At 38.7% G+C, this 288,358-nt stretch overlaps 2 protein-coding genes across 9 annotated transcripts; one reads left to right on the plus strand and one right to left on the minus strand.

Moving 5' to 3' along the window:
* Window positions 1–56,182: 56,182 nt before the first annotated feature.
* On the minus strand, window positions 56,183–151,180 carry METTL15 (methyltransferase 15, mitochondrial 12S rRNA N4-cytidine). Of its 7 annotated transcripts, none has more exons than XM_027784156.2 (6): window positions 151,166–151,180; window positions 148,645–148,924; window positions 112,573–112,709; window positions 66,722–66,913; window positions 64,460–64,638; window positions 56,183–56,742 (listed from the first exon to the last, which is right to left on the minus strand). In XM_027784156.2, exons 2-6 carry the CDS (start codon window positions 148,906–148,908, stop codon window positions 56,297–56,299), a joined length of 1,218 nt encoding a protein of 405 aa, XP_027639957.2. In that variant the 5' UTR covers window positions 148,909–148,924; window positions 151,166–151,180; the 3' UTR covers window positions 56,183–56,296. The 7 variants fall into 7 exon arrangements, with proteins under 7 accessions (XP_027639957.2, XP_055669530.1, XP_027639956.2 ...); XM_055813555.1 differs by lacking the exon at window positions 151,166–151,180 and adding an exon at window positions 150,937–150,959; XM_027784155.2 differs by lacking the exon at window positions 151,166–151,180 and adding an exon at window positions 150,727–150,872.
* Window positions 151,181–151,192: 12 nt separating this feature from the next.
* KIF18A (kinesin family member 18A) lies at window positions 151,193–193,524 on the plus strand. 2 transcript variants are annotated; one of them, XM_005235658.4, is made up of 17 exons: window positions 151,193–151,292; window positions 152,168–152,557; window positions 153,236–153,393; window positions 154,514–154,618; window positions 155,608–155,718; window positions 161,057–161,254; window positions 162,574–162,750; window positions 163,626–163,700; window positions 163,957–164,066; window positions 168,267–168,429; window positions 172,346–172,510; window positions 173,626–173,747; window positions 175,099–175,337; window positions 186,663–187,143; window positions 187,655–187,759; window positions 190,327–190,436; window positions 192,530–193,524. In XM_005235658.4, the coding sequence occupies exons 2-17, from the start codon at window positions 152,233–152,235 to the stop codon at window positions 192,595–192,597; spliced, it is 2,712 nt and encodes a 903-aa protein (XP_005235715.2). In that variant the 5' UTR covers window positions 151,193–151,292; window positions 152,168–152,232; the 3' UTR covers window positions 192,598–193,524. The 2 variants fall into 2 exon arrangements, with proteins under 2 accessions (XP_005235715.2, XP_027639952.1); XM_027784151.2 differs by lacking the exon at window positions 151,193–151,292 and having other exon boundaries at window positions 152,220–152,331; window positions 152,468–152,557.
* The last annotated feature ends 94,834 nt before the right edge of the window (window positions 193,525–288,358 follow it).

Consider the following 288,358-nt stretch of genomic DNA (forward strand, 5'->3'; position numbering starts at 1 on the left):
CTCTCCTGTTGTTGCAATGTTAAATCACAAAATACATTGTTGATTGGGTGAGAGGGGGTAATGTATTAGTCCAAACTGAGAAAAGAAAAAAAATTAATAGAAACATGAATAGACTCCCTTTCACAGCATTGCCACCCCCAAGGGAATATTACACTGGGGGAGAAGTTGCTGGAAGTAGTTTTAGCAACTGATGAGGAAAAAGGGATAGTGCAGAGAAGGTGTGTATAACAGGGTTAAGAATACTTCAGAAGGGATGTTCTGTTCCATATTATGTTAGTTTCTTTTGTTGCTACTAAACCTGCCTGGAAATTGGAAGCCTGTATTGCAAATTTTTGATATGGCAGATTTCACTTAAGAATATCCTAAAGAAATATTTTTACTCTCTTTCCAAATAATTCTGATTTGGAATCAGATTGGATTTCAATTTCACAACACCTCTCACATTTTCATTTATGAAAATACTTAACAAAATTGTATTTTCTAGAAATCGATTTTGTTTATTTTGGTTTGGTAGATGTGAAAAAAAAAAAAAAAGACAATTGTAAATTGTATGTCAGATCTAATCATGGTAAGTCCTTGATTTTGTTCTGAAGGTTTAGGATCTGTAAAGAAAGGATTTGCAAAATGTTTTGAAAGAAAGGCAAGAGAAAGTACAGATGACTTGAAGATAAAAACAGCTGGGTAGTATGCTAAATAAGTATACTTCATAGTATATATATAAATTAACAAAAGCCTTTTTACTATAATGTTGAAAAAAATTAAATAAATCATTGTTTAGGAGGAGAAAAAAGTATTTCATTTCCTAATCACATTTATGCAAGTAAAAAGAACAATCACCAGTGAAACATCTGTTTTAGTACTCCCAACCTGACTTCTGAAATGGTTAATTCTGCCTACTGGCAGTAAGGATCTATCCTGCATGGCTGCTACCACGTTAGGTCTGTAAATGGCAAGCTCCATGTCTTTGATGAAAAACATTCAACAACTTCACACACTGGTTGACTGAAGCAATCAGTCACAATATGAAACAAGCATGAAATCATTATAAGAGAACCAAATCTCAATGGACATTCCCGTTAACAGGACTAGGAACTGTTTCCTGGTTCAGGTCTGAGAACATTCAGCATACAACTGGTCTCTCAGTATATATTCCAATTCAATTTTATCCTGCTTTTCCAGAGAGAATACGGAGCACGAGGTTGGTAAACCCTTACCTCTCCACCCGTTACCACAGAAAAAGCATGCAAAACACTGCCTTTTTGTTATTGAAATGATAGTCTTAAATGTGTTTAAGGAGAAATTTTTTAGATGCGTCTCAAAATCCACTGTCAGAAAAGAGAAAATACAGATAACTATGTTCCAGAGTACATCATCATCCTGCTGGAAAAGCCTAATAAACAAAATAATCAGCAAAAGAAGACTTGTCTGTAAGTACTGAAGAGATGCTCGCAACTATGTTGGTCAAAATGAAGTAAGTTTGTGATGTTTGTGTGCTGGTTTTGGCTGGGACGGAGTTAATTTTCTTCACAGTAGCTGGGGGCTATGTTTTGAATTTGTGCTGAAAACAGTGTTGATAATTCAGGGATGCTTTTGTCACTGCTGACAGTGCTTATGCAGCATCAAGGTCTTTTCTGCTCCTCACCCACCACACCAGCGAGCAGGCTGGGGTGCACAAGAAGATGGGAGGGGACACAGCCAGAACAGCTGAGCCAGACTGACCAGGGGGTATCCCATACCATATGACATCATGCTCAGCATGTAAAGCTGGGGTGAGAAGAAGGAGGGGAGGGATGTTCAGAGTGATGGCATTTGTCTTCCCAAGTCATTGTTATGCATGCTAGTGCTCTGCTTTCCTGGAGATGGCTAAACACCATCTGGTGGATCTGATGGAAAGGGCCAAACACCTAGCTGCCCATGGGATGTGGTGAATGAATTCCTTGTTTCGCTTTATCTATTAAACTGTCTTTATCTCAACCAACAAGTTTTCTCACATTTACCCTTCCAATTCTCTCCTCCATCCCACAGGGAAGGGCAGGGGGAGTGAGCGAGTGGCTGTGTGGTGCTTAGTTGCCGTCTGGGTTTAAACCATGACAGTTTGTTTTTAAAGGTCTGCAAAGTTGACATGCTAGCTTTATAACACCAAGCTGTTTAGAACCATGTTGTATTGTTTCAACTTAGATTTGCCTTACTGATCTTTTCAAGGCACAGAAATATTTGCAAGGAGAAATATTTCCTGTTATAAAATATGTCAGGCAGCGATTATGTGGAAAAACTAAAGGCAACTTTTCTGTTTTGTAGAACTTCAGCAAAACTGTTCAGTGATACTGCATCCAGTCCTGGGAGTTTTGAATTAGAAAGTAAAGAAAGATATAATGAACTCAGAGAAGAGTAAGAAAGGAGTTGGCAGAGGAAGGGGGGAAAAGTAAAATTAAAAAACTCAACAGGTCATTTGCTGAACAATGGAGGGAGTTCTAAAAAAGTGGGCAATCTGACATCAGGTGTTTCAGTGGTATAGTTAATGAGCAGGACTACTTAACAATGGAAACTGCATAATTCAGAGCAATCTGGTGAACTTTATAAATCCCAAAAGAGGCAAGAGATTAAAGAAGAAAAAAAAAATCTAGTAGTCAAATCCTCCAAGAACAGCTGAATTTGACTGGGAAAACCTGTCTAGGTAATGCACAAAGCTAGAATGTAGCAGCTCTGGACTCACTTATCAGGTCTGTTATACATATTATCAGCAAGCCCAGAAGCAGCTCATCTCTCTTTGCTTCAGTTGTGCTTTACTAAAATGGAGGTATTGGTACGGCCAGTTTCTCAAGCTTTGTTTTATCTATTTAAACTGTAAACCCTTCAGGGGGAAAATTACTTCATGCTATGTGTTCATAGAGTGCCTTGCACAGTGGGATCCTAATTTCAGTTGAGTTCTCCAATTGCTGCCATAATGTAAATAAATTATAATGTATTAAGACCACCAAAGAACAGCCCTCCAGTTTAATAAATGTAAATCCTCACTTGAGATAGTTAAATCTACTCTGGACTTAGAAATAGAAAATATATTTCAGGGAATAATCCTGTACCAGTAGGGGCATAGCTGACCTATTTTTATCTCTAGCTCCATGAATCACAGAAGTGAAAATGGACATATTACGGTATCAAATGTCTATTTTGAATGATATAATAGAAGAAGAAATCTTTTGAAGTTCCTTTTCTTTCAGGCACAGCACTCTACATATTAAGCACAATGTAAGGTGCTTATCTTTGAAATATGGAATAAAAGCTGTTGACCTTTTAAACATAAAATCTTGGTGAGCTTTGGTATGGCTTGGTCTAATTATATTATAATGGATAGAAGGTAATCTCTTATGTATGCTGTCTAGACACATCATCTCTTATCAGAAATCTCAGGGAAAAAAATGGACCTATAGCAAAGCAGTGATGTAGCAATCTTTGTTGAAAGATCAGGATACCATGGCTTCACAACAGACAACAAGAGATGCATGACATTGCTAAGCAACGCTATGAGCTAGTGAGGTTTTCTCTGGCTTCATATGGTGTGGTAGTTAAGGAAGTAAGAGCAAGAAAAGAAAGACAAAAACAACCAAATGAACTGAAGAGTGTAAGGAAGAAAGCAAAAGAACAAATGGAAAAGCAGGAAAAATATGTCTGAATTAATAAAGTGATCGTAGCATATCAAAGCTGCTGTTCTAGGAAAGCCACAATATTATCATTTTCTAATTAAGAAGTAACAAAAATCAGTATGTTTAGCAATGGATTTCTCCAGCTAAACTTTCATCATCCTATTTGCCTTTAACGTTTATAATCACATATGGATTCGAAAATGTTTCTTAGAGCAAACTATGCTTTAAAGGAAATCACCGTTTGTTAAAGGTGTTCTCCTGCAGGAAGGTTAGAGAATGTTTGAAAACTAAACAAGTGGGCTCAAAAGTGATTGACAGAAGGTTCAAGCATTTCAAAGAATAGAGCAGTCTGATAAATGGTAAAAACTTTCTCTTTGACAACTTGACAAGTTATTTGCACTCTAGAAAGCAGAGCTGTTCATTTGTCTCCATCTTTTCTCTTCATACAGTTGTCAGAAGATGTTAATAGGTTTGTCCCTATGATTAGACACTCCCATCCTTTCTTCTTTTTTTAATAGAAATATTCACTACTGCATATTTAATATCCATGCAGCCAGTGCTGTTAAAAGTCTTCCCAACAAAAAAAAACAACCCACCAGGTAACTTTTGAAAGCATGGCTTCAATTCTTCCTGAACATAACAAAATCCATGCTCACATGCAAGCGAACCTAGTCTAGAACAAAGGTATCATACCGTATGCTTTCAATCTAATTATAAAAGGACCTAAATTACACTTTCTAAATAAAGTCTTCCGTTTTGCTTCACCCACTCAGATTATTCTTCGGTTCTTTCTAAAGTCTCTGACTCTCTTGTGTAACTTGGGTCTTCTGCCAAAGAAAGGACATTTGGTAAAGATTAGTGAACAATCCCAATCCATCTCTCATTCCACACTGAGGAGATGTACTGTCATCTTGTTCACATATACTTCTTTCAGGGAGATACCTTCTGACCTTGCTTTTCCCGGAGTACTTCCCAGATAAACTAAAGCTATCACACAGACAGCAACAGAATTGCTATCTCTTGACTCCTTGAGGAGAGTAGGAGAGATCCTTTGCAACACACCTTGATCATATGATAAAAAAGCTGACGTTTACTATTTCTCATTATATAACTAAAATAGTTAAAAGGACTGTCCAAAACAAACCATTTAAGATGGTTTTTTAAACATCTTAACATTAGGAGTCCATAATCATTTTATCAGTCAAAACAGAACAGCATCTCACTTACCATTGATCCCCCATGGACAAACATTTATCTAAAATTAAACAACTTAGCTATTTAAAAATAAAACCCACAGATTAGAAAACAAAGTATGTATTTGACACAGAATATGAGTCTTTAACTTTGTATGCTATTTTAATTCAAGTAAGTCTAAGTTTCTACTGTTTTGTAAACATACAACAAGAACCACATGACATTAACTCCCTCATGAAAGAACAGCAAGTACAGACTAAATAAGCCACTATTTCAGTGTCACTATACTGTTTTCTGATTCATTAACAGAAGCAAAAGTAATCTTGATAAACAAGCAACAATTATAAGCAGATTCTGGGCTTCAAACCTGTAAAACAGTACTATACTGATGAAGTTGTCACCTCCTGACTATTATTTTTGTGTGGGAAGACTGTTTTTCTCCAGTTTTCTAAGAATTTTTAGTCTTTAAGTGCCTACAATGAGTAGCTTATTTTGCAGTGTCTGTCAGCCCAGAAGTTGTTTAATTAGTCTTTCCATCTTAACAAAAACATACTTCTTATCTTGATGTTAATGGCTAAACTTTTAAACTCAGAACTCTCTACTTGCGTATCTGGCATGGTTACTCGGGATTTTGAGCATGATGTATTTAGAAAAGCTTTTACTTTCTAGTTAGAATGACCCTCAGTCAGTCCTACCCTGTTCTGTGCCACACTTTAAAATCTCAACTCTCACTAATACTGAGGGACTCAGGAATTATCCTTTAATGAAGTCCAGGAATTACATAAGAAACTTTTGAAATATTTTAGCTGTTTATTATAAAGGTACTCTATTCAGTTTGGGAATGAGAAGTGGGTTTCGACCACGAGAGGGAGCTCATATTGTTGTTATGTGCAACAGCAATATGTGGAGGCACACAGAATAATTTGCTTTAAATCCATTTGGTATAGAAATGAGAAAGGTCATCAGATCTATTTCAATAAGCAAACTAAGTGCAGATGCAAGTTTGACTTCAAATCAATCTTAATTACAGACTTCTTCAATGAAACCAGAATTATTCCAGATTTTGTTCAAGAAAATAAAATGACACATTTTTAACTATGTTTTTGATAGTAAAAAGTTTAAGATTTATGCCTGCTACTCTTTTGTGAGTAACTCCATAGTTTCAGTGAGACAATTTATGGGATGACAGATCTCTACAGTGATGAATGATGGCTGCAAAATTCATCCTAGTTCTATACATAATAACAGTATACAAATGTTAATGTTCCTAGAAGAAATCTCAGATTCCCCATCAAGCTCTACCATGTATAAACTGCACTAGAAGTAACAGAGTTCTTTGAGGGCTTAGAATACTCTTTAACCTCTTACCATCAAAACTGAGTAATTACCAAAAGAGCAATGGTAAGAAAGAAAAGGAGCTTGGTATGAAGACAGAAAGCATCAGTTGCTGTGTCTGCAGCCAGTGAAGACCTACTCCAGTGCAGCCCAAAGAAGGATGCTCCAGAGATATGTGAAAGTTGCTGGAAGTAATTTACATCACCAAAATGAGTCCTCTTCCATGGCTGGACTGTTGTATGAAGACCATTTTCTAATCTTTAGGCCTGTTGAGTTCTAAATGTCTTGAACTATGAGACTTTGTTCTCCAAACCCCATAGTCAAAATTTCTTGAGATTTTTTCTGGCATTCAGTCTTCTCTTTTTTGTTTCCGTTTTCATCTAATTTCTTATAGGCCTACATGTCTTGACAAACAATCCTGCTCCCTTCTTATTGTTTACCACTTTAAAATAGTCAGGTCTCGTTCCATACAACGTCCACACACAAATACACCAACACACACTTGAAGGACCCTAGAGCTGAGGATGATATAAGCTGGATATTGTAACTGTGAAGCCTCAATAAACTGATTCAAGCACAAAATTAAGTAGGAAGAGGTTGGTATTTCTTTCTTTTGGTGAAAGAAAGCATTTCATGAATGGTTTGAGATGAAAACTTCAAAATTTCATCTGGGATGTCAAGCATTGCTTATGCTTCACTGGCAATACTTCCCCATGCAATCTAACCAATTGCATATGTGTCCAGAACAAAATGTAAACGTGCAGCCTTTAGATCAGTGTACTTTAGATATTTACCTGTAAGTGTTCCTTTTCATGGCCCATTCAATCATTATTAGAGTTTTCAACAGGGTTTATTTATAAAGAAGAAAAAAATCTGAGAGGTATTTTTTTCTGTGCAGATCTGTTTCAATATTATTTAAACATTTATATATTGGTACATGCTCTACATTGAAAAACAGAAAAATGACAAGACTGTGGTCTACTGAGCTGACAGACTTAGCCACAAGTTCTTCCAATACCTCACTAAACCATAACAAACTTGCAATTCCCAAAACATGTATGTAGATCATTAGTGGTTCAAACGAAGTGATGTTTATTAATTTTAAAAAAACACTCCTTTCTGCATGTAGCACTTGGCATGTTCACCTGCAATCCATTTTACCTCCAATAACTTCCATGAAGAAACGTGTACCACCTTCAAATTTATACTATTATTATTACTAAGTGAAAAAAAAAATATTAAAGGCTTGTAGATATATAACTCCATGCAGATGGCATTGAATGCATCTTATTTGTGCAGAATGTTTTGCTACATTGCAAATCTATATATACTATTTTGTTTTATTGTGATACAAATGCCATTAAACTCCTCAGCATATTTCTCAGTGTTGTGTGTTAATTTACATTTCAATTCTGTACATGCATCTTCTTGGTAAACTGCATAAAATCAGATTTGCCTTAGTTTCATTACAATGTAAAATGCCATTTGTAGCTTAATAAAAGTGACACATACATTAAAAAAAAAAAAAGAAAAGACAAAACCCCAAAGAATAAAATAGTATAGAAGTCTCACACTCTCCTCACTGCAAATTAAAACAGCAGTGGAGGAGGAAAAAGAGAGAAAAATTTTATTAAGGGTAATGCTATACACATTTATGTAATAAAAGTATGTCTGACCTTTTCACAGTCCCCAAAATTGCCAGCTCCTGTAAGGCTTTCCATAAACTGCCTGCCAAATTGACAGAAAATCTGGCCACTTTACTACAGTTCACATCTGTGTTCAGTTTGCACGCAGCAAGAAGAACGTAAGACATCAAGAATATTTGATTTGTGCCAATCTGTAACATTATTTCCGATGAGAAAGCCACTTCATCATGGGGAAGCAATGAAACAGGTGACCACCACTCTTGATAAGGAATAGTTTCTTAATAAGTCACTTGAATACAGAGCTTACTTCTCCATATTTAAGACACTTAAATCACCTCACGATGTCTGACACAAAGTTTTCCACTGCAGTGATACTAGAGAGAAAGAACCATCTCTATTTTTATGTTGTCCAGAGGCTTGAATCCCAGTCCAAACGTGGAAAATATTTGCAAGGTTTGGTTTCACTATTAATGAGCATTTAATGACACCAGTAAACCACAACATGAGCTGGCAAAAGAAGCAGCCTCTCCTAAGGAAAAGAACAGTACTACAGTCTGCTTTGGAGCCTGAACTTTGCAATTTGTGTATGTGTGAGATCTTCATTACAAGACATGATCTTGCAGAAGTCCTGATTGTTTAATGAATGCATTTGTCTTAGCTCACCAGATCCTTTTCTACAGCTACACAGCACCAAAGAGGCAGTCCAACTCATCCTCTGAGGCTGCCATGATATTCTTCATTTTCTGTGGGACATAACTGCTTAAAACAACCACCACCACAACCTTTTAAACACTCTCAGAGTTCTCAATTCAAAACTAACTACTTGAGCAGTCTCACGGCTCCCTAATCCTCAGCACATCTAGCATTAAATGTGAGCTTGTGATCTTGTACAAGTAAAAATGCTTGCTGAATTTAGGTAACTGCTGACTCAGAATGAAGAAGTTATCATGGGTGTTACAGAGATGCAAACGATCTGTACATGATTCAAAAACCTCCACAAAACCAAAAGAGCCATATAAAAATGTTTAAAACATTCCTTTAAAGTTTTAACTCATGACCTTAACCATTGGTACTGCTACAAAACCCATATTTACTCTAAAATGTTTTCCAAATCTATCACAGTGCTCAAAGCTTGACCAACAGTAATAGAATTTCCAGTTAGAGCTGCACTGCAAAGTACTGGCTCTTGACTGTTTTGCATAGGAAAATGCAAACCAACATTTACTAGGGTCAAAATTGTCAAAGACTTGGCAATTATATTTAAGATATAAAGAATAAATTAGTTGAAAAAAAACTCCACATGTGAAGCCCTTACCTTCCCTGTTCTAGAGATATGCCATTCTGTACACGTGCAATGAAGCCTCTACTCCGAGATCTCTTCAGCAAAGCTGAGAAAGTTGGACTCTTCCTCTTCAGTCTCCTCTGCCATCTGCAGAGATAGACATAAAACAAAGTAAGTATTTGTGACTGTGGGCATTCCACTTGGGGCATCCTAAACAAAACTTCCTATTAAGATGTAGGAAATCACCACTTTCTGAAAAACAAATGTATTTTTCTGTTTACTAAACTGAATAACTTACAGTCACTAACTCTATTTGGAGGCTAACCACCACTACCAATGCTAATATTTAAATAACAGTACCAAAATTTTAAGGTTTATTGTAAGAATTTTTTTTCTTTTTAGCAAAGTGGATGAAATATAAAAGGTGAAACAGAATTAAACATATAAACATGAAATTAAAACAACACAAGTTTATCCTAAGACCAGCCTTGAAAATTGAAAACTCGAAAGATTTGTTTCAATTATAATTTCTAGCCTTTTAATCACAAAACTCAAATAGAATACAACCTGTTCTTGATATGCATTCTTAAAAGATATAATAACAATAAATGCCATAGCACTGAATTAGAAATAAAATACTTTCTTGAAAAATGTGCATCAGAAACAAATTAAGCGCAGCTCTTTTCTACAGAAAGTTGAAAAGTATTTTTCAGTAATTTTCTCTGGAAAATAATTAAAGTATGAACATGTCTGTAAACAAGGGCTTTCATTAAATACTCTTTTTTTTAAACCTAGTTCTATCTTTAATAGTTTGTTCTCAAATAAACTTCGGCAGAGAACAAAGGGAAGATCCACATTTGCACTTAATTCAAACAATATCTGTGTAGTCCCTTTCCCATTGTTTTAATGCTGTTCCAGATTAATATTTAATTTAAGAGAGTGTCTCATATGTGAACATAGTCAGCATATCACTAAAAGATATGCAAGTCTTTCAGTGTGTCTTTAATGGAGAAAATATAAGAAACATAGTTTGGATTTAGTTTGACGATTTTACACTCAACATGAATGCTAGGCCACAAATGTTTTCATAGCAACTTAAATATTCCAAGACAGGATTAATGTCCATTCTTTATTCATTTTCCATAAAGTTAGCCTCTAATGTTATTATTTTTTCTCCTTTCCATCCATAAAAGAAAAGACAACTGACAACACTGAAAGAGAAGTGGGAATATCCATTTGTCTTTTGGGAACTTGTATTTAGGCAGAGGACAGAATCAAAGCATGTTGGTGACAGCAAACTTAACGCAGCACACCAAGAAGCCAGATATGAGGAATCTGCTACGCACCTTAAGGAAGAGGATACCCACAGTTATTTTACCAGCTAGGCAAACACAGATATTTTCCAACTTTTATTTCTCCAATAGAATGGTCCTGTTCCCACAATAAACCTAATTAACTCTCTGGGAAATACAAATCAGTTCACATTTTCTGTGAGTCTCAAATAGATTGCAGCATGAAACTGAATGTCAGTTTTTTTCCTCTCACTGGCGTACATCTCTACATATCTTTGTTCTGTTCCAGTGCTGAAGTACAAGTGTGTGAAAACAAACAAAACGAGTTAATTTCTGGCTCTGTAGTTTTTAGTCTGCACTTCGGAGAAGTTTGAAGCATTTTGCTTTGTCTGGTTGGGGGACCTTACCCTCTATAAAGAAAAAGCTGCTGCCAATTAATAACAGGACAAAACGTCACAAAAGAAGATGGGCTGAAGAAAAATTTGTCATTTCATGTCAATTATTCTCACCTCCTTCAGCTAACTCTAAGATCTTACAGGGCACTCCAGACTCAAATATTTGGCATGGAAGGACAAAGAAAAAATTGAATTTGACCTACCAGCATTTTCCAAACTCACTCCTGTCCTCACTCTTGACTCACTGTTCTCCCTATATTACAGTATTCTCATCCAGTTTTCACATATACTATTGCACAGTTGCATCTGCAAGCTCATCAGTGAGGAATTTAGAAAGCCACAGAAGAGAAGACTACTGCCAACATTTGTGACAGGTTTTAAATGCCGTAACAGTACAAGACAAGTGGGGCAGATTGCCATGTTAGGCAGGAAAGCAAATAAGTCTCAGGGGAGTATTTGATAAATATTAACCTTGGTGAGTTGGACTACTGAAACGTACTTTTTAAGATGCTATTAGTTGTTTCACTGGAGATTTGCATTTATAATATGGATACTATATTATACATAACTTCATACCTCAAACAGTTAAAAAGCAATTAGCAAGATTATAATCAATAAAAAAATACAATGTAGAATTAAAGTGACTCTTGGCATGTGAACAAAAGTGTAAAAAAGTAGGCTTTCTAGACTGGTATAGTAGAAACAGCAGCACTTCTCAGCACAGCCAGCAATGTGCTCTGGAGTTACTTGTTCTTAGTATAGGACAGGATCTGTCTTTGGGTTCACCCATGCTGTAGTCCCTCTACTGATGTAACCTGCAAGGTGAATCTAGAGACAGTATGGCTTCCTAATGTATGGAGGCCCTTCACAGACTGAGAATTAAATGTGAATTTAGCAAAGAATAAAGATGGTTTTTGAAAAGGTTTCATTGCATTAATTTGATTCAGTTGCATTCATTCAGACAGGGCTGCTTCACTAAAGGACTGTTTGCAAAAAGTGAATCTGAAATTTCTCTTTTAAATACCTGCCATGTCAGCTAACTTGTCGGATGTTGAGCTTATGCTAATGAGGAGATGGTTCCAATATTATCCTTCAGGATGTTTTCTAGTAATAAAGTATTATGTACAAACACTTATTGGCATCACTGAGTAGTGGTGTCACAGTATGAGCCAAGGCCCCAGTTGCTACAAAATCCTGTTAAGGTAAGCACTGTACACACTATAAATGGTGTTTAACATGGTAAAAGGTCAGCAAAAAGGCTACAAATAACTCAAAGGATTAACAGAAGTTTCTCATATTAACCAAAAATACATTCAAAAAACACTGTATGATGCATGTCTTACACAGGGGGTGGCACATGCCAGCAAGTGACTGCTCATCTTTGTCACTTGCAGAGATATTGTTGACAGACTTGGCATTAAGTTTGCTAAATTTTCCTTTGGAAAGCTAATTATCCAACTTTGCTGGACATGTTCTTGAAAGTTTCCAATGCTTTGGCTATTCTAGCCTGGGACTTCAATCCTGCCCATGTTCCACAAGCAGGTTCAGCACCTGGAGACCATACTTGAAACAAGTCATGTTCTTACCATGACATAGCATTAATTTAACACATTTGCATCACAGTTTTGTTTTTAGCTTTACCCTAACACACTAATTTTAAATAAACTGCAATCTTTTAAAACATAACGTTACTCATGTGCATAATTGTTTAGAGGATCGGATCTCTGGAGTCCCCAGCGTATTTCTCATCAACTTCCACAAGGTCTGGGTTACTGTTTTGTAAATGCTTATATTTTATATGTACTTAAAGGCATAATGAACATTTTGGAAGAAACTAAACTTTTTTAAATGAATATTCATTACTTTTATACTGAAAAATATCTCTTACTGAGGAAACTCTCGCTTAGCCAAACTTATTGCATGCTAACTTATTATAAGAAAGTACTTTGCTTCATTTTCTGTATGTAATTATATATCTATTGGTCAGAAAGTTCCCAGAGAAATCAAGAGTTACCTATCTACAGGATGAATACTTAACATATGACAAAATTGTAAATTTGAAAAAAATTACTAATGAATTACCATAGAAGAAAAATGCAAACACATTCAGGTGGACTGAAATGTGCAGTGCCACCCAAATGGATAAATCAATGCTTAGGTAACCATTGTAACAATGACGCTTTAGCATAAACATTTATCAGAAAAAATTCAACATGTAATTTCATTCTATGAAAGCTTAGTTTAATAGCTACTTAAAGAAGATAAATGAAAGGAGGCTTAAGCAAAGTCATGTTAGGTCCAAGACTAAATCTTGGACAAAAGTATTTACAAAAATTATTCTCTATGACTAAACGTAAAGAATTATGGGGTTTCTAGGAAATTTCAAACTCTTCCTGTTTGTGGGAATCATCAGCAATTTCAAGCCAGCTGAAGTTGGATATTGCACAGGATGTTTGGATAGTAACTACCTGTCTTACTTTCACTCTGTGTAAATGGTGCATTGCCTGACTCTTCATCCCCTGCCCACCTTGAAGCAATCTATTTCTTTTGGCCATTCTTAAGTTTTAGAAATACTTTTGACATAAGTGTTAATGAGAGGTAGGGGAAGTATTTTTGAAGTGTAGTGCATTTCAGCATGCCTGTTTGCAGTTTCGAGACATGCCTGCAATTAAATAGTTCACTATGTTAGGGCCTGAATCAGAAGCACGTATCTAAATATTGTTGTTTCACTAACAGTTCTGTCCCAAACCCAGCAGAGCAAGCATTGTCTCCAGTCTATTAATCTACCGGTTACCATGACATTTTTCTTCAAACACTGAGGTAGAATCTGTATCTAGAGATGGGTCTAACTTCCTCATAAGTTTAAGATTTAGCTTTTCAGATACCTGTCAGGAGAGATGTTGCTTAGCCAGTAAAGTATACCCGTACTGAAAAACTATGAAATGTATTGCTCAGCAGGGTCTTTACTAAGAGTTTCATTCTTTTTTCTCTTAATGCAAATAGTTCTTATCACTGGATATACAGGATGCGCCCAAATGAGTACAAACAGAAACCATATATATATAAGATTATTTTCTTGACAAGCCATGGAATGTTTAGTTAGGTCTTGGTTCTGTCTTACTCTCCTGTGTAACCGTAGATGCAGAGCTTGAGGAACTCATGTGTAAAATAGAACAATACATCCCTGTCTCAGCACGTAGTATATGCATGTTCACTTCAAAGAAGGAACTGTCTTCTGTTCAAAGCCCTCTTCTCCCTGTATTCATACTGAACTAACAGTCTTAAAGAAAGTATGTCAGCAACGTTCACCAGACATATTGCATTACACAGCCCCAAAGTAAGGTTCAAACCTCAATCACTAAGCTCATATATGGCTTTAATGAGCTTTTCTTCAGTAGGTCAGAATTACTATTCTCATGTCACAGATGGAAAACCAAGATGAGGAAAGGGAATATTATCTCCTTTATAAGGTCACTCAGTGTGTCACTGACAAACTTGGGTACAAACTTGGGAGTTCTTTGGTATCACTCACTACTCTATTGTAGGCAGCATGATTCTGATCACATGAACAGCCTTAACCAAACTCACCAAAACCAAGATGCAGTGCTTCCCCATCACAGAATTCTAGCAAGGGGCATTTACATCACAGGATAGGGGTGACTAATAATGAAAATACTGAAATGACAAAAATAGACTTTGTAGTAGTAAAGTCAATCTATATTTTAACATTCATGAATTCTACTTGAGACATTTCTAAAAATAATATTCTTACTGCTGTCATTGTTTTTCTTGACTCATGGGATGCCAAGATGGAAATAAAGATAACTAACAAAACTTCAGCTGTGATGGTGCCTTTAATTATTGACACATGGTTGTTACTTCTCAAAGCTCACAGCTAAAATTAACCATGACAGGATATATCTTTAACAATAGATAAAGCACGGGAATGACACTGGCACATGAGGATTGCTTTATATCCAGAAAAGTCAAAGTCAAAATGCTTAAAATTAAGGACTTCACAGTCACAGTATTTGTTTGTTTCCTGATATTCCTCTTACAAAGATATGAACAGATGAGAACGTTCATGATTTCCCAGTTCTGCCATCAAATGCTTTGCAGAGACCTTTGCCTATAAGCTTGCGTGGGAGTAAACTGAAGAGTTACTTAAATAGCAATACTGAACTTAACAGCTCAGCAATGTGTGAACATTCTTTAATCTTGATCCAATAGTCAAATCATGGACAAGATAATAGCACCACAGGTTTATTTTGTATTCATTTAAGGTTTTACACGAGTACTGGAACAAAGCCACTTACAGTACTCTACCATAAACACAATCTTTCTCCCTCAATCTCAGTCAAACTCTCCCAGCTCTCTAGATTTCCAAACAGAAAGGCGGAACTTTCATTAGATGCCAAGGATAAGGCCTCATGAATCTCCATCTTGTCCACTATGAAAGACACAGTGATGCTGTGGTTGTAAACAACAATGTTAAAAGAGCTGATTCACAAAAAATTATGTATTGAGAAGGAAAGCAAGGAAAAAAGAAAAAGAAAGAAAAATGCAAAGCAAAAAAACTTGTCTTCACTGAGGTTCCTGAGTGCCCACTAGCTTGGTATGCAAACAGTAAAGACAGCTTTCCTTTGAAGTCAAGCCTGACACTTCATGGTGGCTGTCCATGAACTGTCATTTCACAGCATGATTCTAGGCACACAACCACTAAGCACATGCTACATCATAAACTATAAACACATATTTTATATAGGGCACGAATAGGGATTTGGAGCACGGCATCATTAAATGAGTTCAGCTGAACACTGATAATCTACTTAAGAAAAAAAAAAAAAATTTACAGAGGTCCTGGTGAAAAAAATTACCAAACATCAGCCTTCATGTAAATCACTTATCTTACAACACTAATATGATAAAGCAAATCACTTTTTGTCACAAATTTGATATATAGTAATGAGTTACTTACTTTTCTCATGAGAAAATGGTGAAAACATCAGGCCATAAAAAATTCAAAATTGTGTCACATTTTTTGTATGCACAACTCAGCACATTCATGTACCTTTCTATTACATCACAGTTTCCTTGAATAGTATCGCTGTGTCCAGTCATATGAAAAAGAAAATGCATTCCTTTATAGCACACTGGAATGCCAATGATTAATTCATACCAAAACAAAAAGACTATCTGTTGGAAAAAAGCATGTGTGGTTATTTTTGTACTGCATATATACAAGATTACAATAGATTTGGAAGAAAAAAGAAAAAAAAAAAAGCTTTATTTGTTGAGGATGTACTAACCTAGCTCTATTTAATGAATTAGTAATTCAACATTCTTAAGCGTTATGTATTACTGTTTCAGACTGTATAGTCAATATTTCAGAGTATGCACAAGACACAATGTAATATTACAATACAAACATTTCAATATATGTGACTATTAAATAGACCATATATCTTCATTTTTATGTTATTTGCTTCCATTCCTTCACGTGTTTTTCTCCATATTATTGGAATAGTATAACAGCTATGTTCAAGTTTTTCTCACACAGAATATATTCATTTATGGGATCACAACTCTTTCCATGGCAACCAACCTTCATGTGAGAAATTCAGTATGTGTGAGTTTAATGACAGGTGAATAGGCCCAGAAAATGTTAGTGGTGTTGAGACAGAGAGGGTGGTATAGAACTGCCTAGTCCTCTAACTGAAAATTGCTGTGAAATTCTGGAAAATAGTGGGTTTGGTAAACTGAGAAATATAGGATACTTCTCTCGTGTTCATTATTTACATAATAATAAGTCAAAGCATGATACATGACAACAGAAAGTATTGCCCAGTTTACATAAAGAATATAAAGAAACTTGACATCTCATATACTTTTGTGAAATGTCTTTTTAGTCAGCATTAAAAATCAAACGTTTCAGGTGAAGCCACCCTCAGCGAACACCACAGCCTCTCAGCACACAGCACCCTGGCCGGCACATGACACCCACCCCCCTCCCACAGGCAGCACCAAAACCAGGGAAAAGTGGAGTGTTCCAGCTACTTCCGAAATCCATGTTTCTCCTTTGGGCACTTTTCTTTATCTGGGGCCTGCCTGGGTGTTTAAACACCAGAAGCCAAGGGTAAACCCCAGGTAGAATTGACAACACTTTGATTTCAAGGGAGCTCATTCAGAAAGAGCAGTAATGCTACGACGTAAGATAAACCTGGAGGAAATCTGCTAAATCAGCACCACTGATGAGAGAGATGTATAAAATGTTGATATTAATAGTCAATAAATAAGAAGGTGGGTGCTAAACAGTTAAATATCTAGAGAAATTCAGACATCTGTCTTAACACACCTATCATGGTGCACAATTGCTGCTCCACACAGCAATAAGCCTTTCAAAAGGAAAAAAAAAATGTATAATAGAAGAATTAAAATATTATCCTTACAATGCTACCGCCGAAGTTTTGCAGCAGCTCCTCAGAACAAATCCTCCTCAGCAGCAGTGGCGCTGAACGGCGCTGTGTGCTGGCAAGGCCACACAAAGATGGCGCCCGACCAGCCACCCCTCGGCGCTGCTCCGGCAATGGGCCCAGCAGCACCAGCACTCCCAGCTGCCCCCTGGGCACCGGCCACCGCCTCGGTTTGCTCTGGGGCAGCGGGCTGCCTCTTTCCACCCCCCTGCCTACCTGGGCCTAGCGTTGAGTGGGGTTACCACACAGGGCAGCCACTGGCCTTCACCCAGGGTATTCTCCAGAACTTCAGAAAACAGGCATAAGTTATCAAATAAGGTGGAACTACAATAACTTCAACAATTCAATGAGTGTTTACAAGATGGAGAGGGCAAGAGGCAGAGGGAGACCCGCAGGAGCCAGCGCCTCACGGGGAGGGGGCGGCACTGCCACAGGCCGGCCCACATGGCTCCGTGCCACACACCCCAACAGCCTTTCGACGCGCTGCTAACAGTGTGTTTTAGGTGGCCATACGTGTGCCAAGGACTTCATATCAGAAGAGATGGAGGGGGAAAAGGATGTTGTTTATAAAGAATGTATGCATTAAAAAATAAGCAAAATGTCTTAGGTTTTTTGTTTTGTTTTGTTTTGTTTTTTAAATTTTGTTATTGGTGAAGAGCATATTTACCTGTAGGCATGTGTAGCTGTTGAAGAGAAATATTACTTTAATCGTTTTCATTTGTCTCCAGAACAAGAAGCCTGGGATAAACACCACAAAACAGGGAAACTGTTCCAAAAGTGAAATGTTGAACTGAGTTACTACACTTTCGGAATTGCCCTCTTAATTTGCAAGAGACTGAAAACCAAACAAGCCCTGACAGAAAGAGCCGCATTCTCAGTTCAGCTGCTAACAGTGCCCTGCAACAAGTCTGGGCCATCTATACTGAACTGTCTTACAAGAACCTGAGAGAAGTTGAGCTCAGTTTACAGCACCTTGCTTTAATAAAGATGAAGTTTTCAAAAGCATGGGCGGACCTAACCCTAGTCCCAAAGCGGGCAGTATTAACTGCAAGGGAGCGTGCACGTTGTGCCACAAAGCTATTGCCAAATATTCATGAAGTTTTCCCAAACATACAAAGACAATTTTCATTCTGCTGGCACAAACCAAAAGCATTCACTTTCCCTAATACATAAAAATGAAAAAAATCCTTATAATCATTCCTTTTACATAAGCAACTAATCTCTAAAATGAAATCACTGTTTTCCTTCAGTATTTTCCATCCAGCCATAGGCACAGCTACCAACACATTTCATTAGATGGGAGGTGAAGAGGATCAAGAGACAGTCAAATGAATAGTTTTCAATATTTATAAAAAACTTCATTCGCCTCATGCCTGTGGAAGGTGAAAATAAAAGATACGTAAAAAGAAAGAAGCTGTTCAGCATCCTCCCCAACAATATGGGGAAATTACATGTTTCTGTTGGAAGAGGTATTTTAGCACAGTAGGATGTTCTTATGTTGTGACAAGATAATGTGTGTGTAAAGCACTCCTATAATTTACCCGTCACACAGACGCGCCTACTCAAGTGCATGTGTGTCAATGGAGAATTAGCTCTGATCTGTAAAATACATCAGAAGGTTTCCATTCCTTACGCTGAATCAACTCAGTTTGATAAGAAATTAAGCTGACCATCTTTCTTATAGCCATTGTCAGAGTGTGTAATCTCTGGAACTGATGCTGTGACTGCACACAGCTGTTTACAGGGTAAAAGCTAATGTCAACATGGATAAAAATCACATTTTAATGTTTTTTATCTTAGCACTTCCCCTTTAGAGCATTCTAGATATTTAAGGGCCAGCAGGGTAACAGACTATCCAGCAATTTTTTCTGGACAGAAAAAAAACTAAACAAAATTTAATCCTGAATAGACACTAAACTTTGGAACCAAGAAATACATTTTCTGTAGCTACTGTAATTTCAGCATTAGAGATCCAGATGTGAAAATAGAATGATTTTTACAACTATGCCTGCCAACACTATAAAGACTGACTTAAACTTGCAGTAGTTTAAGCTGTTTAAGTTTAATATGGCAGCTGGTACTACATTTTTTCACTATAATCATTCTTCCAAATACTAAACTTCACCCTGGATTCTAAGTTCTTCAGCACATGCTTCTTCAGACAAATGAAGCAAAAGCAAAGATGACTCTGATTTCCAGGAATCAGATCACAAAGAAAGGAAAATGATATGTGCACACTGTAAATCTAGAGTGAAAATTTTCATATATTTTGAGGAGTCAACATGCTTTGAAACTGATGCTTGCTTTAAGGGACTGAGGACTGGGACCTAGGACCTGTCACCTTCTTTCCTCCTTTAACTCCTGCACATGCTCACTTGGACACACAAAATACTTCTAAGAAATTCCAGTGTTCTTTCTATACTGAGCATGCTTCAGTCTCTAAAGTTCAGCTGCTGCTGCAATTCACCTGTAACTTTTCATTTGGCATGGGCGGAAAAAAGGCTGAATGCCAGATCAGGAAAAAAACCAAACAACTAGCTTAAATAAGGCCTTCATCTCAGGTGTTCCTCTCTGCCATATATATCATAGTGCTCCAGAGTCTTACCTCTAGGCACAGACAAGTCCTTAATTAAGAATCTAGTGGTAAGATTGCCTACAGTTATTTAATGCAGCACAAAAAAGAGGACCCAGCATGAAAAATGAAAATCATGCCCACATGATTTTTAAGTTAAGCACATTACCCATTGTGCTCTGCCTGTCTCTGACCATCTTACTCTTTCTAAAGACTACTTTTAGAGAGTATAAACTTGTATTTTAGAGGAATCTAGAAGTCTTTACTGCCACTACTGCACTTCTATATATAAGTATGCCTTATATAAGTGAACATAATAGATAGGGTAATACTAGTGAAGAAAAATAAACAGAAGAGAATACCTGCACATAGATGGGCTATTTCAGCATCCAGTGAAACTCAGGTGATAGGGCAGAGAAAGATGAAGTGGTGGCAGTATTTTATAAATCTCACAGCTGATGGAGTAGGAGTGTAGAGAAGAGGAGGAACAACCAGAATCAAGTCATTTGGACAGAAGCCAGGGAAAAGAGCAACCAAGTCTCCTCTCCATCTACCTGTGGCCTTATAGCTAGGTGTGTGGCTATTAGCTGTACTACTAAGCAACAGTTACATCTCTGAACAATAGTTATACCTCTGAACATCGAAATAAGTCTATTTCCCGATATTCACACTGCCTTCCAAGAATTATTCTTACATGTGAAGAGGATACACATTAGTTAATTATGTTTGCAGTTTCAGCCAGGCCAGGGAAGGTAGAGCAATATTTCACAATCCAGCCCATAAGATTTTTCACAAAGCCACAGGAATCAACAGCTTTGTCAACAGCCCATCACTTGGAAAACCAGCTCTTCCCTGGTGCTTCCAAGGCAGCTCATCTCTATTTTCCCAGTGATATCAGCTTCTGTTAACTGCTTGTCTGCTTTCCCTCAAGCACCTGTGTAATCCCTTCGTCACTTTGCAGTAGGAACACCCTCCCTCCCTGCAGAAAAGAAACTACCACCTCCTAGGCCTCTTTCAGGTACCCTTTCACCACAAAGCCCCACTTTGAAGCCAGTGCTGTCAGCTCATGATGATCAGGTGGGTGGCAAACTGCAGAGGCTGTTGGTGCTTGGTTGTGGTTCTCTTCTCCTGGGAGGAAATATCTATTTCACTTTTTCTCTCTTCTCTTTGCCTATAATCCCTATCCCCTTGCCTTGCATATATGAGGGAGGAAATATCAAACCAAACCCTAATAAAAATCCTGACCTACTTTCTTCCAGAGAAACTGTTCCTCCTTGCTCAAACACTTGGGTTTTTTTTTTTGTGGTTTTGTTGCTGTTTATTTTTTTAATATTGTCATGCTTCAGTGGTCTATCTTCACTGCCTTCTCAAATGATTCTTCTAAGATCTTAGACTTCAGACACATATTGTGCTTTTACTATACACTCAGTTAAAATACAGTAGATGGGATTTCATCTTGATCTGTATTCTTGGCTGTGATGGTTGGACTGCAAAAGGACTGTGACAGGTGTACGTAGAACTAAAGTTGAGTAGAATGAGATTTGTTGTGAGAAAAAGTACTACAGTGCTATGCAAACCTGGTAAAGACAGCATTTTTTTGCTTAACCCTGAACAAAAAAAAAAAGTGCCCAAAAAAGTGTGCATGCACTTTTGGACCCATTAAAAATGTACCATTTATATCTGTGAAAGTTTATTATATACAAGCTGTAGATTTGTTTCTGGCTTGAAAAATAGAAATTTGAAAAACCTGAATCTGAGTAGGCAGAAAAACTTAACAGATCTGTCCTCAGAATACATTCAGAAAGAAACTTGGATACCCCGTCATATAAAGACTTGAACGGCTTTCAAGATACCCAGTGCTGTCCAATAATAAAACAGAATTACAAAAAAGTGCAATTAATTACACAGTTTGAGACTAATATATTACTTACTTGGTCATACCATTTATACCCCTAATATACTTCAAAATGTATAAGCAAGATAGAAATTGTAACCACAGCAAGTACAGCTTGCTATATGCACAGATAACAGACATTGGCCATTAACTGCCTTTAATGGTTTGCACACCAAGAAATCACCAAGGAAAGGGCTGCAACCAGTATCCAAACACTACGCTACAGTGAAGTTGAAAATAGGCATTCCCTACTCCCTGATGGAAAGGTAACTGCAGTAGTTGAAGAAATAATAACTCATAGGGCAAGTAAAACTGGGCTAATTACCACCGTATAGAAAACATCAAACAACCAGCGTTAATGTGATGAAAGTTTGAAGTGACCAGCCACAAAAGGAACTAGCCATTACTTTGCACCAGAACGCAGATTTTGTTGATTCATTTTTGTTGTTTTAAATAAAACAGCACACACAGACAGAGCTGTTTTAGAGCCAGTAGTAAGTAAAGAATTATGTTGGAATTTCCAAATGTTTCACAGCATCTGAAGTGCAGAGAAATAATATAGTGACTCTATACAGCTTCCTTACAGCAACACATACAGACTACACATAAAAGCTCTGCAGGACAAGGGAAAGGAATGAACTACTGGCCACCGTTTGTGAGCCTTTCAATAGGCCGCCACTTCTGTGCAATCAAGAAGCAACATTCTGTTACTCACCCCACAATTTATTTATTTATTACTGTCATAAAATAGGATTCAGAGGGTTTAAGATTTGATGGCGATACCTACCACAAATCTTTTACAAGCAGCAATGTGGTCTATAAATTTGCTTTACTTATACAGCTTTTCTAAAAATAACACACAAACACCATTTCAATGTAACTTTTTGAGCTTGCCATTTCTTTTTTCCTTCAAAAGTTTTGCAGACAGTAAGCATATTAGAAGTACTAATTAACTGTTTTGGAAAAAGTGTAGACCTGTATCAAATCAGCAAAGATGTGAATTAACTACATCAAAGTATATTTCTTTTCCTAAAATTTACATAGACAACAGTAGAGATCTCACAATATTGTCACAGTACCACAAATTATATGTAAATGAATGACAACACAACCATCCATTACCAAAAGCTGATACCTGGAAACCTACAAAAAAATCTTCAGTAACGTTCTAGACTAATTATTGAGGAATCAGGCAGTCTGAAGCCATTCTTCATTAAGCATAATTAATTGCAAATTCTATGATACTCATAAGCAACATTAGCTGGTCAAATAAAACCGCTATGAAAGAAACTTCTCTTCAGTGTCTAGTGTTATGCTAGATATATCTGCAGTGCCAGCTACATTAATAATCATATCTGACCTTAATTCATCACATTATTATAGAATTTTTGCTCTAACATTAAAAGCTAGAGGTTTCCATCTGAGAATTACCTTCATAAAATTACCTATGTATTGCTTTCATCCACTATATGCACCATATACAAACATTATATCATACACATGACTTGTACACATGTCTTTGTGCCATATCTTTGTGTAAATAAGCTTTACTTATGCCAATTATCACTAGATAAATCAGTTCTTAGATTGGAAAAAAAAAAGTCAAATAATCAGCAAAGTCAAGCTGCTGGAAAACACAAGATGAAGAGCCAAAGACTGCCATTCTTCTCACTAAGCCTCTGTCTGGCAGCAGTGCACACTGTCCTGTGGGAACTCCTGCATGGATTTCAATATACAACCAACAAAAATTGCAATCACTTTAGATTTAAGATTTAAGACATTGGCTGACCCTAGTAAGAGCTGCCATTTCTGTGCATGCTTCTGTGCAGGAAATGCAGCTTGCTTGTCCTTCCCCTCAGCTTGAAAATACAGGACTGACTCGTAGCAGTGTTGCTTTCTGGACAGCAGCACTGCTGATGCCTCTTTACAAAGGGATTTCCTAAATGACCTTTGTGACTACCTTGATTTGAAGGCTGACCTATGAAAAGTAAAGTTTTGTTGAGCACTTGAAGGCCTTCTGGTAATCCAACACAAAATACTTTCTATGTGGACACAATGAGCTCTTGATATACAACATTAGCTCTTCCCTAGCAGCCTTGTATAAAACTGTCATAAATTAAATACAGTTAGCATTGTTTATGCTTAGATCGTACATTAGCTATAGAGTTAAAAGCTGAAATAACAAAGCATTTTCCAGTTTCACTGGAAAACAACAACAAAAAAAAGATAGAGTGAAATATATCTGTATGCTCCATATGTGTGCATCTAGAGGACCCAGAGCTTTCCAGAGAAGAAAAAGCAAGTCATTTCACCTGTAAACCCCCTTTGAACTGACAGCACACCTTCCTTATTCTGTGACAATTCATTTAAAAATAGAGGATTGGCAATCCCCTAGTCAGTCCCCATATGTACAGATGTACTTCAGCCATTCTTTTCTCCAAAACACCAGAGTAACGTACACAGGCAATGTGTCTGTCACACCAATATAACATTAAGGCAGTGAGAATGCTCTGGGAAACACCTGGGAAGAAGAGAACTGCAGTCTCGCTCACTGGACTCATGAGGTGGTCATGGTGGCCTCCAAGAAGATCATGTAGCACAAGATTGCTCTGGGTTTCCATGTGAAGGAGGAAGGATAAATGGAAAGGCAAGCCTCCATTCTCCAAATATTTCTTTGAACACAGTATAAGATTAGAGCAGTACATTCCTACTCAGAGCCTTCACTTTCTTTCAGCTGGCTCCATTAATATTGGACCTTAAGTACCACAGTTCAGGACACTGCCCAAACCGTAATGCTGGTGTGGTGCTGTGCAGGTGGACGTGGAGGGGATGGAAAGTTGTTAATTGACATCAAAAAAGATTTATTGCTGCTTGTTTTCAGCAAGAATACTAGAAAGTAACAAAAATTTCTTCACATTTTAAATGTCTCAGACTTAACGTCCTGCATAGCCTTCCTTTTCTGCATACAGGATGTCCTAGTTCTATGACTTTTGCACCCACCTGCCTACGAAACTGTGTTAGTCAGTGCATTGGTCAAGTGCGCTATTGGATCAAGCATTTGTGAAGTTAAAACTGCCTGTTTTGCAAGGTTTCTTTCAAAGAGGGCATTTATCATGAAAAAAGAAGGGCAACTATATCCCTATAGAGGATTACTAAAAGACCCTTTAATATTATACCTTAGAACTAAAGTTTGTGTGCAGATTTACATGTTGCTGTAAAGCCCTAGTTGAATCAACAAATTAATATAACCACTGTAGTTTTAATAGTTTAAACTTACCACAATTATTCTCTCCAAGTTTTAAAATCAGACAGAAAAAAATGATTCAGCTCAGCTGTGTGCAAATAAGACAGACCTGAAGTGATAAATACAGATTTGAAAATATCAGAATATTGTTTTACAGCTGAAGCACCAAGAAACAATGACTTTTAAGCAAAACAGAGATACAGTCAGTGTCTTCCTTACCATCTTAAAATTCAATGTTGACTCAATTCAGCAACAACCTGTCCTTGGATTTCAGTTGGCATCGATGGGTTCTTTGCAACTTTGTGACTTTTTTCCCAGCTGGTAACTGATAATTTTTAATAAAACAGTAAGTGACAGTGAGATGCAAGAAATAAGTAGCTCCCCATTTCAAATGTACGATGAAAGCAATGAAATATAAATTTACAACAAATCCTATTACCAAACTTTTGTTGTTATTAGCAACAGGCTTTAATAGTTGGAAATAGTTCTTTTATTCATTGTCTCATTTTAAATTGTTTTTACCTTCCCTGGAGTACCTGGACTTCTGAAGGTTCATATTTTATCAATGTCTTTATTGTGAGTCAGTGAATAGCAGGATTCCCAGCTGGACTCTTGCTTCTGCTTTTCAGCTGGATTTGATCTGACTCTCATGAGCTCAGTCTTGCGTCATTCAGAAACATTATTCAAATACCTCTAGCCTCAAAGTTGTTCATTGAGAAGTTGGTTTTTTCCCTCTTTACACAGAGAACAAGCTGTGCTCTTATTAGCGTAGTGTTCAGCCAGCTTCCTGCCCCCACTTTTAAATTCAGGACCAAGGTCATTTTTATATTATCTGCTACAGATTTTGAAACACACCAGCCTGGTGTTACTTCCATTTTAAAAACATAGCTATGGAAAATGTTTGAAGTCATAACAAAAGAAATGTGAGGATTCTGGAATACTTTTAAAGTAACTCCAACTAGGAAGGGAGTCCACATGATGTTGTAAAGAAGCAGTTAACAATGTATCACACTGAACGTACAGAACACCAGAACAATTAGTAATCCTGAAAATTCCATAAAAACATATTAAAATATTGGGAATAAAAGAAATATGATGACTCATATATTAGCAATGTTTTTAATGACATACTAAAACACCTGTCTGAACAACAACTTCAGAACTCACTCTTACTTGGAAGGAAAATTCCACCACACGTTTGTAGTAAAACCTCTCTCAGTGCAGTAAAAACCTAATGCTCAAAAACGAGAGCCTGATATTCACTTGGGAGATCAGTAATATATAGTACATATTTACAGCTCACTTGAACCACCCTAGGAGATTCTGGGAAGTGAATCATATATACCATTTCATGCTTATTTAACAAACTACTTAAATAAGGAATTGATTTCATTATTTAATCTTCTGCCACAGGCAGCCTGTGCCAGTGGTGCCCTGGTGAAACCATCCACACACCAGTCTACCGAGTAGGAATGGTTCTTGCTTTCTTGGACCATGCAGACACAACCTCATATAAATCCTTTCTTAATCTCACATATTTTGACCTTAAAAAGCCCACCCCTAAAGAATCATCAGGCTGTGGCTGTGATCTGGTTATCCAAATTACAATGGACCAAAGAATTTTCAGCCCTTTTTCCTATGCTTTTTTCCAGAGGCTTCCAGAACACTCAAGCTAACGCTGTGTGTTGAAACCTCAGCATCTTGGGAAGCTTTGGTTTTCTCTCCAAGCTAGGAGGACCAATTTTCTCATTTCTTCCTTCCTTTCACTTATCTTCCCTCCCTCTTTGATGTAACTATATTTCAGTATTTTATATATATATATATATATATATATATATTTAGATTTAATCTTAGTATCTTTTCCATGGTGTAGTTAGGAAAACTTTGCAACTTTGCACTTTGTACACGGTACCATTTCTAGCACACTTACATTTCCAGTTTGACAAAATTGTTCAATCCTAGAAAGTGCACACAGCATTTGACTCCACTTAAAAGGGGGACTTATACAAGAGATTTCCATAACTAAACTAAATACTGTGAAGGCTTGTTCACTGTCCCCATGGCCACTGAAAAAGTCTTTCTGGTTTTATATATTATTTTAATTATAATTGAATTATTTTTTTCTAAAAACTGGATTGCTTCCAGCTGACAGCTGGGAGTGATCCCTGGCACATGCCAGCTACTTCGTGTCCAAGAAACATGGCCGGACCAGGCCAAACAAAAGAGGCAAGGAGTATTCTAACAGGAAAAAGCATAGGCAATCAGGCTTCAGTGCTGAGAAGTATTCCCAGTTACTATTGGACAGGATTTACATCTTCGCACCGTCTATAAACCATAAAGCCCCACTTTGTGCAATGTTAGCTATACACTAAATATTTGAGGCCCAGATAAAAGCTCTTATAAAAAGGCTATATACAATGCTCTCTCCTTTCATTAACATAGCAATCAAATATAGAGAAAAAATATTATTACCTTCTTTTAAATTGAATTTGCTCTTTAGTCTAGAACTCCTGCAAGGTGTGAAATAACTTCAGTTGCGCTGCTGGCAGCCTTACGTTACTTTCCGAGACGATACAGCAGGGCAGGTTGTTCCAGCTCATTCTTCAGTTCAAAGTTCTCCAAAAAGACCAACATCGGGTTTCATGATGGAGCCACTGGGGTTTGAACAGCAACTCTACCAGATCCCTCAGTATAGTAACTGGGTTAGTTCCTTTCAATAAAGAAATAAAGATATATATATGCACACATCTAAAAGATATAAATACATCATACAAAGCTGTATCTTACCACCAACGAGATTTTTTAACACACTGAGCAGGCATGCACCTGCAGCTGGTTGTGAAACCCACATTACCCGTTCAACGTTTGGGATCTCCTTTATTCTAGCACATAGCCTAACCACAATTTCATTTATGAACGCCCTAATAAAAAGTCAGGAGGCTGCTCCTCTGAGTCAGCTGTTCTACCTTTTAGCCTTTCATTTTTCTTTTTACTGTAATCCAAATAAAGAGCCATGATTTCATATGTGCCTGCCCCTGGTGGGTTACCACCTGTTTTGCAGCTGGTGGGTCTCATTCTTTGCATAAAGCAGTTTTCAAACCAGACCTTCATTCTGGCACCATGGGGTAAATTTTAGTCCCACTCAAACTTACTGTCCGATTGCCTTCACATAATCCTAGCCACAACCCCAAGCACTGCTGTAATGATTCCAAAAAGACAAAAATCTGTAGCAGTTTGAAAACATGCTTTATTCATCCAAGATTTAATGGTCTGTTTGCTTCTTCCGGAAGACTACATATTGTGACATTTTGCTCAGTCTAACAGATACTCCAAACAACTCTTCTTAAAGCTGTGACCCTTATTTTTGTTTGCTGGTTTTGCATAATGTGAAAAGACATATTAACAGTCTCTCCAGTAACAGTGAGAATTACTGCAATGGATTTATTCTTTGCCTAAGTATTTTTTCCACATACATAAATATCCAATGAATCTCAGCTCTCTTGTAATGAAAACTCAGACTTATGCCTTCATATTCCTCCTGATTGGTGTTTGATTTCACTTTTATTTTTATTCCTGTCCTCTAACAGCAAATGTATTTTATTTAAGAACCTGAGAAGGAAGCAAGGGTCTTTTCAGGACAAAAGGACAAGGGCATTTCAGAGATAATTTTTGTGATTTACCATGATTTAACTTTAATTTAACAATTAGCTGGTATGCCAGCAGGCCAAGTTGAGATACAATGACATATACAGAGATGTTAGATTTCAGTGTATTAAGGGGATGCATATAACAGAGGTCTGCAAGTTTGTTGTCCAGCTAAGTATGGAGGTCATTTATTTATGGGTTTATACATGATTTCTAAAACTTGAGGTTAAGCTTTTCTTCTTTGAAACAAAACACAGTGTTAGCACCTTTTGGATTTCTCCACCAAAGAGATGGTGGATTTTTGCCCAGGATGGTACATATTGATCCTTACATGTATGCAATATACTATGACATGCAGGTTGTATACATTACAAGTACTTTGTAACAATTCTATGTTCTGCCACATTCATCATATTTTATAGTTGTTGCAGCTTGGGTACTTTAACAAATGTCTTCAGGGTTTTGCTGCTACAGCATGCTGATAAATGAAAAGAGATGCTCACACAACCTGTGACAGAATGTGCCTGGTCACCTTCCTCTCCACCACTATCTACACACATCATGTAGCAATCACACTAGCTGCGTGCGTCTTTAGGTGGCAAGAAACAACAGATTGGATAGATGCAATGAAGTGAAAGAAGTGTTCATCCTGCTGGAGAGAACAGAGCAAACAGCAAACCCCACCAGTTCTTTCCATGAAGATGTGTGCTGTCTCTACAGATACAGATGTACCCCTACCCCTCTTTATCTCTCAGTTTCTTTCTTCTGACACTGCTGTTTCTAAAAAGCATTGTTTTGGAGTATGCTCTGTGTGAAAAGTTGCATTGTGCTCCGAGGAATAGATCACTACCCACAAAAGCTTTTGTATGGTTACCAATCTGCCTTTTGTGCACACTTAGGGATTCTCCAAAGTTATCTAGGCTGAAGAAATCTTATCAAAGTCTTTTGTATTATACCAACTGCAGAAGCTTCAAGGGGAATTTTATGCTAATGATTCTCTTTAATCTCCATATAATTCAGGCCAACTAAATATAGATCTTTTACAAACAATGAATCATCATGACTTTAAGTGGATGCAGTTCTGCCACAATAAAGTTGAAATCTCTGTTCCATAGCATCTTTCTTTCCTCTCTTCATGCAACAGCCATCCAACAAGCCACTGACAAAAATGAATACAACTGGTTTTTTTCTCCCCTCTTACTTCAGCTGTCAGTAGTCAGTTCCCAGCACCATATTCATTTGAAGGGTAATTCCAGAAGAGAAATAGAATTTACCATTTATTTGTTGGGTTTTTTTTTTTTAGTTAAGAAAATTAGACATGAGATTGTCAAATCTTATGACAGTAGCAAAACCAAAGGTAATTTCTTTTCTGAAAGAAAAAAAAATACCCAGTAGGCTGTAGACCTACTTTTACTGCTGTTCCACCCTCTTGGAATGTGTGAGAAATCAGAGATATATACAGTGACTGAACTGATTTGTATGATTAATTAGCAGCCGTGTTACCTTGCAGATCAGATCTGTCTCACAACATTTCACACAGTGGGTTTCTACATGCAAAGATTTCGCCTGGTATGTCACTACCAGGAGACAAATAGCTCTGCAAATGTATCTCTAAGATAAAGCAGGTCTGTGCAGTATGGAGCTAGTTTTTTATCTCTCCTTAGCCTATTTTACTCAAAACTACCAGCACTGAAGGGAAGCAGAAACAGCCATGTTGAAATCCTAAACAGTAATTAATTTGGCAATTGAAAAACTACTCACTTCTCAGTGACAATATAATTGGTTTCCTAACACAGTTCTTGTGGATTCCTTAAATTTTACCAACACCCTTCAGGAATTCCCTTAAGACTAGCACATAAGATAAAGGTTTGTATGCATTTTTCTTAGACAGCAGGTGGAATAAATGAACAACTAGAGAGCAAAGGCCAACCATTAATATCATAGAGGTTTAGGGCTGAGGGAGATCCAGGTGTTGGCTGACAAAAATTAACCATAAGACAAGCTGAAAGATTGCTTCCTGGACTTCTAAAAGCCTTCATGCTTGAGCTTCTCTGACATTTGCTTTTGGAACTCATTACATTTTATTTTATATTTTTCTCAGTGGAAGATAACAGTATGATCCTAGGGTTAAACTGACTGTGAGACTTATCTCTCAATTTACCCAAATTTTAGCCCATGGAACTTCATGGATCTGATGTGGTAGGGTCCTATAAATTAATTTGGATGGCAGTATTGGGAAGCACAATGGAAGCAAATCCCTATGAAAAGCAATGCCCCAGCTGCTACACAATGCTATGCGACCTCTCCCACCCAGTGCACAATGAGGAATTACAGTTTTAAGACTACTCCATTTTAAAAAGTGCTGTTTACAATTATTGCAATTATACACCAATAAAATCAATGGGTACAGATGCAAAATATCAACAGGAGACAATGCAGAGCAATCCTGATGCCTCTAACGAAGCCACCAACCCAGGCAAAGAAGCAAATCCTGCAGGACACCTGGAAGAGTGAACCCCCAAAAACTCAGTGAGTTTTGCTGAGTTCTCCATAATCCTTCCTGGGCAGCAGAAGAGGCTGCTAGTTGAGAACTGCCCATTCCCTGGTTTTCCCAGTCCAGAGCATGAAGAGGTCAGTGAGAGCATCTGCACTTTGTATCAGGATGATAAGAGTGTTTTTTCAGAGACAGCAGGATTTCTCTAGGACTCTGAATTATATCTGAGCAAAGCTTAAATTTAACATTTTATTTTTTACCTCTGAAGCGAGCATCTAAATCTCTATGTATTGCTGATTATTATATTTTTTTATAGGACTAAGAAAATTGCTTTCTCCTTTAGAAGCAGTTCTCACTTAGATTGCATGTGCTCTGAATATTTGAGGTGTAAGTTAAATTGGAATTGTGCAGTACTTAGGATTCAGATTTTTATATTCTCTACCGGGAAGCACTGGCTCTTCCTTCTGGGCTAGTAGATACATGGAAATCAGTACACTGCTTTGAGATCTGAAGGAACATTTTCTATAACAGTGTATGTACAGAAATACACATTTCCAGGAGAGATATATTAAAATATGAATAGTAATACACACTGATATAGTAGTTAATTTTTATGGTCACAGACCAGAATGATGAAGTTGGTAGAGAATTCAGCTACAGGGAGACTGTTGAATTCAAAGTTTCCTACCATCAGTAAAAGGAAAGGGAAGGATAACAAAGAGTTAAGCAAAGTCAGGACCCCAAGAAAGCATTAAATATAAACCAAAATCGTGTTAAGTGGTATTTGACAGACTGTGTTAAAAATAAGAGGTTGACAACAAAGCTGAGAGAAAGTATCATCTAAAATTCAAATGCAGAAATCTTCTAAGAGGGAAGAAAAGTACATAAGCAGAAGTATGTAGAGGCATAATACAGACCTAGGTCATCTTTTCATGTGTTGCGTAGTACCTTGTCCCACAAGTCAGTGTCTTAAGTTTTCCATTATTTCCACTGTACCCAGGGGAGGAGCAAACTCATGAGCAAGTACACTGGAATCTACTTACTCTATGGGTCAGAAGACTTGTTACAAGATTTCCTTTAAGTATTCATGTTATTTTTCACCTAACTGCTGACTTTTTAATCTCTTCCAGACCATAATCTATGCTTTGACCTATACTAGGGATACACAGAGAGAAAAGGAGCAAATTTTTGAAAGTACTCAGTGCTGCTCAGCGTTGGTACTCAGGTAAATTACTTGGCTAGCTATTACATAATAAATGAAAGCATCCGGCTTCCACACAAAATATTTGAAAGCTCTTACCTTTCTTTCCCCTTTATATTTATTTTGGCTTTGATCCTTATTTTCTTCCTCTAAATCCCTGTTAGCTTTCCCTTTCTGCTTACAGTACTCACCACCACGCTCGCTCTCTCTGTGCTAACTATCAAACTGTTATATTCACAGAAGAATGAACATTAAAGTTTGACTCTATTTTTTTACTTACCCTGAGAAATTACCGTAGAGGACATCCAAGGAAGTACAATTACATAACATACCCTAAAGACAATTAATAGACATAATCTGGCTAAGTGAAGACCTACTAAATAATATTTACTAGAGCTTACTAAGCCTCAGAATAGCCTGTTTAGAAAGGCTGTCCCTGTATGAAGTAGCACACTTACATATTCTTTAAGGTCAAACTGCGACTGCAGGCAGAGAAGGGTGATAGTGAGCTCCTCCCATATTTCTGAAGGAGCCCTTAATGAGTGCAAGCATATCTGGGGTTCACTCTGCTGTGCAGCAATTGAAAGAAATTTTTTCACTTTTCACAGAATTCTTAAGGGCCACCTAGTGCATTATGCTGCCCTGCTTACAACCTCCTTTGTCATTTCTGAGGATCATGAAATCCTCAGAAGGGTGGAAATTTTGTCAACTTGTTATTGTGTAAAAACTTAGAATAAACATTTACAGAGCATGGCCATGCGAATTATTCTTTAGACACTCTTGGCTCAGACTAAACATGAGACTTTTGAAACTTTCAGGCCTTATTGCCCAAATAAGCCAGAAATAGCTTGTGTCAGGTGGGTTAAGGTACCTTGCATGTGCTGCACATCAAGCGTATCAGCATGGGGGACTAAGATAGAAAATTCCAGTAAGCTGCCATGTGACTTCATGTTCTTTATGCATACATATTCTTATTCCTTGGAGTTTTCTTTCTCAGCAATATAATATAAAAATTATTCCCTTACATTACTTAAACTTATGCCAGGAAAGTCTTTCCTGAGAGTTTATCAAAAACTTAGCAGATTTGTATATTTCATTATACTCATGCCACAGTGTCCACTTTGAATGCCCATGGAGCATGTTTGTAAAGACTAGGGTTGCAGCACTTAAAATTTTGTGTTTACTGATTACTTTCTAGGAAGATGAACACTATCTTCACCATAGCCTTTTAGTAAACGATGTTCCATGGGTTTTTTTTCTCAGTAGCATACCTACTCCAGAAAATACTAGAATGAAAAAGCTCTTTCTTTCTCTCCTTGCTTCTTATTTTTCTTTTATAACATTTCTTCTGTGCTGTAGAAAACATGTAGAAATTATGTATTTTCAGGATTAAAAACTGGTTTTCGAGTTCTTTCACAGAACATCTCATTGTGCAATGAGCTACACACAATCTTACTGTTATCCCAGGAGATGAGTCGGGGGGAGATCATAGTACCTTTGTCCCCTAACTAGATTATTTATAATTGTGAAATCTGTGAATTAACTCCCTTAGGAAATATGAAAAATTGATCCACTTTGGTAAATTACTATTAATGCTTTCAACTAAATTAAAGTAAATGGTCATACTTGTATGTAGCTTGCCTGATGGGCAGGTAATAACAGCATCCTTCCTTTGTTGTTATCTTCATTTTCAGTTGCTGAAACCTCTCTGCTCTAAATACAGAGACATGCTGAAAAATCAGAAGAAAAAGAATTAGCCTGCTCCATAGTTCTTTGATTCTTCTTTGCTTTGTCTTATTGTTCTCCATCATTGCATATACCGGGTAAACATGCTTAAATTGGAAGGAACAGCAGGTTCCTTTCCCTCCCTCCACAAAGGGATAGCACAATAACTATGCTGAAGAAAGGACCATCTTACATGTTTTTCCAGCATTCTCACGCAGGTCGTTTGTGACTTTCTTTGAATCAGCTGAAGTGCCTGTGTGGGTTTTGGGGGCTTTGTATTTTTAAGCAAAAGGCTCTAGCGCTTCATATTTTGGAAATTATTTATCAATGCATTTCTCAATTTATACATTGCTTAGGCTAAAATTGTTACCAAAATGAAACCAGATCTCCCCACAGAAATTTTTGCCAGACATTTTAATTGATTCCATATTCTGTAGAATACCATGTTGCCAAAATAATCATATTGAATCTGCTATTAAGGTATTTTCGGTGTGAATGCTGTGAGTCAGTCAGCCCACAGGGCTGTAAAGAATATCCTCTAATGCACATTTCCTAGGGCTCACCAGAAATGAGGGACATAATAACGCAAGACGTCTCCATTAGCACAATTGCACCAACACAACAGATGCGTAAAGTTTGTGCTTTTAGTGATATCATTAGTGTGTTTGTATAGCCAGTAGCTATGTGAAGGTATCAAGTTTAGAGTTGTTTACTTATTTCAAAAGCATACTCCCAATTTTTTCTTACTGAGGAATAACACATTTTTAAAGAATCAGATAACAATATTTAAAACTGTAGGCTTCAGAAATCTGTAGTATAAAACCAACTTACATACCATTAATGGAGTTTTTAAGCACCTGACCAAAATTTAATAACTTGATTATCTTTCGGGCGTGTTCTTATTATGTCAACATGGTGCACAAATTAATATAGCTGTTCTGATCAGAATCATTTTTTTTGAGCATTTTGATCTTAGCAAGCCAAGTGTGCTGAGCAATATATTCCTTGAGAAGACAGTAAAAAAGCCACCATCTTCCTTCTCTCCCACACAAAATTGTAAATTCAACTTGTCCATTATGAGTTTAAATTAGTGACACAGTAACAAGTAGATTGGAGTGGGGATCAGAAGACACCAGTTACTAGTATTATTTTGTATCAAGATACTAACTACTGCTGGATGGTTCAGATGGTCCCGTTACAACAAGTTCTATACTTCAATGTATCTTTATCTCACTGGCCTGCTAGAACAATGCTTTTTTTGGAAAAAAAAAGCAATCTATTTTTCAAGTAACAGATGGATAAACAGATGGGTGGAAAAGTCCACTGAATAGTGTGTTGGCTGCCTGTCATTGCCTGTATGACAGCCAATAAATATCATATGGATTAAACCTGTAAACTAACATGTTCCTATTTAATGAATTCTTTCAGAATGGTACATGTTTGCCTGCCAATACCTGTATAAATGAAATGCCACTTCGGATAAGGTAAATTCTTGCAAGGAGACTAAACACCTAAGCACAGCTTGTTCTAAGATTAATAACCAAAAGCAAACAGGGAAGGAAGCCCCATGGTAAAGTGTGTACATTTTTACAGATTGTCTATGAGAAAGTACCTTTTGCACACCTGGAATGAATTCCTGTAAAGAACTTAACCTTCAGTATGTTTACACTTATGATAATGTTTTCATACTGCTTACATGTCTTTTTGTGAGAATTTAATATTTTGGGATTTCAGGCTTGCCTAAAAGAAAAGCACTGAATTCAGCAGCCAGTCATGAGATACCTACCCACATCCGACCACCAGCAGAACACATATTTTATCCTCTTTGAGAGATTCTCTTTGTTTTGGGCTAACATAAAACTAATGAAGAAAATACTGACATGACATGAAATTCCGTATTTACTGGCATTTAGGCCTTTCTGTGTGGCATGCATCTTGCATTACAAATGACGACAATTTGCCTGTCTGCCAAAGCCAGCACGGCTGTGGGGAATGGAAGGCTCCTGCTCACTTTAGGGTGTTCATCAGCAGATATCATTATGTGTAAAAGAGTAGTTCATTTATTTTTTTTCCAGCCTACTGTCTAATACTCACTAACTCCTAGCTCTTCTGAGAGTAGATATATTTTTTTCCTTATTTAACAAACCATTACTGATTTTACAGGCAGAGGTAAAACTCTTACAGGCTCGGTTCCACAGCCTGCAAAATGAGATGGAGAGAGATTAAACAATTTCCCCATGATGCACTGAAAAAAATGCCTTGAAAAGGAGTTCACTTCTCCTGAGCAATGCTCCAATGCTGTCACCCTGTGGGAACCTTATTCCTGATTTTTTGGGAAGAAAATACAAAAGCAAATATTCAGGCTGAATAATGACACATGAATGTAATTATTAAAATTATTTTGCTTTTGATTTTTCACAGGTAGTAGAAATAGTTTTCCTAATAAAAAAAAAAAAAAATCCTTAAAAACAGTATTCCTGAAAAGGAAATGCAGCATTTGTGATGTCATAAAGCATAAAATATTTAGCTGTGCCTAGATAGAAAATAATAGAAAAAGAAAACAGAAGCTCAATACCAATAGATGGGGTAAATTTCAGTGAGTTTCTGAAAATGTATAGACAGTTGCAAATCACCAAGAATACTCTGCAACACTATCAGACATATGGATTTATCCAGCAGAACGGTATATGACAACATAAGACTGATTATAATTTGAAAAGGAAATAAAAGATGAGTAGAAAACCCCTGTAGTATCAATTAGAAAAAAGATTTGGCCTAAGAAAGATACAGTGAAGATTAACTTTGAAATATAAAACCAAATTCTGCCATATAAAAGTATTAGTATGAAGAGATCTTTGACTTTACATAACACCTTTTCCCTGAGGAGCTCCAAATCCTGTGAAGAGGTTCAGAGCTTCATGACATTAATTAGTTCAATATTATTTCATTTATATGACATGTGGCTCATGTGACATGATAGGAAAGAATCCAGCAAACACTTTAGGACATTCATTTAAAAAAAATTTAATAATTAAACCACTGATCCTGATCAGTTTAGTCCTCCAAAGCATCTGAAAAGGAGAACTGCAAAGTGTTCAGAGAAAGGTTCTGAGGCTCTCAGGAGTACAGCAGCAGACTACAGGTATAAACCACGCAGAGGACAACACGTTCTGTTACCTACAGAATATCATGTAAGAAAACACAAAACACTGAAGTAATGGAATGAGAAAACACAAACAAGGAATTTTTGATTAGCAAGGCTCCTACTCTGCTACAGGACTTGGTCCTAAACAGAGACAGCGGACAAGATAAAACTGGGCAATCCACTGGTGCAGGATTACACAAATTATGTGGTGCTGAGTCCTTCGTGTAATAGAATTAGTTGATGCCTTCCTGAAAAGCATCACAGAAGCCTGTGAATATCCTTTTTATCTTCAGAGTCTTCCTTACTAGGCTCTAGTACAGCCAAGCAAGACCGTAACGCTGAGTGACCCTCAATCCGTGCTGACACTGCTCCTATTCAGTGTACCCAGAAACAGGTATCTTTATTTAAAAAAAAAAGCTGTCATTTCCCCAGCCTCTTTGGGCATATGAGGCATGTCTGTGGAGCCATTACCTGGATCCAGCCTTGCCTAGGCCTGGAGAGTACCTTAATGGTGGGTTCAATTTTCTTATGCGCTACAGCAGCCTTTTCAGTGACTGTATACCTCTAGATCTGACTGAAGGAGTGAATTAAAAGTGGAATATTCTCTTTTAGTGTAATATTACATGCCTATGCATCTTGCTGTACACTTAGTCATCCCTCCATGTGTGAATAAGCCCTTCTGTGAAAGAGCTGCTCTACTCTGGGCATATTACTATGATTGACAGAATCTGTCAGAAACCAGAGTGGGATTTTTGCCCCCTTTTCCTTCACTTACATATAGCAGAGAGTAAATTTTGTAAAGTAGAAGGGAAGTTAATAAAATCACTAGAAATATAACTGACATGAAGAAACACAGGCATTTTATTTTTTTACATCTCAAAATTGGAGAGTTTCAAGTTTTGCCATATGAATTTTTGTCCAGCTTTTTTTTTTTTTTTTGGAACATAGAAGTCTTACATTCCAAAAATAACTAAATAATTCTATAGAAGCTTAGATTAAAATTAAATGAGGCTTAGATGTGTATCTGAACTAATTTTTACTCTTTGGCTGGTTAGCCTCTGGAGCCTTAGGAATGCCTGTGTCCCAGTTATTTAAAGCAATTCAAAGTCCCCAAAATCTGACAGGATCCAAGATTTCAAAATACCATCATAGACTACAAATTTACTCTACTGAATATAAGCAACACAAAACAACCAGGTATTCTCAGCCTTCTGGGCATATACAGATTTAAAGCTACTGCTATCTTGTTATTTTCGCATCCCAGCAAGGGTGGGTTATTCCATGGCCCAACAGCTAAAGCAATGCATGAAGTAATTATTCACACAAAAGTACAAACAGTGCAGATCATTGCTAGCCTTTTCAAACCTTTCTCCTCCTTTTTGACTGATTTGTTCCCAATATCCATGTCAATCGGACTGCATTTTCTCCATCACATAGAGAATTTTTGTCACTACACACTTGACTACTTCGGTCTTGCTTTTTCAACACACAGTGCACAGTTAGGTGCATCCATTTTCTTCACCTCTTCAGCCTTATGCCCCTGCCTCCAGCAGATTAGACTGAGGTCCCTAACAACTCTACACATATTCCACTTACAGGTGATATTAGATTATTATACTGGTTGATGTCACCTTCAGCTGAGTTGACCTGTGAAATGATTTAACCAGACCCATAGGCAGTCCCTGTGAAAAACAGCCATAGCAAACAGCTAAAACACAATTCCCCCCTGTACTGCCAATAGAGATCATCTCTAGGGGTTCCACATACATCATGACTCCCCAGGTGGTTGGTCTATTTATATACATTTATCACCACCAGACTACAGATGACTGGCTCTGGAAGTAGTCTGGAGGATAACCAAGATGATTTATGCCTCTATGGTCACATTGCTCTTATAGACAACTCCAAACTGCCTACAGTGTCTGGGCAGGGCTCTGGGCCAACGTGCCTGTGGAGACACGTATAGGCAGGTAACAAAGCAGCAGTTAGATGATGTACAGCCTCATCACAGACATACTCTCACTTCTAAAATATAGTCTTTTCTGTGTTTGACCCTGAAACATCAAAGCTGAGTTGCTACAGAGATGGTCTTGACAGTAAGCCAGGTGGCAAAACCTGGAAACCTGGAAACCTTGGCTTTTAATGTCTACTTGAAATATAGTGCTAGTTCTACCACTTCGTTGCAAAGATGCAAGAGGCTCTTATGATCTGAATGATCGTAACAAATCCTTATGACAAGTGTGCATTATCATTTGGAAAAATTAAAAAAAAAGAAAAAGACATAAAAGAATGAGACTGTGTATTTTAATACTAAAGTTGCAACATTAATGTTGGGTTTGGACGAATCAGCTTTGTCCTGGTTAGATTTTGGACCTACCAGCAGTAGTCACACTGGATAAAACAAAACAACCTGATCAATATCCTACTCTTTTGTAAACTCCTTTTTTAAAAGGTTCACCACCTAAAGAGACAGTAACACCCAATACTGCAGATTTTCTTTTCTTTGACTTTTTTTTTTCCCCCTGCCTTATGTTAAGCCATTAAAATTACATTTGTAGGACAAGACAACAATCTGCAGGAAAATAGTTTGTAACATATGAGCAATGTAGGCTGATACAAGTTTCATATCTCTTATTTAAAAGTCTTGGTGATTCACATTAAATTACTTTTTAAATTTATTTGTTGACAGAAGAAAAACAAAAGCTAACAAAACTCCAGAAAAGAATCTGCTATTCAAACACATAAGAATGAAGATAAGAGCATGTGGGGATTTTTCCAGAGTGTTTAATTTCCACTAATTTTTTTTCAAATTTTATAAACAAGAAGAATCCAGTTCAAAATTCCAACTCTTCCTTTATTTCACCCTAACTTCACGGTTCTAATTCAAAATGATGAAAAATTATGAATGGAAGGCTTAATACACAGTGTTTCTGAACTCTATCAATTTAACTAACAAGGAAAAGGCCCCTTATAATTCTCAAAATTATTTTGGGGTTCCAAGGGGTTCAACAGAAACCTTGAGCTTCAGTGGTTTTTAAGCTGAATCCCTAAAACTTTCCAGATTAATCTTCCAATGTATTAATAACAAAGCTGTTTAAACAAAACTGCCATTGTAAGAACTGAACCCAGTACTACATGTACCGTGCAGTTTGGTCTTCCCAAACATCTCCCCTAATAAATCCCTTTCAAGCCTCCAAGCTGTGATTCAGAAAGAGAAGAATAGTTCAGGGGTAACAGCACGGTGAAGCCTTGAGTCACGAACACTTTGTGGAAAGAGTTGGTGTATCATTAAGTAATACAGGAGGAAAGAATAATTGGTTCGAACCCAGTCAGCCAAGTGAGGACAAAGCCTGCATTTGTGATGTGTGACTCAACGTGCTCTTCAGCAGCGGCGTTGCAAACAGCTCTCTGCAGGTCCGAAAGAAGTGGGGCCTTTTGAGAGAAGAACGTGGAACTTTTCCTTTGCCATTTGCTACAGCTCTGAACGTCTCACCGCAGTATCAGTGGCATGTAAACAGAAGTTATGCATTACAGGACAGAATTCAAAACCAACTAGGGCCTCCTTGTTACTTCTGCTGTGCCATCTATACTACAAAAATAGCACTATATAAACCAAAACAACCCCACAAAGAGAAAAGAAACACATCTGAAGCATCATAGATGAAGAAACTGGAGTTCGGTAATGTCATTTGCTGTCTCAACTCTCATTCCAGTTGCAGAAGTCTGTCTGTTTATCTACACCCCTGTTGACACACGACAGGTCACACAGCACTAGAAATACTGACATTAAGTAATGTTGGTTTGGATTTAACACAGATGGGAAATACTCCTTGGCTTTCTGGGAAGAAAATGGGTATGGTGGTTATCATCACTGCCGAAAAAAAACCCACCTAAACCAAAAACTAAACAAAGCAGGGGAAAAATAGATGACTCCAGCAACATTTCCCATCTCCAACTACTCACATATCAAATAAGCTCCATTAAGTAGCACCCACTTAATCCAGTGGTCTAAAATGAGAAATGGCAACTGTATCCACAAAAGTGGCTCTTATGCCAATATACTTCACCTCTGTACTAGCTTTTTCAGGTGTGTTTTTTAAGCCTCTTAAACGTTATGCTTTTAACTGAGAATTGTTTATAATTTAGTAGCTTAGGGCAGTAGGATATGAAGATGGGATTTTGGTGAGATACAGAACAAGAACACTGAATTGGAAAATATTCAATAAATGGTAGGGATAAGACTGCATTGTATTTATGCTAGCATCTTGATAATATAGGTAGGAAACATATCATCTGTTCACTAGCTACTGAACTTATCTACAGATGAACTTCCCTTCATTAGTCTGCTTGCTTCCTCTTGAAGTAACAGGCTTTATTCTCTCAAATACCCTAAAGATGGCTATGCTAACTAATGAAGCATGATTTTTGTGTGTATATATATGCACACACACACATAGGTATATGTATGTATGCATGCCTAGATATACACTTGTATATATAAAATCAATTTGGTTAAAACAGTGCAGCTATACAATCTTTGTGCCGATGTAAATCAGTAAGTGTAGAACTCATCCAGAATCCTACAATGTAAGACCTTTAATGTCAACAAATTCACAGCCTTCAAGAGTCATTTGCCATTGTAGTGCTCTTTATATTGTCATTAACATCTCTGTAAAATGGAAATTTTAACTAAATGCCAGAAGAGCTGCTCCAAATATTACAGAAATATAATACCGATATGAAAAAATGGCAAAAAAATTCATTCACTTTTTTCTGTATCTTCATTTTGGGGTAAAGAAAGAAAAGCAGAATTTTCTTTGCTTCTTCTTAAAAACTAAACTAAAATAAATAAATAAATAATGTTTGTTTTCAGATACACAAGCTATGCTATTTCCTTCAGCACGTTGAGTGAAAACGCTTTGCATTTTCCAATGGTCATCATTTAGAAGAGGTGTAACATTCTCACTAGGAGTAAGGTAGCTTCCAACAAGCGGTACATTATTTCAGTAACATGAAGAGAAGAGAGGGATAGGAGTTACACAGGGGAAAGACAGAATTTGAGAGGAAATTCTTTGGCTCTTGGTAAGCAGCAACTAAAAGATACTACCATGTGAAAGCTGATCTGTGTAACATGAGGTGTTTATCCCATCAGTCTACATCTAAAGATTTCAGCATCAATAAAGACCTTAACAGTGGTAATTAGCACCATTTCAAACAAATTACATGAGTTTGCAATTCATTGCTTAATTGATACTTCACTCAACAGAAGGTATTTAATACTCAAATAAAACAGAGCTTTATTAGAAATGTGGTGAATATTTTATTTTACAAAGTAGCATGCTAATAAAGACCGAGTTGAAACTATGATCCCCATTTGAAACTACGCTGGTGCAATGACAATTTTGCAGCATAAACTATATTGTAATTACACTAATAAAAGCGTTGTTGTCAGTCAGTTCTCTATATGCATGCCATTTAGAAAGAGCTACATAAATATGTAAATTATACATATTTATGATCCACTTCTTCCTGGTCAGAAATGACCAAAACCTACGATTATCATTTAATTAGAAGGTAAAGTGCAACAGAAGCCCCCTCTTCCCCCTAACAGGCCCCTCTTCCCCCTAACAGTCACTGGAAGGTCAGGGAATTTAAAAATATTGGATTTGCTATTTCAGATTGAAGCTTGGGTGTGCAATGTTTCCACAAAGCCAAGCAGCTGGTGAAACAACAGATTCAGGCACCTAACTTGCAGCAGTCGTACAAGAGCATCACGGTCTAATTTACTTGTGGGTGGGCAGCCAGGGAGGCAGGCACCGAGGTGGGAACAGAACCCAGAGGCCACCCAGGTCGCCATCCTACCCTCTGAGCACTGCAGTCCTGGTAGCATTAAACTGCCTTACCTATTAATCAATGCACAATTTACTAACAAATTCACGATACGCTACAATAGTGTATTCCCAATTTAGGTCTTTAACGTCAAGTAACCAGTGACCCGGATAGCATGGCTAACTTCTCTGCTAACTTCAGCTCTACAAAATAAACTGTGCCACTTTTAGCAATAACTTACCTTTCTACAGCTTTTTCTCCATTTGAGAGCTGCACTTCCCTTTTGATAAGAGGAAGGACCTCGTTACAATGCACTGGAAATATCTACAGCAGATGGATTGTTATTAATGGGAAAACAAGGATATGTTTATATAGGCAGGGGAACCACAACTCTATTTTTAAATACAGACTTAATTCATTTAAATAAGGATTACCTGGAACTTTACAGAAAGCAGACTGCTGAAACAGGTGATAACACTGTTATTTTTAAGTCTTGGAGAAGCTTAAATAAAGAAAATAAGACATTATTAATGTAAGTCTGCCAAGATTATGAAAGAAAACAATAATATATTTATGCAAGAGCGTATTAAGCCCACTCATGAAGTAATCTTCAAGGAAAGGAATCTTTCCCAAAACAGCCACTTAGGTTAAATGGAAGGAAATTATGAAAGTGAATCACAAAGCTGTAGGGCTCATGTTCATATTAACAAGAAAAATAATAGGAACGGATCACCCACTCTTTGTCTTCTGTGGTTGCTACTGCTTCTTATTTTTCTAAAAGAAAGTAAGCAGGCAAAATCAAACTCTTCTATTAATGAGTATGTGTTGACTCTTCTGAAAAGAATAGTAATGACTTCACAGCTGTTCACATTACCTATTTTTAATTTACTGCACAGGTTTAACCATCCTGAATGACCCACGAAAGCATTTCATCTGAAAATATTTTAAATAAATTTAAGCTTTCGAGCATTTTTAATTCTTAGGTGAGTGAAACTGGCTAAGAAATAAACATTCTTCCCTCTTCTAATTTATTGTTCACAAAATGCATTTTTGTGGTTTGCAAGAATCGCTATAGCTGGCTACATACAGACAGCAAAGTTTATTTCATTAAAGCCACCCGCAGTGTTGGGCTGTACTTGAATACAAGCACCTCTTTATCTACCTCTCTGTAAAAAGCACTAAATATAATAAAAACGCACCTAGGGATATCAGTATTTAACTTCATTTGTTAATTGGTGCAGAGACAGAGAAAAATGAAGACTTTTGCACAAGTCTCTTTGCCTTGTGACAAAGTTTTCTGTTTGTTTCCCTGCAAATAACTCAAATAAGGAACAACCACGAGCTAAATATCCACCAGTGTTTGACTTGCATTTTGCAAGCGACATAGCAGAATTAGTTATTTCTGGTAGACTATTGTTTTGTTCTCGAGGAATGCAAAGGTGTCCCTTCACTGAACAAAACTCTCCACCTTTTTTTTTTTTTCAGTTGAGGACACAGATGACCGCCTGCTTGCTTGGGCTCGCCTTGCAGAGCCCTCTCCTGCTAGGGGCTCCGGAGCGCTGCAAACGCCCGGCGTTTCTGAGCTTGCAGCACAACTCACCATCTGCATTATTTGCACTCTGACCACTTACTCTCCAAACACAGAACACGGCCCACATCAGCCTCGGGAAAGGAGGACTGAGCACCAATGCACCCATCTGCACAGAACGAGAGGACGCCTGGGTGAGCAGTGCAGCCACAGGCAGCCTGCAATGCAGAAAAGAGAGGTCATAAAAATAAAACTGTACATGGTAAAATGCATTAAATCGTTTGTTAAAATATTAAATAATACGCTCATTTCTGCACGCACACACACACACTTCATAAATTCCTGGTTGAACATCAGAAAGAATTTCCTATGTGCATTTAATTAGATTCTGAATATTTTTTCATATGCACCCTGATGATTTGGAACATTTCCAAAATATTAGGAACATGATTAAACATATATATGAAATTTTGGACATTTATCTTACCTTTTCTGCCTTTTCATGGCCCACTGGCCAAACAGCTTCTGAAGGGGAGCCATACTGTTTGTTTACTGTTGCAACTGGTGCGGTTCATTATAATGACAAAAAACATCGAAGCTGAGGGCTTTCATCCATCCATAACCCTATATGTATTTTTTTAAGCCAGTGGCTAAATTTTTTACTGAGATTGTGATAGATCTTAAAGATTTGTACTCTGTTCCTTAGAAACAGCTTTTTAATTAACTTATTTATTTATTGATGAGTGTAGATGATAGGAAAGGAAAGAAGCAAGGGTATTGAGGAAGGCATACATTCCCAGCCTATTAACCTCTGCTATTGAATAATGCTCCAAAAGCCCCATAACTTTCATTTTTTTTCTCTCTCTAGATAGAAAAGGCAACATGTTTTGCATTCAGTACCGAGGAGAAATAAACACCCTTGCCAGTTACATTTCTGCAGAAAAAGAGCCCTAGATCAATACATTTGTGTATTTACAGACATCTGCCACAGATGATGAATCCTCCAGCAGATTAAACTCAGAAGAAATGACAAATAATTGTTGGCATGCTGCTGGAAATTGGCTACATTGCCATTTCCCATAAAAAAAAGTACAGGCTTCTAACAGTCTTCAACTTTGCTGGACAAAAAAACCACCCAACACCCACCCCACCCCCACTCCCCAAAAAAACCCCAACCCCCCAAAAAAACCCAACCAAACAAAAAACCCCAAAAAACAAACCCCAAACCAAACTATACTATGCCAAAACTGTACTTGTCAACCTTTTTCTGAATTACTTTAATATTGCTTTACTGGTGTGTTTCACTGCTGCTCATCACATGCTACTTGAAATAATTCTAGAAAGAAGGACAGTGTAAAGAAAATTACCATAAAAAGATAACTGCAGACATTCCAAAGAAAACAGTTAAAGACATAATATAAATTGCCACTTAATGACAGTTCAACATGCTTGCAAGTCAGCTGACATGCTGTTAAGTAGGCTATCACTGATTAAAACGCCAGCTGCTACGGACTCAGGTTAATATGTTAAGAAAAGGATAGTGCCCTAGACGTGGCTGCTCTGTCCCAAATGCAACGTAGCCATTTTAACACAGTCATGCTAATAAATTTTGCTCAACAGGGCTCTGGTTTAGTTAAACTCCTTTCGTTTCCAGGATTAACATGTCATCTGCACAGGTTTTACTAAATCAGTTATTAAAACAAATTCATATCAAGTATTTACAGATCATGCACATTTAAACTGAAATCACAGCAAAGGCAATTCCCTTTTGATGCAAATCATGTGCTTTTTACGCAACATCCAGGCATTTAACTCTTCATGCCTGCATACACCTTACCCTAAGCATTTTGCTGAAATAAGGAAAATGGTATTTTTATGCTGTTGCCCCTTCTCTCCACAAGAAATTGCTAGGGCATGCACTGCCAAGGCAAGCAGACAGCCACAACTCCCATCTCCTTGGATTTTGGAAAGGAAGCAGTGGCTGCAGTGAATGCAAATAGAGCTAATGATAATTATTAAAGGCAGCAACTGGGTACTAGTCACACGTTCTAACGTTTCTCAAGTTTTCTCACAATGACATTTTAAAGCCTTAGAGCATTTAAAGCTGCTGGATTTAACATTGGGTCAGACCCCGTATAATTGCTAACTGCCCACCAGTGTAACTTAATTTGGGGGAAAAAAATAAGCATGACTCAGGCGATTTGAATCATATCTTATCTTGACTTTAATCACTGAAAGTGATATTCCCGAAGAACTATCTTTCAAATTAAACACTTTTCCCCATTGCAGAAGATACACCCCTCCAATTTAACATGCCCAAGAAAAGCCACGTGCAGTATTCTTTTTGAGAATGATAAAATGATTCTCCTTCTCCTTCTCCAGTAATAACCCTCAATCTTTATCATTACCCAAGGCAACTTTAAATTACACAATCGTCAATTATACTGTGTACTGTTAGAGATACTCCTCAGTCTGTTAATGTCACTGAACAATCCTTGCAGACTTCAGCCAACAGCCAGACCCAACCACATTCGAACATCCTACTTTGTCACACAGGATTGCCTTGGGGACAGGATGAGGAGCTGGTAAGCTGTGGACCCCAAATCCCGAGCACCCCGAAGCATTGGCAGTCTCGTCCCGGCAAGCTGCCTCCCGCCGCTCAGGAAGCTCTTCCGGAATCTGTTGACTCTGGCTATCAAGGCTAAGGAAATTGCTCATTGGGAAAGACTGTTTTTACAGAGCTGGATGTATAAATACTTTCATTCATGAATTTAATCCAACAACCTATCAGTTTACTGGGATATGAAGCATAAGAAATACTTCTAAGGATCCATTTGTAAAGGTTCAGGTTTAAGAGAGGCTTTTGTGCTTCAGAGAGTGTAAAAGTTGCTGTTGAAGATGACCTGAATCACTGATAACTCACACATCAGTGGGAAGCAGCAACAAACCTGCTTTTCTCCCACTCCAAACCTGTGCCATCGCATGCTCTTAACTGTGTCATGACTGGGATTCATAGGTACTAAAGATACATGCCAATTAATATAATTTGTTGCAGATTTCAGTTTGGAAGATGTTTAGGAGAAGCCCGAAATGCTATATTATGTTCTCAAATTCTATGCATTAATTTAAAAACAAAGATATCTGATCCCTGTCTATTGTACTCCTAAGACAGTAACTGGAGTTGTAGCTTTTCAGCAGGCAGTGCTCAACAGAAGGGAATTGTGTGAATAAATGAAAAACCAAGAGAAGCTCAAATGGACTACAAGCAGTACTCTGTACAGTGAACACCCATTTGCACAGCAGCAAAGTGTGCAATGGCACACCCAGATGTGCTCTGGGCACTCATAATTAACGGCATCCTGCAGTAATTAAGATGGTAGGTGTTGGTACCATGAAAGAACAATGGCATCCAAGCAAGGTGACAAGTACAGAGCCAGTCTGCAGGCTCTTCCACGCCCTGCTACACACCCCCCCACACACACCTTCTAGACTGGCAAACAGAGGGCAGGGGGAGAAGGGAAAGGGCTGAAAATGTTAAAAAGATCAGAAGTGAGGCTCCAAAAATGACACAGCTATCCTAAAAACAACCAAACAAAAAGATTACATTGGTTATCATCTTATCATATATAGTTATGGAAAAGACAAGGGGCTCGGACTGCCATGGTTTTGTCTGCAGCCACGAAGGCTGGAAACTGAATTCAACGTTTCAGGAAAACCAAGACTCTCAAGGCCATTAGAAAACTTGGATCATCATTAATTACAAAGGTAATGAGTGCTGTCAGTGCTGAATCTGATGTGGTATCCTGAACATGGAAACATTTCATGATTTTTTTATGTAAAAATAAGTAAAATTACAAGTGTAGGTTTCACTTAGAGAAACTACTGCCTGTTCTGCTGCAGACTAGTGGAAGCGATCGGGAGTAAGGCCAGTTGAGTTGACACACTGTGTAAGAGGGAACACGACAGTCAATAGCTTTCGTCAGTAGCCAATGTTAATTCTGTACACCTAACACAATTACTTCAAAGAAGAAATGATGGTAGAAGTTATTAGAGCTATATTTCCTCAAAGATAAAAACCAAAAAAAGGAGGGGGGTGAAAAAAGCGCACTGTTTTCTTAGCACAAGACCGGAATCAATTGCCTTTTCTCAGGAAAAACAAGTACTTCTAACGTTTTTTTATACGCAGGCTGTTCAAATAAAACAACCCTGAGAACTAAGCTACAACTTGGATAGGCTGAGTAAAATATTTGCCAACTATAACTACGGAAGTGGCCAAACTGCAAAAGAATATTTTCAATACGCTGCCGAATTACGGAACTATTGGGAAATGTGGTATTTACGGAGGGAGGACCGTGCTCCCATTAGGATATAATTGGCTCTAATGGTCACTGCAATTAAATTTGTTAATTATCTTTTGTCTCAAAGAAAAATGTTGACAGCTGATGACGATTCCAGGAAAGTTTCACTTAATTTTAGAAGAAAATAGCTAGCTTGCCCCAAGGAAAAACAAGTTATCAGGTTCAAGCAACAACCAGGAAATACCGTGTACGCTCAGCTTGTAACATGTTGTTTACCAAATAACTGGAGCTGTTAAGAAAGCATTAGTTAATAAGTCAGTACTCTAGAAAGTTAGATATTGTAACATTTTGAGGGGAGGCTCAGATTTTAATCTAAGTGTCAGTCATCACACTATCAGCTCCAGCGGTGCTCCAGTCCAGGTGCGCAGGGTGCAGCCCAGCGCCGCTGTGTTTGCTTAAGATGTACCACAAGTAAAACTGGCAGGGTCCCGGTGTGAAGGCTAGCGTGACGCATCCCTAATCAGCCCTTAATTACCTTAGTTTTTTTGTACTGTTAAGCACAGCACAACTATACGGCAGGGTATTTGCCAAGCTCATTTAATTAATCTACCGTTTTATAATCTCACATCACCCGCTAGTTTTTAATAGACTGATTAATAGAGATAACTACCGTGCGTGTGCAGTTTAGGTCTTGAGCTGACATTTTTTAAACCAATGGAAACTTTTTATTACCTTTAATAGGTGCAGCAACAGTAGAGACTAAAGCCCCTTTCCTCTCAAATAGTTTTTGTCACCCACCTGCCCTTCTCAAGAGAGGCAGTAAAAAACATCATATACTAGCTGCAATTCCAAGGATTATTTTATTAGTGCCCTAAATTTAGCCTGCTGAAACCCACAGCCACCGCTGCTAAGCCATCGTGAAATGCAGTGTAACATACACCAGTGGACCTGCCTCCATATCAAGAGCTCTGTCAATCCAGCGCTATCACACGTAGATGCTATGGTGCAAGCTGGCGCTGCCCCGTGCACCGTGTAACTCGTTTTTCAGTGTCACATCCCTTCTGCTTCCACAGAGACCCACCAACCAGCCTGCTGGACCGACCTCTGCTCTATCAGCTCCTATCGCCTACCAAGATTTCAACTCTCATTTCTATCACCACTTTGAGAAATGGGACATTTTAGAAATCGTGTGTCTCACAAAGCGGTACCCGTAAGAAAAAGTTGCAAGATCAGGCTCTCAGATTGCGCGTGTATTAACAGGCACGCGTGCGTCACTACTCTTGAGAATATAAATGCTGCACTTTATTACAAAACAATTTTCATGATATCTTCATTTTCAGATACTTATCAGCCAGGACTGTCAATACGTCTTATTTCAGTTCTTTGCAGTCTGTAAGAGATGTTCTTAAGCATGAAACTACTTCTGATTAATAAATAAATAAACACGCATATATATATATACACACAATTTACAAGAAAGGTGTGTAGAAATGAGCTTAAAATATAGTTTGAATTAAGAAAGCAGCTTTTCTAGCCTGAACTGTTGATGACTTAAGTTACTAACAAACTTCCACATATTTTAGTGTACAAGTTATATCACTATGCTTCGAGATTATTTTTATAGTTACTAATTTGTGATATAAGCTGTTAATATTTTACATTACTAGTAGAATAACAGCTAATACAAATCATCAATAATATCATAAGCCTAGCAGAGAGTTATTCTGAGCTCCTGGATACATTCAGGGGAAATATAAACCACAGAGAACCTAAAACTGAAATGCAGATTACATTTTCTTTGTCAGAATCACATCCACAGAATCAAACTAATATGGCATGTGAACAAATGCCAACAGAATGCACTACACCCTAAGCTTTTACTCAGGTATTCCAGCATTTGTGAACTCTATAGATGTGATTTATATAGTGTAATTTATTTTCATTCCAGTATCTGTCATATCCCTTAATATTTTACTGTTTATGCAGATTTTTCCACCAGACAATTTTTTTTTTTTTTTTTTTATGAATGTCAACAAAAACATGAAGTATGTTTGCCACCATTATGCCTGTAAAAATTGTACAGGTACTAAAGAATAGCTAGAATTTTTATATATTTCATTCTAAAAATATGTTTGAGAAACTTACTTTGCAAGTTTATTTTTCTGTCTGTTGAATTAGGTATCTTGATTGAAGTATTTTCAGATAAGAAAAAGATTCACTCTTTGTTCTTTCGAAATTCCAGTTAGCCTAATGTAAAACAATTATGTCCCTGTAAAAGAAGTTATCCACATATTTTTTTCTTGTATCTTCATGTTGACAATAAACATGATGTTACAATAATCACTTGAAGGTGCACTCCAGAAAGAACAAAGCACAGGTATTCCCAAGACAGATAGAGGGAGCTGTATCTCCAGATTTACTCTTTAAAGAGACAGCTATAAACAAGGTATCAGGTTTAAATTTGAAAATATACAAATTAATTTTATAAAATGCCAGCTGGTTTTGACTATTAGAATCAATTAAACTAGGCTTTAAAAGCTTCAGGGAAAACATCATTTGCCTAAAGATCAAGGTACAATGAAAAAGTTTTAGTTTTTATAAAATCAAATACTAATAAATAAATAAAATAAAAGCTACATCAGTATGGTAGGGCATTCAGGCACTCAACACTTGCTCTGTTTTTTTTAGCTTAGATTTCCCATGAACAAATATTTGCCCGTTTTCCTGTCTTAGTGATGTAATGGCAATATTGAAAAACATGGCATGTCATCAGTAAAATATGTCAAAAAGAAAAGTATTAAACAGCATTAATTTCAATACAGTTGAATGGACAGGTATGATGGTTTTCTGAAAAAAAAAAAAGCCCTTCCCCTCTCATTCACCCCAAGATAAGCTTATAGAAGATTCAGAAAGGTAAACATGATTCTAACTGAAAAAAAAAGAATTGAGGGAAAAATACACAGAGCTGGATTTAGCAGTGTGTGTACCTTCCCACTGTTACCTTCGATTATGTGCTACAGAAACCATGCTTTGCATCCATGTCCTGAGATCGAGCTAGCTCCCTGCTGCTGCTTAGCCCCACACAGGTAAAATTATGCAAACGGAAAAAGTAAGAGAATACTGCATATATGGAATTTTGTGAACGCCGGATGTCAACCCCATACATTACTGTTGGGGTTTTTTTCTAAGGCATTCAACTTTACTGCTTATTTCTTACTTTTTAATTAAACATACTTTTCTATCTTATAAAGGGGCTGGGCGAAGGGGCAGGAAAGAAGCTGTTCTACATTCATTTAAATTGTTTGCAAGATTCACTGTGCTACTGCAGCCTTAATCAATCCACCATATCCTGCTTTAATTCCAGTACACCCCAGGTATAAAAAGGTCTCCACATTTGATTATACTTCTGAAAGACACAAATATAACTGCATATGATTCTAAATTAGAGATTAGTTTTAAGCAACTGCTATATGAAAAAAAGAAATGTATGGATATAAAGACCGACTCCCTTACTCCACTGAACAGTGTTTCTAATGCTGATGTAAATGGCCCTAATCCTACCGAAGGGCCCTTCCTGGAGACACCTTGAGGCACCAGAAAAGCAGGGCTGAACCCCGTCCTTACTCTTGCTAGAGGTAACGATGTTAAGTAAGATGGGCAGCAACACATTGTCTCATGAGTTCATTACTTCTCTGGGTTTATTCAAATTCATCTCATTTTTCACCTGCACTTTCATACAGTGATACTCCAAACAATGAGTCAAGATTGATATCTAAGTTATTTTAAAATTTAATCAAATAAAATCACCAACAATCTGCGTCTCAGACTGCTTATTGCAATCATCCCACCCCTGCATGTCACCTTTCCTCAGGGCATCGTGCCTCATGCTTCCCCCCTCATTGCGCCGTTACACTATTTAGGAGCATAAACTCTTCAATTAATACTGTATCTTCTCTAATACAAAGATTAGTATTAGAGCAATTATATGAGTCATTATTAATCACAGAAATGCTACTCTGGAAAGCAGCGTACAAAAAGTCTGATACAATACTGGCTACTAGAAGAGCCATTTGCTAACAGTATTTCCTGAAGTCGGTGTTTTCCCCGCTCGTACTGCATGAGGGACCTTCTCCTTCCAGCTCCCATCTATCAAACACCCCGATACAGCTGTACAAAAGCTGATGTTTCAGACTGGGATTTTTCCAAGGCAGGGGGCAATCTCAGCAGGTGTGACTAAAAAAATTACTGAGCAATTACTCAACTGTAATTGTATAAAAAAACCCACAAAACAAACCAAAACCCTAAAGAAATATGTATTAATTCCTTATATTACTTGAACATAGTTTGATTAAGCCTTTGTGTTCTGAAAGGATGAAACGGATTCTTTCTCTTTAAGAAGCAATAGGGAGTAATAATTGTTGGTAGGCCCTCATGGGCTACAAATGCAGCTAATTATGCTTATACTTTAAAATGATACTTCAAAACTATTTTTACTACAAAAACCTCATTCACAGGACAACTATGTTTAGTTCTCAAATAATTATTCTATGCAAATCTCTTCACCAGGCAGGTACTTTTGACTGCATATTACTATTCATGTTCACTTGGATTAACTAAGTAAATTGCATGTTCTAGTAATTTCAATAGAAAGTGTGTTTATAATTCATATAAATAGTATCATAGCTGGTTTTTATGCTGTTTAAAATTTTTCCACACCCTTCTGAAGTACTAGCATGAAAAGATACAAACTTTAGAAGTATGCTGTGCATGCACATATTGTTTGGCAACACCATCATCTCTCCACAACTACCACTTGATATTCTCTACAAATATTCCACATATTGGACATTTCTACTCCTCCCATTGTGTACAGCACCATGGTATTGCCATATTCCTGGTCAATTTGGTCTATAAACTTTTTTCTTTTTTCTAGATAATCTTGCATCTGGCTGTATTAAAATGTACATTGCTCAGACTGAACGGAAATTTTTAGAAATGATACACAATTTGTATCTTGACAGCATAACTTGGTTTTCAGCGAGACTAATTTCCCATCAGACACAGTCTCCTTCATAAACATTACTTCTGATGATGGTAAAAAAGGTTTAGTTTTACTAACATGTCCCAGATACCACGTTAGGAAAAGTTAAGATATACTTTATAGTCATGTGTCCTAGTAAGAACGAAGACCTAACACCCCTTCACATAACATAACTTCATCTACAAATTGAAAATGAAATGCTTAAAGATGCTAAGAATACTTTTGACTAAATATAACCAGATGTTTTTCTCGGAAAACTAGAAAATTCTTTTTTCAAGAAACCAGAGGTTAAAATTCCATGACTCTCCACACCGCAAGTTTAAAGGTGAAAGTGAGGAGACTCTGAGAGGAGAGAAAGAGATCGGCTAAGGAGAACTGCTCAACAACCAATGCAGTGCCATGGCTGTGCAACTCCAACCTCAAGCTAAAGAAAAGTCTCTTACTTTCGTTGAGGGAGTGTAACTACAAACATGGATATAGAGTAGTTCAACTATAGTAAGAAATTGTGCCTTTGAAATTAGATGTGAGAGGTGTGGTTTTTAAACATCCTTTTAAGCATCAGGAATTTTCAGGCTTTCAATGTCATTTCTGGGATACTGATACTTCTGCTATAACTGGATAGTCTTTTCCTGAAAGTGTTCCTGAGCAACGCACAGCATGGCACTACAACTCTGCTGAGCCTACACTGGAGGCACAAGTTGTCCAACCTACATCTGGAATACGTTTCAGTATGGAATCTTACCTAAAAATAACATTAGTTATTTATATTTAATGTTTGGATGAAAATATGTCTATTTCAGGTACAGTTGGTTGTCTCTAAGGTGTCAACACTAAGCAATATTATTTGAAGTGGAATGTTTTATTTAATATTTAATAGCACGTATAACAAAACTAGTGGGGAAATATTGGTATTTCAGAAAAATATGAAATGCCCATCGTCATTCAAATGTTATTTCAGATTCCTGGTAGATGTTATCATGTGTATATCAAGAACACATTACATGACTTAGCTTTACCAAGGAATTAAACAATATTCAGGTATTTCAGTATGTTGTATATTATAGACAATGAACTTAAATTTCAACTTGTGTCAATATGACACAAAAACCTCCTGTGAAGTAATTATTTATATAAACATAAAGAGGATGCTTGCTGAAAATCAAGTCCAGAATGATCCAGTCAGTTCTCTTTCAGAAACCAGTGTAGTAATCATCTAGCTGAGTCAGAAACTGCATTTTTCATTCCACCAGCCAAGTTTCAGGTTCACCACAAATGAAATCTTTCTACCAATTTGATTATCCAAATACCTTTTCTCCTGAAGAGATGAGTCAGAGGTCAAAAAAGTTGAAACTTAGGCTATTTTCTAAATCATTTTTAACATACAAAGACAGCAAAACAATGGTCTGTTAAGATAAAATACAAACCCAAAGCTAAATCTAATTTCATACTTACTAGAAGAACAGTTACATGTTCCACTACGTAGGACAGCATCCAAAAAGGAACTGGTGTTACAGTGGGCCTTTTATAAAATAATTAAATACTTACATAAGTAGCACCTCTTAATAAACGATCACCAGCAAAGGAGAACACTTCGTAAGACACACCATACCCCCTTTTACCGATGGGTTCACTATAATTCCATCAACACCTAGAAGTTGTACTGGATCTATGCACAGAACTTAGGCTACCAGGAAGAAATTCAAACGATCAAGTACAAATCTGACTGCTTGTAGTGTTCAAGTGCAAACAGTGATCTCTTAAGTATCCTTTTTTTCCCCCAAGATACATTCATTATTTAGAACCCATAAACGTTAAATAACCAGGTGATCACTCAGCAGTAAATATTTACTTATTTTAATAAAGGGTAAGAGTCCATTTACAAATTCCTGGATAGAACACTACATACTGATGTCAGCCTATTTAAGAACCAGCTCTTGTCCCACAGGCATTCATGCAGCAAGACGACCAAGATACAGAGACTAATATATTAGGAATTCTTAGGTCAGTTTAAATTTCCTCTAGACTAAACCAGCCATCTGACTTTGGGGTGTGAAATGCACCCCCATAAATACGTGTCTCTGTCAATCAGCTACTGAATTTAGACTGATAATGTCAGGCTTTTGAATTTCACCTGAAGAAAATACTGAAAATACATCAAACCTGTAATTTTTATAAACCTTGGGTTTGGTACTCTTTTTAAAAACACATTTCTTTTGTATAATTCGCGACACCCACTTATCTACATTTATTTTACCTTTTGATGCTCTACACTGCATCCTAATTAAAGAGAACAAAAGTAAGAAAGAGATGTTTTCTAACAGTCTTAATTTTATTTTTTTCAGTTTGATACCATCTGTCCAGTTAGCCTTCTGGAAAACAAAATTTAAGGAAATTATACAATTATATAATCACATATTTCATTTTAGAGTTTAATAGCAGCTCTTAGCTTGGCTGATCTTCCTCTTGGGTTTGTTTGAATATCCTTGGCCTGGGGTGTGAGAACTTTTTTCTGTATAAAAGTCCACCTGGAGCTGGATTTTCCATGCAGAAATTCCTGTGTTTCTTCTTTTTTGGAGCAGTTTTTCAGAGCCTGTCTTATCTTCTGCCTTGAGCCAAGATTCCACTTTTCTGTCATGTCTATTCCATAAAGAAAACGTTTGATAATACGATCTTCTAGTGAATGAAAGGAGAGAGCTACGAGGCGACCTCCAGGTTTTAGAAACTTCTCAGCCATCTTCAGCCCTATAAAGAGTTCATGGAGCTCATCATTTACAAATATTCGCAGGCCCTGAAAAGTTTTGGTAGCAACATGTGTAGGTCTTTGAAGCAAGTCTTTGCGTGCATACAGTGCTGATGCTGGAAAAGCACCTGTCAAATTTCAAAAGGTATATGTTAATATCTTATTATTTCTACATTGCTATCCTGACATTAATCCACTCATGCATGATGACTTTAAAGGAAACACACTTAGAACTCAACCCTGAGCGGTAAGCTTCCTTCGTTATATCTTTATTTTCTGCTTTGAATTCACATTTCTGAAAGTAAAACACATTAAACTGAGTTGGCTTGTGGTTGAGTGTTGGGTTTTTTTCCTAGAACCTTTCATAGATATTTCTTCCCCAAATGCTTCACAAAGTTAAAATAAAAAATGATGACTGAAACCAACATAGGGAAAAAATGAAGATGGGTTAGAAAAGTCTCACTTTACAGCTCAATGTAGTCAAAGTTAGTTGAGTATTTGTGATGGTTTGTTTTATGCTTGTAAGGCAAACAAAAAAAATTAATATATGTTGGACACAATTCTAACTGTTGCCTTCTAGAAACCTACGCATTCTTTCACCGGCAGAGATAAGATGAAGACAATGTCTACCCCCTTCAATGAATTACTTAAAGTGTCATCCATGTTTGGGGATAAAAATTGTTGACCACGGCACCTATGTTTCTTCAAATACTCAGAAAAATATCTTGAGAAATTTAGAAAATGCAACTGATACGTGTTGCTTTTTCATGTGCCTATTCAGCAGAATGTGTCAAGCTATGAGTTTGTTGGATAAAAAAAAAATCACCAGATTGACTAATTTTTACCAGATACACAAAACTCTCTTTTCCTTTCTCCAAAATTCTGATATATACATCTCTGTAGAGACTGAAATGTTGACAGATACTTTAATATATCATTATTTAATGTATTTTAGGCTTGAATTTTCATTATCTGAGTACAGAGCAAGAAGCTAGAGAAGCCAGATTTGATGAATCAAAGGGACTAATGTGCAAGAGTCTTACAAGACCTGTGAAACCTGAGTAAACTTATCATCGATTATGTGAGTGAGTGCAGGAGTCTGATAAAGATAAACTGAATGAATAATGCTGGCGCATAACTGGAAAGAGTTATTTTTCCAAACAAGAGGGCCCATTAGATATAAGGCAATACAGCTGCTGTGTATGTATTAAAATGCCTTAATTCCATGCCAGTGCTGAACTACAACATAATAAAGCAATGGTTTTGAAGTAAATGTAGTCCATAATCAAGTCATTGATATTCTACACAGTGGAGCAAAAGAAGGGAACATGGTACCTCTGAAACAAGTTGACTAAATTCACATTTACACAGGTGACTGCAAAAAATTTAATAGAGATATCATAATCCAGTACATTGGAACAGAATAATTTATTAGTAAAATTCTGGAGAGTTTTAAAGGCGAGATTTTACTTATGTCAGAAAACATATGTGTTTGGCATCACAAACACACAAGTGATCATCAGTGTTCAGCAAAGGGAGAGGCCAATAATGGGATTTAAAAATTCAGTCATTATGAACAAAGTTATTATCATGTATGCAACATATGTCAGGTGTGCTTCTGCATACCCAATTTTCCCAACTACTCTCCCTACCTCCTCTAACTGATGCTAACAGCTCCTGAATTAACTGAAGGCACCCCCTGTAGCTCTTTCCTATTCCTAGAGTCTGAATCCTTCGAGACAGAAAGTAGCAACAGGATCACATTCTCCTGCTACAACCTACTGCACAGGATTTTGTGACTTTATAAACTCTGTTTCACGAACCAGATTAAATAGATTTAACCTGCTGGAGCTAGGCTCCACCATCACCGAACAACTCTAAAAAACGTTACACTAGCTAGCTAATATAATTTCTGTGTTTGAGAACACCCCGTTCTATACTGTCTATAAATCATAAAAAGAATATATACCATCATTGTATGAGTCAACAAAGCTTGTTTTGATGAAAGAGCTGAACTTAAAGGAGAACTGGAAATCACAGAATGTAAGATGTCCCAAGAAACCAAATGACACCAAGCTTGCACTACCTGGCACAATATTTGTTTCCGTGTATCTTTACGTACCTAAAAATAGATTATTTGAAAACGGGATCCTTAAAACAGTCATTGACTGCCATTTGTGTCAGAAGAAAACTCTCTATTAATGTGTAACATAAAGGAATGCTGTGCTGAGCAAAATAGTTTTCTTGAAGTAGACAACTAAGAGCTACAAACAGTAGCAATATGCTCAGAACTCTCAAATAGTTATTAAATGAAAAGAGAGGGTTTAAAATCAGCATGTGATATATCCAGAACCACCACAGGACATGCATGTTTCCATAGCATGTACTAAGTGACTAAATACATACAGCTTTGTATTCCCCGTGAAACCTGTCTCATGATTCAGTCATAACAGCATTTTTCTTCAATGGAATTCGAAGCTGAAACATCAGTTTCCCTGGGCATCTTTCGAATTCTTTACAGAAGCCACGGTCTCTTGAATAAGAAAATACCTGTTTTGTAAAAGATCTCACACAACAAAGCTCTCTCTTTTTCTAAGCCTACTTTTAAACCCATTGAAAACACACCCTGCATTTCCCCTCCTCCCCTTCCAAAACCCAGCCCACCGCTCCCGCGTTTGCTCTATGAAAACAGTTGTAACTGGAGAGCAGAAACACTGTTCCCTTACAAAATATTTGCTATTAACAACCTCGTGGGTTAGAAAAGTGCTTTTTTGCTTCTACCTGTATTGTTCCTGCCCCTTGCTGGACAATTTGCAGCTGTGACTTGAAGAGCATCACTTTTATACTTCCCGGTTTGGGTTGTTCCTACCCAGAGCTGGTGTTCACCACTCAAAGCAGATCCAGAATTTTTAACTATCATATGCTAGCAGTTTAAGTATTTTCTAAAAATACTGCTGGTTTTCTGGGGATGATCCATTTCTGATACTCTGTGAGTATTTCAGCTTCCAAAAGGATCAGATAAAAATGAAGCCAACCTACAGGAGTACAGCATGTAATTTATGTACAAAACTGATGGTGCTTCTTGATTCGGAGCTACCCATAAAAAGAGAAGCCGAGAAAGAGATTCTTTATTTAAATGTCCACAGCCAATCTCACTGGCATTTTAGTAACATACTGTAAGTTTTTATCTCCTATGACACCAAAATACCTTTTACTTATCTGAAAAAACAAGTGTGACATAAAGAATTGCTTCAAACGCGGTTTGGTAAAAATCTAAATAGACATGACATGCTGATATCTGGCCAGATTCTCAGTAGTCTGATCACGAACACTGCTATTTTGCAACTGCAATACTGAATAGATAAACAGAAGAAATGAGATACTTAGGCTACCAGCATGACTGGGACACTAACAGGTCTTTGGAGATTCTTCCATTTGTACTGCCATGGTTGCCGAGTGTAGTGTCTGCCCACAATAATATTCTATGACAATTAACTGTGACATTAATCTATTACTATGAATTAATTTATCCCACACTGAAGAAGAATAAATTAAACCCCAGATATATTCACTAAGTATAATATAGTCTTACATGACTCAATTGAATACACACAAACAGCACTGCAGGTCATATATAATGGTACAGAACACCAATATTCAGGGAACCGGTAAATGCAGCCACTTTGCAGATGTATGCAATCTAACCCACACTCCAAACCATGCCCAAGTTCAGACTTACTGGTCTGTCTTCAGAAACTGGGATTAATTAGTAAATGTAATCTGTGGTAGTGACTGATGGCTGTCACACTGGCCTTCATCTTTTTAGTAAGGTGAGTAGATTTTCATCTATGTTCCAGGGTGAAAAATTTTCCTAGCCCATTCTTAGTTCTCTGGTACAGTTAAAACCCTATTTGTGCTTTCTGCTAAGGCACCAAATCTCTCACCCAGCCCCCTCCGACTACCATGACACTGAAAGAAAATCTTTCCTGGTGACAGGCTCTACAATGTACAAAAATATAAAAAAATCTGTATGGGAAGTTTGAAAAATTAATTTCATTCATAAAAATAACATGCTTCTGGCTAGATGACTGGTTTGAAATCCCAGTGAGAGAAATTATAATTTTTAGTTTTGGGATGCCCTGATGCTACTCACACTTTTAAAACTCTAATAGATTCACATGTTGAAATGTATTGAAATTTTAAAGCTTGTGAATGAAATTAGCAACGTGCTGTGCCTGTCAATATGAACTATTAAAGTCCCCAGAGTGTATGAGAGTGGGAGAGTTTAAAAATTAATTCAGATCGTGCACCTGTTTGCAGGAATCCGTCTGTTGAATTAGCATTGCATTTAATAAGTTTCTGTGACGCAACTAATGTCCTTTTGTCTAAGCTCCCTCAGTACAGTGTTAATTCTCACCCATCTGAAATTCAGGCAATATTACAAATTCCAAACTGATAATTAAAGTCTATAAATGTAACCCGATCTGAATGAGACTGGCTTTACCCATAAAAGTTCTTTTTAAACTTTTCAGATTTCTTTAATATCTCATCTTCAATTCCTTTCAAGTTAAGTCCAAATGATTACATGATCTCAAAATGATCTGTTAATAGATTACATACCTAAATGCAATTGAGAAAAATTAAATTTTGAACAAACACTAATAGATAACAAGGTATATTACCCATTGAAAAGAAATAAAAATAAATCATCAGTTATAACGAAAAAGCATATTGAATTTACATTCTAAAAAAAAAAAAATCACTATTTTTAACCAGTTTTCCTGCACACGGAGTTAAACCTACCGCTTCCAAACAACTCAATGAGTTACAGCAAAAGCCATCAGGAAGTGCTTCTTAACCAACTTCCATACATCTATTCATAGACCTTCAGCTGAGAACTACTGATGTTTTGTATTTCCAGAGTGTACATCACTGCAGATAGCTTTTTGAAAATTATAAACAGTGAGCGGAGTTCGATTGTGCTGCTAGGAGAGATGATGTTCGCAGGACTGAACAGAAAACTCCTTTTTGTCCCTTTTCCCATGTAAACTGCAGACTCCGTAGCTCACAGAGATCTTATTTAAATGGATGAGAAGCCTTTGGATAACATTTAGAAAAAAAAAAAAAAAGCTGTAGTTTTTTTAGGTTTTTTTGTAGGACCTTATTCATTGGCACAGTACGTAGAGAGAGGACTTTCAGGCTCTATGTCAAGAAATTAAAGGAATTATTTTCTTGAATTGGAGCAAAGGAGAGCAAGAAATCACTTGGGTACTTGAGTTAGCCCCAAGCTGGTTTTGGCAATCTTGACATACAAATCTATTTATATATTTCTTCCAGCTATACTTTAAAATTATTACTCTTGCTAATAGAAACTTTAGAAACATCTGATTGTTCTGTAACTGTTGTGGAGCTGTTTAATTGTTTGTTTTTTAATTACATCCTTCACTTTTGTCTCCCAGTCAATTAACAACAGTAATACACGTTCTAACCGTTTGGGGGTGGTAGGAAAGACCAGAAGTCTAGCATTCTATAAAGAGAAATGAAATTCTCAAATTTCAGGCCAGTGCAAATCTAGATTCACTGGGATTCTGGTTATCAGCTGGACTGTGACACAAAACTTTGGATTTCTAGAAAATCTGAAGCCAGTCGTCTATAACATGTGAAAGAAACATGGACTATACATGAAGTCTCAGATACTGACACAGCAGAGAAAGAGATGTAAATGCCCAGCCTCACTGGCTAGATTTTTTGCTTGTATTCTGGCTCCTATACTAGGCAAAAAAAAATAAATAAATAATCCTGTTCTGGAGAGATAATCATGCTTGTATAGAGTCTGCAAAATCTAAAATGCAAGATTTTATTAATCTAATTAATACTCTATTTTTTTAAAGGACTTGACATGTAACTAATAGGTCATAGATCATCCTCTGGTAAAGTCCTGAATTAATCAGGTGGTTTTTTTCTGCTGTGCATCAAGAGGATCCTGTAGCTGTGGTCTCTACCACTTTCGCCCTTGCTTACCTCAATAACTTCACTAACATCATTTTGCATAAGAACATATAGATGACAGATGACAAATTAAATGAAATACATTACAGCTACCAGAAATTTTCTTCAGGTATCACCAGTTCAAAAACTAGAGGGATCCACCATTGTGCTCCTTTACTGGAGGAATCAAATGAAAATTGAAAGAAGTTCTACCCAAACAGGGATCGGTGTAACAGTCCTAAAAATGGTTTTAACTACTTGCATACTTCAAAAAAGCACACAAAAAATACATGTTTATGGTCTTGACAGATGTGTGCTGGATTCATTCTTTGGCATATATACTGTCTGATGCATACCTGACACATGTATCAAGGTGCTCTTCAAATATAGCAGAGAGTTTAAAGTGAGAACAAAAAATCTTTCTCACTGTCACAGAAAGTGACCATTAAGTGACGACTCACATGCAACACATTAAACATGAAGGGATCTTCAATCACTGCCTTTTATGCACTAGTATTTTTATTTCCTTTGTTCAAGCCAGTGCACAAAATTATTTCAGAAGTTACAAGTTGCTTGTTGATAGCCTGCAGCCCGTTACAGCTTCAGCACAGCAACATGGTGACCTCCGTCCCTAGAACGGTACATCAACAGTTCTCCAAAAGCACGAGATACATGTGACAAAAACCTAAATTATTAGTTCGTGATGTTGAATGACTGTATTAAAAATGTAACTCTTCAAGTTTTATGAAAAACTCGGTGTTTTATCTCTTTGAATTTTCTAGGATTGATTGTTCCTCACATTCCTTATATTTACAGCAGGGGCTTAGGACAGCACACAGGGTCTTCAGGTCCTTCCCTCATATCAGCTGGCCTTTGGGCCTTGGTTCACTGGGCATTTTGCTCAAGAATCCTGACTTATACAAATCCAAACCTTGTAATTTCTTTGTCAGTCATTAAAATTAAGTCACTTAAGCTTCCAATTTAAGTAATATGAATTTTTAAGAACAAATTTTTTAAAAAGTCTTCAGGGTACCGATACAATGTGTAACACTATTCTTAAGCAAATGTTAAATTGGCATCACCATTTTAACAGTCTATATTCTAAGCAGTCAGCAGTTTAGACTTATGATAAGAGCCAGTAATTTTAATTTCTTGATTAAAAAAACCAAAATACCCCAACGTTACATATTATAATGTTAACAAACAGGATTTGTGTCCTACATTTTTCCTTGAAAATTTTCACTTGAGAACACAAACATGAAGGCTCTTGATGTGAGCACAGTTCCTGCCTAACTGCATTTTGTTCAAGTTGTTTACAGTGAAGAGCAAGTAAGATGAAGTGCTTCAATAGTCGCTTCAGGCTGATCTAGTTGGCATTCACAAGGTGACGCAAGCTGTGTAGTGCTTAACTTTTTGCTTCCTGGTTCTTTAAGTAGACAGAAATGATCTGTTGTCATCTGTAATTGCAAACTGCCATGGTACTTCCCCTCCAAATATTATAATGTAGAAATTTTAAATCAAGAGGGATATGTGACGTATCTGATATTTGAAGGCTTATCTATAGCTGGGATAAAGAATTCCCTAGGTTGCTGTCATTCTGTGTTTCAACTTGGTTGGCAAAACGACAAATCACTTCATGTAAAATCCATTATTAAACTAATTATTAAACTACAATAGAAAAAGTGGGAGCTTAAATAAAAAGAAAAAAAAAAAAAAGAAAAAAAGGGAGCACACTGACACCAGAGCAGAATAGGCAGGATTAGATCCTGCATGATTTCAAGTACAAATAGATCCCTCTGGGACTGTGGGGATTAATATTTTTTCTCCTCAGCCACTGTGAAGAATTAATGAGAGTACCTGCAACAATGCTTGCAAGCTGCTGAGTTCTGGTGATGGGGTATATGCTGCGTGCCTGAACGATGGCTGAAGCGATTTTCTTGGCGTGCCTCTCCTCCCCGTATGTTCTCAGGATGGACGCAAGCGCCTGTTGATCTAAAGCATTCACAACATCAGCAGCAGTGGGCATGTCAGGGTACCTACGCACAAGAAGAGCCAATTAGTTCACTGACGTCAGTTTTCATTGACAAGAGGTGAAGCTTCATAGCATTGAGACATAAAGTCAAACACACACTGCATATAAGTGCCTTTGAGGTTTTCAAATAAGAGACAGCAACCCCATGAAAACAGATACAGCTTGCGCCTTTTAAATACTTTTTCTTTGCTACTTTAAATGGAGTTTGTGCTTAACATCAACTAGAACAGCTGAAACGTAAGAAACTGAAACAGGTATTATCACAAACTATGCTTTTTCGTTTTTATTATCCAAACTATGAGTTGACAAAAATAAATACATCTCAATATCATGGTAAAATGGAAATGCTGTGTGATTTTTTATTTAGCCCACTTTAGAATAAAACTTTCCCCTTATATGGGTTCATTTTAGTCACCTTGCATTATATGTTTTTTTCTAGCCAGAACCAATTTCAAAAATCTCTCCTTTCACTGGTGTGAAAACAATTTACCTTTCACTAATAGGCATAAGAATTTACATCCAAATACTGTTTGGAGAGAATACAAATGACCTAATATTACAAATGAAAGGAATTATTACAGGATGAACAGCATAAGCCATGCAATTATTTTTTAAAAATCTCTGTCACTTTGCTACTGAAATAAATCAAGGCATCGTATAAACATCATATATGGGTTTACTTATCTGAGAAAACATGCAACCTACATAATAAATTCTCTTCTACGCAGACGTGATCATGCAGAATATTTTTCAGGCACTTATTACTCTCCTGCAGTATCTTACAAAAGATAACAAAACTTAAAAATCAGAGGCAAGTAGTATCATAGCAACAACCATAGCGTAAGGCTTTTGTAATGCCACAGGTATCCTTTGTTCTTATGCTCCTGGTCCATGTATGCATCCTCACGATGCAAATATAAGCCGGGAGTTCAGATTCGTGAAATCTGAATCCCAGGAGGATCATGTGAGCTTTTTACACAAACTGGAAAAGTGAGAATCATGAAATTTGTTGTGTTAAGGCTTAATATTAATGTGTTAAGATAACTCCTTAGAAACTGAGGCTTCGCATTGGGTCCGTGTGAGCAATGAAAGATCAAATAACATTTCTTAAGGCTACAGGTTCATTGGAACACAAAGCAAAAACTATCATTCTCCCAGTAACGCATTATGTCATTACACCATCAATTATACAACAGAGATCTTTGGGTCTTCATGTAAAAAGCAAAATGCCACAGAAATATATTAGGTTGTATGAAGATGAAAACTGCTACGTAAGTAGAAATTATCCTTCCACCATTGATATTCATGCCCTTGAATATACTAAAATCCAATGCTAATAATGTAAATAGAGGTGATCTATTTAGTAATTGTTAATTTGACAATTAAGTAAGCCTACCTTCTACACAATGTGAAAGCGAGCTTATAATACAGTTAAGGAAAGCTTACAATAAATCTACGGGTATGCAAGACATTATAATAGTGTGCTAAAAGCAATGTTGCTATCTGATTTCCACTGGCAGATATTAAGGATGGGATTTAGTTTGTTTATTTTATATTGCATTCCTTTCAGAGAGGAGTAACTGGGTCAGATGGCCATTGCAGAAAAGAGGGAGGTTGCTCCTTTCCTGAGGGAGCAACTGAACGTGTTCAAGTGAAGGTTCCACAAATAGTAAATGTCGCAGAAAAGGAAAGGGACTGCAGTAAGGGGGTTGTAAGCCTGCAAATGAAGCACAGTCTGGGAAACCGCAGAAATAACAGGGAGAAGACCGGCCTCAAAGAGAGATGCCCCTGTGACTGTATACACAGACTCCAAAAATGTAAAATTTTAATGGTATAGTTAATAAAAATGTTACTGGTTTTATTACTTACCACTGGAACTTTCCTCTTATTTCAAAGAAGAAAAAGAGGATAACCAGGGTTCCAAGTATCAAGATCAAAAAAAGCTTTGCGGCAAAAGACAGTCTGCTTATGCAAAATTAGATATGGGTTGATAATGAGAGTTCTTCAGTTTAAGGGAACATAAAATGCACAGGGGTTGCTGAGCACAGTTTTTGAGTGTCAAGGAGAAATATTTTATTGACGGGTACCTGTCACTATCCATCCTCATGTCCAAAGGTCCATCCTTCTGCAGAGAAAAACCTCTTTCGGGTGTATCAAACTGCATAGAAGAACAACCAGCATCCAAGAGAACTCCATCCAGAGTCCCTGGCTCAACTCCAGAGGAGATTAACAGAGCTTCTGCCTGGCTAAACTGTCCTAGAAGAGGTTGAATCTGTTTCCTGTAAGAAAATAATAAATAGACTCAACTTTAATTATAACAGCACAGTGACCTCCCCTACGTATAGCAGGAATTAGCCGCACACACTTGTCTCAGAAGCAATAGAGTTACTCCCAAAGTAACAGTTGAAGTACTTGTCATATGTCAAAACTGGTCAAACCCACCCATCAGCGGCTACTTAAGCTTCTTTAACTCTTTACTCCCTTCCTGCTTCATCTCAAAGAAATGGAAACGAGACTAAAATTTCATTTCTCCAGCACGCAGGAACTCAAAGGGACACCGTTCCCGTTCAGCAGCAATGCCCTGACCACTCAGGCACCTGCTGTGCTAAGCATGGTTCCTAGTCAAGCGAGGCCAAAGTGCAGAAAAGCACAAACGGTTCTTGGATGTAGAGGAGAAGCAGACAAGGAAGAACCGGACTGCACAGCCTTGTGGTTAAAAAACTTCTGGGCTCCTGTCATGAGACAAACACCTTTCTTTTTAGTGGTATTCACCATTACAAAAGTAATTGGGTAACTGAGGCACACTGGATCATAAGCAGATAAAATACCTCGGTGTAGTTTCGATTCAGGCACCTGACCACTGGGGAGGAGTTTTGCATGCGTTTTTGTGCTTAGCGTTCTTCTTTCTTAGATTTAAGATGGTTCTTGCTATGTAGCAGGAAGGGAAAGAGGCGCGGCAAGGGAGAAGATGACACATCTCCGAGGTGCCCAGTGCTTTCTTGGGTGTCTAAACCTGGAAGTTTCATTCGTGCTTAGATATAAGGTGACTTACAATCACATAATTCACCTATCTTTCAAAATCTCCATGAATTTCACATATTTAAAAAGATTAACCGACATGCTGCTGCATTTTTAAGCAGTGCCTGCCAAACACAACATATTTCTGCCCCTAACAAGAAGTTACTGCCTCCACCTTCGAGTTTTGATTACAGTTTGGACAACTGCTCTTCAGCCACAGTGATCAGCATTCAAATTATTACAAGGTCCACCAGCTTAACATATATAATTCTAAGTTACATGAGCAGCCCTGAATGGATGGGGAGCGATTCCTTTAACTGTTTCAGCTACAAAAGGATGACAGCCGCCCATATATCTTTTGACACATCAGCGTTACGGTCATTTCGAAAAGAATTTTTTTTCAAAATACCAGCTTCTGTCTAATCCACCTTTCAAGCCAGCTTAACGTCAAGACAACTGGCGCTGACACAACTCAGTCCACTCCAGTGGCTACCATTGTAAAACAGCGTACAAACAGGGGATGGGAAAACTTTTGGCACCCATCCAACAGGAGTGAGAAAATGCTACAAAGCTTAACAAAAACACCCAAACCAACCCACCATAGGGAAAAAAGAGAGAGAGAGAGAGGGGAAAAAAATAATACAAGCTCTGTTAAAAGGAGGAGGTGATGAACACAATCATATGGAAGAACACTTAGCTGCACAATGGTATCCTCATTACAGCAGGATGAATCAACGTATTTAACATGGCACAAAATCCAGGAAATACCTTCAATGCACAGATTTCACGAGGGATATCACGATCACACTTATGCATTTTTTAATTGATTGCTGTCCAGCTTATAATTAAATACAACTATCCAGCTTAATAACAACTGACAGTTCCTGAAAAGCACAATGATCCACTTAAGAGATTTAAACCAATTTAAGCTGTATAGTTATAGTTTTGAGATTGTATTTCCCCTCAATATAATGAGAGGAATTTTCTTGAAAATCTGCACTACTTTGCCCAACTGGGCAGTGTTTCTAACTTTACAACTTGTGCGAATGAAAGAACTTTAAAATTCCATATGTGGGAGATGAAAATAAATGAGATCTGGACAAAATTATAAATTGCCACTGTCAAGTTCCCCCAACAGACAGTAATCCATGTCAGCAGCTATGAACTATGAATGGCTGTACAGTGCTACCAACCAATCTGAAAAATTATTCTGAAATTTACAACTTGCTAGAAATTTTATTACATTTGGGAAGTGCCCTTTGATTTGTGGTCTGCCACCTCTTTGCAACTAGGAAAAGGTAATTAAAACAGAAGTATATTTGAGGTTGAAATGTACTCTTTGGTAGAGAGATACTTCAGCTGGAGAATGTTTTGGAGTTTGCAAATAAAAAAAACTGAAAAGGAATTAGATAAGACATTTTCATGTCAGCCTTTCAGCTGTGTGAAATAACAGCTTCCGAATATAACATCTTTGTTATATGCTGCATTTTGTGTATCAATAGTGGATATAGGTTGTCTCTGTGAATATAAATCTTTACCAAGAACAGGTGCTTTTCACGAGATTGCAATGACTACATTAAAATGTTCATGCCAGTTCCCTGAATTTCTTTGTGGACTAGAAGAAACAATTTTAAGCATATTGGGTACCTCATACATTTCAATTAATCAAGCCAAGTATACAGCTATAAAAGATTTATTACCTTATGAAAGGAAATACAAGTATCAACTTTTTTTTTATAGGTTAGTAACAATGATGATAGCGACAACAAGGACTAATCTATTAGATTATGAGCATGACACGTTTATTTAAAGAAAAATATTTTACCAAGAATTCATCTGAATTATTAGAACATAATAAAACTCTTCCCTTGTCTACTATTCTTTACGCCTATATTCAAATAAGAACTGTCTGTTACACACATAGTCTTCTCTAAAAATGCTTTATTTAGCCTCCATTCCTTTTACCTTTGGATTTTTGTTTACATCACTTGTAAATCCTGTTTCCAGAATAACCTGAAATAAGTAATAAAAAACTATGTATCCTATCCTAAAAATGTTTATTCCCTACAGTCACATGCCTTCTGCTCTCCCCAGGTTTGTAGAAATTCTTCTTGCTTTCTGTTTCAGTGTTCCACTGTTTTCCTTGGGCATTAGAGGAATTATGTTCCATGACCATACTCTCACCTAGTGTGAAACTCTATTACCCTTTCTTTCTTAATATATTGCACAAACAGTGCTCAGAGGAAAAAGCAGGAAAGGTAAACCAGGGAACGCCCCTAAACACCTAATAAACCAGCACATATCACAACATTGCAGACCAAGGGGTTTGGCGTTTTAAGTGCGTCCTGGGGATAGCATTAAAAGCTGTTAAGACACTACAAAGGGTCACTGAGAGAGCTTTTTAATCATATTACGTGATCTTTGAAGGTTACAAGCTAACTGAATCCAATTGTCCTGCTTAAAAGAAAAAATAAACTTCATACTTGAACAGCACTTTAAATACTCAGAATATTTTAGAAACAAAACAGCTGTGAAGAGCTTTTAGCCCCTCTCTTACAAATGTAGAAGTAAAATTTGCAGGGTTTCATACAGAATGACTTGAAGATACCTATATAGAAATCTAAGCCAATTTCAGAGATTATGGTCTGAGAACATAAAAAAGCAAACAGTACTTGTCATATGTTTAGCTCTTATTTGGCTGGGGCGCGCGCGCGCGCGTGTGTGTGTGTGTGTGTGTGTTGATAGAGTGGTAATTTTTGATACATTCCCAACTGCTACAACTTAAGCAACCTCTAACCTCAAAGTATTCAACATGCTCATGGCCTCTTTATCAATTTTGACATTTTCCAGGAAAAAAAGTATTCAAGCTTTTAAAAGAACACTGGGAACATTGACAAACTATCTGTTTTTAAAAATAATAAAAAGTTATTTCAGCTGCTATGTATGTTGTTGGGGCCTTAATAGATTCTATCACACAACAGCCTCAAGAGCTCACAGAAATCTTGTACTGTTTGCTACAGTTGAAAAATAACACAGAACCTTGGATTTGGGACCCTCTGTTAGGTCATAAGACAGTGTTTTATTGTATTATACTGTGACACATAGCATAATAATTCTGACAGACAGCACTGGATCCACATTTCTCAGTTATATGAAAGAGCAGAATGAGAAAGAGTTCAAAGTGTCCTAATGTATTTCAGGCTCTTCTTTCAGTTAACCTCTGGCATTCTACAATGCTTTACAAAAATATTTCCTTTTCATTTTACTCATCTGAGAGGGATGAGCGTAAGAAAAACAAGTAAAGCATGAATATAGCTCCTACAAAATAAACAAGAGAAAAATCTTTTCCCTTATTTAGTTTCTCTCCGTTGTCACAGAGGTTGCTGTGACATCAATCATCCAAGTAATTTCACAGAAAAGTACAATTACGCTTTCATGGTGCTCCAGCATTTTTTATGTGTATGTAACAATACTTGCTCTTGACCTTTCACCGTTGCTCCCCTTACAAATTCGATGTATGAATACACAGAAAGCTGGGAAGCAATGATCCCTTATCAACAGTGAAAACTGCCTTCTACTCAACCAGAATAAATGGTTTCTTTAAGAAAACCAAGGGAAAACAAGCTTTTCAGCTAACTCTTGCCAATGCACATCAAACGAGGAGACCAATCTGGTGCTTTGGTTCAGTTGCCTCCACTGAGACTGCCAACAGGGGTGCCAATTAGCACTGGCTGTAATGAGGGAATGGGTACAGACCTGGTTTGATGTCATTGACTCACTTCACCTGGGTCACTCAGGAGCTCTCAGACAGCTGCGACTTTCCTTCACGGCTGCACTGTGCGAGGCACATCTAGAAGCAAACCACGAAGTACTCCAGTTGTAAAACCCTGGGACTTCCAGCATCCTACCTGGAAACTGTTGTGAGAGTTACTCTGCCTCAGTGCAACACCCCCCGTTAAAAAAACCAATCTGAATATTCTATAAAAAATTTGAAATCGCCTTTGGCAAGTGGGAAGTTGACAAGGTTTTCATGTTTGCAAAAAATTGTAACATCTATCAACTTATCAATGAACCTTGTCATTACGTTCAAAGCTTTATAAAAAATTTAATTAGTTCTGGAAGAAGCCCCTGTATCTGTCTGAGAACTAACAGTTCAGTTTAGGCTGGGTTTTCTGCTACAAAATTACAAACATGAGTCTCAGCTGCTGATTAACAAAAGATCTCAAACCAGGAAGACATAAAAAGCAATTTCCACAGAACAAAGAAAGTTCATATTTTTGAATTTGAGGGCTATAACAATAATTTTATTCCATGTGTTAGGACCACAGAAATGTTTTATGAACTGGTGAATATTTACATATTATGTACTCCCACTTAAAAAAGGTATGCATACATTCTAAAAATTAAATATTTCTTTCCATATAACTTGAAGACATAACACCACCCACCCCACCCCCGACAAAATGCCCTTTCTTAATTATCCTGTAATTAATTTTTGTATTAAGATCAAATTGCATTATTTTATGCAATTTGCAGCTAGCCAGAGTTAACACCTTTGTTATAAAATATGCAACCTTGTTATGTATGCCATCTTTATTACATAATATATCTAAAATATGTAACAGGCTGTCACCATTCAGATGTGCCAAGAAAACCAAGCCATCAGAATGATTTGCTTTTTATTCATGAGAGCTGACAGCCCAAAGGGCAAGACACCACCCATCAGAAAGATCATAAATATTTCTCTGACGTTACACTGCTGCATCCAGGGATTTTAGTTTGAGGCATATGTTGGTTTAGCCTTCACGGCAACAGGGCAGTCCAGTTCTACAAGGTTCCGCGGACATAATGCAGGAACAGCTGAATACCTGCATCATCATCTCAGGTCTACCAAACATTCCTTGTGACTCTCAGCTTCATTAACGCTGATTTTAACTTCAAAGCTGACCAGCTTTCTTTACACCTCTGACTCTCTGTACTGGTTTCCATTCCCTCTCCTGTTCTCACACAACCTCCAGGGAACACAGGGCGGTGACAATAAGGACCACAGAGCAGAGAACAATTTCCTGGGAAAAACAGTGAATCAGGTAGCAGAACTGCCAGATACACTTTACAAAAATGCTCACTTTCCACGATGATTGAAATCGAAGAGTTGAGAGAAATAACTGGACTTAAAAAAAAAATGTGAATCACTGAAGGATTCACGGTCTTTACTGATGCAGGACTGTCCCACTACACCACTTGAGGATGGTTTGGGTTTTGCAGGCAGAACCACACACGGTTCTACTTCCATTCTGCCACGAGTGGAAGCAGCCAGCATTCAGCATAGCTCTGAAGCAAGTAGATAATTGCACAGTTATTTCCACAGCCAATAAAACCACACTGCCCCATCAGATCCAGTATGTACTATACGTGTCAACGAATCTGCCTGTTATTTCAGTTCTCCTAATAACTGCTATTACTTTAACATTACTGCAAGAAGTTTTGATGGTCTTGTAGCTTTTCTGCTGGCAGTTTGCACAATCACTTTTTAAGGGTGAATGTTGATCTAATTATTAAAGTTCTATTTCTACAACTATTTTTAACTGTAAGAAAAGGTAATAAAGCAACTTCCCTTAGATTTGATAAATCTTATGCATTATTTCCTTATTCTTTCTATACTAACATCTTAAAAGGTATCTTTACCAAAATCTCCTCTCCATTCCCCAACAACCCACAGAAATCCATACTTTCCTTAAAGATGTAATGGTGCTTCATTGAACTCAAAAGAAACATTGCTACTGGGCTTTAAAAGGAAGTTCTGCTTAATTCAGTTGCTAAAACCCTGTAGAAAACAGAAAGAAATTCTGGATATACATCAGCAAGTCAGAAAGTGCAAATTAACACCAGAAACGTAACAACTGTGTATAAACATTTAACAACTGTGTATAAATATTTTTCTAGCCCATGAATATAAGAATACTAGAATCTGTAGCCACAGTCATTGCAGACACTATTTTTTTTCAACATGCAGGGAATGAGCAGATCACACCATCTTTTCTGCAGCGTTAACACGCAGTCTCAGAGGAATCTGAAATTAAATTCAGGGTTTCAAGACTGGGGAAAAGGCACACAGATTTATCATTTAATCGGCTTTACTGATCAATCACTGATCAGTTGCAATCAGCTATGCATAAGGACCACAACACCATATATGAAAAATTACAGTTTCAAAAGACGAGACCTGTGTGTTAAATGAACAAAAAAAGCGTACTTTCTCTACTAGATACTTTTCCTCCCTGTACCACTTTGTTTTGTGCTGTCTAAATATGTTTTCTACCTTACCTAAATCAGTAATTAACTTTTCTCTCCGTAATATGGATATTAATGAAGAAGGAATTTGTACACATAACAGAATCAAGTAAATTCTTTTTCTAGCAGGGAAAGTTAAATTATTACAGTGTCCAGTGCTTTCTTGTCTACACTCATACTTTCCGAAATACACAGTAATCTGTTCACGAACAAAGGATTATGAAGTAAGTGCAAAATAATCTTGTAGTCAATTTCCATGGTTAGAATATAGCTATCCAACTTCCAAGGATATTCATTCATTAGATGAATGAAGGGTTTAATTTATTGACATATTTATCTGCATATTAAACATGAACTTGAAGTTAACAAAACGTACACTGATGATTTTAAAAGCAACACGCAATGAACTGTTAAAAGGCTACTCCTACCCACAACTCACACATTCAATTGTTTCCAAAGTACTCCTATTACAATTTGATTTACATTTTGTTAGGTTGTTATAAAATCAAAGACACACAGCGTGTAAAAAACATTCCTTTTTCCTCCCGGCAGAACCAAACAACAAATGAAACTACTGTTAAATTTTCTTTAGGTAACAAAGCAAATTTACACAATACTTTTCCACATCACAAATTCTGGCACTCTGAAGCGCTCTATTCATGGAGAGTGCTTGCTCAAGATTGTGCATAATTGTTGCTTTGACAGACCTGCTGCTACTGATACTTGGAATATATTTGCATAACCTTTGCCTTGTTAACAAAATGCTAGTCTAGACCTTGAGACTCAGTGGCAATACTATGACATAATAGATGGAAAAATAATCTGAGTCACAGAAGCTTTTTCTTCTTTTCTTAATTATTCAGCAGCTGACAGTATTGGAGTGGCCTGATAAAGCCCTACAGGATTTTTATTTCCTTTGACAAACTATTTCTTTGTTTGACACAGCAGTTAAACCTCAGAACACTAAGGATGAATACACCTGGCATCAAGAATTTATTACAAATGAAACAAGTAACTTTTCCTTCCTTCCTGTCATTCTTATCTAAGCTACCTCACACAACAGCATGTCTACATTCCTAATTGACTCTCACCTTAAGCATTATACTGTCTGCCCATCATCTGGACTGCGTCACATCTCCCAGCTACACGCTCCTAATTGTGAGAAGGAGAAATACGAGAAGCAGAACACAAGAAAAAAGCAAGTAAGGGCAGAAGTGAAGTAGGGTCATCACTCAGCTGGAAATTACAGAAGCCCCAGAGCTTTACTTTTCTCTATCCTTGCCTGTACCAGGTCTTCCCTGTTTGAGACAAAGGAACAAGAACTGTGCATAAACCTAAAAATACAACCATATCATGGGTTTAAATGACAGGCTAACATTCACCATTCTGCGCTCTATTCGTTTCCTAGTTTCTAGCCAGTGAACCAAGTGAACACCAAGCATTAAGTTTTCACAGAACTATACATTATAACCCCAGTATTTCATTACTCACTGGTCGGCTCATAGCCCTTCACTACAGAAATATAAGCTCAAGACTGTTTTTGCCACACATCACTTTATACTTAACCACATGCCTTTTCCTGCCTTGTAAGGTTTTACAGTTCTTCAGAACATGTCTTCATTTTTGCTGTATTAGGTAATGTAGCCTAACCAACAATCATCAGCAATTATGACACCAATTTACTGTCTTATTTAGATAATTTATGAATAAATAGGTTGTATACCCTACCCACGTATCTTTCTGATACTTCACTGGCGAGCTCACTGCTTTACACGAGATGAGTGTGAATCTTACAGCCAGGCAGAAAACCCATACCTAAAGACGTCTTTGCTTCTACTACCCATTCTTTACACAAAATGGTTATTTTACCTTGTTAAACTGTATTTGTAACTTAGGCATTTACAAAATTTAAAAACTTGTTCCAAATTACAAAGCACTTAAAATCAAAATTATATCTATATTTGCTTCTCATAACATTGCAATCCACTCTTGGAAAGAAAATCATGTACTTAATCCTACTAACAATTACAAGGTTTACATACATACTTAAAAACGAGAACTTTACTAGTTTGTCAAATCAAAACCTTAAGAAAGTCAGGATTTTCAAACATTCTATCTGAAGACTTAGGTACATCCCCTAAGTTAATTGACTTAATTACAATGGTAAGCATTTAATTCTGAAAAACTACTGAATTTATAGAAAAGAATGGAATACTAACAACTGTAAGGGTGCTTCTGATTTAAAATGCTATTTTAAAACACAATTTGGCAGCAATTTACTTCCCCAGTGACTTTGACCTTTTTTCTAATTTAAAATTTTCAATTTCAGAATGCAATCATAAAAATAAAACTGGTTTGTTTAGGTACCGTTAACATCTTGCTGCTCTGTAGACACCACCTGGTTAGCATCCATGCAGAATCTCACAGGCAATTCTGTATTAAATGCTAATTCTGTTATATCATTTATAATATATCTTGTAATAAAATCTGGTAAATTTAGCTGCATTCCATCAGTGATGACATTCCCTAACCATCAGTGTTTCATGCATTGACATTTTTACTTTACAAGTCATGATATGCTGCATTCGAATGGGACTTCCTCCTGCGCAATGAACATCCAGACACTGTGCAAATTATCTTTTAAATAAATACAGGAAATAAGAATAATTAATGGTTTTCATGAAATACCCTGATTGCAACCACGCATACTTTTTATGTACAAAGACTGTCTTAGTTACTTGCCACTGCAGATGACAACATGAAGTCTGAAGTTGTAAGGATTTGGAGAAGTGAGAGAATATTTAACTGAATAATGTTTGGCCCTGAAAGTATACAGACAATTTTAAATTACTGCTTTGTTCCTCTCTCGTCTCAATCCTATTGAGATTCATTAAAAAAAAATTAAAATGCCGCACTTGTGAAACAAGACAACATCCCGAACTAAAACAAACCAGTGAGTCACCTCCACCCAGTGTAAAAGGTAACAACCACTTCAGAATCAACACTGTGTGACTTTTTTCCAAGCAGCCAAAATGAACAGCTTAAGTTTAAAAGATACAATACAAAAAAAAATAATGTGGAAGTATGCAAACGTGATCACCGGGCTAGCGGAGCAGAAGCTGTTGTGTAAAGTCCATTTAAACTATCGTGAAACGTGATCCTTAAAGCCCCATAAGCACAAAAGTATTTGTAGTCAAGTTTCTATTGCTCTAGAAGAGGCAATGTCAGTCTAGTGAAATGCAAGTACCCCGGTAAAGGATGACAAAGTTCATAAAGAAATGACTAAAGAGAAATGTGATGAGCTGAACAATATCACATGTGAAATCATGTACTGAAGTGCCAAAAGAAAAATTCTTGCACGGGCTGGAAGATCATCATCTTGGCATCACCTTGAGGAAAAGGAACGTGAAGTTTTATTTGACTGTAAAATGAGCAGTAAACAGTAGCACGAACACAGCCATAAAAAGGGAAACAAAATCCTAGGATGTACAAAATCTCTTCATTAGGAATAAAAAAGTATTACTAGTAAGATTTCACCCAGAGGATCGTATGCCATTACGGGAGCCATCCCTAAAAGAGAGCGACTCAAAGCGGAACTGGCACAGAGAAACTCTACTAGGATGACTAGAAGAAATAAGAACTATTATTATGAGATGAAAATATGAAAAAAAAAAAACCCCAGGCTTGTTTTGCATACGAAAAAGAAGGCCAAGAATAGATGTTAATATTCTCCATGAAGTATTTTAAATGCCAGGGAGAGAAAAAAGCTAATAGATATTAATCAACTATTAGTTAATTTTATTTCACTAAAATTAAATTAGGTAACTACATTAACCGGAAATTTAAAGAAAGTTTCATATAATGAAAAATTAGACTCTGCAATAGCTGGAGCACTGTATATAGAACTCCTAATTACTTTTAAGATAGAGCACAGTGAAGGAGATTAAATTATGCAGTGACTTCTAATACCAGGCAATTGGATTCAACAATCTAGAAGTCTGTTACAGCATGTTTATATATGAACATGCTATTGTAATTCTCCATTGTAAAGTTCACCCTGAAAATGTTTAAGTAAACTTATCAAGATGTATAAACATTGCACGTTTTACATGTGTATAAACATACTCCAACCTAAGAATAAGGTACCCCTTAGGTATAAACAATTCATTTTATTTTTAGAAAAATCCCAGCTGAATAATGCATAAATACAACATGAGCACTGAAAAGGCTTCTTTCCCTTAATTTTTTCCAAAGTGATTACTGGGAATTTTTGAACCAAATATAAAACTGGTATTGACTGGAAACTGCTACTTTATGACAGCAAACTGAAAAAAGACACTGCTCTCAGATAAAATGATTCTTCGCTTTTTTAAATTCAGAAAAAGAGAAAGCAACTCCCAGACGCTTTTGCGGCTACAAAAGGATGATTAGGATCTCAAGGTCAACAACTTTTGATCATTACTGAAGGAAAAGTTCAGTATGTGTTTTTGCATAGTGATAAAATAGTCTGAAGGCATTAACAATGAAATATAAAAGGAAATTTTGAAATAATAATACTATCTCCCCCAACAACAACAACAACAAAACCACAAAAAAACGAACAACAAAAAACACACACAAAACCAACTTACTCCAGGGGTATTACAACTATATTTCTTTCCAACCAGAATAAAGGAGAACTGGCTTATCTAGAAAGAACATTTTAACATTCTGCTTCATGGCTTGGGACTTTGTAGGCTGTATTTCTCTACATTTATGAGCAGTTTTCCATCTGTTTCCCACAGTAGCTGCTGCCTCTATTAGACTAGTACTTTCTTTTGTATTACTGGCTTTATTAGAGGCTAACTTCTTCTAAGTAAAATAATCACAGGTAATTTCCCTGTGAAGCTGAACGCCCTTTGAGATGCTAGAAAATACACAGTAGCGTGATCTTGAGAGGCTTCAGAAGACAAGTACACTCTACTTAGACATTTCTTTAAACTGAAGTTTTCCAAAACTGGAATTATTCAAGAATCCATTTGACCCACAAATGTTCAGACTGTTACAGATAACTTTTTTCTGAGCTGTCATCTTTTTACCTGAGAATCACAGATCATTTGTCAAGAGAGACCTCCGGAGGTCTTCCAGTCCAATTGAGCCCCCTGCTCAATGCAGGTCTAATTAGATGGGGTTGCTCAAGGCCAGTTCCAGTTGAGCCTTGAACACCTCCAAAGATAAAGATTCTGCAAGTTCTCCAGGCAACCTGTTCCAGTACTACCACCCTCATTGGCTTCCCCGCTCCCAACCCCAATACCTAATTGGAATTTCCTGCCTTTTAATTTGTGTCCCAAAAACTCCAAAGGGCTCCAGCTATACGGCAGCCCTTCAGGCAGGTGAAAAGCTTTAGTCAAGTTGTTCATGAAGTTGGTAAAGGGTTTTAAATTAAGTCTTCAAGAACACTACAGATCACTGATCCGTTTTTTAATTTTTTTTTTCCCAGAATTACAAAAAATAAACTTGAATTTAAGATAAAGCAACCATGTATTTAGTCTAATTATAAACCAAGTGTAGTCTGACGCAGCTCTGGAACATTAAGCCTTGGTGTCACACCAAGCTAAATAATTAGTTCTATGTGAAGTTCCTTTACATAGCTACTTCAAGCAGGTCCATTTTCCATACCAGAGTACTAAGAGAATAAGACTCACAGTTTTTGATGCTGGATTCTTAGCAAGATATAAAATAATCACTCATTACCTGATGACATAAAAAAATGTAAAAATCAAACCATAAATGCAAGCTGGTTTACAGCTCAGTATTTTTGCACGTTCTCAGAACAACTGATTTTTCAGTTATGATATGGTTTCTTTCTGGAAGTGTCAGTAAATGGAGTTTCATTACTTCCCATTTGTTAGAACACTCTTTTAGGAGAAACATTTCATTTCTGAGTAGAATAATCTTCACTGGAAGAAAGTTTCAGTTTTGTTACTATAAAAATGTATTTGTGTTCCTGTTCACAAATTCCTGGACTACTGACATCAATATAAATACAAATACCAGCACTTCAAGCAAAACAATTACCCTTTAATTTTGAATAAATTTCTCCTTGCCATAGCAAAAACATGGGTAATCTGTTAAATTCTCCAAAAGACACTAGATGGCTCCACTGGTGCTCCTACAACCTGCTCTGGCAACATCTCAAATCTCCCACGGGAAATACTGAAGAAAGACCTTACTATTTCATTTCAGCAGTATAATGTATCATATAGAGTATACTCTTCCCTAAGGTGGCACAGCAAAACATTAAGTGTTAACTCCATTTAAAAAACTTATATAAAAGAAACTTAAAAGACACGGTATTTCCAATAATGAAATAGCAAATAAAATCAAACAGAATTCAATAGAACCAACCCAGCAGAACTCGTTAACGTCAGAGCAAGCACACCTTTGGTTTCACTCTGCAAAACACTGCCATGAACTTGGCACAGTCAATTCCATCCCCACCACACGCCTCCTACAATACCAATGACTCTGGTGTTATATTCACAGTATGGGTATTAGATTTGTTACAAAGCGTAGCGCCTGATTTGATTTATGAAAGTAATCCTCAAGCGATTCCCCAGCTATTGCTCTGTCTTACAAAAGAACCCAGAAACTACTGCCCAGAGAACGTACTCTATGAGTCCGATTGCTCCACGCATCTGGGCTGACCTCGCCACGTAAAGCAGTTCTGACAGCATACTGCTTTCGTCCACAAAACCAGTGAGTTAGCTGATACACAGATTAATGAATAAAATGTTACAGAAGATGCTGTCTGCTGAAAAGATTATGAGAGTTCTGGTTCTATTAGATGGGGGGATAAAAGACATGTTCATTTCATTACAGTTATTTTGCATCTTTCTTCTTACAAAGGAGTTGCTGAGCAAATCAAATCAGACAAAGGCTTGAAACATGTAAAAAATATTTTGAGGTCTTCTTTAAATATGTTCCTCACCATTTATCTTTATTGCTTGCTTATCTGATACCAGCTCTTTGTGGATTACACGCACAAACACTAAAGTCTTACCTAAAGCAAAGAGTAGAACAAGATTCTGCACGGTAAGGGCATGACACATCTTCTGTATATGTATGTATCTATGTATCTATATTTTCTTCACACAATATTAAGCAAAGGGAGAAGCCTTCTGCTGATGATCCTGGGGACCTGAACCAGATTTCTCCCATAGCTACGAAGCTGGTACTCCAAGACCTCTTGGCAGAGGCACATGTGTATGGAGTGATACACCAGCGGTTTAGATAGAAGCGAACCTCCCCATCACCCTCACTGCACTTCGCTCTGCATCAGAGTGCCTTCAGTGCACATCACCTGAGCTCCTGTCCAAAGAATCCACACATGAAGATGACGTTTAATGCGCTCTGAAGGGACATTCAGTCCTAAGGATAAGGGTATTCAACAGCAAAGATCACAAAACAAAGTACAAATCTCAGGTCAAAAGCACCACTACTCCTGTTGCATCATGCTACATGCTAACGAAGGCATGGCTTATTACTGGGGACCTGGGAATTTAGATGGAGGACTCCACCATCACATAGGCTCATGTTTCCAGGCAGCACCTGGGTCACTTTACAAAACACAAGATGGAAAAATACGCGAGAATAATTTTCTGCTGGAAGGGACCCACAATGATCATTCAGTCTGACAGCCTGACCACTTCAGGGCTGGCCACGAGCTAAGGCATGTTATAAAGTGCATTGTCCAAGCACCTCTTAAACACCAGCAGGCTTGGGGCATCGACCACCTCTCTGTTGAGGCTACTGAAAAAACAACATGTAAGGACACACAAAAAAAAAATCCACATAGGAATTTTTCAAGGAAGTTGCATGAAGCCCGTATTTTCGTTAAGAGAAATGATTTCTTCCCCACCCACCCCACCCCCTCAAAAATGGATTGTCAGTATAAAGCATAGTTAGTGATAGATCTTGACTGTTTTGCATAATATTACAGCAAAGTAGGAAATTATGGTGGACATTTCTGTGGTTTAAAAAACATCAAACCAGTAATTGTGAACAGTAGCCAAACTGAATGGCAACTCAACAGGTTTTTTACAGGCACTGATCCTGGGCCTGGTACAAGTAATTATTTTCGATACTGATAGAACAGTTAATACTTTTTTTTAAAGTTTTAGACAGCTCTGAGCTGAAAAGCCATGGATGGCAAAATGACCATAATGCTGAAAAAAAAACCAAACCCACAACCCAAAAAAACACATCAAAATTGGAGAATGACATGGTTCAATAAAATTAAGATTATGACATTAGAAGATGATGCTATTGGGAAAAAAGGCAAATATTTTCACAGTATAATTAGCAAAAGTCTGATGAACAAAATTAAGAGTCAGATATTCCATGTGACACAGAACTAATCAGGTACCACCTGAAGTACTGGGCCAAGTTTTACAGACAATGCTTTAAAAAAATAGCCAACAAACTGCAAAGGTGGTTAGTAAACATGACTCTCATGGAAACACTGGAAGTTGTGCTTTGTTTTGTTTTTCCTTCTGGATGAAAAAGGCTGGAGGGGATCAGGATGCTTATCTCTAGAAGAAGTTGTTAAAAAGGCATCAGAATTCAGTCATTCTGCATGCCAAGGTAGAGCAAGTCAAGGAATACTTGGTTAAAGTAGCAGCAAAGCCCTAGACACTAGGAAAGATTCTTTATGTATAAACCACACAAAATCACCAAGACAGATTATTTATGCAATTCCTGTTACTTAAGAAGGTTTCTAAGAATAGGAAAGGAAAACGTTGTTAAGGAATTCCAGAAGTATATTTTATTTTGGTTTAGATCAAGAAAAATCAAGCAGGTAATTTTTTGACAATGATTAAAACCCATGGATTAATGGGATGGTCTACCATCTATGATTTACTTTCTTTGAATTTCTTTTTGGATGTCATTCAGGATTGAAGTTGTTCCATTCCTGTTTGATCAGGAAATTTGCAGTTAAATTTTAAGTTCCTAACATCTGATTTCACCTGAGAGTGACTGATTAAATTTTTGCCTCCATTATTCTGTTCTCTCTTCTGTCTTATTTCCTGATACTTCTAAGGCTGCATCAGGGGTTCTTCCTTTTATCACGGATTTATTTCTTTGTGCTAGAAATATAGGGAGAATAGCTCCCTTCATGCTCTCATCATCTCCTATCCCTGCAGTCAACAGACTCCAAGTATGATTTCTGAAAGACAGAGATCATAGTACCTACTCTTTTCTGTCTATTTATTAGTAAGGTATTATTATTCTGTGTTAAATAAACAGCATTCTGTGTTAATAAACCAGATTTTGGATAGACAGAAAACTTTCTGCTTCAGCCTGCAAAAGTCATCTTTGACTCTACTTCCTTCAGTATCATGAATGCCAAAGTGTCCTTGGTCCCTCTCATCAACTGCAATTTATATAAAACACATACAAAAACCTCCTCAGAAAAATTACAAGTAGTACGTAGATTATTATTATTTGTATTCTTTTATAAGAGAGAATAATGTATAGAACCCACACTTGGGGCTTTTTTTTTGGCATGATACATATTGCAAGACTGCTTCCTGAGAACTAAAAGTCATTACCCACAGGACTTAAATCATCCTTGTTTCCTTTCCCGTGCGCACAAAAAGCATAGATTTTTTTTCAGAAAATCCTGGCTAGCCAAATATGACAGGAAATGTTACATAAGGTTCCTGTAAATTAAAATAATGGTAAAAACATCTGTAATGTAATCAGACATAGGCAACTATTGCCCATTTTGAAAGAGAAATTGAAAATTTTAGCTCAAAGATGAACACAGATGTTACCAAAGAGACAAAAAAAACCCCACAAAACCAAAAGTGAGTAATTTCCAGGTTGCTCTGGACTACACAGAAGAGCCGAGTCTGAAAGGACCGGCGTGCACTTAGAAGTGTTTTCGCTGATCGATTTCATGCTGAAGTGGACAGAGAGGTGTAAAACCACCAGTACTTTCCATGGCAACTGTAAGAGATGGCATATATACTTTTGCTGTAGAGCAAAAAACGAAGTGAGACAGAAATGTACAACCATGCAGAGTTTTGGTTTTTTCCCTCTAAACAAAAAAAACAAAATCTGTCTTTCGCTCAATAGTTCCACCTAGAACTAAATATCCTGAAGACACACCCTGAGGACTCCTCTAAAGATTCTTCTTGGCTATCCCCAGCTTCCCCACAATCTAACTGCTGCTGTTGAATGGTCAACCAATATTTAACTTCTGTTCTTTGCCATTTTGCCTGTCACATTCCACATTTACATTTTTTCCATTCATTTCACCTCTGACTCATATTATTCCTTTTAAAAATGTGCTATCCCCTTCAATCATGAATTATTCAAGTCACTTGGCCGTCTGGTATTTTTCTGATGCTCCATTTTTCTCAGCAAAACTTGCATATAGTTCTCATCTTCCGGACTTACTTTTCATCCTTGGATTGCTATATTTTTTCAGTTGTCCTCATGTTCCTGAATTTCCTGCTCTCTTCCATATTCTTCCCCACTGCTTCTCCATGAAGTATCAATGCAATCCTATAGGTATTCTCAAGACATTATAATTTCCCCGCTCTCTGAACAACAAATGGGTGGTCACCACAGAAAATATCACTTAAAAAGCCTTTCCTATTTTCTAGGGAAAAGAAGTCTTTTCTTAGGATGCTTATTTCTCATTTACCAATGTATAACCCAAATATTTATGAGCCATGCTTCTTTTCCACTACATCAATAGAGATCAAATTAAACATGTTCATCTCCATTACAAACAAATGCCATTTAAGTGATACAAAACCGCTGAAATTTCACAACACTGCACAAATGAAGATCAATCTCTGAAGCTACCTACACCTACATCACAGTTTTCACAAACTGCAATTGAAGTCAGAAGGCTGAAACACTGAGTTGTAGATATGACTCAGTTCCTCACAAAAAGCTTTCCAATTACAATACCTCACCAATTGGACTTTAAATAAATAATCACTTGTGTACCTTGCATCTCTAGTTTAATCTAGTTCCTGATGAGACTGTGAATGTTAAGAAAACAAAAAACCTCTGAAATTAATGTGTGGACCATCACTATTCTTCTGTTCCATACTTTGTTTGTTCCTGTGACAATAAGAAGAATATACTGTGTCTGAATTACAGATATTCAGTTATGAAGGTTAATGTAGCATGTCGAAGGAGATGAATGTTCTCAAGCAGATTCACCTAAAATGCTAGCATTTGTGATAAACGTACCTGAGTTTGGGGGGTAAGGGAATGCTGAGAGAAGAAAGAAATTAAAACTACTGTGAGACTGCAACCTGCACTATAACAGCAGCTAAGAAAGGAAATTACTGCTTTAGGCCTTTCACAATACATATACTACTTAAGGGCAGTTCCCACGCTGAAAATGTCTTCATTCAAGAACCTTATCTCAAGATTAACAAAAACTTGCACAGCAGGGATATCTACATTGCAAGTATCCAGATTTTGCAGGTCGTAACAGCCTAAACAGGAATTCATCTTGAACAGTTACTTCAGAACTTTTTGAAACGTTACTCTAATTTCCTTTTCCACAGGAAGTCCTCCAATAGATGATCTTTTCCATGGTTCTTGCACATGCAGTAGCAGGAAAGTCTACAATCACTATTCAGTCTTACAAAAATGTTTGTTCCAAGTATTTCCTAAATCCCTGTAAATTATTAGCACTCAGGAAAGGGCAGGTAAAATATTTCATTGTAGTTTTCCAGCTGGATTACCATTAGAATGTAATTCTTAAATTTGAGATCTAAAGTAGTTTTCCGTCTTTCAAAAGTAGTCAAGCTTGTACTCACATTCACAGTCAGGTACTTGTAAAGAAACAACTAGCTAAAAAATAGCTTCAAAATGTGCATATTCCAATGAACAGAAGACTGTTAAAGATCTCCCTCATAAAGCACAAAAGCATAAACGAGTGATATATCCACTATAAAGTTTCTTTAATATAGAAAGGATCATACAGGAAAACAACTGTGGTTTTTGATGTTTAAGACGCCAAAGCGTGCGTTCCCTTATGTCACTGCAGCACATACACCATTCAGAGTGAACATTCAGGCACATGCAGACAGAATGTGCACACAGGAGTAACCAGCAAGGAAGGCACCCTCTCTTTCTGGAAGACTTGATGTCTCCTTCATACAGTTGCTTAGACAATAAAATCCTTTATCCCTAATTGCCTACTTGCCTTTCCCAAAGAAACCCAAAACTTCTCATGCACTTTCTCTTCTCTTCCAGAACCAAGTGTAACTTTTCTCCTCGTTGTTTTAGTGGTCTCCAAATCCCACCACCTCTCAGGCAATCCTTCTGTTCAGTCCCTTGGGCAAACCAACCCCTTCTTTGCCAGTCCTCACAAGTACTTTTCTCTACCCCATATGTTTCAACAGTTTTCTCTTTTCTCTCAAATAATCTCAATTCTCTGTTGCTACCTTCAAGAAGAAAATGTTTGTCTTCATTAACTTAGTAAGGTCACTAACCAGAGGTTGGTAAAAGACAGCACAGCCTCTGATGTGTTGCATCTGCTGTATGATTCTGCAGCACCCAGAACGAACATCCAAATTGCAGGAGATAGCAGTGAGGGACATCAAAGGCTCCACACACGGCAAATACAAGAACTAGGAGCAGAATATCCAAATTCTTCCCCCCCATGGCTGCTCAAGAGATGCTTGTTCACCTGGAATTACCTGAAAACCTTATTATATTACACATAAATGAAGAGGCCTGATAAGTTAAGATCAAGCAGCTTCTATTTACTTGGAAAATTAGGATATGGCTGCCCAAGTTAAGGATCTTCAGTTTGCAACCAGGACCATTTAAAAAATACATTGAAGTTGGCCTATTATAATAGAGATCGGAAACTTCAAGAGAAGCATTTTTGCAGGAAACAACCTATGACAAAACCTGAGAATATTTTCACTACTGATCTAAAGAACACAAGATCATTAATGAAGTGCAGGAATGGAAAAACCTACTTACGTAAGAGAGCATTCACATCAAAATAAATGTGCAGGACGCTAGTAAAGCACCATGTACAAACAAGTGTTTTGTAACTTTTGTAGAAAGGCGACTCCAACTTTATGTGCATATACGCAGTGCGTATCACCAAGCCCCCGAGAGATCACAGAAAATGACACAGAAGGAAAACATGTCTGTTGTAGCTTCTGTTTGTACATGATGACACTCCTTATTGCCACAACAGACAGTGATACTAAATCCATCACCAGGAATCAGGCCCCATAGTACCCTCTTATGCAGCTGTTCCATCACCCTGTAGGTAGTGCATGCAACAAACACGGCAGCCTAGTGCTGCTGAAGTTTAAACTCGGGGTGGGGGTAAAACCCAGCAACAGAAACCTCTACTGAAATTTCTCTACAAGACGGTGGATTTTGCCAAGCCCACCCCCTCCGCCCAGTTTTCCTCCACACCCCCTCTATCTCCCCAATTCTCTCTACATTAAGTCTTCTGCCCCTTTCATATCCTACTGAAGCTACCAGACTGACCGGCCAGCATGACTCAGCTGCAATTACATTAAATTCTAATAAAGGCTCACGCATTTGACAAGGCAGCCTAGCTTAACCCCGGCCTCTCAAATACACGTTTACAGCAAACAGTCAACCTGAAGCGTGGCTCGCTAGTATGTTTTGTGAATTTTGAGTGCAATAATTCATATTTTTATGCTGTAGTTTTTGGAAAGCTACATTTAGTAAGTTACAAAAAAGATCTCTTCCCTTACTTCTATATTGAGAAAGAATCCTAATTGGCCAGAACCAGTCATAAAAATTTAACCATGTTTCTGAAAACACGAGTGCCAAAGGGTAATGCATCGCTAATGGTTGCCAGTGGAATAAATAGCAGTTCTGACGTCAAAACTTTGTTACACTCCAATAACTGGCTCACTTGGGGTTTCAGGTACAGCAAGTTACATGTCAGTTTTAAATAAAGTTATAAAAATAGAATACACGGTGAACCATATTGTCACTATGCAACCTGAAACTACACGATTTATGTCTAATAAAATGTTAACAAAGGTGATAGATGGTACAAAAATAGAATTTTCTACCTCATAATACCCTCTTACTTGAATTTGAGAGGGCAAAACAAGGCAGATACTATTTCTCTTTCGTTTTTCAAAACATATGACCAAAACCAGAGTAAGCAATTTTGAGTGGAAGTGAGATTCTTAAAGCATTTATAGTACCTTTACCCAAAAGGCAGTCTAGTAGAATTCAAATAGTAAAAATCTTCATTACGATAGATCTTTGATTCCTTCTCCAATAAACACATTAAGCAGGAAGTGGCTTTCCCTTGTCTTTCAATTCCTTCTCTAGAGCAACTATTTAACAAAATACTCCCTTTATATCTAGTTTTATAAAAGATTTAAATCATGGGCCATGCTTGTATAACTAAGAGCTTCCAGGTTCAGTGATGCAGCCACCCAGATGATGGACAACACTGTGGTGCATGTGTGCAGCTTAATACTCATAACCTTCCAGCTATGCCTATGCACAAAGCGGGGTTTAGCTGTGCAAACCCTGGATGCATCCACAGGGAAGGGAAAGGACAGTGCTCTTAGGGCAAAGCTTGAGACAGAAAGACCAATCCGAAAGCAGGTTCCCAAAACCGTTACCTGGGGTCCCACATAAGTAAGATCATCTTGATCAAACACTAGCATCAAGCAATACTAATCTTTTCCTTTCTAAATCTAAGCCCGATCATATGATCTTGCCAAAATAGAACCATAAATAAAACATTTTTCCATTTCAGGATAGCTGAAATGCTGAGGGACTTCCAGAAAAAGAGGTGATACCTTGTCCCTAAATGAGGTTAGAAGAAATAGGCTGTTTTGCCAAAATTCTATGATCATTTAATTGAGCACGTCCAACAGCTCACAGTTCTACAGCTGGAACTTGAAGTGTGATGACAGCACGAGACACAGCTATGATGTAGATTTGGAATGAAGTAAAAGCTGTCCAGCAACTAAACCTTGTACCCTGTCACTGGGGTACAAACTGTACATTATTCTGAATATTGCTAGGGAGGTCTCCTGAGCCTCACCCCGAGATCTGTCTCTGGAGATGTGCAAAGGTTGCCACATAGAGTCATCGTCCTTTGCTCACATCATACACTTCTGAAAACTGGTGTCTCCTAATTGCATAGAGATGGTGCAGTTGTGGCTTAAGAAAGAGCTTAAACTGGGGAAAGGGACAGGAGGATTGACCCTCCCCAAGCATACTCTGAACTAGAAGTGAAAAGGATTTTTCCTGCCATTACTCATCACAGAGGTTGGGGCTCCATGGTGCCACCCAAAGCAAGTAAGGAGGCTGGTCCTTTTGAACAGGAAATCTCCCTGAGATGGAGAGGGTGCTCCCCCTCTTCCCTTCAGCAGGAAGCTTGTGCAAAGCCTGAACACTGTTCATGCAGTCAATAATAAATCTCTTTCCCTTGAATAGCAAGTCTTGTTAATCTCAAATCATTTCTGTCTTGAGCACCTTCATAAGTATTCCTGGGAGAACAGGCATTACTTCCATTTCAGAGATCAGAGTGCGAGCTAAGTAATTTAAGTATTTGTACCATGCTCTGCACATCTGCAAGTGCACACAAAAAATTTGGTTCACAATTAAAAAAATGCTCAAGATGTTGCTCCAGGAAAACACGCAGCCAAAATAAATCCAGTTTGTTTGTAGCTCCTGTAGAGTTTACCAGTCTTCTGTTATAAAGTTTATGAAACTGAGTTTTAGACTCAGCATACATGATCATTTAAACACTGATGCAGATTATACTAAATAATAATTAAAAATGGTAACAATGTTACTATTTAACACCTGTTCCTTTCAAAAAGAAAACCCACTAGGACAGTTCACACCAACTTGAAGGAAAAAATAAGTAACAGGAAAAAACCCACCAAAAGAAATTCTTACATATTGATTTTCATGGGTACTCTTAAGGAGTGGCAAAAAATAGCTTACTACATATGCCTCAACGTTTCCATTGCTGAGTTGTCTACTCCATTTTCATTACTTGATCCCAAGTGAAAGAAAGGTAGTGGAAGCAAAAATTGCCTGCAAGTACTTTTTAAATAGTAAATTATGCCCTGTCATATATTACAAGCATTATTTTTTTTTTCAGCTGCAGAACAGTCCTAATTTTCCAGTAGGCTTTTCCCTCCAGTGAGTAGCAGCAAATGCTAAAAGAAAAAGAACAAAAAGAAACAACTGCCCTTTCAAAGTGCAATTCACTATGAACAGTGAATTTCTTCTATAACAGGGCAGCTTTTAATCCTCTCAATAAAGGTGACTATTTTACTTGCCGTATTCATTTAAATTGCAGTGCACATAATTTTCTAATGTTTTATTTATGACACTGCAGAATAACCATTACATTTTAAACACATTGATGTTCAAAAACGCAGACCTAGTTTTGTTTGTTTTGCTTTAGCTTCCCCCTCCCCCATCAGCTGGTGCACTTCTCTAGGCTGGTAAAAGGAAATTCATCTCAAGAGGGAACAAGTATTTCAGCCACAGGTTTTTATGAAGAACAAACACCAGAGTGGTGACAGGACCATCTAGGACTGAGCTTGCTGTGGGCAATGGTGAAGCAACGCAGATTTCCTGCCTTGGTTATGTCCCTGTTTTTATCAGTATCTCTAATCTTGTGCTGCACTGAGAATTCTATATCTCTTAGAACTCTAGGTGACTCCACTGAGCAGATTACAAACCAAAATAAGCCATGTAAAAGTTGACAGAACGTCAACATGCTGAACTAAGAGACGTTCTCTCTCCAAGCTGCTCCACTTCAGTCAGGGTTTAAGCAAAGACCTTATATAACTAGTCCATCTTCTGGTCAGTACATAAACTTCTTCAAAATAAGGCAGGTTTCTTTTGAATATATTAAATAAGAAAACTTTCCCAGTAGTGTCTGCAGGTTACAAATTCTACGTACAACTTCCAGACTTTTCCAACTTCTTGATGTGCTACATGCTTAGTCTTCTTTACCACAAATATAAGAGTTCTCTCACTTAGGACAGTGGGTCGTCCCAGATGTATAACCACCTTTAACTACAATTAGCAAGTATAGTAGTGGGTTTGTGGATGGGAGGCATTCCTCCTGTCATTTCCTTTCTCTTTAATGGAATTCAAAATTTAAGTGAACGCCACAGGTACCTATCAAATAATTTGTAAAAACAACAACAAAAAGCCAGTTTTGAGACTTTCACTTTGCCTTCAAACTTCTTGATTTTTTAATGCTTACAATACTTAGGAATAATTTTACATTTTCTTTTACATTAAGAGAATTTCCCCTAAACAGGGGGAAAAATCCTATTAATTTTGTTAATAAGGCATCAACATTTCAGTATACTATCACATGAGCTTTAAGACAAAAGTCATTACACGTACATCCTGCATTGGGAATTCCCCCGATGTTTCTAATTTTGTTTTCAGGTAAAAGAAAATGCCCTTTGAAGAAAATATTGACCAATATTTCCAATACATCAACACTAAATTATAAATGTATTCTAATCTTAAAAGTCAAACAGAATGGAGACATACAAAGCTTAGGATGTATTTCAGAGTCCCAGCTTTTAAGATTAAATAGGAAAATATACAATTGCATACCCACAAGTATCAGAGATCTGACAATATATAAAGATATGAAGTATAGCCCAAATCTCTCTAACTCTTCAGGATGACCGTCATTAGCCCGTGGAAGTTCATATGCTCAATTCCAGCGCTTGGTTCAAATGTTTTTCAAGGTCATAATTTCAAAAAAATTCTTTACAACTTGTTACATAACAACTTCTAATGCTATACAAAGAGTGGAAGACAGATGTCTGACCCAATTACAAGTAGAATACAAGCAAGACAGTACCAAATATAAAAGGTAATTTCTCTGATCTCTTGCTTCCTCAATGAGAAGGAAACAGACTTAACACAGGGGGTATAACAAGATAATACGAGAAGTTTTGAAGAAATGGTTCTAAAATTAACAACAAATTTAAATCCATGTCTGTCCAGGCAAACTACTGCAAGTTTCAGTGTTTCAGTTTTTGGTTTGGTTGGTATTTATGTGATACTCTGATTAAAAATAACATTACAGTATTCATTGAATTATTGTAAGGTACTTATTTCCCGAAGTATAGAATTTATAATGTTCTAGCACTGCATCTTCAAAAGACTTTAGAGATCAAAAAAACGAAATTGAAGACAGTATCTACAGCATGAAAAGTGTTTTTAAAATCAAGAAATATTAGGAAAAAACAGAGAAAGTTACTTCTTTCAGCTTCACCACTCTGAATGACAGTACTCAGACACAAAGAATAACGAGCAATTTCTTATAATATAAACAAGAAGGGAGATCAGAACTTTGTGAAGAAATGAAGAGTTAGTAGCACCTTCTTCCATTGCGCTGTTTTCAAAGCTTATACAGAAAGGACAAAAAACTTTGAACAACAAATTGAAAGATCAAGTTTTAAGAAAACTGGGAAAGGTTAACTTCAGATTGAGATGAAGAAATCAAGTGGCCAGACTTGAAAGACAAATCAAGTACTCAGGCAATGAAGGAAGAACTTGATTAATAAGTTTAACAGAAAAATCAGTTTTCTGCATACTGCTTTTCTCTTGTAATTGCTTATGTTGTTAGAAAACCCTATTATACCCTAATTTTATAAGACAATTTTCTGAGACAGGTGAAGAAGTCTAGCTGTTCCATTTTTAAGTAGCAATCCTAAGTGCTTTGCAATTATTGTCAAAGCAACACACACCACATACAATTTCAGATCCTCAGGATCTGAAAGTCTGATTTGAGTCTGTTATTATGAGCACTGGGGTTCTGGAAAGAATGCTTTCTTAGCAAGCAAGAGGAAAAGAGGGGAAGATGCTCTTGATTTGTGGAGCCTAAGACTCCTAAAACTCTTCAACAAAAGCCATGATTGACAATGTCGTTGCTCTGCAAAATAGCCTACAAAAGGTATGATCCTGTTTGTGCTGAAGATCAGTGCCCGAGTGTGGTGTAAATTCATCTAGGAGCACTGAAATCGCATTATACACAGTAATGAGCCCATGTTTAATGCTCCTTTCCCAATCTTTGATAAACAAAGCGCAACAGAGTAGTCTATTACCAAAATTTATCTATGAGAGATAAAGACAATACAATGATGAAAGCTCCTAGCGCAAACTGCTAGAAAGCATTCATTTCATAATTATGAGCCATAGTTATGAACCACAGCATAAGCAAAGAACAGATCAAACCTTGCAATCCAAATTCCCGTAGACTTCTCTCAAACAAATACAGGGTTAGCCAATCTAGCTAAGAGAAACCCCTTTTACGTCTACCTATATTCAGCATTTTTGTATACCAGAATAACATAGCTTCACTTTGCTACACATTCACTTAATACAAATTATTCAACATACTGGAAATATATAATTTGAAATATAATTTTACTAGAAAAATACATCATATATCATCACGATACATTCAGAAGACTGTGTGACATGATAACACAAAGCGCATATCCAAACTCTTTTAAGCTACTAACTGTAACATGCACACTTTAATAGACATTTTCAATTTATTTAGTATACTGCACAACATGCCATATTAACAATTTATGTACCTTCTGTTTAAGCCACAAAAGCAATTTCAGAAAAATAATGATGGCAATCACAGGACATTTAACTGCTATAGTTTCAGCTTCTTTCCTTCTTTTAACTAAAAATAAAACCAAAATGCCTACTGCTTTAGCATATAAATCATACAGTCTTGCAATAACTGCATAGCCTTCAAAGACCTTTAAAACTGATCAGAACTGTAATACGTATTTCCAGGGGAAAAAAAAGCATGACACATTAACTTCAGTCTAGTTTAGGAATAGCAATAGTTGTCATTTTGACCGTAGGGTATGTTTAGTTCAAAAATATTAAGACATACCTACCATTACATGTATCCCCCAAAGCATGGGAAATTCAAAAAGCTTGCAGCACCGCAGATCAAAGCTCACATACATGAAACCCCACCCTTATAGAAGGCCTGTGACAGACTTCCAAGTTACCTATAGTGCCTACACTTTCAGCAGAAAAGACTTCAGCATTATAAGACCCTGTGGAAGTAGGGAAGCAAGCTCAGCACCAGTTGCAAAAATCAGTATTTGTAATCAAACTAGATAAGTACTACTATATGCAATCTGTGAGGAAAATTTTGAAGTGACAAAAGAAAGTTTGTCCAAGCTTTGTCAGAAAAACAGGAACTGCGTATTTATAAGTGAATGCAATCAAGTACCTTAGAGCAGAATGTGGTTTAAAAAAAGGAAAATAATATATCCCATTGTTTCACATTCAAAGTTTTGTCTCTTTGGAAGGCAACTGCTTTCATTAGTTAAATGTTTATAAAAGACCATCTTATTTGAAAGGACCCTAAGGTTTAAAAGGAACATAAGAACAAAACAAGAAAGCATATTCTTTGGACAGAAATCTTTTAACGTGGTCATGGAAATGGCTGGTTTTGTTGCTGTTCTAGTTCTATAATATTTGAAGATAAAATACCTTCCTGCTGTAATGGCAACCTCCAGAGAGATTTATGAAAACCGGAAAAAGAAAAAAAAAAACAAAACTGAAAAAATTACGTACTAAGACTGATACCCACTTGAGTGAATGTTCTTGAGAAAAAGCCATACAGCAACATTTGATAAACTGAATAATTACTGCATTACATATAAAGAGGAAAGTTAAGCTTCTACATAAAATTACAACAGAAAACATTATTTTAATTGGTTCTTTGTATTCCTTACAATAAAACAAAATTTTATAGCATCCAAGTGCAACCAATAAAATACTTATTTTGACTTCTATAATTTATTTTCTTTGTTCATCAGCATCAGTTGCACTACAGGCTCCTGCTGTTTATTGTCCTGGTCGATTTTAAGCCCTTAGGTGACTTGTTAGCAAATGATTTGGAAATAAAAAGTGACGCAAAAAGCTGCGTAAATCCTTATTAATCGTTAACTCACTCTACCTCCAAGCCACCTGCAGTACCTCTTAAAGTTGATTATGGGACAGAAAGACGTCAGAAAGCCAAAACACTGAGAACATTCTGGTTCTAGTTAAAAGGGTGCATATTTTTTTCATATAAAACTACTGAAATTGTCATTCAAGCTTAAAATATTCAGTTTGACCAAAGCGCTTTAGAGATGTGTTAAACAGGTTGTGACTGGACTGAGTATTGCAGCAGGGAAGAAGGAACAAAACACCTTATAAAAGTTTGGTGGGTTTTTTTGAAACCCCACTAGTTTAAGAACTGTCTTCCTCATCCTGAATGTCATTGACTTAGGATATGGCCTAAACCAATAAAGGTCTACTCTGCTTTTTTCTTTAAAACATGTAATACTAAAATAAAGTCAAATGTAGATATCCAGTCCTCTTACCTGCACGGAAACCCTTCCAGGACCACATGCTACTTGAGAGAAGGGCTTTGCTTCCCAATACACTAACGCTTAACAAGAAGCGCTGAACCTTGAACCACAATTCTTTCTGTACAAATCATATCATAGGTGGTAAAGCAACAAAGTAGCAAGCTGTCACTCACGCGCAATTTTACTTTTACACAGGAAACGTAACAAAATCCCCCCAAAACCTCAAAGAAAAAACACTCTCAGAACTTGATGTTTGAAAAAACACTTTTCAACTTACCATAAAGTTGCTTAATATTTACAGCACGGTTTAGATTTTCTTTTTTTTTTTTAAAAAAAGGACATATTCAAAACAGCTTCTAAGTCAGTCATAATGATTTCAGGATTTGGCAGCATTTAAAATCACAATACTGCCGATATTTTTAAAACAGAATTCCGCTGAGTTCAGCTTCACCTCTAACACATATAATGCTCTCTGCTGAGTTTAAGCAAAGTTGTCAATGACACAGTTGACTAATTAATCTTAAGAGGTCATTTTAGTAATTGATGTGTTATTCAGGTTGTAGTGTTTCTCTTCTTCAATAGCTTTTTAGGAGCAAACTATAAATTACAACTCACATTTGTTAAAGGCAATTTAAACTTTTCAGTGCTAAGAGTATTTGAAACTTCATTCATTTTATAAATGAAAAATGGAATTAAACTGTTAATGAAATTTATCAGAAATGGACTTCCCCATATTAATTAACATAAAAACTCCATCCTCACATTTAACTGCTTTCTGGCAATCAGTAAGTTTTCCTGTAAGGAAAAGAGGAAAGAAAAAAAATAATAAAAAAAAAAGACTACAACAAATGCAGAAGTACATGAAAATTGGACAAAGGCTGTTAATGTAGCAAGAAATTCTGGGCCAGTTTCATACAGCGCCAAAGGGGGTACTTGTAGTAAACTACACAATACCCATATTAACAAAAAGATGGAATTGGTAAAACCCTTTTGGCATCAGGAGCAAGCATTCCAACAATATTTGACTTCAGGTGTCTCATCTCCTGAGACAACCTCAAACAGATTTTGGAGGAATGACAGTGAATGGTGCATTAACAGGTGATTCTTCATGGAAGGCATAAAACAGTCTAAAAATATTTCCTAATATTGACATCTTAGATCCTAGGTTAGACAGTGCCCTTCTGCAGTCTAAGACTTCAGGAAAATTGCTGATGACCCTTATGGCAGTGAGGAAGACAAGTAGCAGACTAGAAATCCCAGGATTCAGGAAGCCCTCAGGCTGCTTTGGGAATGGGTAAGCAGGAGGCCTTGGGAGGCTCTCCTGATGCACAAAGGAGCTCAGGACAGCGGGTCTGTTCCCATCAACAATCTCCACAAAGTGCAAGGGCATCCATCGCCCTCTGAAGAAGAAAACTAAAATAAATTAAAAAAAGCAAAAGGAAAAAAAAAAAGGGGGGGGGGCAGCCACACCAAGAGTCCAGCTTGGATCAACAGGGAAATTCTGACAATGGCAAAAAAAGGAGGGCTAAGAGAAAAAGCAGGACAAGCTACCATGGTGTATAAAAGCAAAAATCCTGAGCTGGATTGCGCTGAGCTGGAATTAGGAACACCTAAATCTGCCTGAAGCTAAAACTGGGAGGGGATATGTCATCGAGACATGGAAGACTGCAAAATGGCATGGCAAAACCTGCTCCCAGTGCCCACTGTTTAGGAGGGAAATGTGCTAATACCATAGTACAGGAGGACCACGCAAGATGCCACATACAGCAGCTGGGCATGTACAAGGCTAGGAGATGAGATGACACATACCTGAAAGTGTCAAGACAGCTGGCTGATGTTACCTTGAAGACCCTCTGTCAGCTTTAAGACACTGGGGTGATCAGGTCCGTGATGACTAGAAAAAGGTCAGTGCCATGATAGCTTCAAAAAACTGTCAAGAAGGATCAAAATCTTTTGTACAGTAAGATTTTTGTCTTTGGACTACAAAGTCCAGAGAAGTACAGGCTGGCAGCCCTCACCTTCATCATTGTGGAAATTATATAGTAAGTCCTCATGGAAACTACTCCCGAGCACATGACGAACAAGATGAGAACAGCCAACGTAAGATTTATGACCAACTTAATTGCTTTCTATGACAAAGTAGCTGGTTCTGTGGATAACAGTTAAACAGTAGATTTAATTTGATTTTAATATACGGTTTGATTTTTTCCCTCTCTCTTACCTTGGTAGCCAACGTGAAAGGCACAAACTGAATGCACAGACTAAAAAGCTGGATCCAAAGGCTATTGGTACAATGGATCCATGTGTGATTTGCACCTGGAAGACTAACAAGAGAGGAGAGCTTCCCTCCAGAGAGAAAGCCCTGTCAGACCTGACAGAGGAATGTAATTTTGAGTTGAAAACCTACGTAAGGTTCAGTAATTAAAGTGTGTATATACTACACATGTGGCTGCAGAATGAAAGGATACATTTTCTTGTGTGTACTGTATGTTACTACATATTAATCTATTTCTAATAAACTTGCCACACTGACTCGTTGAGAAGCTTCCAGACTGGCAGCCACACACTGACTTTTTTTTCTGTAGTTATAGTTGAGGACAAGACATTTTTAGTTCTGCACACTTCTGTTTCACAATGTTCAATATCTTACTCACTGAGAATTAAAAATGGAAACGCATCCCTTTGAAAAAAAGAAATCCCCCCTGATTATACAATGAGATTCAGTCCTTATTTCTAGTGTCAGTAAGATAAAGTCTTCAAGCCATGAAATCATTCCACAGGAAATTAATTCTAGAATTTGAAAAAGTTTTTTCAATTCAGTAGAATTTTGTTTTATTCATATTTCTGGCTGCAGTATTCCTGAGTGTATAATAAACTAGTGTCTCAAGCAAACAGCTATTGAAAAGGACATCAAATTACTATCAAAAGCCTACAGCAGCTTCTTTTCCAGTCCACTTGTTATCTGCAAAACATCCAAAGAAACAGAAATACAACGTTTCCTTTGGACATAGCATTGATGACCTGTCCATCGGGTATGGGACCATGCAAAACAAAGGAACAAATGAGACCAAGATTACCATGCCTGCTGCTTATTCTACTAAATTGCCCAAAAAAATGTTGTATTCCAGACATCTAGGAATAGCAATCTGGAAATTCTCTACCACAAGAATGATGTGAGAGGTCTCATCTACTTTGTAGTATAGGGCAAATCTTAAAACAGCTCAGAGGCTGGTCAACAGTTTCATGATTGATCATATAATTTCTCATTATTACCAGCCATTTTAGTTACTACTATTGTTAATTTATTTGAATTTGATAAAAAGGTTATTTTGAAGGCAAAAAAAGAGTAAAATTTTAATTACAAATTTATTTTCAGAAATCTAAATGTTTCCATAGCACAGTGTGCTTTCCAAACATGCAGAAGTAAGATCATTCGTACAACACAAGTCATAAGCCACAACAGAAAAATCCTACCTTAAGTATATTGTAAAAATCATCTTATTTACAGGGTTCCCCTCATTACCAGGATAAATACCACACTATCATTAACCTTCATACTCAGTCTTTTCTTAACTGTGGGTTTTGACACATAATAGATTCACCTTGGAAACAGTAACTCTCTACATAAGAAGAAAATTGTATGTTATATACACGTTATATGTTATATACATAAACACCAATTTTTGTTAGCTTGAACTAAGAAGTTGCCCTTTATACTCCTGAAGACAGTATCCACGATGCTCCCCAAATTCCCTCTAAGTGAAATGAGCTTCGCTGCATTTCTGAATAACGTTTCACAAAGTGACCGCACCGATTATGCAAAATGGGCACACACTTTGGTCTTGCTAGTTGGAAAAGTAATAAACAGCACATTCAACTCTGTCGTGATACAGATATTTTTCCTTTTATTCTTTTTTTTTAAAAGAAGATGAAAAGATACTAGCATAATTTCATATATTATCAGTTCTTGGATCAAATATTACTAAATGCATTAAGGTTTTATCTTAATATTGGGCTCACCAAGCGCTAACATCCACTTCTTTTGACAAAGGCATACTGAGGGAATGGTTGAATTCAGTAAGAATACTCTTCTGCTCCATACTTGGCTGGTCACACTTTGTTCCACCTCAGCCTGGACTGCATTGCAAGGAAAAGTCATTCTGATGCTCAGTCAGCTGAGTAAGATTTTTGCCTTGTCTTTTGCGGCAAAATCTGTTCATTAGGAATAGATCCACTCTGATCATTAGGAACCGCTAGGAGTCATGAATGAGATGAAGGAGGATGAACTACTACCTTAAACTGACGGAAAATACAGTAACATGCAGCACGTCTTCAGAAAGGGTGGGAAGAGACAAAGCAGAAGTGGATTAGGCCTTCCGTGGTAGCAGAAAAGTTGGGGTTTTAATAGCTGCTCTCCCAGTTTCACAGGAATTTGTTCCTAGTTTCTTCAGAGGGGCAAAAGGTGCAGGTTTTCAGGTCCCCATGTAATCACTGGAATTAGAATTAAAAAAAAAAAAAAAAAAAAAAAAAAAGATGCTTTCCCAGAGATAAAGACATAGTGGGTTGAGAGAGGGGAACACTGCTTATCCTCTTATTTCCCTTCCCCACCTAGCAGGTGAAACAGATCACCTTGAAGATGAACGGCCAATCTGGATATCATTATCAGAAAAACTGGTTGTTTTTCTGACTCATAGTTAAAAGTTTCAGCAGTTTCCAACTTCTCATGATCAGTGTAAGACTATGCAGTAAACAGCACCAATATTACAGATCGTTTCTGTTGTTGAGACATGACATTTGTATTATTCCTTATAAATCTGTGTGTGCCAAAAGTTAAGACCACTTACGAGTCAATATTGGTCTCAAACACCAGCACCATTCAGTGGTGACAAGGCCACAGGTAACTTCTGTTCCAAGTTACGTGGTTTCTCCACCAAGATTTTACATGGAAATTCACTGAAATCTCTCTGTCCAAATCTTTGCTGCCCGATCAAGCTAAGTTGCTGTGTTTTTCAGGCATCCAAATAAAAAGCCAGCAATTAAATGTCTGATTTTACTTTCAGTCCTTTGAATATTCTGCACAACACTTGGCACGGCTGAGTCACAAAGGCCAAAATCAAATTAAAATGCAAATGATGTTTATTATTATGACAAGAAAAAATAGAATTATGTAGTCAAAGTAACTCATTTTTATGGTCTATGTCACTTACATGCATAGTCTAATGTATCTAAGATAAGAATAATAGTACTTAAAGTATAATGACTCAATCAGAAAAATAATCTGAACTTGAAATCAACTTCTCTACATAGTTGTATTTCATAGTTAAGTTTTGACCTTCTCTTAGTAAGTGAAAAGCACCTTTTTGCCCACATTTTTATATCATCTCCACCTCCATATGAAAATGCTAGAATCTTCTTCTCTATAATTTTTTCCTGTGCACTGATGAAATATACTTTTATGTTTATTGTCTGATACAAGGAGGAGTATTTCAACACAGTTTATGTCCTCTTGTTTTGTGCTTGGTGCCTCAATGCCTCTTATTGTAAATGTGAACAAAAATAAGCTAAGTATACAGCTCTTGACAAACAGCAAGCTAAAATACTAACTGTTGTTGAGGAATATGAAGATGACATCTTCTCAATAGAAAAAAAAAAATCTGTAAACAACTAGCTGCCAGGTGCAAAAAACTTCAGATTAGAACCTATGTTCTAATCTCTTCTCCTCCTCCGTCTCACTGAAAAAAAGCAGCATCTTGAGTTTTGCTGTTATGAAAAAATAAATAAATAAAAATACTGAAAGGAGTAGTCTTTATCAGTTTCCTTTACAAAATGCTGATTATTTTTATAAACACCAAGGTGTTTTTTTCTGTAATGAAAATGTACTCGGAACTCAGCTCTTCAGCTACAAAAAAAAAAAAATATGCTTTAAATGTTTATAAAATATATTTCAAAATTTGTTTTGGCACATACATTTTTAAATGTTTTTAATGGAATTTAAGTTCAAACAAAAATGTTTTACACATGTACTTCAGTAATGATATGGTTACAAAAGTAATATAAAAGTACCTAAGTCATCCAAACAACTGTAAGAAACTTCCTCATCAAAACCAATATAACGGAAAAGTGGCTGAAAGGAAAAGTCAGTGTATCCTTTATGGATCATGTCAGTTCAAAGATTGCTTCAGCATGATAATCATTTACTTTAAAAAATAAAGGCATTTGTTCCTTTTAGAAAAAAAAACACCTACAACACAAGTTAAGCTTCACAGAACTGTCCTCAGAAACAATCTGCATGTAAGAGCTATAACATTAAACTTTAAAGACGTTCTTGAGCACTTTTGTACCACACTGATACAGACAAATTAAAAAAAAAAACAATACAATGGACATGTCTGAAACTACTGCTGGTTAAAGCAACACTTGGCACTGCACTCCACATGAAGTTGAGCTAGCAGGTATATACAATGTCGTTAAAAATAAACTAGGAATCTAGACATTTGTACTGAAAAGAAATTCAAATCACCCACATTCAGCTCCATGTACTCAACCAACACCTAGAGGGTTTTGAATGTTTTAAATTATTTCAGAAGCTTCTTACCCCTCTTCATCAACTTAGGAAATAGCATTCCTAGAAACACTAACAAAAAACTGTGACGGGAGAAAACCTACATTTAACATTTGTTCATTTCTTGATCAATATCTGTGGTCTAAAAGCTGTAGTTTCTCAGGCTGGAAAATAATTAAGCTGCTTGACCTGTACTTCTGTTGTCTAAAGATGTCTAAGATGACTCAGATATATGTGTACACAATACTCAAATGTAAAATGACTCGATAACAGCAACAGAAAAAATCAAGGAAATAAAACAGGTCATTATTTTAAGCCTAATGCTCGCAAACCTTCCTTCAGAACTTCAATTCAGTCAACATCTCTTCTAAGGCTTTCCTACTAAAATAATATAATGCTGCTGCTTCTCTCAAGATTACTCAGATCAAAAATGCAGCAATTTGTTTTCCTAAACTAGTAACATATAAAAGGGCTGTCCTCGCTCGTCTGACTGGAAATTACATTAAATCTAGCATTGTCACATGAGATGTTATGTATGAAAACAAAGACAAACCCTGCATTATGACATCGAAAATAATTTTAATACTATAGCTATCAGATAATCTTGCCAAAACAAAACAAATAGATAGCCTAAAAAAGATTAATAGAATCTTGTACATAGAATGAGTCTTGATAGGCTGATTAGTACTTAATCATGCTCCAAATGCTTCTATTGCTAAATAATGCTTTAGTGGGAGTGTCAACAAAACCACATGCCCTGAAACTAGTGCCACTGTATATGCAGAGGCAGTATTTGGGCATCGCTATGTTCTTACAAGATACCGTACTCCTTTAAGATGTAAACAGTGCACACAAGGACTTCTCTTCTATGCAACCATTACACAAAACTTAAACTCAGCTACTGTACTGGAGATGGTCTGTAACCATCCCACCTCAATGCATCAGCTACGCAGATTAAGTGTCAGGTCAGGACAGTATTTGGTTGCAGCTGAGGCAGAAAAAAAATTGAGCTCGGAAGTGATTTTGATAAATTTATAGTGTTTAAATTCAGCAGATAGAGCTTATTGTTGTCATTCAGTATTAAAATTCTGGTATGATACGGTGCTAAAAGAATTCTGTGATGGAAAGATACGAGACGTTGATACCACATTCATCAATCCTTAACATCCTATACCTTGAGCATAAAAAGCTCTGCCGAGGCCTGCCAAACATACAGATTAACCTGCTTCAGTCAACATAAAGCACAATCTCTCCTGCCCTTACTAACTGTAATTTAAGAGCTGTTTTCTGGCTTCTCGTGGATACAACAGTTAACAACTTCCACCACTGGAGCTAAATACCAGTTTTAAGACCCACTGCATGGACAGCATTGGCGCTGAGAAAAAAAGAATCTTAGTTTAGGACTCCATTCAGACTTTCCCATATACATGGATGTGATGGCAACTCACACTTTAACATGTGCCCACTCTGTAGGCTGCAGTGTATGAGCTTTTTCACATCTGCCTCTGAGGAAAAGAGCAAACATGCTGGAAGCTGAACCTTACGAAAGAGCCACAGTAAAACACGACTGCATGAATGGTACGCTTACTGCAGGCTGCTGGGCAACTTGCTTATTCTAGAAACAATTTTCCTTTACTTCAGATAACTCACAAACTTGCCTTCCTCTAGGCTTTTTCTCTCCCCATAAAAAAAGTAAAATAGGGATTTTATATCTTAAAGACCGTGGATACATACACTTTCAACTGGGTAACACAGGGGTTACTGAAACTGCAGGGGTAGGTCTTAAGATATTTAGACAAACTGTTGCATCCAATTCACTCGATCTTCTCAAGCTTCAGGCTGACACCTGAAAACTGGTTATCTGCCCAACTAGTAGACTCACATTTGTCACCTATTCATGTTACCATCTTCATGACTTTCTCCTAGCTCCAAACTTACTTCTAATATCAAGCTACACACTGTTTTAAAGAAGCACTTGGATTTGTGCATCATTTCTCTTCCACCTCCTTTTATAAAGAAGTACTGTTTGCCTACCTGGTCTTAAATTATGCTACATTTTGAAGATGCTTAGAAGGTGTTCATATATCTATGACTATTTCCACATGAAATGTGCCCTGTTTAAGCCAAAAAAATGCATTCTGCTTATATGAATAGATACACGTATTGAAAAGATGTAAGGTATCCTCTAGATTGTGCCTTGTGTTATTTTCCATGGGTGACAATCTCATCAATACTTCTGTTTTTCAGATAACCTATAAACATCAATAAAACACGGAAGAGAAAAGACGGACATACTAGACAGAAAATATTGCACTGCTCAGCAACTAACTTCAATCTGTGCCTTTATTCCCTAAGCAAAAACATATTATTGCACACTCTTGAGGACAGTAACTTTCCCTGTCCATAGAAAGTATTGAGAAGACTTTTGATGCTCACAGGATACTAGCAATTACATACCACCCCCCTGTTTTATGCCATTACTTGCTACTGGTCGCTATGATTAATTGTAAAAATAGCTTATTCATTATAAAAATAATTTTTGTTGCTATCTCAGTTATAGGAGTTTCTCAAATTAACTTTTTACAGAGCCAGTCAACAATGCGTAAATGGATTACTGTGACTGAGGGTTAACCAACCCTGCCACTTCTCTTAACTGTCTGCGGGGCGCAGTGCGATAAAAAGTTCATATATACTTCACATTGCACTTCCTCTCTACAATATCACATTTAACAGATTTTTTTCAAAAGTAAATATATTAAAACATATTTTATATTGTATAGTATTTGATTTCTACTATGCATTTTTACAGTATAATTTTGTTTTTCCATCTCTACGTTGCTGTTCCCAATTACAATACATAACAAGAGCTGATGGTAACTCTGGGGACTGGTGTAGGCACCCAGGCACCTGCAGGTGCTCAGTGCAATATGTACATGCATGGTTGTAGTATACAAATACAGATACAAATTGTTAGAAATTTTACAAAGTATTTATATTCAGAGAAATTAAATTATTCTGCTGAAAGACTAATAAAAAATATGCTCTTAATGAAGAAGCATCAGCATTTGTTCCCATTATCTCTTGATTTAGCCAGGAAATACTCAACAAAATGTTAACGAACTGGTCTTTGCATAGCACTGCATGTCAGTCGCTCCACTTCAGCTCCCTGATCTAAAATCCCTCACAAAACCAATAAACTTAACTTTCAGATTCTTTGGCAGACACATATTATTTGTAACCACGAGTATATGACTGCAATAACAATTCAAAGTATTACCACAGGAATGTTAAGTAAATTAAGAAAATAATCCTATAACATTTAGTTCAGCTAGTTAACACCATCAGTTATATAAGAAGCTGATGCTGAGCTGTATTGAGTTTGCATGGCAAGATTTTGGTAGCAGGGGGGCTACAGGGGTGGCTTCTCTGAAAGATGTCAGAAGCTTCCCCCATGTCAAATGGAGCAAGTTCCATCTGGCTCCAAGATGGATCGGCTGCTGGCCAAGGCTGAGCCCATCAGCAACAGTGGTATCACCTCTGGGATAATGTATTTAAGAAGGGGAAAAACCTGCTGTGCAACAGCAGCTGCGGAGAGGAGCGAGACTATGTGGGAGCAACAAACCTGCAGACACCCAAGTCAGTGCAGAAGAGGCTCCAGGTGCCAGAGCAGAGATTCCCCCGCAGTCTATGGTGAAGACCATGGTGAGGCAGGCTGTGCCCCTGCGCCAGTGGAGGACCACAGCAGAGCAGATACCCACCTGCAGCCCACGGAGGTTATCGGGGGGGGGGGGGGCAGACCCCCACCTGCAGCCCACGGGGGGGGGGGGGGGGGGGCAGACCCCCACCTGCAGCCCACGGAGGTTATCGGGGGGGTAGACCCCCACCTGCAGCCCAGGGAGGGCCCCACGCCGGGGCAGGGGGTGCCCGACGGGGCTGTGACCCCCTGGGCAGCCCAGGCTGGGGCAGGGTCGCTGGCAGGACGCGTGACCCGGGGGGGCCCACGCTGGAGCAGTTAATGAAGAACTGCAGCCCATGGGAAGGACTCACGCTGGAAGAGTTCATGGAGGACCGTCTCACATGGCAGGGACCCCATGCTGGAGCATGAAACAAGTGTAAGAAGCCTTCCCCCTGAGGATGAAGGAGTGGCAGAGACACCATGGGATGAACTGACCACAACCCCCATTCCCCATCCCCCTCGCCACTCAGGAAGGAAATCAGGAATTGAGTCTGTGAATAAGGGAGGAGTGGGGGGAAGGTGTCCTAAGATTTGGTTGTATGTCTCATTACCCTACTCTGATTTGATTGGCAATAAATTCAATTAACTTTCCTGAGTTGAGCCTGTTTTGCCGGTGACAGTAATTGGCGAGTGATCTCTCCCTGTCCTTATCTCAACCCACAAGCCTTTTGTGATATTTATTTCTCCCCTGTCAAGCTGAGGAGGAGAGTGATAGAACAGCTTTGATGGGCATCTGGCATCCACCCAAGGTTAACCTACCACATGAGCATAAGATACAGATACACATACATGGCAAAGAACATTAAAAAAAAAAAAAAAATCACTGAACATGGTTCTATGTGTTTTTTATGGAAATAGTTGCAAAATTTTTTTTCACAGGTTGACTGTTTTGTCTTTTTTCTTAAATACCAAAAATACCTGGAAGAGTTCCCCACTTTTCTTTTTCAGTATCATGGACTACTGAGCATTGTGTACCCCAAAATGGAGATATATTGTCTTCGTAAAGCTTAAAATGAACAGGACTGAGGACACATTAACTAAAGAGTTGCTTCAACCATGGGAAAACAAAGACTTCCTTTGTCCGCCATGAAATTTCCCTTTTAATCAGTCAACATGTTTTCCTCATTTGCTTGAGTTTAGGGAACATTTACAGGGAGAGGGGAAAACTGGCACTTCTCTCAAAAAGCAGGATTACATGATTCTGGCTTCTTCCACCAGTTTGCTTTCATTTTTGCCATGGAACATCCCAAAGTAATGGGCCAGTTTTGGATACAGAGTTTGTGACACTTGGTATCAATGACCACTGAGAAGGTGTTTATCTCTCTCCTACCAATACTTATGTAACAGAAACACTTTCTGAACCTGGAATTATTAGATTGCAGTCTGAAACTGATAGATTTTGCAGCCCACACAACAAATTAAAACACAATCATTATGTCTGCAAAGAAAAGAAAATTAAGTGTACACAAAAAAGATTTAATTGCAGTTTCAAGCAATGTGATGCTGTTAGTGAAACATCTATAATTACGCTATTTAAGAGAAGACTAACACTCCAATCACACACTCAGAGACTCACTTAGGCTGGAAAAGACCCTGAAGACGATTGAGTCCAACTATTAACGTAACTCTGCCAAGCCCACCACTAAACCCTGTCCCCAGGTGTGACATCCACACGTCTTCTCAACACCTCCGGGGATGGTGACTCAGCCCCGTCCCTGGGCAGCCTGTGCCAGTGCCGACAGCCCGTGCAGTGAAGACATTTTTCCTAAAATCCCATCTAAACCTCCCCGGCGCAACCTGGGGCTGTTTTTAGACCAACACCCACCTCGCTACGGCCCCTGCCAGGCAGCTGTAGGGAGGGATCAGGCCCCCCCCGAGCCCCCTCCTCTCCGGGCTGAACCCCCCCGCTCCCCCCGCCGCCCCCCCAGCCTTGTGCCCCATCCCCAGCCGGGGTCCCCTGCAGCTGGCTGAGGGCGCTGCCCCCCTGGCCCAGGCCGTGGGCAGAGCCATGGCACAGGGCTGGCCCCAGCACGGAGCCCTGGGAACACCCCCTGTGCCCGGCGCCCCCGGGAGGTGGCTCCATCCACCCCCGCGCTTCGGGCTCGGCCGCCCGGGCAGCTTTGACCCCAGCGCAGAGCTCGCCCGCCCGGCCGGCAGCAGCCGCTGGCACAGGGGGTGCTGGGGGAGACGGGCCAAAGGCTCCGCTGGGCTCCGGGTGGGCAGCACGCGTGGCCTCCCCTGTGAAGCTGGCAAGGTTGCAAAAAAGTACTGAAGGACCAAGTTACAAAAGACCAAAAAAAGGGAAAACAATAGTGAAAAGCAGACCGTCGCATGTGTTGTGTATGTCAGGGTACCCAATCTGGCTGAGGAACCCGCTGTTTTGAAGGATCAGACCGCGCGTATGAAAGCAAGTGAAGGTTTCCAGTCATTCTGAAACCCGCACGGCTGGAACTTCAGCAACAAGAGAAAGAATTTTTATTCCTTCTGCTTTTATAAGGAAACATATTTAGGCTTCTTACCCAAATAAACTTTTTGGGGAACAAAATAAATGACAGAGATGCACTTTTTTAATACAATGGCATATTTAAGAGGCTTTTTAGTGTTCTCAGTTGCTTTTTTCCATCGGATATTTAAGGCAACTCATTCATCGATGTTGCCTGCATTTGAGAAGCAGCCAGTTACTGACATAGATGGAGAATTCTTTAGAAAGAAATAGCGCTACAGGTAACTAATTAACTTACTTATATATAGCCATGGCACCATTATAATGGGTATGCCTTGATTGCACACTCTGAATTGTATCCCTTATGCACTACAGTCAAAAGTTAAATGGCAGCTTATATAAATAACATACAGCAACAATATAATACTCAGCTACAATTCACAAGCATGTAAAATAAGCTTACTGCAACTGGAAAAAGTTCTGTTTTCCCTAGAACCGAACAAAATAAATTCTATGCTCCCCAGAGCATACAATGCAACCTGATGGGTCTATCTCACTTTTTCTATACACTTAGTTTAACCCTGAAAGCAAAACCCACAAGCACCATCACATCTCAAAACTACTTTAGAACTACAATAAAATGGTAGTTAAATTGGGTGAGAAATTTTATGCTATTTATCCTTAGTTTGGGGGCACAATCTCTTATTCTGCTCAGAGATTTACAAAGAACATATTGTCCCCTCTGCGTAGGCTTTGCATAGGTTTCTCTTACTTAAAAGCCTGCAATGATATTAGTTAATTGCCAGATTTCAGCCACCTCTCCAACCCCTCGCTTTCAGTGGGCGTGAAAGGGTTTACTTGTAATATATATTGCTACTGACTGAATTTTATCTTGTTCTTCTGGATTCCCAGCAGTAATTCCCAAGTTAGAGGCTTCCCCAGAAAGCACGTCAAAGGATTCCCACCCACACACTGAATATCTAACAGGCCCTGACCCATTTTCTCCTTATTAAAGCAGCACTAGATATTTAGGAAAAAAAAACCACACAAAAAACCCAAAAAAACCCCCTAACAAAAAAAAAAACCAAACCAGAGACACTAAATGAGTGCAAGAATTGCAGTTAGAACTCTACCCTCTTCAGATCTTAGTTCTGAAAAAATCACTACCAAGAAGCAGAGACACATCTAAAATACAAACATCAAATTATTTTTCCTCCATGTTCTCATTTAGAGACTTATTACTCCAGCTGTCTTTCTGCTAAGTACAACGAGGACTTCATTTATTAGTCCTGAATATAGAAAAATCCCCTAATTTAACTATACTTACTTCCTCTTCCGACCATATCTTTGGGCGTATTTCTGCAACTTGAGCTTTAATAATCTTGTAACTCGGTGACTTAAGATATAGGATGCTTTTAAAAATGAAGCCTCTTAGTGAGTAACAGTGGGAACTGTGTGATTTTACTAAGATTATTAAATGTTACCTAACCAGAAGAAGCAATAACAATTAACGCTGAATAGAACTGAATCTTTTTATGGTAGGACGGACTACTGCCAACACTACTGCAAGACTCAAGCTGTTCATGTAGTTAATATGCTGGAATTTATTAACATCCCAAATTAACCAGGTACAGTATTCTAAGTGAAACAAAATGGTCACAAATTTCAGTTGATGTATGACTTTCAGTTGGCCCATTGCATTCACAATTTCAGACACAGTGGGAATCAGATTTACTGGTTACAGCTGCATAACAGCTTTTTCCCCTCCTTGCGGCCTCACCTCCAAAGGAAGTAAAGCATTTCAGCAAGTCAAATAACCTCTTCAAAACAGCAATGTTAAATAGAAGAGGTGAAAAAAAACCCCACCCTAGCACAGGAAAAGAACGGAGTTTATACCTCTGTGCTGCAGTTCTCCAGTCAGTTACATCTACATCTGTGCTTACGGAACGGACAGCCCTACATTTCTCTCAGCTTGCATCTGCATGCTGCCATTGCCATTTTTAAGATACCACAACTGTTTCTGTGGCTCCTTGGTGAACCAAGGAACCATTTCACCCAAGACTAGACCTGACTAGATACAGATGTCAAAATTCCCTGAGCTTTAGATGTCAACACAGATTTGAATTAAACTGATAAAATTATGATAAAAGGATTTACTTCTAACACAGTGCAGAAAACAGACAATAAACCCATTAATATTAGATCAACCATCCTTTAATGAATACTGAAATAAAAAATTCCATTTATGAAAGCTCCATATCTCATAAGTAAATCCATTATACTTACAACTGATTTGTAAGCAAATCCTAGCTTTACCTGTTATTTATAAATTATATACTTATACCTCTTCCTTCCCCCTTTTAATTTAACAATACTTTATGCAACTGATTTCACAAGGAAAGAAGATCAATAATGAGCAAATATACCATATATGAACATTCTTTTACCTTCATTTTTGACATACAGCATTATAAAAAAAATAAAATAAAATAAAAATACGTTTACCTTCTAAAAAAGGATCCACCTGTTCTTTCTAATAGGAAAGACGGGAGATGAGGAAAAACACCAAAACAGTAAGAATACTGCTCTATATCTTACAATGTATATTCAAGTGGCATGGAGTGATCTTTCAGAGATGAAGACTTTTCACTAATAACTTAAAATTAATGTTATTTGAGAATTCACTTCATTCTACTGATAACTTGAGTCTGTAAAGGTGGACAACACCGTGTCTGGAGTCCAAGTAACCAATGATTTTACAAACCGAAATAGGAACTAGGAGACCTACTTTGTTTATAAAGCCATAGTAAGTTACATAACTGTAAGACTATATTGGTTAAAGCTCATCTTTTCAAATATAAGCAAGCAGAGAAATAACTACGTCAATCACTGGCAGAACAACATCCAACACTTGTAAAATCTCTTCATCTATCTGGAAAACAAACTTCCTTCACACCCAGGTTTGCATAGGACACTTTACAGATAAACACATATTGAGTCACAAGAGACTTTTCATCATTGTCTTATGTAGTGTGAATGTTTCAGAACATTTTTATTAGATATAAGATTAGCTTTAATCTGGACTACATTTTTTTTTGCTAGAATAGAAGGCACCACAACTCCCATGACATCTGGTAGAACATCTTTGTAGGCTTACTTTAAAAGTAAATGGACTTTCCCTTGCCGATATTCTCCGCGCTATTCTGTCAAAAAGAGCATTATCTGGAGAAATAACACTTGAGAGAGGAATTCCACAAATTTTTAAGTATACACTGTATGTCACTTCAGCCCACAGAGTACTAAAAAATTAGAGAAACCTATTTAAGTGGTCTTAGAGAGTAGGATGACTAGAAATTGAGCTATGCTTCCTTGTCATAAGCTTGCATTTTTCCCACTGGGCCTCTGACAATGGCACTTGAAGAAAGGAATGCACAGTTCAGCCTTTTCTTTTAGAAAAGGTGAGGAACACATTCTGCATTACTTAAATAGCACTGCTGTCTTACTACTCCTTTTTTTATGTGGGGAAACGTGACTGAACAACCAGGTGTCAACCTTTTATCTGCCTCTTCCCATTTTCTTCTTACTGGAACATTATGCTTTTCCTCATGTAAAAGCTCTTTTGAAATAAATATTCTTAACATTTTCAACCTGACAGCATGTGTTCTCTCCTTCCTACTTTCCCTAAGTTTCTTAAGTATTAATTATTTCATATTATTTAATTTGTATCTACATATTTTTACTTATTTTTGAATCTAAATAGCACTTTCTGAAAAGCTTATATTCATTTTTATATACTGCACACCTTTGCATGAATGTACTCATGCTCTGACTGGGTTTTTTCTTGAATAAATTAAAGTTTTTGAATACGTTAAAGGAACAAGAACCTAAAAATTGCATTTAGCAAGCAAATACAGCACTCTAAACAGAACTAGGCATGAGCTTTACACAGATACAGTAGCTTACTCAATTGTTTAGTAGTTTCTGAAGCCAGTGGCAAAATATTTAGCAAACCTAATACTGAATTAAGATTATTTTCTTCTTTTTAAAAATTGAACTATTCATAAGCCATATTTAAATTACCTCATTTGAAAGTATATTATTCCATCCTTTTATGTACAGCTCTGCCATCAGAATCATCTCAAAGCAAGCAGAGCACAAGAATCTTCTTAAAATCAATTTTAAAATATAAAATTGGTTACTTGATGCATATTCAAAATTAACAGAGCACAGAATATGCATTTAACTCCCAAAACCTCAGAAGAAGTTGCACGCAAACACTCATAAATTGAATTGGATCTCCTGTTCAACTGGGTACATAGAACATACAATGCTATTCTACAGTAAGCCATTAAAATCTATGTATTAAAACTACAGGAACGTATTGCATTGTGAATATAATACCACTGTATCAACCTTGACCATATTTAAGAAAGGAGAAGACAACTTACGGGTACAATTCTGAAAGCTGCTGAGCTATTTTATAAGCTGTGGGGTCCCTGTCTAGTGCATATACTGTAACACCGCTGGCTTTCTCTAGAAGAGCTGTAGTATGACCTCCGGCTCCAAACGTCATATCAAGGAAACGCTGTTGAGTGAAAAAGACAACACCTTTACCTTAGAACAGTGATAAACTGATTGTTGTTTTAAAGCTTCTGTTGCTAATCTCTCTCATATGCTAGCAGTAAAACATAGCATTCAATATAGTCACAATGCCTTTTTGTAAATATTTTCATATTCTGTGCAAAATTGGAATCATGTCAGAGTAAGCTTTTTAGAAGCTGGGACCTCCCCCCCAACAATCCTTCCGGAATAAAAGGGCAATCGTTTGTACAACCTACTGCAGCTTCATACTCCTCCTAGTTATTTATATTTTGAGTTGAGAGGAAAGTCACTTGGTTTGACTGCCTTGCTTTGACCTTGCTCAATGTGATGGACACAAAGATATATAGGACATGGGACTATAGGAAGTAATCAGCACCATCTACTTTGTAAGAACGTGTCCAAAAGGAAGGCTGATGTACTGTGTATCAATCCAGAAAATGACACTACCATAGTTTTATACCACAGATCAAAGTGTGATGGCAGCATAGGCACATATATCCCGACTGGGATTCACCTAACTAGCACAGAAGACATAGGTTTGCAAGACACAGTACCACTCATTTAGGGTTCACCGTGCAAGGACAAAGCTATGTAAGATAGGCTGGATCTCCTGGACCTTCACTACCATCATGACATGCCCTAACAAGATGCAGAATAGCACAGGAATACCCACCTTCACAGCAATCTCACTGCAACTGCTGATGTGGCATGCTCTATGGGCTTAGTCACATCTTTTGATAAACAACATACACTTCCTTGCTTCTGAGGAATACTTACTGCCCATGAACATATACCATGGGTTTTTGGATAGAGAAATTTAGACTGAAAAGTTTTTAGTAACACCAGGCAGAGACAGCCATTCTCTCCAGCCTTCTGGACTGAAACTGATGGCACATTTAAGGAACTCTGAATGCACTCTGACTAGAACATACAGGTATGGATGGAGTCAGCACAAGTTGAGTAAAATTGGGCATTGAAATTCCTATAGCAAGTCTCTCAGAACTCAAAGTTCCTGAAAATACATGGAAATTTCATATTCTCACCTTCAAAACGTCACAAAGAAGTAAAATAAGACAAGAAAAAAACCCGCAGAAACAGAACACAATCCCCCCAAAAAGGCTTTCTATCTCATACTTGAGAAGGATAACGGGGGTAATAGGGTCATCAAATCTCACACAGAGACAAGATGACTTCAAAAGGCTGGTTAACTCCCAGCCACATCATGGAGAACATCTGGAAAAAACTGGTTTGCCTGCAAAGAAGGGAGACTTAGCAGTGGTGTGCTGCTGGTCCCAGCAGGGAAAAGGAAGGGAGAAGCTGAAGGGCAGCTGAGGTAAGACTCTGGAAAGGTGACCGCTGCTCTCCTGATGGCTCTGCAGTTTCTGTAGGCTCATTCCAGAGTTGTTTCTGCAGTTAGAGTCCATTTGACCAACAGGCTGACCAGGAGGCTTTGCTCCTGAGGCTTCCCTAAGGAACAGTGACTTGGGACACAGGGCTATACAATCCCGCTAATGGGAGTAACACAAGAAAATTAGGTAGAACTTAAGGCTGGTTTAAGGTGTTTGGTTTTTTTATCTGTACAACAGCAGTAGTGTTTCTAGAAGCTGTCCCACACACCTTCCCTCCTTTGGCCTGACAACATTGGCGCTTAATCGCTTAGAAGTCAAGAACTATTTTGTTGACAGAAATAACCGGCTCATCGCTCAGTAATGCAGAGGTTGCATGACTGCAATCCCACTTCGGAAGGATTTCCTTTTCAATTACTAAGAAAGTATATATAATCCTATACTCTAGGGAAAACATACTGGAGTTTAGAAAGAGATAGATTTTTATTGTTTGATGACAGTGTATTTGAACCAAAGCAGAAATGTGACTGAACAGCATCTTCCCTAGTTTCTGCCTCTCTGGATTCCCATAACTCTTCCCTCTTGGCTGATTTAACTAACCGCTGTTGACTGGGGCAGCGGGGGGAATCGGACTCATGCAAGCTAAACGAAAACAAATTGTCCATATCCTTCAATATGAATACCTGGTCTTTTTTTTTTTCCCCACCTCTCAAATTGCTTCATGTGAAACAGATTTTGGAGACCGCTTACCAAGCGCAATTATATTAAATAGAAATTAATGTGAACTACACTTATGCATAAAAATTATACACCACAAGTTAAGCACCTTTTAGGGGAAATTTTGTCATTTCTCTCTTGAAAGAATTAAGATTCAAGCACAAAATTCCTCTGGATAAAAACAGAAATTCAAAGGCAATGAAGAAAGGCCCAAACATTTTTCCAGAAACAGTTTTTAGAAAACATAAATAAAAGCCTTTTAAATGGAAAATCCATAATACTAAAACTGAATATTTATGAGACTAATAATAAAACTCTACTGTGGCTAAAAGTATGTGCAAATTAGGATCCTTTAAGATCTTTATGTTGTCACGGTACAATTTTTGTATTATGCCATCATGCTTCCTAAGCCTATGCTCTAGAAGCAGAACTTCCCTATAATATTTTACAAAGTTCATGCAGGAAAAAAAATTGAGTTGGCTCATCATCCAACATTAAATCGCACCACTCATACAAAGAAATAAAGAGATTAGAAATACAGATTATTTTTCTTGTAAGCAGTATAAGACAAAGTTACATTAAAGAGGATATAATATGCATACTATACAAATGCTCCCACAATATATCTAAGCATTCTGATTTCTCTTCTGCCATAAAAAAAAAAGTATATTCACTGAAACAAATTTACAAGCACAAAACTGAAACAGTCAGAAAAGTGTGGGTATTTTTTAAAAAAACACAACTAACCACAAGACTTTAGCTAGGTTTTGAGAAGACCTGCATACCTTCAAAATTCCACGATACTGAAAACACTTTCTATGCAAGCTCTCACATTATCACCGTTGATCAGATTCAGAGAACCTCTCTTCTGATAGAGGGTCCAACTCAGTATAGGCCTTTTTTCCACTACACTGTTACCTGTACTATCCTTGTAAAAATCCAATACTGGCTACTGAGTGTCATATTATAGTAATTAGCAAAATTTGTATTATCTCAAATGAAAATCAATATAAAACTGGAATTTTTAACTCTGCATTTAGCTTCAAAAATTAGAAATACTAACATGAACTGACAAATATATAAATCCTCTTAAATGACTCTTAAAACTTCCAAAAAATATCTATGTATTTGATTTGCACTCAAGTTACTTCTATTTAATCCTTACCAGAATGACGTACATAAGTAATACAAAGACCTTTCACTTTTATCTTCTATTTCTGTAAAAAAACTCCTTTTGAAAAAGCGAGGCAACAATAGAAAATTAAAACTACCTTTTTATTTCTTGCATACAATTAACCCACTCAGAAATGCACTCAAAAAACTTGGTCAGAACAGTCTCAAGTGTCATTTAGGATTGCACTTATTCCAGAGCAACACAAAACAATCAAAATTACTCTTGGAAAAAGTAGGTTTAATCAACATGAGTAACGTCATCTGCATTGGGTTTGGTTGTTTTGTTTAAAAAACAACAAAGAATTGCTTTGATTTGATATCATAGCTAGAAATCTAGCACTAAAATTTCGAAAAATCTCAACACAACCTTCCACGAAGTAGAGCTACAATGTTGGCAGGAAGAGTCAAAGAAGGTATAGGAAGTGCTCAAACCAGCTACTTCGATCTTCTTTACAACAAAAGTTTGAAATAATAATTTTATTTCACTTAAACTCACTACTAAAGTTCCAGAAAATAGTCTTTCTTCACCCATACATTTACCAATTGCTTATTTATTGCACATCTGTTCTTTTTCTAAATATTTAACTCTCCTTTGTTGATCCCTACAAAGTATTACACAGATTTGATCCTTTGTGCCTTTCCCTCACCAACATCTCCATGCTATGGAGAAGGTCCTTTGTTTCATTAGGTTTGAACAGCAGGAACTCAAAATATGAGTTAGCGACCTCTTTGGCCAAAATATCCAGACAATTTTGCTATTTAAACAACTTTTTCTTTTTTCCCCAAAATTAATTTTTGGAGGTCTCGTGGCTCATTCAAGAGCATTTAATTTGCTATTCTGCTTAAGTCTCACCTTTTCTCACACACATCTGCCTCTGCTTTCAGTAATTTTAAATTTGATAACTTTAAGCTTAATAAACCCCTCATACATGCTGAATATTGATGAACCACACAGATCTTCTAAATAAACCAAACCTCCTAAGAGCGCAAAGGAAAGAAGAGGAAGGATAAGGATCATTGTACCATGACATAGTGACAAGCTCTCAATATTGTGACAGCATCAAAAAGCTTTAGTTAAGAACTCATACCAACACTGACGGTGAGTAAACACACGCTCACCAAAGTATATTGCCCTTTCTGAAAGAACCAACACAAACTAACCAAACCTTTAAGCAACAGCAGACAACTGTAATGTGATCTTTACATTGGGAGCACTACATAAAAGAGGATACAGCTCTGATTCAAGCAGAAGTGACTGCAGGACTGAATACACAGTGCTGGACAAAACACTGCATCACCAGCATTAACGGCATAGGCTAAAGCATTTTTGGCATCCTAGCAAACCTAATTCAGGCTACATTAAGTAAATTTTGGCACAACCTTTAAAGGTAAGAAAATCCATGGATAATCTTTGAACTGCACAGATACGTATGCCTAAACTAGCAAGGAAGGACTCGTACAGATGCCTCAATCTAGCAGTTCCACTCAAAAGCGATGCTTTGCATCTAGAACCTAAAAAAAAATCATCACCTCAAGTTATCAAATCAAATAATTTTATTATTAACACAACCTTTTTGGAGCATTGATCGCATTTGAAATTAATCACTATACTATACTGCTTCATAATAAGCCTTTTATATATTCCATTCATCTTTCATGCCTGAAATAAAAGAAAGATACTTCATTTTTTTCTTCCTCTTTCTCTCTTGCCTAGTAGTTTTTAATCAAATTAAATGACATTTTATCCTCCTGGTCCTATAAATACAGGAAAAGATTATTACATGAATTCCTCCTGCAGTGACTCACCATTCCATTGTTATGATAGCCCCATCAGAGCTCCCCTTGGGAATTTTATAATCAGTTTGTGACTGTATGTTTTAGAAACCATTTGGCTCTTTCATGACATACAAAACAACACAAAGCAACAAACAAAAACTTTATAGCCTTCATTTTACAACTAGCTCTAAGATAGTTGCAGAGGTAGAAAGAGTTCATCTTCCTCATTTTTTTATACAAGACGTTTTTTCTTCCTCTTGCAACCCGGACACAGTCTCAAAGGGGACTTTGACAAGTTGTATGAAGTCTTAAAGAGACTTTGGCAAATTGTACAAAATACCCATGACATAGTGAGTTGCAATATAGTACATGAACCACTATGCCAGACAGTCTTCTACCCCAGGTATGAGCACTTCATGAGCAGGCTCTCTCCATCACTGACCCCATGACTGACTGCTGCAGATTGCCTTTTGGTCTAGACAAACTAGGGCTCATCTTGTTCATAGTTCTGCAATACAAAAAGATTGTTATTATGCCAGACTAACTAGTACACATAAGGCATTCTTCCATGGCTCTTTCCAACAGATGACATTAATTTTTCCAAAAAAAGGAGAGCCTGTTATTCCCCCTACACACCAACCTACCTTGCACTGCATAATTTTCTTCAATCCCCAGCCCTGTTTAACCACGTTTTTCTACTAAAAAAAAAATGAAACTATATTGATAATGACCATCCTTCTCTGCCTTCTGCAAGCATTATCACCTGAACCACCTTAACACCAAATTCACAGATTTAAAAAAAAAACAAACAAAACACCAAAAAACACCACCAACAAAACAAAACCAAACAAAGAAAAAAAAATCAATCTCAAATCAACCTTCCTGGGAAAACAGCGTTCCTTCCTCCAGCCCTCTGTTTCGCACTTCCTCTGAAGACTTAACATACACTCACAGAAGGGACAGTGGTACAAGTACTCCCCTTGGATGCTCCTGTATCATCTTGTTGGCATTTTCCACTTCCTGTCTAAAGTATTTTTTTCTTTAAGGGGCAATCATTCAAGTATAGCAGGATAACGTACTGAGCAGACCATTTTGCAGCACCCTTCATAGTATATTTGTGCGAGTATCCTCCTCACAAATGAAATGCTCGTAAGACACATCAAACACAGCATGAGTCAGTCACGTAGGTGGTAATGAAGATGGCTATCACATCGGTCAAACAGAACAGTCGGGCAGTCACGGAAAGACAAACTGATCCTACATATATTACAATGCATGACCTCTATACAATGCAGAAGTAACTCAGCTTTGCCATATGCAATATACGTATCAAAAATGGTTCAGATTTAGTTTTAAGAAGAAAACATTACTCACTAGTAAGCCAAAAGCAGTGAAAAGAATCCTACTTAATTAGTCACCTCTTTTGGCTAATAGGAAAGACATACTTCCTGATACGCGAAAAACCAAGCCAAGACTAGTGCTGTTTTCAGAAAACAATAAATGCGAAGTTTAAAATATGAGCAGAAGAAAAATTAACTTGAAAAAACTACACACTTCACCAGTATCATATCAATATTATATACAAATATAATACTTTAACAATGATACATGCCTGATGGAGGGCTTTCCACCCCAAACTGGGCTTCAAATGATAAACTAGAATCACAGAACTTCCACGTGGGAGGTAGAGAAAGGAAATCTGCCCACAATCCCTGCTGCCACAGCCAAGAACACTGCCCCAGTCCAAACAGTCCCTCGCCCTCCATGTTCCATCTTCCAGAAGAAAAATCAGGAGTTAGAAAGAATAACAATTACGAAATTAGTATCTTTTCACTGCTTTCAAAACAAATGTGTTATGCAAGTAAATGGCACCCTTTCCACTTTTTACAGACTTGAAAAATACCAGAATACTGATGTGTTTGAAACAAACCCTGCAAAGAAAAACGGAAGAACAACTACCCAGCAGCTGAGCTATGCTGCCTAACTTTTCAGCTCATCGGAAGAAAAATTAAAAAGCCTGATATTGACTGCTTGAAGAAAGAAAAATAAAACTGAAAAGACTCTTTCATGCAATTGAGACAAACATCAAAATAACAATAGTTTTTCCTGGACTTATTTTTATACTTGATATGCTAACAAAAATAAATTCACAGAAGTAAATGGTTATGTGATGAGAGCAATGACACTTTTCTACAATACTAGAGCCACCATTCACTAGTGCATTCCAAGCCACCTGCGACCTGGTCACAGGGCTTGTCTTTGCATTCACACATCTTTCTTAGTGGGATCACAAGCCAATGTTTGTCACTGTTTCCATATTTCAAGTAAGTGCTAGTGTTTTCTTGTAAATGGCAAGAAGGTCAAACTACTAGTATGCTTGTATTTTGAACTGAGACATTTGTTAAAACTAACAATAAATATTTATTACTGCATCACCAGGCACTGTTGGTAGGTATCTAAGTATTCTCTTACTGTATTTGTATCTATTCCATCGCTTTGTGGAAAAAAAAAGAATCCCAGGAACAGAAAAATAATATCATAAAAAGAAATATCACAATGCAAGACACCTTTTGCTTCTTCATTCTCCTGATGTTTCCATGCTGAGTCATGTCCTTTAAATTTGTTCTCTGAATTTCCTCATTATTTACAACAGAAATTGTTCATTGTCACAACACAACTTGTTTTCTACTGTTTTATTTTTCAAATATCAACTCTAAGTGCATTAAAGTATAAATATATCTGACCTCTTCTTCAAGCATCTCGAATTTGCCACAGCTTACCATTTTAATACACTGAACTATTTCATATACACATAAGGAGAATACACTGAGCTGAAGAGTTGCAGTGGGCAGCAGTGACAAGGAATTCTATAGTCATCTTTTTCTAGCCGTGATTTTTTTTCAAGGCAGAGTTGATATGCTGTATGTTTTTATTACCCCACAGCTAATCACTGCAAAGGTATGAATTAATACAGACATTTTAAAAATAATTATTGGAGTAAATGCTTCTTGAATAAAGCACACAGACTGTTGTTTGGGCAGATATTTTAAAGGTCCACAGTGGGACAAGCCAGAGTCCCTTCTCAGTTCCTTAGTCTTTTCCTTCCCTTCTGCAAAGCTTAAAATCCAACAGCTCAAAATTGAAAATCAATGCTCAGTGCTGGCCTTTGTTAACACCAAACTCACTGAACCTAGTTTCAATAAACACAGAGGGACAATTAATCAGAAGTACAAATCCAAAAAGTGATGCTAGGAGGAATGAAAAGTATATCCAAACTTTAACATTATTTCCTTCCAAGCTTCTAAAAGTAGGGATTCTATTAAGCCACAACGTGAAACAGAACTTACTCGTACTATGGAAGAGGATGGTGATCCACCAAAGAGGCTTCAAATCCTATTCCAGCCAACACGCTGGACTGAGAACACCCAAGACCCTAAATGGACTTCTGTTAGGAGACACTGGCAAACATTTCTTTAAGAAGGCAACCTTCCCAAGACCACAGCTCGCTCCCCATCCACCTTTGCACAGAATTACAACAGATGTTACTATTGGTATGCATGGAGAATGAATCGGAACCTCTGGGTGCAAACATATTAGTTCCAACCCCCACAGACTATCAATAAAAACACAGCCAGTGCATGCACAAAGACACACACGTATAGTAATTTCTAATCACAGGGAGAAATAAATTTCTAAAAAATGACACTGTTTAAGGAAAGAAACTTACTAATCTTAGAACTGTTCTGATTTGCAGTCTCCTTTTTCCCAGCTAGTAGCAGTAATTGATGAGAACAAATAAATACGGCTCGTTCTATTCCAAGTAAGTTTCTGCACTTCAATAGATGACCAATTACAACGTCAGTGTATGAGCAAGTACTTTTCATCCAAAGACAGAAGAAAAGGCTCTGTTGCTTTGAAATCTGTAATACTTACCAGAATTAAGTCATAAGCATTTCTTTTCATTCAGGCCTTTTTAACAGCTATTCTGACATTCTCTGGGATACAGTAAAAAAGTATCAGTGTTAAAGTTTTTCTTCAATTCCTCTTCTTTTTTACTTTATCAAACACAATGCACCTTAGAAAACCAGGAATTGATGGCCATATTCAAGGGCCCTAATTTTAAGGTAGTTGTCCAAATGGATCAAGAAACAAAAATGTCTTCAGAAAATAATAATAATAAAAAAATCTATCTTAATTGAAATAAACTTCCCATGTAACATGCAGCAATATACTACACGATAATTTTAGGAAAAGAAAAATATTATTACTTCTTTTTCATGTACGGGAGATTATACACACACACACACATATATATATATATAAAGTTCAGAGGGCCTTTACAGATTACCATTCACAGTGGTACATGCATACCAATGAACAGTAAAAAAATGCTGTTCAGTATTTTTATATATGTACTAATGATAAAACTAGCTTTCTAAGTCAATAAAGAATAACTAATACTAGTGCATTTTGTCCAAATTAATTTATAATCATCTCCAAAATCTGAAGTTAACACTTCTGCTGCACAAACATTGAACTGCGTACATATATGCACCCTACGCTTTACAATGAAAAGGAATTCAGGCAGCAGCACCGGGACAACCATGTACCATGCAGCTCAAAGCCAGTTTGCCCCAGTGCCTTAAGACGGCAAGGACTTGGTTCCACATAAACCAGTTAAGCTATTTCTGGAACCAATGAGATTGAAAGTATTCCCATGCTACTACCCAAGACCACATACTTGTTACAGAATGTGATTTTTAATCAACAGAAAAGATAATAATTATTCTGAGATGACCTGATGCTCTAATTCAGATGTTTTCATAAGAAACTGAATGAATGGGAAAAAAAAATCATCCTGTGGAGTGAAGTATTTTAGAAGAAAGCAAGTAAGTGTTGGGTGGGGTGGTGGTTTTTTTGTTTTATCACATCAGTATCTCATCCAAACCTCATTTGCTGCTGAAATCGCTCTGTATGTCCAACAGATGGACATAAACAGCACATTTCTCCTACCCTCTTTCTCCATGTCACCTCCTAAGCATGCACAACTCAAGCCTATCAAGATTTCCACAAAACTGATTTTGAAACAAATTATGGCAGTAAAGATTATCCCATACAGCTCTCAAAAGACAATCATGTTAAAAATATTGGTTTGATATGCTGAATACTGGGATTGAAAAGACAAGCTAACAATATTTCTATATTCTTTTGAAATTATTTTACATTATAGAAACAAACATTTCTCCAAAACACATACCACATATCCAACATTTGCACTTCTTACAGCAGTTACCTTTAATCAACTAGATATAGTTTGTAAATATTTTTTACGCTAAAGCAGACAATCATGTCTTCTTCTTCCCACATGCACTGTTTAAGGTCAGTTTTTGCAAAGTACAGCAACTTCTAACATGAGCCTACAAGATGTTATCTGAGGTACACACAGAAAATCTTTGCTCTGCAGCCCATCACTTTTGAAGACACATGTCAGTATCTGTTGGAGTAGTTTTGACAGATCATGTTCATGACCAAATATAATGGAAAAGAAAAATGAAATTTAGCTGTCTTTTCTTAACACATATTCTGAACAACACAGTCCAGAAAATGGTAGTAACCAGCAGGAAGCTAAACTTTAATTTTCTATTAATTTAAAAGGCACTATTAAGGTATAACTTTGTCAGAGACAGAAAGGAAGTAATTTCAAATCTCTTTACACAAAGGTTATTTCAGGTATTACTTTGCATTTTAAGTTACTCTTACAAATTATTTCTGAACAAATTATAATGGTCATTGTGTGCAGTAAATACAAGAATATAGTTCAAAAGGAACCTTGAATTATTTCCCTTAGCTCACTGCAACCATATTTATGTACAAACAAAAATGAAAAGCGTTTCTTTAAAAACTCACTTAAATTAACATTTACAAACAAGAAAACCAAACCTATTAATTGCAGTGCCTTTGCAAAGTCACACATGGGTAAAGTCACTTAGACCAGCTCAGTTACATAGAACAATCCAAAATGTCGGTGTTGACTTTGGAACATCTTATTACGGTAACAAACAATCTATTTAAAAGAGACTAATGGAAGTAGGATCACTTTCCGTCTGAAAGACATATGGAGTCTTTTTCCTGTCAACTGAAGTTCATGGCTGGATTCAATTTACAACTCTGATCGGAATAACATGCTTAAAAACCTACAGTGTGCAGAAATCTCACAAATGTTCTCCTAACGTTACATAATATTTATGTAACTTTGCAACATAAATTATGACTGATAACAGTCCTTGTTCTAATTGTATTACTACATGAAAAAACTTCATGTAAACATATGCTTAATTGGATTTTGAGCATATTACAGTAATACATTTAAAAAAACACCAACCAAAAAAAAAAGCAAAGCAAAATAAAATAAAAGAAACAAAAATCATGGCATTCTCCAGAAGAAAAAAATTTCCTTGAAAAATGTTTTTATTGTTCACCTTCGGCTGAAGCACAAATACAAAATCATAAATTGTACACAGCTACCAATACAACGACATTCTGAATTAAAGTTGTTGTTAAGAAGAATAACTTACCTTCAACATGAAAAAAATCTACCCATCCAAACTCTTTAAATAGTTTTCTCTTCTAGCATTATTTCAAATAATATTCTCTACTGATTAAAGTAATGGGTATTTCAAAAAAAGTTATTCATTTTCAACTACGTTTCAAATATATTATTCTTCTACAAGAGGAATTCAAAAGGCAGTGATACGAGAATAATCTCCCATTTGTCTTTAACATTATTCATGCAATAACTTTATTAACATTTTTTTCCAATAATCAACTTAGCAAGTTCTCTCCTGTGAGCTACTCGTTAATTTCATTCTTTGTAACTAATATCTGAATGTATTAAAAATATTTTTCTGAGTTTTAATTATATATGCAGAAATCCTAATTAAGATGGTATTTGTGATCTCTTAGGAAAGGTCAGCCCCCAAACATGAAGCACATGTTTTCTACAAAACATGTAACAGAAGTTCCATTTCATAAGAAAGGTTTAAGAAAAAAAAAAAAGAACAAAACAAAAAAAAAACCCTAACCAAAATATTTCATATACTCCCTCCCCAGACAAATACACACCACTACGGTGTTGGATAAAACTGCAAACACATGACACACATTTAAAGACCGTGAAGAATGTTGTCGTGTCATTGAAGTCTTTGCCATAGCATGCATTCAAAAAAGACCACAAAGTTTGTCCTACTACCTTAGCCCTTTTGGTTTTCATTTCCAATTATTTCAACTGTGCAAAATTGTAGTGCTTTGGGGTGGTGGTTTTTTTTTTTAACACACACTCCATGGAACTGGGCAGAAGGAAATCAGTATGATCAACAGAATTAATTCTGTTCTTCAGGATAGTGAAGCTCAGCTGACTCGCAAATGAAACATGTTGTATACTCTGTAGTTATGTCTCTTCATTTTTAAAAAAATAAAAATGTTTGTAAACCATCAGGCTATTCATATTTCTCACTCAACAGGCTTAATACACAACATGGTCCTCCAGCTCCACTGTTCTCCGTCTTTTGTGTCAAACACAGCAGTGCTTAAGAACCGTGGGCTTGGGGCATACTCAGTAAAAGATGACATATTAGCAGCTTTCCTTCTAATATTAGCGAACCCAGGCTACGCTACTTCTGCTCTAGGATCAGTATTTCTTTGAAAAGGTCACACTGCTGACTGTTTTCTTCCTGGTCAGGATACGGACAGCTCAGCACAATGACGGAATGGGATGTGGTGCACAGAGCTGCCAAAGGTAGCCTGTAATTTAGATGCTTTTCTATTTGCAGATGGTTGGGTTGATGAGTAGAATAGAACACTAGAAGCAATATCGTCTTCTTATAGAAGCTACGACTTCCTAGAAGTCTGAGCAACTATGTAACAGATTTAAAGCTTTATCATGCCAGTTCAAGTTAACTTATCAAGTAGCGTTTAGTTCCCTACCACAGACATGTCCAACACCACGCCGATAATGCCTCATTTAGATACTGCAAGGCAGCAGACTAAATGTTACGAAAAGGAACATTCTACTCAGAAGCACAGACCACTGCAGAGGATGCACTGTTACGGGACTGTCTGTTGGAACAAAACATTGTGCTGTAGGCTGGCATACCCCAAGAGCCATATGAATTCTAGTATCTCTAGACCTTGGGTTGATGGCCCACATCTTGCACTGGATGCTAATTATGTCTGCTCATATTGTGACTTATTAAATGATTTGACATGCCACGATATTATGCTATTTTTTCATATATCATTTTTGTATTGAGTTCATCAACCAGACCTTGTTCCAGTCATTTGAAGATTGCCTAGCATCCTACAAATCACACAAATGGATATATGAATAGAGTCCTAAGTTAAAAGTATCACCAGAAATCATGTTCCCGGATTAGACCATCAGCCTTGTTTACAAGGCTTTTTAAAAAGAGAGGCAACTGTGCTAGCTCAAATTCCTACCTTATATCACAGCAATATTTGCAGTACAACAACAACAGTATTAGTAACGTTCATCCTTACAATTCATTAATGTAGTTATGGCTAGACAACAGTAAGCTTTTGTACACCCAAGTCTTACGACTGACAACCTAAAGCCAATAAAAATATTTTCCATGAATCACTTGGTCCGAACATATTTCAGCATCATTTCTAGAAATTTTACATTAATTTTAGCAGAAATAATCTCTGCCTGAACAGGGAAGAGGTCAAGTGTAAAGTGGCAAGGGAAGACACTGCTTCTGAGAACGCAGGTTACATTAGTCATCTTTTCATGAAATTAATACAAAATTTTCGGACCGTGGTAGATTCAGCCATGTATTTATGAGATGCTAAACAATATTCTTAAATAATTGATACCTTTTTTTTTATTTTACATTAAAAAATCTTAAAATTATTTACAATGACAGATTTTTTTAAAAAAATACTTTGTAAGTTTATGGTGTGTTTTATAGCAATTGTTTTCCATAGTGTCAAAAAACCCTACGGAGTTACTTAAAAAGTGAGTGATTGTCTTACTGTAGCTAAACATAGCCCCTCTAAAACAAGCAGCAACAAACACACAGTACATTTTTCAGTAATTAGAAATGCAGTGCTACTAAACTTCATAGAGCAGAGAAGATTTAATGACCTCGAATACACCGTAACTGGAGATGCTCATATTCTCATCTAGTATGCAGGTACAATACACTAATACATAATTAAAGAACAGGCAGTTACTGATTTATATTTATGTGAGATCAGCTTTACAAAAAGGAACATACTTCAGACTCACGGGCAATTAAAACCAGATTAATTTCCTACCACAAATATGAGTTCAAACTCCTAATAAGAACAGTATGACTTATCATTGACTTTAATACTCCCTATTACATTAATACAGCAATCAAAACATAGTACAGACCCAGAGAAAAATCCTGTAATTCACCACTAGCAAAAATGACAAGCAGAGAAACCTTGTAGAACTCTACATATATTTTAATATAAACCATCGATTACAGAAGGTACCTACTCTGCCCTTCAGAGCAAGTAATCGACCACCAGGAACTTCCAAGCTCTTGTGGAAACTCTGCAGCTGGTTCGATAGTGGTATAAGAAGTCTTAATCAGCAACACGTAATTATAGTAATAAAACATGTTTGAAGTGTCTGCGCTGTTGACATAAGTCACTGAAACAGTACATGCATCCACAATCTCTAGTCTGAACAAGTGTCCCTCCACTTCCTTTTTAAGGCAAAAAACATTCTCTATTGTATTATTGTGTATTTTAAATAACATGTGATGTTGGAAATCACAGAATACAACGGCACGACTAAGTCAAGTAATTTTTTATGGGTTTCTTTTGGGGGGGGGGGGGGATTTAAAAACAACAAACATTCAGCTGTTAATTACAAGTGCATTAAGAACATAATAAACTGTATTTTACAGTAAAGTTGTTAAACTAATTGCTTGCATTTCAACATGACAGTATAGATACTACCATAAGCCAAACGCTGGAAAGAGGTCGCATACCAAACTCTTCACTTTCTGACATTCTGTTTACAAACAAAGTAGCACCTGCGGCAGCGTGTTACAAAACGGAGCCGATTTTGCTCACCTCTTAATTACTACTGGCTGAAACAAGAAGCATAAAGCAACTATATCTAACTTAATTATACAGGTTAGTTATACATAGCAGTTGAATCAACCAGTTTAACACAGTATTAGTTTAGAACAATAAACAGGAACAACGCTACTTAATATGCTACTATCTGTGTAAAAAACATTTTAAAAATCCCTACAAATACACAGGAAATAAGACAGCTTTTATCATGAGAAAAGAGCGCCAACACAGAAAATACTTGCTCCCTGTTGTCTGTCATTTATTGCCTGCAAACAAATTGTTTGACTCAGTTTGCCGTAGTGATGCCTGTATGCCGTAATCATTTATTAGAGGGCAAAGGAATAATCATTAGCAGAATTCATGTGCTTTATGAACTGTACACACAGACAATACAGTTCTTTTCAAAAGAACTTATTATGTAACTTGAGACAAGACCATACAAATGACTGTGATTGTGTAAGAAAGACCATACAGATAACAGTAACAATTCCATGTAATTACACAGATTAGCAGTCATCGCCCTCCGAGCAAAGCAATTAAACACGTGTTAATTTTCAGGCGTAGCTTCATTTACCTCCAAAAGACTATTCATGGATTTAATGTTATGAAAGCCTTGAGTGCTTAGCTGTCTTGGAACCCACATGCACAGCTACATGGGTCTATTCATATTTTTTAGCTTTATCCTCCATTTCCATCCAAAAGTTAGTTGCACAAGAAGAAAAATTAAAGTTGTTATAATTCGGAATCCTCTCCTCCACAAGCAGAATCTGAGCAACAAAAGCCCTTTTTGCATCTAGCTTTCCACACATTCAGTGCTGCTAAGCTCCTCCAGACATGAACATACCGTTACCCTTTGTTATTGCCTGCTGTTGCACCTGGAAGCTTGCACATACGTCCACTTTTCCTAGCAATATAATATTTTATACATTTACTTAACAGTTCGTTTAAGGAAGCTGAAAAATATCCAGTTTTGAAACACTAAGGAGTGGTATTAAGGTATTATGCCCACAAGAATCTGAAGTATATGCTTCAGAGTCTATTTGGACAAACTCCTACTTTCCTGAAATTTCAGATGACCCGGTTAATTAGCATTTTCCATTATAGGTAAGCATTTGTCAAAAATGACTGTGCAGGATTTTAAAATTCCACTCAAAATAACCTACTTCAAAAAAGAGCAAGTTCTTTCTATTCTCCAACCCCATTCCGCTTCCTAAAAAAATGTGAGGTATAAATTTAGCAATGGAAGAATTGTTTGAAGGTTAATTTTAATACTATGACTGCACTATTGACATTTGCTCCAGAAAGCATTAAATAATATTTAATTTAAAAGGCAGCATAAAGACTGGATGACCTGTTTCCTGTTGCTATGTTAAACGGTCCTCAGGTTTAAAATGAACTGGAGAGTATCAGGTAGGGAAACTGGAACAGGTCTCACCATCAGTATTCTTTACAGGTCCCAGGATGGAAGTAGCCTGTCAGTGTCACACGTATGTCTACGCTACAAAAAAATCACTACTGGTAATTCTTAAGAAGTCATGTCACTACCAGAAAATCCATATCTTGTAACATCCCAAGCTCTGAAAATTACTTTTGACAGCATCAGTGATCAGAAATTTTATTCTCAAGGACCTGCATGAAAGCAGCTCAGCGAGAACAGAACAGAGGGAGTATTTCACCCTACTCTCTATCCAACAGATACTGTGCTTCTACTAAAAAAGTGGCATGTCACAATGCAGAAACTACAAAGATCCTCTAGAAATTCCAAGCAATTTGATACAGCTTTTGTTGAAAAAAACCCAGGGAAAATAACTAATTTTGAAACATACCTAAGAATGATGACTGCAGATCTCCACACTACAGTAATACAGAGAACGCGCTCCACTTGGATGAAAAGACAACATGTACAGACACTGCAATTTAATTATCTGGTGGGAATGGAGATCAGTAAAGTCCCTTAACTAATAGGTAAGTTCTCCCAAGTCTTCCGGTCAAGACTTTTAACTAAGAATATAAACAGTCAAAAAGGCACATCTCTAAATGTAACAACAATGTAAGCCTGTTGAACTCCTGAAGTTTCACTGCATACAGGATCCCTTCACAGAAAAGTTAACACACAGAACGTCCCACCACCACACATCTGGTAGTTGCCACCAAAACAAAATATGAATAAAATTCAGAACTGAAAGCACTGAATCCAATGGGTACTTACACCAAAACTGGTCAATGGAGGAATATGCTGAACGTCACACAAACAAAAGACAGCAAAAGAGATTTATCAAGTAAATTTGTTGCATTTTTTAAATTACATTCACAAAAATCTAGGTTTCAGAACTGAGATTTAATGGTTGCTTCCAAAAGGAATCAAACAGGACATGTTCCCTGAATGCCACACAGGCTACCAGTATTGCAAAGGAGTCACGGAGACTCCTAAAACTTAAAAAATAGATTTTTAAAAAAACCTCAATTTTCATGCTCACTGATGTGAACAGCAGAATATGAACCCATGATTGGAGGTGATCAGTAAACTCCTAGAAGACACACTACAAGAATCCAGTTTGCACTCAAAAACAAGGGTTACATTTGTCCTCGGCTGCTCTGATCAAAGGAGAGGTAACCTGATAAAATTTTTTTTAGTAGGAAAGTTAACGTACAGATGTAATCCAACTTGTTAAATCAATTGCGTGTATTCCCTACTGTTATATTTCACTCTACAACCTCCTTAACTAGGATATGAATGTATATGCAACCATGTCGAGAAGAAATGATTTTTGAAGCACGATAGGTACATACATATTCAGGGATGGCACGTTCTCAGAAGTGTCACCCCAACAGGCATGGCTGGCTGTGACGTTCAAGCCTCAGGTGCTTCACAGAACAGTGGCAATGCAGAACGCCTGACCAAAAAAACTGGCATTACCATCATTTACAATTATTGACATGCTTTTACTCAAAATGTGTTTCATCAAAATTATCATATAAAGATTTTTAACTTAGTTCGATAAGGTAACTAGCAACTGTGAGCTCCATCTCCTAAAATAACAGTATGGATACACATTTGTTGTGATAAGAATTACTGTTTTACACAACTGTTAATACTTACTTAAAATAATTGCATGGTTCATTCTGATAACTTGCCTCCTGTATTCCATTCTTGCTTTTAATATTTATATATTAATATACTATTAAAATAGAAAAAATCCTAATGCAAGCAATCTGATCTGCTGAGAAAAAAATAAAGACATTCCTAAACCACTTAGGAAAATTCCTTACAAAACCATAAATATCATGGGGCTAAGAGTATGTCTCCAAGTGTACTTACTGGATTGTTTGTTAGATTATTTTACCTATTACAGCTTCTGAAATTATTCTAAAATTGGTACCTTAATTGTCTCATGCCTCAATAGGTGCTAAAATTTATCTTATGGATTTTCTAAATGCCAGCTCCATCAGGCTCTGAGCACTTACTCTTGCCCACTCAGAGACAGGTCAACAAGATAGAATTTTTGCATAACAGTTGCTGAAATGAAGTCTTAATTCTCTAATTATTCTATCAGCAGCCAAGACACTAACAAATATTTCCAAGACCAGTGTTTCTGACACCATTTAATGATTTAGCTGCCTGGAAGAACTAACTGATCTGACAGAAATTTTGTGCAACATTTGTAAAAGTAATCCATCTACCACTGCAAGGCAAAAACCATTCGCTGTAGCATGCAGTATGTCAATGCGCACAGAAGAGCCTCTAATTATTTCACTTAAATGATCTATTAAGTTATAGAGGAAAAATAATAGCTATTACCACCATTAGTTATTTGCTTGTGTTATAAAATAAAGCATTGTCGCACACAATTAAAAAGGCATGACTTTATTATTTAGCATATGTAAACATTCCTAAATATTTCCTCTAAAGCAAATGAAAGTCCCACTGCTGGTGGGACATTTCAGACTTCTGTACTAGAGATGCAGAAATCCCATTAACAGGTCAGAAATCTCATTTCTTCATCTTCAGTACTCCAGCTTAGAAAAGACTAACTCTGTCCAGCAATAACGTAACCCAGATAGGTTTGTACATTTTTATGTACAAATGTGGTGTGGGAAACAGGATAAGAAAACAGGAAACTATCACCATTTTAACTCTATATAATTCTTTTAACTCTGTAACCAAGATAATATGAGTAGCAATGCACTTGTCCAAGCAAGTGCCATTAATACTTTACAAAGGAATCACATCACAAACTTTACTAATAAAGATACTGCTTCTATTGTTACTGTACAAACCAGAATACAAGTTTCAAAATTAATGAGTTCAAATTCAAGCTACAAGTGTCCACCACAAAAATCTTCTCCTATATTTTCTGCATAGAGCAACAAAAGTTTAGCTGAAATAAAAGATTTTGATTTTATTCCATCTAGAAATTGCATACCTCCAAGTTTATTCTTCTCAGTGACTGTATGTACAGCAAGCTTTGCTTTAAATCTTTACTGCTTCTTTTAAACCAAAAAAGATGCTTTGAAATATGCTGCATTTTTCTCTTAAATAATTAATTTTATTGCTAGGATAAAAATTATTTTGGTGACCATACTCAAATCTTCACAAACTGATTAAACAGAACAAACAGCTACATGAAAAAGTTGCAGCCATAAACCTACCTAAAAATGTAGGTTGTTTAAAAACTTCAAATTATATACAAAATAGAGTTAATAAATACTTTGATAGAGAATAACAGTACTATCAGGGAAACAGGAAGAACTGCTAGAAAAAGAGGAACTGAATAAAATCAAGACAAAGATGACAAAGGAAAAATGCATGAAGGAGGAAATCCTACAGGAAGGAAGAAGGCTGGGAATGAAGTGCACCAGTAAGTCTTTGTTCGTAGGAGAAAGTTGATGTGAGGGAAATCTACAATCCAGAAAAACAAGAAAATCACATTCAAGGAACAAATTTCAGAGCTAAGTGAATGTTCATTTTGGAAAGAATAGAACACCTTCCGTCACTGCTGCTTTATATGAAGCTGGGCTTAGATGAGGACAAGAAGATAAGAAATGTGGAAAAGGAGTCCCTTAGGACACATCTCTCTGGTCCAATACAACAACCGAAGGCTCCAGCAATTTTCTGTGGAGGACTATTAACATTGCCTTTATACAGCTGTAGCAGATGGTATGATTCACTTATCTCAAAATACAAGAGCTCAGGGAACTTGATGATATTATCAGGCATCAAGTTAGAACAAATAAAAAAGCGCCTTTCATGTAAATATTGAAACTATGGATATCATGTTGCAGGGAGAGGGCTAATATTTAACGCATTTTTTAGAGACATCAAACCTGAAAAAATACTACGCCAGTAATGTTACACAAACACAACCCTCAACCTTTTTTTTTTCCCCCCCCCTTCTCCCCCTCGAGGATGTCCTTAAACTACTGTCAGTGTTGAAGATAACGTATGGTAGAAAAAGAATTCTGTCTTTCCCCCTCCTGTTGGGTTTCCATTAGCACCTGCTGGTGGGCGCTGCCAGAAACTGGACACCTGGTCAGATACAATTCTGCTGGGAACGAGTACCATGTTACTGATGGTATTGCAATTTAGCAAGATCCCGAGATCTAGAGAGCTAAGGAGAGACAAAAAAATGTTCAAGAGAAAAACATGGAAGCAAAACAACTTCTACCTTCTCAAGCCTCTAGAAAGACATTTCTTCACCAATCCCAGTTTCAGTACTTATCACATATGGAAGTAGCATAGACAGTTTGTGAAAGTTCAAAAATATTTTCTCAAAGGTTTTAAAAATAAGAAACTCTGTTGCACAGGCAGCCACCATCCATTCAACTTCTCACTCCTCAGTTCTCAGCTGGAGCAAGCAGGAGTCCTACACAAAGCCAACCAGGTGGGTTTTTTAATCATGCAAATGATTATGAAAAAAGAAAGACCAAACCTTGCTTTTCTCCCAAGACCCTGAGGTTGGTTGGTGGTTGTTTGTTTTTCCTCCTTAAAGGAGGACAGACAGCTTCAAGACATGGCCTGTTCCCCCCCTGCCTCCCATATAGCTCTTTGCCTCCTCAAGCTGAATCACAGAAAGAAACACACACACAAAGGAGCTGAAGAACAGTAGGGAGAAAGGCTCAAACGATACTGGAAGCCACTTCCATCATCCAGGAACGATGGGCAGGCACTGGGGTAAAGAAAAGCCATTCATGATTATAAAACGGTTAAAACACACAAGATGAACGTCAGAAATGAAAACTAGCAAAACTGAAAATTAATCTGCAAATCAACACAAAAAAATGTATGGCTTCTTTAAGAAATTTTGCACAATGCTTACAAACGTTCAGGAGAAGTGAAAAAATATTCAGTGATAATAGGACAGTTCTTAATGAAGAAAACTTAAAAAAAAAAACCTCAAAGGACTCTAAACATCTATAAATCCACAGGCATGATAAAAAGCGTAATTACCAAATATGTGACCTAACAAGGGAAAAAATTCAAAGTGAGCACTATAAAAATCATAAAGAGGATAGTAAAAGATAATGGCAATGGCAGGTCTATTCAACAGAAACAAGATCTTAAAACACACAAATTTTAACAGCAAAGAACAATTAATGTAAGTTGCTAAGAACAAAATACTTCAGTGGGATGTCAATCAGTAACACAGAGCTGACAACTGTGCTTTAATTAAATTTGAGACTGTTACCAATTAGTTAGTCTAGAGCACTACAGGCTTCATGCTGCCTATGACTCAGTGCACTGACTCATCCAGTAAAACTTTTCTTACAGAAAAACTACCCAGGCACCCACAAGGATGCAAGATCAAAAGGAAAGTGGTTTCATTGACCTTCTTAGCAAAAGTCTTGTTTTAAATTTAGACGACTGAAAGTATATACTGACAACTGGTCAGACAGAGTTAAAACAATGCTCCTGAAATTCTCTCCTTCATAAACCTACTTCAGATAAACATCTCCAAAAAATCAAAATACAACTAATGCTTTAGCTGAAGCAGCAGATTTTAAAGCTGTTTTATGAGCTCTCAAGTAGCATTAATTATTATTAATAATATATCTATCATTTCTTCATTGAAAGATCCTATTTTCTGCAGCAGAGAGTCCTGACTGATTTTAACAATTGGAGGCTGAAACTTTTCCATATCAGAAGTTAAGTCTTCAGCTGACTGGAGGCAGTGGGAAAGGGTGACAAAACTCTTAAGGCACTTTCTGTTTAGGCAAAAAACATGTCGGCTTAGATTTTAAAATTACAACAATTCTACTATTGCAATAAGCAGTAATGGCATTTTCAAGTTCTGAAATAAACGGGAGGATAATCCTGGATGAAAGACTCCTATTGATATTCTCATGGACTTCCAAAAACATTTAGATTGAAAAGCAAGATGTCTCTCCCAGATTTTCTTTGTGAATGCCCAGGCTATGATGCCTAAGCTGCCAAGCACAGGATCTCAGAAAAGGAAAGCTGTCTCTCTTGCTCCCTGAGATTCTGCTCCGATAGTGCCGACACAGAGGGAGCAAATAAAGAGTGGGTGTGAGGTGTCCAGACCCAAGAAAGACAACCAGTTGAGCAGCAGCCCTACAGGGTGTGTACAAACATCTCAGTGCTTCTCAGAACACCGGGCTGCTCGCTGTCATCTAGCTGTACACTGGCGCAGCAGCCATGGGCTGGATCCACTTGCTTATTCACCTGAAAACCAACTGCAAGTACATGGACAGTTCCAGTGTGAGCTTGTTCCTTGGCTGCACAATCAGCAGAGCGAGAGGAAGCAAGAACGTATATCCAGATAGCAGCATGTGCAGCGCAATTTCAGACCTGTTAGGCCATATGATAAGCAGGACCAGACAAACTTGGCAAAGAACTCAAGAGCTGTATTTTAAGCCTGGAGCAAAGGCTGGAACAGGTAAGGCTCCTGAGGGTTATCATGAGCGTGCACATAGCAATTAAGAGAGAACCTTCAACTAAACAACATTTTCCCCAGAACCTACACTGGGACCTACAAATCTCAGTATTTAATTTTTACCAATTGAAAAGGCTGTAACTTCAACATAACAGGCATATTGCATCTCCTCACAGCAAAGTCAGCAAATGACAGCCTCCCAAAGGTCGGTACTAAAGGTATGGTTTCACAAGATGTTAAGCATTGGGAGAGAGGGGAATGAAGAAAGAAAAAGAAAAAAATAAAGAAAATAAAGGAAAAAAAAAGGAGCAATTCTGCACTATTTTCTCCTGTGCAAGTCTTCCCTCTTTCTAGTTCACTTCTCCCAGCACCGGTGGCTTACTAGGTACTTCCATATGCCAATTGAACTTAAGAGCATGGCATGGAAAACCAATACAGAAGAAAAACCTGTATTGTTTTCTACCCTATTAGTGTTCAACGGATGTGCAGAACAGTCAGGGAGGGACAGGAGGATACGGAGATGAGATGCACGGGGAGCAGGGAAGGTGGACTTGCCCCCTTCAGGGGCAACAAGACATTTCACTGGCTTACTTGTTCAGCCCGGCTCTTCCAGAAAGCCCTGTGGAAATGAATCAACCACTTCAACTGCAGTTTTCTTTCCAAAAGCAAAGCGACATTGGAAATTGCAGTATCCAACACAGTAATTAAGAAATGCACTCAGCTGACAGATGAACACTGGAACTTCTGCCACACAGCTTGTGCGTGACTCTCAGGAGGTCAGTACACCAAGCAGGTAGGTCAGAATACTGGTCCTCATATTTCTGGCTGTAAAACTCAGGAACTCTAGATCTGCTTGCCAGATACACTGTCACCTCAACAACTGCAAATGGACGTCACTCCAATGTCTTTCAAAGCTCTAAACCAAATGTGTAACTAAAAATGTCACCCTCTCTGAAAAAGCAGGAAAAGGGGCGTTTCTGCTTGGGCACCCAAAGCATAATTCTGGTACTGGTGCCTCGAATGAGTTCTGCAAAGTAGAAGTAACAGTACTGTGCTACCTTACAGGACAGCTGCAAAGATAAATTCTGTGTAATTAACGTGAATGAATGAATTTACCTAGGAAGACAATCTGTGAGGAACCCAAATGTAGTAGCGATATAATTCAAGAGACAAAAATCTGAATTGAAAGCAGAGTTTGAATAGTGAACAGCATGTAAGACATCTCCGTGTACCAGAACAAAACAGAACAGACAGCTCATTCACCCAGCACTGTCTGGCTATGCCAGCTTTAGCAGGCCAGTGGAAGAAGATTCTCAAAGGGCAGAACAACTGTTTTGTCTGAGATCCTACACATGTGCCAAGGGGATTTACTCCAGACCATTTCTACTTTGGTTCTTCAGGCCGAGTATTTATTCACAGTGGGAGTGCAAGGTGCATTCTCAGAGTCTGTCTCCTGCTTTAATCTGAAGGAATCCAGTTTGTGCACTGCAATGTGAACCATCTGCTTCAAGCAGGGACAATCACTACACCCTCTCAAAAGCAGATTCTTTACTCAAGGACTGAAACACTAACGCTGATGAACCCTCTACTGTGCTAAAAACAAAATGGGATTTTTAAAAATAAATTTTTTAAATGTAATTATGCTTTAAAACTTATTTTTAAAATATTTTCCAAAGGAAGCTCACAAAATATAGAAACAATCGATGAAATCTGGGAAATATTTCAATGCCACACTTGTGATAACGCAACAATTCAGCTATCCTCTGCGGCATTATTAAAACTTTAAAAATTGGAAAACAGAGGACATAAAAAGTATGTCATGCCAAAGTGCATTTTTCATATATTTAGTAATTTTTTTAAATACTTATACGATGCTGCAGTCAACTTCATTTCTCTTGGTAGAGTTAAGATTGCTTAACAACTACAGGCCACTGTGTAATGCAAATTTTATATGTCTGTATCTGTACAAACAAGACTTGTCAAACCATAAAACAATGGTGGGATCAGCAGTTATACAGTCTTGACTTTAAAAGGAAAAAAGAAGTACTTTTTACACAATTGCTGTAAAAAAGAGCTTTCTTATTAACTTTTCTACTATAGCAACTACAGAAATCCAGAAATACTGTAGAAAGTCATCTTAAGCACTACTTTTCTTTCTACAGGCCAAGAAAGCTGTTAACATATTTTTTCCTACAAAAGTCTAGTGTACTTAGTGTTTCTCCATGTTATACCAATGTTATAAACTGTACTATGTTATAAATTGTCTGTCATGAATAACCATTTAACCTATTTAACCCATCCTCAAAACACCTGAAGAAATTCTTAAACCAAATTTACAAAAATTACAGTAAATTTTAATGTCTCACCAAGAAGTAGGCCAAATCTTAATTACCTGAGAGTGTCTGCAAAATTCTTCAAAAAAGGAAACCCAACCATATCATCTCACCATGACGAAATAGTCCGAGTAAGTCTGCAAATATTTTGTAACTCCTTACAGTATTACAATGAATCACATCTTGGACGTTATCCTAAATGATCTGTGCCATGAGGGAATCCTGTTAGTGTTATAAAGTATTTGTATACTAGAAAACTCTTTCTAAAGAAAATAAAAGTATTATAATATTGAGGAAAAACCCACACACAACGAAGTGCTGGTTATGGGCAAGTAAGAGTTTACTACTTCAGAAATAAGTGGTTTACATTCTAAGAAGGGCTTTTCAACAGGATACCATTTCCCAAGGTCACTGTCATCTTTACACCTTTCCTAGTTAACTGTTAGCTTATAAATTAAAGGCCAGCAAAGAGGTCTGCCTTCAGTCCTCCTGAACAATTACTTATCTACAGTGTTCTTTAAAAAAAATAAAAAATCCTCTCTAACAAAATCTACACTATGTACACTCAGACTTCACAACTGCAATACTGCTGGGTTTAGAGAACAGCATCTGTAAAAACTTACAAAATGTTTAATCAGATCGTATTTCTAGAACTATTATAATTCCAGAATTATTTTTGCTAGAGCAAAACTATTGATAAAAAAATTTATCCATGTCAGTTTTTTCTCCATGATGTTAGAAATTCAGTCACCAAAATACTAGCACATAACAGAATTCTCCATGAGAAAACAGGAATTTTTTTCTTTCTCCTCTTTTGCTCTGTCCAGGGGTGCACTTACTCCTCTGCCGGAGAAGTGACATTCGTTGAAAGAACACACCTCATGCAAGCTGAAAGATGTGCAGCTTCTCAAAGTCAAGGACTTTGGACTAATCTTGAAAACCAAAGTCTAACTACCTACCCCTGATTATTTCCAAAGCATGTATCTAGCAGTTTAAATTATTATACTTCTCAGTTCTAAGCACTGCTTCTTCAGTTGACTCAACATGTGGCTTATGATGGATAAAACTTTGCACTCCTCCCCATTTATCCCAAATCTGTTTACTGCACCTATCACTATGTCCTATCTAATGCATGCATAGATCCACCATGGAAAGGATTTTCTTTTTATTTTTGCACAACTGAAGAATTTTTCTTGGCTTTCTGTTAAACACACAAAAATTAAAAAGGCATACTTGTTTTATATGCCTGCCAAAAGGCAGGGCTTGTAAATTTTTTTAAATAAAACAGACCATTAAAAAACATTTGTACAGTGAGACATGCTATGTAAGTTGGTTACTCATGGGATCGCAACAGATATGTTAGTACAGAAATCTACTTTTAGAGAAATGCTGGAAGGGTTTTAATATTTCTCTAAATAAAGAAACTGTACACACTCGAAGTCACAGCTGGAAAAAATTATTAAAAGGTATACCTTGCTGTTATTCATATGCAAGTAAGAAAAATTATCCTAGAACTAAGAAAATGAGAGGTCAAAGACAGTCCAAGATATTCTTGCACTTTTATCAAGATATTTTTATACTACTGCAATTTACTAAGAAATATTATTTAGTCTTTAGCACACTAATAACCTTTCCTCCCTCTTATGAAAATTTAAAATATTTCGCAAAGATATTCAGTTTTATAAGGTAAATCAAACTTACCTGGTTTTAAACTAAGGAGTATCTACGTTGATTTTTAATAATTGTTTTAAAACTATTGACTCACAGAAGGGAAAATACGACAAATCTAGAGAACCACATACTGCACACAATCACTTAGAAACTCTGAAGTCCCTACCTCTCATTCCTAAAAAGTTACAATTTGAATTTGCATTCACATTCTGTTAATTCTAAGAGGAACTCCAAAAATGAAAGATGACTTTCTATTCGAGAGTATGTTCTAATGTCATCTCAACTTCAATCAGTAACATATTACCCATAAAATGCTGCTCTAATACAAAATTATTTAACGATGAAAAAAAAAGGAATAAAAAACCCCACTTCTGAAAATACAAACATCTGTGACAAAAAGCAGTCAAGGATACCCTGTAGAGCAAAGCAGTCATTCCAAGCTTCCCTGCAGCAAACTTCAAAGTGTTGAAAACAGATGCAAGGTAAATAAGCTTTCCAAAACTCTGCACCTACTACCAAAAAGGGGATGTTGATGACACTGCTATGAAATGTATGAGCAGCTACACTGTACAGATTAAGCCATAGATCTACAGAGGCACAATTCCCATTCAAACCTTGCTCAAGTGTATAAAAGCTGAACTCGTCAGCGAAAACATTATGAAGGGATTAAAGGGTCTTATGCCTTATGACATCACCTGCCAGAAAATAAAGACAACCAGAAAAAAATAAATCTTACACCACACAAACCATTTTTTCTGGTATCTACTAGAGATAAGAGAAAGAAGCAAACAAAGTACACAGTGGGAAAAAATGTTGTTGCAAGCAAAAACTATCTCCTATCAGTACCTTCTATACAGTACCTGCCTTTCATCTATGTAAAAAGTCATTACACATAATTTATAAAAATAAGGACTGATTGGTAGAACATAATTGGACTGTAATTTTTTTCCCCAAAAGCACCTCTGAGAGAGTATGAAATGATTAAAAAAGTTGTTGTTTACACTGCAACTCTAACAATCTACATGACAAAAAGAAACCGAAATAAATAGTTGGTATTTTGTAGGAAAACAACCTTCCCACATAATGGATGAAGTACACCATAAAATGATTTTCTAGACAATACAACCTAATGCAACCATTATTACCCATTTTTCACATTCATCCCATCGGGACACCAAGAGAGTATCTAAATCATACTAGTATACAGCTGAAATACCTGTAAGATCCCTGACTAGGTCTGCATAGTCAAGCATTTTAGTAACTTGCATTCTCTATCAACCATCTCTTCATCATTCCACACAAAAAGGAAGAAAAAAAAAGCCCGTTATGAACGTATTTTGAAGCACCCATCAATCATAATCACTCAACAGTCTCTAAATGAATTTCAAATATGTTTTCTTCACAAGGGTTCAGTTTTCTGATTACAGCCAAAAACGGAACAGCAATTTTATAGGCAAGATACTCCCTTCTATACTTAAAAAAACAGCTTTTGGATTAAAACATTTGAAAAAGCATTTTACCTCGTTATTGTTTTGACGACTTCACTTATTTTCTAAAACTGCGTATCTTCATTTGTGATCTTGATTCTACAGAACATATTGGAATACTTCACCTGTAAACACCTACAATTTCTGTAGATGTTTAAATTTAAACACCTTAGAACACATGACAGCTTTCTCAGTCATCGATTGTAGGTCCTTCACAGAAGCCTGGAAAAAGCCCATTCACTGGTGAACCACCCCCATCCCTCACATCCAGAAGCAAACGGAGCTGCGTCCCAGACCCTCTAGTATATGCCAAATGGCATTCCTTGCATAGTGTGAAACCTGCCAGCCAAACGCTGGAACACCCAGGAATATATCTGGGAGCAAAGTTTTTCAATGCAGACAAACAAGCCCCTTCCCCCTTCCTGCTCAGATCAGAGGCAAAAGAAACAAAAGCCACCACCACCTGCCTTTGTCACCTGCTTTTAGACAGCTCTGGCAGGCCTTGCTTCAGGATGCATTATTTACTTTACTCATTTTCCTAAGAGTAATGTTGTCTGGAATTAGATTTAATGACATTATGACTCAAGCATGCGATTATTAACATTTCCATAGGAAATTAAAATTTCAGTATCTGAATGACTTCAGCTAATCACCAAACTTAGCAAGAAAGAGATGATTTCCTCAGCTACTTCAGAAGAAACTTCTTTCCTCAATTGTAACTGAGGAGATACTTAAGCTGCAATGAAATTTTTACAAAGGCTCAACTGAAGATCTAATCCATTCCTTAGTATCTACGGTTAGCCAACCCAAAAAAGCCATGTTTTCGATAAGTCTAGGCTGCAAGGTACCTACAGCAATTTGACATTAGAGAATACAGCTTTTTATAAAGAGGGAGCCTGAAACAATTAGTTGAGTAGTGATCAGAACAGAATTATTAGAAAACTATTCTCCCAAGCTGCTGAGCAACAGAAAACACTACTGGAATGAAGATGATGTGCTCAAAAACTCTGGGAAGAAGAAAAAACGTATTTGAAAAAAAAAAAAAAAAATCAGACCATACATTTGAATGACTTCAGATACATGTTAATTTTAAACATCACATCTGGTAGTTTAACATTTAATTATCTCTCTATGCAGAACAAGCCTGTGCAAAGGTACTCACAACAGGATTACCTTGAACAGAAAGACAAGAAAGGAAATAAAAACCCTGCAGATATTTTCCATACTCCAATTGTGATCTTAAACTCCTAGTAATATTTTGTATGGTAGAAAAAGTCTGTATTTCTGTTTGCAAACTCAAATTCAAATATTTAATAAGAAAGCTTAGCCAAAAGGCTGACTAAATAAGACACACAGTACTAGATGGGGAGGAAATGAGTAGCTACATATATTAATTATCACCCTTTCCGCGATCACAGGCTCACTCAAGTTAAAATTTAAAGGGCTTAGATTACTTTCTGGTGAATTTTATTAGTTTTCCCCAAGAGGTGCAAAGACTAATGCTGTCACAACAGAAAAGGAGAGCATATACAGCGTCATTACAAGCTGAGTCACCCAAAAGCATTGAATCTGGCTTTATTATAACACAGCATCTTAAATAGTCTCCTGAAGCACTATCATTTGTTATGCGATACAGTGGTAACAGCAAGCTAACCCAGTATTACAATAAAATGAAATCTGGCGCATCTGCAGAGTTGCTCTCAGTAGGCAGACCAAGTTCCCTGGCTGGTCTCTTTGGAGATAGCAGCTGCAGACTTCCCTTCCTCTACTGCAATAAAGATGCAGAACAAAGTTGGTGAGAGCTGTTGCCTTGTTGATGCTGATGGTAACATTTTGATATGCCTGCTGAGAGCCTTGCTGCAGCAGGTGGGAAGAAGAGGTGGTCGGGCGGATGTCCAAGAATTACAACCAAAAGATTCTTCCCTGTGCAGCTGTAGCCATCAACTTATTCTTCCCCCCGCCCAAGCTTTTTAGTTACTTTCACTCTCAAGAGCAACATCTTGAAGTATAGATGTGCACAATCTGAAGGGACTTTTTCACCGTGCCTCATCTGTACCTTGCCATCATTCAGATTCCATACATGGGTATTTTTCATGTCCTGGTACTACAGTCTAATCACACAGCGAGTATAAGCTTCAAAACAGAGAACAGTTGTGCAGTACTCTAAATGGTATGTGCTTAAATTCTTCTGCCATTAGGGAAGACATCATCAGAAGACAGCAAAGCAAGAAGCTTCAGATAGCAAAATGCATGAGTGGGCTTTCTCTGCCCCCTCACCTGACAAGCTGTTCATGAACACCATCTCCTGTCTTGTTCTATGCCTTGCCTCCTTCTTCCCTCTCTCACCTTGTGATGGAACTCACCCAGACATAGATACTGTAGATCTGGTATGACTTTTGCTAGCATTGCATCGTTAAGTAACGCTCTTTCTACCCTGCTACTTTTTTATTTAGACTGCTTGTCACAGCAGAGGACAGCTGGTTATAAGTTAAAGAACTTAAGCGAATGGGGTCTGGTTTTCCAAATCCCCACACAGACACTACCATTGAAAAAACCAATAATATTATTACTTTTAATAGTAATAGATATATGGGGGACTACCTTGTGCACATCTTAATCGAAACCTTTTTGAAAGTATTCTGAAAGTGTTCTCCATTTAATGAACTACCTTCACATACTAACTGTACCCAAAAATCCCTTTCAGAGTATGATTTTAGCCAAATATTTTAAACAGTGCACTCTATCTCACAGGATTCCATCTAACAAAGTTTCCTATTACACACTGCAGAAAATTAACGCACTTTGCATATATATGCACTCTATGTACATTTTACTACACATCTCCTTACACAGCTGTGATCTTAAAGCTGGTTAGTCTCTTTTATAAATTCAGAATATACACAACCAGGAAACTGGGCAAGACAAAGAGTGACTGAAAGGGTACACAGAAGCTATATGATCAGCTGAAATACCTCAACATCCCTCAGTAACGCTACAGTATCATGGAAAAAAGCATGTTCTGTAATACCCAAAATATTGTCAGAATTTCTCTGTATTAATGTATTTGCCTCTTGCAAGTTCCTGTATCTGTCTTCCTATTCTACAACAGCTTGTACTTATCACCATATAAATCACTGTGCTGCTGCTACAGATAAATTAACCATACAATTTGCATACAGACAGATACCTTCGGCATGCTTCCCACAAAAAAACCAAGCCATATAGTTGTTTCTACAATAAAGAATGCTATATAAATCACTTGCTTTATGTCACCTACTATCCTTCTACAAGTCCAGTGGAAAACAGGCTAAAACAACACAGTTACTATATCCACGGAGCACTGTGCTTTTCCAAATTAAGTATTTCAGTGTTTATCTCATGATATAATTAATATTCCATGCCAAACTTGGCTTTTTGGTTGCATGCTATGAAATACTTCATACAACTTGAGAACACAGAATTCGTTTTTTCCAGGTCCCTTTTCAGTTCCTGTTTATCTTGGACACCCTGCGGAAAACCTCAATTGTGAGAGCCTTTAGCGTAAATGGGTTGTTCCAGTTACGAACTATTTGCAGATGGCTTTGGAAGTACTACGGTGAGTACGCTGGTCACCAACATAGCCACATAACTGTTTATACCCCGTGATACTTGGAAACCTCTCACAAAACAGAAGTCCAATCTGCAGGGTGCTGTACAGAGAAAGGTTATTTTTGTCCGTAAGAGTTTACACTCAGTGTAAGGCAGAAAAGAAAAAGGAATACTGACATATGGACAAGGATATAAGGAAACTAAGACAACAATTTGAGTCCAATAGACTCTGCTTTTGCACACGAGCAGTCTACTTCAGCTTCCTTTGAGCCTCATCCATTATTTGACTAACTAGCTCTGGGGAATAGGAAGGATACTCCTGATCAACAACATCCAACAGTGGCAACAGAACTTCAGGAGATGAATGGCTACTGTCTTCAAACTAACTGCAGAGCTCATGAAGCACTTCAGTGACAGAAGACCAATGTTTGACTGTTAGCAACATATTATGCTTCCTCTTGTTATTTTGCAAGGCCACGCTCACACTCAACTCTCAGCTAAAAAAGCAGCATTTGACATGTGGCTACATGAAAATAGTAGCTACCCCGAGAACAACGCAGTACATACCTGAAAGACTGAAAGGTAAGCTCACAGCAAAGCTAGGCGTTTTTAATAAATACCTGTCTCTCTCTAGAAGCTAGATACCACACAGTATTTCCAAGACAAAGAGGACACCCCCTTCAATGAAAGCTGTGTGATAAAAACAGTCCAAATAATTTTATGAAGAATCAAAGAGGTTACCTCCACAAGAAGTCCCAGTTAACTCAAGAAGATGTCAGACAAAATCTGTTCGGGGAAAATTAACTACCTGAATTTTTTAGACACAAATTAACATAATGAGATAAAAAGATCATCTGATATGGACTGTTTCTGATGAATCACCTAAACACTGGAGAAAACTGAATGGTCTCATTCATTCTTTCTCACCTCAGGTTTGTCCACCTACCATTTAATTTACAGATATTAAAAAAAGCTTCCAGAACTATCATAAAGCAAATAATACTCCAAGAGCTTACTGTATCTCCATTTTAGTCTATTCCAAATCACATTTAACACAAAACCATAGATGGCATCAGATTACAGGCTTCCCCATAAAATCTGAGTAGGGTATAATAGTTTTTTGTTCTAGTTGGGAGTTTAAATATAAATATACACAGAAGTGTTCTGTTTGTGCTGAAGCATTATCAAAACAGTTTTCCAGAGCTCTGCAACCATAAGAACCTTTGCTGTAAGACCCCCAGAAGAATAATTAAAACTTCAAAGTTTCATCCTCTGGCGTTCATACTCGAATCCACTGCTAATGAAATTCTTCTTCAGATCTTTATAGGCTATGATGTGACAAAGAGCCACATCTCTAGTTAAAAGGTGACTATTGTAAAAGGAAAAATAGGAAAAAGTAGGGTGAAAATTGGGAAAACATGCTTCTGGATGCCCAAAGACATTCATTCTGAAAATCTGCTGGGTTCTTCACTAACTTTAAAGTTTAAGAGAACTGAGAAAACTCAGGCTGCCCAGACAACTGCAGATACATTGGCCAAGTATGCATAAAGAACACTAGAGGACTGAGAAGACTAAAATGTAGTTTAGTCAATACAGTGAACTTAAAGAGGAAATTACTTGTGTGTGGATTTACTGCAACAGATTTTTCACTGAGGATAAGTGAGGTAAATCAGTAAAACCTAGTTTGTACAATGTGCTTCAACGACAGGACCGCTACAGGGACTTTGTAGAAACAAGCTCTAAGGCAATAAAAAAAAGATTCAAAGAAAGGTCAGTGGAAATACTATTGGTTAAACCTCTGAAAGACTCCACAAAGGAGACAGTCAATAAGAATATTCAGTAGGAAGGTACTAACATCTTTATCTCAGCTGCGACTCACTCTTAAGTAATATCTATTTTCTTAGGAACCGCTATAAGTAAAATGAAAACCCCATTCGCTGACTAAAACCATAGGGAGAATGTTGTCTTTCTAACTGGATTTTCTTTTTATTGGCAACTCCTTGTCCTTGTCCTAGAACACAAGCAATAGAGGCCCAAATCAGCTTTTTTATAAGAACAAATGTAACCATGTTAAAGCACAGCAAAGGAAATCTTCACGTGCATAGGAGAGAGGAAAGCAGAAAAACAAAAAACAAAATCAGAACATTACTTTCCCTGCCCACAAAACAAAGAAAGTGTTCATGGACTTCCAGTCATGACTATGACCTTAAAAATTAAATTGATACAACAGTCCCAGTTGATATCCATGTTAACTGAAACTGTACCAGCGTTCATGTGAGAAACAGTCTCAATCTTTCTTCAAAATTTCACTGATGCTTACTCTAGCAAAACTCCGTTGCCACATTACATCCTTTTGCACAGTACTTATTTTCAAAACGTCAGGCTTCAGAAAGTAGTGCAAATCTATGATTTATCTGGCTTAAAAATAAAAGAAAAACGGAAGTGCTGTTTTAATTTTCAGTTATGCTAAACAGGTTAGCAATATTATAACTGCTTCTGTTCAAGGTAACGCACGTGCTCTCTTCTATCTGTCATTAGCGGTTCACCACTGGTGTAGAAATCTGCAAAACTACGTATACACAGACCTGAAAAAAATCCCACCCCAACAATAAGCTATTTTAAATTCATAAATATTTTCGTTATCAAAAAGCCTTTAGTGACAACAATAGTTACTCTCCACGGTTTATAACAACAAACAGAGTTTCTTCTGCAAGTTATGTTGCCAAACCAATTCTGTTATATCAACACAGTTTAATAAACAATCACTTCAACAGCCTCTTCTTATTTAAGTAGAAACTTACACAGCTGTTGGACAATGATGGTTTAGAGTAAAAATAAAACAAACACACACACTTTGAACAATCCACTACTTCATGTATCATTTCAGTCTTTGTAGTGAAACAACACACTGATAAGCCTACATTAATAAGATTCTATGAAGGTAACAAAACCCACTAAAATCACAGATGAAAGCACCTGAAATGGGAAAATCATTCAAGCATTTAAGTTGTATAAGAAATCCTTTCAACTTAGTATTGTGTTTAAGATCCCTACACAGTGAAAGAGTTTTCATGTGATCATTTTTGTAAAGGGAGCATGTAACAGAATACTTACACTGCATACACCAGCACAACATAGATGTATCAACACTGCAGCGTAGAGACCTGAGCTAATCCAGTTACCCAAAGGAATCTACTCACAGTACTGTAGCCAAGACAGACAACTTGCAATACTTCCATGTTATTGATGGTAAACAATTTCTGGTACCATACACAGTCATTTTATAACTACAGTACACCACATTATCAGCGTAAGCATATCCTTAGGAAATACAGTGCCTCAAACCAAGTGAAACCATGGAAATAACTGTCTCAGAGCAAGCTATGATGATGATTTTTAAAACTTACATACTTACTACCTCTTACACAAATGGAAGAAAGCTCTTCACAAATTGTTGATGTAACCATAGATGAGAACTCCCTACTGCTACATTAACAATTAACATAACCCTACAAGTACACAAGAGCAATCCAGAAAGACAAGCACAAAAGCAAGAGATTATTCAAATACTTATTACAGTTATAACAAATACTGCTTATTTGGGGATTCAGGCATACAGACAGGAGATTTTTATTTTGAATACAGAGCCTTTAACTGCAAAACATTCAGAATCTTTAAAAGGTGCAACTGCTTCTTGAAGAACATCCCTTTATTCTTCTAAATAAAAGTTATCTCTATGCTGCACAAATTTTTCTGCTGGACTGCTACTAATCACAAATGTTAAATAATCCTTTAACTCACCTGGCCTGGCTGGGGGGATAAACAATTAACAACCTCCTCCAGCATCACTGGTATGTGCAATCTTCCAAAATTACCGTTTTCTGTACTTTGAGGGAACTCCTTATTTTCTCGTTTCTGGACGATTTGTTCATTTAACTCACAGTCAGAAAGCTTTTTTGCTGAAGAATGGATCCTTCTGGCCAAAGTAGACACATTTACTGAATTCAGTTTTAAGTTGTGCAGAAACAAACATTTGTAAACTTGGCACAGATACTTAGACAACATTTTGGAGTTGATCAACCTAGAAAAACAGTAGATGTCAGGAATTACTTCAAAACAAGTATTTAAAACAGTTGGTTTGTTTAAAAGACAAAGTGGAAATGCTATAAATAAAGCACTACACAGTCCAAGATGGGCAGTTTCATAGATAAATCATGTCAGCAAAAAGTCAGAATCTCTTACTTAACTTGCTTTCAGAATCTTCAATGTTACCTACCAATCAATCATCTTCAAGCAACAATGGCTTTCTTTTCCTAAGGAGCACCTTCTTTTCCTTTTCATTGCCAGGACTCTTTTAACAGTGTTACAATGTCCCAGAGCTGCTAACCTTAAATAACTACCCAAATCTGAGCACAAGCAGAACAGTGACTTTACTTTCAAACTGTTCCCCTCTGTTTTGCCAAACATAATGAGACAATTGCTCTAACTAGTAGCATGCTGGTTGCCAAGTTTTCCGTAATTCTAGTTTAAACAGGAATGGACAAATCAAATACTGCAACCATATGTAAAATAATGCTATAATTTAGTGTTACACATGTGGTAAATATATGGTTTTCATCAAGCATTACATCTTGTAATACCAAATATTTTGAGTACAGTCAGAGGTAAGAATTCTCCAGAGTATAACTAACTGAAATAATAAAAAACCTGGAAACATCGGAGTTGTTAGCTATGTAGTTTGTCTTTTATCAACACGGAGAACTGATGATTTTCCCCCCCCTCTATCTAAAACACTTCAAAACCACATCAGTAACCTACAAGTAGAAGGCAGCACGTTTACCTTCCATTAAAAAAAAACCAAACCAACAAATTTAGCGTTTAACATGGGTGATAATCAGTCTTTATTTATAAGATATCTGCATTTCTTTATGGAGCCAAGAGCTTCTGTAACACTGTATTGCATACTCCCTCCTGCCAGACAGGAAAGCTACAAACTTTGATATAAAACCACCCGAAAAATGCCATCCTACACTTATCTCACTAACCAAAGAACCACCTTATTTTGACTACCTAATTTTTTTACATGCTTTGCTTGGATTTGCCTAGCCAAAAGCTTCACATATTTTGTCTGCATAGATAAGATCATGCAGAGCCATCACCTCTCGAAAGTTATTCTCCTAATAAGTAAGGCTCAGCAGGACAGTATTTCCCCTTTGCTTAAATTAGGAAGCGTATCACGCTATAACCTTGCATAGACATACCACAGCCCTGAGGTTTTGCAGCAAACTGCTCGCTGTGCACAGAGCTGAGACACCCATTCACTGCAAGTCTGCACAGGGCTGGGTGCTAGCTAGGTGGTAAACCTCAAGCTAGCACACCTCTGCGCTCACACTAAAACATTTTATATACTTTCAACGATTGTTTACAATTACGTTCAGCCACATTTAATTCTCATTGGTCCTCACGAGCCCCGTCTTCATTTAAAGGTACAGTGTTCTTTTTTTCACCCTGCACTTTCTGCGGGGTTTATGGTGCCTGCTCCTTCTCCGGAGGCCGGGTCTTGTGAACTGTTTGTAAGGGCTGATAAACACCCCCCGTTTTTTCAATTGTTTCATTATAGATATTAATATACGTTGTCTAATTATGATGTTAAAGAACAGACTGACCTTCTATTAACGGCGTATCTGCATATGTCTGATCTAACACTGAGCAGGTCGCCTACAGCACCAGAGAAAACGCTGTCAACAGGGTGAGGACCGCAGCACCACCTCATGCTGCCCCACCGCCTCGCCCGCGAGCCCAGGAGGCGATTTTGCCTACAACCAACCTCGTCCTATACATTTGGGACCTTTTTTTTTACGTAGAAGCGAACAGAAAACATACTTCCCTACAGCACGCGCCCTAAGCGGCGTTCAGGCGGGTTTTTTTTCCCTGAGAAGATGGGAGATGCGGCTGCAGCCCGCACCCTCGGCCAGGCCCCACGGCCTCAAGGCCAGGCCACCGGGACACTGGGGGCCGACTACCCACCCCGCCGGCCCCGGGGCACAACCCCCCCTCCCCGCGGGCACTCAGCCCCCCCTCACCCCGCCGCACCTCTGCCCGGCGGCCTCCCGCCCCCGCTTCGCGACAGGAAGCGCCGCGCCCGCGGTACGGGAGCCGCCACCTCACTTCGCACCGGCGGGACCCCCACCCCCCGCAGCAACAACAGCCCCCCAACACCGCAGGGTAAGGCCGTGCTCCAAGGGCAACACCGGCTTGCTGGACCGCGGGGGAGCCCACCCCAGCCAGGGCCCGGCCAACGCCGAGCCGCGCTACCGCTCACCCACGCACGCTTACCGTCCGCGCCGTCGCGCTGCTGACGTCACGGGGGCGACGGCCAATGAGGAGGCGGGGGCGGTGGGCCGCTAGTGTTTGAATCCGGCGGCCGTTACCTGCGCCGCGGCAGTGAGGTGAGTGGCGGCCCGTGCGGGCGTCGGGGTTTGACCTTGTGGGCTCGGCTGTACCGTAGGGTTGAGCCTGGTGTTTGGGGGGTCTTGGGGAAAGCGCTCTGAAGCGGGGTGAGGGGTGAGCTGAGGAGACTAGGTGGGGTCGGGCCGGGCCGGGCCGCGGCCTCTCGGCTCGAGTGGCGCTGGGCGTTAGCTCCCCGTTACGGTCCGGCTCCGTGGCCGTGCCTCGCCTGCGTTAGCGCCCCAGGGGCGGCTTAGCCAGGAGAGGACAAGTCGGCTGGGAGAGGGCGAGCTTGCCCTGAAGCTGGAAAAATGTCACCGGGAACTCTACTGCTGTTAAGAACGAGCAATCCTTAGGTATCAGCGAGAATGGCCTCTTAAAAGGAAATTCTGGCCTGACATCTATAGAACGTGTTTCTATATCCCATGCAGATGATATTAACGTGAAGCCCCCTTTAACCGTCTCTTTAAACCTATGTGCATTATGATTAACCCCAGAGAAAGCAGATAGGGGGATCCTCCGTGTTTTACTGAAAGACTAGAAAGCACCTTGCTTTGGTCTATGGACACCTGGTAGATTACCTGCAACCTTGTTCTGAAATAAAGGAAAGCCAGTAGTTGATTTAGTAGTTTAAATTGTTGAAATAAGTTTATGAATTTCCGAGGGAAATGCTACTTAGTGTTCTTGAAACTGCTGAATTAGGTTCCCTGTTCAGACAAATTACAGTGCTCTCCAAAGTTCTGCTATCATGGTAGCAGTCAAGAGGGCAAACTGACAAGGGACGGACAGATCTAGCCCAGGTACAAGATGCTAGTTCCATTTAAGTTTGTGAACTGTTTGAAATATTAGGCCTTTCACTCTTCTTTGTCAATTGCAGAAAAGATTCAGTTGCTTCATCTGAAAGAGCCTTGGAAGCAAAGGAGGAGGATAAAAGGGGCAGTTATGTCTGCTCCTAAGGAAGAAGAAGTCTGTAATCATGTGAAAGTGGTGGTCCGAGTCCGTCCAGAGTCTCAAAAGGAAAGAGATGGCAACTTTAGCAAGGTTGTTCATGTTGTTGACCAGCATATATTGGTCTTTGATCCAGAGGAAGAAGTTAGCTTCTTTCACGGGAAGAGACTGGCACATAGGGATATTAATAAAAGAAAAAAGAAAGATCTTAAATTTGTGTTTGATGCAGTTTTTGCTGAAGATTCATCCCAGATGGAAGTTTTTGAGCATACTACCAAAAGTGTTATTGATGGCTTCTTAAATGGATATAACTGCACAGGTAAATTTGTTACTTATTTTCCTCAATTCAGAAACTTCACTGAATTCCTCAATGTTTCTGCCATTGTATCCAAATGCTGTAGAGGCCTTAAAAAAGGCTGAGATAAAAATAAAGCATTTTGGTTTAATTGATAGATAAGAGAGGCTGACTTTTTAGCCTGTGGAAGTTGGGATAGCTCTATATTTTGAAAGTAAGTTCTTGTTAGGCTTACAGCAGGCTTCAGAATTTTGTCTTAAATATGCATGCTAATGAGGGGAGTCTTCTAGAAAGTTATTCAACCAGAAGAGTAGTGTCACACAGTGTGTGGTAGCCTGCTTTATGAACTCTTTTTAAGAGCTTGGGTTTTTTAATTGATGAGTGGAACATGGTGAGGAAAAGAAATACCTATCTGCAGTAAATTGATGGCTTAGGATTATGGGAATAAGCAATTGATATTTTCTTGTAAATTGCCAGTGAATTAATTTTAAATTGAAAAGTCAAAAATAAATATAAGTTTGAAATAGTTTTCTGACTACAGCTGTAGGTAAAGCCTAAGAAAGAAACTTGATTGACTTGTGAAAACAGCTGTGCAGAGTGACACAGGTGTGCAAATGTCCTTTTGACACTTGTTGTCTTGATGAGCTTACAGGTGGTATAAAGTACATGTTTTTGCTTTGTTGCTCTTTTGTGGAAATTCAGTGCTTGCTTATGGTGCAACGGGAGCTGGAAAAACTCATACAATGTTAGGTTCCCCTGAAGATCCTGGAGTGATGTATTTAACCATGATGACACTTTATAATTGCATGGATCAAATAAAGGAAGATAAAATATGCAATGTTGCTGTGTCTTATTTAGAGGTAAGCGAGTGCCTGCGTTTGATATGTTGTTTTTAATAAGGTGTATTCTAATCAGTAATGTCAAGCTGGTTTTGCCTTCCCTCGTCCCTTTCTGGGTCTTGACAAAATGTGTCCCTGATAGGTATGGAGCTGAACTGTGCTCCACGAATTTTATGTTATGTATAGACACCTTTTTACTATTTTACAGAAGGTTGCCCTAAAAGGACTATATCTTCTTATGTATTCACTAAATGTTCTAATGATTTCAGTCTTGCTAATCACTTACATCCCTCTGAACATCTGTTGATGTATACAACATCTTTTTGAGGTTATATTTCAGGATTTCACAATAAAACCCTATAAACAAAATGATATCTAATCCCTGTTAAGGTGATGTCTTTTTTAAAGTTTTCAGTTTATTTATCTGAGATACAGTACAACTGCTTGAATTAGATTTGCTACACCAATGGTTAACTCTTAGCAAGTAGCCCTTTTGTTCTTTGTGGCCTTCTCTCCTCCCTTCAACTTTTTTGCATCACATACCTGTTCTTATAAGTAGCTGTTTGTGCACTGCTATCAAGCAGTAGTAGTGAAATTGTTACCTTGTAGCCCCCTCAAAGCCTTAATGGAAGGATAGTTAGTGTTTGGGAGGAGGAGGAGGGAAAAGTTTGCTTTGGCACGTGCTATTTCAAGTGCTTCCATAGACCAAAAAATAAGGTAATTAAGAAATTTAATAGAAGTACATTTGGATTAAGACATCTTGCTGAAGGTATCTATTATGAAGGGTAATATAGAACAATAAATGCTTTGGCCTCATGCTTACTGCAAAAGTGTTTTTAAAAAAAAAAAAGGTAACCTTTTTAAAATTAAGAATAAAGGTTACTTACTAAGAAATTTTTAAAATTAAGAATAAAGGTTACTTACTAAGAAAGAGTGACTCCCACTTCAATGGCTAAAAAAATCATGCAAATTTAATTATTTCAATTTCAGTATAGGAAAGCTGTTTGGCAAAAAATCTGCAGAATTAATTTCTTACTTTGTCTTGAAGTATTAAAAAAGACTGATTTCTGGTTAGTTAAGCTTAATCTTTTCAAGTATGGTAGTATAGTTTTATCAAATGATTTTAAATTCCTTTTCAAAGGTTTACAATGAACAGATCCGTGATCTGCTGGTAAATTCTGGACCTCTGGCTGTTCGTGAAGATAACCAGAAAGGAGTGGTAGTTCAAGGGCTAACATTACATCAGGTATGTAAATAGATATTGAAATTCAGGAAGCCTCACAAGGTGTTTGGGGAAAATGATGAAGTTTTGAATGATCTGTGAAAGCTGTATGCAACAAGGTAGTTTCCTAGTAGGCTTTTTTTCTGGCCATAATCACTAGTATTTTAGTAACCTGCAAGCATAATTATGAAGTTATTATTATAAAAGCATGTTGTGGAAGAAACTGCTAATATTATTGAACACAAATGGATAGAAGTATTTGTTCCTTTTTATTGAAAGGGTACCATTGTTTTGATGCCCATCTTCAGATTTTGGAAGACTTCTTTTTTGGCTAAAACATCTTACATTTGTTAAAGAATTTCACTGCCTTCAGTGCCATCTTGGACTGTTCTACACCTCTGCAATGTCTCGGGGTTGTTTTTATTTTTAAATAGCCGTGTTTGAAAAGTTCCACGTTATATTCCTTTACCAGGCTGCATAACTGTTCTTTGGCAAAGTCAGTGACAGCAGGCTTTTAGTGTATGTTATGTGTTACTGTAGCTTCCAGCTTTTGTGTACATGGAATTGTAATTCAACAGGAAACAGTGCTGTTATTAGTTTGTGTCTTTGTGAACACCATGCTTCCCAAAGCTTGGTTTTTGTGGGGAAAAAAAATAGTATATCACTGTTTAATACATGAGTAGAAGAAAGTATAATCATTCTTATATAAGATTTCTTCTGAATGTGGCGAACCTTGGCAGATTTGTTTAAATTGCTTAGTAAAAAAACTGTCTGGTTTAAATTACTGTATTTATTAATTGCTTGCTTTTTGTATCTTACTGCTTTTTAACTGAGAACATTTGTTTAAAGTGCCTCAATTCCAAACCAGGAGATTTCTTTAATTTCTAGGTAACTAAAATTTTAAGTGCCTTTTATTTTTTTTAAGATGAATGTTAATGTATTTTAGAATCCCCTATAGTTGACAAAAAAAGAAAAAAAACCTCATGCATTTATCTTGTGCTGTACCATTAAAGCCTAAATCAGCAGAGGAAATACTTCAAATGTTGGATTATGGAAATAGAAATAGAACACAGCATCCCACAGATGTAAATGCCTCCTCTTCCCGGTCGCATGCTGTCTTCCAGGTAAGACAATACACAGGGTATGTACAGTAGTCATTACTATGAGTTGTAGTTACTGTTTAAAGTTGAATGCAATGAAAGTTGTTCCTTTTTTTGGGTTCTTACTCAGCGTTGAACCTTAGTTTGGTGTGAGAGGAGATTAAAGTTTTCCAGTTTAGTAATCTTGCTGACATCTCATTCTTTGTAAAGATGTAAAAGATCATAGGGATTATATTTGAAAAATCAAGTTCAATTAAAAGCTCCCTGGGTCCAATAGTTTGAACTAATACCCCTTAGAAGAAATCTCTTTTCTGTAAAACTGTGATTTTGAGCCTTGAATATACTTCCCTATTCTAATCTCATAAACTGAAAGTTGTTGGGTGGTGTTGCTTTTTTAATGCTTCCTGGTTTCATTCTGTTGCTCAGCATTTTTCTAGAAAACATATTTTAGAGAATGCAGTTATGTGTCTGACAAACTGAGAATCTCAAGTAGTACTTTCTCATCGTCCTTATTTTGGTTAATGTTGATTTTTACACTGAAGTGTATGTGCCAAAATGTAGAATAACTATAGCAGTATATATACTCTGAAAATATTTCCACACACATGCATCATCAAAATAAAGTACTGATGTTTAGATTCCATAGAGGAGTTTTGCATGTGTTGTACAAATCTAATAGAACTTCAGACTTCTCCAAAGATACTGCTGTTTGTTTACCACCACCTTATCCTTCTGACTCCTCTTAAATACACCCATATTTTTTAAAAATACTGTTTAAAAATTATTCCTGTTAGCAGAAATATTTTGTTGTTGTTGTTTCCTGGTGCGTTCTGCAAAGCACACAATCTTCAATTATGTATATGTTGCCATTCTGGGTTGCAAAATATTAAAATAAATTTGAATTCTGGTCCTTGCATTGCAGCTAAACTTGTAACTGTTAGCCTGTTCTTAACTGTATCTGCTGAGTTAGGCAAAGTTAGCACTCCAGAGCTCGACTGTCAATACTAATGACAAAATAACTTAGTAACAGATAGTAAATGTGTTAAATACTTCTAAAATATGTAACGGAGCAAAAGGCATTCCTAATCTAAAAGCTTCTGTATTTTCTTGTATACTTTCAGCTTTTGTTTGATATTGCTGTTTTTAATTTCCATGGAAGCCTTACCCATGGTTGCATATTTAATGCAAAGTCTAGTTACAAAGTTGTTAAGTTTGAGAGCTGCATTGTTGTGTATGTGTGCTGCCTTTAATAAGGCACAAAGTACAGTGCAGCAGACTGATCTCAGAATGAACTGCTGATTTCTGTTTCTTAACCTGCTGGGCTGCAGTGCCATCACTCCCTCCCTCTTACTCAGGAAAAAGCTCTGAATTGTGTGATCTGGCAGGCTTTGTATTCTCTGGTCATTTCTAAAAGTGGCAAGCAATTAAATGAATTAGATGCTACAGATTCATAGTGTCTTTAAGAAGATGACATTTCTGTGAACAGGGATGATGGAGAGTTTGTCTTGTCCAGCCAATGTTCTGTATTTATTCTGGTAAACTGATCTCACTTTAGATATATCTACTTGTTAGTGCAAGTTGTGCATTCACCAAATAACCTATACTGACAAAAAAGGCTTATATCATACAATACTTTTGTTGGAATGTGCGACTGAAAAAAATGGGTTTGGTACACTTAATCAGATTTACGCTTTTTTAAAATTTATCATTTCGAACTTTGCTTTACAGACAGCAAAAGCAAACTGAATACAAATGCTTGCAGGTTAAAGGATTGTTTACTTTATTATAAATTGTATTATTCTATAATGAAGTCTATAATTTCTAATTAAAACCATAATGTAAACAAAGATCCTCTTGTATCTGAACATTGTAGAATTGCAAATATTTCATTTCTCTGTGTATATATATATAATATATTTATTTAGGATGCAGCTTGTTTGCAACGCACTGAACAAAAGTGGTCACGCTTGGTGGTTTTGTAAATGCTTTTCATATTAGGTTACAAAATGAGCATGCTTCGGGTGTTTTTTCTGTGTGCGTATTACATACGCACTGTAAACTGGTGTGACGCATAAGAAAGTACAAATAACAATCCTTTGACTGGTTTGTGAAATACTGTTACAGTGCGCATCTGACTTGAGAAGCAAAAAGTGTATACTTCTGCAAGTCACGTATATTAAGCTCTGAATGATTTTTTTCCAGAGATGGTTCTTGTTGATAATGGAATTCTTCAGACTGCTCAAAGTCATGTGTACATTTTTGTCTTTGAGCTTGAGATAACTGGCAGAGCAATTTCTGGACTAATTCTTTGTGTTCTTTATTTGTTTTTCTGTGTCCTCATAGCAGTAGTAGCCAGTCAGTAGCCACAATTATGTAAAACATACTGCCTGTCTCTTAGCCGGTCTCTGTATGCAGTTGCAGACAGTTAAAACAGCATGCTTGATTAAACTTGATATACGTGGACAAATGTCTGGGTGTTAAAACTCTTGGAAGGAAAAGACCTTTCAACATAAAGATTAGACTTTGCCATGTCACAACTGGAAGCACGTTCTGCTGTGTACTCAGCGTTCATCTCCAGTGCACAGTTCATTCACAAAAACTGTCAAGCTGATTATGTTCAAGGATACCATAAGTAGTAAAAACTCTCTGGTGTTCTTTTCAATATTCCTAATCCAGTTAACTCTCATAACGATCCTGAATGTCTGTTGTGTTTGTCTTTTGAGATGGTCTAGATGTCAGTCGAGATAGTTAATTGCTTTTGCTTAAGGGTTATTTTCTGTAAGTGCACAAATGAATGGTAAAAGTCGTCATTTGTTCTGTGAGATGATCAGCTTGAATGTGTAACTTATAAATGTCTACTATCATGTGTTCTCGAAGATGAGTTAGTGCAGCCTTTGAATAATAGCTTGAGTGAATGGGTTTTAAGCCTTTTTCACAAAAGTGGCTTTATGCTGGAGGAGGGGTGGATTATGTAATTTATGAAAAATAGGTGTGTAAATTAATGCTTAATAGAAATGCTGCATCTGCACGTACCATTTCAAAGGCATATTACTGTTGTTGACTAGTACAATGAATGCAACTGGAAGTTTAACATTTAAATTAATGTGTATAGGTTTAAGCAAATACACAACCATACACCTGTTTTAGATTATCCAAGAACTCACTTTATCTACTTCATGCACTTAATAGCAGCACTGGCATCTGTAAGGAATAATTACTAACTAGTCAATTAGCACTAAAGGTAATTGCTTATGTCAGTTTCTCATCTATTTCCACAGATCTGTGACATCCTGCAAAACATGTCTTACCTGCTTATCCTTTATGGCCTCTTTGGCTCCACAGATATAAATGATGAGAAATCCCTATTGCTGTCTTGATGCCTCTTCATTTCTAAATTTTCTAGTATTTGAAGAGTTACTCTTCTTTGTAGAGATCGGTTGTCTTTTATGCTGGCTTTGGTTTTTCTTGTTAACTCTATTGAAGCAGGATGTTTTCTGAAACTGACGAAGGTAGTAGTAGAAGTCTTGGCCGGGACACCTTGAGCTGATTTTAGAGACACAAGTTTTGCCTTGCTGTATGATCTGTCTTGGGTTTGAAATCTCTATCTAGGTCAGGCAATTGCTGCATCTGAAAGTAAAATCCCGATTCCACACTGTTCTACTGAAAGTGTTCTGCTGACGGACAAAGAAATAGAAAAGATTCTGCTTTGAGGCATTTCCTGTATCTTTTGAATTCTTATAAAAGCTTGAGTCATACAACATAGTTTGGCTGTCACTCCACCTTTCTCTACTTCGCTAATGATAGTTACTGGATTCTGGTAGAGTGCTACTAGCCTGCGAGAGATACTTTACCAGCATAAGTATAGGGAAGTGGCTTTTTTGTTCTTTTTAATTTTTTTTCTTATGTTGTACTAGAAATAGTACAACAGAATTTAGTTGTATTGTTTGATATAGAAACATGTCTGTTTGGTATAGACATAGGTTTTGTGGCAAGTCATAAGAATTTTATTCGCTCCCAAGACTTGTCAATTTTTTTCCGGTTACATATTACTGTGGAGACTTCGTTTCTCATGCGCAAAGCTTAAAGCTATGGAACGAGTGAGATACTGTCATTATTAGTCAATGATTTTGTATATATGTCAACTTTCCCAATTCACTGTTTAAAAGTGCGTTCATGGGAGCACCGGTAACCATTGGCTGTAAAAATGGCAAGGCACTTAACGCAAAAGAAGCGGAAACTTGCAGAGAATCCTGAAAAAGCAAAAGCCATCTAAGGATAACTGTAATTCTTCTTACTGACTGTGTAATCATGCTCTGCCTGCTTCTTCATAAACCTGAAGTTAGCATTTAGTTCCTTGTATATCTCCTGTACTGTGAAAATTTCAGGAAAGAAGGCATGAGGAGGAACCAGTGGCCTCAGGGGTCACAGCTTTCCAAAAGACCCTGTAGTAGTGTATGTTTTCACAACAGTAAATGAGTATTATTTACCTATTAATGGTAGTTGAAGTCTAAATCACTGGAAGTCCAGCTTTTTTCCTGGTTTATCTCTCTGTATGACTTTATGGCATACCCTAAAAGGGGCCTTTTAAAAAAATAACATCTTTTTCAGTTTGAAGTGCAGTAGTATGTTGTACATCTTGAGTGCAGGAGAATCAAGAGCTATTTTAGCTGTGAAATTCATTTGAAGCTCACCAGTCTTCACCACTGCAGTAAGCCCGGGCCCAGCTGCACACTTAATCCTCTGTAGCGGGACGGGGGAAAGAATCAAAGGGGCAGAAGCAAGAGGGAGAGGATAAGTCTGTGGTTCCCTTAAAAAGTTAAGGGAGTGCAGGGGAAGCAACCACTTGCCACTGGCAGACTGATGCCCAGCCAGTCCTCAAGCAATGGTTACCTTGGAGAAACTTTTGATCAGTTGGGGTCAGCTGTCCCCTTGCAACCTCTTGCGCACCACCTTGACGCCTACAACTGCTGTTCAACAAAAGCTAAGCGTTGGTGTGTACTGTGATCAGCACTGTTTGAGTCACAAATCTGAAAGCACCATCCAGGCTGCTATGCAGAAAATCGGCTCCATCCCAGCCAAACCCAATGCAACCACACTCTGCTTGCTTTTTTTTTTTCCCCTAATAATACCTAAAGCAGGTCAGTTGAAGAGGTAAGTATCAGAAATGGATTCACTGTTTTCCATTAGGCCAAACTGCCTGTTGGTGTTAGATAGGTACCGAAAGGTTTAACTTGGGTTCCAAGAAGGATTCCAGTAAGAATTTCTGAAAACAGTTGTTACAGGGTAAAATTAACCTACTGCTTACAATAACAACAGACTGGTTAGTGGTTACTTCTTAATTATTTTCCTTTTTTTATTGTAGATTTATCTGAGACAGCAAGATAAAACAGCAAGCATTAATCAAAATGTTCGCATCGCCAAAATGTCTCTCATTGACCTGGCAGGATCTGAACGTGCCAGCGTGACAAATGCCAAGGGGGCTCGTTTTAGAGAAGGAACAAATATTAACCGCTCCCTGCTAGCTCTTGGAAATGTCATTAATGCCTTGGCAGACCCAAAGGTATGTGCTGCTTTCCCACTTCCGCACCTCCTAGCATTCTGAAAACATTTTTAAAAATAGTAAGTGCTCTTTAAGTAATGGGGATTACATTGCTGATGCTTCTCACATCATAACTTTCATTTAAGGTTTTCTTATGGCTTTCTGCCATCATCTCTGTGATAGCTGAAAGACAGTTCCAGTGGGAAAGAGTTCTCAAGAAGTGTGCTGCTACCCGAGGATAGTGTCAAAGATGAATGTACCTGCTTTTCTTAGCCACCTTTTTAAAATCAAACATGTACAGGAAGTTGTATGAGTAGAATAGGCTTACAAGGACAAAGATTTTTCAGAGGTTTATGCCCTTCAATCTTGGGGGAAAAGGCTTTTATAGGAGAAAACATCTAAAGTTGAGGGGTTTTTGAGCTCTAACATATGTGTGCATACCCACATCCCCCACTGTCCCCCACCCCCTGCTCACAGTAGCAAATTACTCTCCTGATCTGGCTCACCAGCTCAAGGGAAGGAGTGGGCACACGTGTGGGAGAATGACAAAACCTGAATTTTAGCAAAAGTCAAGTCCATGGTGTACAGCTACACCTGTTTTGTCCTTCTGGTCAGCTAGCAATTTCCCCCTTCAAATATGCCAGGGGAAAACAATCAGAGCTTTTACTACCCTTCTTGATGCTGCACGTTCTCATCACCACTTTGTTGGAATGGGAGGCAGAATTTAAAATCTGTACCATGGACATAAGTAAGATTTTTTTTTGTGTTGAGTTACTTGGTGTGGGTTTGGGGTCTTGGTGACTTAGCTTTGTACCATGAGATTAATATTATGTAAGTATGATTGAAAAAAAGCTTCACAAAGCAGACTGGGTTGCGTGAAAAGGTTGTGGAATCTCTATCCTTGGAGACGGTAAAAACCCAACTGGGCATAGTCCTTGACAACTTAGTTCAGCTGGCCCTGCTCTGAGCAGAGGGATTGGACTAGATGAATCTTGAGAGACCCTTCCCAACCTCGATTATTCTGTGAACTGAAAGAAGTTTAATGCAGTCTACCTTTTATGTTGATTGCACACATTACAAACATAGTTGTTCCATGTCCAGGCATCAGAAAGTAACCTGGCTAACGCGTGTGTTACAAATGTTTTAAATATTCCAAGAGACTTACAAATTTACATCTGAAATGGATTTAAGTTTGAGGAAAAATTACTTGTATCAAAGAAAACTTCCAAGGCTGTTTGTCATGTTTTATGGCATTGTTGAAATTCTAAGCAGACTTTTAGGCAGATGAATAATTACAGTACAGTTGTCTAACCCATAGAAATGCATATAACTCTTTCTAGAGCAAGAAACAGCACATTCCTTATCGAAACAGCAAACTTACTCGTCTGTTGAAAGATTCTCTTGGAGGAAATTGCCGAACAATAATGATAGCTGCTGTTAGTCCGTCTTCTATGTTTTATGATGATACATATAATACTCTCAAGTATGCAAACCGAGCAAAAGATATAAAGTCTTCTGTGAGTATGTTGGTATTTATTGATCCTCTGTCGAAGTATAATAACGTAGTGTTAAGAGAAGGAAAATTATTTCTTTCAGAAGATTATAATTTCCTTCAATTTTGTCTGAACCTTTTTTCAGTTACCTTCTTTCTTGCAGTCAGCTCATCATCTGATTGATGGATGTAGTAGATACTAGTTCTGGCCTAAAAGCAATGTAGCTTCATTAATGGGATTATGCTGCCAGTTTGGAAGTGTTTTGTGAGCATCAAATTTAGAAATAGTCCTCAGCCGGTAGAATTCACAATCAGTTTCAGTATCTTACTATTAATTTCTCAGGGAACTGTAAAGCATATTAAAGAAATACCTGAGCAATTGCATAAAAGCCACTCCAGGTTTGTTACAGGCAGAATTCAGCTGGGCCAAGAAGCAAAATGAGATTATATTGATAAATAAAAAGCTACTGGTGTGTCCTGTCTACTGCTCTCTATTATTCTGATCTTTTTTTCATAAACAGTTTTATTGCAGTTTGTGATTTTTTTTTTATGTAATATGGGGTTGACTGTAGTTTCCACTTGTTGCATACTTAACGATAGTTTTTATAACTAAATTCACAAGCTGTGCATTAAATAAAACTAGCCTGAATAAATGCAAAATGTGTACGTGCATGTAAATGTAATTATTTTTTTGTTCTGTTGAGGGGAAATTTCATGGCCATTGATATGTAACAGATGACTTCGAAAGCAGAGTGTCACATTTTTGTTGTGCAAGTCAAGATTTTGTTCATCCCTTATAATATAATGCGAGTATAATTATGTAGTAGGTAAAGTATATTTATTATGCAGGAAAACATGAAAGAGCCTTCTAAATTCTAATTTGTTTCTTTTCTTTAACAGTTGAAGAGCAATGTTGTGAGTTTGGACAGTCACATAAGCCAGTATGTTAAAATTTGCAACGAACAAAAGAAAGAGGTATGTTAAAAATGTATTGTTAAAAGTTTGGAAGATAAATTGCTATAACTTCGAATACAAAAAATGTTTATGGGATTGAACCTATGAAGCAATATTGTACTAATGCTCCTATACAGCCTTTTGAAGTAAGAAAGTTTTGTCTTCTACAAGGAATATCACCTACTACCATTAGTAAAGCTTTTCAAGGCATAAGCACAGAATGATAAGGTTAAAGAAACGGAAACAACTATATTCCAAAGGTACCTTTTTGTTTTAGATCCTAATGTTGAAAGAGAAACTGAGAGAATATGAAGAAAAGCAAGCAAGCATTCCAGAAAATCTTACAGCTGTGACGCTTCCAAACACCCAGCAAGCAGAAATACAAAGGTAAATTAATCACAGTACAATCCCGCTTAGAAATGGGAGTTTGCATAGCTTGTAAAAGTATTTGTAAAACAAACTTCATGTTTTCAATATTGATTTCCTCATTTTTAACATTGCTTTACTTAAACTAGGTGTGGGTTTGCATAACTTATCGCTCCTTTCCAGAACAACTTGGTGGTGGATTTAAAACAAACCCAAAGTCATGTACTTGAAGTATCCTGATATTAACCTTCTATTAATAGAATAGAAACAAAAACTTCCTGATAGATCTGTCTATGGAACAGTCACACTTGGAGGATGATAGAATTCCATTTCACAGGACTCTTAAAACTAGGCAGAGTCCTTTAATAACAGGAAGAAAAAAATCCTTTTTCTGGTAGGAAGCTTATCTTCATAACCCCAAAAAAGTGAAAGTGTCTTACAAGAGAAAGTTACGATAGTTTTATATTATTGGTAAACTGGTCAAGATCTAGACTTTTAAAATCAAGAGGATACATTTTGGTGAAACAGTAGAATATTAAGTTGTTATTTTTTTTTAGTAACTCTAGAAGCACATTACCAAACAGAACTTGGCAGTCTCTTGCATTATGCAAAAATTCCAAAACTACACAGTTCTAATGGTGGTGTTTCTACTCACAGTCTAGTTCAGTTACTTTATTAATGTGTGTGTGTGCATGCGCAGGAAGTGACACGTGCACATGGCAGGGAGGAGCGTATGAATGCTAGCTTTCAGCAAAGCTACTTAACAGCTTGTTTTTGTGGATAGAATGTAGTTTGTGTAAATGACAGCAGCTGCTGCTGGCAGATACTACTTCAGTAGTATCTTTCCAGCAAGGTTTAAGAGAGGCAAGAACTTGAAGCTCTTCTTTCCACAGAGAGTGTAATTTGTTTGTAGGTTCCTTTCTATTGCTTTAATGTTTCGTGGTCTTTTATTTCCTCTTGGTGATGTTTTTGTCTGTCTTGTCTGATGTGACAGTCCTCTCATGAGAACACACATAAAGTAACAAATCGAAGCATGTGAGGTGAATTTGTTACAGAAGGCAATCTATTCCATAAGAGGGTTAGGTTTTGGTGTGAAAGTTCCTGGATCTGACTCCGCATATCTCATCACATATTTCTGAGATATTGACCTAGGTTTATTCAGATAAAGTTTTTTGTGCTGGCTCTTTGAATGTAGTATTTTTTTAAACTGAAAAACCTGAGGCAAAATTATAAACCCATTCAAAGCAAAATGCTCTGTAACTGAGCATTTTACTGGCATTCCAGAAGTTTCAATAAATGTCTTGAGTTATTTAAATTTAATTTTCAAAAGTAGTGTAGGTTTCTGAGTCACATTGAGAGTTCTGACAGATTTCCTGTGTATTTTTGCACTGTACATTTTTAATGTTAACTAAATTTCCTGTGATTTGCCCTTTATTTCATTTGGGGTGTGTGTGGGAAGAATCAGTTGAGGGTAAGTCTTTTCAAAATGCTGGACATCCTGACATGTATGCCAAGATTTGTTGGTCAGAAAGTTTGGGTTTTAATGTTCTGGGAGTGTTGCAGAATGGCTGTGTGATCATGGCCATGACTCCCTTAAAGATCTTTGTGAAACAAAGTTAGCGTAAGTTAGCTGAAGCAGGCCTTGCAGCTATGCTGAGGCATGCTGATAAGGAAGCTGAGACAAACACTGACCTTGTGCCTAATGTTGTAAATAACTTTGAGGAATTCACGTAGACAAGAGAGGAAAAAAAAATATGTAGCTAGCTATCCGCAGAAACCGCAAGTAGGAGGACGTATGAAAAAGTAACCCTTTAGAGCTTAGCCAATCAGCAGATGACTAGTAGGCATAATTAACTGGAACTGTATATAAGACATAATCGCGCCGTAATAAATCGAAGCTTGCTTTATCACTCATATTGAGTCGGCCGCGTGCTTCCCCTCGCGCGTCATGGGAGATCCACAGAGATACGTATAAGCCTATCCCATTCCCATTAGGTATCAGCAATAAAGTGGCTGTTCCGTTTTCTTCTTCCTCATAAGGATCCTGTCAGGTTCATCTTACTGATGGTGTGGGTGATGAGTTGATTTCCCCCACAAAACAGGTTTTACAGGTTGTTTTTACAGGTTTTGGAGATATTCTGTTGTCTACTCCCTTGCGTTTGGGACAGGGTAGAGCGCTTCATCCACAATCCTGTTTCAGTACAACTACCTGTGGCTTTTGTTTCACTGTTATCTGGAAGAGACTCACTGATTACACAGCTTGCTCAAATCCAAAGGTCATTCCTGCTCCCTTTGTTGTCTAAGGCTTGCAGATGTATTGTCTGTCAACCTTTAAGCCTTGAACCTGTTCAGGTAGACAGTGGACACTGGCTTTGGAACTGTCACTGACAGGTCCACAGGCTCTTAGAGACTAGGTAGTCCAGCAAGTTCATAACCTGGATATACCTACAGGATCACTTTGTCATATTTAAGTGAAGAAGAGAGGGTAAAAATAACTCCATAAGAATAGAAGTGTGCTTATTGAAAGAGTCAATGCAGCTCAAGGCAGGAGCTTTGCAGAGGCATCTATACTTGATGCTATATTTGTGACACTGATGACTGTACACAAAGGGCTGACTTACTGGTAATAGTTCCTCACAGTGACTGTACATAGAATCAGAATCCGCAGCCTCTCAGATTATGCCCAGGGTTTTACTGTGAGGGAAACTGAGAGGATTCACCCTCATCTCTTAATTGCTGCGTTTCCCAGGCAGCTGGGAGGAGGAACTATGGATATTTTTTTCCCTCCATAGTATCCATAGAAACAATCAGTTATTCAGTGGACATGATTGCATAGATAGTAGCAGTGTAGGGTAAGAACTCTGATGCTCTGCAGCTGACTATTACGATTCTTAAAGAAATATTATTTCTAAATTCTGTGTGGTGAAGTACTTATTTTTACCTAGAAATGATAGTATTTGCTGGATGCTTTTACGTAAAACCATTTAATTTCTAAGAATTCTTTTGTTAATTCTTTTCAGTTTTAAATGAGAGTAATAAGACACTGGAATAAAAGACTCAGTTACTCAGACTTTAGACTATAAAATGGAATTGCTGCTTCTGAAACATACTGGCAAGAAGTCAACTACGTAGTTCAACTTGCTCCCTAGTTGAACCTGTGTGTTATTTATGGAGTATTTACAGTGTGGTACTTAATTTTATGATTTTTATATTAAACACTGTATAATGATCTCAAATGATGCATATCTTCAGAACATTTGCACGTTAAACTGTGCCTTATGTAAAGTTTTAATAAGTCAATGGGATGTTATGAAATGGCATGTATACAAGGTTGGTTATTACTGTGATATACAGTATCTTCTATCACAGAATCATAGAATGATTTGGGTTGGAAGGGACCTTAAAGATTGTCTAGTTAAAGCCCCGCTGCCATGGGCAGGGACACCTTCCACTACACCAGGTTGCTCAAAACCACATCCAAACCACATTTGGGCTGTGCTGTACTGCTTTTTCAGTATTCAGGAGTGAAATGAAAGAGCGCAACGTCTGAAACTTATATTGCATCAAGATAATGCTTCCAGGCTTTCTCCTTGACATTCTGATGTGCATTGCAGACTAGGGATAATCGGAATATGAGGCCATGTAAACATTGGTTTCCTTGGAATAACTTCTAAGTACCTTCTTTTACAGATTTGGTTTCTTTCCCCTATTAGTGTAGTTTAACATGTGTTAAAACACGATGCACATTCTGATTTTTGTGGACCATTAGTGATCAAAATTGTACAACAGAACTTGAGAGAAAGTGAGCAGCTAAAGACACTTGTGGCTTTTCTTTTTTTGAGGGCCATTTAGTGTGTCTATGGTAACAATCATCTGATCTGTTTAATGAATTGGCATAAGAAGTAGAGAACCTAAGTATGTAGTATCTATTGGAGGTGGAGATGTGAGGATGTTCCAGATGTCTGTCTTGCGGGTTTCAGCAGTATCTTCATAAATACAAGGCTTGTTTTTAGTGACCCCTTCAAAGTTTAACATCCCATTTCCGGTTCAAGTATATAAAAATCTGTACTGATGTACTGACCCTTTTATTGCTCACTGAAAACAGGCTTACTTTTTTATGTTTACTTTATTAACTTGGAATTGCAAGTTCCCTTTGTAAAGGAGGTGATCATAAAAGTCTTAAGTAATCTGTTACTTATTCTTATCCTTTGGTTCTATTAGATACAAAGAAATCCTTAAAAATGTGTTTGCAAACCGTGAGGAAATCAGAAAAGAATACCTCAAGTTGGAAATGCAACTGAAAGAAAATGCATTGAAGGCATATTACCAGAAACAATGTCACGAACAAATACAACTGATGTGCTCTGAAGAAAGAGTAGAAAGGGTGAGTTTTATATACTGCAGTGCAAGGTATCATCTCTCTTAATTTTGCTAACTAATTTATCATTGGTAATGTATGAATTTTGCTTAAGCAAATATATAATTTTTTAATGCTGAAATATTTAATTAAAATGGGACAGACTACTTATCACTCGGATGACGTTTTCTGACAACGTAGTAGTAATGCCAGCTGTGTTTTTTTCCCACAGTGCATGGAAAACTGTTGTCGCGTGCTTATTGCTGCTAATTGTGAAAGCTTTTCAACTTGTCCTTAAGTAGATTGATTGCATAGTTACTTAAGACCTGACTAGACTTAGGAGACTCATCGTGCTCTTGTCAAAAACCATGTTCATGTACATATGGTACAGCCATTGAAGCTCAGTAATCTATTTGTGTTTCATAAGGAAAAGCATAATTTTGGGCTAAACGAGAGTTATTATTATCACTGGTGTTTTCATTTGTCACCAGGAAGATGTTGGGATAGCTGCTTAAAGACCGAGTCATGTCAACTGAACTAGTTACACTTAGTTGCCTTGAAGTTGAAGAGTCTGGGGGCTATGTATGAGCAAGTGCTGTTGTACAGCATTAAATGCTTGTGTCTTTCTAGAAGAATCAAAGTCGAAATAAGTAAGCATGGTTAGATAGTATCTCAATTTTTCTGATAAGTCACCTGAAAGGAATATATGTCTTATGTACAGGTGAAGTTGAAGGTGGGGCTGATCTTGCTTAGTCACAGTAACAATCTGTATTTGGCCAAAAATGAGTTTCATACGATTGTTTTTTTCCTAGTGATTCACATGAAAATTTGTCCTTAAACAAATGTCAAAGTGCAAATAAATTGCATATTTTTGGTTGTCATTAATGAAGATATTTCAGATGACTAGTGTGTACTACAATTCTCTTTTATGCCAAAGAAACTCTGAAACAATATTTTCTGTTTGTGCCATATTTCTAAATGCTGCTTACACTAGAACATAGATGTGTATCTACTCATAATGATGAGGTATACCTTTATAGGCTCTTTTGTATGAATTCTTTTATGAGGTGATTTAACTTTGATTTTGAGTGTTAGCAGTGCTTCACTCAAATGTTGGTTTTGCCATCAGCTAACTTGTAAATATGATTTGCAAAGGATCAAGAGTCACTGTCCTATAAATGTAATGCCTTATTTATCAATGAGAGTCACTGTAGTAGTAAAATTAAATGTCCATTTGTGACTACTTTGCAACAAATTGGTTTTTAATTTGGAACCCAGGCATTTGATTACCAAAGTGATTATCACATTTCCCTTGTGGACTGTAATGCTTTTGTTCTTCCTTTAATTTTTACACATTTGTTGTTGGGTTTTCTCTCTTGAAAATATATACTGTTAGGCTGCAGGAGTATTTCTGAAATATTATTTTTTATGATAAAAGTTTTACTTCTAAAGTATTTCTGTGACAATTGTCTGTGCTCAGTAACTAGATATAATAATGATTTTAGGTAACTTAACATGAAGCAAACGATACCTTATCTATACTTGAACAACCCGAATATGCGCACTTTAATTTAAAACAATTAAAAGAAAGAAGGAAAAACTCCAGTGTGAGTTTAGGTTACCTTAATCCTTGTTCTTAAAAATGCTTTCTTGTTGCAAAACTTTTGACACAGTTTATCTTGGGAAATTCAGTTCATATAAGTCCTTTGCATTTTCTACATAACTGACCCTGTTTCCAGCTTTTTTGGAAATGGAATGTTGCCCATTTAAAGGGCCTGTTTAAGTCTTCCTGCCTAATGCCTGTTCTTCCCACTTGTTACCTGTATTTCTGCATCCATACTGTTTTCCTTTTGCTCGCAAGGTATCAGTCGCAGCAATGTTAGCCAGAAAGCCTTTGTGCCAATAGGAGAACATGTCAGATCATTCCTCTTTGTATGGAAACATAAAAAGCTAACCTGTGCCCTGTGTTATAGTTACTTTTAACTGTCTTGGAGAGGTTAAGGAAGTCTGCTCGGTTTTGACCTATTTTATCTTGAATGTTTTTGCACCAGTCATGGAATCTGTTTTACAAATATTTTTTACTTTTTTTTTATTTTTAAAGACATGGCGAAAAACTGCTGGTGCTTTTTTGATAGACTTTAAAATATATATATTAGGTTTTAAATTGTTCCTACATTTCTGATTGCCTTTTTAACACTATTTTTACTGTCTTGAAAAGGAGCATATTCCTAGGAAGCCATCAGTCAGTCCAATCATGGTTTCAGTATTTCTGCTTACTGCAATTGCCCATGCTGGATTCAAAATGACTTGTTGAATATGTCCCAGTTCTTCAGCCCAGGAGGGATGATTTCTTCTGTGTCTCTTGCGGTGTTTTTTTAATGACAAAATACAGTAGCAACCCAGTTCCTACTGTGTTCCAGAGGGGGTGGTTGGAGCTAGCACACATAACCATACTTCTTCTGTTGTAACATAGCCTTTATTCCTTGGAACATATGGGATGGGTTCATCAAATGTTGGGATGTTATCAATACCACCTTCAATCCTAATAGCTCTCCTGCACTGTGTAAAAGCTGATGAATGCAAAACAACGCATTTGAATTTCTCTGCTTCAGCAGTCCTGAAAGCTCTCCCCTAGCCTCACTGATCAGAGGGAGCCAGTGATTATTGCAAGCTTTAGTCTGCCAGTTAACTCTTCCTCCTGGTATTTTCTCTAAGGAGTGGGTCCTTTATGAAGTGACTGTCTTCTCTGGATCCTCTTAGCAGCTAAGGCAGTCTAAAGGGAAAGAAAAGGGCAGTTCTGGCCAGAATGTAGTCTTAGACCCTAGTAAGTTGCCTGGAGCACGCACGTAGTTCAGGTGTTTCTACCATGCTGTTTCTGTATGCCGTGTGTTGAAATAAGCATTTTGGAAAAGTCAGCTTAAGAAGTGCAATCTGCATCTCTCCACATACTGTTCCTGTTTTCTACAGTATGTTCAGAAGGGCACCAGACAGAGTAATTTCTGCTTTACTGGAGGTACAGAGTTGCTTATGACATTTTATAATAGAACTAATTTGGCTTGCTGTTCTAAATATCTACTTTTATTCTAATTAATGAAGTTTTCTTTAGGTATTAAATTTGGAATGTATGGACATAGAGAATTAGATTATATGATATTTTAAAAATGGGTTATATAACTTTTTGTTGACTGTGGCAGTATACTTAAAATGTTTGTGAGTTTGGGTTTTTTTAGTTAAATAAGTTCAGGCAAAGGTTAACTGTGAACTCTTGCTAAAGTGCTCCATGGCCAGTGGAGTCTGACCTAATTTTTAAAGTACACTGCTAACTATAGTTGTCCGCTGAATAGGAAGTCTTCTGTGCCTTGTTACGACACTTACCTCACTCATACCCAGCTTACTGCTGCTGGTTTGGTGCCTTTCTGCTGTCAGATTTCAGAGAAGCATTGGAAGAATCTTGATACTTGGAGATACAGGGTTTTCCTTTTGCCAAATACTTTGTCCTTTACCGGGCTTTTTCTAGGACTTAATGCCTTAGGAAAGCAAAGGAGATAAAATTTCTTCTTCATGCTTGAGTTAGGTAATGTTACATTTAGAAGTGTGTTGGTATTTGCACATGCAGTTTTTCCAGTCTTCCCAATGTAAGATAAATATGGCCTAGAACACAAACGGATCAAATCCATTGAATTGTTTTTTAAAGGTGTAATCGAATGACTGTACCGTAATCTGTTGTAAAGGCTTCCAGTAAAAAGAAAAAAAGATAAATGTTTAAATGCAGTTCGGTAATGACCATAAGGAGAATGTGCTACTTCGCTTGTTTTAAGCTGGTCAAAAATGCAAAATGTTTGTTATGCCCAGTTGAGTATAAAGGTATGGAAAAAAAATCTTTTTATACAAAAATGTTTGTGAACATAATTTGAAAGTTGTTCCCTCAAATGCTGATTTTTAGGCCACTTGCAAGACTGATCAAAGGCTTGCAAGGCTTAGAACTCACTGTGTACACGTGCAGAAGAGGAAAGAGGAGGAGGTCAAACATTTTGAGGAAAATACTGATTGGCTGCATCGAGTTGAAAATGAAATGCGCCTCCTGGGTCAAGATGGTTGTATTCCAAAGGTAAGATGACTTTCATTTCAAGGGCAGATTTCATGTGTTTTAGACAACATCTGATTTTAATAGACTTTTTTTTTTCTCTATTAGTCTGTCTTTTACTCATGGCTTCTGCCATTTTTCCAGGGTGTTTTCAAATTTTAGTGTTAGCTGTTTCTGTTCTGCCCTACAAACTTCAATGTTTGTGCAAGTATTCCTTATTCATGAAAATATACAATTACATACTAAAATGCATGTTAAAGTGGATTAAGCATGCTATGGCTGAGCTGTTCAGATGGCTGCCAGAGTGTTGATCCTGCTTGTGGCCATACACTTCTAATCTTGCTTTTACAGTAGCTCCCTATGCTCATTGAACCACGTGACAATCTAATTCTTAGCCTGGCCAAAAAAAAACCTTTTTTTTTTTTTTTTTTTTTTTGGAGGGTGCTAGAGGAGGAGTGGGAAGGGGGAAAGAGCAGTTGTCTGCCAAGTTTTAGTCAGTAGACTCAGCTCAGTGTGGCCTGAGCTGGCAGAGCTGGCAGAAGGGAAGCGATGAAGGTCTGTGCAAGAGCAAGAGGAAAAGAAAGGTTGTTCTTCCCTGCCTCTTAGTTTCAGCCAGTAATTGGAGTGGCTTAAATGATCGTGTAATAAGCACTTATGTGGCTCATATCATGGATTATATTTCAATACCTGTATTTTTACTGGGTTAGTAAAATGTGTTGATACTTAAAAAGAAATTAAGATATTTCAAAGGGGATACTGGCATCTCAGGAAGACGACTGAATACAGTTGAAGACTTGTCCTAGACAAGGTCAGTTAAGTTTAGATGTGGAGCAAGTACACAGGAAAAAAGGCAAACATATATCAAACGTACATTTGGGGCATGCATAGATAAGCATATGTGCGTGCCTGTTGGAATCATAATGCTAATTACAGTATACCCACAATTGGTCAAAGTAATCTACAAAGCAATGTTCATGCGTGTAAATAAAATTCAGTCAATTCATACTTCTCTACCATAAAACTTCATTATATTATAATAATATAGGTGTGTTCCATTATTAATATTATTTTTACTTTACATTTTAGTTTCTTGCTACCAATTTTCAGTTGTCAGTTTCTTTTCTTACTAATTTCCCAAGGAACTCAGTAAAGATCTGCGGTGTTGCCATTTAAACCTAGAAATTAAGGACCTGAAAGCCCAGATAGAGCACATGTTATCTCTGGTGTCCCTTCAAGTTCAACATTATAAGCAGACAGAAAAGTAAGTACAGTTTCATAGCAGACACTGTAAGACTTCTATTCTGACATTTGTAACTTCAGACGGCATATATGTAGAATTTAGTTTTAGCTGAAAAAGAAGCAAGACTTTTCTTGAACTTTTTTTTCTAGATTAGAATTGTTTTTTCTTAAGCAAAACCGTATGTTAAAAAAATAAACGCTTAATAAATCTTGGTCTGTATCTACCATTGTTTAACAGAAACTGCAGGTATATTCTAATGCTTCTTGTTTCTATTTCATTTTCTTTGCATAATTTTTCCAAATTGTTCAATAGATCAAGGTGTCTTATTTTAGTCTTCTGTGTTGAACAGCAGTATTGGGTTTTTTTAATAAATGTGTTCTTTTAATTTCTTGAACTGTAGGCATTAATTTACTTGTATCAAAAAATTTATAACTTTGATAGAGTGAAAACAGCTGAATTTGGTTGTAAGCATCAGCTCTTTTTCCATTATCTATCTTTTGAAAGTGTTGAGAGACTAGCTTTCAGAGTGTGACATAAGGAGTAGGAAGTAATTGCAAATCTGTTTGGTAAATAAATATATTAAATTTGTAATAAAATCATTCCCAAGTGAAACAACCAGCTTTTCTTCTACCTTTGGAGGAAAGGCTGTTGCCATAAGCATTACAAAAAGTAATATGTAAACCTGCAAAAATGAAAGCAAAATTTTTAAAGCTACATTGTTATTGCAGTTATATCTTTGGGGTTTTATATAGGTATCCCTTTCCCTATTGCTTGAACCTACTGTTTAGTCTTGCAACTAACTGCACAGTTAACGAATGTCTGTATTCAGGTAGAATTTCTAAACTTATTGTTACTTTAATTTGGTCTACAATTGTGTGTGGATCTTAGTATATTCCATTATTTAGGTAAAGTTCCTAGTATCTAAACTTATTTGCACGAGGCTTCTAATAAGGTTCTTTGCACATCTAATTGAGATGTGCGTGGCTTAAACCACTTAATTTGGTTTATATTCTTCTTTGTTTATCTGATGCTTCATTTTAGAAAGTCAGAATTCAGTCAAGATCTATACTGACTATATTTCTGTGGTGGTTGAGGGTCTGAACATCTTGGACACTGAGGAAAAACTATACCTAGTTAATGCTTAGAGTGAAATGCAAGATTTTGCAAAGGAAAAAATCACTCTAGTCGTGAATATTTCTTCTCAGTGTCATGGTGTTCCTGCAAAATAAATCAAATTACACAGCAGAACATGGCGGGGGGCTGGGGCTGAGGGAGAAGGCACCACCACCACCCATATTCCTAACAGTGACAGTGCTGGTATCAGATTAGTTATGATTTAGTCATATTTATCTTGCTTGTTGTTGTTTTACAGAGTGCTAGTTACTTTGCTGCCAGTTCTTCGCAAGCAATACCTGACTTTGAAAGAAGCTGGGTTGGCAAATAATTTAACTGAGACTGAATTTGGGGAGGTTGAGCAGCTGATTGAAAGACAAAAATCAGTAGTTTGGGCAGACCAAACTGAAGAGAAGGAGCAAAATAAAAACCATCAACTAGAGTTGTCATCTGTCTTTGTATTCCCACAACTTGTGCACAGACCAAACACCCCATGCCGTAAGTATATGATTTGTTCTCTGTTGGAAATACTTTTGAATATCTCCCGCAAGAGCTGTATGTCATTCATAAACACAGTGGATGTACACATCTGCAAATCCTGAAGCCAGCTGCACAACTGAGCCTCAAGACCCACTTCCTGTAAGTTATATACCTTACTTAATTGGATATAGGAAAGAAATTGACTTTTGCAATGGCTAGACACACTCTGCCAACAGGTAACTCCCTCCCTTTTCTTGTTAAAAAGTACCCTGTGTATTAATGTTCCTAGATCCTATGAGTATGATTAATAATTCCATTTGATTCTTTAGCATTATATTGATGGAAAAGGAATCATTGTGTTAATAAGTATTATTCTGTTAGCAATTTGATATGTTAAGCAGTTACTACAGTTTTGCACAGTTTCAATTAATAGCTTTGAGGGCGATGAGATTTCCCATAAATTAATTGCAGGTTAACTTTGAATCAATTTAGTTCAATATTTTGTAAGTTTATTTTTTCAAGAAATAAAGGATTGGCCATTTCTACCAGGAAATTCACTGCCTTGCTGTATCCTCATGGCCCCACTTTCCCCCCATAACTCTGTGTCGCTGGCTTTTCTTCTTTCACTGTAAAGCGAGTTGCTCTGGAGCGTAGCCTGGGTAAAAAGAGATGAAGAATCCTTACAGAAGGCACTGTTCTGACTGGTGACAAGCAAAATCTCGGCCTGACAGTGCAGCTGCTGTGGGCCAGTGCTTGTATCTTATCCTCTGGGAAGGCAGCACTCGCCACACTGGGGCTTTCCGGTTGCAGTTAACAGTCCAAAACACTGAAAGACATCCATGGGTAACAAGGGAAAATCAGATACATAATACTGCTTCAGCTTCTCAAAAGGGAAAAGCGTTGACTCCTGTGAAATGGTTTGCAAACTTTCTTTTCCTTCTCTGAAGGCTTGCATGCTTTTGTACTTCCTATTCCACTCGTGCTAGTCAGGGATTCAGTAAGGTTAAAAGCAGTTGTTGCCCATTTCTCCTTCCCACTTGGAGTGAGGGTAGTGGACCTCAGCTGATTATAGTGTTCTTCCACTCTGCTCCATTCTCATTTCCCATATAGAAAGAAATTGGATGTGATCTTGGCTTGCTGGCAATCTTTTGGAAAATCATGGCAGTGATAAGTACCTGTGACATTCGGTAGCATTGTGTTTCTTATGATGCTACTGTCATACCATAATGGAAATATATTCTGCAAAGCTTTATGAAAGGTATTCAAATAAAAGGTAGTTATTTTCTTTTCTTTTATCCTCTTTTCTTAAAAAAGAAATAATTTTAAAAAATGGTTTTCTAGGCAGATTACTCTGTTACGGCAAAGCAGATAAGCAAAGGGTCTGGAGGTTGGGTTGTTTCCTGCTGTAATTCATCTAAGAATTCAAATACTGTAACATTTTATTTCCAGTGGTAGAACACAAGAATCTGAAGTGCTAGAATTAAGTGATTTTTTGTAATAAGAACTGCTTATTTCAAATGGTGTTTCATGCGTCTATATATGCCTATATTTTCACTTATAATTTAAACTGATTATCTGCTTGAAATTTGTCATTTTTAATATATAAAAAAACCTAAACTCCTAAAAATGGCATTTATAACATCTTAAGATGGGTTCTGTGGAGGTGTAAGTCTGCCTGAAGAAGGAAAGAAATACAGACTTCTCTAAACCACTTGTAAATTAAGAGTTCAGTTCTTATGCGCCATGGAGTTTTAAGTTGGAGACTGGTGTTTTGTATCTGCAAGACAAACATGAAGCCATGCTCCTGACCGGTGGTTATTTTATATCATAGCCATATGGTTTGTTTTCCTTTTAGAGGGACTTTTTCTTTTTTTTTTTTCTGGAAGAGTAGGTAGGGAGACGTACCCAAATACAGGTAGAAAGAAGTCACCCACTTAAAGTGCTTTCATTTATTTATTTTCCTCTGTTGAGCACAAAATAAATGCAGTGAAATAGCTCTTCTACCACTGTTGGTTTGAATTACCATTTGAAATATGTTGAACTATGTTATGGAAATCAATTGTGCAGAATGTATATAGCAAACTGTTAAGAAAAAACATAAATCAGGAAAAATAATTAGCATGGGGAAAAGTATAGTACAAGGGCAACATTGCAATCAGAAATAGGAAGGATGTAGTAATTTCTTTTTTACTTTAAAGATGAAATAAATTATTCAAGAATCCAATTCCTTTTCCCTAAAGTCATCTCAGAAGTATGCTTGGCAAATGTTAGCAAGAGCTGACCTAAGAACTTAGTGAACAAATAAAAGGGAAGATTTATACAAATCCCTCACACCTTTGTTGCACTGATATTATATTATTTATGGTTTGTTCAAGATGTTAGAAAGGAAATAGTGTTTTGCACCAAGATGAAAAAAACAAAAACCACAAACCAAAAACATGAGCCATGTGCTACACAGTGGTCATTATTCCCAATAGAAAAATATGTATTGCACATATAATTGCATGGACTTTAACTTGTCAGCAGGAAAGAGCAATGAAGTTCATGTCTTGTGATTTGATTCTTACTTTCCATGTTGTAACTTGAGAGCAGCAATTTTTTTAGATCTCACATTTAATATAAATGTCACCTTGTGTTAGTATCTTAGAAGTTTCTTTTCTAAATAAACTGGCTGAGAGGGTAGGAAAGTTAATTTGTGGCAATGTAATGTTTCTTTCATATGAAACATAAGTCTGGAGCATCTTAGAGGAAGAGTGTACTAGGTCTGCCGGTAACAAATTTGTGATGTATTGCTTTTGAACCTAGGTTAACATGTATTTGAAAGAATATTTTTTGACATAAAATCCCTCTGCAAAAATGAGATGCTACTCCTATAGGAAACAGTAAGATTTAGGAGGAAGACAGAAATTCCTCTTCAGTGTAAGTTTATGAAGTTAATTACATGTCTTCTATCAAGTAAAAAGTATTTAGGATGTGTGTACTATCCTTGCATTATCTGTATTTGGAAATGTCCAATTAATTAACAAACTACAAGTGACTGTTTAGTCACCATGCATTTAAAGTAGTAGCAATGCAGAAAAACACCTGTACTTGAAAGAAACTACTGTATTCTGTGTCTCATAAAACAAGAGCCACTAATCGTTGCATGAAACTTTTTTTTTAATGACACTAACCTTTTGCCGGCAGTCCTTTTAAGCAGAACTGTGATACTGTTTTAATGCAAACAAATCTTTATTGAGTGTTTTAACATAAAACTTGAAGCATTTTAAGTCACATAAATAATTTTTCTGATTGTAAGCCCTGTCCCCAAAAGGCTGAAGCAGCTAAATTATATCTATGGAATAGGAAAAGCTGTGAAAGCATGGCCTTAACTTCTCGTGGATTTCTTGAGAATTAACTACATTCCAGTAGCTGATGCTGAAGAAGGAAGTCAAAGTAGTAATCGATATGGAAAAAGAATCTAAAAAGAGTAAAGGGAAGGATAGCAAAGGTGAAAAGGTAGGGATTTTTATTCCAGGTTTTGTTGAAAGTCTCTTAAAGAAGTTTTGAAAAATAAATTCCAAATGAGCTTACTTGATTGTATGAAGTGGGTTGGATATTACCTTGTTATAAGAACCTTATTTCTGTCAGGAGTTTCAAAATACCGAATAATTTCAGCTGTATTCCAGTAGCACATACATCTTGGTTTCTAATAAAGATTCCTTCCTTGGAAAGGATCTCCTGTGTATTAAGTAATATAAAGTCATAGTGGGAAAGGAAAAGATGAAGACATTATCTAGCCGTTCATTTAACATATGTTTATACAGTTTTCAAGATAGTAAATTCTTGTGCTTAAAAAAATCTGATTTTTGGTGAAAGCTTTACCAAAACGCATATAGTGCTTCACTACAGGAATAGACCTCTTTATATCTTGTTTTTCCTTTAACTTCGAAAGCTTTAAACACCACCTGTAAAATGGCTTGCTCTGAGAGTCAGAGGTGTATGTTACTAGCTGACTGTTAACCAACAACCTCATCCAATCAAGTAATAATTTAGTCATCTGTCTACACTAGCCCTACCATGGATACTAGAAATAGCTTTTAAAAAATTCTTGATTTGTCCCAAGCTAATCTTTCTTGCTCGTCAGATTTCTTTAGACAGTGCTATATTAACACAGGTATGCATGGCAATTAATTTGATCTAACAAACAATTGTTTTGCAGTGCATGCTAAAGCATTCTAAATGTAATGATTCAAGGAGTATTTTGTAAAGAACTTAACAGAATATCCGAGTCTTAAATTTCTGATTGCGCTTATTGGATGCGATTTACTTTTTTTTCTACTACCAATACTTCAGGATTTCTAAAATAAAATACCCTCAAATTTAATGTAAAATGAAACATTTGAATATTTGAATTGTCATTTAATTTCAAGTTAAGTAAAAACAAATTTAAAGTATTTGCACAGCATTAATTTATCCTACTGAGTGTACTCATCTTATGCTTTTTTAATCACTGTTCTTGGTAATTTAATTTTTGTTTCTGAAAATATGACTGAAAGCACATTACTTTAAGAACGTCTGCTCTTGCTCCCTTTCATGGTGAAGCCTTAACATGAGCTTCCCGTAACATGTTTTAATCATACTTTCTACTCTATATTATTAGAGAAGATATTTTGGAAGCAATTGTTTCATCAATCTATACTTCTGTTTCTAAGCATCCACCCATGCTATTTGTTCGACCATAATTATAAATCAGAATTGTTGTTTTGTAGAGGAAATGCTAGTTTTCCACTATCATTTTTGTTTACAAATATGTTAACATTTTAGATTAAGCTTGTGTATGCTTCACGAAACCATATATGTGCAACCTCAGGAACAATTACTTGTATCAAGGAAAGCACAAGCTCTGAAGACATGTTCATCTAAAAATGTATTTGTGCCCCCATGCTTGAGTGTTGGTTAATGGAGAGCCATACAGTATTCATAGAGTACGGACGGACATGTGGAGACCTCTGACGGGTATTTGCAAGTATTTCTGTGAATGGGAAAGTTCTTGGCATTGTTTCAGGCATCCCATTTCCAGAAGCCTTACTGTACATTACCATTGAGAGAATGGAATTGATTTACGGGGGGGGGGGGGGGGGGGGGGGGGGGGGGGGGGTGGAAAAACCCAACCCAAAAAGCATCCATTACCTCCCCTTGTCACAAACATCCGAAAGTAAAGCTAATGTATTATTTTGCATGGCAGGAAAAATTGGGATGCAGTTGCATGTAGTAAAAGACTTGATTAAAACTAGGAAAGGCATGTGTCTTGTGTGTAGGAAAGACTTGTCTTCTATTGAGCAGCGTTTTCACACTGTCCTATATGACTTCTAAGTATTATTTTTTTTCTTGTAGTACACCTGACCACTGGGAATTGCAAAAATGCAGCGTGGATTCTAGCCTTTTTCAGTTCACAGCAGCTGTTTCCAAAACTGGTCACTGCAGTGATGCCTTGGGTCGCATGAATATTAAATAATTGAAATACACTCATTAGACCTCATTTGCAATTTGGAATTCCATGAGTCAGTTGTTAAAAGAATGAAAATGTATGGTTAGTATTGTAATTGGATCAATCATTTGTAGCCCAGAAATGTTTATTGAAATGAATACATTAATATTTCATTTCCCTTTAGCAGAACAGCCTGCTAGACTTAATTTAGCACAGTTTCCAGAAATAATCCCCTTATGTATGTATTAACATGAGTTCCAGAAGAAGAAAAAGTCTTGGCCATTATTTTGTCCCAAACATCAATTAGAACTAACCCAATTCATCAGGGTCATTTTGTCATTGAACCCTACTCACTTGCTGGGACTCTTGTTTTACAGATTCTGCATTCTGCTTTTCATGTTAACTCACAGAGTTGTAAATATCTAATAATGCTGGGTTTCTCTCCTGAATCTCCTTTTCTGAGTTGTATTTTGAGACAGATAATACAACAAACTCATGACCAAAACCACCTCATACTTATTTGATGGAGGGTGGTTGGTCAGTGGAGGTTGACTTTTATTTCTAATTTACAATTGAATTCCCTAAGAAAAATAGTATCTATCAAGGATTCTGACAATTATCTTTAATAATCATCGACCTGAAATCAAACATGAGCAAATATGTGATCTGTTCTCTAAAAAATATTTGGTATAATGCTTATTTTTAGAGAAGCGTTGTAGCTGTGAAAGCGCTAGCTAAGGAAATAAAACTTCTAATTTTTTTTCTTTTAGGCTAGTCCAAGTTAACTGTGGGTATTTCAGTAAAGCATATACAAAAATTAATCACTATATAAAATAAAAAGTAAATGTAATATCACCGAATCACGGTGATCATTCTGATGGGAAAGATGGAACTGGCCATAAAACATGAAGCAAATAGAAACCATAAACATTATAATTTCCTTGCCGTATTGTGGAACAGGTTTGGAGATTTTCTTCAGAGTTGGCGTGTGTCTTTCTGTAGAAAAGTAATGACAATGCTTAACAATTAGCGTTAGGCATCCATTCAGGAACTGCTTAGATTTGTTCTTTAAGAAAATATGAATATAGCCATACTTGGTCCACGCCTGCGTTGTCTTTGGTACCCTGCACTTAGTGGCTGGCCAGTAACATGCTCTCAAGACAGACAGCAATACAAGACCAATCTAGAGTCAGCCGACTTGAAGTTTCCAGTTCCGGTGCGATGAGAAATCCCATCGAACCAATTGTAGGTAATAATTGTCAGTAGGTATCTTTTAAGTTTGTCAGGTCTGTATTTTGTAAACCGTGTATGTTGACGGGATCTGCCACGCAGCAAGTTGAACAGTATAATTGTTCCATGGGATGCATGGATTGCTCTTACTATTAAAATTAGTAAGTGATATGCATAGGGCATCTACTGTTTGTTACTGCAATAAATAAATAAATTCCTCATTAACCTCCTCTGTGAGATTTTACTAACATTTTATATTACCTCAGCTGTTCCTGTTGTCTCTGTTTTCAGTGTTTACTCATTGGAGTATGTAGGCAGTAAAATAAAGCATATGCTAAAGTATGTAACATCTACATACATTCCACCTACAAGCACTCAACAATATCATGTTAAAATTGAGTATCCTGGGAGAAAGCATTGTATGAAATTGTCGTACAAATACTTTGGTTTTAGTAGACAAGATCTGCTGTGAAATGAATGTGTCTTCTGCGTTGCTTGAGTACTGGAAGTTCATATTTGCCACTTGAAACTTTCAAGTCTTTTGTTCTGGAACCTTTCCCCTTCTTGAATAGGAGTTAGGGGAACTGGTTCTCCCTAGTTGTAGCTGTCCCGTTGCAATATAAGCCATGTAGTGACCGCATTTTTCAAAAATAGTTTGCTGAATTGTTCAGTGCTTGTTTACACAAAACTATGCTGAAGTTGTATGAAGTCAGTATTTAGGACAGGCAAGGTATGGTGTTTCAGTTTCAGGCATACTACTTTGTGTCAGCTTGAGTATTAAGTTTTCTCTTTTGGTAAGAATTTATATATATATATATATATATATAAATTTGGAAACATGTCTGTGAGTAGCACTGGTTTTAATAACATGAAGTAGCCTTTGAAGTACTTGAAAATAGCTTCTTACAAAAAAAAATTATTTTTTAAGGAGAAGTACTTTTGATAGGACCATGTGAAGTCATCTGAAATCTACAGGAGTAGTGTTTTTGTAGCAGCTACTGTTACCTGAGCCCATTTTATTTGAAATTCTCAATGGCAGCTGTTAAAAGCACCTGCAAAAAATGAACAACCAGTTTCAGTATCTTGCTTCCTTATTAAGACAAAAATAAAAACACTGGCATTCCTTTATTTTGTAAGTTTAAATGTTTTTCCTGCTGTATTTATATTTATTATATCATAACTTCTTGGAGCTATATACTGTAGAACAGCAAGCTAACATGGAACTGGGGTGTTGGGGGTGTGTGTGACACATTAGGCTTACGTTATTTAGTGAAATCTGGTTAAATATGTTGCTGGTGATGTTTTTGTTTACTTTTTTGTTTACTGTGTTAGGAGCAATTAAATGCTTTCACAAAAAGCTATGAGAAGGGACACTTCTTGAATATTTTATAGGCTTTCCAACACTTAATGGGCAAGAAAACCTAGTTTTGTTTTACCTTCATTGTAAAATGAGTTTTATTCCAGAAATAGATTTTAAAAATAGGCCTGGGGTTTTACTGACAGCTTATATTTACCCTTATAGAATGGCTGTAACTGTCTTTTTATTAATGTACTTGTATTACAGTATGAAATACTGTTCATAATGATGAAATTCAACAAATTATTAATGTTGTGGCAACAGTTTTGTGTTCTTTACCTATTTAGTTCATGGTTTGAATGCCTGCATTTACAGTTAATTTAAAAAGGCTTCCAGTATTTAGTCCTGGGGAAGCTTCTAAAACTTGGCACTCTTAGCAAAATGTTTCTCCATCAGACTTCCTTCCCAGGAACTTTAGGACATTAGCAAAACCTCAGTGGCTTACTGTAAGCAAACTTTCTGAAACTGGAACCTCTCTGTCCTAATGTAACAACAGACAAACAGAATTCTAACCACTATTTTTCCCGAAACGCACACTGTCAGACACATATAAGCAGGAGTAAAACTTAATAAAATGATAATTTAAAATGTGTCCTGAAATGTTTTAGTGGATAGTTATTTCAAACACTAGAATGGAAGCTTATTCTTGTATTTAAGAATATAAGCTGTCAGCAAATCTTTAAAAGAAAGTTTTGGTCTCAATTTTTGGTTGTGATGACTAGAAAATATATTTTTTGAAAGAAAGACATGTTAAGTTTCTTACGTAGAAGAACAATATTGTAGTTAGGAAACCAAAGTTAAAGAGTAATCACATTAATAAAGCATAGCATTGTTGATAGCATCACAGAGTCCATATTGGAAATGGTTCATAAGTAACTTTCTTGCTTGTTACCAAAAAATTGCTATCAGGTCTTGGAGAAAAATGTCGTCGTTGAATTAGGTCTGTATTATTTTGATTAGAGGTAAAAATTATTTGGGGAAAACACAGGCGGTGTTTTACTACCCTTTCTATTTCACTGCTCATTGAGGATATTCTGAATTAGCTTAACGTTTAGATTACAATCAGACTGCTGTGTCTCAACAACTTGTTGTGCTTCCCCTGGTGAATGCTGACTGTCAATTAGGCTAAGACTAGGTATGAGAAAATAATGTATTTTGCATTTTAACAACATGTCAAGTAGTCCTCTCAGGCTTGAGTTTTTCCATGTCTGTGTTTCTTCAGACCTGAAAAAAGAATAGAATTGTAATTGTTCATGTAATTGTCCAGGCATCTTTTTCCGTAAGCGGTTTAGCTTGAATTAACCTCCTTTTATTGTTTATGCATTGTTGGATAAGATGTTGCATATTTGTTGAAGCATAATAGTTTAAGCGTTGTTCTTTGTGAAACTGATCCCTTGAGAGAGGAATAAATGTTTGCTTAGTTTTTTCCGATGGTTCTATTATTGAATTAAGTTCTGGCAACATAGAATAGATTTGTGGCCTATATATTAGCATCTAATTTACTTGCTACTTGCACACACTTTGGTGCTACCCACTCCATCTGCCCAGAAGAGCTCTAGGTCTCGTGTTAGTCCTGAAAACCTTTTCTGTCTCCTCACAACTATCATTTGTATCTTTTGATGGGGCATCATCTCATGTAGCTGGGCATGAGGAATCCATCATATGGTATGTCTAGTTCCAAAGTGTGCACAAAAAACTGGTGCTGAGATCATCCTTCAACCTTTGACTGCTCTTCTTCAATGAGGGTTTTGTTTGGACCTTTGCCTCAAAACATCTGATTTCTGTGGGCATCAGGGAATTGGCATTCTTAAAAGTTTCTTGCTTATGGCAAACTGGGTTGCAACTGGGCATTGAGGTCAGAATTAAATGGGCTGGGAAGTGGTGAGCAGTCAGGGAAATGGCTACAATCACTTAAGCTTTGCTTTGTGTAAGAAATCAGATGGAGGGCGTGTGTGGAATAATGCAATACGTATGTGGCTTTAATCAGTTTTCCTCCTCTTCAAAGAATTTTTATGGAACAGCTAAAATGCCGTAAGTGTTAACACATGAGAGAGAACTAAAGAAGCATTCAGATTAAGGAGTTGAAACTAACTTACTTTGAGGCAAAAACAGAATGGAATTTCAGAAGAAATATTTATCAACAATGTTATATGAATACCATAGTTAATGGCTGAGTAACTTGTAGCAGTTTAAAAAGCAGGAGCTCTTTTTGCAGTTTAGTTGCTCGTAGGAATGGAGTAGGCAATGCAGAAAGGGGAAATGTGATGCTGCGGCTACCAAATGAAATGGGGCCAACCCTTAGGCATTTCAAAGATAATAGGCTTTACGTATTTTTTTTTTAATTTGCACTGAAAGTTAAATATAGAAGCACTTGGATTTGACGGCCCTTTGCTACTCTTCATTTGTTTAAGAAAAAGTATATATCCTTTTTTGTTATTAACTACTTCAGTCACCACTAGCCTAGCCATTTGAACAGTGGTCTGTGTCTTAAAATGATTCTCTTCTACTGAAAACCTGAATAAAAGAAAGGTTTCTTTTCGCCTCTTACTTTGGCGATTGCCATCATTACCACCTGCTTGGGAGAGAAAAAAAAAAAAAAAAAACAAAACAAAACTATGATACTTCCAAACCCCAGTATAAACCAGGATGAATGAGAATGGCCAGTTACTGCTGCGTTGCTTGCTTTGTTATTTTTAAGGGTGGGGGTTTTACTGAAGAGCCTTTTTCCCACAGTTGATACATTGAGATGACAGGATCCAAGTAACTTCTTTTCTCTTGTCCAGAACATTCTTCTTGTATTTGCAATGTCAAATAATTTTTTTATTCTAAGTGATTCTATGACCTTCCTTTTACAAGAGTCTCTCCCTCCTGCATAGTGTTTGCTAGGAAAAAAACCGACTGTGACCGGGGGGCAGCTGTAGATTACTGTTAGTACCATCTTAAATGAAGAGTTGTGTCATGATAATGTGATCATTTTCAATACTCTTACTCTTCAATTCCCTGTTGTCATGTGTCATATCTTACCTGTGATTACTTGTAGCATCTCTGGGATTAACTATATCAGCCTATGCAGATTTGTAATACTTTGAGTGCCACAGAACAAATGCTACCATCTGGACAATGCTGCAATAGAAATAATTTCAATGATCAAATGAATATGTAAAAGAAAGAAATACTGTTTGTAAGAATTTCTGCTAATAAACATTTTAACAGAGGAGGATAAAAAGCAAGACTTAAGTGGTAAATATAGGTTAATGTGCTAACCATTGATACCTATGTTGCACAGGTACAAATTTTGGCACGCCATCACAAGAAATGAATACAAATACACAACAAATAACAAGATATGCAGTACCACTACAGAAAAAAACCAGGCGGAAGCTGATGGGCTCTCCAGTCACAGCTCAAACTCCTGATGCGTCCAAGCCCTCCAGTCTCCATCATCTGGAAGATTCTCTTACCAAGGAGGTCCGCCCTATTGTCTATACACCAGAATTTTGCAGAAAACCAGTACAAAGCTACTGTACGCAGGCTGTGGTAAAGAAAGCTTTGCACCTTGCAGGCCTTCAAGAAGCTGATGCATGTAATATAGGTATGCCAGTGAAAAAGACAAGTAGTATGGACTACACATGTGATGTCCCAAAGTGCGATGAAGCTGACATGGACTCAACAGTAATTCTCTATGAAGGGACAGGTGAAACAACTGAAACATCTATTGACTCGTCCATGAAGGAGGCGCAGCCATGCAGCAATGTCTTTCTACAAAGGTATTTTCCATTTGCATGGGCAAGGAATGTTACCCAAGCGATTTAATCCTGTTAATTTTCACAGCTGAGTTTTTTCTATTGGTGTCAGTTTTATCTGTAAAACCAACATTTTGAAAATCAAATCCTCCATTTTAGTCGGCATCAGATTCAATTTTGCCATTATTTAAAATCAGTGGTATGTTGATGATGACAGATGAAGTTGAAAACTTATCCTGTGTTACAAGATATGTACCGAAAAGAAAATACAACACTTCTGAAATTTTGTGATGCTTCAGGCAAGTTAGGTTTTCTCAGCCTTACTTTTCTGGTCTGTAAAATGAATCCTTAACCTCCTGGACACTGAGAGATACCATCGTTAAAGGGGCCGTATATGCATGAAATTCTGCAAAGCTGCCTTAAGTAATATTATTGAAACAAATTTCCAGTATTTTTTTCAATGTAACATTTATTTACAGCTTCGCTTGACTTCTAACCAGAATAGATTTTACAAAATATAATTCCTTTATTTCAGGCTTGATCTCTTTTCCTTAAAAAAAAATAATCATTCTTCAGCACTTGAGAAGCCCTCATATATGGCAATGACTTCTGCTGCTGAGAGAAAAAGAAAGGTATTAAGGTAAGTTTAAACTAACTCTTATATACAAATGAGTTTGTATTCATTTTTTATGTTCTCACTTTAGCTTCGGTGTTGCATTTGAAATCTGAAAACCTCTTATGCAAGTCATCTGGGCCTAGATATGAGATGTTCTGAGTCAAATATGTTTGGCAATTCAATTTTATTTTTTTTTTCTTCGTGGCAAGCTGCATAATCTATTTTACTCTTTGTTTAGGAACTCTGTTTTATCAAGTGCAAATAATATGGTGTCTCCTGTATTTTCTGTCTACTCAAAATACAAAGATGACCTATAATTCTGAAAAGAGAAATTCTATCATCAATTAAAAATCACTAATTTTGAGAATGTTATGCCTTTGCTGAAAGACATTAGAAACTACCAAAATAGAAAGTGAAGAAAACATTTAACAATACTTTAGTGGCCAGTGCCTTTGTTTTTCTAATAATTCAGGTCCAGTCTCAGTTACTATGACTTCATTCTTGTGCTCTGCTCTGGGAAGAACTCCCTCTTCTGTTTTACGACCTCAAAAGAGCCTTGTTAGTAGAAGATCTGAAACTGAATAGATGCTAAGTGGAATTGTATTCTTGTTTGGTTTAGTTAATCCTTAAATACATTAACAATCAGCCTAGTACTGAAAAAAGAATTTTTTTCTTTTTTCTTTTTTTCTTCTTTTTCGAAAAGCAAAAGTTGATACAACCTTTTTAAAATCATACTATGAGTCACCTGTTGCTAGACAGCGAGTAGAGCTGCTACCTCCGAAGTCTTCTAAAGACTGTTTCAAGATTGTTGTAACAAATTCTATAGAAAGATCACAGGATATGGAAGAAACACAAGCATTTTTTTGGTTTATTAGCATCTTTGAGATAGCAAATCTTCCTAGATCATAGATCTACCTGATCGAATTTAATGTTCCTGTTCTAATTGTCATTCGTTACTTTTCTAAACTGTTTTTCTAAGATGAGGAATAAACTGTATTGCTCTAGGATGAGAAAAGAAGCTCATCTCACACTTCCCATTTTTCAAATGCTTGATCATGAATTTGGCAAAATAAATCACTTGCTCTCTGAAACTGGGCTAATTTTCTAGTTTTAATTAGGGAGAGGCATGGGAACTTTTGGAGCCTGATTTATCTTACCTTAAGGTAAATGTTCTAAGATAGACTTTAGGAGTACTGTTTTTGTAATCATTGTGTAATGATTTCCAAACTTAGGTGCTTTTCTCTTCCCAAAAGACTAACTTTCTGCTCTTTTATCTCTTTCCTTCCATGTCTCAAGCATGTATTTCCCAGTTTCAAGGTTAGAATAAAATTACAGGAAAATTGCACAACTTTTATTCCTTTTTGGGGGATTATTTCTTTTCTCTCAGACTGCAAACACTGTAAACAAAAACTCTTTATGGTTTTGTCTAGTAGTTTGTGATGAAGAGAGGGAATGAAAGCTGCTTATTTGCTCTTACTTCTCAGATAGCACCTACTTTCATTTCTCTTTGCTTTTTCTCCTTTTTCTCTCCCACACTTCTCCTGTTTGAAGTAGTTCACTCCAGTCATTCATCTACTAACATTAGAATAAAAATATAAATTGCAGGCGTATTCTGCACATAAGAAATATAATTTGAAACAGTCGTATGGCTAGGACAAGGGATAAAAGACAAGTCAGCCACAATAGAGAGGCTGCTTTTACTAAACAGGATTATGTTCTTATTGGCATAAGTCCTCTTACAAGAAACGTGTGTTAATAGGACTGGCACAAAACAGGTCTTAGTCTTTACAGATTGCTATATATTTCCATTTAGGCAGAAAGTTATTATCAGGAGCAGTAGTGTAAGTTAGGGGGCTATAAAGTGAGAATAATACAATATTGTTAGGGGAATGCAAAAAAGCATAGGAACTTGGGACATAAATAGAATTAGCTTGTTAATGAGGCTGTCATACAGAGTGGAATTGGGGAAGCTAGCAAGGCAAGCGTCAAAGGGTGAGATCAGATAGGTTTATAACTTTCACTGTAGATCTAAAGTCCATCATATAAAAGGCTATAAAGTATAGAGGTTTTGTCTCAATGAATTTGAAGCTATAACAGCTTTTTTGCAGCTTAGCTGAGAAGTATTCTCTGCTATGAAGCCACCTCCTCCGACTGTGTTGGAGGCCATAGAAAAAATATTGTAGAAATAAAAAAAAAGTAGTTTGTTCAATAAACACAGCTTGGTCATTTCAAGGATTTCATACATGAATTAAGATTATTTCTTAGTACAGTTTGTGTGCAAAGACCACCAAACTGGCTTCTGTAGTTTCCAAAAAAACTGTAGGATATCGGTTTGCGTTCTAACGTAAGTGACAACATTAGTTCTTATTTCCACTGTTGAAATATTCTTGTAAATTTTTAAAAAGGAAAACGGGGAATAATATCCATATATATACATCATAAATAAATTAGCTTATTCTTTGCATTCCATTACGAATTACCAGGACTGGATAATAAAGTGATTAAGCTACGTTACAGTTGTTTAGCCCTTGCAATGTAGAAATACATTCAACATTAACTGAAAGCAAGCTCTTTTCTGTCTGTCTTTCCAGTTCTTCATCAAACACTGCATTAGGCAGCCTGCAAGACCCTGTTTCCGCAAAACGCATTCGGCAAGATGTCTTGATGAGCTATAGAGCTCTAAGAGTACCCAAAATGGCAGGTAAGTGTCAAAGCCTGGATGTGTGACACGGCACTGTTAACTGTGATTGTACAGGAGGTTCAAAATTAAGGTTGATATTCAAGGTTTTGTCAATTTAATATCGTGTGTTGCTGTGATCAGTACTAAGCTATTGGTTTGAATAGTAAATCTATTCATAACCAAAAAAATCTGAATCTCTAAGCAGTTACCTAGATGGTATCTAATAAAAACTCAATTATTACGACAAGCTGGTTGGAAAAACCTTTTCCCAAGAGTTATGGTCTTCCACCAGAAATTCCACCAAAAATTTGTGTACTTTTTGAGAAGTTCGATGAACTTTATGACCAATTTTATCTTTGCCAAGTGTGGTTTATCAAGAAATAAAATCCTCTAGTGATTTCCATACCTGTCCTTAACTTTTTGCTTTGTTTTATGGCACTATACTGTTTTTAACTTTTTGTGTTGTTATATGACACTGCACTGATTTGGTTTCACAGGTGTTTTTTCTCAGAGATCTATTACTTAAACTTTGGGGCTATTTTGGGCCAACACAATAGCTGAGGAAAAATTCTTTTAAAGCCATATTTAGGAATTCTTTTGCTAATAATAATAGTCAGGTGGTACTCTGTGAAAGCCTGCTACAATTACATGGCTTCTCTCTGAGGTATATAAATCTTTACTGTAACATATTCGGTTACAAATAATTTTTTAGTAGATGTGCACAAAGGTCTTTTGTTCACAACCTTCTAAAAACCTCTGCCTTTTCCTAGTGCATGGAACTAAGTTACCTGGCACCTGCAGCAGGTTATAATGCATGGAATACCTAAAATTTTTCCTTTTATCTCTATGCACTTGTCTGCTTTTCTCTGTGTTCAAAAAAAGTGCTTAATGATCTTTGTGCAACTTCTTGGGCAGTTTAGAGGCAGTCAAAGATGGCTTAAAGTTTTAGTCCGCTGTTTTTATGCAATAGTCCAACCGTATAGCTTTTCCCACTGGCACAGGCGATATGCCAGTTTTACAGCACACATACGTTTATGTAAGAGCTGATGTGAGGGAGCAAGTACATATGAATACGTATTCTCCATTCATGAGAAACGTTGAAGTTCTGTTACATTAAACTTACTGAAAAGTGTAGATCTGAGGCTAAACATAGTCTAACCAGTAGTTACTGGTTAGTTAGTCAAAGTTCATACAAAGTTACCTCAATATCAATTTCTACTAATAAAGACTGGGTTACGAAGTTAGCAAAATCAGTCACTACTCTGATATTATTAAGAAACTGTGTAATGAGGCACCACATGCTACCTGAAGGGAGCTTGTAGGCAGAGGGGGTCAGTCTCTTACCCCAGATAATAAGCGACAGGGAAAGAGGAAACGGTCTCAGGTTGTGCCGGAGGAGGTTTGGATTGGCTATTAGGAAAAATTTCATCACAGAAAGGGTGGTGAAGCATTGAAACAGGCTGCCCAGCGTGGCGATGGAATCGCCATCCCCAGAGCTGTTTCAAAAATGCATAGATGCGGTGCTTAGGGACGTGGTTTAGGGATGGACTTGGCAGTCCAGGGTTAATGGCTGGACTTGATGATCTCAAAGGTCTTTTCTAAGCTAAATGATTCTATGATTCTGAAACACAGAAGAGATTTTTGATTCTTCAGAGTTCAACTGAAAGTAAAATTGTGTCTTCAAAACCATGCGTTGCAGGAGAAGAATGAAATATGACCAAATACCTAAGGGAAAGAGCTGCTTTCCGATTAAATAGACAAAGCTTTCTCTAGTGAGTGTGTTAATTTTTCAATACTGTTGTATAAAAATAGTAAGTGTTAATAAAATTTTAACATATTTCTACATTTTTATATAGACCACTGTGCCTTTTTAATAGCATCTTATGTCAATTGAGCATCTAATCATTGGACTTTCTAGGCAATCAGCACACTGGATCACTGAGCTTAGAGTGATTAGGGTTTTGCATATCAAAATTAAGCTTTCAGTAAGGACAAGTAGTACGTCCAAAAGTTCTTAGACATGCTTTGAGAAGGAGATCCAGGTAGGCCAAATTGTGCTTATGTGTATTGAATGAGTGTCTCCTATTTGTTAATAACATTTCTTTCTTCACTAGGAATTAAAACAAGGAAGTGCAAGCAAGAACAGAATGTGCCAAGAAACCTACTGAAAAAGCCTTTCTGAAGGAAATGTATCGTTGGGTGTTAACATGAAGTCTTTTGCTTTGCGTTTGTAAGGAAAAAAAAAAAATAGGATTTTGCTTTTAGTCTGTCCATATTTCAAGCAGGATTGATGGATAGCAAATGAGAACCCGGTGATCTTAGTTTCCCTCTTGTGAGTTGTTTTGTGTTAAAGGTGTCTCTTAGTAATGCACTAGTTCAGAAAGAACCATTCTTGGAAATAAAAGGATTTTGTTAAATGCTGTAAGATAAGTTCTCTTCTTGTCTCCTGTTAAAGCTTACAAATGTGTTTTGTATATTAACAAGTTAAAGACACTTCATTTGGACTCTGGAATGCAGAAGGGCACAGTGTAACTATTGCTATAATCTTTGTGAATATTTCCCTGTGTTTGACTAACAGATCAATATTTCAGACAATGCAAGTCTTTAAGGGGATCAATGGTGCTGTAATTTCTACGTGCTACTCTAAATTGCTTACCTACAATCAGTCTTACTTCTCTGAGAACATTGTGGTACAGAAGTTAGAAAATTTGTTTTGAACTGCTAAATTATTTTCACTGAAATGTCCTAATGTTAAAATTGTTTTTCATTTGGAAGAAAGTCAAACATGTTAATGTTAAAATGTATTCATGCTTAGCACTAGGATGCCAGTGTATTCCTAGATATGCTATCATGGATACATTCTACCCGTGTACTACCAGGAGGCAGGAAAATATTTACAAAAAGTGTTTTTAATGAAGTACTAAATCTAAATCTTTTTAGTCTTTCTATTCTTTGTCTGTTCCTTCGTTGTAAATGTTTGTTTTATTTTTCAGGTTTTTTAATTTGGTTGTTAATAGGATTATTATGTTAGTTTGAATAAATACTTAGTCTTGATGACCAATGTAATGTGAATTGAACGTCTAGAAATAAATGTACTTTTTTGCCTCTTGTATTATGAAAAATGTCTGCATTCACTTTGACAAGTATTATAAGTACATGTGGTTCATATTGTATCTACTGATAAATTATGAATATTCAGAGACATAGTAGTTACATATAGTTGTATTGTAGCCTTGACAGCCTGCCGACCCTTAGGTTCTAGCGTGTTTGGTTTGTGCAAATGTAAGTGTATACATGAATTTCCCCAAACTAAGGAGAACTAGAGAGAGAAATCCAGTAACTGGCTTCAGTGGTTTAAAATGACTGAAGAAAGAGCTTGCAACCCGATCAGTTAAGCAACGCTAAGTACGCTGCAGAAGAGTGTTCTGGCTTTCAGCAATAGTAATGGGTTCAAAAGAGCTTCAGAGGTGGTGGTTGTTGTTCTGTCACAAGCTTTCCTGTGACAGCAAGGAACTGGACTCCATGATCTGATAGCTTTTATCAAATTGGTTCCTAAAATTGTTTCAGTATTCCAAATGTTTATAGTTTTATTTTTGTTCGTTGTAGTCTTTGGTATTTAGACAAACTAATATAAAACTTCTTCCCTGTTATATCCTCCTAGTTATCAAATGTTGACATGTTTATTCTTGACACATTAAAGAGGTGTTTTTCAGAAGGCTTCAGAAGAGGGATAGCGGTAACTGCCTGTGTAAGCTTCCAGGACCACTTTTCAGAGGAGCAGACAATGTTGCAGAGGCTGACCATCAGGCAAGTTCAAAAAGAAGAAGGAATCATTCCCTGAGAAATAAGCATTGATGGTTAAAAATAATGAGATGAGAAAAACTAAATCCTCCTATTTGCATTCCAAAGGGAGTACAGGTGATATAGTTGGGGTGAGCATAGGGTCACTCTGATAGCCTAATGAGGACTGAGAAAATATTGGCCGTGGAAAAGGTTTGTATGAACCAAGTCCTAAACATCACAAAAGCCTAAAAACTAGAATTTGGGACTTGACCACATCTCAGCAAGGTGATACAAGTATCTTCAGTAGAATGAAATAGGGGAAACAAATCATTTTAATATTTCCCTATCACAATAAGCAACAAGATCTTGGAATTAATTTCAACTTAGGATTTTGGCACCTGGCACAGCTAAAATTGTCAAGATAATACATTTTTGGTATATGGGATTTCTTTCAGAATCCCAGCGTTTAATATAAAATGTGCACAGGGAGCTGCTTTTGTTCATACTGCTTCACATCTGCAAGAGGCATGTTGGGCTTTGCTTATAGATGTAGTTGTAATGTGCATTGCTCCAATAGCATGTAAGACTTAAACACAAATGTTCCTAGCAATTCCGAAAGGTTTTTAGACTAGCTAGTGTATGAAACATTTTGATACTCAAAACACAGAACTGATGGGATCTCATCTTTTCTTATTGTGTTTTGCATGCCCCTGAGTGGAATTGATTTGCAACGCTTCCAGGGACCAAAAAAAAAAAAAAAGTATGTTGAGAAACTGAACACACAGAGATGAGAAGTGACTCCTGTTCCTATCTGCTAACCAGATGTTGATTATAAGTTTGTTAGCTAGGTATGTATTTACCATTCGTAACTAGCATAAATTAAACGTTTCCAGAAGTCATAACAGATTGAAGCAGGATTTTCATATTTCAGATTGCTGTTAATTACTCTTCTGCTCTATTAATTGTACATTTATTGTTACATACTATGAACAGACTTCATAAGCAGAAGGTGCTTCAGAGCACATTCCACGCACAGCGCTAATGCAGGATTTTGCAGTGCCCTATAAGTTTTTTGTCAGATTGCTGGTTTCTTCTTAGACAGAAAGCAAAGAGGTTTTGGGAAGCAGAGAGGAGGTATGATATAACTCAATTTCGCTTTCTTGCCAGTCTACATTTCTTGTTACCTGTTGGCCTACTTTTACAAACTAATTGAAGTAATAGTATTTTTCCAAAGTATACATATAATTGATTTCACTCTGTTATACCATGCGGTGTCACATCGTGCCAGATGGGATGTAATGGAATATTGCACAACATAACATGACGTGGGCTGAGTAAAGAACTCTAATTATTTGGATGAATTTAACCTTGTTTAGGGTAAGGGGGGGGGGGGGAAAAGCAACAGTAGTTTCAAAATAAATTAATTTGAAGAAAACGTTGTGCTCCTTAACTAGTCTAAATTCTGACATCTTGGACACCTAATACTTCATAGGTACCAAGTGAATCATACTTGCTGTGTGAGATATACGACAAGTTTTGTATGTTTGGGCATATACATGGCAGGAGCAGTACTGATCTTGGCTCACTTTGTTTTGTTATTTAATACAGATACCTAGTTTATTTAAAACAAATATTAGCCTTAGTCAAAAATTTAGCCTAATATTCATGGCTTTATCTAATTAATAGACCATTAATGAGTACAGTGCTGCATATCGGCATCGTGGAAAGCAGTCCCTTATACACAAATGTCTGTATTTTGAAAAGGTCATGCTAAATTATGGGAGTTAAAAAAACTTAGAAAATCTGTTGATAGACAAATTGCCATGATGTGGTATCTAGTATATTTTGGAGAAAGGTAAGGAGGAAAGTATTTTGTAACATTAATTCTTTCCAAAAGTTTGTCTTTAGAATATTTCTGAGTATGTTCTGCATTAAAGATCTCAAGTCTCTCTTGAAAATATGTCATTGCCATCGTACCCTTGGTGTGTGTATAGTTGAATGTGAATGGTATTGTCTTCATCATGGTAGTCTTCATGATGGTGTTATGAGTGCCCTTGCATAGCTCAAATAGACTTGTAAAATACTTGGAAAGAGCAATGGCAATTTCAATACCATCAAACTAAAGCAGTTGTGAAACCCTCAGTTCCTAAAAACATTGGTGTATACATGGGTGTATGTTGTCCAACCTTTCTTTAGCAAAAAAAAGGTTCCTTTTCGAATGGTCTACATAAGGACTATATCATCTCCTAATATGTCTTATTTTTTCATCTGAAACTGATTGCAATCAACAGGGTTCCCCATGTTTTATGTCTAGCTGTTGTGCTGCTTTGGTTGAACCCCTGTTAGTACAGGCTGGGTTCCTGGTCCCTGGCCAGGCTTTCAGGACAGCTTGCTACTATCAGCTTTTCAAAAAAGATCACTGCAGACAGTTTTACCAAGAGGTCCAAATTTCCCATGACCAAATGGGCAGGAGACTTTTCTGAGAAGCAATTTGTTGCAAGTGTGAAAAGGATGTCAAAGATCTTGTCCTGCTGGGAAATCCTTAGAAAAACAGACAAAGGCTGTAGGGTATAATTTGTTCTGTGACTCATCTACTTGCTTATTGTCATTGCAGGAAAGTGAGTTTGTAGGAGCTATGTGAAGCATAGGCTTGGGAGGCCGTGAGCATTTGTTACTGGGGATGGAGTTGGATGCAGGAGAAAGAAATACACGCGAGAATGAGAACAATGTTGTTGTCAGCAAGGCTATAGAGGCTGAGCTGTTCATACTGGACTCATTATGTCTTCATAGCCTTTTGCAAAACATGTTTTTTATGACTAATCCCACACAAGTACCATATATTTCAGTCGTTCCTTTTGAGTAACTACTTTAACCTTATGTATAGCTCTGCATGGCTATGCTTCAGTGTATTTGTGCCAAATGCCAAGGCAAGTTGAATGATGATCATGTCTATTGATTTACTTTTTTTGGTAGAATTGTAAGAAGCTTTGCTACCCTGTTAGTGAACAAAGACTCATGCAAACTTTTATTTGGAGACACCTAGATTTGTAGGAGTTATAGGAAAGAGTAAGATTACATGCCAAAATAAATCGTATCCACTGTTCTGCCAAACTGGCAAAGCATGAGAACTTGACTGGGTTATTAGAAGGCCTTTGTAGTGGTAGGAGAAGTCTTCACAGCAGCCTGAAGGTTGATGAGGCATCTGCTTATTAGGACAAATATTTTGGGATATCCTCTACTGAGGCAGCTGAGTCTCTTGCACCTGCAAGTTTTATTACTTCGGCTGCAGAAGATAGCAGGTAGCATTTGGAAGCCTGACAACATAATGCAAAAATAAAGATTTAAGTTAGCAAATTGGTCCACCTTGAAAATCATTTGGACTCCTCAGTAGTTTTATTTCGCTTTGACTGGCTTTCTTAAAATGTGTGTCTGTAAAGAGGCATGAGGAAATTGGTTTTAACAACTAGAGAAAATAAATGTTAGAAAATTCACCCGCTAGAAGTATAAAATATGTAGTCTTCCCTGCAGGAAGATTCAAGAGCTGCCTTAATAGAGAGTAGATGTATAATGGTAAATGGCCCGTTTTATTTCTCTACTATGGAGTGCTCTTGGGAGAACTATTCCCTATGTCCCTGTTGCTTTAAGTTTAATTGTGCTATACATATTAGGTCTTAAGGTTTTATGTAGCGTGACTATTGTACATCTAAGTTCTACAAGGGAGTGATTGAATGTAACATTTCCTAGAAGCTACGGTAAAGCAAAGCAAGCTTTAAAGTGTGTAACTGAAACAATTTTCATTTTGTGGTTTGAATTTTTGGCCTACTTCATTGCTGGCATTGTTTTTAAATGAATACCTGTAGTTATATTTCACAAAGTATTACAGTATGGTGATGAAAACACTGTTTTCCCAGCTAGCTAGCAAATGCACTTAGAGGCTACTGTACTTTGCATTTCATTGAAGTAGTTTGTTCATTTATTTAAAGATGTCTTCAAAAAGAAAAGATATTCAGATAAACTAACTTTGAGTGTTATAGTGGTTCTGTATACTGAAGGAGACTGGAAAACCAGTCAATGAGTTAACCATATGGTTAACATGAACTTCAATGCAAATATGTTTAAATAGCTAAATCCCTAGTGTTCATCCCAGCCTGCATCAGGACAGTGACATAAGGGAAAACACCATAGTAATTAGTCTTAACCGCGTGTAGGTAAAATAATGTCAGGGTAACTATGGTGTGGGTTAAATTTCTAGACACCAAAAACTGTTTGACCTACCTAGGACTTAGCACCACATAGGTAATGCCTCGAGGTTTATCCATCACTTGAATATACTTACATTCAGCAGCCCTTGTAAGAGGAAAAAAAGCCCAAAATTGTCAAAGAGTATTTAGCTGGGGAAGGGAAAACTAAAACTGAGGTAAACATTTAAAAATAGAGGCAGATAAATTGTGAGGTTGTTCCGCTTGAGGTATCTATCAAATCAACCTTTGTGGGGAAGGTTGGAGAAAAAGCAAATACTGAAAAACCCAAATAAAGGACACAGAAGTCAAAATGTGTACTCTTTGATATTGGAAGTAAAAATGGGGGAGCTATGTGTATAATGGGGGGAGGGGAGAAAATTTTAAATGCAAATAAAATAATTTGTTAAAAGTGGAAGTTAAGTACTGTTCTACCTGTGTAAGGGCTGACTCATAATGGTTCAGTAAAAAAATAGTCAGGTAGGAAAAGCAGTGGTAGAGAACTTAAAGGAGGTGGAATTCTTCAAGGACTTCCTGGGATATGTTAAATAAGACTTGCTTGTCAGAGCTTTTCTTGACAAGAAACAGATAAATTGAGGTTGAAGAGATCAAAGGTACCCTTCTCAAGTTAGCAGGGGCCACCGAGCTGTGGGGAGTGTGGCTGACAGGCTCGAGGGCAGGAGCTAGATGACCAACAAGAACATTTGCAACCAGCGTGGTGTGGGATTGAAGGACAGGACAGAGCTGAGGGAGCAGCGTCTGCTTTTAGTTTGGCAACGGCCTAAGAGCAAGCTTGCGTACATCAGAGAAGGCTGAGAAGCCAGCGCAAGGTTGTCTGCAAGAAACAGTGGTCCTAAATTGAACAGAAGGTGTTTCTGGTGGTGAGGATAACTAAGCACTAGAACAAGCTGCCCATGTGGTTGTGGAATCTGCCCTTGGAGGTCTCGGGAACCAACTGGACAAAGCCCTAACTGACTTGGTCTGAAATCAGCATTGACCCTGCTTTGAGCAGGTGGCTGCACCAGATGACCTTCCAAGCTCTTTTTCAACCTGAGTGATCCAGTGGTTCAAAGGAATGGGATGAATTGTCTCAAACTGAAGAGCCGGTAGAAGGCATTTTTCAACTGAGTATTTAAAAGGGCGCTAACAGATTGCTCTCACTAGCCAAAAAACACTAAAGGTCAAATATAGAGTAGTTGAATAACCGTGACACGAGATCTGTTGCTTCAGTTGTCCATAGTATCAATGACTTAGAAAGGTGCAAAGCTGGTTATTTGGTTTTGCTGGGTTTTTTTGTTGTGGGGCTTTTTAGAAGCTCTAGGGTTCTGCACAAAAATGTCCATAGGATCAACGACTTAGGTGCAAAACTGGTTATTTGGTTTTGCTGGTTTGTTTGTTGTGGGGGTTTTTAGAAGCTCTAGGGTTCTGCACAAAAATTTAAAGAATGTAGTCGGTAATCTGTTAGGAAACGTGGTCAAGACGTGGGATAAATAAACCTATAGACAGATATCATCTTTCTGTAGATGAAAGTAATGTCTCGCAAATCTATTGGATTATAGACTGAGTTTATGGGGCTGCTTAATATAGTCCACTTAAATTTCCAAAAGGCTGTCAGAAGGTACCTATTACAAAAACAAAGCTGCCTTTGAGCAAAGGAGGGGTGGGTATCCGTATGAGAGTTAAGTGCTTTAAAGGTCACGAACAAAGGGTGGGAACAAATGGTCAGTTCTCAGAATAAAGATTACTGGTGCAGTGCAGGTAAGTGTGCATAGGGTTTAATGCATTCACAGATGATTTCAAGAAAGGGTTCTAAAGTAAACTGACAAAATTGTCGATACTGAGTTATTCAGGCAGTTGAAACAAAAGCTGACTATGAAGAGTTGTAGGAGCATCTCAGCTACTCAGTGGCTGGGCAATAAAATAACAGATAAAACTGAATGTCAATGAATGCAAAGTAATGCACAAGAAGGAAAACAACCCAAACTGTACATACATGACAATGGGTTCTCAAATAGATACTATGACTCAGGAAAGGGACCTTGGAGTAATTGTAAAAATACCATGAAAACATCAGCTATGTAGTCAAAATCGCAAGCAAATTAATAGAGAACAAATCATTATGCAAATCCTTGGCATACCTGCATCTTAGTGTTGTCCTACACATTTCAAATAAATATAGTAGAACTACAAAAGGTATGAAGAAGGATGAGAGGAGTGATTTAAGTGCCGAACACCCTGAATACAAGGACTGATTAAATAGAATGGGACACTTCAGCCTAGAAAGTAGGTGATTGAGTTATGATAAAGTCGTATGAAACAGCAAGTCATGAAAAAAGGGACTAAGCAACAATTATTCACTGTTTCTTACTGTATGAGAACTAAAGGGCAGGAACAAAACACATGAAAGTTCTTCCCTGCATAGCACATTTTACGACAGCAAGCTCTGTAACTTAAAATGTGATGGGTGCTAAAAACTTTGAAGTCAGAAGTGATTAGGCAAACCTGTGGAAGAGAAGCAAGAACACAGAGGCTGGTTCAGCAGTTGCTCAGAGCACTAAGCAGGTAGGCAAGCAGGAGGGTAAGTTCAGTGTCGTTCGTAGGTTTGGTGCCGATATTTCCATTAGTATCTGCTAAGGGGTGCTGCCAGAAAGAGGAGATTGGGCTCACTGGACTTTTAACTCTAGTGCGGCTATTGTGAGTTTTTTCTTAATATCTTAGGTGTTTTATACTAAGAGGCTGGTCTTCCTGACACCCTGTGTAGCCAACAGAGAGGGTGGAAGATACTTTCTTCCAGAAGGCAGTTCGGAATGGCAACTGGCTTGAATTCCTTGGGCAATATGCTCACCTTCTTCGTGGAGGACCTTCAAGACTAGCACTCTGGATAAACTTTGTTAGGCAGATCGACTGCCGGACGAAAGAAACTGTCATGGTGAAAGTTACATTCCAAATTTTTGGTTGATCTGCTCTGGACATCAGATTCCCCAGTGCCTATCTTCTGTTCTGGTAGTAGAAACTCGGCTAGTTAAACATCCCATTGGATTTCTTGATAAAGAATTGTGTAAAATAGAAACTATGCAAGAATTGAAGTATCTAATCTGACTGTTATTACTATACATGGCGCAGCTCCCGTGTCTATTATGTTAATGCTTTGCGTGCAAGTTGTGTTGCTTAGAGATGGTTCTTATGGGCTCCTTGTGCTCAGTCACGATGCACCTCTGCAGAGCACCCTGCTTTGCTGCCTAATCAGATTTTATTTTCCTCCCTCTCTGTTACCCAGCGGCACAGGGTGGGGGCATGGCTGTTAGTACGAGTCCTCTCGCTGATGTGGTTTGTTACAGTGATGAAGATACAACTATTTTTTGGCGGTATTTAGTTTATTGGAAAATAAGCTTTCAGGCTGTTTGAGATGACTGATCATGGGCTTGGATTTAATGGTGATAGCTATAGCTAGAGTACAAATTTGAACAAAACGTACAACTTATGCTTTTGATGGTGAATTGGGGAAAGGCTCTTTGGCTGCAAAGTATTTCTTGTATCTAAAAAATTTTTGATAAAACAAATTGCCCAGTTTCACATTTTGGGGGGTGGGAGAGAAAGGAAGATAAACATATGCTTGGTTTTTGACATCATTTCTCTCATTGTTACTGTACATGTAATACTGATAAAAGTTGAAGTCTACTCCCAATAAAGCCAATAGAGAAACTGTCACATATTTCTCACAGACTGAGTTTTCAGTCCCTGGCTTTAGATGACTACTTTTTCTTTTGACCCGTTACTTTCCATTACGTGTTGATGATTGCTGTGATCAACCATACAGGCCTATGCCGAAAAAGCATTTTGACTTGCGTCTGGCACAGGTATTTTGCTCTGTATGTTGTCTAAGCATGTAGCATGTGCCCCACGAGCATGGTATCATTTTTTAATTCCTTTTCTCTTCCTTCTTGACAACATAGCCTAGTTTGCTCCCGTGAGGTCTCTAGAGGCACTGGTGACAAAATACTGAAATGACAGCTGAAACCAGATGTAGAAAGTTAGCTTGCAGAAAGATAAATTAACTTTGCTTTAAGTATTTTCTTAAATGTATTATTTAGCAATTGAATTGCGGTAGACTGTCTGAAAATGCAGCCTGATTTTCTGAGGTTCCCCTTCATTCTTTCCCTCTGCATCTGAGGATGTATGAGATATTGTCTTACAGTTCTCACGCTATATGTAAAAAGGCAATCACAAAAGCGCTGGTGTTTATTTTAACACATCTGTGTAGGTGTATTCATGTCGGTAACAGCATTTGTGTCTCTGAGTGGCCTTAGGCCTTTTGGAAGGTTTCCTGTGCATGACTGTTCCAGCAGAAAATGGAACTGCTAAGCTTGAAATTTAGGCATTGGGGAAGCCTTCTGCAGAGGAATAGCATCTTACATAGTCTTTAGTTTAAACAGATGATATGTATTATTTTTTCTTCAATATCTAGCGTTTTTGGTGCACAGGCTGGAGTTGCTTGAGTCATAGCCTGGAGTTATTCAGTGAAGCGGATAGAGCTTTGCAGGAAATTTCATTTCTTGTGCAAGGTGGAAGGGATCTTGTGAATTGCACAAAGGGATAAAAAGAGTACTTTTTTAATTTTTGGCTCAAGTGAGGTAAGTATTATATCTAAGCCTCACAGTTCCGTTATGGCAGTGGTCGTTCAAAACACACTTTTCCAAGTCTCTTCATTTTCTGAGTGCTCAGTTTGAGACAACCGAGGCTTGATCTTGAAAAATGTTGAACATGTGCAACATTTTGCATTCACAACAGAAACCGAGGTAATCGGGCTCTTTGCTCTGAGCATATAAAAAGGCTTTAAAAAACCTTAGCTTTTGGGAAACTCAGGTCCTTAGACTTTAAAAATTGGCAAACAAAATTAGCTGACACTTCTGAACATTTTGGCTTTTATCTTAAATATTCCATTTCCCTTGTGTAAAATAGTGATAAAAATATCCTCTTACTTCAAAAGGGTGTTGAGGGGGATCAGTTCATTAATGTTTTCAAAGAATTCAGATGCTGTAGTGAAAGCACCAAACAAAATCCCATAAGGAAATTAATAATTCTGTATTCATTGTAGGCTTTGGGTGATGGTAAGTCAATAAGACATAAGATTATATACTGCATGAAAAGGGTATTGAAAGGTTTTTTTTTTAGTATTCTTCCCTTCAATGAATGCCGTCTGCCCAAGGCACTCAGGAGCTGTGCACGGGGAAGGCATCTGCTCCGTAAGAAGTGGGCACTCGGAGACAAATTTGTGTTGCAGCCTTAAAAAGGTAATTCTGGTTGACCTTTACACATCTTCTTTGTATAAAATCGAGTTAATGCTATTAATGCATCTTGTCAAGCAATTGAAATAGAGATGTATCTGTTTAATGACCCACAGAGAGAATCCTGTTGATACCTTCTTAAGAGCAGCCCTATGCTTTTTTAACCTAACATGTTGCATTTTGGGTATCTGACGGAGAGCTTTACACAGCACAGCAACTGGGAGGAAAAAGAAAGTCAGAAAACAACATGGCAAACGCATTATAATTGCTATCGTGAATCCGAGGATCTTGTCAAATCAGCTAATCTGAGGATTTTGTGATTTGGAAACTAATTTGTTCCATGGAATAAAACAAAAAGCTGCTCAGAATTGTTCAAACTATTCAAAGCTTTGAGCTGTAACCATTTAAGCAGGAATGCCAGTTAACAGCTGAGCTGAAATCACAAAGGTGTTAACGATGGAAGGGGAAATCAGAAGGCTAATAGAAACCTAGAGGTGGATGAAACAAAATGACACAGTTTCTGTAACCTTATTCAACATCTCCTCTAAAGGTGTAAACTTGAGTAGTGAAAAATGGAAGAAGACATGAAAATGAATTAAAAATTATAGGTATTATCAATCCATGTGGCCAGCACATGTTCTGGTTGAAGGAGTGGAGCTGCAGGAGCTCGGTTTGGCACAAAGTAGAGGCAGGACAAGCAGGTGGGTGAACACAACCCTTAGTGGGAAGCATGGCGCATTGGAGCCAGTGGTGACAACTGTGCAGCAAGTTGAGTGTTGTTAAGAAAATATGTTGTTAAGTCAGATAAATGATATTTATGTCACAGTAACTGGCACTTCAAGGGACCTTCTGGAATATAGATAGGTAAAGAGAGAAGATGACAGTATAGGGACATATAATCAATCTCAAAAAAACCCCACAAAACAAAACAAAAAACCAAACCAAAACCCAAATCTAAACAAAACCAAAAAAAGGGTGTCATTAAAATGAAGATGTCAAAACAGTCATTCATATGCAAATTTAAGGTTAATTTCTTGAACTACTACTTTAGGTGATCTAGCCAAGTCAGGGTGCTCAAAACTGACTTGAGAACTTAGGAAACAGGCATTTACTGGGCACTTTGAGAGGTTCAAGTACTGCTGTGTGTTTGTGAAGACTGGGAGCCATCAGAAGAAGGAAGACTTGATGCTGGGTGGGTGATGCTATGTTGTGGGCAGAACAAATGGATTTTTCATCTGTAAGGCAGGTGCTAAGGAGTGTGAGGAATGATATTTGCATCTGCCAATTTCCAGTAATACAGATGTCAAAAAACAAAACCAAACAGAAAACCAAACGAAAAACAAAAGAAACCCTGAAACCAAGGGAAGTGTTTTGTTGTGGTGGTATTTATTTTTCATAGATTCAATCTTTTATTCTGTGAAGACAAAGTATGTGTTCTTCTCAATTGTACACTCCACAAGAAAAATAGCGGTACAATGCATCCCTGCCAAAATTCACCACCAATTGTAGTACTAAATGAGTAAAAAAGAAAGTCAAAGTGAGTTGTTAGTTTATATTCCTCATTGGGAGCTTAATTTTTTTATTTAAGTCAATTTTTACTAAACTATCTTACAAAAAGCCTAGCCAAAACAAAGCTCTTAACTCTTACTAAAGGAAGCCTTAAGCAGAAAAAAGAACATACTTCCCAGATGCTGCTCACTTTTGCAAAGAGAATTAGACCACATAAGACTCTGCCCCTACAGGCTCACACACAAGTAGTCCTTTTGCTCTTGTCATCATTACTAGAAGTGTTTTAGCGTGTCTTTTCCACACTACACAATATTAATTACCCAGAGACTTTTTTAGACAGGCTTTACTTAATTCATGTGAAGTGACATCAATTAACAAATAAACACGGAAACGTAATACCCAATAAATTCAATCAAGGTAATGAAATTGGTCGTGAACAATAACAATCAGAGAATGAAATTGTATTGTTTAAAACTACGTGCAGTAAATTAGTGGCGCTACTGCAAATCTTTAAGCATAACTTAAAGAGTAGATTTGGAACAGTGACAACCTGCTTCTGAAATTGCGGTGGGGGGTGGGGGGTGGGGGGGTGGAGCAGGGGTAAATATGTCATTCCTTGATTCAGTTACATCCACAAGGTAATGAAGCAAGAGATCAGAAGAGACCACCAGCCTACCACTGAATATTTTTTTTAACACATAATTTTTAAAAAGCTTGGGTGGTAAAACAAAGAAATAACACAAACAGTTGGATGGGGCTTCTGTGAAGAATGGAGGTGATAAACTGGCCAACTGTTCCTACAGCCGCACAGTGTACACTGACAGTAACAACGTTACTGCTGTTGACAGATACTACTCCGAGAAGGTGTTAATGCTTTCAGGCATATGCTAAGCTATTAACCCATGCTGCTTCCTTTTTATCCTTTAGAAATTCACAGCAAATTCTGATCTGTTATGGCAACAGAATCTGCTTTCTCCTTTAACTAGACTTTATTTTTTTAATTGAAAATATTAATTGTTACTGGGAGAAAACAGTTTAAATTCCTGGTTTTGCTTGATAAATCAAAGGCATACTCTCAAATCTTCATTTTGGTCTCCAGGAGGAAGCTTCTTCATGCAAGCAGACAGGAGTTCTCAGCTACTCTGCTGCTCTCTTGATTTTCTCCGTAGGCACGAGCTAACAAAGGTTAGTTAAGGCCACTGTGCAGCATTCTGCTCGCTGCCCTTGCAGCCTGTGTTGGACCATGAGCAATGCTGTATTCCGATCTCTCTTACGTCTAGACAGATATTCATAATGAAATAGATGTCTGGATAATGAAGTAGACTATCATGGTCCTAATGGGATTGAAGCCTACAGAGGCTGGAAAAAGAGCAACTTGCACTGTACCCTCCAGGGCTGCTGAGTTTCACAGGTAAGCTGAGCACGGGCCGTCAGGCGGGCTTCGCCTTATCAACTCACCTTCTCCCCACATGCTCAGCCCCGCTTGACCTGACTTGTACTCTCTCAAGTCTCGGCTTTGCAGAGGGCTGCACAAGCTTGTTGACTGAGATAATCAGGAGAAGCTTATACCACACTTAATCTTAACCAAATTCTCCATAACATAGGGGTTTTCAGAATCCAGTTTCAGTCCCTTAAATATTGTGTGCCAGCTGATCTTTTAATGAACAATGGAACATATATTTACTTGTGTATTTCTATGTTTCTTGCCGTGTAGAAATCCTTTCCAATTAAAGTAGGAGTAACTGTAGTTCCCAAAGGCTATTGTCTTAAGTTTCAAGAGTTTCTTGAAATAGTAAATCAGATTGGGAAAATAGTAAATCAGTTTGGCTAGTGCTCGTGAGTACTAGCAGTGGCAAGAAGCAGGGGGGAGAGCATGGTCATAGGCAATTGCTTTTGGTTCTTAACAAAGTTGGACAGCTAAAGAGTGTCACTAGTGTCAGAAACAACCTACAAGGTGTCTGCTGCCTTTGAGCTTCTCGTAGTCAGAGTATGACAAAATCGCTGCACAACAGAACTGCAGTGAGACAGCAGAAGTCACTGGCTTTCACACTCATTCTCGTTAAATGATTAATTTGTAATTTGTATTTTAAGAGAAACTGAAAGCTTTAGGAGTTTGGAAATTTTAAAAATAAATAATGGAAACTTTGGGTGTTTCCCTAGTGGTTTTTTTAGGATGTAGCATCAGGGAACCTGATTCATTGGGTCTTCTTGAGCAGAGCCCAGATGCACGGTGCTCCTGACCCTGCCTGCGCTGAGCAGAACCTCCAAGTCAACAGACTTCCCAGTAACTCCGCAAAGTTAAATAATGTTCGTAGGTCGCTCATGTTTAAACTTTCACTGCTCAGTGTTCCCCAAGTAGCTACTCTGTATGAGTGTAGAAAACTTACAAATGTATTCAGCAAGCATACATTATGCATTTTCCCTTGTAACTGATGACCTTTCATAACATACCTGTGTGTTGGGCATTCATCAGTTGTAATGTGATCTATAACTCATGTAAATGTATCTCTACAAAACCCATTAAATAATATATGGACTCGTTGAAAAAAGTACAACAGAAGGAGGAGATACGAATTAATGGCCGCCTTTTCCTTCTTTTTTTACCAAGGTAAAATTCTAATTTGTCAATATTTCTAATATTCATTTATAAAATTATTTTTTAAATTAAAATATGTTTTAATATTAACTTGCCCAAAAGTAAATTTTCAACACATTGGAGTTTATAAAAATATTTTAAAATATTCACAAATATAGCTATAGCCCTACAAAAATGTAAAATTAGGGCAATAACAGAAAGGAGAAATTTCAGATGCTTTGAATTTAAATAGGTTTTCAGAAATTACTGTTTGGGTTCTTTAGATGAGTCCACAATGTATGCATATAGAAGAGCATGCATTGTGCATTGCCTGCAGCATTTACCATAAACATCTACATAAAGACAGGAACCTTTTTGAAATCTTCAGCTTTACTAATAGCATTTCAGTCAATAGAACTGTTTACATTGGCTGAAATAGCCACTATATTTAATAGGGCGATACAGCGATGTGATTTTTCTGATAAGAAATATCACTAAAAAAACACAACAAAATGATATTTACATTTTGGTCTACCTTTAGAGGCAAGAAACTATTTCATTTTGGACATGTAGGTAAGAATAGCATGCATTGAGCTTTAGGAAAAAATAGAGCAGTGAAACTTAGGTATTTGTATTAACAGTGATTTAGTCCTTTACTCCAAGCTGTCCTGCTCTTTGGTGTGCATATAGAATAACAGTGATGGGCTTTTATGATCTGCTTTTTTCTAAAACTGTACATATATTGTTAGAGTATATTTGTAAAATAAACTGACTTACATGGGTTTAGGCTTTAGCAATGTATAATTAGTTTGAAGATATCACACACATGTAAAATTATATGCTAACATTCCTGCCAGAAAATTAATTCATTAACACTTGTTCAAAGCAGGAATTAATTTAGTTCGTTTTGTGGAGAATAAAAGAACCTTGAATAGAATCTGTAAGTTAAAACTTCTATTTCTTTTTAAATTCAGAACCAGTCTTTTCAATGCAGAACAGAAAGACAAGGATAAGGTAAGCAGGAAGCATAAACTATGGAAGAAGAAAAATATTAACTGCTGCATAGTGGTACAGGTGAAAACCATGGCAAAACGAACCGATGTAAGTTCAGCTCTAGCGGGACTGATGTTTCCAGCTGCCATAATGGTAAAAGTTGTTGCCTGCGTTAACAGTTTTTGTACATCTACAATGGGGTGTGCAGGCTTACTTCTTGTAAATTAACTGTATTTAATAGCATTGATTTAATGGTGACATAATGGTTCGTTCTACTCTACAGAAACTTCTATGGCCATATTTGTCTCATTATTTTAACTAGAGAAAACAATGTCCAGACTCAGCGGGGGCAGTTACTTTAATTGTGCAGAATAGCTGCAGTGAGCAGGGTTAAAGGGAACATGGAAAAAACTTTTGCAAGTGTGACACGGTTTTGTTTACCTCCTGGATTTCTTTTGATGAAAGTATTTCTCATAGTCATTAAGCAAGGCATTCATAGAACTGAGAGTAAAACCAGGTATCTCTTTCAAAATAATCTTCTTACATGTTCAAATCTAATTTTTCATTAGCACTGCAATTTCTTTATTTGACCATAATGAAAAAAAACATTTTTTTTAAAAAAGATAATTTTTTGATGAAGTTAGCTTTTCAATGAAGACTACTTAACCTCTGCTGTGTCGTCTTGTCTGGTACTGGGAAGTATTTTAAAGGGTGCCCCAGTTTGCTAATCTTCAGTCCATATATGGACACAGTTTATCAGGAATTTTAACGTGAGTCTGCTGGATCTTTCCCCTTAGGAGAGAAAAAAGGGCTCATTTCTTGATTTCCTAGCTGCTAGTCTGGGAACCTTACAGCATGCTGGTATGCATGTAAATGGCTGATACTGTGTAAGTACACTGCTTCGGTCTGGTCTAATAGCGCTCCTTGCCTACTCTAATCAGAGTATTTGATAGTCATCAATAAATACTCGGTAGCGTGTCAATAAAATTGACACCTTCTTGTATCTGTACTCTAATAAATCTTACAGATAAACCCTAACTTTTAACAGGGTATTGGGTCAGCCCCAGTTACTTTTAACTTGGGGGTGAGATTGCAGAACGAATTTAAGAATAAAAAGGGATTTTATAATAGCTACTGTTTGCAGCTGGGAGATGGGTAGTTGATGCAGTTGTGTGTAGGATAACAGCGTTTCTTCCTGTCTGAGGGATGCAGCACATGCACTTCTTCCCCAGTAACTGCACTTTGTAGAAATCAGTGTATCACAGACAGCTATAACGTGCGAACTACAGTGGTTATGCGAATGTTGCTATTTTGGATCTTACTAAGAATCAAGTTTTTAAGTTCCAGATTTTTAAATGATCGAATGATTCAGTCTCTTTGATCAGTGGATGGGGCAGCAGCCGAGAACTTGCCTGATGGGATTTCTGTTTCTGGCTCCGTTATTGGACTGTGTGATTTAGGGATAAATAACATGACTTTGTTTTACCATATCTTCCTTAATGACCCCCTCCTTATGAGTTGGGAGACGGGGGGGGGGGGGGGGGGGGGGGGGGGAGTTGATTTTTTTTGAAAGGAAGAGAGAGAGCATTGTCTGCCTCTTTCTGAGGCTGAAATGTTCTAAGCAAGCCCCAAAGTATATTACCTGCTATAAACTTCTTACTAAAATGAAATAATAAATACTTTCTGCTCCCCTCATGTGGAGCCCTTATTAATGTAAATAAAATGACATATACATACATGTGATTTCTGGAGGTGAAACATGCCCTGCTGAAGCTAATGAAGATCCATAGAAGACTGGACATTTAATGTAACAATTATGCATTTTTGTAATTTATTTAGTAAAAAAAAGGAGTGGAAGTATTCTTCTTGTGCTTTTATTTCTATTTAGAGATCTCTTGTCCATTTGACAGAAGCTGTACCACCACAAGGTGCTGTTACTCCCTTACTGATGTCTCCCTGCAGCTACATTATGGCCTGTGCAAGACACCTGCATCAGTGCCTACCAGTCACCTGTCTCCCAGCAGCAGGAAAGGTTCCATAGGAAAGAAGCTCTCTAGAAATGGCCAAATATATGTAGGGTTTGCTATTACTTTCTATAAGGTCAGGGTGGGAAAGTGCCTGGGGTATATTAGGGGAAAACATACCCAATAGAAACTGAAATGTTCAGCAGGGATTCCTGCGGTTTCAAAAGCGGTGAGGAATCCCAGCAGGAAGAAATGTCTTTCTAGACAATGAGTTTGTTCTGTCCTTTGCATTGTCATCTCTTTACTTGTACTCAACCTTAGGATACGTTCCAGAATAGTGGATGTATAAATCTGGTGTCTTAAACAATCTCTTATCTATAAACAGTGCCAACTGTAGTGGACAGATACCTGAACTAGCTTTAAATAAACTATACTGGCCATCTTTGAAATTTGGTGCTCATCAGAATTCCATTTAATTAGCTGTTACAGGTTTGTTTGTTTGTTTGTTTTTTTTTACTTGGGCTGATATTTTACATAACTATTAATTGCCCGTATTGCTTTTCAGAATAAAAGTAAAAATTAGTGCATCTTTCAGTTGACAATTAGGAGACAAAAATGAGAAACACCTGAGCTGAGGAAAACTGCTCTTGTCTTCTTACGATGCTTTTTAAATGCTGGGGAAGGTATACTTAGCTCTGGCTTAGAACATGCGATAAAAATTCAGTATTTCTAACCTGTGTAAGATAGGTAAGACAGGCCTCCTTACCCTCAAATATATCCTGCATCTAAGATGTGTAAAACCCAAGTCTTTGTCTCAAGCAGTATGTGCAGAAGCATATTGCAGGTGAACCTTCGTTTCCAGTATCCCAGTTAATAATTAACGAGCTTGCTGAAGTGCTAATCCAGTGTATTGCATGTTTACTGTTAACTTAGATTCAGCAGCCAAATAAAGACTCGTTCTTCGCTCAGAGGAAGGTGCCTCAGCTCCCTCATTTGGAGGCTGTTTTCCAAATGCTGGGATGTTCGTTTTATCTGTTATAATTCAATGGCCAAAGGAAGGGCAGTTGCAGCATTTGAAGTTCATTGCTTGTCAGTAGAATGGCCATCAAATTAAAGCAAACTCATGTGTGCTGATTGAAACTGTGCACAAGTAATTAACATAGTCTATCAAACAGAGAAAAAAAAAATGCATGATGATTAGTAAAATAAATCCGTTGTGGCTTTTGATTACTGTACGCATTCTTACTAAAATTTAATCGATGCAAACCAGCCTAGTTAGCATTCCTATCAATAAGTGGCATCTTCTGTTAAGCATTTATTTACTTGTTTTCTTTGTGTGAGATGATGGTGTTCTGTAATAGACACAACTAAAGATGTATTAATTTGATTCATTTTGTATTTTGTTGTTGTTAATGTTTTTGTTGTTGTTATTATTATTTTGTGGTTGGAATTCTTAGATTGGCCATGTGCTATTGAAGAAATAACTGCTACTTTACTGGAACCTGACTTTCCATAAGTCCTGAGGACACACATTTCTCGCTGCCTCAGGAAGAGTGCAGGTGGTCACTGCTGGTCTGGGTGATGCCTGCCACATGTCATTATTCAAACTTCCTCACAAGTTCAGGTTTTTAAGGTCATGTGAGAGACTTATCAGGTCACTATTTATACCTGCGTATATGGCCATAATTATGTAAGTAGGCATCAACAATTTCAGTGTCTTTTCAGTATAATTATGTCTTAGAGTAGAAATCTGATCCTTCCACAAGTCACTACTTGGTGGTGTTAGATGACGTAGTATTACGACTAAACGGTGGCAATGATATGATATATGCAAAAAGGGCTTTCTGGTCTTTAGCTAACATCCTTCAGTGACTCGGTGGCCACCAGACTTGCCCCTTCGTCCCTTGCCAGGATAGTTATTATTGACCAATTCTGCTGTTATTCAGAGAAGGAAGAGAATGAAAAGAAAACTCGTGATTGCTGTGTTGGCAGACATCTGCGTGGCTATCAGTCTGAACTTATACCTCGACTAAAATCCATCTGCTTTTATAGTGATTGCAAGTGACTTTTCTAATGCTTCATCTATAAACAGGAATTCTGGCTTGTGGGGCCATTCTTTACAGAAAGCTATAAGGATGGGAGAGAGGCAATTTATTTCCACCAAGGACCTAAATAGCTAGACTTCTGGGGACAGCTTTCGGATGTCTGAGATAGAGCAAGACTTAGCGGGTTTTATTCTGCACAGAAAGCTTCCCTCTGGCTTGGTTTTTTGAGTGGTGGAGTTTTTGGTGTGGTTTTTCTGTTTCGTTTGGGGTTTTTTGACAGGAAAAATGGTGTGCCTGTAGGTTTTGAGGGCTTTTCACTTGGATTGAAAATATTTTTGTCTCTCCCAGTTTGAAACTGCTTTGGACCTCAAAGCTTTCCCCCAGAGAATGAGCAAGATCAGCATGTAAGGCAGGGATGTATTATTTCTCTTTTAAAGATGGGAAAACTGATGCGCAGTGAGAAGCTAAAGTATCAGACGCCTCGACTAAAATCTCAAAGTGGATCTCACAACACCCAAGATACAACTGAAATATTTCATGTTGAAAACACAAAACCTTGTTTCTAACACCCCATCGGGTTTTTTTTGCTCTTTCCTAGTGCTCTGGCATGGATAATGAAAGCATGCTCCTTGAGGATGAGGGCTGCGTGTACCAGCTTGCTAGAATGAATGAAGACTGAGTTTATATATATGTCTGTGGGAGTTAATATCACTCAGAAATCCAAGCTTTTGCCTTAATTTGCAAATATACCTGTTCTGCAAAACCAGTATTCTGAGAGCAACTGTGGATGCCTAGGTGCTGTTCAGACCTTTTAAAGTTTGCTTTTTGTTAATTCATATTGAAAAATAATTGGTCAGATTCAGGTTAGTGGATTTAGTTTCAGTCTCATCAAATGACAGGTATTAGTTGCTAGTTACAACACCTTAGCATCTGATACTTTCGAGGTGGCTAAAGAGGCACTATCTCATTTCTTTTAGGATTAGTATTCAGCAGCAAATTTACTTTCTCTTTTAATGCAGACAAGGTGAAGCTGTACTAATCAGCAACACTTAATAAGATACTAGAGCCAAGACTGAATGTTTAGAAAGCGATGGGCCAAATAATACTTAAATAATGTTAATGTGAATATTTTGCACACTGAATCTCTCAGATAAACACTGGGTGATTACTCTTCCCCAGCACAGACACCCTAGCCTGTGAAGACCAGTTTTGCAGTGCTGATGGACTGGATTTCTGCTGGTGTTGGACCAGTGTCTGATGGTACTTACTACATGCTTGGTTGGCTTCAGGAAAAGTGTTGTCTGGATGGCCTAAGAGAAGATCTCTATTCCTAATTTTCACGAAGCGCAGGTGCTTTTGGCCATGTTATCCTTATTCTCCTGAAAAAAGCATCGCCAGGGTGGGTAGCCTTGATTTGATGGGTGTGTTGCAGGGGGAAGTGTGGGCTTCTGTGCAGCTTGGAAGCACAGACAGGTCCTGTCCCTGCAGATTGGCAGAGCCCGCACACAGATGAGAGAAAGAACCAGTGATTTCAGTGTTGACACTAACGCCTGTGCGGGGATGTGCTTTAAAAATGCATTTGTCATCTTTTCATGGTGACATACGTGACTTCGTGGCAAGGATTTTGCTTTCGGCACTGATCCATAATAGCAGAGCATCACTGTGTAGGAGTCAGATGGTAAAGCAATTCTTTACAAAAGCAGAGGACAGAAATACTTCTCAACATTAAAGTCTTTCTTTACATGAGATGTTCAGTTCATGAAATACTTTCAGGTGACCTATAACCTGTCCGTCTGCTTCACACTCTGCAAATGCCCTTCCTCCCCCCGCTCCGCCTCCCATTTCTGAGCTCAGATGAGTCTGTAATCGGAGCTTGGAGTCACCAGGACACCAGTGTTTCCAGGCTGTGTTGACCTTGGCAGTGGGTGGAAGCTGCATGGTTGGTCGTGCGATAGCTTTGCTTACCAGCTTTCAGATGTCACCCTCATCCAGCATGTCAAAAATGAGCAGAGATCCCCATTATTGGGAAGAGGTTCTGGATATCTATACAACGGCAGGCACGTCTACTTCTGGGTGTACTGTTTCAAAACAGCAAATTCATTTTTTTCACTTGAGCTGCTGTTGGGCATGGTGCAGCTTGGTGATAGGAGTGCTCCACTTGCCCCCGTGGTCCTTTTCCTTTGCACCATTTCTTGACACAATAAATCTGTCAGACAGGAGGTATGTGTTTGTATTGCACCTGCTGCTATCCTTGCTGGACCGATGCTGTGACGGCGTGCCACTGTATGAACGTAGCTGTATGCTGCAATTTTGCTGCCATTGGACCATGTGCCGTGGTTTGCTTTATTCCGTTGATATTCTGTAATTATGAAAATCTGTCTCTGCAAGCATCTTTCTGGCTGTCTCCTAGAGCACGTACATTGTGGATGAGTCTGAAAGGACACTAAGGTGAGGTGGGCCTCAGGTTAGGTGCTGCTAATGCCCTCTTTCAGGTTCAGGTCTTGAATTCCTCAAATTTTATGGGTTTTTTTCCCTGTAGGTTGAACTTCGTAAGTAATGAGAGAACCCAATCTGGTAAACTAGTAATTGAACAAGTTACGACATGAAAGAAGCAGTACAGCACAAGAGGTTCCTTCTGCTGCTCCATTGTTAGGTGATAGTTTAGAGCAAATTGCCCATATGCAAATGTGTGTCAGAGTGGCCTTGTGCTGTTGGAAGTGCCGTAAAAGGCTGTTTGGATGGTCTGGGCCATGATTTGACATGCGCCCAGTACCCTCGGGCACTAAATAACTGGTTTGCAAAATATTTCATCCTCTGATGAATCCCTAAACCCGTGATATGGGAAATGAGGGAATATGACTGCACTAACACTAATTCTAGGAAAATGTAGCGTGTCTCGGCAAGTCCTGTGTATGCAGAGGAAAAGGTCTATGTGTGAGCAGAACTAAGGCTGTTGGGAGTAAAGAGTATGTGACCAAAGAGAAAAGAAACAGTTGTGGATGCATGCCTTCAACAGTGCCAATGAAATCTCTCTGGAAATAGAGGAAAAGGATGTGGTTTGATTAAAATAGCTTACTCATGCCACTTCAGAGGTGTGATGCTGTAGCTGTAGATCAGATGGCAGTGGGAACATAATTGCATACAGATGCAGGGGCTCAGTATGTACATATACGCACATATGTCTGCGTGCATGTAAAGAGGAGTGTAAATAAAAGACATGAACTGAAATGATTGGTGGTCTTAAGTAATTTATCAGAAGTGCAAGTAAATGCTGTGTTTTACATAGAATATTCACTTTAAGAAACACCTGTAGTTGATGATTATAGACAGAGGAGTTGTAGATAAGCACTGCTATGTATCTGTTACTTGATTTTATAAGTTTGATGTTCTCTTAGTGAGAAACTTCCATAGCTTATTACCTGGCATGGGATAAATTTTTGTTCCTCAGCCGTAGGGGAGTGTGGCTGCATGTTGGCTGCCTTTGAAACATGACTGACTCTTGTTTATCAGGAGCTGTGGTCTTACTCTGGCTTTCTGCCTAACGTGTGCCTGGTGGAGCTTGAAGCCACAGTCAGGATTGTTTTGTCTGCTGCACAATAGGCAGGCGCTGGCACACTCTGGAAATTGTCTGCAGGGTGTCCCCACTCGATGCCGCGCTTGGGATGTCTGCATCCTCTCCATCTCAAGCGGCTGGGATTTCCACAGACCCATGTACTTCAGGTTTCTGTCGCCTTGCACAGCAGGTACAGGCTCCAAGCACTCCCATCTTACTCCTGACATGGGCACTAGTAAGTAGGAGGAAGTGCCTTAGTGCAGGCACGTATGTGCAGTAACAGTTCTGCTCCATGAAATGAGTAAAGGCTATGGCTTTCTCACCTTACCCCCAGCACAGCATGTTCCTTTACCTGAGCGTGTGGGGGATGTAATGGTACATCCATGAAGGCCAATCAAAGATGAGCACAAACTCATTTTTAACAGGTGCTTCATTTAGTTTTTAGGTGCCTCATGCAAATTATTTGGCTCAGCATCTTACAGCTCGCTCCTTTCCAGTTTAATGTACCCTAACTGAATTTAAGTAAGGCATCATCGTGATAACATCATCACAGCATGGCTTGAGTTCCAATTTGGCAAGTCTGAAGAAAGCAGCTCAACACAAAGTCCCATCCTAGGAGAAATTAGACTCCAAGTTAAATGTGTTTCAAAGGAAAATCATTCTCAGCCTTGGACCCTGCAGGATCTTAATTTACACTGTAATCCCAGAGTTCAAATTTCTCAGAAATATGGTGAATGTTTGAAACCTAAATGTAAGCTAAGAAGCAAAAGATGAACCCAAGTGCTCAGACTCTTAAGAACTTCGTAACTTCAGCATTTGCTTTTTCTAGCTTTGTGTTATGTTTTGTTTTTGGTTTTTTTTTCTTTTTTTCAAATGAATACTTGAAGTAATGGAGCCTGTTTTATAAGTATCAGAGTATCAAAAAAGGGTAAAGTGTTAAAGCACTATAAGATAATTTTCGTCGCCTAGAAGAATAAGTAAATTTTAAGACCAAAGGATTTTGCTGCAATTAAAACACTTGAAGCTTTGGTGCTTGTTAGCTTTGCTGTAGTCACAAAAACATGGACTTCTCTACAAGTGTGAAAGATTATTTTTTTTCCTCCCACCATAACATTTTTGAAAACCTCTGTGAGGAAGAACTATTAGGCACAACAAGCATACTCTGAGCATTAAACAAAAAGCACTAAATAAACATTCAGAAAATAATTTAATGGCAAAACGTCATCATGGATTTGCAGGCACCTTTACGAGTTTAAGTACTGTGTTTATTCATTTTGGCAAATTAGTATGTGCTGGACAGAAGCTACAGCTGTGCAGTTTGCTGTTTCAGGTGCATGCATTTCTCAGGGAGAAGGCAACCCAATATATCCTGGTCTGGCATTGTGAATGGGTGGGTATTTGTAGACATAAAACAAAAGGCATAAAGCTAATATCTTCCAACTGCTACCTGTTCCTAATAAGCACCAGGCATTTTGTGCTCTTACAGAACCTGCTACAAGGATTTTAAAAGATTGACAAGTATTATTGCATAAAGCTGCTTATACTCACTCTGGGTTAGAGTGGTGGTATCAGAGTTGCATCCTGCACTAGTCTCCAGTAAACAATAGAGCATTACCTATTATCACATTACTGCATCAGTTTGTATTCTGGAAGTCTCCAGTTACTTAACGGTAGACTCCCTTAAATTATTTATTGTTATTACATATATTTTCTATGATCGTAGTGCCTAGGAGCTTTAAACATGTAATGGGACCCAAAACCAGTATAAATATGCAATGGAGAGAAAACCCCTGCCCCAAAATGCTTGCAAGGTGAGACAACATGTTATATATTTTATATATATATGAATATATATACAAGAAACAATACAATACTGGCCAGCTTAGCAGGCAGGGGTTGAACAGATCAGTATCCTACATTCTGTATTTGTAGACATGAAAAATAATATATCTAGTGGTAGGTGGCAGCAGATATATCTTCAGTGAATGAAAGCTGATAGGCAAATAGAGGGTCCTCAGCAGTGGAAGCGAGTAGTTTAGGTTTGATGCAATGGTGGGAGCGTAAGAGGAGTAGCCAGAACAACCATTGCAAAGGTGAAGCACCACGAGCAGACAGGTCAGAAAAATTATCTTGGTAGAGCATTCAGGGTAGAGATCAGTAGGGCAAGGCTGCGTTGGTCAGGGTAGGATGCTGCAATATTTAAGATAAGAGTTTGCATAAAAGCTCTCTGGCTGTGTGAAGAAAGCTCCGATTTCAGGGGTCTTACACAAAAAGAAATGAGAGAGATTAGGACGTGATCTGGACGTGAAGTTAGAATGAGGCTGCCTCTCCCTGGTTAGGCTGGAAGCATTAACTTTTTTATTTTATGAGTTAGTTTTTTTGTTTAGCAGCCTCAGGCTGAAAAAGCATGACTCCACAGTCTTAACATCTGCCAGCTGGATTGACAAGAGTCAGTTTTATGGCAAACTTGAGAATACTTTAGACAAAAGTTTCAAATGAGGCGTCAGAATCAAGGAACTCCATAAGGGTATCAGTTACAGTATTTTTTTCTTGTTTGTTTGTTTTAAGTTCTGGCACTCAAGATTTCAGTGAGAGTCGAAAAACATTACTAAATTGTGCAGCAAATAAGAAAGGAATTAGGTGAACTGGGTGATTACTACTTGATAAAACTCTTGAATTTTTAAGTGACTTCTGTCATTCCTTTTCTGTCGGATTAGAGATTTCTGAATGCCTGAGACTAGCATTGTACCACATTGAGCTTATTTTTTTATGTAGCCCTGTTAGTTGCATTTCTGATGATAATGTACCTTGTGGTGATGCCACAGTTCTTGGTTTTACACAGTTCAGCATACCAGTATCAGTATTTCTAACCAAGCGTTTCACCATTGCTTTGCACTACTTGTAGAAAAAAAATCCCAAGGGAATGTTTGGCATCTTCATGGCTGTGCTAGATGGCTATAATTGTAGTAGGAACATTTCCTGTCTTTATACTTATTGAGTGCAGGCTCTTTACGTTGGTAAATATAGCATTTTTGCTACTTTACATCTGAAGAAATGGGTTTACTGGAAGTCTGGGCACCTTAATGTCTAAGGAAAAACCAAGCTGTAAATGACTTGATCTCACACTGAACTGACAAAAAAACCCAGAAATAAAGCCAAAGTTTTTCCAGAGCTAGCCTTATGCAAAACTCATGTCTTTGTGTGTGTGCTTGCATCTGGTTACGAATAGCTGATTCAATTTCCAGAATTAAAAAAACAGGAATGGTTACTACTAATACCTGCAGAAGCTATTTCCTTGTTTTCCATGTGGAGCATTGCCTTCACTTGGAGAAAAGCAGTGGGTTTTAACTTCAGGTAGACAACGTACTGACAATGAAACACGGTGGCACTTCCATGTGATTTACCAGGTCAAGTCAAAACTTCACAGCACAGCAAACTGCAGCCTGATGATTCACAGGGAAACTGAACTGCCTTGTCTCTGCCAGGTTTACTCAACTAACTCCAGTTAAGAGTTCACCTTTGCTGGATAGTGTAGATGTGGCTTGAGCTCTGTAAACTAACTTCTTGAGCTCTGGTAGCTGCTTGTGGCTATTTGGTGCCTTCAGAGGTTACAGGTTTACGTCATTAAACATTAACCACTTTCATACACTTCACATCTCTTGCTCTAACCTTCTTCTAAACAAATTTAATACAACCTTAATCCAGTACCATTTCCATCTTGGATACTGCATTTCCATCTGACTCTGGCTTCAGCATGTGCTCCCTAACCTCTCATGACATAGGCTGAAATTGCAACTCCTGGGTGTAACTTTTAAATCACAGTGTTGAACAGCTTCACCGTTCTGCTTCTGGTGTGTGATGCCCTAGGGTGCTGGTAACTGTACGGGTCCTTCTGCTGTGCTGTCTTAACTGTGCGCTGTGCCAAAAGCTGTGCAAACACAACCTTCCGCTCTACAGCAACCCTACCTTGTGTCTTGAAAAGATCCTATAGATACCACTTTGCTAGGCTTGGTTAGCAGGTGAAGGAGGCAACAGAGGTACAAGAATTTTACTACTTTCAACAGCACTGAATAAGAACAATGTAGGTTTCCTCTCTTTTTTTTTTTTTTTTTTTTTCCCCCTTGGGCTTGCTTCAGTTTTCATCGGCTGTGCTCGTATCTAATTATTTGTGCTCTTAAAATTCAAAGTCAAATAGGAAAATTGACTATGTAAAAGCTAAAGCCGGTGGAAGAGAGATTAGTTGCTCATACAGTTCCCATGTGTACACAATGGTGACTTATCATTTGAACTAAGTTAGCATTTCGCCATAACACTAACAGAGAATGCCTGTGTGCTAAGCCTCATTGAGCACGTGAGCGGTAAAGCGGTTGTGCTTGTCCAGCACTGCTCAGCAGTAGAAATGCCAGGTTTTACAACCATTAAAATGAGACTTCAATCAGTTTCTTATTCATAAGGCAGAAATAAACTTGCTCCCCTCGGCCTGCTTCAGGTGCCTAACAGAGTGAGCTACTTAAGAGGTGACACACAGGTATGTAATGGGTTAAACTCTGTTGCTTGAGGACTAGAAGTGAATGTCAGTGCCCTACTGATGTTGGGAGTGGTGCAAATTCTGCTTGGGCAAGATATAATGTCTGTCACCAAGGAGAAACTGGACCGGTAATTCTCACTATGCTTTTTCTGGAAGATGCTTCAGCACAGCCCATCCGAATGATCTGACTAGGCTACCAGTGCTTGCCGGTAAATGGGAGTCCAGTATTTCTCTGTACTCCCAAGCCACTTATACGGGACTTTGCAAGAGGATGAAGTCCAGCGATCTGTGCTGATCTGTCTGGGAAGGGTTTCCTATGAAGACTGTGTTGCTTTGTTGGGGTGAGAATGTGGGTTTGTAACCCAAATTGTTGGTTAGATCCAGGAGCTCAAATACAAGCATTACTAGGTGCTTACATGAAGAAGGAGCGGCGCTAAGTGTAGGTGAGCAAGAGAGGAGGAACTGTAGGAGCAAAATGACCAAATGTGGAGCTTGTGCCTTATCCTCGGGGGTCAATAACAGTTACACTTTTCTCCACGAGAGTAAAAGCTGTAAAAGCCTATTGTTTTTTTTTCTTTTGAACATGTAGGTAGTAAAAGAAAGTTGTATGCATAGATGCAGATGTCATTGTTATCCCTTTGTGTTGAGCGTCATTGAACAGTAACCAGTTGGTAAAACGGGGAGGGTGGGCTCCCGAGCTGCAGTTGCGCTACCGGTTACCAGCAGAAGTCCCTGTTGGATCCTGACTCCTACCTGGAAAAGTGCCACCTTCTTTTGGGCCAAAACACTGCCAGTTGCTATGGTTTGGTAACAATCTGGCAGTATCAAACCCAGGGCTCTCCTGTGTTTGCTAGTATATAGAGTAAAATAATACTGATATCAATAATGCACACTTCAAAGCTCATCTGAAGTGAGAAGATCCTTTTTGATTATGGAATGATTAGGTAATTATTCTCCTAGTGGTAATCTGTTGCAGTCTTTCAATTTTATGCTAAAGTCCATTACTAGTTGATTTCTTTTTTTTTTTTTAACAATCCCTCTAGGGAAACTCTTTTCTGACAAGTTTCTGTCACTGCAAATGGGTAAGAGGAACCCTTGATAATATTCCATACCCAGTCAGGAAGGGGAGGCATCTCTTCTGTAAGTGCTACTGCACCTGAAATATTTAATGTGTTAGAAATGGCAGAGGTGGAAGAAGCTGAATATAGCTTGCATAGTTTCTTCAGATTCAGAAACCTCATGGTTTATACTATTGCCCTACCCCGTGTAACACATAGCTTTCAGGAAACCTCTCTTGTGCAGAGTTACAGAATGTTAGGTTTTTATTTGAAAGATGAACTTACAGATGCAGTTTCATTAACCAAATACACTATATCTGCAGAAAAATGTTTAATGTTTGGGTTGGCTTTGCATTAGGGCAAAGGTAATCATCCAATGTAAACATCCATTCTCTCTTTAACAAGGAAGATCCTGCTATCTACAAAATAAAATCAAGAGTTCCTCCCAAGAGGCTTTCAGAAAATGTGTTGTTATTATGAAAAATTAGTCTTCCTCTGTGGTCTAGCCATGCAGTGGGAGGGAGCAAAATGCAAACCATGTAGAAAGTGGACATGAGGATCTGAAATGCAAAGGAAACCAGTTGTTGATTATTTTATCTTTATGTTTCAGATTGTTGATTTGAATTTCCTGAATCTTAATTTAAGGAGTCTCTTCATATTATTTTGCCTGTAAATTATTTATATGTTTCCCCATCTTTTACAGTATTTCATTTCTGGGCTTCCTGCGAGACCTCATCAGCTTCTAGCAACATGCTGAGGCACTGCTGTAATCCATCAAAAAGGAGGGGAGATGGGGCTAACAAAGTGATGCTCGGGGATTTGTACTAGCATGAATTCCCAAAGATGAATAACTAATGGTGTGTTTTCTCAGCTCTAAAAAGCTGTGGAAAATCCCTGGTAATTTTGTTAGAATAATTCATTAACCAGCATTTTTACCCTTCATTGTCAAATCTTATATATCTCTCCTGTTTTCATCAATGTTAGTGAAGAACTCTAGCATTTCTACACTTTCCTGCTTGAAGAAGGGTATTTCCCAAAGCATCTTTGCTGGTATTTTGTTCTATTTGATTTAAAATACCTCCAATAAGAGAGATGCTTCTGTACCCTTCAGAGATGAGGATACAGTCCAGGACATCTCACTGTCAGGTATTTTTTTCCCTATGAAATTAGCCAAAATAATCCTCTCTTCTTTGCATCCCGTTACTATCTTATTTACTAGGGCTGTATAGATCTTAATTTTTCTCCCTGCAGTGTATTTCTCCTTTCAGCCACTTAGAGACTGTTATTTGGTACCTGTAATTTTGCCTTTAGCCAAACTACAGCCCAGATCGGTGCACGGCATCCTTGTCAGCGAGCACAGGCTGGGCAAACCCTTGTGGGAGCTGCAGTGTGCCCAAACGCTGCGTGGAGCCCACGGTCCCCTGTGCTGTGCCTTGGCAGTGGTGAGGACAAGCACAGTTTCTCCATTCCCCTGGCCACACACCATCGTAAACTTCCATTTCATGAGCTCTCCATGTTTCTCTCAGGTTTGTTGTGGTGTTACTGTTTTCCAGTTTCCCCCATCACACCAAGAAAAGTGTCAGCACTTCGGTGTTTTGGGCCCATTCACAGGCATCACATCTGCTTTTGTTCTCCTTCGGTTTCTGCAGAAGATCTTAATTTTTAAACTGAGACAACTAAGGCAGAAGAACACTTGGTCTTTTATGACCAGGAGGATATAAAACTGGGGTCCTCAAACTTTTTAACCAGGGGGCCGGCGCATGGATGAAGTGGCAGGCAGTCATCTGCGGCTGCTTGGTTTCCCCCCCCAACCCCCAGCGGGGGGCTGGGGGGGGTGGGGGTGTTCTGTAAATACCAGGGGCTGGATTGAGGACCCTGGGGGGCGGTATCTGGCCCGTGGGCCATACTTTGAGGACCCCTGATATATAATGTCATCGGTGGAGCTGGAAAGCCTTATGCCATTCCTGGGACAGTTGGGATTTAGTTCCTCCTGTGCAAGACGCATATCTAGAGCCACATATATGTGAGCAACCTTACAGGAGTGCTAGGGAGTGGCTACCCCTATTAAATGGAAATTGTTCCTCTCATGGACTTCTTTCAGGCCCACAGTTGCATTCTTCACTGCTGTGGGAGATCCCAAATTTTCTGTGGCTGACTTGCAAGAAGATTTATAGACTAGGGTAGGCTGACTTTGAGAAAGTGTAAAAAGCAAAACAGCAACTCTGGGAATAAAAAGAACATTTTTTTTTCATCTTGGGCAACTTCCTTGCTCTGACTTTTTGACCTTGTCCAGAGGTCAATTAAATGCCTCAGAGGAACTTGAATGATTGCAAATCAACTTTGTCATCGTCCATTCGGTGGATGGAGAATATCTCATAAAAATGAAAAAAAGGTTTCCAAAGAGACCTTTTCAGTAAGTGACTTGTCCATGAATTGAAGATCAGACCTTTTCACAGGGCAATTTACTGGTTTGCTCAAGTGTTCTCACACAGACTTGGTGCCCCTAGATGTACTGCTCCTGGCACAGTGATGTCAAGTCAACCAGCAACGCACTTAGCTGGAGTCTTCCTCCTTCCTTGGTTTTTCATCCTCTAGTCCAGTACATTGCCTGTTAAAGTACCTTGCTCACTCCAGACTGGAGAGAGAAGTCATTATTGGGGAATAATACCTTTTGACTGTGGTTAAAAGGAAAAAGCAACAGAAAATGAGCACTAAATGAAGATGATCCTGTTGACTGCAAGAACTCTTTGAAGACTTCTAAAGAATCAGAAACTTCAGTTTGTTCTCAGCATATGCTCCCAGGGGAAGGTCATCTGATTCATATCCGTCAAATGTTGAAGGGATGAGTCACAGTCAAACAAATCACACTTTTCTAACTTGTCTTTACACATACGGGAAGGAATAATCTCTCTTCATTTAAAAGGACTTTTTCTTTTTTTTAGTAGACAACACTCAATAACTTAGCCCCATGTTATCTGTTTTCCTTGAATTATGAATATTTATTCCCCTCCATATCCATAAATAATACATAATCTACAGTTGCCTCATTTTTCTCTTATGACCTTTATACACATCCTGTACTTTAAATCAAACTCTCTCATAGTTACAAAAAGCTCTAATTTCCAGTTGAAACTTAATTCAACACCCACGAAAAAAAATCTTGTCTTCAAATAATAGCTAATATCGCATCTTATATTCTTTACTGCCAGTCAGCCACCTTTGGACATGAGCAGAAATACGCTACTCCAGAAGACATCAGTTTGTGCTGCAGTGGTTAAGATGTGGTAAAATGCATATGGTCCCATGCCTTGTGGTACCAGTCCCGTGGCTGCAGTGTTGGTGTGGAGCAGTGCCTGCTGCGGGCAGCACTCCCATGAAGCTGATGGGATGCTGGGCAGATGCAACACCTGCTTTTTTGCTCCACAAAAATCTCAGAAGGAGTTGTGATTGCCTTTGTGCTGTTCCATGGGGCTTTATCTTTGCATGCCACCTGCCCTGGGCTGCATAGCCCCTTGGGTGAGGTTTTACTTTGGCATTTATGTTGTCTTTGCCTTATGAGTCCTAGTGGTTGAATATGTTTTGAGAATGGCATTTGCCATGGCTGTGCCTTTTGTGGCAGCATTGCATCCTCCAGCATACAAAGGTGCCCGTTCCTGCTCCGTGCTCCTTCCAAAATGCTTGGGCAGAAAAGGTGGAAGGGCTTTCTGTTGGATCAGGGAGCTGTGTCAAAGGAAACCCAACAAAATGGCTTTTCTTTAGCCAAATCCACACCTGGCTGGGGCCACCTGCATGCCTGCACCCAGCAGTGGGAAGGGGGGAGGCTGGCCCTGGGGGGGGAGGTGAGGGTGGAGGGCCAGGGGTGGCTGTTAGGCAGGGATGGTTCGAGCCAGATGAAAAGCTATTAAAGAAAAGCTTTCAGAAAGGTGTGCTACTAACTGTGACCTGAATATAAAATAGAATGTCTGCAAGGCATGTTCAGGAAATTAAATTAACATCTCTATTTGCAGGGAACTGAAACACTTTTTCTTTTTTTTTTTTAATCTCTCCTGATGTATACTAAAACGTCTAAAGAGTAAATTTAAATGAGACAACTATTATAACAACAATTATCTCATGCTATTTTAAAAAATGTGTTGATTTAGGTTTATCGCCAAGCACACCAAACAGTGCTCATGGAACGTGTACAGGTGTTGTCTCACTGCTGCCCAGTAAGAATCTGAACTGCTGTCCAAAACCTGAACTTCTCAGACTTAGGTAAGTATTCTCCTTTTATGGCAAAAGAACTTTGGTACACTAAGAATGCATCCAGGACAATTAATCACAGGGCTTATCTGGGTCCAGAGCTTCTGCATCGCAATGCTTCCTTTTTGTTGGGAAAAAAAGTATTTCTTTTTCATAATGATGTCGTAGAATTAGTGTGGGGGAAAAAAAAGTTAAACAATTCATGCAAATTTTAAGGCAATCCTGTTTATTAATTCCATTAAGACAAGCACCATATTTAAAATACTAACTTAAATATTACGCATTTGTGTATTAAACAAACAGGTAACTCTAATCTTTTCATTTGGGCATCTATATGAAATATTTCTAAATTGCTTTTAAAAGATCTTTGAAACTCATCCTATGGGAAACAGTAACATTTCATATTTTATTCTAAACTTTTGTGTTTCTAGAAGATTGGACCTTCCTGTGAAAGGATGCTAATCTCTTTCCAGTTCCTCTGATTTCAAATAGCCATTTGCCAAGACAAAAAGTAGTTGAAAAGAGATCTATTAACACTGAAATGTGACTTACAGTAATATAAAATATAAAGGGAAAAAAGGGACCCCTTCAAAGCTGCATTTGACCATGAGTCTAATTTATCAGATAACGTAAAAAGTTTTTGGCCTTTTAATGCAAACAAGCAGGCTCTGTCTTTCCAAGGTAATTACAGAGCAGTTTTCCTGGCTGCTCTCATTGAGATCCTTTGGTGACTTCATATGCAATGATGCCATTTAGACATATAACTGATTTTTAAGTATCTTTTTTTTTTTCTCTAGAAAAAATAAACAAACTGATCTTTGTATATCTTAGCTCATTCTGTCTTATCTTTTATGTTTCTCCACTCTCCAAACAGCTGTACTTTTGCATTTTCTCTATCATAAAAATGCCTGTACTTGGTCTCAGACTTCGATTTGTCTCTTGCCCCATTTTTACAACTTCAGCCTCAGTCTTAAAATGTGTATTATTTCCTATTTATGAACACTTAGCTAAGCACATCTTCATTCAACTCTGCTGCTGTGCCAGCTTTACCTTTTCACAGGACTCGGGTCCAAAAGGGGCATTACACTCTTGCATTTTTAGTACTCCAAATACGTATAAAAAGCCCAGTACCGAGAGCCAGGATTTTAAAACCTACCTGGAAGGAAGGGAGAGTGTAAAACCAAGAACAGGCTGTGCACCCAAATGGGGAACTGAGCTACTCTGAGAATTGAACCCCAACTGTAGGTGCTGTGCTCTGGACAATATAACCCTGTTTGTTATATGATATAAAATATCGTAGTATCACAAAACTTTATTCTTCAGTTGTGATATACCATATGAATGGAAATGGCTCTGAAGCAGTTCTATTTACGTTGTAGAAAGACTTAAATGACATTTCACCCAAAAAGCTAATAAAACCCACCCCAGTGTCACTGTAAAGTGTACCAGTGTGCAATGAGAGCATAGAGAACCTTGGAGGTGTCACACCTGTGTTTCAAATTTCTGGAATGGTGTCTATTCAGAGAAAAGGATCTTGTCCCAAGTTTACTATCTGACAAGTAATCAAGTGATGACAAGACCTCAAGAAGTAATGACAAGATGCTCAAGTGATCTTCATGCAGTGACTCAATATCTCATTATGTGAGAGGTCTCTAAGATAAATTCTGAAGCACAGAGAAAATAATGTTAAAGATAACATTTATTCCTTTTTCTTTTTTTTTTTTTTTTTCATTTAGAGTTACATGTTGAAACAAGATAAAGTGACGTAATAAGCAGAGCAAATAGGATGTCACGTTGCTTTAAAAAAAATGGATGACTTGCCTTACTGTCTCAGTAGTGCTGTACCTGTAACAAACACTTCTGGAGCCCTACTGGAGAGCTGCTTCAGTGCCAAAGTGATTCCTGGTGATGGGGTGATGGCTACTGCCTATCAGTCATCACTGCCAAAGGGGACGACAGTGACTGGGGCTTGAGAAGAAACACGGTGGTTGAAAATTGCCAACACTGGATCTGTTTTGAGAATCTGAGCTTTGAGAAAATAACATGTGAAGTTCAGCGCTGTGGGTGCATGCCTGGGCACAGGGAGGCCAGGGTCTGCTGCAGGGTCCCAGCAGCCCTCCTCGAGTTCATAGGAGACAACCCTAGACAGACAAAAGCCATGTGTGGAAAGCAAGCCGTGAACTTCTCTCTCTGAAGTGCCTGAGTTAGGACACCACACAGGTTTTTGCTCTGTGCTGTACCCCTTGTTTCCCAGGTACTTTTTATTATTTAAGAGAAAACTTCAGCAGAAGGGCTGGAAGGTGGATGCCTCTTTCAGGAGGAGGCTGTAGGCCTGGTGCATGATGTCTAGAGGATGGAATTCACAGGTTGAAATCTCCTACGCACATCCCACCCCATCCAATGATTGCTCTGGGCATTGGGATTTGTCGGAAAGGATGGCAGGTCCCCCAACTACCTCCTCCTCAGTTGGTGCTGCCCAGCTCCGGACAGAAGAGGGTCTGGGGAAAGGCAGAAGCAGAGCTGTGGGTCATGAATAAGTTGAAATGATAAAAGCTTAATTAGCAAGGATAAAAAGAGACTTGTGAGAATTGTCATCTTAGGGTTAGCAACTGCAACGATCCTGAGGTAGGACTAAAATGTCCAAGGCAAGATCTTTTCTTTATTTTAATTATTACCCTTTGACATTATTACTGAATTTGTTGTGTGGGGGTTTGGCAGAGGGCAATGAATTATCCTAGGCAACTATTCCTCCGTGGGTGCCAAAGCTTACTGAAGAGGATAGATTACCAGTTCTTCTAATGTATATACGTACGTAAAATACTTCAAAATAGCAAATACCTAGCAATGCCTTATTATTAATGTTAAAATATTCGTTTCTTTCAACCTCTGGTCTTCAGATAAGGTTTCTGCTTGAATTTATTGAAAACTTTTCATGTGACTTACTAGAAGCAGTGTATTGAATTCATCTGTTTAAGAATTCTTATATAGTGGTTGAATAAATTTTGTAGTGGAATGAGGTGTGAAGATGATTTATTGCCCACGAGTGCCATTCGATTAGGAGGTGACGCTTCAAGAGAGAAGTTGAATGCAGAGATGTCAATCAATACGTAGGGGTTAATTTAGGAGAGAGCTCTGAAACTGGATGGAAAAACGCAGTTTCAGGTGGGGAGTTTAAGTAGCTAAAAATATAAATGCTGTAGACTCAAAAATTTCCTAAATTTCAAACAGAGCTTAAACTCGTATTCATGCTATGATTCCACTAAAACTTGAATAGATAATAAGGGAGTAAAATAACTTTCAGGAGATCAGTGCTCTTTCATGGACTTTTGGACATTAAAAGATTCTGTAGCTTTCAAAGATATCCCTTAAAATATGTTGCAGAAGAAAATGAGTCATCCTCCTGTCTCAGGGGAATGGTTGCTTAGACTGATAAGATGGGAGGGTTAAGAGAAAGAATAAGGTTTGCAGAGGAAGAAGTTTGTAGTAACCCTGGAAAATAGTAAACAAAACCTGATCCCTTTTCCCCATCATCCTTTACTTCTCCTCTCTCACCTACCTCCTTTTAGCACATGTGAAAGCTGTAGAAATGCGATTTCAATATGCAAAATTCATAATGATTAGACAAATGTAATTATTTTGGAACCTGATTTTGGTGTTAGAGCTTAGATATGCAAAGACCATCTCGCTATTGTAGGTATGGCACTTTGAAGTAAATAACTTGAGCCGATCTCGCAAGATGCCGGGTGCTACTGAGGGGGTCCCAAGCAAACTCTCGTCCTCGTTTCCCCTCTGCAGCCGCACAAAATGATGTGTCCCCACAGTGCCATGCACGTCGTGTTTGTGCATCGGTAGGGGAGTCTATAAGCCACCGTAACATAAACGACAAGAGCAGACTAATTAATTATCTTCTAGCTTTCACACTGACAATGAGTTGTAGTTACTTCTTTGTTGCTATTGTACTTTTTGTAATAGTGTCTTAGAGAATTTCCCCCAGGAAAAAAAAAATAGCGTTTTGCTTCTGCTCTCTGTACATCTGTTGTCAAATTCAAGGATGCCTGCCAATGCAGCTCAGCCTTTTGTAGTCAGAAATTCATTTTCAAACAATGCTTTCTAATTCCTCGCTAATCTGTTGTACGTTATTCAAACCTCCGATGTATGTAATTTCGCAAGCATCAACGTAGCCAAGTACACAGAAGCCTTGAGCTGGTATGTCAAACAAAATGTTCTCTATTGGAAGAGAACATGATTTCATAGTGATTGAATAATTAGTGTTTTGAGTGTTCGCGTCTGAGGTTTTGCAGTCTATTCCAAAGCCTAATTTTACAAATGTGTCCTAACGCTTCCTGATGATGACTATAGAACAGATGTTTTGTGTAAATTAACAGCAAACGTGAAAGCCTAGCCCTGGTATAAGTCAGCTGCACAAGCTTCCTGAGTTTCTTTGGTTTAGGAATTTCTTGCCTCTCCTTCAGGATACAGTGTGACTTTCATTCCCATTGATTCCAATAACAAATTAGGTTTTAAACTTGCAGTGAGGTCAGTTGCTATGCAGAGCCTCTTGACATTTTCTTCTTTGCTAAACCTGGGCTGAGGTCACACACACTTTATGTTGGCTGCCAATTTCGTGTAACATCAGTGAAACCCAGCAGCCGTTCAAGAAAATCTGAAAAAAGCTCACGACAGAGTTGGCTGGGGAGCCAGTAACCTTCCTCTTTCAGAGTAGCTGGTGAGTCAAAACACGATTGGAGAGGTGCTAGTGTTATTCATTACCTGGTCTTGTGGCTTAAATTCACAACGGCCTACTCGTCACCCAGACATTTTGTTTCAGGAGGCTTAGCTGCTCTGGGTGCAAGGCTAGCACGACTAAATCCCTCACGTGCTAGAACGGCCAAAAGTCTCACAATCAAAGAAATTATAAAACTGAGTAAGAGCAGGCTGGTGTCCCAAACTCTGCTTCCTTTGCTCTGTAAAGTGTTACTGTGCTGGAGGCTGTAAGACTCGTTTTCTGTGCAAATCTTTCTCGGGCCAAGCACCCAACCCTCCCTTTCGTGAAAAAGCGAACGGAGACTGGGTGTCTCTCAGTGAAAGGCGGCTGTGGGGGGAGCAGACAGGGACAGGAGTCCCTCGGTGAGTTTTAATATCAGTATTTTATTCTCTTTGCATTTTAGCCGCTAACCTGCAAAAGCATCGTTCCCTCATCAAGCTAAGCCGGTATGGGTAGCGCCCAGGTCAGTCTCATTTCAGACAGTGGGGCTTCTCAAATGATGCAGGGAAGGAGGATTTGACATTGAAATGATGATCATTATAGATGGATTATGCACCTTGGGCTAGTCTGAAAATTCATAAAAAAGGTTTCGAAGCTCCTATTATACACCAAGCATTTCTTTACTTCTTAAAAATAATGAATACTTAGTTAATGCATATACTGATAAATGGGATAGTGTCAGAAGTTAGGTTTTCTCCATCAGTAAAAAGACAGATTTCTAGGGAAACAAGTGAAATGGCTTGTGCAGTGAAAAGGCTGCTCCTAGACCACCGGAAAGAAGCTTTCCAGACCTTTCTTCAGCTGTACGACAGTTTAATAAATACTTGTTAAATACTACAGTTCACACAACTGAGTTTTAAGGCTTTGAAACTTGCACGTTACATTGAAGTTGGTAATGTAGGGCATTTTATTTCTGCAGGAGAAAAACCTATGCATCAAACTCAGTAGGTACGACATCCTAGCCCGGACCCTTCTTGCTGGTGCTCTGCGCTGAAGCTGTGATCAACCAACCTTGCTGCAGCTGTGCCCAGACGCATGGCCCCGAGGGTTGCGGCGAGGTGAGGATCCCTGCTGCTCTCCAGAGGCATCCTCGGGGTGATAGCATGTGGGGCATAACCCCCTTTCTCTTGCTGTTATGATGCCCTCTCCTTTGATCACCTAGAGGAACCAGGCATAGAGGGGCCCCATTAGCCAACCTGGCGCTTCCTATGGCAAAGCTATAATGCAGTGCAATCTCTTGGGCACGAGAACCATTTTTTAATTAAGCAGTTAGAATACTGCATTATTTGAGGATCATTCAGCTTCTTCTAATCCTTATTTGATTTAGCTTTATTTCGCTAATGTACATTTCGCTGCTTGTTGTTATCTTTCTCTTTGAAACTGCTTGGAAATCCATTTAGTCTGGATAATTGCTCCTTCACAAGGCACTTCTCAGCAATGTTCAGCACAATGATCTCATGTCAAAAGGTGATGTTAAAATAAAGTGACTGTCATGATTAAGTCCCTTTTTTAAAAGAAAAGGGAAGAAAAAAAAAAGAAGGAGGAGGATTAAAATCTACTATTTGTTCCTGTTTCTGATTATCCTCCATTACAGGTAATGAAATAACGTGCATAAAAGTTATAGGTATCATACTAAAGGGAAATCAGACACTCATCAAGAATATCAGAAATGACAAACATAATCTTATTTAGTTGCACATATTGCTGCAGTCGGAACTCAGTTGTCTTGATTACAAGAAAGAACAGGAAGCATCAATATTGCTACTGAAGTCTGAAAGTCATTTCATCTCCAAATTAACAACGTTGCTGATGTACCTGCGTATCTTGCGTGTGCACTTCCTTTATCAAAATAGTTCTTCTGCAGTGAACAGAAGGAATTTGAAGGTACTGCCTTGGACTTCTTTGTATCTGAATGCCTATTATATTTATTAAAAAATAAATAAATAAACTCTTATTAGACTGATGGTTTCACTGCTGCTCATTTGGGTCAAAAAAAGCAGAGCCTTGCTTTGCAGACTTCCACGCCCGTGGCCAGTAAGAGCAGCAGCACGTGCTGCAGGATGAGTTCCACTCACAGTGCACAAACAGGCAGCTCCGAACTCTTGGATTCGGGGTCCAGAATACCATCCCGCGTCACGTTTTCATCAGCACGTTAACCTCTAATTTTAGAGGGGAGCCGCTGTTTCTTCAATAAAGGTGAGTGGAAGAGCGGGCACGATCTGGTTTAGATTGTTTTCCACTGGCATTCATTTCACCCTGTGTTTCTGCACCAATATATAGGTTCATGTTGGGGGGGGGGGGGGGGGTGTTGGGGAAATAAAGCCATTAATAATATGGTTTGTTTTGCGAGGTTTTGTTAACTAGTAACTTAAACTATGTTTTAACAAAACAGAATAATTATTTCTTTAAGCTCGTCCACAGATCCAGGTTTCGGTGGTTGGGGTAGAAAGGTCTCCCTCTGAAATAAAGTATTATTTTAAAGGAATCTGGGTCGATTGAGACTAGCAGACTAATTTATTGTCATTTGCTGAATGTTCCTAGTTTGAAGATGTTTGTGATTTCTTGACAGTAAATGTGACAATGCAGTATATCATAGGAAACCTCCAGGACTGACAGCGATGGTGACTGATGGAGATGGCTGCCCCTCATCGAAGGTGGCAGCTCACTGGCTTCAACTCCTATCAGTTGCATCTGTGACATGGTACATATTTGTTGCTTTTGAAAATCTGTGAGCTGCCACTGTGGGTCAATAAAGCTGCGCAGTATTTCAGATTGGCCACAAAGAGCTGATAGGTTGAATTTATAGGCAGAGCTCAGAAGGGGAATGATGGCACGTCCCACAACCAGCTGCCTGGAAAGCTCCTTTTCTTGTTGCTGCGCTCGAGTCATAACTCTGCCTCTGCTCTGCTACATGAAGGGTAGATAAAACCAATGTTAATTGTCCCCGAAAAAACTAATATTAAACAGTACTGGCACAAACTTTTGGCCTGTGCTTGTGACAGCGTTACATGGGGTAGGGAGGATTGGTTTTTTCCATTTCCCTGGTTTTGTTAGGTTTTGTTTGGTTTTGTTTGGTTTTGTTTGCTTGCGTTGTTTTTTTGCTACGGTATTACTCATGACTCATTCTGGGAGGTGAAGCACCCAACTACCCCTAAAATACAGAGATTTGGTAATATAGCCATCATCTGATGCTAACGACCCTGACAGGAACCTGTTTTTTATCTGTTCCTAGGTAGGAAAAACAATGGTAAAGATGCTGTCATTGGGACCTCAGCTGCATTTCTTAAGTCGTTATCAGCTTGGTTTCAGGACATTTTACAACAGGGAGCAAGGCAGATATTAATGCCTGTGGTCAGTGATCTGCTTGTAACAGACAAAGTGCTACATGATACTTTCATGGGAAGATTGATGCTGCCGTCTCTGAGATGTTGCTGACTCATCCATGGCATCTAATGGATGCACTTCCCTGAATTAATTCCTGCTTCCAGTTCCATAAATATGGCTAAACTAAAAGATACCTCTTAGGAAACATCCTGTCTTCGTCTTAATGTCACTTACTCCAATGGTTAATTACTCTTACTGTTAAACATTTGCATTTTATTTCTAGCTGAAAAGTGTCTAGCATCAGATTCCAGTTACAGCTTATTATCCTTGTGGGTTTTTTTCCAAAAGCTGTTTTTATTTTAGAGGGTTTGAAATTAAACAAGCTTTCATTTTTTCAGTAAGATTTTTGTGATCACGTCACCAGACTTTTCACCAGAATATTTTTTTTTCCCCATTCAGCATACTTCCTTTTACAGTACGGAAGCATTTTGAAATTGTTAAAGCATTTTGAAGTTCGTGTGTGTTTAAAAAAATTTCGCTTTGATGTTACAAGGTATAAGGGAGACAAGGATTGCAGGGCATGGTCATATGTCTTATTAGACCAACTGATACAGGTTGAGAGGGGGAAAAAAAACCCCAAAATTAGACACATAATCTTAGATGCCGAGAGGTTTTTGTAACCACCTGTTCATGAGGCAGTTTAATCAGAGCTGTTACTGCTTCTTACAGGCCTTCCTTTTTTGCAATATTTCACAAAACCGGGGCAGAAGATGTTAGATAAAAAATGTTTAAGTATCTTCTAGGAAAAAGAAATTTTTTGGAGAAAAATAATCTGCACAAAAGTTATGAACAGTGTTGTTCAGCTCAAAAATAAATAAATCACAAAGGGGATGTATTTTCTGTCACCCCGAAAGTGTTGAGCTAGAGCAACTTCTGTTATAGTCGTCTCTCTTGTCTTCCGTCACCTCAAGGTTTTTTAAAGGAAATAAATACCACTACATGTATACAGCAATAAAGTATTATATCATGGCATATAAAAATTCAGTGACGGGGGAAAAAAAATCAGTAGTCAATCATTATAGTGTTCTCTAACCATTTAGAAAAGTATTTTACCCCCTCCCCATCACAACGTCTGTCGATGTTGGAGGAGGCAGGAAATTGCATGGGGTGATCAAATAATGTAATCACTCTAAAAAAAACCCAAACTGATTTTGTTTAAAGTAAGACAAAGAGGTGTTGGTTCTTGCTTATTCACAGCAGTTACTACATATTTGACATTTGAACTACTGTAACTGGGAAGAGAGGACTCCATCCTGAGGGGAAGGATGTTATTTCTACAGCTAATTGCCTGGTTGATACCTTAATTCATAAATCCATGCACCCGTTCCCATTTGCCATGGCTAAAAATCCCAGTCATTTATAGCTGGCAGTGAAGACAAGAATACTTATTTTTTTCTTGCTTTCTTTGAAGTCCATTTTTCAAAATGACTGAGATGTGAAATTCCTTTTCAGTAGATTTAAAAATAAACCCGCCACAACTAAGCACCATTAAAAATATAAAATATCAAACCTTCCCTAAGAAATTTGTCACACAGTGACTGAGAATATCTTCAATTAAATCTTTTTATTAAACGAAGAAGTAATTTGCACTCAGATTTCACCAGATGAGGTTAATGTAGTTATACCAGGGATGTTCCAACAACTGACAGCTCCCTGTAGCCTCGTGATCACCTGCAAATTAGAAGAGGAAGAGCTCCGGGTTCCCATCTCTCCCATGTAGGATGCATACAGCAAGCTAAATAGGGACACTTCCAGAGGAGGCCACACCTTTCTTTTTTTTTCCTTTTCCTTGAAATTTCATTCATGGTTAATAGCTGGCCTCATTTCCATTTTTTCAAATGCGCCTCCTCTGCTCAGTTTGACCTTATTGATTGTTAACATTCCATGGTAAGACTTAAAAGGGGATTTAAATGAAAAAAAAATAATATCCAAATGGCAGGCACTGAACTAAAAATTACAAAACAATAGATGATTACATTACCTGTGCACTGTAAGATTTAACTCGGATCACGTATTTCCTCTAGATAAAGGACCCTTTGATTTCTTTTTATTAGAAGATCCTTTCAGGATTTTCCCCTCCACATCCTGATGCAGTAACTTTGTTTCAAGCTTATACAAAGACTTTTTGACCTCTACATATAAGAAGCCAAATGAAACTTCAAAAAATTATTGGCTTATGATTATTGAAAAAGCTTCTCTCTAGTGGAAAAAAAGTTTGATATTAACCATTCACAGTTTAGATACCTAAAATGAGCAAAATGTTGTACCCTTCAGTGGTTAGAGCAAATCTACTGTCTCAAAGAGGAAACTATATGGAAAATATGTCTGGTCCGTTCAAGAAATTTCCTTTAAAATTCTGTACACTGCACTGTGTGAAATATTCTGGGACATATATGCACTAATAATGCTCATACAGACCAGATAACTGTGTGTTAAAATAGGCAGGTAATGTACAACTGGCCAAATACTGGCTTCAGGCAACCTGCGGGCAATGGTGCATAAGCATCTTTAATATTACATATTGCATTTGTGAAACTGGGAGAGAAAGAGAAAATGTAAGAAAATGTTTTGAAGTCTTCAGATATGGATCTTGGGATAACTAAATATTATTTTGATATTTACATCTTATACTAGAAGTCATTTATTTCTAATCCAGGGGTTACTGGATATATAATTGCTGCACAAAGGAAAAATCTAGGCTGAAAAAAGGTCTTTGAGGTACTGATTTTCTCCTTGATTTCCCTGATGCACCACAGCAGGAATTTTCTTAGTGATATTTTATTCATTTTCCTCCTTCTAATTATCTTTGATTTTTCTTTTCCCATCCTTCCTTCCATGCTATACCACAGAAAGTGCCTCTGTGGTGAGCAGAGGGGAATTCCTTCAACATATTTCAGGGAGCATGAGATTCAACCTGGGATTTTGCTGCAAAGGCTAGAGATGAAAAGTGCTAACTAACAAAATCTGCTCAAGGGGAAAGCGTTTTCTCACTTTCATAATGAAATATTCATCGCGTAACACTTTTTTTCCCCCCTATTCACCCCTATTCACAGGTGAATCCCAGACCGAACTTTTGTGATCTCTAGGAACAGGACCTTGGCAATATCCCATCCATCAGGCTTGTTCATCTCAGCGCTGGGTGCAAAATGAACTCAACCAGCTGTGTGGCTACAAACTCCTACGTGTATGCTCTCTGTATTTCGTGACTCAGAGTGACATGCTAAGATCCTTCTGCCACGGGCCTAATTATCTAGGAACATCCCCTGGGAGAGCTCCAACCCTCAGCTCTTTAGCCCATGCGTGCCTTGGTACCGCTGAGAGCCAGGGCTGAGCTCTGAGCATTGCTGGGCAGTGCGGGGAGCTGCATGCTGAACGCTGCTCTGGCTGTATTTTTATAATCACCCAGTGAAGCCTCAATTAAAAGAAAATCTTCCTGCAAAGGTAGATGACTAGAAGGTCAGAGTGGCTTTTTGTTCATTTTTCGCTCGTTTGTTTTGGCTTTGCTTTGTAAAAGCAACTGGTGGATGAAACAACTTCTCTTTTGAACCGATGCCAGCGCAAAAGAAAACACTCAAAAATGAACCTCACCTTTTCCTGCTATTATGCCACAACAAAAAGCTTAAAGAACATTTTCAGTTATGATTTTTGTGGGTTTTTAGTAAAGCCTGAATTTTTCTGTGGTATGCATTGATCATTTTATTAACTTCATTTCATCGACACATGGGGTGTATGAACATCCCACGCAGCGTGTCTTCTAGGTGCTGCAGCTGAGCCGAGCAGAAGGGAAGCCTACGATACTGTAAGACCTGCCTTAATCTAATTTTCTCCAATTGAGAGATACTGAAATAAAGCTACAAGGTTGGAAAACAGACATATTTGCAAAAATAGACAAGTATTTTGAATGTTAAAAAATGATTTATTAGTCTCATGTAGTGTCAGACTATGGGGTTTATTGGACTTCTGTACAGTAGATAACGTGTGACACTTATTTCGTGTAATTAACAAATGGTCAGAATTTCAAAGCTATCCCAAGGGGGCAACATGAATATATTCATTAGCAACCAGCAAATACATAATAAATATATTCATCATCAAAAATATTTTTTTTCCATTTATAAACAACATTTTGTATATATTTGTTTATATGCGTGGAATAAAGGTGAACACACAAAATGTTTTCAGTTTCCTAGGCGATAGAAGACAGTCCTGTATTTCTGAGGGGGAAATTATTCTACGTGGATAATCTCAGGCTTTGAAAAAGAAATGGGTATATGTAAAACTAAATGCTTAGTCTGATCCATGGTTCATTGAATTCCACTTAAGCAATGAAAATGAAATGCTCCACGTTACACTTTGAAAGACTCTTCCTATCTGACCTCAAGGAAACGAGTCAACTAATTTTTTGTGGCTTAATTTATGTGAGTGAAATTCCACCTCTATTGAAATCGATGACAAAGCCCCTTTGCTTTCACTGGGGCTGTAATTGCACATCCATGTGTACGCCCTGACTGATGGGCTCTGCCACATGTAGCTCCAGGAAATGTCATTTACATATAGTTGTGCAGTGTCCTGCACAGTGAAGGTTGGGCTTGGTTCAAGTGAGCCAATGAGCTGGTAACATAATATAAGTGATCAATGATACCTACTAAACAATTTTGTGTAGCAGGTTGTACTTGTGTGGAAAGGAGATTTATACAGTAAGAAAACGTGCTATTTAATGACTTTCCTCTTCCCTTTTTTTTTTTTTTTTTTTTTTTTTTTTAGCCTGCTTGCAGATTCAATTGACAGTTCAACACACAACATGACTAATTTTCTTGGTTGCTCAAGGACCTTACAAGAGCTCAGCTTAAATCATTTTGGTTTGGACGTTATCAATTTAACTGACCGAAAAAAATGGACTTAAACAACCCCAGATTGTTTTTTCCTGAAAACACTGCTATGGCCTTGGTTTGAGTTCACTTCTTGCTCCTGCAGATGGGTCACTATTCATCTTTCCTGGATGTGGCAGGTAAAATAAACCATCTTTAGAAAGCATCATGACCTGGCCAAAGGAGGGGGTGAAATGTCATGGCCTTATCTTTCCACTTTCTGACCCATCAACAGAACAGAAAGCCCAACACGGTTGATGGTGGCTGTCAAAGGAAACGCTTGTCTTGAGTGACTATCACACCAGCGCAGCAAGAAAAAGCCCCCCTGTCCTCAGTTTTGCTCTTTGAATCAAAACACCAAGCTCAAAAACAAATTGTAGAAATAAGAAGAAGTGTAAGCATAAAACCCAAAACCTAACTGACCGAACCAAAAAGCCTGTAGTTATTTCTTTGTCCAATCCAGACAGGCCATATTCAAGGGCAAAAGTCCAGCATGTTCATTTCTAGATCATTTTACATTTTTTTCCCTTAAGATTCAAATACTCGGCAGTAAATCAGATGGAGATGAAGGATGATAAGAAAAGAGCCCCACGTTGCAAAGTAGTAAAGTCATCCTTTAGAACTCAAATAGCCAAAATGGAAGGGGGCTTTGCAGGGGGCATCTTCCTATGGGTCAGTTACGAAGTGTGATAATGTTTGGGTATATGTTCTTTGGTTTACAGGGACATTCATTTGCCTGCAGAAATTTATCCCTAAAGTGTTTATCTGGCTGGGACACTGCTGTAGTAAGCACGCAGAAAGAGACACAGAGGCTGAGAGTGTGAGGGTGAGAGTTCCACATACCTCATCAAGAAATACAGAGCTTCTTACTGTTCGTTGCTTTTGGCTAATATAGGGAAAAGTATTATCTGAGCTGACTTGGGCGCTTAATGTTGTGAGCAGCCAGAGAGGAGGATATGCATTGTTGTTGCTTTTCTGCAGTAACCATCTACGTGCCATGAGTGACTTATCCTGCGTTGCAGCTACGTGTGAAACAGAAACACCTCTTGGCACAGTCATTTGTTAGGGGATAAGAATCTTGGAAAGTTTTTGTACAGACAAGAGAGGCTGCTTATGCCAAACCCACAAAATAATGGTGACGGGAATGAATGCTATAAAAAAATGCTGTTTTGAGAGCTCTTGCTATCATACCTTGTCTTGCCTTAGGTTTTGTGTATAAACTATGCCGAGAAAAAGCAAAACCTCTCTTTGATACTCTAAGCTGCGTGTGTACTTGGATATTAAAATATAGAAAATTAACATTTTCTACCGTAGGTAAAGTCCAGGCTTGAATGGTACCATCCAGATGCATGGCGTTACCTTCAAATTCAGGAGTGGAACCAGGAAGCTCTGTGTGTGCAGGTAAGGGGAGCAGTGCCTTTCTCCTCTGCAACAGGGAGATCTGATGCTGGCATTTGCAAAAGGGTGTTAAGGCCTCAGGAGATGACTTGGAAATCAGACGAGAACATCAGGAGCTGAGGGGAAACTTCAGACACTTGAGAAAAAAAAAAAGTCACTAGCAGTATATTCATGTCCTTCCTCCAGGTACGCTGTTGTTTTATCAAGCACACCTATTAGCTGTTTCCAGCCTCTCCTTGTCACCTGTGGCAGCTTCAACCTTATTCTCTAACATGATAATGAGCTAAAATCCAACCGTCTATTAACGCAGCTAAAAACCTACCGTGTTGTTTTTCTCCAATTTAGTTATCTTAAAAGTTTTGTCAGTTAAAACAACATCTCAAAAATATAGTATTTAGTTCTGGAAATTTAATATTGTAAGCATGTGGAGAGCCATTAGTGGCTGACTTGTGGCACCCTGCATCTCTCATTCCCGTCAGAACCGTCTTTTCCACCTGCACTTTCCCTCGCTGTCTGCCTGGGAATATTACTATTGCTAGAGCAGCAGATTGCAGCTGCTGTTTCCCCCCCAGTCACGAGCATCCTCCAGACTGCTCTAACCAGACAATAATGAAGAATAAATGCTTAATGCCCCAATCTGGTAAATTAGATTAAACAATTAAGCATATCTAAAGAAATTAAATGTAGCACAATAACTCTGAATGGCTTGGAAAAGTGTAGAGGGAGGGGGAAAGTATAGGTCCTAGGCTAAAATTTCGATGTATTAATTCAGAAATGAGAACTACCTTAACCTCCTGACCTGAAGGGAAATTTTAAGAAATGAGAATGTCAGAATCTGCCTAACCGAGCATCATTTACCACTGCGTTGTAGTGAGTGTTCACAGCAAAACCAGCTCAGAAGAAAAGGACCACTGGCACGGGGCAGTGACAGAGGGGCACCACCAGTTTGTAGCTCAGCTTTGTACTCAAGACTCATAAATGCAACTCTGAGCCCCATAATGCTGCTGTGGGCTCAGGTCACCCCTGTGGTGTCCCATGGCTTTGGTGGGAAAGGGAAGGAGAAGGGGTGGCTGCTGGCTGGGGGTACGTGCATGTGCGTTGGAGAGGGGGAGACAATGCTCTGCTTCAACATCATTACTCCTCCCCATGCTTGGGCTTACCAGAAGATATTGGGAGCTGAAGAGTGCTCTCCTCCTTAACTTCCTTCTTTCCATGCTTACTGGAGGCTTTTGGATGGTGTTTGCATACCTTTCATCCCACCTACTCCTAAGGGGTTATTTAGTCCTAACTGCTTGACATTTACTTGGCTTCAGGTCTTTGAACGAACATGAAGCCAGGCAGGGAAAAATCTTCTGGCATGATTTCATCATAGACGTGGTGATGTTATAGATTATCCTATTTATTTTCTTTTTCATGTGACTAATAGAGTAACAAGAGTTTAGAAAAACAGCCCTTGCAGGAGAACTCTATGTTCAATAATTTTTAAAATGAAAAACCAAAACAAAGTAAAACATAAAAAAAAAAAAACCCACCCACAAAAAAACCCAACCAAACAAGCAACAACAACAACAAAAACCACCACAACACACAAAGTCCAAAAAAAACCACCACCAAAGAACTCCAGCAACTTTAGGAACAGAGTTGAAAATATTTTTCATTACCTAGTTGTCATGTCTCCTAGATCAGCTGGTAACCAATTAGGTAGGAAGTAGAAATAGCCCCTTCTCAAGAATGGAAGCAGCTAGTAAAACCACAAGGGCATTTCACCATTATGAGAACAAAAAAAATATTATTTAAAATTTTGTCCCATTACAATTTTTCTTTTACTTCCTTTCAGCCTACTGGGTGAGTCACATTCTTCTGTTTGCAGTTAATCCACAAGGTTTATAAGAATTTACTACAATGATGCAACATAAAGCAGTTCCTCGAGCTGGTATGTTAGAGGGGGCCTGTGATGAAGGCAGTGGAGTTGGAGCTGTTTCAGCGGTAAGTTTTCCATGGACATAACTGGATATGCACATTACAAATGCTTGAAATACTTGAATCTGTGCTCTCCAGGGAAACGTCTATTTGGCCCAATACTGCTTACTGCAGAAGTTCCCTAAATTAGCTCCAAGTGCATACAAAGTCTCATTCATATCCTGGACACTAATTGCACAGGGTATTAAGTACTTTGTCCACACCAGTTCTCATTCCAGTGTTAGTTTATGGATCTATATTCTCATTTCCATTGGCTGAAGCAGAGAGATGGTTGATTTCTGCGCAGAAATAGAGGGTACTGGAAATTTCAGAAAAATCTTGTTTTCTTTGGGGGAAAAAAAAAAAAAGTAGCCCACATTTGTGGGTGTAAATCTTTTCATTTACTTTTGTAGTTGATGCTAAACTTGCTGATGATTTGAATCTTAAAACCTATTAGCCCGATTTCTTTGTTTTTAAAAGTTTGTCCTGTGTTGACTGTGTTGGGAATAGGTAGGAGAGGTACAAAGAACTTTTAAAAGTGCATTTTACTGCTAAAAACATTGCATTAGCGATTCTACCTCCAACCAGATATCCCAGACCTGTCCCACCAGCACATCTGGCTCTGTTTCTTTTGTGCAAATCTAACAGCTACATATGAGCTTCAGCAGGTTTCTTTGATATACCGCTAATGAAAAGAAGAATGTGGTGATTGTAATTACTTTTTTGGAAACAAATCAATCATAAATACTGATGGTTTTAAGTTTGATTAACTACAGATTCTTCCTTTTTAAAAAAAAATTCTTTATCTCTTGTCTGACCTGAGAAGGTAGAAATCTGTGGAGCCACTGCAGTGATGCTGTCGGGATACCACGTATCCCCTGGGAAACTGTACTAATCAATGGTATAATCAGCATTTTAAAGTTCATAATAGGCGGCCATGACTGAAACTTCTTTATTTTGTTAGTGCTTCCAATGAGCTAAAAACCTGTTGATTTTAAAATCCTGTAGGTTTTCTTTCTTCAGAAGCGTTAGGAATCTATTTCTTTGAGCTGGTCATCTGATCATCCCACTTCAGAGTAATTCTCTCCAGTTAACAGCTCATGGTTTACAGGCTTTGTTCACCTCTGGAAGTATGAAAGGGTGTTGTTTGGGACCACATGGCAAAAGAACAGGGTCCTCAGAGCCCCGAGTCAGCTAAATCCTCCAACAGATCAGAGGCATTTATGGCTTATTATATAAACAGTGACAAGGATCAAACAATTTGCACTGTGGGCTTTCACACGCTCTAGGGAAATTGCTGAAATTATTAAAAAATATGGGAAATCCTGGCAAGTAATCCGTCGCCTTCACAAATATTTTTCTCTTTGCATCTAATTCCATGCAGATGTGGGGGAGACGTGGCAATGGCGGTTACGTTTGAGTCTGTGCTAAAAGGTGAGTTGAATTTTTTTTTTCTTTTTTAATATTCTGCCACCTATTGGTAGCTGTAGGTGCCTTAGCTGTTCTACACGGCACAGTGATACAACAGCCAACGGAATGCATGTCCCTGTCGCTCTTAATCAACACGATCATTTACCCTTCTTCCCGTGCCATGTACCCTGCAAAAGTTCCTATGCATCAAATTATGTCAGAGGAAACCACCAAAGCATTAAAACGATTCCACTGTTTTCTGGTTGGCCTGATGACAAAACAAACTTTGGGATTTTGGGCTCTCTTTCACCCTAGCGATACATCTTAAATCCTGGGGCCTCTCTTACCAAGGCTAATATGAACACTTTCTACAAATCCTGTGTGGTAAAAACATTCAGGAAACCAACAGCGTTTCTGTCTATACGTAACTAGAGACGTTAATTTCTTCTGTTTATGATGTATATTGAACAGAATTGGATCTCCGTTATATCTGGAATTAATTTTAAGAACTGCCGAACTCTTTGGAAATCATATCAATCTTGATCAGCTCTTTATGTTCAGAAGCAGAGAAAGTTGTACTTCACCTTGAAGGAACCCTGGATGAGCTTAGTGTTCGCTTGTGTTTTTGAAGATGAATGGGAAAACCTCAGTGATTTTGACTTTTGTGTAATGTACCCCATATGTCTACTCTTTGTTCAGAAATCCACTCGACCAAGCCATACACAACATTATCTCATTTTTAACTCCTAATGTGTAAGGTTAGCATCACTTTAAAGATTTCATTACTGGGGAGGGGGGAGGGATCAAAGACTGGGACCGGTCAGTTCCTCGGAGTTTGTTATTTGGGGTTAATCTCCCTTTAAAGATTTTTATCTGCAGACGTGAAACTTGAATCCCTAGGACAGCAGATGTGGAAGGGTTTGAACTATCTGGTGTATGTTGGATGTTGATTATCTCTGGAAAACAGGAAGGGAAAAATCACTGTGAGAAGAAACAGAGTATTGGGGCTGGTAAAAACAGGTCAAGTTTTCTATTTTGGGGTATGAACCAGGAATTACAGTCTAGGAGTAAGTTGAAGGCATCAGAAATGGTCATCAAGACTGGGAAAGATGAACAGTCAGAAAAGGTGGGAGAGGAAAGCAGAGGGGCCAACACAAAGGTTTACCCACTAATTGACCCTCAAATGTATTTGGGCACATGAGAAAGAAAGGAAGAAAAGCTTCCCAGTGGTTAAATTGCAAAGGTACTTGAGCCAGACTGTGGAGCCAGATTAAAAGAGTTCAAACTGACGGATCAGGGCAAACGTGGAAAGTAGGAGGCCAAAGTGTGAAAACAAACAAGAAACTCTTTAAGCATCTTGGATGAGAAAAAGAAAAGTTATAGTGTGCCAAGTGGGTTACCAGAAAATAAAGGTGAGAGGTAATTAAAGAGTTCTGCTGAGGAGCTCACGGATCTGCTTCTGCTAGTCTTCTCCGGGGAGGCTGCTGGGAGGCACCAATTTTCCTCGGGCAACAAAGATGACACGGTTTGGGACTGAGGTGCTGTTTTAATACATTCTGCAAGAAATATATCAGCTGAGGGAGAACAGGACACCAGGGCTAGGCAATGAAACAGCTGAGGGCTTGGGGTTTGACTCCAGAGGAGCTTAGGTATAAAGCTTTAAAACTTTCCCATGTTAGTGGCCAATATGTACTAGATGCAGCGCCTATAGCAGATACATTTATAATGGAAATTAAAGTGGTGTTTTTCGGTATCCTCTGAAAGGAATGATGAGCCCAACAAAGTACAAGTTAGCGTTCGTTACTTCTAGGAAAACCTGTAAAAACAATCATTAAAAGTGGGTGTTCAAAACGCTTGGCAGTGGACATGAACTGAAAGGCGGAACCTGGCGTCTCTCTGCAGGAAAGATGTGCAGCTCTTTCATCTCTTCAGTTTTTGTATTCACAAATGACTGTGAAGGAGGCAGAGAAAGAATGAAATAAGAGGTAAAGTGCTATTAAGTTTAAAGAGGTTAGTGGCCAGAAAATAGAAACTGCTCTAAATTTAAACCTGGTGAGGCGTCAGCAGTGGAATTGCCCATCAAGTGATTGATGGGGGGATCTGGAGGGGCTCCTGGCTGTGTCCAGCAGCCTTTCCGAGCAGGCCAGTGAGCCAGCACAGGCACAGCTCCCCTGGGAGGGCAAGCATTCCCCACTGACCCTTCCAGCTAGCTACACTCACAAGGAGGACTTTATTTTCCATGGACTTTATTTCTACATCATGCAATGGCCTTTGGCTCACATGGCCAAGCAAGGCTTCACACAAAACCAACAAATTCCAGTGTAAGTGCCCAGTAAGCTTTAGTTTCTGGTGTCAGCAATGCTCCTTAACCTCCTTTTTTGCTCAGCTGTAATCAAATTTACTGCACTGATGTCTGACCCAGGCTTGCAGTTACCTGTAAGTGCCAGGAACTGATGTCTGGTGCTTAGGTTTCCTCTGTGTTAACTCAGGTGCCCTTTGCCTCGTGGCCATCTGGTTCTTCATGGACCGTTTCCTTATAGGTTTGCAAAAAACCAGAGGTAAACAACTTGCTCGTAAGGATCTTTGGGAACTGCGCTTCTGTCAGACCCACAGCTGCCTAGCAGGCTGCAGAAGGTGGAGCAGAAGTGTAGGACCTCCACAAAGCAAAAGAATGGGTAGAAAACAGCATCAGGAAGGGTGCTTCTTAATTAATAAGTTGCCACTACTCTGCAGGAAGACTGGCATGTCAGCATAGTATCAATTCACATATCAGCTTAGTCTCAGTTCAGCAAAATTCTGTTTGGAATTGATAGCAACCAAAAGGGATGAGCAAAACGGGGGGTATAAATCAGGTGCAGGAAAAAGTATAAATATATGATTCTATCCTAGAAATTAGTCATTCCCTTTTTTTGAAAGTGCCATTTTTATTCCTTGTCACCAAACATGAAAGGAGACAGCTGAGATAAGGGTGATTTAGGAATGAAAATGATGGACTTTCACACAGAAACAAATTCATCTGGAACTGATATAGCCACAGCTCTGGGTACTTTATAATGCATGTAGAAAGGCAATTGGTGCAGCACTGGGCTATCTTGGTCCTATGCAATCCTTGAACTGGAAGATAAGAAGAGGTGTAACAAAATTCTTACCAACTTCCCATGAATTAGAAACTGAAAAATTAGAAGAAAAAACGAAGTGCCTTTCCAGAGCATACATGTTGACAGATAAACAGGGCACAGACACACAAGATAGAGTCCATCTGTGAAAAAGTGGTGTTTGTGTTTTTAGATTTTAATCCTAGTCAGCACGTCCAAGTTTATTTGTTGGTAATAAAGTGGAGAACATTGTCATCAGCTGGCAATTATTCAATCCGTGGCCACTGGGCTCTTTGGTCCCTCTGCTACATCCTTTAAGTGGCTACTAGACAAATTCCGGTTAAACGTGCCGTTCTGTGAGCAAGCTCTCTGTGATACTTTGAAAATCACTAAAGACCTGGTCTTGGCTTTGTACAGGGATGCCTCTTGCAACATCTACCAAGCTCTCAATCTGCTGGCTATTGGCAACTGAAAATATAGCCACAATTATGGTGTTGGCACTGGTATTCGGTCTGCTGTGACAGAAGTTTACTTACTGCTGCTAGTTTTAATACTGTAAATGCACTAATTTGCAAATCCACTTAAAAATACAGATTCACGTGCAGTCAATGTAAACTCCTGCCCTGTTTTATGCAGAACATCCACGGCAAAAAGTGCCTCTGCTGACCCATCTGCCAAACAGACCACACAGCAACTCATTTATTTCACTAGGGAGGAGAGAGAGAGGTCATGGAAACTAAAGGCTGCAGCCCATATTTTCCTTCTCTCTGCTTTGCTTTTATCCATTCTTTCTTGTAATTCAAAAGAGTTTGTCGTGGGAGTAATTGATATAGCCTCTGACACAGATTAACAAGGCCAGTACAGTTTTCATTTAGTGATGGTGGAGGGGCTGATGCTAAGCTCATGTATTACCATTTCGGCAGAGAGCCTGCACGCAATACTGCAAAACCCCTGTTTTCCCGATAGAAAAACTTTCATGGGAATTGATGCACTTAATGGGGTGTGAGGTCCTTGGGGCAGACCCTCGATGGGCAGTGCAGTGGGGCCAGGCTGCGGCTGCAACTCAGCAGCCAAAAGCTACTCAGGGAGGAGCTGCCAAAAAGCCCAGGCTGGCTGCTGTGCCCATTGCTCCTAGCCATGGGGTATAGGTGGAGAGCTGGGAGAATAACAGCATGTGGGGGAGAAAAGACCCTCAGGGATGGTGCTCGGTGGATAGAAAGCAGACTCCAAACACCTCTGATTGCAGGAGGGGCCAAGGAAGCTGAGGAAAAGTCCTGCATAAATCTCTCCTCACAGAATTTCTAATCCTCCCACGAAAGGAGGCATAAAGAGAGAGGGAAATCAAATAGCTTCTCTATTGAATTTCAAAGCCAGCCTATGCAATTGGGTTGCAGAGGAGTGACTAATTGCCTGCTCCTGAGTGAAATGGATGCACTTGTGAAAGCCCGTGGCCAAGTCCTTCCCCACATCAGCCGGTTCTCCTGCACGCTGTGCCACACAGAACCTTCTGTAGGTCATCATGAGCTGTGGGCCACCACTACGCCAATAAACCAGCCAGAGGTGGGCACAGGGATGAACTCTAGCTCTTGTAAGCCCACCTTCCAGCATCCTTCTGGTGCCCTCCCCAGTGCCAGGGCATGGTTGGAGGGACAGCAAGAGCCAGAGGCCACCTCCAACTGGCAGCATGGTCAGGCCCTCTCTTTTAGGGTATGAGCTGGTGGCTTAGTGTACAGGTTCAAATTGCACCCTGCCATTTTCTCTTAGCATTTCCAAACAGCCGTGTTTGCCACTGAATGTAGGTGCCGCTCTGGTGACAGAGTGGGAAGCGCATCACTGCTGGCTTCGAGAGTGGGCTTGTGATGAGGGCAAACCTCTTCTCGCCTTCAGTCCATGCAGAAAGATGTGCCTTTGTGGTTCAACTGCAGGAAAGCATCACACGGTTTGGTTTTTCAGTAAAATTTGGTTTTAGAAGCAAGTTTCTTGCCATTGTGCTTTGCTGTGGTGTGTGCGCTGATGCTGAATCTGTCGTCAAAGCCCACAGGTTTCTATGGCTCCTGAACCAAGCATTCATAGCACTTGCATTGGACTTCTGAAATTGTGGTTTTCTTTTGTAATAATCCACCAGACCTTAACTTTGTGACTGTCTTTGTACAAATTAGCTGAAAATACTATGTATGGCCCTTCAACATATCTTGGTAAGCTTCATAAATAGTTTGCATAAAAAGCAGTCACCTATTTTCAGTCAGACGAGGTGGGCAGCACGGGCACGGTAGCTGCTTACACATACCTGTGGCAGAAAATGCTCTGAGAGCGATGCTTTAAACTGCCTTCATTCCAGAGAAGTTAACTCATAAGAAGAAGCATATGTGGATTAAAAGAAAAGAAAGGTATGATGATACCAAACAAGATTTACCTCGCACCTTACTTTTCAGAGCCAAAGCTCTTCGCAATCCTCTCTCATTCAGATCTCACCTCCAGACTTGTCTCAGGTACAGTTCTTTTCGTTGTCTCTCTTACACTGTTGAAACATACACATATTTTTGGCTCAGCTTGGAGCACCACCGTGAAAGCTGCCTGGCACGGCTGAGTAAAGACCGTCTTTATCTGGTTTTTAACTTTGGCAGAGTTTTGTTACTGGGAATGACATTTTCCCTCCTGAAGACTGCGTCAAGCTGATTTGTGTATGTGTGTGAAAGAAATACAGGGTAACCTGTGAACTACGGCTAGTGGGAAATATATTGGTTTAGTACTGGATTTTTGTTCTAGGAACACTTGTTTCATTTATAGCGTTTTCATGTTGAGAACAGGAATCCAAAAACTGGCTAAGCGTTATTTGGGTGAAGTAAGCAGGTCTGTCAGCCTGATGTTGGCGATGTGCTTTTAGCCATCCTCATGAAAATCTGCTGAAACATGGCCAACTTGTAAATCCTGGGGGGGGGGGTGAAATAAATATTAAATCTGCTTGCTTGCAGATTTATGCTTGCAAGTGTGAGCACTGGCGAAGTTCTCTGCAGCACCTGTCAGCGTCAGGCAGGAGGGGCGTTGGGGTGGGCTCTCCTCCAGTTGTCCCTTCTGGCTGCTGGGCAATACGTCCCAGTCAAATGCTCATCCTCTTGGTGCTGCTTCTGTTGTAGGTTCAGAATGAGAGTGTTGTGCTCAGCTTTTATGCTCCCTGTACTGCACTTCCCACAGCAGCATGTGAACCTGGTGAAAGGTTGTGGGTTGTTATGCAATAAAAACCACCATCATTATTATTATCATCATCATCATCATCATCATCATCATTATTAACTTTTTTATTTTTAGTTAGGCTTTGACATTATGGAAGTTAAAATATGGTCAGGAAACCATAATACTAGTATAAGTCAGTGGCCAATGTACAGTAAAAGTCCTTGCCCAAGCCAGTTTGACTTACCACAGGTAGAATGAGATGAGTTTTGGATTTTGAGCTCTCATCCTCTAATTGCCCGTAAGAAAATATCCTAAGCTTTTGTTTCTTTCTGACTGCTTACCACACAGGTGATTTTTTTTAAGGTAGCTGAACATGTCAGTGGATGTTTTTCACAGAGAAGAGCAGTTTAAGATTTGTTGCCTTTACTATAATTTTTGACTGGGATTAACTTTTTTAACAGACCTGAGGAATTAAAAGTCAAAAGCCTTCACCAGTAACTAAACATTGCACTAACAGCTTATTTATATTAACTGTCAATGTGAAAAGTCAACATGGCAATTAGTTCAAATGCCTGAGAGGTCACATCCACTATAAAAATGCCTGAAAATCACAGAATAGAAGAGATCTTATCCTTTTGCTCTCAATCACCAACAGCTAGTGTCGTTTGCTGGAGTTTGCGGTTATGGCGACCTGCAGACGTGTGCAGTTTGCAAGACAGCTGAATATTACAGGGCTTCTAATTGATCTGAGAAGTGTCACCACAAATGTTCTATATTTCACATATGAACAGTGTAGATCAGCACACTGCTTCAGAAGAGGAAAATCTGAAAGCAAGTACCAGAATCTGACTGGAATATCAGCGCTCTGTAAATACAATGCCATAACCCACAGCGTATTTGATATAATCGTATATAAAATAGAAATAAAGTCTGCCTAGATTTTTCACCTGTGTAATAAGAGGTGGAGAGCCAAGCCCAAGCTCTGGCCCTCAGACCCAGCCTTCCACGTAAGCCTGAGTGAAAGCCCTGACATCCCAGCTACCAGCAAATAGTGCTTTGCTTTTGTTGACACAATAAAGTGTACCAAAGAGGCTCAGAGAGTCTAATCATGAGTTAAACAAGGCAGGTTGGTTGTTGCGGGAGAGCCATTGATTTCTGCAGTTCCAGCTATGATGTTGCTTAGACACAGAGGTGGCAGTTCCAGTTTTCTGTCATGTCCCTTGCACTAGTATTTCCACTAGCATCAACTGCGGCTGGCGCTTAGTTGGGTGTAATCTCCCCACGCTGCAATTATCCCTTATACAATAGGGATGAGAACAATCCTTGCCTGCTGTTACCTCCGTGCCTCTATCCGTACTGGCCCTCGCAGCAGGATCCCAAGCCTGCCTGAGCTTCTAAGCAATTTGGTAACACAAATAAACATACATGCAGCTGCTATTTACTAAAGACGACGGGGGCACAGCCACCTTGCAGACATTTTAAATCCTCTTAATAGTTGCATTTTTTTGTTTTTAATCCCCAGTGCCATAGAGTTCATGAAATGGATATGGAATGTAAAAGATGGGGAGTTTTGGTCCTTTGAGCTGAACAGGAGAAATCCAGAAACCCAGCTCTGATTCGGAAGCATTGCCCTAGTGCTGGACAGTTATGAAGCACGCGCATTCTCCTAAATCAAGGCTGCTGTTTGCTTGCTGAGCAGTGTCCAATAACAGGTCAAGGTGGAGAAATCTGGGGAGGTCTTCTGCTGCCCATGTACCTTCTTGCCATCCTTTGAATTTGAGAAATGGCAGAAAGGGAGCTGATGGTTGAGTCAGTGGGGTAAAACACAATTTTTCCATCTGATCCTTTCCTTATCTAACGGCCATCACTGACAGCACTGGGGATTTTCCACTTGATTCACTTGATCCTGGAAACTTTGGAGTCCTTTCCAAGTCATTCATTTTTAGGCACCTCTGCTGAAAAGCAAGTTTCGTTTTATTTTAACTTCTTAATTCTTTACAGAGTCCTGTCACAAGGATATATTACCTTTTTTTGATGAAAAATACGGAATATGAAACAGAACTAACTTGGTGTCTTGAATGAATGGGTAACCGCTCAGTACCTGAAAGTGTGAAGATTCCCAAGCCCCAAGGAATTAGTGCTGTTATGCTGTTTCTTATATAGGGCTACATCCTGCCTTCCTCATTAATTGAACACGACTGCTAAAACATCCTTTACAATAAGCACTTCTTCATACCAGACATATTTCCTGGATCTATAAAACAGCTTTTAGAAAGGGAGAACTGTATTTAAGGAAGACATTAATATAGTTCCACAAAATGATGCTTGCTGACATATGGAGCACTTTTTGAATAATTCACTTTGAAATTAACACTGTAATATCATTTACCTTTTAAGTCCTATTTACTGGAGCTGCAAAGAATTGTTCTCTGGAGATGAGGATAACGGCAAACACCAGACTTTCAGACCTTCCTTGGTTTAATAAAAACGGTCAGATGATTTCACGCAAAGAAAACCAGTAAGCAGTGAAAATGGTAAAAATTAGAGGGGATGAATGCCAGCCTCTCCCCCAACATCAGGCCACGCGTGTCCAGGTTGCTGATTCTGGCAGCAGAGGAGGCTTGTGGAGGTCCTGCCCTCGGATGCACGCTCCCGTGCTGGAGTTTGCTCCCCCCTTGGCTGTGGTGACACGACCGCGTGGGAGACTGAGCTGTAAACCGGCTCACTGGAGTGATCTGGGTTAAGTTTAATCCTTCGGAAAACAGGGATTATTTCAAATACAGATAAATTGCATGCTGTAATTTGCAGGGCTGCCTCGCAGACAGCCGACCAAGCCCTGCTGCAGCTTGGAGGTGGCCACCAGACACCCTGGACCTGGTGTGGCTCAGTGGGCACCCACTGCTCCCACCAGGAATACTGCAGTGAGGAGCATCCCAGACCTCCTCCTTCAAGTCCGAGCAAATGGCTCGGGTTAAAATTTTTCTTTTCTCATTTTTTTTTCTTTTCTTTATTGTTTTTTCTTTTCTCTTTTTCCCTTCCAACTTTCTGCTGTGGCTGGAGTTGGTGACATGGCTTAGGAAGAAGAAAAGAAGGGGCTGCTGGATCTTCTGCCACAGTTGCAAAACTCATTGCAAATTTCTCAGTCAAACACGCACAGCGATTTGTGCTCATAACATCATCACTACAGCTTTTGTGCGGTTCATTAATTACTTGCTCTTTATACAATTTTAGGTGTAAATAACGAGGAAAAAATGGAATCTTGGTGAAGTGCTTTTCTACTGATTTCAAAATGACCCTTAATACGAGTGTCTCTGGTTGACAGTTATTATGGATGTTGACTTTTGGAGGTAGAGTGCTAAATTTTTTATTCATTCGACACCTGTTTAGCACTGCTAGCAAAGCGGTTTTCACTACAGTCATTTGATGTTGTTCTTTGACTGAGATGACTCTGGCAATGAGGATAGCCCAAGGTGCAACTGATTTTTTTGCTAAGACAACAGCAGAGAGCAGAAATGTACACCTGTTTCCCATTATGGTTCATGCTGACATTTTTTTTTTATTTCCCATTTTGGTTAGCTTCAGTACGGCCAACCTCAAACATTCAAAAAACTGTGAGTCAGCTTACAAAAATACTAAGAGCGGTTTCACTTTATGTACCTGTGGGATTTATTTTCTTTAGTAAACCCTAAGATAGAAAAGCATAAGATGTAAAAGTTATGGAGAAGGATGTAGGCTATCTGCCTAGCCAGGAGACTGCAGGAACTGCGACCTTACCGCTCCCTGCCACTGTTGTCCAAGGCTGCTGGTAATGTGGGAAAGCTAGCATGGCTGCCCCGCTCAGCCCGGAATAACCTGTACAGAGCGTCTGATATTTTCATTTAGCTGAAACACGAACCCACTTATCTGCACTCCCTTTCAGGTATACCAGTCACAGCATACCTTGGCAAGAGTAAGAAATCGTCTGGCTCAGACCGCTAATGGGCTTGTTTTTAGAAACTCTGTCTTCAGTGGGAATCACAAATTCTGTATCCCTGTGTGAGCGGAGAAATGGATAATAACATCTAGATTTGTCTGAATTCTACATATCCCAGAGGGATCAAGTTTGATTCCCTGCCTTGTTTACAATGATACAAGGAAAGCATTTCAATTCTCCAAATGCTCCCTCATGTGGCTTCTTAGTACTAATACTGAAACATTTATGTGTTCTCGGAGATCACAACTCTATGCCAGGAAATAGGCTGAGACAACATAAGAGGTATTTCATGTGACCTTTGACATTAGAAAATGATGGTTCCGGATCTTACATGTGAAATGTTTCGCTTTTATGTTGTTAAATTAGCTGGAACACAGATCTATGTGCTTGTGTCCCCAGGTCGGGGGAAGGGAGAAACCTGTGCTTTGATCAGGTTTGCCCACTAGTTTATCTCATCAGCTGTCATGGCAATAGGTAAGGCATAGAAATCTGAAAATAATGGAACTTCTTTGGTGTGAAATCTGAAGTGGAAGTCCGGTGTACACAGGATCCCAGGAAAAGTGTATTGGCTTAATGCACAGCCCCACGTCCGCAGCGTTTGCAAGGAAATAAATACAGAAGGTGAAGAGAGACAAGGAGATGGAGGGAGGCAAATGTGCTGATGCTTTGAAACTGCAGTGGAGAGAACGGTGTCTTCCTCCTTCACCACGGGTTGGGAGATGCTCCTTTGAGCTCTGACGCCCATTGGGTTACAACATGGGAAGCCACTGCCGAGCCTCGGTAAGCAGGTGGTGAAGCAGTTTGTGTAAGAGATACACTTATTTCCATTCATATTACTGGCCTAGCTGTCTGCTGACTTGGCACAGCGTGGCTTCCCTTCCTTAACGCCAGCTCTGTGTCAGTGCTGTTGCCGGTCCTGCCGCTGCGGGTGCTGCACAGCAGGCACTTCGCCCCTGGGCAACTGGACCCGTGGAGCAGGCACGGACACCACGTGGGCTGAGAGCTGCTCCCCTGGGCTGTCATCCCCACGCTGAACTGTGACGTTCAGGAGCAAGGAGTGGCAGTCTTCTTGTACATTACAGTCTCACCAGCCGTTTACCGCTGAAGAGGGGCGAGGGAGCAGAAAGGCGCGGGTGAGGCGGGAAGCCCAGCTGTGTCAAACAGGGGACATGCTCCGGGAAAACCTTTTGGCGTCCATCTTCAGAGCCCTGGCCTGACCCCGAAGCATTTGCGTGGTATGCAAAGGCATATATGCAGGTGTTTAGGTATGTATTTTTGCCTGAGGTAAAGAATAATATTGCTGTTAGGTCACTTAGACAACCTGGGAACATTTGCTTTACATCTTCTCTGCTTCACGCGTCCTCTTGGAAAGGACAAGTTTTACCTTGAGGAGGTTGATTCTGGAGCTGCTGGCTCCCTGAAAAAGAAAGATTAAAAATCAAAGGACTGCAAAATTAATATGTTTCATACTGGAAAAAAAAAACATTTCTCTTCAACAAGAAACTTTTTGTTTTGATTTTGAGCTTTCTAAAGCCTCTACAAATAAAATTATCTGACCCTGGAATGGTTTCCTTTGAACTTGGATGAAAAATCTGGCAAAAGCCAGAGTCATCTGTGAGCATTTTGGGATCACAGCTCTGCCATTTTCACTGATAGAAGTTTTAACCAGAAATGTCACCCAGCCTTTCTCAGGAGGGTGTGGTAGGTGGCCATGTGGTCCATATCCAGATGCTGTCGTTGAAAATGTTGCAGAAACATAGAGTGTTGAAACCTCCCCGGCAAAACTCTTCGCAAGATGATGCTATGCCTGTACGCACCCGGAAGAATGTGTTCAACACACATGCACACTGTTTGGTATCACTTCCACCTCTTTGGGAAAGTAAACCAATGCCAAAAGAAATACAACTGTCTGGGGGGAGAAAAAAGGTTTGCATGTTGGGGAAAAAAAAAACAGTTACTAACTAAAATCTCTGTGTTATTTAAAATACCATTCATCAAAATACTTTGTTTTATCAAAACAAGAAAATATCACAGGATCGTGTCTTCAGGAAATCTCAACGTCTTTGTTATCACCCAGTTTTCTGGCCTGTTCTAGAGGTAACTGAAGGTTTGTACTCATTGTTGGGGCAGATAGCCAGCGTGTTTTGGGAATCTATAAACCAGGGAAAACCATTTTCTTTCACAGGAATATGCCAGACTTCAGGAGTTACTGTTGAACATAGAGAATGGAGCCTTCCTGAAGGAACAAAGTATGAACTTGTTACATTTTTGTTTGCAGATATGTCCTACTCATCGTGAGAAAATGTCTGTAAGGTGCTGAAGCTGAGAAAAAGTGTTGAGGCTGCCCCATTTTGTGGGAAATGACAAAGACCTAGCAGAGCATCTACTCCTAAAAACACCAGGCCAAAGGTTTCAGGCCCCCACCTCAACTCAGATGACACTTCTCTGTTTTGGTTGGTAAAATATAAACAGGTCGGTGATTAATAACCAGGTTGACATTTTCCAGAAGCAGTGCTGGGGGGACTTATCAGGGCAACTACTGGTCTCTTTTTGGTGAAAACACAGTAATGTATGAGGGGTCCAGGGCAAAAGACAGAAGTTAGCCTGATAGACATTTCAGGTGCCTGCCAAACAAAATGCGAGGTGAATGGAAGTTACACGCTGAAACTCAGCAAAACTCTTCCACTTGTGCTAATTAACACTGATAATCTAATTTGGGCACAGTGCTAAGTATAGCTGGGTATGTAATTGCAGTAGATACAAAGTTTGTGTTCCTCCTCCTTTCTTGCCCATTCAAATATCCCACTTTCAGTAGCATTATGAGGTTTTGTTGTTGTGTCGGTCTGAAATCTGGAAATTATATTAGATATAGTATCTGCTGTAGTTACTGCCAAGCCATGAACATCAAGGCTCTTACCCAGGACATTGTTTGGTCAGGGAGGAATTTGAAGCAAAACTGCACTGCAGCCTTGCTCTTGGGTTGCATGGACAGGCTGGTGCACAGACCATTTAACAAGGTAAGGGGGTGTCAAGAGCCATATACCAAATGCTTTGGCATTTACATTATTCACCTCTCACTTAGTCATTTCACTGATGACCTTATCCAGCTTTCAGCAGTTGCGGTAGTCACTGCTCACAGGTACCACTTTGCAGTGGAGGAGGTGTCAGGGTCAGCCCGTTGCCGTCTCTTTGGCAATACTGAATTTTGCTCTTTTTAAACAAATGGCCTCTCCCTCTGCTTGCCACAGCTGCAGCAATATGGCAGTGCTAAAATGCAAGTGGGAGGGACCAGCTCATGAGAACACCCATCAGACTGAAACTCGCTGGGAGCTCCTGGTAAACAAAATGTAAATGAAATATTCAAAGTTGTATTTTTTTTTTTTTTTTTTGCAAAACAGCTAAAGCAATCTACTTTACTTTTTTGTTTAATTAGTCTTACAAGCTAGTATAGCATCCTCATAAATTCGCTGCGCTCCATGACCTGAATTCATACTACTCGTGTGTGAACTATCTAGAAATTATATGATTCACTGTTTTGTGTTTGTTTGGGTATTATTCACACAAGGTCCTTAAAGCGATGTGAAAAACTTATTTACATTGCAAGAATATTAAAAATAGGCAACAGGGATTCTAACACTGGGAATTAAGAGGGCTCAGGGACTCCTAATAAAGTCACCAAATACAATAGAAATTTTAATTACTAAAAAGGCATATGTAATTCTCCATTTCTGTAATCTCACATCCAGTGATGCCAGCATGTGTACACGTGATTTAGACTACTTAGGCACCAATCCAAAGAAGCAAATACCACCAAATCTACCATTATTCACTGACCTACTCAAGCTTACGTGCCACTTAAACAGAGAAGAAAACAAGGCAATGTGATAAAAAAAACCAAACAACAAAATAATGCAAACAAAGCTACTTTTAAATGATGTCTATTGTCAAAAATGTCAGAGACTGTGCCTTTTGAAAAGCTTTTGCCTGAATGTTTATTCACAGTAAACCTCATTTTACCTCTTTTGCAAAGTAAATTTCTGTTTATAGCTATCTAAAGACCTCTGGATAAGGATAGGGCTGTTTAAAATGATGTGAGTTTAAAAGACAACTAAGACCCAAAGGGCTGCGACCGATAAGCAGGGATGACTTTATCTGTGCTGAACAGTGATTTCTTGGGGAAATGTCCATGCTGCCCTTCTTCCACCTGTGCTAGGGTGGTGCCTCATCTCTCCACGTGGCAGCTACTCGCAGTCTAGAGATTTCGTTGAGGTAAATCTGTACCTAGTGTAGGTTCCTTTCCTACACTAAATTGCAAACTGGCGACTCAGCAGCTACGTTGTGAATAGCTGAGACATTCTGCAGAGAGATGCTTGAAGGACAGCTGGAGGCAGCAGTCACAAAAAGCATCACAAGATAAATCATTCCCTCTTGTCATTCAGACCCCTGAGCATATTTTAGGGAATATTTGTTGTGTGGACTAAAGAGGGCCACAAATACATTACAGTGCTTTAAGTACTAGCCCAAACATGCAAAAAGGGTTTGTGTTATGTAAGGCCATTAAAATGGGTAGAAGTTACATGGCTGAAATCCTGCGTATAGAAAAACTTTTGAAACCAGCAACCACAGCTTGTGTTTTTTCTTTCTTTTCTTTTTTTTTTTTTTTTTTTTTTTTTACCAGCCTACTGGATGGTCTTCACCAAACAACCAGTTTAATGGTGCACAATTTACTCTAATATCATCAGAACACAGCAAAAATACTTCAAATTAAACATCTGTGAAAAAAAGTCAGACTAATTGTATTGTAGTATAGAGCATTCAAGTATTATAATGCCTGCTGGGATTGATCTAAAGCCATCACAAGTCAGATAAAGAGCATTTTTTTAAATTCTGGCTTCTGTAAAGTGCTGGGAGTGTGAAGGTAGTAGCAGTAGAACCGTCCATTTTTCCGTTCATTTTAGTTCATTATTAATGGTTAGTTTTGAGTATCTGTGTAGGGCTCTCACTGTAAAGAATTCTGTCACCATGCTCAAGCTCCACAACCAAAGGAAGCTCCCTGTGGGATGTAGCATCCAGTCCTCCATCCTCAGCAGCACTGCAGATGGGAGCTGGGAGCACAGGCTGGTCCCTCACGCACAGCAGTTTGTAGTCTCGCTCCCCCACGAGAGCGGCTAGCTGGTAGTTTTGTTCAAACCAGCAAGTTTAAGCAAAGAAGCAGAGATTCTTCTTACTAAGAAAGTAAATAAAACAGGGCTTGTGAAACAGAAGTGGGGCCTTGGCCACAGGTGTAAGTCATGCCGCACTCACAGAGTTGGTGGAGTGCCCTGCTGGCAAGCTCTCCAAACATCTTTTGGGTTTCTTCTTTTTGTTCTTTCTTTTTTTTCTTTTATCTCTTTTTTCTTTTTTCTTTTTTTTTTTCCTTTTTTCTTTTTTCCTTTTTTCTCCTTTTTTTATTTTTCCTTTTGTTCTTTTTTTTTTTTTCTTTTTCTCTTTTGTGGAGGAATTTCAAACAGAGCCAGGACCATAACCTAAGACTCTCAGCTCCTTGTTCCTTGCTGTAATCATTAGACAAGTTCTTGTAAAGGCGAAGCGCTGTGGTGGGATCACCCCTGTACATGGTCTACCTGCAGAATGATGAAGTATTTGATCTGAGGTGTATCAAGCTGAGTATTTTCTGCTCTGCTGGGTTTAATTTCAAAATAAAAACAAAAGCTCTCTATGTGTGTTGAGTTCTCTCCGGTGCATGATGCTCCATGACTCTTGGGCCCCTGGCTGGTATGCAGTGCTGCTGGTCCTGCCTCTGATTTGGCCACTGATCTCCTGCAAGAGTGGGACAGTCAGCAACTGCTGGGTCTAAACTGTTGCAGTTCAGCTCGCTTTTATTTTCCTTATTTTCTTCTTATGTGCATTTTATGGGGCTGTGGAAGAAAAAGCTAACTCTGAGGTTAGAGGCCTAAATCAGAGACGTGGTTTTTATTGGAGGCACTATAGTACGTGCAAATAATAAAACCAGCAGCACAGACATCGCTCTGGGGCTTGAAGTACAGCTTTTTCTCTATTACCATGATGTAAATCTGGAATAATTGGGAGCTACTCGGTACCTTTGAATATTTGATCTTGTACTGAAGTTTAGGAGAGGAGAACATTAAACCCAAGAGAAATCAGATCCCTGGAACAGGTAAAATAAAAAGGTGCTGAAATAGTAGTTGAAAGGTAAAATTTAAAAATGGGAATAGAAAACCTATATTCTTTAAATTGGACAGAAATGCTGTGAGTTTGAAAAAAAAATGCTTATCTTTAATACTGGAGTTACTCTGCTGATTGGACGGAGGGGAGGAAGGGGTGGAGAGTGGGTAAGGAGGAAAAAAGAGGTATTTTTTAAGGTAAACTGTTGCTGCAGACTGAGTTGGGCTTTTCAAAAGGAACTTGCTATGGGAGACAAAAGAGCTCTTATGGGATGACGCAAAGAGAAAAGATGCTGGAATCCCATCACTGGCTATGAAAACAGAGGGTGGATGACTCAAGTCAGTTTAAGAGAGGATTTGAATCAAGAAGGAAACTAATGTGCTCTTGAGGGAAAAAAAAAAAAAAAAAAAAAAAAGAAAAACAATCAAGTGTTGGGAGAGTGGAAGAAATTGTCGTGTTTGTTAAGAACATTTCCTTTTGGCAAGGGTGAACTTGTGCTGAAAAATCACTCCTGAGTACGGATCCCCAAGAAAGTGATGCTGACTGAAGGTCACTGACAGCTTCTGGTTATTACTACCTGGAACTGCAGCTGAAAGGGGAACATGGAGATGAAAGAGCGTGCGTTTTATGGCCAGTCTTCTGAACTGCCTGCAATATGCATTTGTAGGAGTTAATCGAAAAATAGCCAATCTGGAAGAGATTTTTTTTTTCAGACTCCTCTGAAGTTAATTCCTGAAACCCGTTAGTCACCAAGAGAGAAAGAAAGCAGGAGGGAGAGAGTGGCTAAGACAAGTCTGAGGAAGGAGAAATTATGACTAAGAAGAAAAAAAGGAGGAGAATAATTTCAAGATGGAAAAGTTAACAGCTTTCAGTAAGACTCTTTTTTTCCTCTTAAAAGATTCTATTTGATTTCCAATTACAAAAAAAAAAAAAAAAAAAGTTTGTATAAGTCCCTGTGTGCATATGTGGGTGTGTATAGTGATGATAACAACATGCTCTTAAAAATTCTGAATTATTTATGGTTTCCACTTGCTCCAGCCACGGGTCTGGATGCCTACAGGTCCTGGCCCCTGTCTTTAATCAGTGTATCCCTTTTCAAAGAGAAGACAGACAAGTATAACTTCACAAGATTTATAGTATATGCATTTCATATTAACTTAATAGGCAGGCGTGTTTTGCGTGGTTTTACTTTGTAAGTGCCGTGCCTAACACAGCTTGTAGGCATATCCGCAACCAGCATCCACCGGGCTCAGCTATCAATTGTTCCTAATACCAGCTACAGAGATAATACTATTTTTCATCATCCTTCTCTTATAAAGTCATTTATAAGGAATGTTCTCATATACAACAGTATTTTGGAACGCACTTTTCCAAGGCTTCCCAGAACGTGAGCTAAGCATGCTCCAGTCTATACCACACTTCATATATCTGAGCTGATTGGGGAAGGAGATTAAAATGGTCTTTCATGTGCCCCTCGATCTCTTCTGTCTGGAGATGTTTGTTTTGAAACAGGATAAATAGAAACACACTAAAACTTGAACATGGGTCTGTATATGAATGGCTGGATGGTTCACTGGGAGACTTTGTCTGGAAAAAATCCTGGTGAGAAAATTTCTGATGCTTGTTACAGAACATGATTTGAAATAATAGCATATGAATATATAAATATATGCCTAAATAAATCTGTCCTATTATGCAAAAAACAAGCCACACAAGATAAGTAGGAAAGAAGTATTATCAAAATATGAGAAGGGTTTTTTTCTGGTTTTTAATTCGCTTAGTAATGTACTTTATCTTTTCCATAATGACACAAGATTAGAGTGACAAGCCAGTAGCCCAAACAAGACAACTATGTAATTACTGTATCTGCAAGTATATCCTTTTTTAAAAAAAATCTAGGTTTTTTTTATTTGTTATCTTCCCATTCTAGACCAAAATAGACAAGCCACTACCTTTTGTATCAGAGAAAGTGTGACGGGGCCAAATTTTGAGATGTACACAGGTGACTTAAGGTACAGTAAACTCTGTTACACTCTCTGTTAGATGGTCAAAAGCCTGGAGTAATTCACCAGTACAGTCATTTTAGTTCAAACCCTTTCATGTACAGAGGTAACACCCACTTTTTAAGTTATGCTTAAAATTCTATTCGATATTATCCTTTTAAAATATGATAATCATTTCAATATGGCAAATTATTTATTTTGCTAAATGGGTTATAAATTAGGTTTAGCTAGTACCTTGGCTCATTTGACAATATCCAGATTCACTCTACATATATTGCAGAGTTCAAGCCCAGCTGCGTGGAGGATACGGCATTGTTTCATTTTTCTGTTTTGGTAACAGTAAATGATAAAATAATTTGATTAGTGGCTTTTATGGCATCTCTTAAACAGAGCTTTATCCAGTTTTATTTTTATAAAAAATGTAATTTTTAAGCAGTTCCTTCCATCCAAGTTAGTAGACCTTTGCTGCGTATTTTACTATCAGCGCATCAAAATCACTCTACCTTCGAAGAAACAAAGCTTCTAATCAGGATTAGGGTTCTGAGGGTTTTTTTAGTACAGTTCATGACATCTAATTTCTCCAGCAGCAAGTTTCCTTCCATAAGTCATGATGTCTGAAGCTTTAGGTCTCCTCTTATACGTACCAAAACCACCAGGCAGAGCGATGCATCACTCCTCAAACCATGGCAGTGGCCACTGATCACCAGAAAAGCAGCAAACCAGAGATCTGCCTCTTTTTCTTCATATAAAATTAGATAAGGATCCTGAAGGCTGATGGGACTGGGAATGTTGCTTGACCACAAGTGTCAGATCAGGCCATAAAAATATTACTGAGCAAAAACTTTTAAATAAAAGCACATTACGCCTACTTTACCTCTGGCAAGACTAGTGTGTGTTAGTCTGCTATCATCCATCAGCACTGCGATTAATTAGAAAATCCTTGGAAAAAACATCAGAAGAAGAGCAAAAATACTGTACCAGGAATGTTTCCCTCGAAAAGAAATGTGCTGCTGAACATCACAATCTGTTTCAGTTTTGACAGAAAGATGTTTCTTGAGAGTTTGCATCTGTAGAATGAAAAAAAGTGTTTTACAGCTATTTTTATAACAGCTTTTTTTATGCATTTCCTTTGCAGTTTAATAATATATTTGTAGGTCTCCATACATTCCAACTGCTGTGCAAAGATTCCTGGTGATGGGGGGGGGGGGGGGGGCAGGGGAAGAGGGAAATTCCTGGTATAATTTTTCGTTTCAGGGAGGCCTGAAAACTTTTCAGAAAGGATATTTTTAAGGGCATATTCAACATTTGGCATTCCGGTTGTCTAGCCATTTTTTTATTATTTTTTTTCCCTGGAAGACTGTATGGATCACTGGAGAGCTATTAAGCTTGTGACATCAAAGGTGCCATGGAAACAAAACCTGATTAAGAGTGATTTTGGTTAGTCTGTTTCAAGTTTTTTTGTTGGTTTTGGTTTTGTTTTGTTTTTTTAATGTTAACTTAAATGTTTGAATGATCGTATGGAAGAAAAAAAAAAACCTGCAAGGGTTTCCTCCTCTGGTTATAGTTTCAGTTCTGTTTGTCTTCCTTGTCAAAAGCTGCAAGCTCCATCCCTCTATGTCTTCCAAAGAACTCTTCCAGAAACCAAACATGAAGCTTCCCCAGTATTTCTCAAATAACGGAGAACAAGCACGCCAAACATCACCACTGCTGTGGCCCAAACCTGGCACTTTTGTTTCTGATTCAGCTGGGAGAAAAGCCAGTTTTGTTCCCTCTGACGCCCTAGAAGGGATGGGCTGAGTTCTAGGGAGAGATTCCCTCTCCATCACTCCCTGATATGACACCCAGTCGTCCTTCTTGGAGTCTCAGGCTAACAAAAATAGCCGGAATGCTGAAACCGGTGGGTGCTCTGCCAGTACCTTCAGAGAAATACAGGTTTAACTTGTTATCGAGTCTTCTTTTGCCTTCGTATACATTTTTATCTCCTAAATATTTTTCTAATACTTTTATGCTTTGTGCACACTCAATGGGAGGATTTGTTATTCTTTTTGGTCTGAAAACCAGCATCATGCTTAAATGATATCTGATTGAGGCTGGAGGTGTAACAGCCAGTCTTCCTTCCTCGTGCCTTGGTTTCAGTCATTCTGTCTTTGCCCAAACCCTTCTTACAGATGTATTGCAACCATATTTCTTCTCAAGCGAGAGATCTGGTTCCTACATGCCTGAAACTGATTTTTCTCTGAGCTTCAGGTGGTCCATAGCTCCCTTTTCCCAGCGTGAATACCCTTGTTTGTCTATTCTCTTTCCTTTCCTTTGGAATTGCCTATATTAGCCTAATGCCGGTTTCAGCCACCCTTCATGTCCTTCCTTTTGAATAAAATGCTGAGTTGGCTGAATTCCACTTTGTTGTTCAAATATTGACTTCCAGCTTAGGCTCACCAAACACACTGCCCTCATCCTTGCACTCTGCTAGTGTCCCATAGCCTCTCGGCAATGCTCCTTGGGGCTGTTTAAATGAGTGGCTGAGTATTTGCACTTTTGCACTCATTTATGAACTGCATGACACAGGACACATGCACTGAAAAGACTCTTGCATGTGCCTGTTGTGTGGGAAAGAGCCAGAGCTGTTCACAGCCTTGCCCAAAGCACCAACCAGAGCCAGTAAGCAGCAATGAAGATCCAGCCCCACTTCAGGTTTTGCCGTTGCTGAGGGTGTAAGCCAGGAGCGGTCACACTGAGGTGAGAAGACTTAGACCTGTACAAAATCTGTATTTGCCAGTATTTCACTTGGTTTTCCTGCTGCAGACAGAAGGACTCACTCCATAGAACCAGAGCAGCTCTGGAAATGCTCCGTCCAAGAAGGAGCCACCAAAAATCTGGCATGAGAAACGTGTGCAATATGAAGACTGAAAATGTGCACAAATTTGTTCTGCTCTGAAAGTACCTTAAAGTTTTGTCCCATCCTGCCATTACAGCAGCTACATTTGAGCCCCTTTTCTCTCAAATGTGCGAGAAAAGTTTCCTTCATTAGTTTTGCCAACTTGTCCATGCTTTGTGCTTACCTACTACTGCATCTTCTGTAGCATCTGGCAAAGAGCAGACAGGTTTATTTGGACTCACAGTTACAATAAATTTTCTTCTTTCCTCTCTCAGCCAAAAACAGTGTTGCTTTTTTAATTTTTCTTTATGATGAATGAAAGGGCTTGTGTGACTGACCCTGTTAGCAGCCATGGGGCTGTAGCCTAGAGTGGGCAGCTGACCCAGAAGAGGCGGAAATGAGAGTGAGGGATGGTGTTAGCATGCTAGTGGTTTCCTTCCCACCCCGTCAGAAGGGCACTGGCTGCAGGAGTGACATCTGAAGCATAACAGCTGAGGTACTGAGGATGCAAGGACTATTGCCAGGTATGGCTGGTGTAGGGCCAGCTGATCCCAAACCTACTTGACAGGAGGAGTGTGCGGGCACCACCACCAGCTTTACAGGGAGCAGGTGCAAGTGTTTACGGGGAAAGGCCCAAGTGTGTGCTGCTGGCAGGAGTAAGTGAAGTGCTGGTGGTGGGAGCATTCCTGGGTATAAGCAGATGGAGCAGTACTCCAGTAGGGATGCTCTTTTCTGCAGGAGATGAACCTTCAGGCTTGTAGCGCAGCCACCAGCAGGTATGTTGAGTGTTTCCCTCCCTCCTCATCTGTCAGTACTAGACTTTCTTTCTTTCTAAAGCGTTGGTTTAAGTAATAAGCCAAAACTGCAACTTTTCTTTTGCTGCTGGGAGCCTTTTGCCTTGACTCCACTCTATTTTATATCCATGGGGTATATTTTTTTTCTTTTAAAAAGACTTGAATTTTCTCTGCATTTTTGTGTTCAGCTGTTGCTTGCGTGTGCTTCCCTCAGCTTAGCATTGCAAACCAGTCCTGGCGCTTTTGAAAGCTGTCACTTCTGAAATGGCAGCAGCAGCATGAGCTGAGTGGTTGGACTAGCGTGTACGGAGGAGGGACGACAGAATGTTTTTCTCTCTCAATTTCATTCAAGTAATCTTTCCTCTATCCATATTGATTATTCTAAAAAATTCTAACTGTCCTATCATTTTGACTACTTTGGGTTTTGAGGTTTGAGCTGTTAAGTGGTGCTTTGACTGGAAGGGAACAAACAAATAACTCCTCTTTTCTGTGGCTACTGCCTTTTCACCAAACACAACGAGAAATGAAGGTGTTACCTGTCTCCCACTTTCTTCCTCATTCACATGTCGAAAGTACATGTTGGTTATGATACTAGCCTGCAGTACAGGATTGCAAAAGAAAGGAGGCAGAAAACGGTGATCTCTGAAGCCTATTTCTTAGCTCTCATTGCTCTGGTCCCTGAAGAAAATTAATGCAGGGGAAGGTGCAAAGCGGCCGAGGCAGCACGTGCTAAATCCATAGCTCAGCTCTGAAGAGTTGAGAGACGTGATGTCTGTAATGACAGTTTCTGCTTGCGTGACTCTTTTTGTGAAATCTCTTCACCTTTTGCCTATACGCTTCTGTGATGGTCTTTACAATTCATGAGAAACAACGAAGCCATGCTGTTACATGTTCCGAAAAAATGTCTCCCTGAGACTGGGTTATCAAAGGATGTGAGTGCAAAAGGGAAGGAGAAGCAGCAGTTACAAAATTAAGCTCGGCTCCCAACCGCCAGTAGTTTAAGTCAATAGCACTGCTTGAGGTTCAAGGACACAGGGGCTGGGGCTTTTTGACTCCTCCGGTTCAGCTTTGATTAAGAAGGCTTTCTGTGATGTTAGAGATGTGTGGCCAGACTCTTTCTTGTATAAACTGCTTGCGTAATCCACACGCAAAGCTTGTGTGAGGCTTTCTTGGGTAAAGCAGGAGTTGCTTTAAATGGCACTTAAGCCCATCTGTTTCACTGGAAGGGCCTTTCTTTTATAGGGTACAAGACACATAAGTACATCTGTTTCTACTACCTTTAGCTAATTTGTTTTCCTCCCTTCTCTAAGAAGAAGCAGAGAAGACCTCTGGTCTCTGGTGTCCTTATGCCCACATCTTCCTCCCTGCACCCGTGCCAACATCCCCAGAGGGTTTGGTCGGTTGCACGTAGCCCCGACGAAACGTGTGCTCCGGGTTGCTCTTGTGAAGCCAGACAGGTTGTAAGTGGCAGAAGAGCTTTGCCCACGTGTGCATCTCAAACACATACTCGCCTTAATTTTGACCACATGCACGCAAGCGCTGGGGTGAGCTGCATGCCAGCAGAGCCCTTCCCACACTAGCCAGCACCGGAGGAGGAGCTCCTGCAGACATGCAGTGCAGCTGAGATATTTGGCTTCGTGATTTGTGGTGGGAGAAAGAGCCTCAGCACAGTCGCCTACTCATTCGGAGGCTCTAAAAACTGCCAGTTCTGATGCCCGAAAAGCGTCTGCCCCCACACCCTCTGCTGCTGGTGTGACTCTCTATTTTCTGCTGGGGGGACAAACAGCCCACTCCAGGGAGTCGCGTATCAAGAGGGGGACAGGGGGAAGAAAGCCACCTCGGTGACCATAAAATGCAACAGTAATAAAGCAAAAAATAGGGGGACTGGGTGGTTCTTCAGTCCGGGTCTTGTTCTGGGTTTCCGAGGACGTAGGCGCAACAACTCTTCCAGCCACAGGTTTTCAGCTTGGACCCAAGACTGGATACAGTCCTGAGCCAGTAACTCAAGCCTGAATTAACCCGGCTTAACAAACACATTTAAACCAGGAAGGCCATTGCTATAAGGAGTTATACAGGAGTTACATAGGCTTATCTCCAAGGCATTTAGCCCATCTTGGTTTGGATCACCCCTGGAGGTGTCTTTCGTTCCCTATTGACCAAAAGGAGCTGGAGGTAATTAAATATAATTAACCAGGATCTTAATCTCCCTACATAATGAGGACACGCATATTTTCTTTGCCTGGCTTGTCTCCCCAGGCTATGAGCTCTTCGGGTTGTTGCTGTCCCTCGCTATCTGCTTGTGGGGTGTAACACGACAGAGCCCCCAGCAAGCCAGAGGGTGTCGGTGCCATGGCAGTGTAATCGTGGTCATTTATCCTGAACCTCCAGAGAGACTCCTCTAGGATCAAAATGAATAAACACAGTGGAGCTGTTGGCTTAGGGAAATACGAAACAAAGTAAATAGGAAAAAGGAATAAGAAAAATATGTTCATTTTTGTAGACGTGGGGAAGGAGACCCCTTCCAAGGTTCCCAGATGCAGGGGAGGTGAGGAGATGGAGCTTGAGCTCGGCGTTATGGGAGCAAAGGGATGCTGCTGGCCAGGCAGGCTCATGGCTTGTCGCCATCCATGCATACCTATTCATCTGGGTTCATCTGACCACAGTCCTGACCGCAGTAAGGTGCCTCTGGCTCCATCTGCTCTTCATTGTGTGCACACCCCCACCAAGCTAGGAAAAAAATACTTTTTTTTTTTTTTTTCCATTGGGGTACAATAATTTTGCAGGAAGCCATTAACTCTTCTACGTGCACAGATAATTTTTTTTTTTCCCTACCATCCTCTGGCCTGAAATCCTTCCTAGCAAAAAATGTCTCATAGGTCCCCGGGGCACACCAGCACTTGTCCCCAAGGGTGGCTGTGCTGTCAGCACCATGGGGTGCAGCGGGCTGGGGAGCCGGGCTGTGAAGACACAGACCTCTATCTGCCAGGGCTGTGCCCCTTTTTCGACCTCCCAAAAGATGTGGCAGTTTTTTAGCTTTTTGCCACCCTCTGAAAGCTGGAGGTGATTGATTTTTCATGACTGTTCAAAGCTTCTCCCAAAGCCTGTTTTCCCAAAACCCTGGAGAAGGGGGCAGGGGTAAGAAGAATTAAAAGGGATATATATTTCTTTGGGTTTTCTTGACATCAATCATATATTTTCTGAATGAAAACTGCTGTATGGTGACATTTATGGCATCGGCGTTATGTGTCTGACATCCTACGGAGTAGCAATTCCCTCAGAAAAGGCTTGTGTGTCTGGAAAGCATTTCCACCCGTTAAACTCTTTAATAGGCAGTGTTTGTTCGACACTTGGGCACCCACATTGAATCCTTCACGTCGTCATTCACCGGGGAGCTCTCGGAGGCACCAAATAACTTTGAGCGGTGCCTCCTGAGCTCCTGGCATGCCGGGTCTCGTGTGCTTTCCCACTACATGGAGACTTTAGCAAAGCCCAAGCAGGGCTGGCTCTTACTCCCTGAAAGAAAGGTGTTTTGTGCTGGGGAAACCAAATCTTTCTGAATCCGTGAGTTCCAGAGGCTTGAAGAGGAAGCTGTGACTCTGAGCTGTCTCTCTTCTCAGCAGAAACTCCTTCCTGCGACAGCAGCACACCTCCTTTCATTGCATAATGCTGGTAGACTAGTCTAGATGTGACTCCTCTCTGGCAGGATTTGCCTTAGCTCCCGGTGTACGGGGTGAAAGGATAACCAGAGACTCAGCTGTAATTAGAGAAGCCTTAGCATCACTCCCTCTAAACAGACTCTTCAGGAGGAATCTGGTGTTTTCAGGAGGGGGGGTGGGGGTGGGAAGAAATCTGAATTTCTAGAGAACTGTCAAGCGTAATTAGAACTTGGCATATATTTACAGGCATCAAATGGATAGGGAGACAGCTTGCGAGCAGTGCCCTGGGCCTGGCTGCTGGGAGGAGCAGGGCAGCAGAGAGCTGCTCAGCAGGACTCTGTGTCTGCCAGCTCTTGGGAGTCCTGTTCATGTTTAAATGGGATGTACAAGCAGGAAAAGTCTAGTGGTAGAGGTTTCTTAGTGAAAATTGCCAGTCTAGCAAAAATCCAAATATCCGATAAATTCATAGGGATTTTTCTGCCTGCGTCAGCTTATGGGGTTGTGAACTTCGGAAAGAAAAAATCTCTAAATATTTTATTCTGACAATTCAAATGAATGTGGTGGGTTTATTTAAAAATAAATGTATCTTTGTTCTTCTATACTTTTTTAAATACGGCCACATCTTAGCTGGCTGAAGTTTTTATTATCGAGCTGAAATATGTACTACAGGTCCATTTGAAACTAATTATGTGGGGTTAACCTGATCTACAACCCATATCTTGGGTTACTCCTTGATAAAGAAAGAATTTGAGTCTCTTGCACCACTTCAGCCCGTTGTGTATTTCTGTTGGTTTCTGATTAAGCAAATGTGTGAAATTCAAAAGAGGAGTGCTGACAGCCATTGTACCGATTGGGGACTAGTGAAACACACAGGCTCTGAAAATAACAATATAACGTCTTCCTGCACTTGTTTACGTAGAGGCTGCCAATTGACAGCCTGTGGCCCAGGCGCAGCCTGCTTGTGAATGCTTTTCTGCTATTATATCGTAACATTAATTTTGTTTGATTTTTTTTTTTTCATTAAAGTAGTCAGTAAGTTGCATCCTGGATTGCCGGGTTAGAAGTAAACTTCTGGATACTGTTTGATATGTAACATGGCTTCTGGAAGTACTGGAATATGTCAACATTTTCTGGCAAATGGTATTTTCAGATGGAAGTTATTCTTGTGGTTGCAGTAGAAAACCTCTTAACATGAAAGATAAACACAAAATAAAAGATTTTAAAATACCATATATTTTAAAATAAGGAAAACCCAAGAAACTTGAAAAAAACCCCACAGGAATATAAAGGATTTAATGGAGAATAAAACACCTCTTGTTCTGGGTGGTAAGACCTTGCTTCAGCCAGGAGGGTAGGTCACTGGTACCTCCAGGAGCACTGGTCCCCACCATGGGAAATCCGCTTGTTTGCAGCCACAAACATAGCATCTGTCCCGCCTTTGTGCTGCTGCCCACCCATCAGCATTTCTGACCCTTTCTTAATTCTTTTTTCAAAAGATCCAACAGATCTGAAGAGTCAATACACTAAAACCTGCCACTGCGTCATCTTCTCTCACATGGAGAACATGGTCTCCTCCTGGCACTGGCCTGACCTACCTGGGCGACAGGAGGGGTGGTAGTGGCTGCCTTGTTGTTGGCTGATGTCTCTCCTGGATGCTGATAGCTCTCAGAAGTCCCGGAACAGATATTGTCCAGTGGTTTGCACGGGGTAAAAGTCTGAGAAGGTGACTGTCTTTAATGACTGGTCCCTGATACGATGCATCTGCAGCTGTAAAAAGACTTCTTGATCCTGGCCTCTCCAAGTGCTATTTTTAGAAGATTCCCAAATTTTAGATTTGTGCCAGCCTGAGTGCCCTGCTGGGTGGCTCCCTCGCCCTTTGCCGATGGCTGTGCACGTCATGCAGCATGCTGCTAACCACAGGCATGCCAGTAAGCGTCAGACAGCTAAACGAATCCCTGTTGGGGTGAGTTTGCAGTGCTATAGGGCTCGGGACACAGCCTGCCCCATCGGGGTCTGGATCCTCGGCAGGTTGTGCCAGGACCCTGAAGGGTGTTCACAGCACCTGGCCCCCACAAGGCATCTCCAACCCGTGGAGGGGGAGGCATGGCTGGGCAGGTGCTGCCTCGCCTCCTTGGAGGGGTGTGACCTGCTACCTCCACCCAGGACCCTTCTCCTCCCCCTGGCTTAGGGACACCCCTCCTGGTGTACCCACTGAACCTGGGAAAAAACACCAGCCCGTCATGCTGGGGTGAGATGAGCTGGCCCAAAGAGAGGAGTAAAAGCCTTAAATACAGGACTTTCCAACCCCTAGTCTGCCCTAAGTACTGGAAGGATGACCAAACAAGGAATTGCATATTTTCAAGTGTAAAATATGCCTAGGTCTAGAATTATATTTTTAAGGTATTAAAATCCTATAACTTGCCTTTGTCAAGACAAACAGTGCATCTTCCCATCTTAAAGTTACTACTTTTCCCTTTTACTTCTGACACTTGAGCCTCCTTGTCTGTAGTTCATACCCACTTTATTTTCTGGCACACTATTTCCATTCCCCACTAGCCAGCTAACGCGTCTCCCTTTGCCTGCATCCCAGCCTTGGTGGGTGCCTCCGCGCAGAGCACCCATGCCCAGCTCCTGCTCCTGCTCCTCCACTCCACTGTCCTGCTCGAGGAGGTCACAGCTTCAAGACCCTGCTGTGCTCCAGATAGAGAAACCTTTGGGAAATCTGGTTTCATTGCATGAAAATGCTACGTAGGGAAAAGATCCTTTAACAAGGAGGATGCTCAGCGAAAATCTATGATTTTGTGATAAGTAAAAAGCCTTTTCAGGTGTATCTTGGGTATTTAAACTTGTGTGGAACTGGAAGGGACTAAGTGTATTAGCCTCTCGGCTGGTGCTAGGTGGCTGGGCTGCACTGACATGGCTGAAGCTAAACTGATTTCTACCAGCTGAAGGTCTGGGAGGTTTCCGTGCAGCAGTGTGGTGGCCTTCCCTAGATCCTGGCGCAGGAAGGCAGCCCTCCGCAGCCGACGTGGGAAGGGGAGCCCGACCGATGTAGCTGCAGCAACAAGCAGCCCTTCCCTCCCAAAAGGCTGCCTCGTACCCTTAAATACAAGCAATTGGAGCTCCTACTACAAAGTTGTCAGAAGCAAACTTTGTAAATGTGCATTGTCATGGAGACAGTATAGATCAGCTGAAGGAGCATATGGTTCTTTACTCCTTCGAGCTATCACTGGAAGGAGTAGACTGAGGAATATATTTAGTGTTTTCTTTTCAACAGATGACTAAAGATAAGGAAATAAAATTAGTTTGAGAAAATCCTCCTCCTTTTCGATGGGAAGTTGGCTGCTCTCACTCTGCATTAGAAAAATATTACTGCGATTTCTTGTTTTATAGCTGATCATTGACAGGCATTCTGGAAAGGTCACATCTGAGAGCCTCTCCTCACAAGCACACAAAGGAAAACGCGAGTATTTTTCCTTTAAAATTATATGAATTTGCTGCTTTTAAAAGCAGGGTCTGTGTGTGATTTTTGCAGATAGAAGACAATTCTTCCTTGAAAGAAGACTCTTTTGATCACAACTATAGGCTCACAACCACTTTAAGACCGCTTCATCGCCTCGGGGCCAGTGAGAGCCTGGCTTAAAAGTCCTTCAGCAACCACAGACAAGCTGATGCTGGCACCAGCGGAACGAGTCGTTCCCTGCAGCCCTGTGGACTTGCCTCTTCCCTGGCCTGGAAAAGCCCTTGGCTGCCCCTCCACCCTTCTACCAAGCATGCCAGTCACTTTAATACTGGGGTTTGTAATGTGATTTAGTAGAGCCGTGGTGGAAATAAGGAAGCTCTTTGTCCCACAGGGTTAGGGAGAGATGCACTGGGCTAAAAAAAGACAGTGAAATTGTTGATGATATCACCATTTCTCAAGAAAAGCTTTGTTTTAGGGGAAAAAAAAGACACTTTTGTTCAAGAAACAAACAAAAGCATCATGCAAAAATATTTGACCAGCTTTATGGACCCCATTCACTAGCAACTGGACCACTGTAGTTCATATGAGTTAGACAACAGACATGAGTAACTAATTACACTTCCTTAGCAGCCACTCTTTAGAGAAGAGCAGCATGAGTATAATTCACTCCCTAATTGTCAGGTCAAGCAAACAGTGGATTGTTCTACGCCTTTATGATACTTGTGCTCATAAAGGGTGGCCTGGCTGCAGTGTCCCAGCTGGAATTACTTGAGGGGAAAATGCTCCCCTTGCCAGGCTGCGCCCCATGTCTCCCCCCAGAGTGCAGGTGGAAAAGGAAGATAGGAAATTCTTTCCACCTGGTCGTGGTCAGTTATAATCTTCCCCATAATGTAATGGTTAGCATGGTATCTTAGGAATTTTGGGGCCGATGCTATTGGGTCTCTCTGAAGGCAAGAGCACAGGCAAAGATGAAAGGGACATCAGCTGGGTGAGCAGCCTGGTGGGAACACAGGAGGTATCGCGTTGCTCGAGCCCCTTGATCCCCTGCTGCCACGGCTAAGGATGCGCTGGCTGAACAGGCTTCAACGCTTCGTTCTTGGGTGACAGATGCCTTTTAACTTTTTCTGTATTATTTATGTTCAGCAAGATAGCAAGTTGCCTCCTAAAGGGAGCAGCATCTGTCACGTGGTGGTAGGAGATTGCATGAGTATTTGAGAATTTAATCAGCAGCTGTGCCAGCCAGTGTAAACAGAAGAGGGGTTGTATGAATAAGAAAGGGGTTCGGCTGCAGGCTTTCAGCCTTTGGGAGGCTTTGTTTCTTGATGTTTCTGCTCTTTGACTGGCAAGTATGTGGTTGGGGGTCTAGGGGAAGGGGACCAGAACAAACTTGCTCAGACCTGCTTTCTGCTTCCCTCTTCCGGGTCCGCAGTCCTAAGTGAGTTAATTCTTAGGGTGAGATCTCGTTTCCATGTCTGAACATCAGCCTGTCAGGTTGGGGAGAGGGGTAAGATGTGTGCACATATGCACCAACACCACCACCCCAAAAAATGGCCATAATTGAGGACATGCAAACATGCAAATTTGACTTCACTAAATGTTTGGGTGAATTGTGACCTTCTTCTACCTTCCGCCTCAAAACTGTACCCATTTTGCACTTGGAAGGGTTTTTTTTAACACAAGACTATCTATTTTGGTTTAAATTGAGCTATGGAGTGTTAAACCAGAACGTTAAATAGGACATTCATAAGCCTGTAAAGTTGAGCAACCAAAAGAGGAGAGCTGCTTGAATTAACACGGCCAAACACCTGAAGTTTGGCAAAATTTCTGGCGTCTGAAAACCAGTGTTTTTACTGGGACGTACTGAACAGCCTCATAATGGGGGAGATGATATCCACCAAACAAAATGCATCTATTACGTGACATATAATGTAACCTGACGGTTTTAACGGTGTATATAATTAGTGATATTGACTCGATAACACCAAGAATGACTTTTTACTGGTGCTTCATCCCATTAAATTGAATCTTTCCCAAGGAGGAAAATCTAGGAGGCACTAGTCAGTCCCTGACTCACTATCAGCTGCCTCCTTGCTAAAGCCTGAATGTATTCCATAGTAAGTTATTTGTCACAGTGACTCAGCATTGTAGGCTCCTTTTTAATTTCTCTCTCTCACCACAGAGCCAAGAAAATCTCCCACCTCCCCATGCCGTATGCTACTGAGATAGCAGTTTGTATCATCGGCCAAAGGATAACACATTTAAATGTGTGTGAGGAGCCTTATAAGGGCATTAACACTTGCCTCCAGGTTGGACGTCACGACGGCGAGCCAAGGAGAGGCACCAATAATAGCTTCCTTGTGTTTGTACATGCCGCGGTGACTATTTGTGCCGTTCGTGGGAAACGGAGTGATATGCCAGACGGCAAAGTGTTTCATTTATCCAGAGTCACGGGGGTTGATCCTGAGTGAGTCTTCGCTCAGACATGCAGCCCCATTCCTGGAAAGGTCAGTGAGCAAATCCTGCCAGCCCGGGGGATGGCTGCGGGAGGGGAACTGGGGATCGACCCCATGCCTTCCCCCTTCACCTGGCAGCTCCCCTTCAGCCCACAAAAGTCAAGATTAAATGCTAGTAACTCTGAGCTGCGGCACTAAGTGTGCCTTGACTTGCACATCTATACCTTGGTTTCCCCTGTGTAAATCAGGGATGATGAGATGTACCGTCCTCTGCCAACTGCCCTGTGTTCTCTCTATCAAAATGCTGGTCCCGTTAATTGCAAGTGTTCCCCAGCTGGTGCCTCAAACCAGTGGGGAAAAAGCTGTCTAGCCCAAATTCCTGCTCTGATTACGTCATTCCCCAAACCACCGCTTCACCCATAAGGGACGGGGGAGGACAGTTGTGTGATGTGAAAAATGGCCGGTGCTGCCCGCCTTGATGAAGAAGCAGAGAAAAGCAGAATAACGCTGCTGTTTCTCTGCCACCTGGTGAGCCAAATACTTCCTCATGGCATCGTCTCATGTTTACTCAAATAATGACCTGCTTTCATATTGCTTTATCCCTCAGGCCCTATTGGCCACAGGTGTAACCGGTGGAGAATTTATAATTCAGGCAAAGAAGCCACACACTTTTGTACTGACTTAGAAACGCTATTTATTTTGCTGGGAATTAGTCTGTGTTTAGCCAGTGTGAGCAGCATGGGAACCAGACCAAGTAACCAAGAGCTGCAGGGGAAAAGGTGGGTCTTACGTGCAAAGTTCCCTGGACTTTCTGAATGGGGAGTGCATTGCATAGATCTCTTATTTTAGTCTAATATTAATTACTCTAAGCTCAGTCAAAGGATGCTTGAGTGAAGTTTGAATCAAATCCATCTGGCTTCTTGGTGTAAGAGCGTGCCTTTCAATTAAAAATTAACACTGCTGCGATCCAAGCAAAGGCAGACAAAACCTATTTCCATTTTGCACCCTATGTGATGGGTGACAGTCGCAAGCCAGGGAGGGGGAATAAAAAGATGAATTGGGTTACAATAGCATTTGAATGCTACAAGTCAAAGCCTAAACAACACTGCCCTCATTTCCAAGCTGTTTTATGAAATCAATCATTCTCGCAGGTAGGAACGCACTGTACTCCCGCGACTGAGTAATCCCACCACAAACAGCAGCATCTCCCCCTCTGACCGGTTTGCTGCCAGGTAGGAAAAGTCCTGCACACCAGGAGTTTGGGAGCCCCTGCATATAGAGGTACTTGTCAGTACAAATAGGAGTGCCACACGCAGCAAGCCAGGCACCAGCTGCTACTTCACGGCCAAGAGTTTTGCACAAACAAAATGATTGTGACTTATGCTTATCATTCGGGCTCCCGCGCAGGCCAAGCGGGTGGGTGGATGGCTGTGTTCCTCTCCCTGACGGATGGCAGGGCTTCAGCTGCTAGAATTTTAAGGACCTCTTTCTGTGCTGGCAACTACAGACAGAGCTCTTGCAAATGGCATGTCATCCATCACGAAACCTCCCCAATCACCTTTGTATCAGGATGTAGTGACCAGACAGCTCAACTGAGTTTTGCATATGCTATTTTTCCCCTGGATCCTTCTGTCTCCTCCTTCTTCATTACTCAAGCATTTATTTAAGGAGATATTTGCGGTGGGTACAAAGGTCAAGTGTAATACCCTAGGGGTTAAAAGCCAATGTTTACTTAACATCGGCTGGGAAGGGAGGTGAGCTGGTAGCTGTCGAAAAGAGCCTCATGGTGGGTCCAAGCCCTCTTAGAGGGGGCACATTACAAGCTCCAAGGGAAAAAATCTTCCAAGGCCATGAGAAGACTAAATAACATGTCACCCTGGAAAATCCAGGCTGCCTGTGCTCACCTGCATGGCACTATGTGTGTGTATATATAGCTATAGATGTGTATGTGTCACTACTGCATTTTTTCCATTGTATATGCAGCACTCCTGGTGCCTGTCCATGACGCTGCATATTGCAAGCGTCTGGCTATGCTGTACCACATTTGAGGTTACGAAGTGAAGCAAAGTATCTGAGGCATGTTACTGAAATACTAACCAAAACCAAAGAAATGTCTGGCTCCCAGGTCATTAAAATGTTAGACATACTCTTATGGCAGATCTCGGAACCTGTTGTTCTCCAAAGCTGCTTATTTGTCCCTTCCTGAAGAGTGGGAAAATAGGCAAAATTTAGAGGTTTTTTTCAAAACCAAAGTGCTAAGCTGATAGATGGTTTGGAGCATCACAGCCCACAGCACCATCAGCTTTGTTGTTTCTTTGCAAAACTCTCCTCAAGCCACCGAGTCACCAGGCAAGACCTTGACAATATTACTTTTATTCCTCTCTTTCAAACGCTCCATCATCTTATCACGGGAACTATTGTTGCTAAGAGTCTTCTGTGATCAAAAATCCCAGCTGAGGTGACATTTTCCAACTTGTCCATTTTTTTCTAATCTTTCAGCTGGAAATGTATAGAGCTTAGTAATTAGCTGTGTAAACAGTCATCTTGCACATATAGCGGCAACACCATGGGAAATCCTTTTCCACAGAAAGTGATAGAACAACGTGTGACATTACTGTAGGAACTTCAAGAATGCTGTTGGCTTGTTATTTTCACTTTCTCCTGATTTCTAAGCACTTGTTTGATAGTGTACTATTTTATATAAGTGTCAATATTTTTAGTGGTTTTTTCCTGATAACTGACTATAGCCACAGTAATGACTTGGAAGATAGTTCTCATCTCTCCCATCAATGACAGGAAAAAATTGGATCCCTGGAGTAACATCCTCAGGACTAACACTCAGTCTTGCTTACATGGTGGGTAGAAGAGCTATAAGTAGGAAAACGTTATTCCAACACCTTAAGTTTCAGGTGAGGATGCTTCCATACAGAAACTTCATCGGTGGTTCTAGCTACTGATGCTGCCTCTCTAAAAGATTAGAGCTTAAGAAAAAATAGCAGTATTTCCTAATAAAATGATAAAAGTATGCCATGAGGATGCAACAAAATCTGAAGTGGCTGATCAGTCCCTCAAAAGTCTCTCTTCCTGCCCACCCCCCCAATGCTATGTTTCTGATCACCCTTGAAAGCAAATGGAGACTGGGAGAGGAGTATTACAATCAACCCTAAAGCTCTGAATGGGTTGCCCTTTCTCAGAATGAGGTGGGCTTGTTGTTTGATCTCCTGCCAGTGAACGATAGCCCTGTCAGTTACTGTTGAGTGAGAAGCAGCAGCCTCCAGCAGCTCTGGGAGTGGTGACCTTTCTCTCCCCAAGCATTCTTCTAGGACAGCAATGCAGACACACCGTGATACCGTGGTGGGCTTCACATAGGATTTCATGTCCTTCTGAGGAAAAACATCTTGGTGTTGCCTTTGCAGCACACGTGACTGTTACCTTGTATCGGCACTCCCCTCTACAGATAGCATCTCTAAATTAAATGTGTTGTCCATATGCTTTGCGGTGACAAAATGGGCATCAGTTTGTGAATGGAACCTTGCTTTTGACTTTGCTTTGTGCAAAGAACTGCAAGATGTGCAGTCAGAAAGCAAGTATATGAGTTCTCTCTCTTTTTTTCTTCCTCCTCTTGATTATTTTTGCTGGTTTTACAGCTACTGAATGGAAATCAGACAAATCAACCAGCCCTAAACTACCCTGACGGGACACTGTAATGGCCACTTTAGCAGCCACGTGGCTCAGTCCTCGCAACAGGCATGAGCTGACACATCTTGATTAATCGAGTGCTTGTGGGCTGGAAAGGCTCGCAGCTTTAAGTGATTCAAATAGGGCTGGAAAGGGGGCACGATTCCCATGGCAATTTCTTTGAGGCTAGAAGGTAGGTATGGTCTTTGCTGGAGCAGCTCAGTCTGGGAGCGGGCTCTGCATAAGCGTCCTTTGTACCTCCCTGCTCTACCAGGCAGCAGCAGGGCAGGTCCCTCCTCTAAAATAAAGTGCGTTTCTTGGTTTGCACACAGGCTTGCGTGGTAGGTGATGTGAAAGCTTTCAGTATGTCGCTCCTTCATTTCTAGGTGAAAGCAGGCCACAGCTGCTGCCCATACCAGCACTTTGCACTTTTACGTCTCCACCCGGCTGAAAGCCTCAGATACATTTTTGTGAATAAACACTCCAGAGAGGCAGCTTTTCTGTTTCAGGGGTGCAGAAACTGAGTCACATAGATAAGGAAACTATTCATCTGCACGTGTGAGCGTTGTGAGGTGCGATAGAGCCCAGATTTCTTAATTTCTAGTTAAACTTTCCAGCCACAAGTTCCAAGGGGAAGATTTCCTTTTGCCATGACCTATAGGGATTGCTGCTTTCAGACAGGACCCAGCTGTTTGCGGTAGAGAAGTGCAGCTGTGGAGGGAGCATCAGTCTCTTACGTAAAACATGATGCGGACACCAAACTGTTCATCTAAACCAGCAGAGTGGGTATAAAAAGGTTTCTGTGAAAGTGGAGCGGTGAAACGCAGTGGTCGTGCAGGGATGCGGGCAGGGCTGGGGGATGCTCCGTGGCTAACTGCTGCAACCAAGGTCCTGGCACTAAACTATGCTTCTCCAGATCTGTGATAAAACGGGCAGCCCAACACTCAGAAAGGCGAGGTTACCTTAGCTAGACATGAGTTCACAGACAGACCCTTCAGCCATCGAAAAGCTTTCATTTCAGATTGATTTTTCTGTGGGTGAAGCAGGGTTGTTCTCTCACGTGACAGTTTTGTTCTGGGGGGTTGGTTGGTTGCTCAACCCTTCACCACTAATGCTGTCACTTTCTAATAAAATCATTGATTTGTAGATTTGGGTTGGAATACCTGGGACAGCTGTCACTCTGCCCCAAAGTCATAAATCCTCATAATCTTCCTCAGCTGCCAGTCCTCCGTGATTAAAGCAAGAGCTCCTTGGAGCGATGAATCACCAAGACTCATAGGTATTCACTCGCCGTGTTACCACTGCAGCCCACTCTGTGTGTTGTCCAGGCACTGTTTGCCTGACATAAACAATAGATAAGATGTCAAACATGCAGAATTGCTCTGGAAGGAAACAGCAATGATCTCCAGAGCTCCAGGTTTCTTATTTCCTTTTAAGCTTGGAAATTAAATGTGGGGGTTCTCTAAAACTAACGCAAACACTGGGGTGGTTGGCAGTTTCCTTTATTTGTGCATATAAAACATGTTTCAGTGCAGCAGGGAGAGAGATGCCATTAATATCTAATACCAAGCACGCAAATTACTACTGGATTTTGTGTAAGTAATTTAGATCCCCTTGGTTTTTTTCCACAGCATTCTCGTCTATTTATCAATTTCTTCCCTGTATCTCCTGGTTTGCCTGCGTCTTCATTCATCATTCATTTACAAGGCCATTCAGAGCATCAGAAACCAATTTCCTCCCTGAACTCAGTCCTGTAACAAAACAAGGCTACCCCGCATGCAAGTGGTGTTATGAAGATGTGTGCTGTTTTGAGCAGAGTGTGTAACAGGAGGTGGATTAAGACTAAAAAGAAGCCAAACTGTGTTTTGTGGACTAAGCCTTGTCTTCAGCTCAGCATCCCTCTGCAACATAAAAATAGATGCTTTCCACTTTGTTCTCCTGCACAGGTCTGTAAACTGTCATGAAATTACACATCAAGCTAACGGACACCGAATTTTGACTTGCACTTTTGTTCTCTACTCACTCCTGAATCCTTGATTCCTTTCTCCCATCAGACAGCTTAATTAGCCCAAGCCCACCCAACAAGTAGCTGGCTAGCAGCTACCCATCCCGCGCGTGCTGCTCTGCCTCTGAATCACTGCCTTGACTGAGATCCAAGGGCTCCGCTTTACTCTCCCTCCAGGGTGTGCGTGTACGAGCGTGCAAGCGTACTGCAAGCAACCTGCGTTTCATCCCTATCTGCAGATAGCAAATGTAAATCGCCAGCGCTCTTACACAACCACTACCTTACATCTGTACAAATTTGCGGGTCTGTTCACTCGCACGAGTGTTTGCTCCAGTGCCTCTGCCCGGCAAACCCCTGTGGCGGCAGGACCTGCGTGCCCTGCAGACGGAGGACTGCATCCTCTCAACACCTCCAGGAGGTAAGGAGCTCATGTGGCTCTTTGTGTCTTCTCAGAGGTAGGGTCGGGTGGTGGGTGGCTTGTTGGGGAGGGCTTGGGGAACTGTGCATTTGGGTGGGTTTAGAGTTTTCCTGGGGTATCCAAGCCCATGTTGCATGCTCCCGCCTATCTCACTGATACCTGTGTCCTCCATAGACCATGCGTGTGTAGGAGATGAAGGTGAGGGAGTCTGAGACTTGCACAGCCACAAGGGCTTTTACACCCTGCACTGCTCTAAGCTTATTGGGACAGGCATTGTAACTTCTTGCTACTTGGCCATTGAACCGTGCATTGTCCATGAGAGTACTTAAAATGCTTTTGCTAATCTAGCCATAAATTATGTGTGGGAAATAATGACTACGTATTCAAATTATTTCTATCAACTTCAGTATTTTGATGTTGCCTTCCTTTTGGTAAGACTGAGGAAAAATACTGCCCACACATTTCAGATCCTGCTCTTACAGTCTCACTTACTTCTGTAAACCGTGAGCTATGCACGTGAAAGGGTCGCATCCATAGGAGAGCATGGCAGAGACATGAAGTCCTGATTTTGCTCACCCTATCTTGTACAAATAATCTTCCCAGAGACCATAGCAGCACCCCTGCTGAACCTCTTCTTCAGTATACCTCCAGAAAAAAGGCCTCAGATAGCTCATTCCAACTTACAGGGCATCAGGAGTTGGTGAAGATCATTTCTTGCACCATTGTTTTCAGTACTTCTCTAATCTTTAGTTCTTTATTCTCTAAACTGCTGTATTTCCATTCTGGTTTATAGTCAGTCTTTGTGCACATGTAAATTCTTAGAGGTTCATGTAAATACGTGTCACTCATATGCATATGTGTACAGAAAGGCTGGGAAGCCGTAGGCCAATACGATGCCCAACCTTTCACACTGGGACATGACACTCCTGCTTTACGTAGCCACAGTCCTCAGATCAATAAAAGCCTTTTCACTTGCCAGCGATCTGCCATCTCTGCAGACGTTAACCCATCCTCTCCTCTGCCTGGCATCCTTGGCACTGATGGGGATGTGCAGTGGCAAAGGGTGGCCGTGCCCTGCCTGCCTCCCCTCCCACAAGCGGGCTGTAGGACTTGCCAGGACATGGCACACGACCACCAGCCACGTCTTCATAAGGTAAACTTGGAAAGCTTTGTCTAAACCCCAGCCTTGACTGCTCTGGGAGGAAAAGCAGGTTGCAAGGGCTGAGATCCAAGTGAGAGGCTCCGATTTTAATCTCTTCCTAAGAATTTTGGGCTGCACTGGAGGGAACACCTGGTGATGCCTCCTTTTGCCTGTGGTCCAGATGCACCCGAGATACCTAAGCTCTCGTGCCCTTGTGGCACCAGCATCTCCACAGGTACTCCTGGACTGGACTGGCATGAGACTTCCCACCAGGGCCTTCTCACTATCGTCTCTCCTGGGCCTCGTTGCTGCTCTTTCTGCTGCTGAACCCCAAAAAACACCTTCTCATCTATTGGCAACTCCTGTCCTCCAGCCAGAAACCTGCAGAGTGGGTGCCACCTGCATGTAATCCCTCCCAGCTCCATATGCTCCAACCCTACCCTGTTTCCTCTGCAGAAGCTGCTAGAGAGAGTCGACGTGCTCCCACTGGCTCCTTTGGCTGGCCCAGGAAGAGCCAGTTTCCTCCCTTCCCTCTTAAAGAACAGCACCCCTCCCAGGGCTTAGCATGCACCCTGACATCAGGACACAATTATTTCAGGTGCTTCTTGCTTTGGATGGTGCCTACATTGCTGCAATGGGAAAAGTAACTTAAGACATCAAATGTACAAACCAGCACACATAAAGATGGGGAATGTTAGCGACAGAGGATAGCACATTGTTCTTATTTACCTCACATGACTGCGAGCATAGACCTTTCTGTACTGCTGATTTTCAGAGCCAGCAGGTTATTTATCCGTGCTTTTTGGCTATTTATATTAGTAAATCTAAGTGACAGACAGTAAGCTTTACTAATGAGTTTGCACAATGAAAAGCCTTTATCACAATAAAGAACTGGGGGGAGGGGGGAGGGGGGGGAAGTTCTTTAATTGGCTTCATTTAGTTACCAACATAGACAAGCAATCGTTAAAGTGATTGGAACAGTTTCTGTTTAGCTTTCTTCTTTACTGTTTCTCTAAGAGGCCCAAGGCACGTAAGACAGATTCTGCTCTGGTGCAAAGTGGCTCAGCCCCGCAAAGCCATGGAACTCTATCAATTTAAGCAGCTGAGAATCCAGCCTGCACTCTTCAAATCTCATCCAAAGCTTTTTAGGTAGCTTTATGTTATTAATTAACTATATAAATTGTTTTAATCGCTTCATCTTCCTATTGTGTTTGCTGGTGTTGCTCTACTCTCTGAGAACGCTCTTTAGGCCAACACCTACAATATATTTTTTGACAGAGGCTTAGTGGCACAGGAAGGTGTCACGTTAAGACACCATGATTTATATGCTGCTGATTAAGTTTAAATAATTGAGAAGTACTGGTATTCTATGACTTTCTTCTTACCTACCTACTTGCGATTAATCGCTTCTTTTCCAGCCTATGGTTTTCCTTCTAGATTTTACTCCCAGATTTTTTGCTTTGGAGCACTGCCACGTACTTTAGATTTAGTGGGGATTACTCCCCGCAAGGAATGTCGAAAGATTTGTGAGAAACCCAAGAAAAAGATAAATGTGAGATTACGAGAGACAGCGCCTTTGCAGCCACTGCACCTCTAAGCCAACAAACCAACCCACTGAAAGGCAGGGAAACCTTAGGCCAAGTTTCATTTCAGTCTCATGTAACGACGCGGACCTCAGAGACCGAAATTGTTGACAGCGATAGTCATCTTGAGTTTTCCTGACAAATAATTTGGAATTATCTGTATTGTAGTTATCTGAATCTTCACACCTCCCTCCCCTGGGTAGTATCTGGGTTGCCTTCTCCTCCTCGTGGAAAACAGGCTGCACAAAAAATGAGTCACCCGTAAAAGATCGGAAAACATTGGCATACATATTCTGCTCTCCAGGCCTGTGTTTTGTCCCAAGTGCTGATTGATTAAAAGCCTGATTAAAGAGGGGAGGCTGGCAGCACAGCACGGCACGGGACAGCTGCTGTGGTGCAGAAGGCCCCCGGCATGGTGGGTGCGCTGCCGGCGCCCGCCTGGGCCTGCGCGCTTCCAGTCGCCCCAGCACGGCACACCCCAGCAGCGCGGGCTCGGGGGCCAGCCGCCTGCTCGCCTGGCTACCAGCTCCCATGGCTCTGAGACACGGCAGGGCTCAGGGGTGCCCGGCCACAAAGGGAGTGTGGTCACCAGGCAGGGAGCGTGGCCGCTCTAGGGTCACACGCAGTGCCATGCCATGCCTTCACGGCCAGTGCTTCCATAAGCACTGAACTGACCCAATCTTCTACAGCAAGGCGACCCGCTGAGCGGGTGAGGGGAGGCCGCGCGTGCTGCCCACCCGGAGCCCAGCGGAGCCTTTGGCCCGTCTCCCCCAGCACCCCCTGTGCCAGCGGCTGCTGCCGGCCGGGCGGGCGAGCTCTGCGCTGGGGTCAAAGCTGCCCGGGCGGCCGAGCCCGAAGCGCGGGGGTGGATGGAGCCACCTCCCGGGGGCGCCGGGCACAGGGGGTGTTCCCAGGGCTCCGTGCTGGGGCCAGCCCTGTGCCATGGCTCTGCCCACGGCCTGGGCCAGGGGGGCAGCGCCCTCAGCCAGCTGCAGGGGACCCCGGCCGGGGATGGGGCACAAGGCTGGGGGGGCGGCGGGGGGAGCGGGGGGGTTCAGCCCGGAGAGGAGGGGGCTCGGGGGGGGCCTGATCCCTCCCTACAGCTGCCTGGCAGGGGCCGTAGCGAGGTGGGTGTTGGTCTCTTCTCCCAGGTAACAGGCGACAGAGTAAGAAAAAACAGCCCCAGGTTGCGCCGGGAAGGTTTAGATGGGATTTTAGGAAAAATGTCTTCACTGCACGGGCTGTCGGCACTGGCACAGGCTGCCCAGGGATGGGGCTGAGTCACCATCCCCGGAGGTGTTGAGAAGACGTGTGGATGTGACACTTGGGGACATAGGTTAGTGGTGGGCTTGGCAGTGTCTGATTAACAGTTGGACTCGATGATCTTCAGGGTCTTTTCCAACCTAAATGATTCTATGTTTCTACTCTATGATTTCACATCTGTTCCATAGAACTTCTTCCAAATTCGCTACCCTGGGGTGCAGGCCACGGGTAAGTGCACAAGTTGTCACCCACAGGTGGATGTTAACCTTTAGGGTAGGCAGAGTGAGTCTGAGAAGGCTTAAGAGCTGGAAAATCTGATTGCTGCTCTCTTGCTGTTTGCCCAAGTCTCTTCTTTTGCTTGTGATTTATGTACAGGTTGAACAGCTAAAGTCATTTTACCCCCAAATTAATAATTACTCCTTGCCAGCATTTTGCCGTTAGGCAATATGAATGAGTGCATATCCTTGATATAATGATACAAATATTTTTACATGGATCTTTTCCCAGTGTCAAAGTAATATACCCAGTGGGCATGGAAGAGTCATTATATACTTCTTAGAAAAAAGTGTTGGGACTGCCAAATCTTGACCGGCATTATTACTGTGGGCAAACTGCTTAGGGACCAAGCTGCAATACCGGAGTCATTTACTGGCAGTTTAAATGCTGTCTGCTTCAGTGTTTCTTTTTGTAAAATGGACACAAAAATGTCCCTCCAAGCTGTAAAGATTGATGCAGGTTTCGGAAAGGTTTGAGATCTTTTCCTGAAACAAAATAATTGAATGTGATGTTTCTACTGATGAGGGGTATATGCTGTACAGATCCACAGATAAGTCATTTGCATTATTTTGTGAAATTAGGTTTAGCGGTGTTATTACCCACCAGTAATCAGACTGGTAAGCTAAAATAGGACGCAGTTCATTAAATCAAGCAGATTTGTTTGGTGGTTTTCCCATATCTCAGTAGTTACACAATTTTCATTGAAAATAATCTCAATTTACAGTTGTGCTTCAAAGTATTTATTCAAAGTATAGAAGCTGTGCTGTTCTGCATTTTACCTTTGTTTCTCCAAGAAAGCTGGTATATGGTAGTTTGTGACATTTCCATTGTGATAGATCCTTAACATTAAACAGTTATTTAGAACCAAGAGCCCTTGCCCTAAAATACATATGGTTGCACTTAAGCTGAAATCACCACTTTATGCTAGAAAATATTGTTTTCATCATAAAAGGTAAGTGTTCCCAGAAGCATATTAAAATGCTCAGAGATACAAAAGAGAAATATTGGAATTCAATCTTGGGTACCAATGTAAAAATATTTAAATACGCTATAAATTGCCCAGATCCAGCACTGTTCACTGAAGAATCTTTCAAGTTATTAAAATATTTTCTGTTCAATAAGAGACACTAAAAGTAATCATGCAGTTTGTGTGCTGTTCAATGTTAGAAACACTTCTAGATATACTTATTCAATGAAGTTCCTTAGGTCACAAACAAAGGTTACTTTGGCTCCAGTGAAGAGCAATTAGAATAGGAGAGTGTATCAGGAAAGAAAGTGGAAGGGAAAATCCGTAGCTTATATTTAGTTCAACTCCAGTAGAGGTGATGAAAGGCAGAAAAGACTTAAGTGGCTGAAGTGGATTAATTCACAATGACATCTGCGCACCTAAAGGCTTTGTATGTACATTGCATGTAAGGAAGGCACGGACTCATAGAGCCCATGCAGAACATCTCGAAGGTAAGCGGGCAGTTACAGGGGACGCTAAATGAAAATAATGGCCCTTCTTTGCCATTCTGTCTCCAAGTCCAGGAAAAAACAAAAGCCGGTTTTGTCATCTCTGCTGGAACAGAAGACTTGCTAATTGCCACTCAGCAGAGGCTTTGCTAGCGGCCCACCTTTTTGACGGGTTATCAGGTAGAGCAAAAGGAAGGATGCTGCAGCAGTATGTGGGCTGCAAATGGAACAAAACCAGCTTTAAATCTATGATGGAAATAGAAAGTAGGAGCAGCAACAATATTTTTACAAGCAACCTCTAACACTGCTGAGTTTGATGCATTGACAATAAAATCCCAAATAAGCCTCCACAAAATTTTCCTCTAGACCTGCCTCGGTCTTTGGAAGCTTGATTTTTGGAAAGGGATCTCAGCGCTGCCTCATCTGATTGATTAAGAACAACAGATCTAATTCACCTCGATAAACAGTGCATCTAAAGAGATCTGTTTTGTTAAGGATGTAACTGGTCTCCTTAACCGCAATGAATGACCCTATCAAAAAGTTAAGGGGGAGTAATAGCACCACCTGGGGCAGAAAACATCAAGCAAATCATCACAAGACAAGCAGGTACTCAAAGCCGTATGTGTGCCAACACCCTTTAGCTCCAAGTCAGGCATACAGCTCCACAAAACAGTATTTTTTCCTATGGAAATTCATCTGTGCTCTAACTGAAAGGTCTACCAGTAGGATCCAGGACCTTCTGATTTGGCATCAGAAGTCTTACTCTGAATACCACTGTTTTCTTCAGCAGCATATTTATAAAGGTCTCAGCCTTGCTTGCCAAATTGGGATAGTGAGACCATAGTGTCTAGCAGGTTGTTTGTCCCCCAGGGTTTCATATGCATTTTGCAGTAAATGTTTT

This window comes from Falco peregrinus, chromosome 9 (assembly GCF_023634155.1).
Source record: "Falco peregrinus isolate bFalPer1 chromosome 9, bFalPer1.pri, whole genome shotgun sequence".
In the NCBI taxonomy this organism is placed as follows: domain Eukaryota; kingdom Metazoa; phylum Chordata; class Aves; order Falconiformes; family Falconidae; genus Falco; species Falco peregrinus.

Excerpts from the sequence above, each read along its gene's own strand:
- KIF18A (XM_005235658.4), top strand. The coding sequence starts at position 152,233 with ATGTCTGCTCCTAAGGAAGAAGAAGTCTGTAATCATGTGAAAGTGGTG. Across the intron at positions 163,701-163,956 it reads GCAACGAACAAAAGAAAGAG|ATCCTAATGTTGAAAGAGAA; the intron begins GTATGTTAAAAA and ends TTTTTGTTTTAG. Across the intron at positions 187,760-190,326 it reads AGAAAAAGAAAGGTATTAAG|TTCTTCATCAAACACTGCAT; the intron begins GTAAGTTTAAAC and ends CTGTCTTTCCAG.
- METTL15 (XM_027784152.2), bottom strand. The coding sequence starts at position 149,310 with ATGTTTGGCAAAACAGAGGGGAACAGTTTGAAAGTAAAGTCACTGTTC. Across the intron at positions 112,710-148,644 it reads TATCCCCCCAGCCAGGCCAG|CGTTTCCTTGATATGACGTT; the intron begins GTGAGTTAAAGG and ends TTCACTCAACAG. Across the intron at positions 64,639-66,721 it reads ATGAGGATGGATAGTGACAG|GTACCCTGACATGCCCACTG; the intron begins GTACCCGTCAAT and ends TCTTGTGCGTAG.